This window comes from Pleuronectes platessa, chromosome 9, assembly GCF_947347685.1.
Source record: "Pleuronectes platessa chromosome 9, fPlePla1.1, whole genome shotgun sequence".
Classification (NCBI taxonomy): domain Eukaryota; kingdom Metazoa; phylum Chordata; class Actinopteri; order Pleuronectiformes; family Pleuronectidae; genus Pleuronectes; species Pleuronectes platessa.
In genome coordinates this window covers 22,285,312-22,528,593 of record NC_070634.1, presented here as the reverse complement: position 1 = coordinate 22,528,593, position 243,282 = coordinate 22,285,312, and the positions used below count along the sequence as shown (strand labels likewise).

Sequence of the window (243,282 nt, the reverse complement as noted above, 5' to 3'; positions counted from 1 at the left end):
TCATTTTAACCACCGGTCTGACAGAGCTTACACATGAGAGTTCCAAAAACTCCTTCTCCTCTCTTCCCCACTCTTCAACCGCCCACCTCAGCTGGCAGAGGAACCCGACCCCCACTGAGTTCTGCCAGAGGTTCCTTCCTGTTGAGAAGGATTGGTTCGTCTCTCGCTAAAAGTGGTTGCTTGTTTGCGGGAACTGCTGCTTTTCTCTGTGATGTAATGTGTTGACCTCACTATGTAAAGTGACTGATGAAATCATGTTGGTTTTTATCAGGAATCAGTGAGTCAACCTCTGATGCCATCACAAAAAAACATATGTTTTTTACCTGATGACTGAACACAACAGAGCCGACAAACCGACAAGGTGATTATTGATGTTTCAATTTAATTAGTTAGCACTGTGATCATAGATGGAAATTAATATGATCATTTTCTTGGAATCTTATAAGACAAGTTTAAGGTAAAACTTAACTTTAGATTTCCTCTGTTTGGCATTTAGCAGCATATATAGCATATATTAATGAATAATTTAAACACAATATATAACTCCAGACTATTATTATTTTTATCAATACCCAATCCTCCACTTCCAGTGCTCACACTATGAGTCACTTACTCTAAGTGTATTCTAAGTACTGCTTCATTATAGTGTTCAAAGACATTTCATTAATTTATAAATGCTTTAGTTAAGAGTTGCCAGGTTGGGTGTCTAACACTATGGGTGTATTGTTCCTGCAGATCAGGGAATGGCACACATCGACGTGGATGTGACTGTTTCTGTAAATCAAAAAAAAGGGGGGTTGTTGATTTTAAGGGAGGGACTTCCCAAGCCACATCCCAGAGATCATGTATTGTGTTGCTTTGAATACAAGAGAAATTCCCCATTACCCTGTCCCTCGATGGTTACTAGAGTTTTGGATTACGCAAAAACACCAGCTGAGTGTGATTATATAAAGATGAGTGTGTCTGAAAGCTTGTTTTCATTTCCAAAATGTCTCTTTAAATTGTGTAAAACCCCACTTGACTTTTTCATATGTTATTATCAAAAACTGTGCCTTAACCACAAAGTACCTAGACATGATGCGGTGAGTCAGAAAAACATGAGTATAAAGGGGAGTCGGGGTGAGAGTGAGAAAAACAAAATATATATCATGACACTTTGGGGATTTCCACAGTATCTATAGTACGTTAAACATGCCAATAACAGCTGCCGATGACCTGTGGTCGTGACTCAGACCGTACATGTATGGAAAGTACGACTCATTCTATTGAATTGAAATGACAGTCAAAGTGTTTTGACATATAGATGAAATATAGATGTTATAGCTTTAAATAATATCTAAGAGTCTCTCAAACAAGAATGATTGGAGAGCATCATTGTCATTGGTGTGAATTATCTAAACTGAAACAAAAAAAATTCCAAATTCAAAAGGTTACGTGACAACTTTAGAAAAACACATTCATTGTTCTTTAATGAAGCAGAGCAGCGATCATTGCTCTTTATAGGACAGAGCACATCCACCATAGAGCTTTAGCGTCCCCTGTTGACAACAATGTGGAAAAGCATTCAGGACACCCAGGGACATATTTTGGACATAATCTGAAACCGATAACTTAACTAAATAACACAGACAAATTTTAAGTTATTTGTAGGGAATTAGAAATGATCTTGAAAGGCAAAGCTCATCAGGTTTGACTCTGATAAAGAAACACAGGCATAAAATTAGAGTTTTTAAGGTTTAATATTGTGGGGTATTTAATTTAATTAAATTTTTAGATACTAACTGGAGCTTAATATAGCAGAATATTTTACAGGTACAAATATTTGTTCAACTTTCCAAAAACAGAGATAAATCAAACACGTTTCAATAATTGAAAGTTCACTTTATTTCTTATATTCAAGAAGGAAGTACAAGTATTACATACAAGTTGGGATGCTTCTTGCACTTTAACACACAATAACAAGATTAGTCACAACACAATTTTCTGTTTTAGTCACATACTCACGCTTGGGGCGCTCCTCTCTGCTCCTCTGGATCTATAGGGGAATGCACCTTGGTCCTCGGCACTGGAGTCAAGTTGGCAGCCATCCTTCAGTTATCACAGTACTGTACCTTCGATGGGGACAGCATCAGCACTGTGATAACTGAACCAGGGCAGTCTGACAAGTCTATTGGTGCACGGCTCCACTCCGTCATCCAGTCCATAATATCCAAGCTCTACTAAAACAGTTTTCCTTTGGCAAATAGGCAGGTCGTTTGGTGGAATCTCACAATATACACTGTTTTGTATGTGTCACATCTTGATGTTGCCACAGGCTCAATTAATTCTCATTTTCTGAATTTCCTTGAAACCATATCCTTCTCTTAAAAGTTATATAAAGGGAAAGTGGCTCAGCAGTAAGTATTGGAGGAAAGAACAAGCTCCTACTTGCATGTGCATGCAAACCAGGACATTGTTAAAGGATCTTAGCAACTTATTTAGTCTGATTTATTTATTTAATTTGCCCATATATGGTAACATTATTTTTAACTAAGAGTAGATGTACATGGATGTTGCAAAAAAAACTGTGACCACTTTTGTAATGCTCTTAAATTCATTAGACATAGAAAGTAAATGTTGAATAAATAATTGATATTAACAATTTGTTTGGATTAATCAATTAGCTTTTTAAGTTTTTAGAATTTTTAAATAGTAAAAAGTTATTTAATCGAGTGTATTATAAATAAAAAGGAGCAAACCCTGAGATTTGAGAAGCTGTTATATGAAAATATTTTGCATTTTGGCTATAAAACGATTATTCCAATCTCGGAATGAATCGTGTTTGTAGACTCATCAATCATTAGACAAGGCAGCTGTAACTGTAACTGAGCATTCTCTTTAAATAATATAGTTATTGATATATGTATTTATTTTTCTGTTTAAAGTAATTTATATGTATAGGCTACTATTCTTATTTTCACACTTTATTGGTATTTTGCCACTTATATAATTACGTCTATTTCAGTCCTGATACTTATGCACAAACAGAGTTTACTGTTTTGTACACTGCACTTTACTCAAGTTCATTTCCCTACACAATTTCCCTGGTGGAAAGTGTATTTTATGTACTTATTCTCTGAATTTTAATTAAATTTTATTTTTTATTGTATTGCCTTATTTACTGTCTGGTCTACCTCAGTCTGACTATTTTGTGCTGTAACAAGTGAATCGATATTTTATCTTATCGTATTTATCTTGTCAACTTTACTTCTGTGATTGAGTCAGAAACAGGATCCGATTGCTGGAAATTGGTTTAGTCTCCTTGTTAAATTAGAGACAAAAATTTAAATTGCTTGCTTCCTTGATGTAATACAATAAAATATAATACATATATATTTTTTAATTAGCTGCATTTCGATTTGCTGACTGTCTGCAAAACAGATTTTACCTGAATTTCAATTCTATTTCATTGAATTTTTTAGTTATTTAAAAGAATTCCATGTATTTTGAGTTCTTTGAGTTGAGTTCTTTGAAATAAACATATTCTTAAAATAATTGTGATCCTTAATCTGTTATATTTTGCCGCCCTTGCATAAGGCACTTTGTAATTTATTAGATTATTAATGAGCCCTCTATAAATAAAGTCAAATAAAGTTATTATTAATTTACTATCCTGGAGATGAAAATGACTCGCACTCTAATTGGTGAAATATTGAAACACAAAATTCAAAATGAGCTCCATATTTGCACCTTCACCTCTTTTCCTGATGGAGGAAAACCACTTTTTAAAAAACTTTTTTTTCAACCTCTGTAAATTATTTATACCAACCACAGGCCAAGTGACGTCAGACTTGTTATGATCCTGCTCCGTGCCTCCCCCCATCCCTCCTCGGCGCGTGCAGCCTCTCGAACAGTCAGGTCGCGTCGCCCGCGACGTCACGGCTCCTCCTCCTCGCCCCGCCCCTCCGCACTTCTTGTAAACAACTCCATTAGCTTGCACAGGGGCTCTGTCCAGAAAAAATGTCCATGTCAGACGTGCACGGAAAAAAAAAAAAAGAAGTGCGACAGCTAAACAGCGACATGCACGAACACACTGAGAGGGGGGGGGGGGGGGCTGCAATCGTGCTGCGTTTACTGACATGTATAAAAGACACACACACAAAAAGCAGAAGAAGCAGGATCCTGTTACATAAACCTTGCATGTAAACAACTGGTCGAAGGTAAACACAGGAACACCCAGTAACGATCCAAACTGGTGCCATCAGACGCCACACACGCACCGTGCTCGCGCTGGTTGCCGTCCCCCCTTTGCAAATAAACAAAAGTTGCCCGAGTGTAAACAACCGCGTTGTATACGTCACCATCACAACAACATGCATGTTCGCACTTTAAAAAAAAAAAAATTAGAACGACCAAAGGCTTTGAAAACACAAGTGCATTGTTCGCGTTGTGCAGCCAAACGTTGACGCCCAGCATTGCGCGCACACCCCCTTTTTTTCCCTGGGCAAAAACAAACAGCGCGTTCGTGCAGGAGCCAAATAATAAAAAATCACGCTTTTTGAATAACAGCGAGTCTGCGTGAAATGCACCACAGCCACGGAGCCCACTTACCCACAGTCCCCCCCGGTCAGCGCCCCGTGTTTACGTGAATATCTTTAATGACGCAGCAAGAACACACAGAGCAACGTGATTGTCGCCATTTTTGGTTGTTATTGAATTCTCCCAGCAGCCATGTGACAGGAGCAAAAAAATAAATAAAGATTTCCCCAAAAAACAGGCTGGAGTTTTTTAAAAACAACCCAAAATGAGACCGAGAGAAGAACGAGGATCGCGGGCCCGGTTGTTTGTCCGCTGGGATCGCTCCGGAGGCTCCGCGGGCTGGAGGCTGTGCGCAGTGTTTGACAGCTCCGGGACGCAGCCGCAACAAGTCGACTCTCTGGATTCCTCTCCTGTGGGCGAGTGTTGCGCGGAATGACAGCGACTCTGTGCGCCTGCTGCCAGATAGAGAGGAGGAAACAAAAAAGAAGAAGAAGAAGAAGAAGAGGGGGAAAAACCCAAAGAGCAGAAGGAATAGTAACACGAGCCATGTGCAGCGCGGAGGCTCATGCTGTCAACAAGTGGTGGAATCCAACAGTGTGGTCTCTCACGATGGGGTGACGTGACGCGTGCGCTTCTCCAAAACGTCCACGTCGGTGAATGCACGTAAAATGTAACCGTGACTGGTTCGATCAGTGAGAAGCTGAGGCACAGACATCAGCTGACACAGTCACTGACCGACCCGCCTCTTACTCACCACTTTCAATAATAATAACAACAACAACAACAATAATAATAATAACAATAATAAAAATAATAACAATAATAACAATAGACGGACCGACAGATAGACAGATAGATAGATAGATAGATAGAGAGATAGAGAGACAGAGAGACAGACAGACAGAGAGACAAACAGAGAGACAGACAGACAGACAGACAGACAGACAGACAGACAGACAGACAGACAGATCGATCGATCGATCGATCGATAGATAGATAGACAGATAGAGAGAGAGAGAGATTGAGAGATAGATAGATAGATAGATAGATAGATAGATAGATAGATAGATAGATAGATAGAGAGACAGAGAGACAGACAGACAAACAGACAGACAGACAAACAGACAGACAGACAGACAGACAGACAGACAGACAGACAGACAGACAGACAGACAGATCGATCGATAGACAGATAGATAGATAGATAGAGAGATAGAGAGATAGAGAGACAGACAGACAGACAGACAGACAGACAGACAGACAGATCGATCGATCGATAGATAGATAGATAGATAGATAGATAGATAGATAGATATCCGTGTGCTTGTTTGTCAGTTTCCAGTCTGTAAATTAAAACCACATATAGTTGCTCATCAGTTACGTATAAAAAAAACTACAGCAACCAGTTCACCCAGCGAAGTTTGTGCGAATTCGGCATCCGCATATTTTCTGGATGACTGTGCGCAGAAAAATAGGGCGTTGTGGAGACTCCCTCATTCATTTGCAGAGAAAAGTCTCCGCTCCCTAAAAACGTGGGCGGGCGTAAAGTGTCTACAGGAGGGCAGAGAGGAGAAGGAGAAAAGGAGAAGGGCGTTTTGACTTGAACCGTATCTGGAGCACCGTAGCCCCCAATGCGTGTGGAGAGGAGGCGCTGCGTGCGTAAAGACCCCACAGACGCCACAGATAGGCTGGCATTTTTTACTTTGGCGAGGCAAGTTTACGAGCCATTCAAGTCTCTGGACCAGTTAAGCCGCTCACACCAGTGTAGTTTGATTAGTGGGTGATCTGCGTCGAGCTGCTGATCACGATCAGGAAAAAAGCGAACGTCTGTGCGTCCCGGAGCCTCTTGGCCGCTTTTGAGAAAAAGACATGGCCAAATTATTCCGAGCTGCTATCATGGGTCCGCCGGGATCAGGCAAAGGAACGATATCCAAGAGGATTGCGCACAGCTTCGGCCTCCTCTATCTGTCCAGTGGCCACTTTTTGCGAGAGAGTATAACAGCAAAAACAGGTAGGTAACACTGCGGTGGCACCAGGAAGAGCAAAGCCTGCAACAACAAACAAAGAAGTTGTGTTATATGTTCCACGAGAGCACTTGGCATCATCCTAATGTTTTCTTTAACTTAATACTACTATTATTATCACAAATGTATTTTAATCAGGTCTATACGATGGAGCATTTGCAGAATGAAGCACATGATATGTCCAAAACTTAATTCTTCAGTCCAACCCCCCAGAACACGAGACACTTGGATGGGAGGAAACTTAATTTTCTTTATCTGATTTCATTCTGGGGAAGACTTGACTCACCAACTGGCATTCGTTTAATTCCCAGCTCTTGCCAAAGCTCACATACAGTGATAGTAAACCTGAGCTCAGAGGAGAGGGCTAAGTATAAACATATGTGCGTAGCAAAGTTGTGTGTTGCTGGACAACAAACCCCTTTTTCCCCTTTTCATATTATAGTTTAAAGATTGATAAATGAGTGAAATCTATATGTGAGTGTGTGTGTTTGTGTTGAGAAGTTGGTGACTTGGCATGAATACTGACTTAATTACCCACAGCAGGCCTCAGGGTTTCCAGTGTGACTCTAAATAAACTAGATTACAGAGGTCACGAGCAAGAGTTGTGTGTCTTTATTTCCATCAAAGCTTCTGGTTCTTGAAGCAGGAAGCAGAACAAACATATTTACGATTGTCCGTATGTTTGTTGTGTGTCAGAGGCAGGTGTGCTGGTGAAGTCCTTTGTGGAAAGAAGCATGTTGGTGCCTGACCATGTGATGACCAGACTGATGCTGCCCAGACTGGAGGAGCTGAGCGGCAACAGCTGGTTACTGGACGGTAAGAAAAACAGTGTTTTTTTGTTTTTACTCCAAACACAGCTGATAAACCAGCTTTACATACAGCAGTTGTTCTGCAGAGAGGGAATATGTTTTTTGTTGTGCATCGTCATGGCCCTGTGCTGGGAGCTGCCCTATATTCTGATTGGCCAGTGTCGGTGCCACCCCCCTCAAAATGACTAATGTTAGAGGCAGGGCCTTCATTAAAGTGTTTGCATTCTGTGAAACATGGCCTCCATAGAGCTTTTACTGGAGTCTGAGGAATAACTATGTGGGAAAATATGGTCTAGGTCTGTGAGTGATTAGTTCTCTGATGCATGGGGTGAGTTCCCAGCCTCCTGCTCTGGACTGTGGACACGGAGGTCAGCTCCAAGAGGAGAGATGATTCATATCAGCAGGGTTCACCAAGTTTCTTTATCATTTGCCAGGATTTCACCCACTGACCTTTGTCTAAACATTAAAAGGTCCATGGAAAAAACAATAATAAACTTCATAATAAACTCAATCTATAAAGCACTTTTTAAAACAGAGTTACATGTGCTTCACAGTGACAAATCAAAGACAGAAATGAAGTAAATAAACAGACTCGATTCTTTTGGAGTACGTTTTACTTCTGTAAAAGAAAATAACTTAGATAAAGTCAAGAAGGGTCTTCTTATAGAAGTCCGTTCTGAGGTGCTTATACCCACATAAATAAAGTAATAAAAACTTAAATTCGAAATATTGAAATTAAGAAAACATCTCACATAAAATGCAGAATATATTCTTATTAGAAGTACATTCTGAGGTACTTCTATATACGTGTATATAAAATAATAAAACAACCCTCTTAGACTTAATTGCATTTTCAGAAGGGATTTAAAATATGTCACTGATTCTGTTAGCCAAACTTCCTCAACCAGGTCCTTCCAGAGCTTCAGGGTCTTGACTGTATCCCCTCCTTCCCCTTTAGTTTTTAAAATATTCACTCTACTACATTTGGTTACATATAAAATGTCAATATATTGTCTGTTTTAATGTTGATGTGAAAAATAATTATGTTTCGCAGTGCACATAGAAACATGCTGGTTGGAAAATGGCTCCTTAATTAGTGGAGATCATTGTCTATTTGTTGCAGTTAAACATTACCCACATCTTCCAGAGAGATGCCACACACTGGTTAAACAAACTGGTTAGTGTTAAACTGGTTTAAACCTTGAAACATGGCATGATCGGCAAACAAAATTAAGCAAGAGGAGAAGGATCAGATTATCAAGGTTACACACACACAAACACACACAGAGACAAACAGGAATATACTGCACCACATAGACATAATTGCCTGCTCTTCCCCTCTCGTAACCACTGACTGGGGCCTTCCTCCGTCTTGGTAACATGATGCTCTGGTGGTTAGAGAGATTTTAACGGCTCTTTATTTATCAAACAAAGGAACGTACAGAGTAACTGTCGGCTTCCACTCAAACACATAAGGAAACAATAAACCGCAGACACACCCAAATGCAGGGATATCAAACCATGAAGTTAAAAAGCAGTAAAACGGGACAAAATGGCCAAGGTGACCTCTGGCAAAGCTTTGTCCTTGAGGTCACCTTGAGCTAAATCTGAAATATAGCACATCTTTGTTTCTTTGCACTCACGGGACCCAGAGGATGAACGGAACTGACATTGTTGCTCCGAGACTTTTTCCTCTCGTGCAAACAAGGGTTTGACATATTCGTTTTTGGGGGGGGGGGGAAATATCTCAACATGATGGATTGCGATGAAATTTGGGGCAGATGTTCATGGTCCCCAGAGGGTAAACCTGTTGACCTTGTACACCATCTGCCTGGCATAGGTTGTCCCTTAGCAAGTCACTGTCAAATTGATAACACGTTCTTATAATATTCTTGAGGCTTGATATTCAACAGTTTAACAGTTTATTCTACATTTTACTTCAAACAACCATACATAAACAGTAAAACACAAATATTACCAACTATATACAGTAGAAGCTGATTTAATGAAATCATTTTCAATGTTGTTGTAATATCAGTGCACATAAGGCAATATCTGTGAAAAGCTGATATTAACCAATATTATCAGCCAACCAATTTACTGTTTGGGTACTACGAGAAAACTTTAGCATTAGTTAGTTAGTTAGCATGCTAGCTAGAACTAATGGTGACTCACCAAGATCATGCTTATTTGAGGCCATTGTGTTTTTCCAGTAAGTTCCTCCACATGTGCATAATCAGTTTTTATTGTTTTACAAATCTTGAAACAGTTGAACCTAACTTGCTGTGGGCTCTTGATATAAGCAGAAATCTAAACAGGAAATACAGTTGGTACATCCTCCTTATGGTGTTGATTTAAGAAAAAGGGACACACACACAACAGTCGTGAATGTTGTCGACCAACCTCCTAACATAAACTCTCTGTCATGTCTGTCCAGGTTTCCCTCGGACGCTGTCGCAGGCCCGGGCCTTGAATAACTTGTGCCAGTTGGACTTGGTCATCAGCCTCAACATACCCTACGAGACGCTGAGAGAGAGACTGAGCGACCGCTGGATCCACCCAGGCAGCGGGAGAGTCTACAACATGGGCTTCAACCCGCCACGAGTGCAGGTCTCACAAGATATAGATGTTACAACAGAATTAACAATAGTCCTCTTTTTTTTTTTTAATGACACTTCAGTGATTTTCTGGAGGAGAATTTATTCTTTCAGTTTCTTCAGCCCGTGATTTGTATTTGTGTGTTTAGAAATTGGGGTTTTAATTCTTGCATCAGCTGGATGAGGGTTTTTTAAATCAAGAAACTTCAACCAGATGAGTGACAACATCATTACTCACTACTAACTTCCCCTACTCCTGCACAGCCTATATAATTATACTCTAATATGTACAAGTACAAGTATTGTGTATTATCTAAAGTAACGAAAGAGCTTTGTTTTGACCCTGTTGCACGTGGGCCCTTGTGTTTGCCCTCCTCAGGGTAAGGACGACATCACTGGGGAGCCGCTGATTCAGCACGACGACGACAAACCAGACGCTCTGATGTCCAGACTGAGACACTACAAAGATGTAGCCAAGCCCGTCATAGACTTATACAAGTGAGTGGATGCTTACTCTGCAGTGTGAACATTTGTCAAGGATTAACATCTGCCAAGAGCATTGCACCATGGGAAGTCAAGGCCAGAAATCAAACAATGTTGTCATGACTGGGATCATTGAACTCTTAGTTTCTCCCATTTCGAAATATTTAGCTCAGCAGTGTTTTCAAGTCTTAAACCTCTTAGAGCTGTAGTAGGGTTTTATTTTATCGCTCCACATGAAACAAGCAGAGCCTCCCGGTTCCTCTGTTGTGTATGATAAGTAAAATGTTTCTGTAATGACTGAGTTTTAAGACTAAAATGATTATACATAATAGTTTACATAATAAGGTTGGTCCAGTCACATTTCAGGAGTTTATTGCTACATAGGTGGAAATACTCAACGTTATTATCAACGTGGCCACAACCTGTTTCTTCTCCTTCTTCCTCCCTCAGGTCCCAGGGAATCCTGCACTCGTTTTCCGGCACAGAGACGGACCGGATTTGGCCTTACATCAACTCTCTCCTCAGCACCAAGATGCACACGCAGCCACCAGACACCTGCCAGCCCCAGATGCCCTGACGCTGCTCTGGAACAAAAGACCACAGGGGAACATCAGGAGGCCATTAGAGGAAGTGGGTGGAGGTTTGCACGCGCTGGCCTCGGTGTCAGGTTTTAACTCGTTAGGGGTTTAGAGAAATAAATTGACCGAGACACTGATCAAAACTGTTGCCAGCCAACATGCCTGAGACTTTCAAGTTTTTGAATAATGGTTCTACATGCCAATTATCAGGAGCAGAATATTTCAAATATTATTGTAGTGAAATGTCAGAATTCTTCAAGGAAATATCAGAACTAATCCCTTATTTAAATTGATTTGACTCAAACACTAATCAAGCAGCAATTCTTCACACTTTTAATCTGTTATTTTTAATTGTGAAACACTGAATATAAAACTAAACCAAAGAAAGCCGATGATGAGGCTGAATACAGACAAAAAATATCATTTTGCAGTGAAACCCGTAAATTACTTTCGCAAACTGAGGAGTTGTAGTTTTTTATGCTTAACATACCTAACAAGGCTCTTATTATAAAGTTCAATTTATACATTGCTTTAGGTTACAGATTCCTTGAGAGCAATACTGACGCTACTTTGCTTTAAATATAACCAAAATCGGACCCTTTGAGTCTGTGAGCTGTATATGACGCCTACACGTCAGCTGTTACATATGCAAAACAGTCCTGCAGAAGCAGTTTCTCCCTCCTTGGCTTTTTCGAGTTCACTGCTTCTAGATGAGTCCATCACTTATGTAAACGATGCACTGTGTAAACCGCTATTCTTTGCTTGTTATGCTGGGACGCCGCAGAGTCGGATGCAGTCACGCTCAGGATGCTGCTGGAACCTGGTGCGGCTGAGATGAAGACCAATGCTTGTAATACAGAGGGTTTCAATGTTGTTACCTTCCTTTAAATATACTATACGGTTGCCTTGAGAGTTTGAATGTAAAGTTTGTGCTGGATTACTAAGAAATGTGGGATTTATATGATTGTTAGAAGGTCATGTATGTAAAGATGTTTTTTTTTCAGATTATTTAAATACATCAATGAATGTTGCATTGGGAACAACTTGTAAAATGACCAGCTTTTCCAGCTTAATATTTCCACTATCAATTGTTTCAGAAATAAATAACGAGCTCCAGATCCATTATTTCAAAGTAAAAAAGAATTGCGTTAGAGAAAATACACTTAAAAATTGCACTAAATGCACTAGACACAAAACTGCACATCATGACCTAGAGATTATTATATATTTTTTTAGTTCTACCTTTGTTGATCCAGCAGTTTTGAAACTTTTAGTAAATTTATCACATCAAATCATTTTGAATCTTTTGATATTATTTTCCTTATGTGTGGTCCAAGGATTGTGGGTCTTGTGTGTGTTACAGATTGTAAAGGCAAGTTTTGTGTCTTGACCGAACAAATTATGCCTGTGCATAATAACTTGTCTTTCCTTGTCTTGGTGTCTTCAGCAGCAAAAGTCTGTAGATAATGATTCGATGAGTGTGTGTGAAGAGTGTGTCGAGTGCGTGACCACACTCCACAGTTGTTGTGTAACCCCTCTGTGGATTTCTCCCTTTTTTCTATCCTGCAGTCCTAACATGTCACTGTCCAAGAACGATTAAACTATTTTCTCATGGCTGCTTTGTCCCTGTATTTCTGTTGTTGTGATGCAACATTGTGGAACCTGTTGTGCATACAGTACACACACCTGTATTGTGTGTATCTACCGGTATATCAGTGTATCAGCCGGTCTCAGGCTTTGTGTCAGACAACTTGATTATAACGGGTGCACACGCTGACATTTGTTTCTCAGTTCAAGTCTATCTATTTATCAATCTATCTATAGATCTGTCTGTCTGTCTGTCTGTCTGTCTGTCTGTCTGTCTGTCTGTCTATCCAAGTTATTTTCCATTATTTTTAAGAAAGAAAGAAAACAGGGCAAGATTTAATACAGTATGCTGATGCTGTTAATCTCTGTACTATGAATTAACTCTCATTCTTTGTTTGTTTGTTTGTTTCTTTCCAGTGATCATGATCAAGTAACAGAAAATAACGCAGCTCCTCCCTTCTTTGCTCCCCGATTTTTCATATGAGGAAAAACAGGAATCAGCAGGACATACGCAAACTTGCACTGACTCACAGGCTATAATCGATAAACAACAACACACGGGACGTAAGAATGCTGTGTGTGTGTGTGTGTGTGTGTGTGTGTGTGTGTGTGTGTGTGTGTGTGTGTCTTCCCTTTCTCCTCTAATCCTCTCAGATCCTCTTGCACCTCCCTGCTCCTCTGTGACAGATTACACCCTCGTCACCTCTGTTTACATCTGACACGGGGTGGAGTGCTGTTTTGTCTTATTGCATGAACCTTGATGATCATTGTTGTTAAATATTGTTAAAATTGTTATCACCACATGCCCCAAAACCTGAAATACAGCTAGACCGGTCAGGGGCGGCCCTGGCAATGTTGGCACCCTAGGCGAGATTTAAAATTGTCGCCCCCCCAACATACACACGCAAACTGTCATGCATCCCCAAGAACTTTTAGACTGTATACAGATTCATACACAGGCAGACAAATTTGTAAGCTCTAAAAAACAACTCAAATATATAATATATATATAAATATCAAAAGAGTCCTGTACTGATAGCATATCATGTCATGTCGACACAAATAAACATTAATGATGACCTCAATCGGGGTGATTCTTACCTCTATAATGTTCTTTATTCTCCTCCTCTACTTTGCGGTGCTTTCTGAATTGTGCACCTGATAATTTAATCTTTTTTGGATTCATCTTTGACTCTAACCGCAGTCTATCACCGCAGCGTGTACGTCAGGGACACACCTGAGGCGGAAGCACAAATTCTGTGCGACCCGCCGCCTGACTGTTCACACAGGGAGCCATCCAGGAGGAGGTTTTAGATGCTGGCTTGCCTGTCCACGGAGCCAAGGGTGATGACATCAGCAAATGCCCCTACTATGCTGCTGAAATGAGTACGTTTTTATAGATCCCTTTGTATGCATCATGCTGCTATGAGGAACTGTTGTGAGGTGAAATGAACTCCCTTCTTTTTTTCTGTTCATGCTGAAATAAAGTGGCTTCACTTGGTCTGACGTTTTCGATCACATCTTTATAAAACACCTCATTAGCTTCACACTACAAACCCTATGGGGGGGGGGGGGGGGGTTGAGAGAAGATTCCAGATTCATTCACTAGACTGGCACTCAGTAGAGCTCAACAGAGCCGTATAGGTTCATCTCTGATCCATGAAGCTTCCTTCTACCAAGTTGTGTGGTTATTGGACCAGTAGTTTATTACATAAACCTGTTGACTGACAAATCAGAGGTGAAAACATAACCTCCTTAGCAGAGGTAATAAAACCTCCACCCATTTATCAAGGAAATGTCACCAACATTAATAATTATTAGAAACACAACAGGAAATTAAAAGCAGAATGAAATGTTTTGAGAATATTTAAATAGTTGACGGGTAATTTTCTGTTGGTTGACTTATCAATTCATTTATTAAAAGCTAATTTCCCCCTGCTACTTAGTCTATAGGGTTTTTATATTGTGTTTTATTTACATTGTATATATTGGTTTATTTTTGTCATGCACTGATTGCTGGTTGTACATCAAATTGCCCTTGAAGGATATGTGCAGTAGGTTTCTGCGCAGCATGTGCAGTGGGCTTCTTTAATTTTTCATCATCATCATCATTTCTCCTCGCTGGTTCAGGGGTAAATGATGCTGGTCTTCACAGGTGACTGACCAAGCCTTTGTGCCGCCCTCTCGGCTTTTTGCGCCCCAGGCAACCGCCTATGTCGCCTGTACCAGGAGCCGCCCCTGAGACCGGTGTTGTGTTTCATGATCCTTGTTTGGTTATGGGAGGAACTAGAGCTCTGCTGCCTCGTGAGTCGTGACCTATAATGTTAAATATTGATATAAGGAATCCACATATAATAGTTTGTGTCTTAATAGTGCTAATCTCCGGTTATTGACTTCTCCATTGCTACAGTTCTGTTTTGTGAGTAAAGGGGTTTTCTATAATCAGTGGTGTACAGAAGCTTAGTAGATCTACTCAAGTTCTATACTTAACATTGAAGGTACTTGTACTTTACATTAATGTTGGCATTTATGCAACTTACCCTATTTCCACTCGACTACATCCTCAGAAGGAAATATTGTACTTCTTACTCAACTGCATTTGTCTGACAGTTCTACTTCCCAGATGTCAGTGCAAACCATGTATCTCTGATTGTTTGTGATACCGTGTGTGTGTGTGTGTGTGTGTGTGTTTGGGAGGGTTGGTGGTTTATGTGATGCACTTTGTGTTACATTTTATTTGTATGAAAGTGCTATATAAATAAAGTCTAAATGACTGGTTGATTAGCAGTTAAAATGTAACATTTGCTTATTTTAATCAAAATATATCAGATAGAATAGTAACTAGTAACATAAAGTCCTTTTACTGCACCATGAGTAATTGTCATACTTTTACTTAAGTGCGGTTATGAATGCAGTACTTTTACTGCTAATTGAGTATTTTTAAAGTATGCAAACACTTTTACTTCCTCCACCACTGTCTATCGTGAATTCAAGCCCTCGGTTTCCTGTAGTCCTGTGGCAGGTTTTCCTCCAGGAAGCGCTGAGCGGCGCAGTTTCCACTGTGCAGATCCATGAACATCCACACCCCCTCCATCTGGCCCACTCAAGCCCATCCACATCTTCTACAGATCTACCACACGCCATCGCGGTACCCTGCTCAGTGTCGCTCTAATGCCCAAGATGTGATTGTATGATGATGCCGTAGCCTCGCGCTGCCTCTGCACTTTTACGCACGGGTTGTTTTTTTAACCGGGGGGAATCCTCCTCGTCTCGCTGGACGTTTGGCGACGCGTTGACCTTTGCTCGGCAGCGAATGACAAACCAAAGGTCGGTGTGTTGTGCGCGGAGGAGCCGCGGTTCAGAGCGCATCTTCACCACGGCACGAGACGGCGCAAACGGGAGAATGGTAGAAAGCGCGCAGCAAGGTAAATCCACCTGCGAGGTTCTATGTGTTTTTACTCATGTGACAGAAAGGACGTGTTCTTTTTAATTATAAGACAGGCTTGTATGCGTAAAGCAGAAGGAGGAGAAGAGAGCATCGTGATGTGTGTTTGTGGATGTTACATAATGTCAAGCTATACCTCTGGAAATCCTCCCCACTTCCCCCCCTCACAGCGCATCTCCGCCCGGGGGGCCACAGATGCGGGTCTTCAATACGCACCGGTTCCAAGACGTGATTCTCATACACGAGACACATTCATATAAAAGGATGGAACCTGTCTCTGTGCATCGGGCCTCTGTAGTGACTGGCTGCGCACACAAGCATCACGACTGACTCATTTGGGTTATTTTTTATAGAGGTATTATTATTTTACGCATGACTAATGGTGCATTCTGTTTTTTCTACGTCATGCATTATGTTAAACGTCCCTTCATCCTTAAGATAAATGACACAAATGAGTGGGAAGGTTGTCACCCTGATTTCTGCTGGGATTTTTTTTTTCTTTTCTGCCAGCTGATGATGTCGGTGACGGCATTTCAGGACACCTTTAAAGGCGCATGACACGCTCTTGTGCGTCAGATAACGTTTATGCGCCAAAACCAAAGAAGCCAGAGATTAATAGACGCCACAGCCTCGGTCAACACTGTGTATTTGGAATGACAGGTTTTCTTATAGCATCATCATCCGCGTTATCAGAATCTTCATCTTCCTCGTCCAGGGGGAGGCTCTGGGGTTTAGAGGACAGCTCCTCTCCTGCGTTGTCCAATAGCGCTCAGCCACGTCACCACCTTCGTCACGCTTGTCACGTGAGCGGATTAACACAGCTCGTGGTGGTTTCATGTTCTGATCACCAGCCACTGAGTCACATTTGGCCCCAGAGCGAGGGAGTGTAGAATCATCCATGAGATTTCACTTCATGGAGGTATAAGATAAATTACTTTATTTATTGTAATGTTTCTGTTTATGGTGCAATAAAAACAGCAGGTGTACCAGGGGTTTAAGGGGCCTTTTATGGCCAAGGGCAAGGGCCTAGGGCGTTTTATAGATGAAAACTGGGATTCTCCAGTTTCCAGTTCCCTACGTTAAAGCCACTGGTAAGCAGTGAGTGCAGTGCAGCGTGGATGACTTGTGTTGTCCCGTGAGGTTTCTGTTTTTTACTGCCCAGGACAAGAATCCTTGGATTGCAGCATCAAACGTCTCATAGACTCAGGCACAGATTCAAGTCCACCGCCCGGCAGCTGATCCAGCAGATTCCTGGATTCTGCTTTAACTCTTATGGGGGATGAGGGATAATCATTAATCCTCCGTCGATCCTAAAGGACGATGGTAAAAACCAGTGATGGTGGCGATACAGCTTTATAAGATACAAGGGTTTCAGCAACGTTTCATGAAACTGTATAAAGGGTTCAATGCTTTTTTTTTAATGGATTCTTAAAGGAGAAGTAAATAACTAAATGAAACTCAAACCGTCAATATAGAATTTCCAGTGTGCATGTGACACTGACCTGTGAACAGGCCTTTTCTTTGTTTTGTAGCAAAAGAAAAACCTGTTTTACAGTGTCACAGATACCAGTGCAGATCACATGAGCTTTATAATCTGCATTTACTGTTTGTTGAGCCAATCGCCAATATTTATGCAATAGTTTCCACATATCAATAAAACTAGGATCTGTAGTAAATGTTATGAAATGAGAGAGAAGTTTGACATCTGCCGAAACATCTTCTTTATTTTCCATTTTCCATTTTTTTAGCAAAGGTCTGCTCAAGTTGAAAGCTGCTTTTTTCCCCCGAATATTTCCTTTGCAAGTAACTGCAACTACCAGTTAACTTCTTTATTGGTTAATGAATTAATGAATTAATCAGTTTGTCTATTATAAACCCAAAGATCAATATTTAAATAGCTATTACTGTCTTACATAAAAAAAGCACCAGGTGGCGATCAAGATTGCTTTGGCTTCACCTTTGGGAAGCAGTCATGTCGTCCATCTTCATGATCACAGTATAAATAACCTTCATCAAATCAGTAAATCTTGAAGGGGTTTAATAACAAATAAAACAAACGTGTACAACATACATGGACCATGTGTCTGGCTTCATGTGCAAGCAGTGACTATGCACGTGGCAGTGATTATGAAGCCCAAGTGGCACGTGCACACTCATGAGGGGCATCAAAGGGTAAATATTAGTCGGCACAGTTGAGAACAAGACAGGAAGCTCCACTGCGACAATTGAGCGGCAGCACGTTTGGTCCGGATGCGACGGGTCTTGCTTTCCTCCCTCCTGGACATTCCGTTCACGCTGCGCTCCGAGCTCCCGTCTGCTCTGCTCAAAGAGTTTCCCAGGCTCATGTCCTCTTTTCAGAACCATGCAGGGCTTCCGTTGCCAGGGGACAAGGCCAAGGAAGGAACCATGCCATCAGTGGTCAGTGGGTTTTGTCCGGCTTAGTCCGAGGGTCACAGCACAAAAAACTACAAACGGCAAACGTTGAGCGGACATTTCAAGTGTTTTGGATTTTTGATTGAATACAAAGAGGCTGTGAACATCCAAGGGTGCGATAGTAGAGAGTTGTACAATTGATACAAGGCTGTCGGGGTCCTCACTCATTTTTAGTGCAGGTTTAGTTTTATTTAAAATAGATGGTGCTGAAGGTTTTGCAGTTCTGAACACACTCTATCATCTGTGCTTCATCTGGGCCTCATGTTGCAGACACCATCTGTCATATAATAACACATCTGTCTTACATTAAGTATTATACATCAGTATATGTTGGTCGACTTCAATAATGATAATAATAGATTGACCCGCAGGTCGAATGGCAAAGAGAATAATTATCATAGCTTGATAAATTCCTCTAATGACATATTGAATTTAGACAATATTAAAAGTAAACAGCTAATTAAATACACCTTGGAACATTTGGCATATTTCTCACAAAAGATGGGCTCCTGCTAATTTTTAGATATGAGCAAATTCGACAACATCACATGTGAAAATCTTAGCTTCAGAACTGAAGACAGACATATTTCCTTAAAGTAATATCATTACACAGATTCTATTGTGTCTGCAACACTTTATTTGAGGCATGTTTACCTTCATTAAGGCTAAAAACACGGTGTAAATGAAGCCACAGGAGCAACATGGAGGCATTTTCTGTCGTTTACTTCAATTGTATTGGAATTGGATTTAACACTGTTTATCCCTGACGCTCTAAAAGTATTTGTGGGCTCCATCGGCATAGTGGTAAGTAGATATTGAATGAGTTAACATTTTGGGTGAACTGTCCCTTTAATGGCTTTATTTTAACTTTTTTTTTTTTTTTTACTGATTTTGATAGAATTTAGTCGAAGATTTAGCCTTTGAAACACCCACAGCATATTTTCCCAGCTACTGAGTGTGAATAATAGATGCAGCAGTAACATTAGAGGACTGTGTGTTTGAGGTGGATTTCCCTTTTACTCAGTCGGGGACAGAGGCAGCAGCAGCAGCAGCAGCAGTAATATGCGGTGCTGAGGAAAGAGTGGAGGCGCTAGACTCACACACACACAGAGGGAGAGAAAGGGAGGGAGGGAGGGAGGGAGAGAGAGACACAGAGAGAGAGAGAGAGAAAGAGAGAAAGAGAGACCACCCAGGATATTTCTCCCCATCTCACCAGAGGAGACCGGTCGTCCTCTCCTCTCCTCCCGGGACATGTGGTGCACTGGGCGGCAGCAGCAGTTGTAGCAGCAGCAGCTCTGTGGTGGAGGAGGTGGTGGTGGTGGTGGTGGTGCAGCCTCGGCGCGTCCTCCGGGTGCCTCCTTTTGTCTTTTAACTCCTCATCTGTGTCGGTCGGTAATGAGCTTGCTGGGGGCCTACAAGAAAAAGACCAGTTACGATGGCTATGAATCTTTGCAGTTGGTCGATAGCGCCGGGGAGAGCTTCAGTGTCGGCAGCGGCGCAGGAGGAGGAGGAGGAGGAGAAGGAGGAGGAGGCGGCAGCGGCGTACCCGGAGGCTCCATAGCGGCCACACTTGGACCGAAGGCGGGCCCGCTGAGAGAGGAGGACTGCAGCACCATGGACAGCTCAGGTAAGAGTCTGTGATTGAGAAGCTGCTGCTGGTCTGTGAGGAGACTCTACACTGGGGTTGTGTTTCTGCAGAGGGCTGACGTTAATGCAAGTGTGCAACCATGCTATCCCCTGTGGAGCTCCCAGCCGTGAACCCACCCAAAATCCAACTACTATTGGCCACTTACATGTTAAGATATGTCCCATGTGATTGGCTATGGGCAAAATTGCTGTTTAAATATGAGGGAAACAAAAATGTAGTGCACATGACAGAGTTAATCCTGCAAATGGTTTATTAGTTATGTTATAAAGTGTTGGAGACGCAAAGCAAACATTATACAATGTACAATAAAGGTATGATTTTCTATTCACACCATATATTGTACCTAATCTATATACGACTGTGTTTTTCAGACGCATTAAGTGCTCAAAGATCTTTGATATTAATTTATTATATTTTGACTGGTCATACATATATTTCAGATAATATTCATACATATAGTAGTGTATGCAGCGATACTCTTTTGTCCATAGTATGGAAATGTTTACACAAATTGTTCAATATGTTTTACACATTTTAAAAGCTTTATTAAATCTATAAACCACATGAAAGGCCCTACTAACTTTCTGATATACGTTTGAAACATGAAATAATATCCACAATTATATTAGCGCAAGGTTAAGTCTAACCTGCCGTGAATGATGGATTAATAGTCTAATAAAAAACTCAATCTTCAGCTATATATATCCTAAATCTAGTGACAAATCCTTAACATGCTCTGTTGGATCCAGTCATAACAACTGCAGGTGAGGCTTGTGCCCTGTGTTCACCTCGCTGCAGTGCTCTTTGGAGTCAGCCGGCCTCCAGGGGACCGACGTTTGTGTGAAACAAAAGGAGGAGGAGGAGGAGGGTGGGAGGGTCAGCTGAAGGGAAGGAGGGATGGGGTTTGGGGATGGCGGTGGAGAAGGGGGCGGGGTCCAGTGTCAGATGTCTCTAGGTTGCTGCCTTGTGATGTATGCGTGTGTGCCTGTTTCTCCCCGTCCGTATGGGACATCCATCTGTCCCATTCACAAAACCCCCGGTTTGAGAGGGTGAAGGTTGGCACTCTAGAAGGAGGGAGACGCATTCAAAGAAACTATTGATCTCTCTGGCAAAGCCGAGAGCCAGTGCTTTGCCGAGTGCTGCTAATGTACCGCTCTCAGTTTCTGTGAGAGGCCGGCCTCTTCATTACCTGACAGAGCTCTGTATCACAGCCTGTATCAGAGCCTCCCCTCGATGGGCTCTGTATATTTGCAGGGTTGTTTTGTCACAGTAGCCGACTCACCAGGCTGCACAATCCCACATCCATCTGGTTACTGACACAGAGGCCCGTCAACCAGGGAAGGGAGCAGGAAGATTCACACGGAGATAAAAACATGGAGACGAACAAAGGATGATAAAGAGGGGTAGAAACATATTTACATGAGGAAGATAGAGAAAAGGAAACATTACAAGAAAGATAAAAAATCAGATGGACGCAGTTGATCTTTGGACAATAAGAATTAAGTAAACTCATGTTCGAGAAGTTTACGGACATTGATTATGTTGAATACAGGACCTGTAGTTTGCTTAAAGACGTATGTTAGTGCGGTAGAAGTCAGATATTTAACATTTTTACTGTTATATCTGACCAAACAGGGATTGGGTCGAACACTATAAAGACCAGTGGACGCTAACATCAGTGTTGAAACTCCTCAACACTGTGTAGGCGAGATGACTCTGAGATGTCAAAAGTTTTATATGCAACATTTCTCAGATCTCCTCTGATGTTTTGTAAGTTATTTGGGCATCTTGAATTGTCTGCTGTAAAACAAACATTGATGAGGGCTTGCATTTGATATACAGGCCCTGACCTGACCTGACTCCAGTGTTACATGTTTTAAATATTTTATTCGTTGCCAAAGTTCAACAACAACACAAATTTATGACCTGAATAACAGAGCTGTCATCAGATATTCATGAGCTGGTTCGGACACTGCAGGTTCAGGACGCCACTTGTCTCAAGGACAGCTGATATATTGATGCATGGGATTTAAATATTAGACTTATTCAAATCCATGTTAAATGCAGGTATACTGTAAGTTTTGATATTTTACATCCACGCTGTATGGATGGATATTTAGGGAGAATTATTTGGGTCTGTAGGAAGAAGCCAACATCTCTGCACATAACTAGAATTGTCTTCTCTTTCCTAAGCCTCCCTCTGTCTGTCTCTCCCTCTGTTTGCCATCTTGCACTTTTGGCGCCGTGGGGATTTCAGCCAATCGTGACGTTTCATCCCAATTTTTATGGCATCGAATTAACTTAAACTAATAGGCACAATTAAAAATATTCTGTTTGATAACAACTAGGAGGAGACAGGCTTTATGACCAATACTGCAACCAGCCACCGGGGGGCAATCAAGACGATATAGCTTCACTTTTCGGAAGCTGTCAAATCATCCATCTTGATCACAGTGTGTGATGTTGTCATACAGTCTATGGTTGACTCTGTTAAAGTGGAGGCGGTGGTCCTGGTCCTGCTCTAGGAGAGCAGCTCTTTCTCATTCTCTCTCTCTCTCTTTTCTGATAACTTTGAAATATTTATTTTCTGTCATCATCACCGCTGCCGCTCTACCTGTGCAGGTATCGAACATGATTGGCGGATCCAGGCCGAGCTCACATAAGCTCCTGATTTCAAGGCAGTAGAGGATGTAGGCTTTTTTTTTAAAACATCCTGTCATGCTCCCTGACAGAGAAATCTGCATAGTAATGAAGTTAAAAATAGACGGAACCTTACTGGTGAAATTGCAGCGTTAGGCAAGAGGATCATGCTCACTGTGTTGAAGAGACAGTTTGATGTTTGGGGAATATGCTCACTGGATTTCTTGCAAACACTCTCCTATCTGCATCTTGTGAAACTACCACCCAATATTTCCCGCACTGTTTCTTTAAATAAAGTATGACTAATACTTATATGACAGTGGCCCTGTGTGTCACTTATGTGGAGAGCCAGAGAGAGAGAGACTGGTCAGATCACAAGAGTGTGGATATCCAACTGAGCCCAGTGGGACACATCCTGACTTGACACTATGTTTGGGTTCAGGTCCTGCTTGTAATCAGTGGAAAACATCAGACTTTGTTCAGGCTCAGTCACACAGTACAGGACACCTGTTGAGTTTGGGTCAATCTCGGTTAGTTCACTTCCTGGAATAGGACGGATTCTAATTGAGGTCTGAGCCACACTCACAGAAAAAATTGTCCTATACTCTTCAGGTCAGATGTCAGTGATGCAGGATGCTTTAATTATTTTACTGGTCCTTTTGTGGTGTTATTGTTAACATTGTATGTCATTCATTTCAGAAAGAATGAATGACCTTAGGCTTGTGAAGCCCTTTCAGATCTGAATAGATAAACCAAAAGTGCACAATACCCGTTAATGAATAAGAACTCTAACGTCTACCTTAAACTACTAAGCTCGAAGACTCACAAGAGACAATTTTAAAGGTTCAGTGTGTAGAATTTAGTGACATCTAGAGGTGAAGTTGCATGTTGCAGCTAAACACCCCTTACCTCTGTGGATATGTGCAGCATGAGTTCAACGAGCAGGGACTTTATCCCTCAAGTCGAAAAAATAAATCCCTGTCACGAATGTCAAGCTTCTGCAGTCAGAGATGAAAAGTCTAAATTTGGAAATTAGCGAGACTCTCAAATAGCACATGGCGGAGGAGGATTGGAGGAGAAGAGGCATAAGGAGTAGGAAAGTTAGGCTTTTGATGATGGAGAGGAAAACACAGAAAACTTCATCTCAACAGAGTTACTGTCTAGACACACTTCCTCTGAGACACTGTGTGTAATGGCTTTGTAAATACGTGTTTAATCATGAAAGTCTTCTGCTCTAAATTCAATTTTTAACGTGTCCCTCCACTGAACCACGCATGTTTATCTAGAGGAATTGAAATTACACATCTCTGAGATGTTTCTTAGGTTGGAAAAACAAGGATTATGAGTGAACTGTCACTTCTAAAGAGAATAGGAGTAAGGAGAATTAATATGTTTAACAATATGATGCAGGTTCCGCTAGATTTTTTATGGAAATAACCCTTATTCAGTCGAGATCCTTCCAGTCCCCACAGTCTCTGAGAACCTTATATTTCATTTCATTATTTCATTGTTGTCAAACTGTCCATTGCTGAACCTCCTCTTTTCAGCCTCTGTCTGAAACACTTGGTTTTTAGTCCTGTCTCTTTAAGATCCCCCCCCTCCCAATAAAACCCAGTCTGCTCTGATTGGTGAACTGGAAGAGGAACTGGAAGATGAACTGGACGAGGAAAGAGAAAGCTAATTTAAAAATAACAATGAATCTAAGATTGGCTGTTTCAGGTCTGCTCAGAATCAAACATTGTGCCTCACTGGCATAAAGCAAAAAAAGCTTCTTATTGTCTATTAGCTGTTCCTCTTCGTGGCAATAACATCACACAATCTGCAGCCAACCACCACTAATGATACTGTTTCATCTCTCCCTGATGTGCTCAACTTCACCTCTGCGAGCATTGGCCAGATAAAGATGGAAATCCAATATATGGACTCGACCTGGAGTCGTACAAAGTTCTTGCAGAGTCGCAAAGAGAAATAATTTTATGGGATTGTTTGCGATTTGGAGAAGCTCCATTTCAACTTGTTCTCCTCAATTTCTTCCATTAAGTGTAATAGTAGTCGTGCATTCAGGGGTTACCAGCAGAGAGTGTTGATAGTGACTGCAGCGTGACAGAAGATGACGAAGAGGCACAGTGATCTTCCTCTAGCTGGACCTTATCACCTTCACCTGTCTCTCAGCTATAAATCAAGTTTTAATATAAAATCATAAATCCAGCTTTGGCTTTAATGCAACACATGAACTACTCTCTCCTTATTTCTTTACTGTTTCCCATTTTGCATCAAATCTTCGACTACTTGTTAAACATATGCACATTGACACAGACCCTGGACGTCAGAATGACTCAATTTGAAACAAATTAAAACTCGAGTCAGAGGCTGTTCCCAAGGAAGGATGAAACTTTTTGGGACCATACCCTCTAGGTCCCCTCTATTAGAACAATCGATTCAGAGAGTTGACTCACAAAGTTATTGATTATTGGTGTGTCGGTGGCTGGTCTCCTGTGACCGAGAGTCAGACTCTATGGTATGCGTTTAATTGTGTGTCTTATCTCTTTTGAGCTCGTGCAAGTATTTTCTAGCACAGTTGAAATGTGTCATCTGATTTCTGATTGGCTGATGTCGTTCCGCAGATATGGACGCCAATTCCAGCGGCGGACTGCTGGACATGGTGAAGGGAGGAGCGGGGAAGTTCTTCAGCAACTTCAAGGACAACCTGAAGGACACGCTGAAGGACACCTCCACCAAGGTCATGCATCAGGTTGCCACGTAAGTGAATCTTATATTCCCACCTGCACCGTAGCAAGGTGCTCTTACTGTTTGACTCAAAGTTGACCATGCTCATCAAATGCCATGACATCATCGGTTTGAATGGTATTTTTCTTTATACAACAGAATAAGAAGTTCAATATTTCCGCAACTTGTTTCGGATGTTTCAGGGGTGTCAAGACAAACTCTAGACAAACTCTGGTCCCCTTTTCTTTTGCCGCACAAGCTGTGGCCCATGAGTACTTCCCCTAGGCCGGGGCAGTGCATGTACGAGCTCACACAGCTTGTGGCCTGGGGCAGGCTTCTGTGTAGCTTGAAACATCTCACTGGTAATTTGCTTGCACAAGTTTGAAAATATGTAAAGGTCCAAAAGATCTACAAATGTCCAGTTCCCACAGCTCTGGGACAGGATGAGCATGGCGGGGATGAAGAAGAAATTATGACGTTCCTTTAAGTTGAAGACCAGACTCCCACAATGAGACTGTAGTTCTGAGCCACATCTACGAATCAAACACACTGACGGCCATCATAATCTAACTACTATTGAAAAACACATTAATCTACTTGCAAAATCAAGCACATTTAAAAACATGGATGATATAATAGATTAAATAAATTGAAGACATGCACGAAGCCTCCTATTTCTAATTATGTTGTATATTCAACCTGCATTCTTTGCACCTGAAATGCTTTGATAGTTGTAATCGCACACTCCAGATTTCTGTAGTAAGAATAAAAGTGATTTATTATAAATTATAATAAAAAATCATCGTAATAAAATGTTATTATCGTCGTTTTGATGTCATCTAATTGCATGAATGTATATTTATTATACATTCGTCTGATAAATGGTGAAGTGATGTGGTTACACTGTTGTTTCTGTTGTTGAATCTAAAGTCAGTCAGTGACAGATTTAGAAGGAGGCAGCAGAGTCTGGCACAGCTCGGTCGGCCTAGTGTGTTTGTGCACAGGCATCTGCACAGGGCAGCACAAAGGGGCCTCTGTGCTGTCAGGAACACACACACACACACACACACACACACACCCACAAGACAGCTCCTCTCACTATTGACTAAGCAAATTTGATGGCGATTATTCCTCTCTCGTGTCTCCTCTCATCTGCTGCTAGACCAACTCCCACTCCTCTGTTGTTCCCTCGTGCTTTCTTCCACCTCTCCCCTCTCCTCTCCTCCTTGTCTCCTCTCCTCTCCTCTCGTCTACTCTCGTCTCGTCTCCTCTCTGTCCATCGCACCTCTCCTTGCTGAATTATTCATGGCGGTTCATCGTGCCAAATGGCCAGTGCACTGCTGATACAGAGGGATTCATTTCATCCGGGCCTCGTGTGTGTTTGTGTGGACGAAGTATGTACATGTTGGAGTGGGTGGTTGGGATAATGGGGTGGTGGGACTCCACTCCGTGGGAGGCAGGCTACTGTACCGACTGGCAGGAAACCTCAGAAAAGGAAGGTAGTAAAGCGGTCCTACAATAATGTACCACATGTTAGTGCACTTCAGGTGTCATCAGTAACTCTCCTCCGGTGTGTTGTTGTACAAACAACATCCCCTCGCTTTATTTAATGACGACAGGCGGAACAGTTTTCCAGAACACGAGGTTGTACGTTTGTTTATAAATCAGCTTCTTGTGAACGGAGCTCTACCACTCACTATCTAGTACGTGTGATCTATAGAGCAGTTCCCTAGCACGATAATATAGATGTAGAATTATAATCGTGTGTCATGAGCGTCAGTGGTTCGTCCGTGTCGAATCTGGTCATGAAACTTAATTTGAGAGACATAATAAAAAGGGGTGGAAGGCGTCTGGCGTTCATAGGACTTGATTATGACGTCCCTGCTTTTAGTTTACACCTCAGCGATTTGTCATGTTTATCTTAAATGTGGTCTCATGTGGGAGGACTGATGTACTTTTGGTTTGATATTGGTTTTCAGGCATGTTGCTATGGACAGAGATGACTTCTGATATATCAAAAATGAAAACACTGTTGTGTGTTTGCAGCCTCATCAGTTCTGATTCAGTGTTCAGTGATTCTCTAGAGTGGCAGTTTGGAGGTTTTTCCAGCAGCTTCAGGTTGTGTTTTGGTCATTTCTTATTTAAAGAGGCAGTTTCATACCTGTGTATCGGACAAAAGTGTTTGATGTCTTCATATGAAATTCACACGAACGTGCCTGACTTATGGTCAAAGCCCTGCGAGGTGTTAACCAGGCGCAGTTTGATTGGTTCCCCTCCGCTTCAGTCTCATCTATATTCGAGGGCCGTTGCTGAATTATTGAACGCAGCCTGTTTGTTTATTTGTTTGTTTACCTGACTGAGAGGGAAACCAGTCAGGAAACAGGTCTCACCAGTGTGTTCGCCTGTCTGTGAGCGGTGGAGTCTGGATGGCTGATGTGGTGAAAGGCATCCTGGCACCACCCCCCCCCCCCCCCCCCCCCCCGATCCCCCCCATCCCGTCAGACACACGTTCATCTCTGTCTGTCTCAGTCCTTTTTCCTCTGGAAGTGGATTATTACGATCCAGATTAAACAAGTCACAAATCGACTGCTTTGGCCTAAAGAGAAAAGGTAAAAAGAAAAGATTGTGGAGAGAAGCATGCAGGGTATGTGAAGAGCCCGAATTTAATATCTATCGGGATCTAACCCACTTACACTGTGTGAGTTTGTGTGTGTTGGTTTGTGTGTGTTGGTTTGAGTGTTTGGTGTGTGGAGTGTCAGTTAGAGCACCTCTCATCTGATGTAATCTGGCCTAAATTGCGTTTTGTGCCCCTGATGTTTACTTTGCAGTATGAAAACATAAGCATCAAGCAGCGTGGTGCTGGAGCTTGTGGATAACTGCATAGTGTACGATTGTGTGTGTGTGTGTGCGTGTGTGTGTGCATGTGTGTGTGCACAGTTATGCAGCAGGAAATAATTGAGACTACATATACGAAAAAAAAGATGAGCTCAACCGTACAGTAGTTATTAAAGATGTTGTAATGAGGAATTAGTACATTTACAATTAAACTTAACATACAAAAGTAAACACAAACATCCCTTCACGTCCACTGGTTCACATACACACAATTACAACAGGCGACAGTAAATAAACAGTTGAATTCAGATGATCAGTTTAAGGGAGCGATTATGATGCCTATAGCTTGTTTGAACTCCTCAAGCAATAAGAAAAAAAATTACTAAATAAACCGATTTAATACAACAACAACAACAACAGAATGTTTAGCTGAAATAAATTGCTCGTGACAAACATTTCAACCTTCGATCTGACATACGACATAGATCTCTATGTATTAGGAAGGAAAACACAATTGCATTTTGCACATATTTCTGGCTTGATTAAAATGGCTGAAATGATCTTACTTCTGAATATTGATGGTTTTAAAAGCAGCCAATGTATTTTACGTTTTAATATAAGATTGTAATTTTTTATTTTTAAATTCTCATTTGAGCGTAAACAGCATTTGTCGACTGATTTACACAAATATAAATAAAGGTGGAAAACTTCCCCAGAGGCAGATTTTCTCTCCTTGTGTCTTTCCCCTTATACCTCGGTACCTTGCAGCTCATTTTAATTGGCTGCAGCTCAATCCTCCAGAGGTCAGGGAGGCTGCTTATTTGTATACTGCGAGGCTATTGGCCGTGAGCATGTAAACCTGACACCTGACCTGCTTCTCTCCTCTAATAGCTCAGTATCTATTTCAGGAGGCGGCAGGTAAATCACTGAAATACACAAAGCACGTCCGATATCTCCAGACATATACTTTCAAATATCTCAAAATGTTTATTAAATATGCTTTGAAATGATATTGGGATCCAACAAGTAACATGTTAGCTGTGTTATATCAAGGAAGCTTTAGTAAACCACCCAGATTTGAGTATTTCTGAAATGCATTTAGAATTGGATTAGAATAGAAACCTGATCTGTGGTCCAACTACTTCATTATGGAGGGAGCAGGAGGGAGGAGTTATGACGGGTGAATGAAGTCACCTCCTTTCACACTGATGGATTTATCTCAGTTTGGCAGTTTATGCTTTTTCAAGGCTACTTTCTGCATTATGACAAATAAAGTTCCTAGAAATGTAAGAAGTACAATAGCTACTATTACATTTACATGAATTCCGGTCTTATTTTAGATGTGAACCCGGAGCCTGAGACGCTCTTAACCTGCTCTCACGCGACAGCAGGCTAATAGTGTGGCTCTGCATTACACAACCAGCTCAAGGATTAGCCTGCAGTGTATCAGGGGCAACGCCAGCGCTCCTTAACCACACAGAGATTACTGGCTGAGATCAGCGCCGCTCGGAGCATTTTCACAGTTGGTAACGAGTCAACTCAATTTGATGCACATTAGCCGACTAATGTAGATTGCATGATAAGCTGCAGCCCAGTGGGTAGCCGAGCCATTTGCTGCTATTGGGTGGAAACACTTTTTAGAGAGAGAGAGAGAGAAAGCAAACCTCGCAGTCAAGTTGCACCAAATTTCACACATAAATATATACAGAAATTCTGTATCTTGAAATGTTGAAGAAGGTGAAAAGTAATTTCCTGGAGTCTGCGCCAAATCGTATTTCTTCTTTTGTGTCCCATCTTCCCTCCAAGTTCTGTGGAAATCAGTTTTGTAGTTTTTGTGTAATCTTGCTGAAAATCAAACAATCGCACAGGGGTTGAAAACAGAACGTCCTTGGTGGAGACACCAACTCTTCAAATCAAATGTCTGCTTGAGAATCTGCAGCTCATGGAAATAAATCCCACTCCTCACTCCCTCCCCAGCCTGCAGCTGCCCTGCAGTGCTTTATAAACACTGTTTTCCATATCCTTCAGTGGGCGACTTGTGAGCACGCGTGCACTGCAGCCGCCGCTCCCAGAAAACAGTCCATATGGAGGAGCATGCGTCTGGTAATGAAAGGCGACGCCGCTCAAGCGAAGGATTCACATATGGCCGCTCTTTTGATCCTGCTGCAGCTCGGCGAGCCTGAAAGAACCTGACATGCCCACAGACACACATGTGGAGGCTTCTGCTCTGAAGCCTGTTGAGGAAACGCAGATTGTGCATTCCTGATGCACTGAGGTGGAGAGATGGTTCAACTCTCTGGAGGCTGGACTTTCATTTATTAATCTTATTTAAACCGTCTGAAAAATAGAGTATTATGAAAATAGAATGCACAAAAATAATGGTTAATACAATCGTACTCTTGGGGAAATTTGTTGTTGTTTTTCTTTATACATGTGATATTATTTATCTGCTATAGTCTAACTGCATTAAACAAGTTGGTGAAATTCATCTTTAAATGCTTTGTTTCCCCCCCCCCCAGGTACACTAAAGGGGAGCTGGACATTGCCTACATCACGTCACGCATCATAGGTAACACATGTGTTTGATGCTAATGCTGGTGTGTGAGATGTGTGTGAATTTTCATTCTAATAAATGTGACAAGAATTAAATAATATTTCATAAGATTATAATGGTTTACAACATCCAAGGACACTGAGACAACAAATTTTATAGAAACACGTAGATGAGACATTTTAAAAAGTGATTTCTATCTCCTGCTATCAGATAAATCTAAAGCTGCTTCAGACAGGCACTGAAGTTCTGGACTTTTTTCCAGAAATCTTCCAGAGTGGCGTTATGTGAGAACTAAAATGTCCGAGTAGTGAGCCCACGTTAGAAAACAGCAGGGAAAGAAGAAGAAGAAGAAACGGAAATCAAGAGTTTTTCTTGATAAAGGCCGATGCCGGTGTGGATGTGCAAAAACACAAGATTGTCAAAGTAGATACTATACGTCCATTTTCTTGTGATCTTGCCGTGTTCTTCATATGTGAAAGACGAGCTCCAGAAAAAGTCCAGACCCAGTTCCTAACCCTAACCATTTCCCAGTCATGTCTGAAAACAGCTTCAGGCGGTGCTGACATGCACTCACACAAACACAAACACAGATGTCTGCTCCTCACTCTTTCCCGCTGTTCTTCTCGCATCATCAAATCACTAACAGCATTGCACAGAGTGAGGAGCAGCAGTTTGTCCTTTAGAGGACGAAGTCAGCTGTACATTTGTCCCCCGAGGGCGTGTGTCCCATCATGCCCCACTGTTGACCCACACTGTGCGCCGCCACATATTTCAGTTTTAAATTCACCTATTAGCTGATCTGTAGTCAGCATTGTTAAAGTCCCTCATCCAGCTTCTGAGATATAATGTCTTTTTATTTGCAGTAATGACATATCCAGCGGAGTCGGTGCAGATCGGGTATCAGAACCACGTGGAGGACATCCGCTCCTTCCTCGACAGCCGCCACGCCGACCACTACACTGTGTTCAACCTATCACAGCGCAACTACCGCGGCGCCAAGTTCTCCAACAGGGTGAGTGTGACACTGGATCAGATGAAGTCATTACAGCTTTATTAGTCAGTGCTTAGTGGCGAGTGGCTGTTGGATTATTTAAACACCAGAGTGCGATGTGGAACTCACTGGCTATTTTTGCTACATGTGCTCATAAACTGTAAAAGAATCCAGAGTGCTCCCATAGGAGGAGGAGTTACAAAGACATTTTACGAATAAACTAAAATGTACTCATGTCATCATAAAATTACAAGATTAACTTTTACGCTGCTACATCTGCAAAACCCAGAAGAAAATCAGAAAATTCTATATTTATAGGTCTGTGTCCGAAAGTTCTCGGCAGCTTCTCTCTGTCCGTCACCATATAAGATATTTTATTTGAAGCCTTAGAGCAAAGTCAACCCTCAACAATCTCCTGCCATTGAATATTTAATGTGAGTGAAGTGTGAGCTGGAGGGATGTTTGGGTTTTCTGGTTTACTGAAGCTCTGAGTCAATATTCATATATACTCGTTTTTTTGTTGTTGTTGCTAGATTTATTCTAATCGTTAATCTACAAGTGATGGAAGACACCAGTTGGTCAGTGAAGTTATCAGGTTATTCACAATAATAAACGCGAAAATTGAATAATAAAAACCACTCGGAAAAGTTCTACATACTAATTCTAATTATCTAAATCATGGCAACAACAGCCAATTAGCCTTTGTGCCAGTTAGTCTTCAGAGAATTACAGAGAATTTTATTTTGGAAAGTTGTAAGCTTCGGTCTGAAATAGTTCTGAAATAGCCGACATGCAAAGAATACAAAAATAAAGCAGTTCAATAAATCCTTCAAATGTATTTACAAGCCTGACACGTCTACAGAACTTAAACACATCGGAAATCTTCATTGCAGATCAACCAGGTAGGATGAACGGTTATGCAACATTACTTTGCACCAAAGCCTGTTTTTTAAAATCTTTACACACAACAACTCACTGATGACAAGGAATAATCCTGAAGTAGCTCTGGAGCATCAACACAGACCGAGAGAAGGCAGGTTGATTCTGATGCTCCATTCACTCTGTTTCATTCTGTCTCTATGATTGTGTGACATGTGCATAAGGATCCGCAGCATGTGACCCCAGTATCATCTCCTCCAGCACTCATGCACAGCTGGATTTAGATCTGTGAGCAGGCGCGTGTGTGTAGATGTGAAGATTGCCACCGTTCAGACACTGAGGTGTCAAGCTGTGGAGTGAACATGGCTGAGTTGGCCCCTGTCTGCCCGTTGGAACTCACTTTATCTCCAGTGGATGACTCATCGTGACAACTTGTGTGTTGTGTTGTTCCACTGCTGCAGGGCTGTTGGTATAACCTGCACCTCCTCCCTCCTCTCCTCCGAACTCTTCTTCTGCTTCCGCGTGTTTCTCCTCCCTCCTTCCTCTTTGCTCTATTTTTATTTCCATCTCATTTGCTCTCTGACTTGTCTTTGCCTTTCCTCCCCTCCCTCCCTCTCTTCCCCCCCCGCACCATCTCCTCTCCAGGTCTCAGAGTGTAATTGGCCGTCTCGCCAGGCTCCCAGCCTCCACAACCTGTTTGCTGTGTGTAAGAACATGCACAACTGGCTCAAGCAGAATCCCAAGAATGTGTGTGTCATCACCTGCTCGGTAAGAAAACGCCCTCCGGTCAGTTTCATATGCCTCCACCGGACAAACTGAAATGTCCTCCCAAGTCCCCCAGTGTCCCTTCCAACACACATTTCAGTGACTCACTTTGTCACCATCCAAGGTTTAATTGTCAATTTGACTGTTTAAGAGACAATTTTAGGACAAACAGAACATAACAACTGTACTGTGGCAGTTTAAAATGAGTGTGGAATGCCTATTAGTAATTTAATCAAATCATCATCATGTTTTTCATCCAATAAAAGCCCAAAAAAAACCAGCAAGGTTTTTGCCAGACTGCTACTACTGGTTGGAAATCCTCTAACAAGGCCACATGCAAAAAAATTTCTGACAAAAGCTTAGTAATTTTAGAGCTTTGGTAAAACATCTAGAACATCTGTTATATCATTTGTGGACTTGTGTTCTCAAATTATCCCAAATATTTCCAACGATGTTCAAACCCAGAGAAATCACCAATTTTATTCAAGGTAACATATGACGTTTCATTCTGGTCGCCTTTAATTGTGTCCTTTACTTTGCCCGTCTCTGCTATTGGCAATGGTGGAGAAGACCACAACTCCCATGATCCATTGCTGCTTCATAATGTCAAACTAGGTCTTTTGTTATTGTTTTGATTGAAAGACCCCTAGTGGTCAAGGTTATGTATTGTCCATTCCCTGCCCCCAAAAAGTTTTGCATGGCAGAGATCAGTTTAGGAAAGAAAAACAAAACTTTTATTTTTATAAAACACTTTTACTCCATCTTGTCCGACACACTACAACATCGACATTGTCAGGAAAACCGAGCCCAGCTAAACTCACCCCCTAAATACTTTGCTCCAGAAATGTTTCCCCCTGAATCCACCAGTGAGACCAGTTTGTTGTAATTCAGTGACAGCTCTGTTCGCTGGAGGCTGTGGCCAAGCGGCTGTGGTTTGGCTGTTGCTTGGCAAACGCCTCCATCTTGCGTAATCCTCCACAGACAGTTCCTTTCTGAAAAAAAAAGGAAAAAACTTTCACAAGAATGTTTTTGTCTCCCTGCAACCTGAAATGACCTCGAGTGACTTTAAACAGTGAATGCTTTCAGTAATCAGTATTTTCACAGTTCATCCACAGTGTGAGTGTGAGTCACTGTTCGGAGGATTCATCCAAAACATGTTCACTCTTGATGCGACACCAGGATGTCAAATCAACAGATTAACATTTAAGCCAGAAGAGACCAGTTTATTTATATTCACGAGTTTTATCCATTCTGATGTGTTTCTCCAGGATGGTCGGGCTCTGTCGGGCGTCCTGGTCTGTGCCATGTTCTGCTTCTGCCACCTCTTCAACAACCCGGTTCCTGCCATGCAGCTGCTCAGCGCCAAGAGGCCGGGATCGGGCCTCTGGCCTTCGCACCGCAGGTTCGAATCCTCCGACACGAGCAAGAGGGAAAAGAGGGCAAGTTAAAGAAAGAAAGAAGGAAAGAAAGAAAGAAAGAAAGAAAGAAAGAAAGAAAAGAGGGAGAGTTTGCCTTTCACATGAGGGCAGTAAGAGATTGTCAGAGTCAGACGTGTTCACAACAACCGAACGCTCTTGCATCTTGCATCTGTCCGGTTGACATCTTTGTCTGCGTCTTCTAGTTTTATGAAACCAGATATTTGAATTCCTTTAATTTAATTTTAATTTTTGTAATTTTCAGGTATATTGCTCTTAACTGAAATTTGAATACTTTTCAGTGTCGAAGAGAAAAACATTGATTGGATTTAATTAGAAACACATTCAGTCCTCAGTGTATTCCACTGGTTCACATAATTGTTTTTCTAAGCGTTTTTGCATTTAGGACAAAATGCAGGAACCGAAACAAAGGCTTGTTGAAGGTGAATTAAATAAAAACACAAAACAAGCCGAGCAGACTCTGAAGGCAAAATAACTCAAACTCTAGACACAGAGGACTCAGAGCACAGGGACTGAATACATGAGGAGCAGGAGCAGACGATAGCAGGAGCCGGGAAATCAGACAGGAAGTAAAGTGAGGGACTGAAGCAGGAAATGAAGAACTCAAAGTGCAAACAAAGAAGAAAATCCAAATCTACAAAACAAGAGTCCAACCACAAGGACATACAGAGTCCAAGAATCAAAACAAATCCAAAAAGGTTCAAACACAAGATGTTCAACCAGAGAGAATGATGACAACCCATTCAGAGGAGGATGAACATTTTAGATTATGGCAAAGAAGCCGAATTTGAGACCACGGGCAGCAAATCAAAATACACGTAGTAGTCAAACAGTGTAGCCGACAGTCATCAGTTTCCTCATTGTGAGCGTGAGCCTCAGCCCGCGAGGCCGAGACACCCTGGAGGTCGGACATTTGTTTACCCTCTCAGCCAGTGGCTCTACTATTTAAATGCTAATGAAGGACTCTTAGCGTGAGTCAGAGTCTCAGTGGAAGTTCACAGAGAGTTTATGGAAATCGCAGCAAATAATTCGATTCTGGACGGAGCTCAAAGTCCCTTGAATCTGTTTGGCTGCACTCGGGACGTTTTAACTCTTTCATAGCTGCTCTGTATTGGTTGTTTTTATAAATATATATAACATTGGCCAGTTTGTGAAGGACGATGATGACGAAGCAGATTTTTTCCCTGTCCCTGTCCACATGCAGGTACATAGGTTATGTGTGCAGCATGGTGTCGGAGAAGCCCAGTCTGCCCCACTCCAAGCCGCTGGTGATCAAGGGCCTCACCATGAGTCCGGTGCCCGTCTTCAACAAGCAGCGCAGCGGCTGTCGGCCCTTCTGTGACGTCCTCATCGGAGAGACCAAGATCTTCACCACCTCACAGGAGTATGAGAGGATGAGGTAGGGACCAGATGCTCAGCGTAAAGCACTAGATCGTATATAATAAGCATAATATGATTTTTCTCCCCTCGCTTACCCACAATCCTCCATTTCTCTTCCTCCCACTCTCTGCGTCCCGTGCTCCGTCGCAGAGAGCACAGGGTCCAAGAAGGGAAGGTGGTGTTCCCTCTGGGCGTAAGTGTGCAAGGAGACGTCGTGGTTTCCATCTACCACATGAGGTCGACCATTGGAGGACGTCTGCAGGCCAAGGTACGCCTTTAGTCCCGAATCCCAGTTTCCCACATCATTTTTCTCCACATCTGGTGATCCTCAGAAAATAATCTCGCGAGTCCTGCAGGGCTTGAGACCCTCCGTCTTCCTCACTGAGCTCTCACTAAACTTGTCCTTCTCTTATCAGACGTCCAACACCCAAATCTCTCAGATCCAGTTCCACACTGGCTTCATCGCTCCTGGAACCACCGTGTTACAGTTTAACAAGTAAGGACATTTCTTCTGTTTAATCCCTAGTACTAACACTGCAGAAAAAGCAAACATCTCCTTTTAACTATTATTTACATGTATTACATATTTACATGTTGCAGTCCCTTTTCATGGTCCTTATCTCTCTTCTCAGGCCCGACCTGGATGCATGTGACTCTCCAGAGAAGTATCCCCAGCTGTTCCATGTGATCCTGGATGTGGAGGTTGAGGGGGTGGACAAGCAAAAGGACCTGACGCCCCCGTGGGAGCAGTTCCCCTGTAAAGACCTGAACCCCAACGTGCTCTTCTCCTGCCACCAGGAACACCAGGACGCGCTGGCTATCGCTGGTACTGTGAAGACGCATGTTTAATCTGTAGAATAGTCATGGTTGAGGTTGGAAGATTTGTACACGTGTATATATCTATATATATATAGATATATACATAGACATAGACAAACTAATGTGACTCTCATTTTTGTTCCTATAAGATGAGATGGAGGGCTTGGATCTGGAGGGTAAGAAAGTAGAGGAGGCCACAGATCTGTTAGAGAAACTGTTCAAGACATTAATTAACCAGCAGGGGCTTGGTTTTAATTCTATTGCATTATTTAGGCATTTAATTGAAATATTGATAATTCTCTCCTTGGCTGATTCCATTCGTGATCTGCACCGACTGAATTGAAACCAAGCCCACAGTTGTGATGCAGTGATATGTCATTTTGGTAGAAAATGTTACTCTGGCACGACGACTCCTGGGAACTGAATAAATTACAGCAGTAGATGAATGAAATCCCTGAACACGTGTCCTACAACAGCAGACACATGTATTCCTCCACATATCAAATAAATGTTTTTGATAAATATTTGTGGATGCGCAGAACTGGGAAAAAACGACTTGCTGACATAAAGGAAGACAAAACATCTGCTCTACCAAAGTGAAATATTGCTCTGAATTAGTTCTGTTAGCCGTTTTCTTCCCTTTTTTTTCCGCTGATAGCTTTATGTTTATTTTATAGATTCCTGTAAATGAAGACTATTTGTGTTGTTGTTGACAATTTCTCCTCCAATTAGCTAAAAGCAGCTCCGGCCCCACTGGCAGACAGCAATGTGTGCAGCTCTCAGTGTGAGGAGAGTAGATGGTGCTTGTAGCAGTGATGCCTTTTATATTCTACTTCCCTCTTTCCCCCCCCCCCCCCCCTCGACCATACCTTCCCCTGTGTCTGCTCTGACACGTCTTTCACTCTGCAGTCTACGCCTCCTCCTCACGTCTCCGTCTCTTTCTGTCTCCTCGTCCTGCAGAGCCGAGCCGGCCCCCCGGGGGTCCAGAGGGTCGGGGCCATGGCGAGGAGAGTGAGCCCTCCGACGATGAGATGCTGTCTCTCTCCAGCCAGCGCAGCAACGCCAGCGGGCCCCCCCAGAGACCTGACCCCCCGGCCCACATGTCCGCAGCTCCTGCAAGTGAAGAGGTGGATCTCCTCGGCCTGGACGGGGACGAGATGAACCGGCCGGCCTGCCCTTCGTCTCAGCCCCCGTCTGCCGCGGCCACCGACCTTCTAGGGGACTTGTTCGGGGCCCCGCCTCAGCCAAGCAGCGGGGCCTCATCTGCCCAGTCCACTCCGCACAAAGTCCTCCCCAACACCGCCTCGCCATGTCACTCTCCTGCACCAGGTGACGGGCTACATTAGATCTAAACACACAATGTGATTTTGTAAAATAAACTTAGCTTGTCAGATACATAATTAGAGTTTCGATGTATTTTTAAAGATGAATTTTGTTAATTTAGCAATAAAGTTCACTCTTAGAAGTAGTTTGACCAAATAATCTTTTTTCTGGTGCTTCGTTCCTCTTCTCATGGTTTTCTTCAGATGATAAAATGGATTTTAATATTATTCGGTCGAACTGTCAGTTAATATTAAGGTATAAATATCAAAAAGATATATAATTTAAAGAGTAAATGAATAAGTTTTGAACGTATTTGTGGATGAAAAAATATGTGGATGTGGATGAAAAAATATAACAAATGTGAGGTATTGTTTGTTTTGAAGTTTATGTAAAGATATATTACAAGTTCAGAGGTCCCTGCGATGCAAAAGAAGAACTTTTTAGATAATCTGCCATCATCTTATTTTCCAGAATGAGAACGTTTGTGATTTTGCTTCCCCCTCAGCATTCGATCCCTTTGGGGCAGGTCCGATGCCGAAGCCTCAGGACGTGATGGGCTCGTTCCTCGGACCAGGTAACGTGGGGCAGCCGGACCCCTTCCTGCATGCTGCTCGCTCTCCGTCTCCCACCCTGCAGCCCACGGGCCTGGGTAAGGCATGTTTCTGCTGCTCTGTAGTAAAGACAAAAAGAGAGTCTGCTTCAAACCTGGGTAAGACGTGCACTGGGATTAATGGCATCCAAACCTAACTGTGTTTGTCCATTTGATTTGTTTCTTGATTTTTTTCAGTTTTTAAGCTTTGCTCTTCATGTTGCTTACTCAACAAGAGATGGCCTCTTTTTAATTTCCGCTGCATGTTTGATTATGAGTTTGCATGATGTATAATGTGCATTTGCAGCACCTGTGGTTGTTACTGTATCGAAACTCCACTGACCTGATACCGGCTGGAGTCAGTCCCCATCATTTATCTTTTATTTATTAACTTAAAGCAAATGTTTAATCTTCAACTAGGACAGGACAACTCTGCTTCTTTAGAATTAGACTTCTCTTTATATATACAACACCCTTTCCTAGTGAGTGAGGTGTATCACGGTTTCAAGAACCAACACCTCGATCCATTTAGACAGGCTCCCTAACAACTGAAATCTTTGTGGGTGTACGTCACTCATTCATTGTGTGTGTATTTGTGTGACAAACCTGTGTGTTCTTGATTAGGTCGGAGTTCCCCCGTTCCGCCCGCCAACCCAACCGTCAACATCCAGCAGCAAAACGCCAAGGGAGGATGGGACTGGAACCGACCGGCCACCACAACCACAGGTGCTCCAACACACAGACGCACAGAGATACACAAACACAACTGCAGCACTGACTGTTCAATCGTTTAATCTGGGGAACCTGGTGGATCGAATTGTGGTTTTGTTCCATGCATCATTCCCCTCTGTGTGTTCAAGCAGGAGGAGGCTTCAGTGTGGGCAACTGCTCAGCTACCACCAGCCCCACAGGCTCCCTGAACAACACCCCCACCCACCAGACAAAGCCCAGCACCCTGGACCCGTTCGCTGACATAGGCAACCTCGGGGGAAGCCTCGGAGGTCAGTCGCTGGACTGTTCCTGTGTCTCTGTGTCTTTTGCCGTCGTCTCTCTGCTCTAATCTACATGTTCTTTATCATCAGGAGGTTCTGGCTTCTCCAGCAAACCCACCACCCCAACTGGAACGGCCCCCTCTTTCCCTCCCATGGGCTCCCCATCACGGCCTCCTCCGTCTCCCCAGCACGCGGGAGGGTGGCAGGCTCAAGCAGGAGCCGGCTTCCCCTCTTGGCAGCCGGGTGCAGCAGGGGGCGGAGGGTGGCCCGCTCAAGGACAGGTGCCCCCCCCGCAGCCAAAGCCCAGCCCCAGCCACACCCCCATGGCTCACACGTCGCCTCAGAACCGACCCAACTACAACGTCAGCTTCTCTCCGATGGGAGGAGGCTCACCCAGTGCAGCGGTTAAAGCACAGGCGGCCATGGGTGAGGACACGTTTCACTGCTGCCTGCAGTTTGTTAAATCTTTGTAATAGAACAATATTTGACATAAATTGCAGTAATTCTTGAATTGATGGATTTTGTTGTTGCTGAATTTGAGTGTTCATGCAAAACAAATCTATGGTGTTTCGTCTACAGCACGATGAATGAATTCTAATAGACATATTTCAGTGCTCATGCTGGATTCATATCAGATTTAAAATGTTGTGCAGTTTGTCCTAGAACACAAAAATGTGACAAGATTAAAAAAACACATTTCATATGAATCCATTACTTATTATTTTGATTCAGATAAAAAAACTAAAAAATGTCGAGCTATCCATTATCCAGGTTATTGCATTTGGATGTTTTAAGAAAATTATTTAAAGAAGAATAACTGAATTTTTTTATATTACAATTATGTATTTAGAGAAAGCAGCGAATGGATTGTGATACTTGTGTAACTGTATTTGTTAAATATATTTTATTTTATTACATCTTAAAGATCTTAAAGTAAATTTGATCACATTAGATTGTATCTACGAGGGATGATGAGTGGCTGAGTAACTAAACCATGTTTTCTCTCTTTCTGTTTTATTTCTTTATTTCCTCTTCCAGGTTCCAAGCCCAAGGTCTTAAACGCCAACTTTGACGACCTCCTGTCCGGTCAAGGCTTCGCAGGGGCCAAAGAGAAGAAAGGGCCCAGGACCATTGCAGAGATGAGGAAGGAGGAAATGGCCAAAGAGATGGACCCGGAGAAAATAAAGGCAGGGGCCTCAGAGTGTCATATGCAAACAGACTCAATAATGATTAGTTTGTTTGTCCTTATTTGGTCACATGACTCTAGCATCAGTAGATCTGGGTAGAATTTGAGTTTGTTGTATTTTTATCCAGTGAGTTACTATAGAAACAAATCACAGAAAGTAGGATATTGTTCTCAAAAACCTTTTGGCTGCTGAGGCCCGTCTGTTCAATCCAGAATTAACTAGGCGGCCGAAGTAGGTCTTCCTCTAATTACTCCTGGAAAACCATTTCACCGGAGCCAAACTGACATGAAAGCGTTTCTTCTAATAATTGCCCCAATTCCGGTCATTGGCAGCTAATGGCTTCCCCCTTCTCGCCCTCTCCTGTCTGTGACCCAGATTCTGGACTGGATCGAGGGGAAGGAGCGCAACATCCGGGCCCTTCTGTCCACCATGCACACCGTGCTGTGGGAGGGGGAGACGCGCTGGAAGCCCATAGGCATGGCCGACCTGGTCACCCCGGAGCAGGTGAAGAAGGTCTACCGCAAGGCAGTGCTGGTTGTCCACCCAGACAAGGTGAGAGAGATATGAACACAACGTACAATCCAAATATCTCAAAGCTCATCAGCTGGAAACTTTACTTAAAGCAGTTTGAATCACTATTTGTAGACATGAAGCTCAACAAAAGCTCAACAAAGCACAAAGCACACAACACACAACACACATCATGGGTCAATGATTTGAAAAGACCATTTATTGCTCAGCTTGTCTCTGATACATCTTCATCTGAGTCATTCCATCATCCTGAGAAATATGTTTATGAATGAAAACAGAACAAAAATATCTCAATACAATAACCTGCCTAAAGATAACTCACATTTTGCAAGCCAGCATGTTGTCCATCTATTTATACACACTATGGAATAATAAGGGGATAATAAGTCACATTCACAGGTTGTTTTTGCTGCCTCCAGGTGGCCAAACTGCCATCATAAGTAACATCCTTACAACTGTCAGCAGATTGTTGACTCGGCTCTCGCTGAATCCTGATTGGTGCAATTTTTTCCCAAAACAAACCAATGGCTTGTGAAAGGAGGACAGGTTCCACAGAGACCAATGAGAAAAAGCTTCAATCTTTATTGTTCCACCAGACAGAACCAGACAGAACCAGACAGAAGTAGGTAGCAGAAGGTGACTAGAACCGTCCCAGCTTGTTTCAGCCCTCTTTAAAATCTTGTCACACCATCACGTTTACAAAACCCTGCAGCCAAATTTAATAATTTTTAAGGGTAAGTACATAAAAGAGAAAGTATGAACAGATTCCGTAAAACAAGAATAGAAATGAAAGGTTTCTTACAGTCAGAAACAGAAAGCAGACCTTTTGTTTTCAGGGCCTTAAACTACATCTCACTAAAGCTGCTTTGAGACATGCACTGAACTCTTCTGACCCTCAGTGGAGGGACTGGATGTGAGGAGAGTTTCTCCATACTGCCCCCTGGTGACAACTCGGGGAAAAATGAAAAAAACATAAGAATACAAATATCTCAAGAGGAAGAAGAAAACACTGATCTCAAGAGAGTGTTTGGGGAGAAGAGCCCATAGTGTTGTTGACATGCTGAAAACAATAACCTGTGATGCAGAATCTAACACTAAGTCCTGCTGGTTTGTGTGTTGCTGTGAACTTGTCTGAGAGGAGAATCTCAACAGACTGTCACTGAACCATGTGTTTCAGCTTTCATATTTCTGCACATGATCCAATCTGTTCTCTCAGCGTCTCTCTGTTGTACATCCAGGTGTTGTGCCTGAAGCCGAACAGATGGCTGGTATCCCTCATTTCAATAAGGGCAACATATTTGAATTGTGACGTTTCTCCTCTTCTTCCCTCACAGGCAACGGGACAACCGTACGAACAATACGCCAAGATGATTTTCATGGAACTAAATGACGCCTGGTCAGAATTTGACAGCCAAGGACAAAAACCTCTCTACTGAGTGAACAGAGGAGGGAAACGACCGAGAAGGAGGAGGATTCATCTCATCCTTAAAAAAAAGAAGTCCACATACGACAGCCACACCCTGCAACATCTGCCTTTATACCCGTGCTTTGACCCGTACTTCTGTTCTTACCACACAAACCTGCAGAGGAGACAAGTGGATCTGCAGAGATAACAGAGCCACCAGTGCTCGGACCATCATCTGGACAAATGACCCCCCCAAACCCCCCGCTCGCCCTGTAGCTCTTATGTACCTACCTACTGTTTGTATGTGGTGCAGCAGTGTCCTTCCTCAGTGTCCAGTGTCCTTAGCCCAGAACCAAACCACCAATCAGAGCAGAGTCACCGGGACGGCTTGAACAACACGGCAATGTCCGATTCTGAGGAGACGGCGATGAAAACAAAGATGAAGGACACGCTAGATATGAGAAAAACTCATCAAGGGACTGAACTGAACATGCATTTCACAGACCAGGGCAACTGCAACCAACAACAGGCATTAACCCCCTTTTTTTCCCGTTTGTGTGACAGTTGGAACCATGATCAGTTCTGTTGAATCAAATCAAGTCTCTCATGAAACTGAATGATCCCACAAATGAGACAGACATGAAGCCAAATGTGTTTTCCATCCGAAATAATGTGTTTGGAGGAAGGAAATAACAAATAATCATTAATATATGAAGCATTACGGGCGTGAGAAGGAATTAAAGCAACATGATAATTAAAAAATTCATGACACTAAGTAAAATAAAACGTGCTTTTTCTTAACAGTAAGACAGAAAGCTGCAGACATCTCAGTGTGAGCCGCTCGTCACGGCGGTGTCTGATGTCATCGAGCCTCGCGTGTTTCTGTATCTGCAGGGAAGTGGGTGTTGTATGTTTTAGGATGAGCACATGTAGAGTTCCACACGTGAAGCACCTCGAGGCCTCGTGCATATACTCGCTTGTACGGTAACGCATTTCTGCAAAGGGAGCTCGGTGGAAGCACAAACTGACGAAGGGGAAGCCAGTGTTATTTATTTATTAACTCATTCTGTTCTCGTTGTTGTTGTCGGTCCGAGGAAGAGTTCAGGATTTTGGGGCCGTTAAGTCGAATCACACTTGTAACCGATCGACTACATAACAGGTTTTGTGTTTATAGTATTTTAATGTCCGCAATATCTCTCCCCCCCCCCCCCCCGCCCAATTTTACAGAGATGTAAAATGTGTGTAAAAAACACTACAACACTTTCTGCCACAAACTCAACACAAAATACCTGTCGTTAAACTCTCTCATTGGATCATGTGTAAATTGTGTTGCCGGACTGACTATGAGATATTCTTTTATTTATTTTCGTTTAGATATGAGAGACATTTCTGTCACAGCACTGGCACTTAATAATGCAGATATCATTTTCATATCAGCCGTCGGTAAGAGCACAATTATCAGCGTCTTTCTGTAGAACTTAATTCTCTGTGTGATGGTGTCATCCTGTCTTTTTGTCCATGTTGTAGGGAAACTTCCCCGTGACTGGATTGGTGCCATTTTACAAACATGTAAAAAAACAAAAAAGTGTATTTATTTATTAGCAATGGAGCAAATGTAATTACATTTTTTCAAGGGTTTGAGGTATTTACAGGAATCTTAACAATCCACGTTCATAATTGTGTTTCTGATGGAGCTTTACTGTAAAATTCAGCTGTTTGACCCTTTTTATGAATTAAGGTGTAAAGGTTCAGTGTGTAACTTCTTTTTTACAGTAGCCTAAACTGGACAAACTTAACATATTTTGAGTTTTTGAGGGAGAGGTGAGAGGTATTCAGCTGCAACATGCAACTTCACCACTAGATGTCACTTAATTCCACACACTGAACCTTTAAAATCAAACAATTTTAACACATTCATATCATGAACCTTTTAAGTGCTCAGATGTCACAGTCTGTCTTTATCTGAAGGATGTTTTTTCTAATTGTCTTTCATTCATCATCACGTGTTTTCTCTTTTACTGGAGTTTGTTCTTCCCCAGTTTGTTCATCTGCTTCCAGGATGTTGACTTAATACGAGAGTTTGCCATGAAGCGCTGTTTCCTCAACTGGACCCGGACTGGATTAAATAACAGGAGGAAATCTTATCTCCCAACTGACTGAAAAGGAAACTGGGTCTCGGGTTGAAAACACTAAACTCTGACCTCCGGGCTCCTGCTTCCTTTGGTGACCTCACCAGACACAGGGAGTGTGTAGGATGTGCGTCTGTGCTCTGTTCACACCAAGGACCTACCTGTGAAATAACCCTCGTAAGCTCCCTCTCCGAAACCGACTTCTCCACCCGCAGAATCTTACGGATATGTTTAAAAAAGGCTAACCTCTGTGTCGTAGTCGATGAATGTGTGTCGTGTGAAGTTGTGGTACGTATGAAAGTGATCAGGATGGATACAGACGACTGTGGGTCACGTGTTTTGCCTGTCTGATGTTCAAGTATTACTAAATTATGTAAAAAAAAAAAAAAAAGATTCTGTACATGTGTTCTGTTTACGGTTACAGGATGTACATAATGATCAAGTGCAGTGCACAGGAATAAATAGTAAACAGGAAAACGACGAGTGGATCAGCGTCCATCACTTTCTTTGTGTGTTTGTGTTTCGACAGAGGTTTAAAAGAGGAGGCAGCTTCCGTCAACGATGGAGTTTGTCCTTTTTACCACTAGAGGGCAGCAGCATATAACCCATAAACTGCACTGGCACTGGGTTAGTTGACACGTGCTGATTGGCCATTGATCAAATCCTCACTGAAGTAAAAGTACCAGCACATCCGTGTTACTTGTAAAAAAGTATTTATCTGAAAGTTTCTATATGTATCAAAGTAAATGTACTTACGCTGTAGAAAATGGCCCCTGACTAATACTGTCCATCACATCATAAATATATTACTGGTGCATCAATGACTATATAAACTATTTGAGCTGGTTGAGGTAGATTTAACTACTTTTTATAAACACATATCACATAAACACACATGTATCCATAGGCTATAGTTCAGTGTTACAAAGAACACAAAACAAATGTAGTATAGCAGAAAGCAAAATATAGAAATACTGTAGTATTTGTACCTCAAAACCACAGTGCAGTGCTTAATGTACAAAGAGGGACTTTTCTATAACCAGTTTAACTTTTTCATATGAAATTCATTGATGTTTCTATTCAAGATGCTAAACAAATAGTGTTTTAATCAGATGACAGCAGCTTGTAGTGAGTTAACAAATCCCTCCAACAGTACAATGCTGCTGTTCACTGCTCGTGCTAAGCTCCGCTCATATGGGAGCAATTACTGGTTTGATAAGTTTTCCTTTCAGGCCCAGATCCGGGAAAGTCAGACATGCAGTGTCAGTGTGTGACTGTCCAGAAGGAAATTAAGGGTAATTGAAAATAAGCCCCTCCATCGGTGATTCAGGTTCCTGCTGCACTCTTCAGTTTTTCCCTCCTCCAACTCGCTCTGCTGACGTACTTCCTGAGCGCGATTCAGGGCTGACTGATGCAGCACGATCGGGCATCCAATAAACATGTAGACACCAGAGGGACCAGAAACAGGATCTGCTGTGGGGTGAATGAAATATGGAGACAATTCAGGCACGATGCCAGAAAGGCTCAAGGTCATCACTGCAAACAGCTGTAGATTTTATGCATGCCAGCATAGTAATGACGATAATTGATATAATATACAAATAATCAATTACAATTAGGAGCTAGAAAAGTCCAGACATTTTCCTGGAATTATCCGGAGGGGCTGTAGGTGAGAACGCAAATGTCTGAGTCAGTTGCACAGAGAGGGATTTCAAATGTGTGGAAAACGTCAGAGTGAGCCCATGTGAGGAAACAGCAGGGAAACACAGTGGCCACGTGCGTCTCAATTCGCCCTGAATGTGGTTTGAGTGATTGGATCAGACCTGAACTCAGCACTGACGGATGTTATTACCTGGTCTGAACAGGGTCACACAGAGAAGCTGTGAAGTTAAAAGCTGAATGAACGATAACTTTCAGTCTGACAGCAGGAGGTGGAGCAGATATAAAACCTCCTGCGACCGGCTGGAGCTGTGTGATTTTCTGTGAAAGATCTGAAAATCAGAGCATGGATTGTGCTCAAGTTTGACATTATTAAAATAAATAATTTCTCTTGTTGTGCGAGTACACTATGTGCTGATGTTTTCTTGCTTTTGACCGGATGAGAAACATTCATGTGTCCAGAGAGGATGTTCTTCCAGTGACTTCTCAGCAAAAGCATATTTTCACATGCCCCCCCCCCCCCCCCCCCACAGTGAAAAAACAGCTTAAAAAAATACTTGTTGATAGGCTAACATATTATTATAAAGTATTATTTGTCTCAATGCAAGGGCTGCATCCTTCAGAGGCTGCGTTTGAAGACCGATCGCATCACAGCATCATTAGACTGTAACATTTCAGAGGCTCCTTCCAATGCCAGAGAAATAACTGCCCCAACTTCTGGATCCTCTCCGGCTCAAACTATCCCAGGATTCATTGGGCCACAGTTACGAACACGGCCCCAGCGATCAACGAGACGTCCAGTACTTCTGTGCTTCAAGTCAACAACTTACAATACACAATAAAACTCTCGTCATGTCCAACGTCAGCTCAGTTGCGACTTCGTGTGGGATTTGGTGGTCTACACTGCCCACCGCCCCCATCTGAAGGATGCAACTCAATAAATCCATACAGAGTACTTGACTAACAGCGGGGGGGGGGGGGCAATTTGCCCTAAAGTTATGAAGATGCACTACTTCGGAATGTGTTTGCAGTGAGTTGTAACTGTTGAGATATTTCACAGTTTCACTTCAGGCTGGCGGAGCTGGAGTTAAAGTCAGAAACTGTAAAAATAACAAACAAAAAAGGGTCAAAATGATGTGGGAAAAATTTAACTCCCTCTGATTACTGCAGCCAAATATAAACCCAATCATGGTTATAATGAGACAGGCGAGTTGAGTGAGGAGCCGATGACCGGATGTTTTCGACCGTGACCTGTGACCTATGTGCTAACCACTCACTTGCAGGACAGTCATCTTAATGCAGCCATTAGAGACTCAGGGATGCTCGTGCATTCATTATATTCTCAAGGCTCTTTATTTGTGAGGTTCTGAACATGTGGATTGAGTGGAAAGATGCACGAATTAGAGAAGATGCCGAGGGTCAATGTGGTTTTAGGGGGAAATCGATGGTGTTTTAGGGAGCTGTGGTTTGAATTTACATAAAGTGAAGAGATGGATTTGATGTCTCCTATACTGCCGGAGATGAAGGGTTTCATTATCGTGGTTTTATGAAGAAAGGAAGCTTTTCATTGCTGCAGCTCTCTTTGTGCAGAATCACCTGCTTATATTGTAGATTTATTGTGAATGTTACTACACAGTACACCTCATCATCGAGAGCTCAGACTTCCTGCTCATAAACCATCACCTGAACTGTTTCTCACAGGGGAACATTTTGCTACTTGTCCAAAGGCTTGTGAAGCAATAAATGCAAAAAATTGTGTGTGTGTGTGTGTGTGTGTGTATGTGTGTGTGTGTGTGTGTGTGTAAGAACGCGAACATAACATATTTCACACAGGAAGCAGAAACAGAGAATTTGATTTAGTTTCAATATCATCTGTTCACAGTCTCTGTCTTTCGGAGGAGAACAAGTCATCGAACTTCATCTTACACCACAATAACAAATGCTTGATGTTCAAAGCAGGAAATTGTTCATCTAGACATTTTATAGCTTTCAAAGAAAAACACAGAAGATAGGAAACTTCATCTTTTCTTTCTCTTCCCAAACTAACCAAAACAGACCTCAGCAGAGAGCGGGCACGTCCTCCGAGGCCCAGCTGTCCCCTTACGCACACTTCACATCACTACATCTGGATTGTATTTGGATCTGCACCAAATTGCTCCCACACTCCTTTTGTGTATCACTTTTTCTTCTCGTAAACAAACACAGTGAAGCCATTGTTCCCTCATGCAGAGATAAACCAAACCATCAGGAGGAATGTGTCATGTCACCTGTTGGCTCTCGAAGGTCCGCTCATCAAAAACACTGCCAGCCTTTCAAATATCCCTTATTTTCTGATAATCTGTGAAACATAACCTCCCTGGTGGAAACACGTTCAAATCTCCATTTGCTTTTGCACACAAATAAAAGCTCAAATGTCAAAGGGGTCAAGTTGTTGTGATGCAGGATTCAAGACTGGAGACGGTTCTTCTGTTTGCAAACCACTGTCGGTGTCATGCAGGTGGACTTTCCCAGTCCGCTCCGGTCAGCTCACTGTTTTGTTTCCTTACTGGCAGGTTAAAAATAGTAGCCTCCCCCCCCCCCCCCCCCCCCCTCTGGCCTTGCCGCTTTGCAGCCATGTGTGAACGGCAGCTGTGGTGGAAACTAATAATGGCACCAAGAATAATAACATTTACAAGCATTTATAAGCTGTTTTTATAATAGCATGACTGTTGTCGGGGGGGGGGGGGGGGGGGGGGGGGGGGTTGTTGCTATATTCTTATAGAAACTATTCTTCGCTGCCTCTTTGGGATCGATGGGATTCTCACTTCGTGGCAGGTGCAGCTGCAGCTGGTGACTCACTGGTTGGAATCATGCAAAGTTTGATCTTCGGTTTTGTTATATCATCGGTTTTTCATTGAAACCTGCTGGGAAACTGAAACCCTCGACTTCAAGCCAGCTGCACGAAATCAAGATCAATGGATTATTCACTGGGAAATTGGTGAAAATGTGTCTGAATCTGCACACATTTCTTTTTGGATTCCTTTCTCTGTGGCTCATGGCCCATCCTTTCACCAAGTTTCATGGAAATTTATCCAGTAGTTTTTGTATAATAAAGAAAAGAATGAAAAAATAAAAAGTCGGAGGTTTAAGGGGCTATTTGGTTTGACTGTATGTTTGAGTGTGAACGGTTGCTGGTCTCTGTGTCAGAGGTCAGGTGATACGCTGGCGACCTGTCCAGTCCTGTGTAACTCACCTCTCACCCAGTGTCAGCTGGGATTGGCACAAGCTCCCCCTGTGACGGATAGAAAATGGACGGATTGATAAAAGTGGATCCGAAAAACTGAAACAAAGTAGATTCATCGTTGTGAGCGACACCGTCCAAGTTACACATAATCATCTGATCCACTGTTAATATGAAAATGTTGATTCCAGCTCTTTTTAAGTGTTGCATCTACCTCAGAAGTACAGCAGGGTTTGAGTGTTTATCTTTGCATTTGGAACAACATGACATCCTGCTAGGGAGTTTTGATTTTCTCCCTCATCTCAACCAGTGCACTGGGTTCGTTTCCCAGAGTTGGTTGGGACCTGGTCGGGATCCCTGTGGGTCAGGGAATGGGGCTGCAGGGAACTGTGCGACAATGTAACCCAAAGGAATCTGTTGGCAAGAGTGCGTCATAGAAATTATGGGATCAGATATCATACCCACATTCACACACACACACACACACACACACACACACACACACACACACACACACACATACATACACTAACGCACACAGAAAACCCCTTTGTACCTCAGAGAGGAAAATCTGAGGCGACCACTGAGAGAAGGTTGGTGTGTCACTAAGCTCTTGTTTTCTCTAAGGCTCTAAACACCTCCAGTCCGGGTACACACACACACACACACACACACACACACACACACAAATAGAGGTGGTTTGTATCTAACCTTTCTGCCATCTGCACACACAAACACACACACACACCTGTAGTTACACAAGTTAGCAGTCTACAAACACATGCATGCCCACCCTGGCCTTTGCACCATGTTGCAGTGTATTCTGACACCGTGGCTCAGAAATAGCTCCTCATGCCCAGAGACACGCGGCCCCACATCAAGCTGTTTGCCTGCAGGACGTCAACATGTCAGGTCCTTGTCGGTCGCTGCAAACGTTATCAACAGGCATCAGCTGGAACTTTGGTTTTTATTTCACACGTCCGGAGAACTGCTCGAGTCGGTCAGCTGACTATGTGAGTAAGCAGGGATTTATCTCTCTTTCACTGCGATCGAGAATTTCATCCTTTACCCTTTTTCTAGATAAAAAAAATAAACTGACAAATTCAGAGGACTGAAATCTATGAGCGTGTGAAAAGTGTTGCCGCTTGATTGATTTTAAGGCGACTGTCAGGCCTTGATGAAGGAATGTGCTCGACTTGGTGCTATTCTAATGTTGTTGTTTGTCTCTGAGGAGAAATAACAGGAGATCATTCTTCTTCAGTCATCTTCCTCTTCTTCTTTCTCCTACCTTCTTGCTCTTGCTGCTTCTTCCTTCCTCTTCCTCCTTATTCCTCCTCCTGTGTCTCTCCATCCTCCTCCTTTCTGCCTCGCTGCCTCTAATTTACCATCACAAAACCGTTGTTATACTAAAACATCACATATTCCATTTGTTTTCTTTACATTTTGGTGAGTCAGTCCAGTGGAAACCATGACACATTGACATTAAACAGCCTTGAATTCATTCGTAAAGAAGCATTTTGGGATGTTGGTGCTGAGGCTGGTGTCCTGATGCATTTAGCTGAATATAAGACTGGGAACCAAGGGGGAAGTAGTCGGGCTCTCTACTTTTATACAAGCCCAGAAGTTTAGATAATGTTATGACTCGGCGTGTTTTCTTTGTGTCTGTCTGGAGGCGATGCAGCCACTTAGTCCGTGATCCTTTCAAGGAAAAAAAAACAAGAAGACAGCTCTTGTGTCCAGCCTGGTGTCCGAGGTCTCACTCAAACCCACAGAGCTGAGATCCGGTGCTTCGGCCTCAGACACATTTCAGTCGAGCCTCGGGGCAAAATCCGAGCAGAGTGGTTTCGATCCACAGACGAGTGGTAGATTCTCAGAGGGCAGAGAGGAGCCTTATTTTCCAATCTCATGTCAGAGATAACAGACGCGGTCGTTTAACAGGTGGCATAACCATTAAACCCCCCCCCCCCCCCCCCCATCCGACCATTGGGTTTATTTAAACTAGACGTGCAAAAGGTGAGACTATGGTCAGCGTGGTCTCCAGGGGGACCAGGAGGTTTCTGTGCTCTTTGCTCAGTCCGAGGGCTGAATTTGCACAGGAGCCAAACCTGTAAGTGATTTTTTTTTTTTTTAACCCTGTTGATCCAGTTGTTCTCATGTTCATATTATTTATGTCCTGACTGAGCTTGATAGATATGAGAGTACTGTGATTTATCACTTTAATGTCATTTGATTCTGATGAAGGATTCAGAATTTCCCCAACAATTCTTCACTTATAGTCGGATCTAAAACAGCAACCATTTTTTTTACTTTCCTATTTCCTTATCCAAAAATGTCTGTAAATATGAAAATATGAAAATATGTCATTTTTAATTCCCTGTTTCATTAAAGTTAAGAAACAAGATTTTAGATTCACTTTATAGTCATTCATGCCACACGTGAGACAAGCTTGCATCCATATCGGTAAAAGATAATTGTTAAAATATAAGTAATTTATTATTATAAGGAAAAGAAAAAAATATCAGTAAAAGAATAAATAGATGTTGATCCAACAGACATTGGGATAATAAACACAACAAACAAATAATTCAAATAAAAAAAAAAATGAGTAAAATCCAATGGGAAATTATCAGTTGCACTTAAAATCTGATACTGAATCATAAACTTTGTCTTTCCTGTTCTGCTCGTAATCCAGAATGGAAAAATGGCTTTTCATTAATATTGCTATCCAAAGCTGGATTCTATCCCAGCATGCACTGGGCTACTAACACACGGATGAATGAAAACATAGACAGAAACATTTGCATATTTACTCTCATGTCCTTGGCCTGAGTGCACATAACAGCAGCTTCTCATCAGAAGTCACAGTGACTCCGGTTCCAGTGTTTCACAGTGACGTGTACAGCAGCTGAATTTTATACTATTGTTAAAGGAAGAGTCTCCAGCTGGGAGGACGGTTAAACCTTCTGATGAACTTGTGTCTCTCTTTGCAGTAGAAAGGTGGGAACATAGTTAATCGGAATGAAGTGAGTAGTGAAAAAGGAGAAAGGGGATCAGGTATAAATTTTTCCCCTAAAGATAAAAATACACCCAGAATGCACCAGCCTCCAAGACCTCTCTCTTATTGGTACTTGACCCGAGCTTCTGGCGTGTTTACAAATACCACTAGCAGGGTCCATTTATCCCTAGAAGAAGAACTTCCTCTCCTTCCTCTCTAAGTTCATATGTGGGCTCATGCAACACACTTTCAATATAGTTTTTTTTCCATATATTTCAATCTATTGGCTAATAGTTTATTTAAATCCAGGATATCTTGATTCTGCTGCTCCCTTCAATCCGACTATACCCCAAAATATAGTCTGTGGTGCAAATACTGTCATTTTGGCAACATGAGGTCGAGTATATCTCGGCCCAGGAAACAAACTTTGCTCATCTTCATACTTTATCGCCATCGTAACAATGCACGTTGAAAGTTTTGTGCAGTTTGCCAGATTCTGCATACTGCCTGCCAGTGCATCACCAACTTATCAACAACAGCCTAATGGCCAAAGCATGGGTCAAGCTACCTCACATGGCCAATTTTCCAGGAAGAGTAGCCGGCTTATTGGAAAATATTTACTTCATGGACTAAAGTAAAATGAAATCGTCCATGTTTCTCCGCTTTTTTCATTTCCTGTCATTATTGCCGTCCTCTTTTTTGTTCTGCTCTTTATTTTGTACCCACATAGAAGCCCTCTCTTTCTGTTTACTTCACTAATTCAGCCTGGCTTCCCACTTAGGTTGGTCGCTACGATGACCTTTTTGTCAGGCAGATGAAAACAGCCACAAACACAGAAAAGCGTTCCCAGGTATTAAACCACGTGTTGGGTCTGTAAATGTCAGCCTACATTAATGTGATGAGCGAGCTGGATGATGGGTGAACAAAAAACTCTCATTTCAGAACATTAAGACGAAGTGTTTGAAAACATTTTGCTTTTAAAAATTAAAAATTAAAAAAGGTTTGCTCCTTCAAAATGGCCTCATAGGTTATTTGTGTAAGAAGGAAGAATTAAAGCCTCCAGCGGCCATATTATGAAGGAGTGAAGGATTAAGGCAGGGTTGACAAAAACATTGAACTTAACAGGGAAGGCTGAAGTTGATTTCCTGTTTTGGCCGATAGTCAAAGTTGGTACTCTAAAATCGTGCCAGTAATCGTTCTATAACTGAAAATGTGTGTTTAGTAATGTAACCATTGAGGCGAAGGGCCTTAACTTAATGACTTACCCCCATGCCTTAGCTGTTTTGCTCAGCTTTCGAGGGTTGTGATGGAGCCAGTCCCGGGTGACATGCTGGGTAAGATCATGGACACTGGGTCGCCAGTTTCCCACGGTCGATGTAGATGAGCTCTGGGAGGAAGCCAGAGGACCAGTGTGGACACCGGGAGAACATGGAAGAACCTTTTTGCTCCACCAGCATGTCGCCCTAATATCATGCCTATATTTTTAGAGCACTTATCTAACCACAAAAATCCATGGCAAGTAATAAATGAACTAAACTCGAAGTTATTCAATTCAGTTCAATTTTAAGCGTCATAACATAAGATCAAGAACTTCTAACCTTATAAGCTGACCACACCACCACAACCTCTATAAATGGATTCTGCATGTGAATATTCACAAGCTGTAGCCAAGGGACTTTAATGCCAGAAGAATTCTGGTTTCCGATTCAAGTTGAACCAATCACATTTGAGCAGAGCACAGGAGGCGAAACGCATTGAGCGAATTGCGTCAGCTGTCGGCTTTTTAGTTTCTAAACTGTTAGACATTAGCCAGAAGGTCGTCTGGACCTGAAACAGCTGCAAAACCTATCACAGTTTGAGTTTATTCGCCTCATGTGACTGTCGGCAGTGTGCAGCGACCAGGAGATGGAGCCTCGGTCCTTAAATCCATTGTTTATTGAAGCCCCAAAATATTGGCCACTGCCCCAGAGGTTGATGTGCCATCAGAGAATAGCCAGTGGACTCAGAGATTGCCCTTTATTTAACCCTTTAAGCCAAAACCCAAACAAACCCTGCTATAGAATTGTCACCTCATGTAAGAGACAGTGATTTCTCTTATAACAGTTTCTGTGGCTGATTGAATCAGAGACTCAGGGACAGAAGCTTTATGTCTGTTGATCTTGAAGGACACGTTGCACCAGTGTGTTTCAGCAACAAAGCAAAAGTTTGGTCTTTTAAAAAAGATGACATCCAGACTCTTATTCCCATGGCAGCTGGATTCGACACAAGTAAACAAAACGGTCAATAATTTTCACGGCTTCAAAACAAACAATTAAAACTGTTTTCCCTCTTCATCATCACTCCGAAGATAAGTCTGCTCACCAAGGCCCCGGCCGGGGGAGTTTGAGTCACAAAGAGTCGATGGAGTATTTGAATTCTGAAAAAAAAACGATCGCGCACACAAACATCTTTACGACCGCAGAGCTTTCGTTTAGAGAAATCACAGCATCTGAACGGCTCGAGGTGCCAAACTGATGCTGCCGAGAGGAAGATGTGAGACATTAACGTCGGGGATGACTCAAAGAGAGATCCGGCTGGGTGTTATCACCTGCTGCTTGAATAATGCAAACAGCTTTAGCATGAGTGGGAAGTGAAACACATTGTGTCATGCGCACACACAAGTGGGTGATAGTGGAGTTGAAAGTGTTATAGGAAATTAGAAATATGACACTTGCACAGTTTTAATATTTGAAAGATGCATTTCTGACTCATCCTGAGCAGAATTCATCGCAGAGAAACAATCTCATTAGCGTTTAGTAGCTGGCGGAGGTTTGATGTGTCTGAAGGATTAATTGCATTAAAAAGATCCAGGACGTCACAGCTCCTCAAAGGATTGTGATCGCCCCCTGGTGGCTGGAATCTATATTGGCCATATATCCCGCTTCCTCCATGTTAACAAATTGGACCTCAAACTAAAAATCCAGATTACACAAGTCAGGTAGTTTTTTTATCACATTGATGTGTGTTCACGTGCTTCTGGTAAGTTTAGTCTGAAATATGTGATGCTGTAAAAACGGGGTGAAACATCAGGTGCGTGTCCCTCGATGCTGCTCACACCAAACTCAACACCAACTTCTCGACCTATTAAATACAAAGTCAATGCAAAGACGCAAATAGAAGTGAATTTTGCATCTCTTGCTAGGGGATACATTTGCATAACGTGAGGTTGAGAAAGCCAATAAGACTCCGGGCCTGCCACCCACCCAAGCCAGCAGGGGGATCAAACCGGCCACTGGTTGACCTCAGGTAGCGCTGGACGTGTACTCTCCTGAGCCGTGTGTGTGTGCCTTCAGATCGTCTTGTGGGCCGACACGAGGGCGCCGGCGTCTCCGGTGTTTCCACGACTCAATGTCGCAACTGTTCTCACTTCAGCCAGTAGACCTCCTCTCAGTATTTGCACAACGTGAGCAAACAGAAGTGCGCGAGTGTCGCAACCCAAAGGTTTGCTTTGCATTCGGTGTGAAGAAGAGGAGAAGCATCTTTAATTTGTTTAAACTGCACGATATGAAGAACCATCACTTTAGTTTTTATCTAAAAACAGGAGATGAAAGAATTTGATTTAGATAGAAATGATATCACATGTACGACCATGACATTTTTAACTAAATCTGAATGCATCATAGTTCATCAGAAGAAGTTGGAAGGAACAATTTAAGCACCATAAGTTTTTAAAGGAGTCACAGTATTAACACCCCCCCTCGATCTGTCCCCACACAACAGCCCCCTGCTCCCACCCCCGGCTCTCTGCTGTGTGGGCCACAGGAGGGGATGGCTCACTGAGTTGTGTACAATGAAATTTGATGACGCACGAGCTCGACACTGGGACACCTCATCAATTTCTCTCTTTCAGCTCTCCTCTCTAATTCTCTCCATATTTGTTTTCTGCCAGGGAAGAAATACTCCCTTATTATGTTACATGTCTCTCAGAGGAGACAGTGAGAGCAGAGGCTGTGGTGTGCTGATGTTCAGCTTGGTGTGGAATAAATGACACAACTATTGAGTGTGTGTGTGTGTGTGTGTGTGTGTGTGTGTGTGTGTGTGTGTGTGTGTCTGTGTGTGTGTTTGTGTAGAAACGAGGTGGACACTGAATCCCAGAGAGAGGCAGTGATTGTGGTTTTATGAGTGACTCCACCACCATCATCGTCCTCTGATGATGCGTTTCCGGCGGTGCAGAGAACAGGCGAACAGTCAATACGCTGCTGTCATTTCATCACATTGACGTGCACCCCCCGCTGCAGGCAGTGTGCTGATGTGCGTTAGTGTCAGTGTGTGCGTGAGACACCAGGAGAAAGACCAAGGGCTGCGTAAGATGAATGAGAGAAGATGGTCTCATCCATCAGGCTCTTTGCTTTCGGTCTCCAATGCTGAGAGGAACAGTACAGACCTTAAAGACTTGTTGTCTGTCTGACTGCTGTCCCTTACCAGATGTTTCCCCTCACATCTGGCATGAATGCGAGTGGATCACATGTTGTGAAAGCAACGGGCCCAAACAGCACAGCACTCTGTGTTTTCCAGGCATGTGCTAGAGCGAGATGAGGAGTTATTGTCACTAATAAGAGCCATTAAATGGATTTAGTCGTTAACTCCTGTTAGAGCCGAGGACGGTTTTTTGCGCTCTCTCTCTGTCACCACACACTGACACACACACACACACACACACACACACACACACAGGAACACAAACACACACACACACACACACACACACACAATCCCTTCCAAATGCAAATTGAGCGACATTTAATGTTTTTGCTCTCTCTCTTTTCGTCCCCTGCTTCTCAGACCTGTTCTTCGTCCTTCTCTTGTCTCAGGGGACGTGTTGCCTGGCAGGTGCCGTGTCTCGTGTGCGGCTCTGTTATTCCACCAAAAAGTGGAAAAACACAACAACGCCTCATGTGAATATGTGCAACTAGCAACATTTCTTCAATTGCACACATGTTTTACATAGAAAACATGTGTGCAAAGTATTTTCTCACAACGAACAAGACACTAAAACGGGTTAATACGGGAAATATTTAGAGTTTTGGGTAGAGGCTGGGAAGCTTTGTTGACCCTTTGACAAAAACATGGTCTCGTGTGGGCTGTTACATTTGTTACAGCCAACAAGTGTTAAAACTAATTCAACTCTCTAACTTTTCAAGCACGAAAACTTTTGTTTTCGTGCTTGATAGAAGGCTGTTCTTCTATCGATACGATGAGGTCTTGGCCTTATGTTCCCCTTTCTTCTGGTTAAAGTGTTTGTCCAGATAAAACACACTAAGTGCAGTTAAAGAATCATCTAAATTTGAGGAATTTCATAAAACTTCGTTGCTCACTTGCATTGGTAAAGAGTGGTTCATTGACGCTGGCACTTTGTGCACTTCTGCAGAACAAGAAAAAGTCAAGTTTTTGTCTTGGGGCTCTAAAGAACCTTAGTTGTTTTATCTACAAGATAAAAATGTTCACCTTCCAGTTTGTGGATTACATACGAACAGTCAAATTCACTTTTTTCACAATCCTAAACCATCTATCCCCACCTCTACCTGCATGAGTTGTTGTGTGGGTGCTTGTTTAAAGCTTGGAGAGAATGTCACTGCAGATTATCAACTTTTGGAGCTGAACAGTCAAAGAGGAGGAGGTGAACAAAATATGGTCCAAAAAGAACATTTTCCAAGATACCTCCTGAAATTGTTGGGCTAGCAAGGAGATCTAAACCTTAATCCCAAAATGATTCCCCATCATATGATATCATGTCTGCATCTCTGCATCCCCATAGGACTACAGACATGATCTATTGCTAATATAGATATAGATAGATAGATATATAGATATATTGTGTCTGTGTCGCCCCTCTGATGGTTGTCATTTTACGAGAGAGGTTAAATGCTGCACCTTTTTCATGGGTAAGAGATGGGATTTTCCTTGAATCCCCAAGTTTATGAAAAGTGTCCAAGAAGAAGCAACCAAAAAGAGTTTTTCCCTCAAGATGTTGAACAAGTGAATCTCTCTCGGTTGTGTCTCTGACCTCGTTACATCACTGTTAGTTGGACATGTGTCCAGTTTGTTCCCTCAACACAAAGTTAAACGTAATTTCATTAAATCTTACGAAACCCTGCTTTAGTCTCTTCGGATCATAATCCCTCAGTTATCAGATTGGTAAAAGCGTGTAGGTTTTTATTCTTTTCCTGCTGACGTCTCCAAATGGTTTTAAATTCTAGATATTGGCCATCGAGCAGAACGACTAGCAGAATAACAAATGCAGGGGTCAGCATGTATTTCCACAGAAATACGTCTTTCAATGTGGACATGTGATACAGCTGTTCTCTGGAAAACACATCATCTGTAATTTGAGATTTAAACACGTGTCCACTCAGACTCAGCGATTATGTGCTGTTAAAAAAATAAAGGTGGACACTGGGACGGTTTCGAGAAAGGCAGTGATGTTAGATTGGTCCACTTCCAGGTTTTCCTCTGCTCGACAGGCCTCAGTCTGAACATTGGCTGTTACAGCTGAATTTCTCAGTAACAAGGATATTCATAGTTTGACCATGGGCAGATGGCCAATGGAAATAAGGATGTAAGGTCCATATGCCTTCAACAAACATGAAAACACAGAACTGTGCGGTACAATTTTGCCATTCAATGGAAACAGTGAGAAAGGACAGATGCTTGAAATCGGCAAACAGAAGACAAAAGTCTATTTTGAATGTCTGAAGTTTTAATGAATCGAGGAACACAGACAAACATATTCCGGAACTTTTTACAGGAAAACAATGAATGAACTTGAGAAGCTGCCAGACTTCCTCAGGTTCAGTGGCTCATCCGTCACAACAGATCCAGTAGACCTCACAAAGTTTGAAAGAAGAAAGTTCTCAGATACTTCCTGGACAGTTTGAGAGGGTCTGAGTTACATTTATATTCAGGAGTTTAAGTTTCTGTATTGAATCCTTGAATGGAAGTTTTAAATAACGTGCTTCATATAGCGAAATGTAAAAACTAATTGCTTATTCAATTAGATTAAGATTAACTTGTAAAATGTCCCAAAAACAAACATTCACATTTCCTTGTTGGCCATGAGGTCCAAACGAGCTGCTTCGGCGTTTCTCCACTTATCCTGTGAACAGCAATTCTGCCATTTTCTTCTCTGGACACTTCCAGTTTTCCAAAGGGTCAGTGAACTTACGCAAGATGACCCACTTTTATTGTGACAGTTTGTCAGATAGAGCTGCTTGTACTGATTTATTGCATCACAAATTATTTAAATAATCTCATTTATACGAATATAGAGGACTTAAACTGCCAAAATTAACAACGAATAATGAAACGAATCAGATGTATGTATTTATGAGCTCTAGAAAAGTATTGTAGAGACTGTCTTAATGTTTCTATTGTTTAGCCTCTGAAAAGAAAGAGTTTTTATCAAATCCCCCTTCAAAAAAAAATTCCAAATGGGAACATGGAGTTTAAAAGGCATGTGGATCAGCAGCACGAGCAGCAGCCTCCTGTGTGGAAGTGCCTCCCTCTGACCCCCGGCTCAGGAGCTGTTGATTCCCCGGTCAGGTGAACCTCATTGAAAACTGTCTCTTATAAAGACGCCACCGAGTCGCAGTAAAGGAAGTGTAAGTCAGGATGTCTCCACCTCTGCTGAAGTCTGAAGTGGAGCGCCCCTTTAAGAGAATAACTAAAACCAGTGCCAATGGGTTATTAGGTGACTCCTCTGTAACAATGGCCCTTTATCTGCCCTCAGCTCCCACCTCACTTCCTGTCTTTCACCGAAAAGCATTCAAATGAACCAGACATGAGAGTCGAGGCTGCTTATGTGACATCAGATCAAATCACATCCTTCAGCGATCAGAGAAATGTGATCTGCATGTGAAACAGGGGGAATCACGTTGCAGCCGAATCCTACATGCATTTAAAATGTAATAAAAAAAGATGACATCATTCTATACGGTGACATCATCCCAGCCAGTTCGCAAGCATGACATCATCTCCTTGGTATGCAACCCCTCCGCTGGTGAGCTTCCTTTTTTCTGGAGCAGCAGAATCAGATTAATAATTCATGAGCGGCTTCCCTATGTGAGGTGGACAGCTGCTTCGCTCTGTGGGGCGGGGGGGGGGGACTCATAATGTTGGTACAGCGTAAAAACACTTGACTCACACTGCAGCAGGGACATTATAGCTCATTTGAACCCTATGATGAGCTGATGTCATGATGACAAAGCAACAACCCTGCTCCTGCAGCGAGGGGACCATTTAAACCAGCTACTATTTTATTGTGCAGGAATTGAAAAGCCACATGAGTGATATTTATCTAAGAGATGGGTCTAGATGTCAAATACGTTGACAAACACACATGTTTGTTTCCTCCGGCTGTCAAAAAATACAGGTTACAGTAATATAACAGGTTACTGGAAGGAAAAGACACACAAGACGTAAGTGATGCAACAATCTGGTGCGTGACTCAGAAAAGACGGCTGGTATATGTACTGTGGACTGGGAATTGAAACTGGTGATTTGGGTGAAGAGGTGAGTGCTGGGTGATGAGGGAATGTGAGACAGGAACAAACAGAGCTGACTCATGAATTCGGACATCTCTAGATTGTGTAAGAACTCAAATATAGAAAATAATAACGGTTATCATCATTATTAGAATCAATAATGATGATAAGGTGGTACAAGTAAGTAAATTAATAGATGTTTCCTCAATGCAGTCTATCTGTGGTGCTGTGACTCTAGTGATTAAATAGCAGATTAGATCATTATGAAAAGATAACCTGCACCAGAAAATAAACCAAACTAAACTAAATTGATCAACTACAGCCAGATTTAGTTTCTCAATTTATCACTTTCTTTTTTTGGAGTCAGAAAAACACGACCACGCACCAAGAGGATGATGTCATCCTTGCACTCCCGTAGGGATGATGTCATCGGAGAGAATGATGTCATGTCTTCATTTTGAATGTGTGTAGCTGCGGCTGCTGCGACAACGTGTTTCCCTCCCTGTGCTCCATCACTGACCCCAGCATCTTCTCATCATTCCATTTACTATAGCAGACTGTGAGTAATGTTGACTCTTATTGTGAGTAAGATGTGTGTGCATGTTTTTCCACAGTTAAAAATAGTCATAAGGTCCTAAAAAGGTTTTATGTGGTTGTCGAATCAACACAAAACAAAAAAATGCAAAGAAAAAAACGCAAAGGATTTAGAACCTTGTACATTTATCTCTTGTGAACCAAAAGAAAGACATTCATCAGACAATGGACCTGTTCAGGACATCTTATTTTGAAATCGACTTTATCCAGAAATCTTGACCAGCGTGGTGCGATGTGGCTCGAATGTCTTGAGAACTGTTGATCTTATCGGCTTCACAGTTAGTACATGTAACGGCGGCCATGACTCATTAACACGACGCGACATTGTGAATCCTGACAACAGCATGTACCGAGTGGAGCTCCACTGAACAAACAGGTGAGCAGCTCTTTGTGCAGGTGGAGCAGCTTCATGGTTCTGTGGAAGCAGGTCTTCTCTTGCTGAGCCTGAGTCACTGCAGGTCAGCTTTACAGTTTGAGAAAAGAACCAGCATCACCACAGGCCGAGCACACAGGCCCATTCCACACAGGCAGGTTTGGGAATGAGCTCTTCAGTCGTAATTAAAAAGTGAGAATAGAAAAATAAATCAGAAGACGTGTCTAGATGCAGCTGATCCTCGACACCCGCTGCAGATTACGGAGAGCGATGCCAGGAGGCGGGTAATAATGAAAATGATAATTCTAATCGGTAAAGATCAGTGGGCTGTGAAACAGAAGGGATGTGCCTCCATCGTGACGCACATGAAGGAAATTCATTCGCAAATGAATGTCCTCCCCCCGTTATGGCGGGACGATTTATTTGAGCACGACACAATGACGTGTTTGTTTGACGTCATAAAGTTTAATAGTGGCTGCAGGAGCTGAAAAGCTGCACCACGACACATGTGAAGCCACTTTGTCACTTCATTTCTCTGGAGGGATCCACCAACGTCACCCAAGAAACTTACCCACAGTCTGATTTTAATTCCAACCAAGCAGCAGTGCACTGACTCTGTGATGAGAACTGATGCCACAAAGCTACAGGGCCCTGGAGCCACATGTGTCCCCCAGCTGTGTCCGAGGAGAAGTTTGTGAGCCGGGGGTTTCTTCCAGATATTCCAATTTCCTCTCATAGTCTAAAAAGACACACATGTTGGATGAAATTGGATTTAAAGCGTATTTCTTATTGCACAGCAATAATCCGATGACATTGAGGTAATTGGAGCAACTAATAATTTTCTAATCACTGTCCCGAGAAGGAAATTGGAAACTTTAAATTCCCAATGAGGATGAAAGTTAAGGTGTCAATCATGTCAGGCATCGCGTGCAGTGTTCTCCCTCCTGGTTGTCCTACGTGTCAAAGGGATAGGGATGGAGACGTGTGACTTTGAGCCTAAAACCAAAACAAATGTTGACTTACTGTGTAACCAAACTAAAGCTTAGTCATCTTTTTAAAACTGATCCTAAAACAAACATTTAACTTGTGCAGGAATGGTTTTCTCATGTACCCGCACATTGTTGTTTCCACAACATAAGAAATACAGAGTGCAACACAACACACACACACACACGCACACACACAGACTGTGCCCTTTGGAAGGCGTCATGCTGGTAGCCATTGTTCGATAACATTCCAAGAATCAAATGTGTGTGATTGTGAACTGACACTTCAGCTTAATAAGGATTCACACCTACAGACAAACCAGCAATTTTCTTTATTTATATATCCATTATTAAACAGGATGTTCCCATTGAGATACAATATGTCTTCTGCCAGTGAGTCCTGATTAAGAGCAAAGCAAATGAAATGAATTGTTAATTGATACAAACAGGGACAGGTAACACAACAGCATCGAGAGTGAACACGTGTCAATCCACCGGCTGAAACTCATTATGTGGAATAAGAAGCCCTTTGTAAATTGACACCTCCACTTCATTAGGATTCACACCCACAGACCAACCAGCCGTTAGCCTGTCAGGCAGCCGGGGATTTATTGTCGTGATTATATTCCTTCTTATCTTGTTATTTGTCACACGTGTGGCTGTTTGTGGACCCCACAATCCAACCCAGACAGACAGAGCTGATGTAGATAATCAGGACACTTGTATCGATGAGAGAGGAAACAGCTGCAACAACCTGTAAAATGAGAAGTGGTAAACAAGCTGTCGTATCCCTGAGCAGTAGAGTGTTGTTGAAGTTTGTAGATGATGAAGGAAGGACTCCGAGGACCAAGTACTTTCAGTATAATAGAATTTATTACAAGAAACTACAGGTCAAAACGAGCATCTAGATACCCGGAGATTCACAAGCCGAATAGTGAATCTGATTTGCAGTGGTCTAAAGCACACATATATAGGGAGTTTGGATCCACCCATGACTTCAGGTTAAACACATCCCACATGGGATTTCTGACTATAACGGCACATTTTTGTGTCTGAGGACCAAGATAAGTTAATCAAAAGACAGTCCATCTGAATCCATTCATCAGCTGGTCAGAAACAATTCCCTAGATCAAAGGTCATACCCAAGAGTTAGGGAATAAATAAGATAACCATCTTGAGGACTCTCTGAGAATGACTAAGAGTCCAAAAGGCAGTCATCATCAATCTAAGCCAAGTCATTATGTTTTAAGCACACATACCAACATGTTCTAGTCTAATGAATACACGACAAAGCATTTGTAAATGTAATGATTAAAATTGATAAGTGTGTTTAGGTTGGTTTACAATGAGCAATCGTCCTAATTATCCTCGTCTCGTGTGTAAAGTGACACAGACCGGGTTCTTCCTCCATAAAGAATGTTTGGCTCTGTGCTCAGCATCTGAAATCTCAAGGTTCAGACACCAGCTCTGGAGGGACGTGTTGATACCAAGCAGGAGAACAGCATTAAAAACTGCTTTGTATTTATAACTGCTGCAGCATGGACATTTAAAGTGTTGAGGTGTTTTTCAGACGTATAAATAAAACACAACTTTCAGGAGAACGAGATCATTCAGGATTCAGCGTACAGGTCAGACTTCTATGAGGAAATACTCAAAGAGCATAACAGATTGTTCAGTGGACTGTCTGTTTGCATTCAGAAAAGTGTGTTGAATTAGTGGCCTGGTCGAGGACTCCCACATCTGGTGCAGACTTTTCTCCCTGACCAAATACCAAACAGTTTTCTTGAGCTGATATTTGAAAAAGGAAAGTTGGAAGGTGCACTTCAGAAGGAGGTTGCATCACTCCAGTGTTTGCTCCTCTGTTTGTGCTGCACACTGCTACAATATCCTGTTTCACAGGGATAGAGCAGGTAGGACGGTATCTTTTTTGGAAGTAGGTTGTTTGTCTCTGGTTCTCTGGAAGACAGTCTCTCACAAAAGAAACAGGGAGTGGAATACAGAAGAAAACCGAAACGCTCTGGACCGTGAAGCTGTGTCATGTTGCCAGCAGCATACTTGTTACCACAAGCAGAGGTTGATAAGCAGATGTTGACTTACAAATATTGATTCAGAGTTTTAAGACAGTTAAGGTTCCTGTCGCAGCATTTCTCTGTTAGTGTCCATTATCAGTCTGAACAGCAAAACCTCTCCGCTGAGGAGTTAGATAAAATCCTGGCTTTGTTTTATGTCATTAAACTTTGAGATAATTGTTGTGACCATTTATGAATCTGTTATCAGTAGTTCAGTGGAACTCATCTGAATAACCACAATAGACGTGCTGCTGCAGATTGACTCTCCAGCAACGGTGCCGCTGTGGCAACATGAATCCTGAGGGGGGGGGGGGGGGGGGTGTCTCTCGACCTTGTGTCGGGATAAAGACTTTGTGCAATGCTCATCTACAAGTTGCGTTACCAAGAAGTGAAGCAAACAGACAAAGGTCTCAGTTGTAAGACCTGTCTTCTTGTATTTGTCTCGATGACACCCTGCAAGAGAAAGTGGAGATGGACGGATGGAAGGTTTCAAACGTAAAAGACATTCCCACCATGTGATAAATATGTATAGTACATATGCAAAAATAAAACTGATAAATGTATAACATAAATAAAAGGGAATACATGCGAAAAAGGTAAACAAACAGGTAAATATCTATAAAAAAATATAGATAAAAAGAAATGCAAGATTTAAAAAAATGTCGGTTTACAATTATATATCAAAAATCATTCACTGCTGCATTGTTGCTGTTGTAGAGGAAATGCACTTTATTTCTATTCTAATGCAATACTGTGCGATTAGAATGCAATTTAAAGCACATGTTAAATCCAAATCGGCAAAGTTAAATCATTTATAAACAAAGACATGAATGCTGAATAAAGCGTTGAGAATGCAGTGCAACACAAAGATGAAGAACCGTGAGTTGGAAATACTCGATTAGCTCAAAGTTGTGTACTCAAATATTGTCATTGAGTAAATATAGTGAGTAGCTTTCTTCCACTACATTGTTTTTGTATTTACTCCTGACCGAATGATTGTTACAAAACGATAGGATTTCCAGAGGTGTTCCTGAACGCATCGCAGTGGGCAGGCTCCCATCGTGTCAGTCAGAGCCTCCTCCCCCACCTCCCCTCTCTGTCTCAGAGTGAGTGAAAGAGAGAGTGAGAGTGAGAGGGAGAGAGAGAGAGAGTGTGTGACACCCGTTTTCTGTGGGAGCTCCTCAGTCCCGCACACGGATCCTGGGACAGATGTTCACTGAGGATATTTAAACTCTCTGACTTGGAGCAGAAGGAGAAAAGGATCTGGAGCGATGTAAGAAAACCAGTCTCTTTATTCTCTGACCAGCACAGAGGTCTGTCTGTTTCCCAGCCTCTGTTCTCACTCTGTCTTCCAGAGGTGGGATGTCTCAGAGACATCTGTCAGCCTGAGACACGACCTGTCTTCCCTCTTTGTGTTCTTCAGACATCTCATTTCACACCTCTGTCCAGATGTGTCCACTCATCTTCATCTGTCGTCCATCACATCTGTTTCCATGATGAGGAGGAGTTTACCTTAGAAAAGTGATTTTCCAATGTCCAACACTTCTATTAAGATCTGCTGTGCTGTTATGTTTCATGATATAACTAAAGCTGCACTTTCTATTATTTGAAATACTTACTATTGTTTGTTTCTTTAATACTTTTTAATAGTTTAATGAGCATTATGATTATTGTTGTTATCATTATAATGTTGTTATGTGTGTTTCTCTCTAGTCAATGTGGCACCTTTCACTTTGCAAAAAAAAGGAAGAGGCACCTTAAATAACTTTTTGGAGGATATTACTACATTATTGTTATTATTAAGATAAGTGTAATTTTCTCTAATGGGAAAGTCACCAGGAATTCAAAAGTCACCTTAAATAACAACTTATCAACACGTGTGGCATTAATGCTAAAGATCCAAAGAGTAGAAGTTGTCAGAAATGTGTTGCTGCTGCTGCCGCTCCTACCGCTGAGGTTGATGATGATGATGATGAAGATGATGATGATGATGATGAAGGGGGAGGCAAACAAGCCCCAGCTAGTCTCAGTGCGCGGTGGCAGGCTCTTCTCTTGGCTGACAGGGGGTGAGTCAGACCTGGATGAATAGTTGGCGAGGTGGAGCCCTCAGAGGAGAGAGAGAGAGAGAGAGAGAGAGAGAGAGAGAGAGAGAGAGAGAGAGAGAGAGAGAGAGAGAGAGGGGGGGGGGGGGGGTGCAGAGCTTCCCATGCATGTGGAAAATAGTCTCGTCTTGATCCAGCCGAATGTTTTCCGAAGAAGACAAGAGAGAACAGAAGCTCCACAGGGTTGAATTTAGAGAAAGCAACACTACTGATCCTTACATGAGTCACAAGCTGCATAGTTTTCCCTGAGTTTCCCTGTTTGCAGCTCGGATACAGTGAGATTCAATGTTTTAGCATCTCATTCTAGTTTTATACGTCCAAAATTTTTATAATTATTATTATACTACCACATTATCCCTAAACTCTGGGATAACGGCTCCTGCAGCTGCAGCCCCAAAGTTAAACTATCTGACCTTTTGGACCCATTTAGGTTGAGATCCACTTGTCAGATGTTGTGAGTTTGGACATCTTCCTCTTGACCCTTTTTGTTCAGTTCATTCAAACCCATCATTCATTGTTTCCACGTGTCGGTGTTAGGTCTCACATCTCGGTTAAACTCAGAACATCCAGTCGGCCAACTCAGGTCAGTTCAGACCAATGAACTGGTGCTGAGCCGTATTCACGTGACCATCACAACTGCCTGAAGCCCACGTGATATCAGACCCAGAGATATTCGCCTACTCGACAAAGACCAGCAGCGAATTCTCTACTTCAGGGGTCTTCAACGTTTTTCAGGCCAAGGACCCCCAAACTGGTGGAGAGATGGAGCAGGGACCCCCTACTATATATATTGTATAAAATTGTTTTTTATATTAAACTGGGCCTAGTGCCATATATAAAAATAGCTACCCTGTCATTGCGCATTCAATACTAAGCCAGTCAAATATTACACGGGTGCATATATTCATGTTTTTAATTTAAACATGTGCACGATACAGGGTGGCCATGCCACTGCCATTTATAAACATACATCTTGCATACAACACTGAGCTATTATATATAATATAATTCACAGATTCATGTTTTTATTTTAAACATACATGCAGAAGAGACAGTGAATCCTCAAGCAATCTGTGGATGCCACACATACTCCCACATCAGTGAGATGTCGGACCCTGATGGGTAGCACACAACTTATCTAACCTTGGACTGATGGAGGTTGTCAGGCAGAGGGTCAAATCAGCCTCTCAATATGTCGGATGCATGTTAATGTGTATTTAAACACATTTAAATTTGTGGAAAAAAGTTGGTTAGAAAATAAATCAAAAATTATAAAAAATATAAAAAATTGTCTAATCAACCAAACATTTCACGACCCCCCTGCAGTACCTCCGCGGACCCCCTGTTGAAGACCTCTGCTCTACTTTAATGTATCGATCATTTATCAATTATCTAAACTGCTGCATGAGTCCACTGATTCTTTAGCCAATCATTGCATCTGTGGAGCTCATACAGATCATAACACTTAAAAACATCTGGGGATAAACACATGAGCAGCCGGATGTGAAAGGAGTTTTGTGGTCATGCTGAATAATATTGAGATCTACAGTTTACCACAAGCAATGATATGAGTTCTGTGATTAAAACACACAAATAATCCTGAAGGTGATTATGATTCATTTAATCAAACAGTAACTTGCCATCTCAATAGCGATTTTATCGTTAAATAATGACTCACCGACTCAAAGTAATCATTTGTTATCGCAAAATAATGAGCCTCCATCTTAAGATATAACTGTAGTATCTCAAAATAATGGCTCAGTAATTCAAAAATAATGACTTCATCTCTCAAAATAACAACTTAGTATCTCAAAGAAATAACTATCTCATAATTGTAATTCATTATCTCATGATTTTTATCTTTCTCTCATAATTTCGACTTTCTGATCTCATTATTTGAATTGAATTTAGCTTTCATCATTCGTTTTTGTTATGTCCCTGGCAGAAATGGGCTTCCACATGTGAGCTTGTTTATGCTGTGATGTTATTAATATCTCTGTTTCCATGAAACCTTCGTGGGCGGCGTTTCAAATCGCTGCGTTGCTGCTGTTGACTGTTTGGCATCACTGGATATTAATATGCTTGATTTTTCACGTATCAGTTTCACGGATTAGCCTCAGATTGATCTTCCTCTCTGATTAATTTATGCATGAACAGATTTTAAATAGATTTTTCAGACCAGGATTTATCCAATAATATATGTTGACGTTAGGGGTTAGGGTGATGGGGGAGTTTTTCCATATTGTTTTTAGTGAAGCAGGGTGGAGGCTGTGTCTCTGTCTAACATGCAAATGAAGCTGGAGCTAAACCTTTAAACAAAACCTCAGGCGAATATTGAACTATTTTTGCCTTTCAGTGGTTTCTCTTGATCTTTTATTTAAAGAGAAACTAAAGTTGTTTGCCTGTAGAAATAATTATGTCATAAATAGGATCCAAGGATGTTAGGTAATAAAAGAAAACAGAAATCCAGAGGAATCAAATGAGGCCTCTGTGTTTCATTCGTTGTAATGTTTCACTGTGAAAAAAAAAGCACAACAAACCGCGGAACATTTAAATATTAACATTAAAAACGTGGAAGGGAAATCAATGTGTGAACGTTTGAGGTTTTAGGGGGTTTTCAGTTTATAAATTCCAGAAGTGAAAGTTTCCATTCCTGTTAATATGGAAACTGAAATCTGACAGCTTATCACTGCTCTCAGGGAAGACTCATGTCAAGTCAGCACACTTTGTTTGGCACATCTGACCCTGATGACGGATGTGAACTGTGCAGAAAATGGAAAAAATACATGGGATGCTTCCCAGTGTGTTGTTGTGTCCTGCTGCTACTTCCCATGGGACACTCAGTTAGTGAAGTGGCCTGTTGTTTTTGGTCTGATACCCTCTCCTGTGGATCATACATGTAAGATACACACTCGTACAAACCCACTGCACACATTGATAGCTTCTTCTACACACTGAGGGGATTTAGGACACATTTACAGATGGGGCTTGCAAATGATCAGCTTATTAAACAAACACACACTGGACTGGACAAACTGTCCCTGGCGCCTCTGTCTGTCCATGCTGTGTTTGTCCTGGTTCTTGCATATCAATGAATTAATGTGAGTTGTCACAGTATTAATTTGTTTTCCCTCTCTCTCTCTGCAACAACAAGAGCAGAGGAGAGCTTCATAATGAGCGGCAGGGAAATTCAAAAATCAAAATATTTGTTATTTGAGAAGAAACTGTTAGACGTTCATGGTCAACAGTTTTTCTGACATATACAGCATATGTGTATTGACAACTGGCCAAATTTTAAAGAAACTCCCTAAAGCCAGAGTTGAGATATCTTAACCAGGGTCTGAGTGAATGTTTTGAAACTAATTTGAACAGATCCCCTGGAAGTGAACCTGAGATATCGTATTGACAAAGTGTTCTTGAGATAGTGCGTTCACAAGAACGGGACAAACGCCTGAGGCATAAAAACAAAAACATGCTAATACAGAAGCATCTTGTTAGCGACCTGTGTGTGTGGTTGTGACGTGATTCTGTCAGGTGTTGTGACCTCCACGGAAAATGAAAGCAGTCGTTCTCTTCCCTTCTTGTGCCGCAGGGCGCAAACTGTTTTCCTCAGGAATGAACTGCAGCTGCCGAGCGTTGTATCCGGGGAATGGGAGGCGCTCTTATCACTGAGAGATCTTGCCTTATAAATTGGATGTGTATGAGAAACCCTCTGCTGCTTATTCAATGCCACTGCTCCAAAAAACCACTCTTGCATTCAGTCCGCTTCCTCTTTCCTGAGTTACATCATGTTCCTCTCGTTTATTGCAATCAGGTCACATTGGTTTACTCGCAGCTCTTCTACAAATCCTTACATAATAGCACCTTAACCTCTGTTCTCTGTCTTTGTCCTCAGTGAGATTCACCACAGCCAGAAACCAGCCAGGCCATGCTGACACTATGACTTCCACAATGTGAGTGTCACACTTTTGACTCATCTGTTGTTGTGTTTGGTTTGATCACGATGGGAGTTTCCCCACTTTCTACAGATGAAGGCTTTATTCTGAAAACAGTAGATAAAGACACAGTAGATCAGTATCATGTAGGGGAAAGGTTTATTGTTATAAGAAGATGTTTTTCACGTTAAGATATATTTTTGGATACTGCATCGTCCTCCGCCCCAACACGTCTCAACCCGGGCACGGGTTGGAATCAGATTGTGTAATCGAGGCCTTTTTTATGAGTTTCTTTTCTCAGCACATGTTTCTTCTTTCAAACATGAGTTTCATATTAGAGAATAATTCATCGGGTTATAGTGAAAAAAGTGTTGTTGTAATGTGAAATATTGTGTTATATCATAAGGTTGTGTGTCAAAATAACATGAAAATAACTAATTTCTTCATATAACACAAAAAACACGTTTTCGTTACAGCATGAAAATTACAAAAGATTTTGTAGTAGTTCAGCAAATTTGAAACAATACAAATCCTCAAATGACTTCACAACGTTCACATTGTATTCAAACATTTGATTAACACTGTGTGAACTTGTCGGAATAAGTAGCTTAAGCCACTCGAAGAAGTAGTCATATGTCTTGTGTCTTTGTCTTGGAAATAAATCAACAAAAATATCCACTTTAATGCAATTGATAGTGACATGAACGTCTAGTTTAGCATCTTGTGTTGGGACAATTTCTCATGACTGGGAACCATTGTTTCGTGATGAGCAAGCCTGAAAATCAGCAGACAATAAACCTGCTTCCACTGGAGCGCTGAAAAGCCATTGATGAGAACTGCTGACCCACATCTTGTGTGATGCGTCATTATATGTGCTGAGGCGTTGGTCCACCAGTTCTTCCACTCTACTCTGTCACTGTCACTGTTCCCTTGTCTCTGGCACAAAGTGTTCTCACAGTGACATTCAAGTGCAATCCTCCAACTGCCAAGTTTGTCACTTCCGATTGAGAAATCACTCGACATTCCTTCACACCGTTGAGCGGAGACTGTTGTAATGCCAAGGAATCATGTGTGATTTCAAAAGGTATAAAAATATGGTTAAAAAAACAATCAGGATATAAAGAAACACACCCAAATGAGGTAAAACCAATAAAAAACGACCTCGTCACACATGATTAACCTGCACTAGTAGGATTTAGAAATGATTAATATTATTCATAATCATATTACTGAGGCCTACATTTACCTAGACATTGACCATGGAGAGGCAGTGGACTAGTGGCAGAAACTTGGACAATGGGCAGAAAAGGTCTCTGGTCAGACTCCACGGAGAGACAACAAAAGACGATTCTGGATTGATCTGTCCAAAAATCCAAGAGGATTCTCCCTACCCTGTCTAGTGCCCCTGAGCAAGGCACCTTACTCCCCCAACATCTGCTCCCCGGGCGCCGTACATGGCTGCCCACTGCTCTGTGTGTCCTCCACCAGATGGGTTAAATGCAGAGGATAAATTTACCTACCTGCATGAGTGTACCTTTGCATGTGTTTGGTATAAATAAACGTATCTTTCTTTAGCACTAAGCTTTTGTTTTTTTGTACATTTTCTAACTATTTCTTCATCTCCCTCCTGTTTCACGTTCTCTCTGTCCATTCTTCTCTCTGTCTCTGTGCAGGTTTCGGTCTGTAGTGTTGACCGTCCTGATGCAGAATATCCTGGTGTCCCCTGGTGAGTTCCATGTCCAAAGCATCAGATGTGAACTGTCCGCTTGTTGTATGAACATCTCTGCGCCAACTGATGAATAAAAAACATAGGAAACCAATGATAAGTTCAGTGATAGTCAGTTATGCAATTAAATTCTGTATGTTTCTGTGAAGGAGTTCCTCAGGGTTCGGTTTTGGGATCACTTAAATATTTTGAATGTGTATTTTTTAATAGGCAGAAGGAAATCTTGTATATTGCGGCTTATTTCCGGAAAATCCTACAAACTAAAAGGATGGTTTTCACAAAGAGTTTAAGTTCTGTAACAAAATGGATTCACCAAAACATACCCATGAGTATATTATAACAGATGTTTTAAAGTACTTCTCAAAACCTTTAAATTGATTGATAAACCTTGCCCTATCACTGAAAACAGTTTTTTGTAAATTATTGTCAGTTCCGGAAAAAGTATTGGAGCAGACATGTGTATCATCAATTCTGAGGTTTGAGGAAATAACAACGTGTGAGTCCACCTAAGCTTCACACCAGTGTTGACCCACGAGTCCGTGAGATTTATTACTTTGGGATCTTGGTCAGATTTCCCTTGTGCACGGCTCCTTTCGTTTCAGCTGCCAAATTGATGTCCACAGACAGAGCAGGTTGTTTGATCATAACTTTCACCTGCGAGTGCTGAGATCTATAACCTGTGTGACCTGTCAGCTGTTCACTAACAAGGTCTTTGTTCTCTCCTTGTGGCTTTTTAAAACAGATTTTCACAGACACAGCTACTTTAACGAACAATTAACCCTAGTTCACTAAAAACTAAAAGTACAGAAACATACTATGAATAAAAATATCCCCTGAGGTGGACTTTCTTTCAGAAGTGAATTTAATGAGCAGATGAAACGTTTTTTCTTGCCTTTGGTGTTTTATTAAAGAAAAATAAAGATTTGCAGAGGGGAAGATCTCTGTAGGAGGACAGAGCTCTCACAACCAGAGTGAGATTCAACCTGACCTTAGACTTTATCCTGCCAATGAATCAAATAGATATAAATAAATTATGAATATGAATAAATGAGTTATGCTTGATTTTAGGATCAAACAAGAAGAGAAATACATTTTATTTATCTCATTTCACGTTAAACAAATCGATACACAAAATGAAATCGTATTTTCATTATGTTCTTTTACGTGCATTTTTATATATACTCTTATTTTATACCTTCATCTTTAGCTCGATTTTAATATTATACCCTAAAACAAATGTACAATATGTATATTTTTCTAAAAAGTTGAAACTCAGACTCAAGCTTTAATGATTTAATACATATGTAAGAAAATTGATATTTACAGAAAACATAGCAAGATATTCATCATACTGTCTTGTGGCTTTCAGGATGCAGACAAAACCTTCAAAATAAAGCTTCTTGAGGAGTTCTATTTTTTCTTCCCACTGTGTCAGACCTGATTTAACTTGTTTGTTTCTCTGTGGCAGGTGTTCTGTGTTCGAAGCCCGAGGACGGAGCCCCTCTCCAGGCCCTGGACCTCCCGTGGCACGATGAGCTGTGCTGTGACTCGCACACAACCCACTCTAACCAACCGGAGACAAACCGCTCGGAGTCAAAGCTCCCGCACGATCCCCGCTGCAGCTTCAGCAGCTTGACACCAGAGACGCTTTCAGTCAACACCGGTATGAAAACTGATCATCTCATCTGTCAGAGTGGTTGAGGATTGCAAAACAAACATTTACCCACAGATCTTGATCGAGGCTTGTCATGGTTTGTCAGTCTTCCTGTTCCAGGCTGATGAAGGACTTCTTGAATATGACATAGTATTTTAACATGAGTTGATCAGTATGGGGTTATTATACTTTTACAAGCTGAGGAAGGAAACTATCAATTGCACAACGCTGCAGCTTCCTCTCTGAGAGTGATGTGTCAAACTGAGACCAAGTCAAAGCCCGTGAGTCATTTCACAAAGTATGAGACTTAGCCATATTTAGGGGACCGATATTAATGAGTGTTTGTTATTTGCTGCAGCTTTATTGAAGTGGTGGTTTCTACAATTTTAAAGATATCACATGGCTGCATCCCTAGTGGTGCCATCGAGCCGTGGTTTTGTCACGCGACACTAATAGTTTTGTTCCATTCCCTGTTCGGCTTGAGTCAAACCACACGGGACAGACGTCGACCTCTGCATGACGCAACACCCTGTGTTTGTTTACCACACACGTGGAGGCGATGCACTCGTGAACCCACGTAGCAGCAGGCAGGTTTGATGTGGCTCTGGCTCATCAGAACAAACAGCGGCTGTTAGCGTGACACAGCCGATGTGTTTTACTGACAGAGATGTCCCCAATGATCGGCCTGACTGGCTCATTACACTTTAGTGGATTTCTAGCAAGCGTCCCTCCCGTCAAGGTGGGCGAGGACATGAGTCCTGTGCTGTGATCACGTCACACAGTCTGGCTCATAAGGTTTGATGCTCCTTTTTTTTTATCAGTCATCACAATGAAAGGGACAGAACCAGGACTTTCACCAATTTCATTTACTCCTTAAGAAACAATGTGATCAGACATATTTATTGTGATGTTTCAGTTTGTTCAATTTGGTGATGATGATCCTGCTATTTCCATTTTCCTTTTTATTCTGTATTGAGATAAAGAGTCATGTGCCGGGTTGCTTTTGGCCTTGGTGCCGTCCTCGCTATAACATGATCTCTTAACACCGTCAGCGTGGAGGTGAAGATGGAGGTGAGCCAACAATGAGGCATCGGAGGGATGAGTTTGATTTGTGTGTTTGCATCGATCTGTGACGCATCCCAGTCAATGGTGGCCGAGCCTCGTGGATGCAGTGGTAATTAAACAGAGACGCTGAGGGCGTGCGGCTCGATTACTTTATGTTCGACGGTCAAGAGGTGATTCAGCTCGATGTCACACACACACCAAGATCCACAGAGTGTGATTAGTGTTTCAAAGAGACTTTCTCTTCTTCACTTGCATGTTAGTCAAACTAGAATTTCCTTGATCTCCCATCTGCACCTCTTACAATGCACCCCCAACACCAGAGCTAGAGCTTCCAGCATCTAAATTAAGAATAATATCATGAATGATCTTCAACAATGAATTCTTAGAGCATCATTCTCATGACTGAACCTGCGCAGCTGGAGGAGCCTTGTTACCCTGTGTTGTCTTGCATTGATAATATTAAAGCAGAAGCACGACCTCCGCATTGAATACTAAGACGAGCCTCTTTCTCAGAAGCCACCATCGGGGGTGGGGGGGAGGGGGGGGGGGTCCCTCTCAACAGGTGGACGACATGGGGGGGGAATAATACCGAAGCTGCCACTAACATGGAAATCTGATTTTTCATCAGGCCCCTGTCTGGACGTGACGTGCAGGATCGATGTGAACTGGGAAACACTGACCTGTGATCTGAAGTCTCAAACATTTGAGGACGCAGGTGTCATGGCCGTCAGCTTCCAGCGTCTGGTGTGAGTCTCAACCTGAGCTGCTCCTATTGTTCCATTCATGCTTTCCTTGTCCAGAGTGTGTGTGTGTGTGTGGGCTCAGTGGGGGGGCTCAGCCTGTGTGTTTACTTTGATAAGCAGGGGGGTGCGAGTGATATCACACTGGCTCCACATCTTTATTGCCGTTGGATTAAAGAGACACTGTTGTAACAAACACTCGATAAGAGGTGCCGGGCATTGTGTAGATATTACATGCTACACAACATCATGGCAGGCGTCTGTTTTAATTGGTCTTATGTTGAGTAGATATTAAAGATATTTTTCATAATCCTCCAAGATACTGAAAAGAAGAAACAATTATATCATGTCTCCACTTATTTGCTACGTTTTTGGACATTCAGTCATATGTAGTTTTAATTAAGGTTTTTTTGATTTAAAGTTTTTTTGATTTTCCTACACTGTGTTTCCAGGTCCCAGAAAGATGATTCCCTGGTGAACGATGGACAAAGCGATGATCCTGTCGTCTGTGAAGCGGAGGATTCCCTCGTTTGTTCCGTTGATCTCGACACCACGACGAGCTTCGTGTTAACTGTAGGCATCTCCAACGCCGAAGCTCCGCCCCTTCAACTCAGGATTCCTGCCAGGCCTGGTAAGACCATGGATTATCTTTTAGTGTCTATACTAGTTTTTTCGTGGTTTCACAGTTTTCCCTTCGATTTTGATTCATAGCTCCTCAAAATATCAACTATAGGAGAAGAATCCACTGTGGAGGTTGCAGCATGGCAGTTTTACCCATAGACTTTAGACTTTTCAGCAAATAGTTTAATGCAGCCGTGAGGAAAAATATATGATTCTTGCATTTAACTTGACTTGAAAAACTTTTGTGTTGGTATAGCTGTTCTGGAGTTGATAAAATAAAAACTCTGTCATCTGCCTTCATGAACTATTGCATCTGCAGAGTTAGGGGAGTTGTCACTTTATGTTGGTAAATCATTAACTTCTGGAGAAATTAGATTTGCTTTACACTTTTTCTTAATAACCTGGCAGTCTAAATATTACTAAGCTTTTATTGATCAGAGATGCAGTGTATATATTCCCCGTCATATTATGTCATATGATGAAGGACGGAGGATGAAGTCAGATCGAGGTTAGAAAATGATGTCATGCAGGTATCCCTGAATCGTATAGACCTTGACCTATGATCACATGGTAGGAATGACGTCAGTGTGATGTCACTATTACATCATACAGGGCAGTAATGCATGAACCCTTTATTGAATTTATTTGAATTATCAGTTATTTGTCATATAAATTGGTTAAATGAATGTGATTATGAAGTGTCAGCATTACGTCTGCAGAGCCCGATTGGGGTTATACAGATCCTCGCCTTTAATAAGTTTGGACCTCTCAAGGACGATAGTTCTCCAAAAGGCCTCTGGGAAATCTGCAGATATGACATATTAAGGCAGCTAATATACATTCTGCTATTGTAGAGGTGTGACCACACTTATTTGAATGTGATTGTTTGAAGTGGATTCACAGCTCCCGAGTTTAAGTTCCCGTCGTTTAAGTCTTTTAGTTACTGGCATTAATGTGCTGTGAATAAACTCAGCCATGTATGAAGCTGGAGAGATTTTAAATATTTAACAAAGTCGAGCTTCAAAGTGATGAAACACAGAAGAAGAAAACGTCTTGTTCAGGTCTGATTGGAAGACAAGACTGGAATACAGCCTGACGCTGTTGGGCCGAGGGGCCGTGTGTGTGTGTGTGTGTGTGTGTGTGTGTGTGTGTGTGTGTGTGTGTGTGTGTGTGTGTGTGTGTGTGTGTGTGTGGGTGTGTGTGTGTGGGTGGCTGTGTGTGTCTAAGCTGTTAGGTCTCCACAGTGACTTTCCATGTTTGTTTCGTCCTCTTTGGTTAAACTGCCAGGGCAGAACAGAATCAGACTATTAGCTCTGTGTTTCCTGGATTTAATATTTTGTTCACTTTGCTGATGTAATTCTATGTTATATGTGGAAAGTAAATAAAAATGTTGCGTCACCCTAATTCAAAAAAAGTATATATTATCCTTTCAGAAGGAAAATTATCTTCTGTCTGGAAAAGAAAACGTTGAGCTGTGACTCAGGCTGTTGACTAATCGTTCATACACAGACGTCTTTGTGGTTTCACTGCCCCGTCTGAACTGGGACCTGTTTGTTATTACACCTTTATTACATCAGCCAATGATAGTGAATATGAAACTGACACCAAATCAACCCAAAATGCTTGTTGACCTTCAATTTGAAGCTTCCTGTGATGCTCAGATTAGATGTCATGTGTTTTTTTATTCTAAAGTCTCCCATGGAATTTCCCTACATGCGCTTCATACATCTCCTGTGTATATTTAAAGACCAAAAGGTGAAGGGTATTAGTTATTAGTGCCAAGCTTGCTAAGAAATTGATACCTTGTCTTTATTTTTTCATTAACTCTGCAAAGGGAGACGTGACTGATCCATTCATTAAATATTGATAATCCTGAGTATTGATCTTCCACATGACAGTATAGATGTGAAGTTGTGTTATCTCCTGTTTTCTCTGTAAGAAAGGAAATAGCCGAGTGACTAATGAGAATGATGTGTGACCTGTAGAAAGGATTGAAACCCAACACAAATGTATGTTTTACTCTGACAATATAATCCCTTTAATTGTATTTACACTTATTGTGATAATGCACAGGATTTAGTGACCTTTTGAAAATGAAACTGCTCTTACAGCAGGATTAAAGCAACGGTATGACTGCCAGTCGCTCGTCTGATTATTGATTGTGTTGTGGAACATGAAGTTCAGTTTGTGCGTGTTCTTCTTCTGCAGTGAAACCGAGTCCTCCTGTCAACCTGTCACACATTCAGACCATAGAGGCAGAACTGGTTTTACTCTGGGACGACCCCTCGGACTCTGGCACTGGTCCGCTGAGATACCAGGTCCGATACGCCTTCAACAGCACTCACCCAGCCTGGCAGGTAAACACTCACCTGTGACACACTGCATACATGAGTGATATCAGGTTGTCTATACAATTTATTTTCATCATCAGTAGATCAGTTAACCTGCAGATTGTCTTGATTAAATCAAAGATTTTAAATTTCTGGACTTGATGGAGAAAATGCAGGAAACCCCTTTATTTCAGGAAGGAATTATTCTTTCAAATTTTTATATTGTATTCAAACAAATAATTTCTTATTTGCTCAGAATTTATGATTATTAAAATCCTATGATCAAGTTGTCTTTTCTCCTTGTAAGCAGTACGCGACCCAGTTGAACAAATGTAATCTTTAGGCACTGTTCTTAAGCTAAAAATTCACTTTCTATCAAAAACTCATTTGGCTTTAAGCAGGAATTATCTTGTTTAACTGTAGATTGCAAAGAAGGTCTGAAAGTCAGGTGCACATTACGCTTCAAACGCTTAAAAGTGATGAATTGGCCGGGTTGATATCAGGTGAGATCAGCTGACTGCAGAAATATCAGTTTAGTTCCATGTATCAGATAAGCAGAAAATCCACCACAATCCGTTATCTGTGCTGCTTATTCATACATGTGCATTCACACCTACAGGGAATTTAGAGTCTCCAATAATCCAAGCTTCTAAATCCACAATGAAAGACCCCGGCCGGCCGTCAGGTTCACATCTGAACCTTCATATCGTGAGGCGACAGTGCCGACCCCTGCACATCTGTAATAAAGAAAGGTCAACATATCCTCAAGGTTCTTTAGAAACAGAGCTTTTTTCCATTGAAAAGCACAGACGGACTCTACCACCGACACAGTTGTTTATTCAGTGCGACTTGCTCACAGTCGGTTTTAAAAGCCTCAGAGTGCACACCCAGCATTCAACAGTTCACTTAGTGTTCAGCAGTACATGTCCTCATCGGCCAACAACACGTGTTCCTCAAATTAGTTTCCTTTAAAGTTTTTTTGGTACATTTGTTTTTATTCCTTTAAGTAATGGCTTAAGTAACCCTTAAATGTATTTTAAACTTCCAGTCAAATATAAACTGATAAATTGTCTGCAAACAGAGGCGGGTTTGAAAATGTGACACTTCTATACAAGGGCTTTAAATAAGTATAATTTATGCTTATTCAGTCCGGCGCTCTCAGAAAAACTCACCCTATCTTTGAATCAACGTTTGCTTCTCTCCTCTCATCTGACTGAAGGTGGTGTCGGTGCCTGCAGAGCCCAGACTGTCTCTGGATCTGCAGCCAAATCTGAACTACACCCTCCAGGTTCGCTGCTCCGGGCTGGACGAGCCTCCGCTGTGGAGCGACTGGAGTGAAAGTCACCACATCTACCTTCACAGTGAGAACCACCACTAAAACACAGACAGATATACTGATACAAGAGAGTGGATTCTTTAGGACAGCTGCAAAGTTTTTTCCTCCTCTGCACTGTGAATGTGTGACTCAGTTCAACCGACATTGTTCACTAAGCTTTTGAGGAATTGTTTGAAAATCGCTGCAGAGGCACAGCTCTCACCACAGGGTTTGGGGCTCAAGGGATTCTTTAAAGGCTTTACAAAACTATGCAGAAAAATAAAATTGGTGAAGAAACAGCACTTTAGATGGATTTCCGTTCAATTTTGTCCAGGAATTTCCCAGAGAGCCTGAACTTCAATGAGTTTGTTGATCCCCTTACGTTCTGTCTAGTGACATCCAGAGATTGGCATTTTTTTGCTTTTATGTACAAAGTTTTGAACAACAGTGACACAGGGAACCCTTTCTTTAAAACTTTACCTTTGTTGAGGTCCTCACTTGCTTTGCTGATGATTCAGTGCAAACTGAAGAGGCGGTTGAGGAGGAGCTCACACCCTCACACTCGTTTCAGACTCAGAACAACTCCTTTTTGTCTGTTTTCTTTTGTAAACATCCATTTTGATATTGTGGGCGATTGAAATATGATTTTGGTTTGATTGATGAATGGTCTTTGTTTTAGTCTTGTTCATTCTCTTTTGGCCTTCATTGAAAGAAGTAGTACAAAGCGTATTTTTTGTGAAAACAAACATATAAAAGCATAAATCATGAAAGAAGCCGCGATGACGTTTGTTGTGACACTTTTCTTTGCACGCACAGCTGTGAGCTACATCCCGGAGAAAGTCGTGATCCACGCGGGGGAGGACGTGACGGTCTATTGTGTGTTCAACAACCACAGCGTCAACGCCAGCGCGGCCATATGGGTTCTAAACCTCCGTGAGCCGCTGGGTCGCAGCCAGTACCACCCAGTCAACCAATGGGTGAGAAATAAGAGACTCTCCTTTTAGAAGAGTACAGTCCAGGTAAATAAGTTAATGCAGGATGACTGACTTTTCCTTTCACCCAAAACCAGGTCAGCCAGATCACAGTGCGTCCTTCAGAGGCTCGGATGTACGACCTGCTGCAGTGCACCAAGTATTGGACCAGCCCTTACAGCCAGATCTATGTGCAGGGTGAGCTGTGCTGCATCAAACCTCATATTCTGCTCAGACATGAACAAATACAAACCTTTGTTGTTGCTGTTATCGTGAACACGCAGTCGTTGAGATTGTCACATACAAATAGAAGAAAACACCTGCAGATTAAGTAAACAACTCAATTTGAAGACACAAGCGCTGCAAAAAAGGTCACAACACATGCAAATACAGAAACGCGCTTCAAATACTGAGAAAACGACAACAGAAACATTTCCAGGGGGACCCAGGGGTTCAATGTTTTGAGAAGCTCTATCACTACTGACGAGTAGCAGACTCCAATAATTAATAAAACACAAAGTGTGAAAACATATAGTTGAATGGTTGTTGAAATATTTGAGCAACAGATTTCTGGGATTAGTGGATCGCAGAAAGTCATTTCTCATTTTGTGTCTTTCCTCCTGCTGCTGAGGACAAAGACAGGAAACCCGAGTGCTGACATGTGACATCACAACAATGTGACCTGGAGTGAACCCAGTGCACAGGCTACCTTGGGTTTATTTTTATTGTGTGTGTTTCAGGAGCTTCCATTGATATCGACTGTGTAACCAACGGGGACATCGATGCTATGGACTGCCGCTGGGAGAACAGACAGTCTACTGTGCCCAAACTTCAATCCAGGTATACAAGCTGTTACAGTAGATGAAAGTGTATTTGAACATCTTTACATCGTGAATGAAACCTGAAATCAAGACTCTGAATTCAGACAGAAAACCTGGAGACTCCTGAACAACACGTTCTCCAGTCAAACACTGGAAATAAGTGTTTTCTTTGTTTCCTCTGCTGTAAATCACCTTCATCATGAGTCATGACCTCAAAAGCACTAAACAAAGCCCTTATCACAACAGGTATAATACTTGTGTCTTGGGTTCGTAGTCTTTGGCTTCATTCAGGGAACAAAAACAACAACAGGCTTTTGTTGTCACCAAATAAGCAGCTGCAGGAACACAGTGGCCTTGTTATAAATAAATCCAAAGGTGCAGGAAACAGGAGGAGGACGAGGTTTCTGAAGCTTTTCAACAATGAAACAATGAGTTCTGAAGAAACACACAGGCAGCAATATTAAATCTGTTTTTAAATGCAATCATTTTATCACTGCGTACTGTTTAAGAGAAAATCTTTGGTTTATATTTTAAATATTACTCTCTGTTTTTCCCTCCTTGCCAGGTGGGCTGACCTGCCGTGCGACGTGATGGAGGAGAGGGACCGAGCGGGACAGGAAGTGGGACAGGAAGTGGGCCAGATGGGACCCACTTGCCTGCACGTCAGATCCGATCACAAGAGCTGCACCATTCAGCCGCTGAGGATGAACTGCTACAAGCTGTGGCTGGAGGAGGAGTCCCCGCTTGGCCCGATCCGGTCCAAACCCGTCTACCTGTCGCCCATAGATCACGGTGAGGACGAGTGGTTTCAGAGCCGCTTCATGTAGGAGGATCTGTCTTCTCTGATTTCAGAATAAATCAGTTTAAGCAGTTTTCATACCTTTGCTAACCACATTAGAGATTTGTGAAATTTCTGGGCACACACCCAAACTCTGTTGTTCTCTCCCCTGCAGTGAAACCCCACACCCCCACTAAGGTGAAGGCCGTGACCCACAGCAGGGGGGCCCTGCTGGTCACCTGGGAGCCCCCGTCTCTGCCCGTCGAGGGGCTCCAGTGTCAGCTTCAGTACCACTCGCCATCCATGATGAGAGCCCAGCCCGAGTGGAAGGTGCGTGAGCCGGATACTGTGGTTTAACTGATCTTTACGTAAAAGAAATTACCAGATCTCTTAATTTGATTATTATCGTTTGATGAGTAACAAACAGGATGAGGTCCTGGGTTCACTTTCAATCCTCTTTTGTTCATTTATGGGTGATTTCCTTAAAATAAAGAGGACTGGGTCGACCTTAGATTATATTTCATTGTGTGTAGAAGACATCTGTTGATCTAGAAAGAACCACAGGCCCAAACATCCAGGAGTAAGAATTAGTCTCATACCTTCTTAAGAAATTGAATGCAAGGCATCAATAACTCAAACTGATGAGAGAGACGCAGGAATCATGTTCTCTCTCGGGTTAAGTAGATGTGTGCTCCACAGATCAGATTTGTTCCATTAGTGACATTTCTCAGTTCCCCACATGAGAAATATCACAAGATAATCTGTCATGTCTGCAGGTCCAGAGTCCAGTGCGGGTTGCAGTGGCGGAGGTTGCGGTGCCGGACATGTGCCGAGTGTACGTGGTGCAGGTCCGCTGCATGCACACCAACGGCACCGGCTACTGGAGCGACTGGAGCGCCGCCGTCTACTCGGCTCCACAGAACAGCGGAGGTACAACACCATTCATCTCCCTCCTGAAGCCTTTTAATGATGCAACCTTTCCACAAATACCACCGCCACCATCACTCACAGACAGGAAGCTGCAGTGATATGCAATTGTTGGTTTCCTCCTCAGCTCCTGAGCATGGTCCTAATTTCTGGAGGATTCTTCAAGACGACCCGTACAGGAACCAGACTAATGTCACGCTGTTGTTTAAGGTACACACATGAGAATATGAAAATACATGTAGATGGAATGGTATTCAAGGCCCAGCGTCCCATATAAATTAAATTAGGAAATCTAGAAAGGACGAGATACAAGCGGCCGAGATGAGTTTTCTCAGAAGGGTGGCTGGCGTCTCCCTTAGAGATAGGGTGAGAAGCTCAGTCATCCGTGAGGGACTCGGATTAGAGCCGCTGCTCCTTTACTTAGAAAGGAGTCAGCTGAGGTGGTTCGGGCATCTGGTAAGGATGCCCACTGGGCGCCTTCCTTGGGAGGTGTTTCAGGCACGTCCAGTGGGGAGGAGACCTCGGGGAAGACCCAGGACTAGGTGGAGAGATTATATCTCAACACTGGCCTGGGAACGCCTCGGGATCCCCCCGTCAGAGCTGGTCAATGTGGCCCGGGAAAGGGAAGTCTGGGGCCCCCTGCTTGAGCTGCTCCCCCCGCGACCCGACCCCGGATAAGCGGATGACGATGAGATGAGATGAGAATAACACCGACTTCAGCATTCAAGACTAAACGTTCTGCTTCGTCCTCCAGGACCTCCCGGTGTCAGGGCGCTCCTACTGTGTGGATGGATTCATCGTCCAGCACCAAGCCTCGAGCGGCGCCGGGACGAAGGAGACGATCGAGCCGGCGTCCTCTTACAGCTTCGAGTGGAACCAGGAGCCGCAGACTGTGACCGTGGAGGCCTACAACAGTCGGGGGCGCTCCGCCAACAACATCCACATGACGCTGGAGCGACAGCCCAAACGTGAGTGAGCTGGGAGATTGCTTTATTCTTTTTTCCACTGGGGACTGAGGTAATTCCAGTAGATCAGTTAAGACCCTCCTGGTCGTTTTCATTTCCGTCCCACAAAACCAATACAATTAAAAAACTCAATGTGAAAATACCAAAGCCGAGCAGATATTGAAGTCGTCAGATAATTGACTTTTGTTCGGATGGGAAACTTTCCTGCTTCTCTAGCTGTGAGTTTTTTGGGCGGCTGGTAAATCAACATCAACTTAGAAAACCGTGACTGAAATTTTTCTCTTTTCTGTGGATATTTTATAGACAAATCAATATAGTGACCCTCAAATGGATAATAATAGAATAGAGTATAGATAAGGGCAGGATTAATCAATGTTGATCAATAATCATTAACTGCAGCCATATCAGACAGAAGATGAAATAAAATTATTTGAAATGTATTACACATTAAAGACTTTTTAAAATGTCCCTGCATAGATAGGGGTTAATAATGAGATTAGATAGACAAAAATGATACTAGAAACAACACAAATCACAATTTAACAGAAACGTGATGATTAAATCATAAATAAAACATTTTAAAAAATTAAATAAACAATATAATACACCTTGGAACAAATTAGGATCACTCTAAAATCATGAATCAGGATTTTGAGAATGTAAAATATCTCAAATCATCCACAGCCAGAAGAGAACAGAACAGTTTCTGGAGCAAAGATTGAAATCTGCTCTTATTTTCCGCTAAAGACCTGAAATCTGTAGCTGAGGTCACAGACATGTGTTATTCGGTTCCACTGTGAAAATGCACAGGTCTTATAGTGAAGCTATAGTTGAGGGCAAACTGTAAATGAGCTGCTCATTAGTGCTTTTCACTCTCAGACTCAAACACTGGAATGAAGAGAATGTTTCTATTATCGTACACAAAACGGCTGAAAAACATTCAAACAAGAGAGTTTCCAGTGAGAGTATTTATTTATTTTCCAAGTCATGTGAAATATGGAAGTTTTTTTTGAATTTTCTAATTCTTTTTTGTCTCTGGAATGTATTTCTCAGAAAAAAATATTTTGTCCTAAGGACGCTAATCTGCAGATCTTGTTGCCTGATTTGACCTTTTCAACAGATTCTTCTGATTTGCGGCTACAACCTGTTTACTCCTGTTATTCTTCATCATCCATTTAATCATAACACTTAATATACGTGTCTATATGGACCCTTTAAAAGCCCTTATGTGGCTCCTGCAGCCATTAGTGTGACTGTAGTAAAGGCCATTAGCAGAGCGGAGGTCACAAGGTTTGTTTTTGAATCCCTGAGTTTGTTGTTATACATAGACATGTTTGTGTCTCTCTCCTATTAGTCATAATCCAGTGAAGGCTGCTTTTCATGAAACCACTAACTTTAATGGTTTTTGATGAAGATGGTCACGTTCTGGTTTCCAGAGGAAGCCGTTTGTTGGACATTTTCTCGTTAGCGTTCCGACCAAATGGGTTCAGCTGAACCAGCAGCGAAGTGATTCACATTGTCCTTCTCATGAAACCATTCAGGTGTTGATCTCTTGTGCCCCGAGTTGAAGCAGCTGCACGTGTTCTTCAAATTGACATTTATAATTTGTTCCTCGATTTATATTCAGGGTACGAAGAGTAGTTTGATGAGTATATGTATATAGTGCATGGTTTATACCACATTATAGGTTTATAATTAAATCGTGTGCCTCCATAAGGACATATGAGGTGTTTATTGAGCATTTATCAACAATTTTAACTTGTTTTACACAAGATTTCAACTGTGTTTTACTGCATTATATTTATTTAATCTGTTTATTCTACTAATAGCTACATTGTAGCTTTATAAACCATTAACAAAATGTTTATGATAGTACTTAAAATATTATTATAATTGTTAAATAGGGGGAATTAAAGTCTTAGCCTTCCTATGAAGGTATATGAGATGAGGTATGCATTTCCTAAGCTATAGTATGAATGTACATACCACATTTAAATTCAGTGTAAATAATTTATTTAATAAAAGGCCAAACAGGAAACAATGATCATGGAAGTCACTAGTTCTCAATCTAAATGAACTGAAACAGCTCCAGTACGATTCCAGAGCATTAGAAAATAATGTGATTGTACTGGTTTCCTTTAATCCCTGAAATCCATTGGGTTTTGCTGAGCTTGTGAATCATGACTCTGTTCCTCTCCCTTCTCTCCGGTGTGCAGGTCGCTGTGTGCGTTCCTTCAGTGTGTCGGTCGTCAACAGCACCTCCGTGTCTCTGTCCTGGACTCTGCTGGACAACAGCTCTGTGCCCGTGTCCATGGTGGTGCAGTGGACCGTACCACAGAGACAGCACGGTTCTGATCATCACAAAGCCCACAGTGACGATACGTGGGTCCGACTTCCCTACACTGAGCATCCTGCACATCTGAGAGGTGACATCTTCTCTTCTCTTCTTATTTTTTCTGTGATCAGGGAATCACTGAATTCTTCATAAGCAAATAAACACATGCTCACTTAGATCTGTAGATGGCGCTCTGCCAGTTATTCCTAGATAACAGCTGGTGTCAGGGTGACTGTGTTGTTAGAGCCTCACACTCTGGAACAGTTTAAATCTCACCATAAAACTTGTTTTTTTTATGTTTTACTTTCGTGTGTAGCTTTTTATTGCCTCTGCCAAGAAGTTTGTTTTCACCCAGGTCCATGTGTTTGGAATCAAGATCGTATTTTCAAAGATTCAGAGTTTAGTGTTTTTGTAACATTGGTGTCTCTCGTTCAGGAAGCCAGGGATCATGGGTAATTTAATCCTTTAGACAGAGAGCACAACAGAATGAATCACCCCATGTGGCTGCAGAGGGCGCTATTGCTCAGTTAAAGTCACGGTCTCACTTTGTAATTTACAGAAAAGTGCAGTTTAAACCAAGTGTATCATTAATATATAAACTCACCAACCTGACCTCTAACCTCATCCATCATCTCACAGGGGATTTCTTTGGCTCAGAGGAATACGGCTTCTACTTGTACCCAGTGTTTGCAGACGGAGAGGGGGAGCCAATGTACACAATAGGTGAGATCAATATTCACATGTTATTCTGCAGCATCATATTCATCAGCTTGAGCCCCTTTAACCTCTTGTCTCCACCTGTTACAGCCACCAGAGGAGACCCTGCAGCCTACATGATGCTGATGATCATCTCCTTCCTCTCAATCGTCCTGTTTGTTACTCTGATCATCTCCCAGAACCAGTAAGAACACCTCTTCAGTCAAAAGCAATTTATGTTTGTGAGTTTTAATAAATCGTCAGGTCACAAAAACTGATGCATCAGCAACAATCATCATTTATTAAAAGGGTGTTTTTAATCTACAGCTGCAAAAAAACCTTTTTTATGTACAGATCTTTATATTTGTCCTGCTCTTTACTGCAGTTTCACAGCATCAGTATCTCGTGAATTTTTGTTTCTACCTCGACACTTGCAAGAAATGATAGATGATGTTAATCCCTGTGCTGCTTTCTAATTGAGAAAGCAGAGACACCGACTGTGACAAATGACCAGCGTGACATTTAACAGGTCACACGGGTCTAATTACACCTGATGTTAGCTGGTGGGAGGAGAAATCAGGCAAGAGACAAAAGGAAGGGGAGAAAGAAAAGATGGTTGGATGCACAACCTTAACGTTTCCTGTGTTTGATTCCCAGGATGAAGAAGTTTGTGTGGAAGGATGTACCCAACCCAAACAAGTGCTCGTGGGCTAAAGGACTGGACTTCAAAAAGGTATATATACATTATCCTTTTGAACGTAGAATTGAAACATAAATGCACATTTCTTCAATGCATCTGGTATATCCTACAGCGATAATGTTATAGGTAATTATCGATTGCACATTCTGTTGTCCTTCTTCTATTTACCATCTGTATTTGTTTGTAGAGCGACACCTTGGAGCAGCTGTTCGGACCCTCAGAGGCTCTCCCCAACTGGTCGCTGCTCATGCCCTCTGAGAACATCTCCAAACTCGTCATAGTGGACAAAGCGGACCATGAAGCTCTGACCACCGCCCTGGTCCAAACCCCTCTTGTGCCGCTGACCACTGACCCGCCCAGCGCCTTATCCATCTCTCTCCCCCCAGGGTTTGACTCGGAGGTCGACCAAGGCCAGTTCACGGAGAGCGAGGTGCTGTTGGGTGGAGCTCCGTCCTCAGCCCTTAATCTGGATGATTTGACCGGTTCATACCCGAAGATCGAGTTACAACCCGGCGTCTCGCAGCCTCCGGGCAGCACTGAGAGCTCGGCCCAGTCCTCAGTCACATACTCCACAGTGCTGCTCTCTGATCCCAAGCAGGACCAACCGTCCATTCATCTCCAGTACAAGGGAGGCAGTGGATGCAGCTCCAGCGACGAGGGCAATTTCTCCGCCAACAACTCCGACATTTCAGGATCGTTCCCGGGCGGTCTGTGGGAGCTGGAGAGCTGCCGCGGCGGGGAGATGGACGACCCGCGGCGCTCCTGCTCCTACAACTCCGTGGAGGAGCTTTCCGAAACATCAGAGCAAGAAGACGAGGGCGAGGGGAGAGGGGAGAAGGACTTGTACTATCTAGGAATGGACTATCCGGCAGAGGATGAGGAGAGTGAGGAAGAGGAGGAGCCGGAGCTCGGCAAAAATGTAGTTTTGACCAGGGAGGACTGTTGCGTGGAGTCTCGCCCTCTGCTCGGCGTGGAGGACTCGAGCGGAGCGATGCAGCAGCTGTCGGCCTCGTCGGGTGGTTTCTCTCCACTGTACCTCCCTCAGTTCAGAACTGCTACGTGCAACAGGCAACTACAGGACAGCAAAACCCAGCTGTGACCCTCACAGGGCCTATGTTTCAATGGAAACACGCACCATTAAAACCATTGTGTTGTGGAATCATTCAGCAATTACCAAGGAGGAATTGTATCCATTCCCTCAGACACAAAATGGGTCCGGAGTTTGACATATGAGATTGTCAGGATCAGACGGGTTCATAACAACAGCAGATTTCAGTGGAGGGGGGGTGGCGGCGGGGCAGATCACGCAGGAGGCCGAACATAACGTGTAAACTAAACATGTTTAGAGCACAACACGGGCGTCTGCTCTGATCGCCAATAGCTCTCGAATGATGATGTGGAGTTAGTTGGCGTCAGCCGTGTGTATAGCGCCTCTTTCATCATCCTGAGATGTTGGTATTCAAGCTTTTTAAGTGTCATCGACACACCTACTCGCTAGCTGTGATTTCCCCCAGACGTTTTCCTGCTGTATCCTCACACGATCTCACTTTGACGTTTTTACCAGGGGAGCTGTCTGGAGAAGTCCGAAGCAACTGACTCTGACATTTTGCATTCTCACACAAAGCCCCTCTGGAAAACTTCAGGAAAACGTTGGGACTTCAGTGCAGGTCTGAAAGCATCTGTAATAATAAGGTGTGGAGCTGGATAATGTAAAAAAAAAAAGAAAAAAGAAAAAGTACCTTGATTTATGTGCGGTTGCAATTTAATATCAGTCGATGCTGCTATTGTGTGAAGACGTCATGAGGCCACAAGCCTCAGTCACGGGGCTTTTCTTTCTTTCTTTCTTTACAGGGTTTTAAACTCTGGTTCTACTGTGTCATCCTCTGCAAACTGTGCAGGTTCGGTTATTCATGCACGAGGGTGCTGAGACATAAACTTAATGTAAAGATGGACGTAATGTTAAGCCAAAGTAGCTTGATCGCCCTCTGGTGGCTGGCTGAAGTACGGGGCATGAATCCTGCCTCCTGAATGTTATTGGATGGGACATGAAACAGAATAAAAAGTAAAAGTACATGTTAAAAATTACGTGTTTCTTTACACACTGACGTCTGTTGGTCAGGTGTTGTCCATCCTTATATCCAGTCTATGTTGTACATCTATTAAACCAGAATTAGTGGGTGTACGCAGGTTTTTTCTTAACGCAGGTAAACCCACTCGAAGAGGCAATTGAATCCTTTCCCATTGCCAGAAGAGACGTTTGCCTTTTCTGTTTTTCTTTAGTTTGCTTTCCTCATAAACTGAGGCGCTCCCGTGGATTTGACCCCGGAGTGAATGCAGATTGTGTCCATTCCCATTGCGGACAAACTCCAGATGTTAGTGGGCCAGGTTTTATAAACACATTAAAAGAAAATGACGTGTGCCTACATTTACTCCATCTGCTCCTCATGTTGAAAATATGTTTCTCACTCTGCTGAATCCTTGTAAGGGAAACAGGAAAAAGGTTGAAAGAGAATAAAAAGAGCCCAGTTGACTGTGAAAGGCCAAAACCTGGACGTCACCTCGGATCTGCTGGTGTGACTAAAGGAAACCACACGCCGATGGAAACACGTGGAGTCACTGACGACAGGTGGATTTATCTGGGGCCGGAATTCATCAACATCTGCTCGGACTCACTCGCCCACCAAGCCAAAGAATGTATTTTTTTTTTTTGTACTTTGTGCTGTAATGTGTTTTGCGACTTTTGTTAAAGTGTTTTTAAAAAAAAAGTGATCTATTTTTCTTTTCAGCGTCATCGCCCATCAACATGAGCACTCACTGTCTGATGTGAACTAAAGATTACATATTGTATATTTTAAACGAGAGGAAGACAAGAATGAAAACTTTTGAACGTCGGTGAAAAGTGGTTGTTATTGCACATGAAGATATTTTGTCTATTTTTGATGGTGAAAATAAAAATATTTATTGTGATTGTGTCTGAATCAGTGAACGATGCAAACTTCAGACACTCACTTGAAGAGTAAACAGGTTTTCACACTACAGGTCTTTATCAGTTCTATTCTAGACGATCCACTCACTCATGTCTGTACCTTTATAGTCTTAATGGCAACCAGACCACTCAAAGCACTTTACAGTACAGTGTTGCCATTATTTGCTTGGGTTAGTTTGTATAGTGTTGTTTAAGCTGTTAATTGGAATTCTTTTATTTAGCTGTTTAAGAGGAAGTCAGGAAACACATGACATCCTGAACAAGAAACAGTCTCTGCATCAGTTACTGCCGTGTCCGTCCACTAGATGTCCCTGTGAACTAGATCTAAGAATCTTTCAGGGTCCATAATATCTTCGGGTATGTGTTCATCTTCTATTGAATTTAAAAAGAGTTCAACAAAAAGTTATAGTATAAGTATAAAATATTCACATGCAAAACTAAAACACAGGTGTATTGCACAAACCATATCATGTTTTAGAACGGGTCACCACAGCAGCAACTCATAATGATCCTCTTAAAAATCCTCCTTACACTCATGGAGAATAATAATCATATCAACATTACTTGATTGCATCTTTGAGCAAAGTGCAGCCATGTGTCAGGAAATAATTTCACGTTTTCAACCTTAAAGAATCCTCATCATCCAGCTGTCGAGCTGCACTTCTGCAGGTCCTGCATCAGAACTGATAACAGTTAAGAATCCAGAGACGTGTTGCACTGTTGTGTTATGATGTGGACGGTTCAGTTCCCCACGTGTTAGGAACAGGGCCCTGACAGGGAAGCTATCACGTTGCATTATTGAACCTGTGCCATCCAATGTTTTGACAGCTTCACTCATATTAGTAACCAGCCGTCAGGATTTCTTCTCTGCATCAGTTACGACTACTATTTCTTATATCTTTTGTGAGTCCACCAATTTAATGAAAAGCTCAGTAATAAATCACTGGAGGACTTGATAACACAGGGCTCAGCTGGAGTTTTGCAGTTAAACCTGCTTTGACAGATCAACACGGCTCCTCACTTTTTTTGACTTAACTTGAATATAAAAAACATCTGTATGATGTGTTTGCATGTTGCAGCCACCAGGGGAGCAGAAAGCACCACTGATGGAGGTTTGTTTCAGTGATGTCAGGGACTCTTTAAAGGCTCCCTCTGTTTTCATCCCTTGTATTTGCCATAGAAGGACACGGCGGTGCAGAGAGCCTCGAGCTTTGGCAAAGAGAGTCGGAAAGAACTGGACCCTGACGCCTTGCAAAGATTCAGATATGGTAATAGTGAGAGGAACACCTCGGAGGGGGGAGGGAGGGGGGCTTGTGTTGATGGTTATTATGGATGGAGACTTGTCCCTAAGGAGCGTCTGCAAGGTGACTTCATGTATCCCAGCCTGTCAGACATGCAGACACAAATGTTTCAAATTAAAGATGTAGACCAAATAACACCATCTTAAAGATCCCGAAGTCAGAGCACAGCTTTCTTAGTGATGCCATGTCTGGTGAGGTGACCCAGTTTTCCTCAGAAGACCTCGGTACCTGATCTGAAAACCAGGAGCCTGAGAGATAAAGTGGTCCTGCAGGAGAAACACTGCACATGTGAAAGTTCTCTGGTGCTCGCCGATCTTTCAGCCGTGACACATTAACCTCGAAGCAAGGTTCAGTCTAAATAATGGACGAGGTGAATCAGCTTTTTTAGAGGTTTACGCCATTTTCTAATTTATTATTCCCAACAAAAATCTGAGGAATACACAGAATCTTGATTGAAAGTTGTTTGGGCCACGATGAAAAAAAGAGGCTCAGTGAGTTGATCGGGTCTTTGGCAGCGAGGTGGTGTTAACACAAATGAAGTATCCGTGAAATGTCGTAATCTCGTTCTTAAGATTTGGTGCATTAGTGGAACGAGACTGATTCCACGGTGAAAAGTAAGATTACGCATATTGGCTTTAATTTTCCCTTTTGAAGAGCGGATGAGCTGTTGAGAGTTCCTGGCACAAGTTATTCTGCTCAAAGCCTTGAACTTTGCCTCGACCCGAAGAGATTTAGAGCGGGGTGGCTTTGAAAAATATACAAATAAAGGGAGGAACAGGAGTGTGAGATTTTCAAAGATGTGATGTTAAGAAAAGAAAAGGAAAGTTCTGCAAAAATCCGAAGTTAACGGTCAAGTTCTCCTTCCAGATATGATGCATTTAAAAGTTACATAGAACGTCATTACAGTGATATTAAAAATGTGATTTAATATTTCTCTCCTTGTTGCTCTCTTCCCTGCTTGGATCCATCCATCTGGAAGTGCCTGTGTCGCCCTGCGCTGCACAAACACTTCCACACGAGTCTTCCTCATCTTCCAGGAAGTAGCTTTTCTGAGACTACAACTTTCTTCAAAAACAAACCTTCTGATTTATCTTTGGACTCTGTCGTCATCTGAAAGCGATTCAAGCTCCTCTGTCCTGTGGAGGCAGGAGGTGGAAAAAGTCGGAGCACGGATGAATTCCGCTGGTTTCCATTCATTTCAGAATAGTTTGACAACCGCCTGCAGTAAATTTCAGATTTTACTGTGACGTCTTGCATTGCAGACTATTCAGATACATCTCTGCTGATGTCACACTGATAAAAATGCTGAATAAAGCGGTCTCGCTGTTCACTGTGATGGATTACATGACATGAGCAAGAATCTGATGATTGATTCTCATGATGTACTGAGAAAAGAATTATGGAGACTAATGGCTGTCTGTTGCTGTAGAAAGTATATAAACTAATACCTCTACTGCCTGAAATGCAAAGTATACAAATCATAGACTATATATAAAGATGGAGCATGACATTTTTGCTTCCACCCAAAAATGAAGCCCAAATCTCCTGGATAAGGGCGCTGCCATCTTGTCTGCACAGTGTTGATCATGGGACGTAGCCACTCCCTCTTCCTCAGAGACATGCAAGTAACTAATCCACAATCAAGCCTAATGGAAAAAAATCAGTGTGATAAGAACTACCTACAAATGTGAGAGAACACCTTTGAGAAAATGTATTTCATGTGTACTCCGACTTTATTTTGTTCCAGGTTCCATCTGCTAACATGGAGGAGGTGGGGTGTATAACCTGATGTCAGCCACCAGGGGGTGATCAAGGGGATTTGGATTCACTTTTAGGGAGCTGTCATGTGGCCATTCATCTATTTGTACAAGTTAAATTAAATATACATGCATTCACCGATGCGTCACTTAAACTTTAATTTGTTCACAATAAACACTTTTGCTATGTTTCATGTCCATTTCATTTATTTGTATTATCATCATAATTAACAACAACAACAACAACAACAACAACAACAACAACAACAACTCACTGTTGAATATCACACAATAGTTTTATCAGCACCACCATCACTGAACCGACAAATTGACCCAAAAAACAACACTTGTGTGAGTGTGTTTGTGTGTCTGTTTGTGCCTGTTTGTGCATGTGTGTGTGTGTGTGTGTGTGTGTGTGTGTGTGTGTGTTCTGACGTCACTGTTCATGCTCCGCCTGTTGCCATCAAGCCTGTTAATGGGAATCAGGCGACAGATTTAGGGAGCTTGACATTGTAAATCCCTCATTGATCGCCTGGCATTAATTTGTGCAGCAATGGCGCAGGGGCTTTGGCTACTGGTGTTTATCCACGTTGGCTTTGAAGGCCTTAACATCTGGGGGAAAGGTCAGATGGAGGCGAGTTCACAACAAAACTCGGCGACCACAAGAGGAAATGAGGAAAATCGGACTTCCCTGGTTTAGAGCCGCTCGTGCTCGCTGCGCTGGCTCGATTCCTCTTCTGGTAAACAGGGGGTTAGAGAACTCTGGTTTGGTCGCCAGGCACCACAGTCAGCCGGACAGATTTGGGTTCTCTGGGAATGTAAAGCCTCACGCTCCCTGTAATCTGTAACCGTGGCTCCGCTGCTGCTCGGCTGTAGGGAAATCGATTCATGAGGAAAGAGACACAGCAATAATAAATGGAGCATCAGTAGCAGTAGGTGGAGGAGAGCAAAGAGAACGAGAGAGTGGGAGGGGCTGAGAGACGGGAAAAAAAGAATGTAGACAGAAGCTGTGCTGACCCCTGGGACCCTCTCCTGGGGCCCCGTCTGTGCTGGAGGCCTTTAGAGGATTTAGGATGACATGCGTGTTGCCCCCCTCACCCCATTGCTCTCTGACAGGGCTGTGCATGTACTTGCCATTTGATGCATGATTCATCTCATCAGACACATGGGAAATATCATGTTTTACAGCAACAGTCTTCCTAAGAGGCGCTGACGTGCAGAGGGAGTCTTTTACGTTATACATGCATCGGGTCAGAGAGCAAAGAAAAAGGACAAAGGTCAAGATTTAAGATTCTGTATCATTGTTTTTTTAGTTGCTCAGATCTTATTATTGTCTGTAGTGTACCATACTCAAATATTAAAATTCTGTAATCTTTCAATTTATTATTTCAGATTATAGTTTATGACAAATTTTTCTTCAGTATTTACCATAAATTAATAATTCCATGTAGTAACAAATCAAATGTGATGTTGAGAGAGAGAAATAAATGGTCTGAAAACGTTGTCTGTTTATCAAAATGCTGATAAAAACAACAACAGAAATTCTAAAGTTGTAAAAACTTTTAAAAACTTCAAAATCCAAAGAACAGACAGGGATCATACACAAGAAAATCCAAAGCAGGTCTACTGACAGAACACAGACAAGGTGGCAAACAGGAAGTGAAACACAGGTGGTGTAAATACAAGCATGTCTGAAAGGATGATTGAAAACAGGTGAACACAGGGGAATCTGATCAATAACAGGAAGTAGAACAAATTGAAAGGCGTGCAGGGAAGACTTAAGAAAATAAAACAGGAAATCACGTGTTAGTCATAGTTAGACTTCATTGTAACATGCAGACAGGAATGTGAACTGAATATTCTAAAAGCAACTAATTTAAACATAATTACAATTATGTCTCATTTCCTCCATCAAAGCGGTTATGTTTTCAGTGTTTGATGGTTGGCAGGATAATGCAGAAACTACTGAACTGGCTGGAGTCCACCGAGGCCACACCTCTGGTTTCACTGGGATGAAAATATCCAGAGTTCCCATATGACTCATGTTCTGCAGCCACGTTCAAACCAACAATCACACACCATCATATTACTTGACTCTAACTTTCTCCACTGTCATTTCCTGTTGATTGGAGGCACACAACAACTAGGTCACTCGGGCTCAATGGTGACAAACAAGCGTCCGTGCTGCTGGCATTGAAAGACGCCATCAAAGAGCTTCTTTTGCCTGTTTTCAGAAGGGAAAGGAGCCATTAGCCCACTTATTTATAGGCCACACACTGATATTCTACCGAAAACCATCAGCCCAATCATTTGCATGGCAAACCCACTCTGTCCACTCGTTTTTGTGAGGGAAACAGAAACGTGAGACGCACATGAGGCTCTGAAAGCGACCTGGGGCGGCCCTTTCGCCTGGGCCTGGTCTGTCGTAAGTGGGTCGGATGAACCAAATGCCTGGAGATCAGTCGGTGCGTGTGTCACAAAGCATGCTTGTCTCTGGCTAACAGGGTGAAAGAGACTCAGCTGAATGTCCCCCTTTCACTCAGACACTCAATTAAGGCCTAATTGGTTTGGGGTCCAGTACAGGCATGCGGCCAGGCAACACCCCAGGCTTCTGTGCACTTGTTCTCTATATTTTCTGACCCCCCGCACCCCCTCAGGAAACACTTCTTTGATCTGTGAAAATTCAAAGGCATTTCTTAAGCCGAGGGCTTGATAGTCTATTTCCTGTCCGAACACACAGAGCACTTTAGAAAAGCTATTTTACAAATCACTTGATGAAGCAGCTTCTGAGAATATGACACAGGACGGAGCGGTATATGGATAAGTGCATGTATGGATCCACATATAAGTCTCTGTGGCGTTGCAATGTGATTTTGTGTGTATGTGTGCACAAATGAGGGAGCACGTGTGTGTTTCTGTGCGTGTGAATGTACATCCACGCATTTCCACGAGCTGTGTCAGCAGCAGAGAAGCACATCTCTTTATGATGACTTGTACTCCTCTACTGTAATGCATTCCTGGAAAGCCCTATCCCTCTCCAGAGACTGGTGCACTACTACCCAATGATAATTGATTAGATGTTCAGAAATCCAAAGTATGTTTAAAAAATGACGACTTTAAAAACCTGCCGTTCTGAAAGTCTCATGTATCATGTGTTTCTGGCTCAGTCTCCTTGATACTGCACAGGTCTGTTTGATCTTAGGATCCAAGGACCTCAAAGTAATAACGACCATATGAACGTGGAATGAGAAATGAGTCTAAGACCCTTGGATCTGCTGCGAGCCATTACATGATCAATATCTTCAAACTAACTGAAAAGAATGACCTTCCATCAGTTCTCTTTTCTTTTCTTCTTCTTATCGACTGAATCTCTCTCCCTCAGTTCTGGGCCTGAACATCTGATAAATGAATATGTTCACATGTTCCAAAGCAGTGGAATCCCACTCGTTGTTGACAGTGAACACAAAATGGCCTCAGTGACAACAGCCCCCCAGACCGTGCAGAGAATCCAACACACATGCGCACACAGTCTCTCTAACACAAACCAGATGGCTCCATGTTGTTACTCCACCACAAAATCTTCTGGTAGCTATTGGAATCCCCAACAGCAATAAAAAACGCTGGCCTCTGCTGACCTCGACCCGCGCTGGATTACGTCACTCGGTGGGAACACCACGGCCTAGTTCTGCCCCTTTGTTTGTTTCCCTGATCGTCCCACGGAGCCCCGGGACCTCTGGACTGAAAACACTCCACAGTAGCAAGCAGCTCATGGGACAGCCGTCCACATTCCACCGTCTGGGAACGTCCTCACCAAACTCAGAGGATGCGAGGAGGAGGAAGAAATGCAAATGAATGTTTATCTGCACAAATTTAGAGTGAAAACTGATAAGAAATAACTTTGTATGTATATAATTGCATCAGTAAGTGTTTTATTAAATTACATTTTGGATGTTTAAATGACTTTTCATTTGTCTTGGTTATTGTGCATGACCAGTTAATAAGATTAGATGATAATGATAATAAGATAATGAGATTCGTGAAATGTTAATTATCATTTCATAATCTGGTAACCTCAAGCATTTTATTTATTTATATATATAATATGTGTATATATTCACTGAGGTTGAGTGCAGGAAGCTCTGTGGTGTCTTTCTCTCAAGTTTTGGACGACTGAAACTATTTTGAATGGCTCCTGTCATGACCTTGAGGCTACTTCAGGAGAATAGTGATTATAGAACTATTATCTTTAACTCAATGGGTTGACAGAAGGTTGACAAGACGCGCAGTAAACAGATGTGCAATGGGATTTGAACCCTGACTGTAAGTGGCAGTTGGAGTGTTGTGTTCTTCAAGAGCTAACCTGTGTTTTCAGTGTTTTTGGCAGCTTCACAGTCCACTGACAGGAAACTGGAAAGCTGACCAACAGGAGACATTTCTACAGATGCTCCACATTGATTTCTCAGAGAAAAATTCATCTTGATGAGGATATGATATTGATATTGGAGTGTGTGCAATTTGGTGCAGATCCAAATAAAAATCTGGATCCTAATGAATTTAAATGTGGTTCTGTAAGAGAAACACTCAACTGAGCACTCATAGGCATATTCCCTCTTTAACTTCTGAGGATGTGCACAACTGATGTATTCAATGGACTCAGAATATATAAGGAAACCTTGATGCATATATTTTTACACAGTTTTGTGTATATTCAAATATAACATAGTTTTCCTTATCCTATTTAGCGTACTATGAATTTTCTCTAGCTCGCAGCAAGCCAGCAAATAAGGATGTTTCTCAAATGCTTGACATTTTCCTTTAATCATTTGTTTCTCCATCAACCACCAACTGTTTGGGTCCTCCGCCCCGTCTCTCAAGCAGGAAACCTCCTCCCCACTGTTTCACTGGGCTTTTACAGCTCCAATCATTGTTTGTGTGCATTCCACTGCCACCCACTGTGGAAATAAATGTTCAAGTGGAAATTAAAAATACCCCGTCAGGGCTCTGACTAGAGCACAGGTTGAAGCAGTGGCATTTACATAATCAGTCGACTAAGTGCATTTTTTCAAAGTGCTGCTCTTCAGTCTGCTGAGCATCCAGAGGCTTCTTGTGGCTTGTGTTGGTTGTAAAGTTAAAATCTCTGCTGTCAGCACCAGCCGCAAACACTTAGCCGGCCCAATTAGCATAGTAATGCTTCAGCAGACAAAACCACTGTCTCCTGGACAGTGACAATCTGCGGCGGACACTGACACCAGCAGCGTCTCACAGCAGTAAATCATCTGTAAAGAGCAGCCTGTTGTCCCACAGCCTGGTCGCTCTGCAGGTTCAAGGAAGGCCTGGATTTCTGAGGTAATGTGGAAACTCTCAAGTATCTATTTATCTATTCATTAACAGTAACCTTAAAAAAACAACATCACTTTCCTAAACACGAGTAAGTTTTCCATCATTGGTTCCAGAGTTGATGCATTAACACTTTCTGCACCTCCTGTCAGGGATCACCTGTCAGTCAGTCAGCATCAATGTTTCTTTCCCAAATCTCTCAACTCGACATCAGTGTTTACAGCATCACACGCTTTGAGCCTTTGGTATTATTATACTTCAAACATTGTTTTAAAGTCTCTACCATATAATTGGATCCATGCAGGAATAAACGTGACTTAGTTCAGCCATAAAGGTCTATTATTTGTAAAATGAAATTACAAATGATTGTGGAGAAGCTCGGAGCTGGAGTCATATCTCACTCCGGGCTGATGAAGGTTGGTCGGGTGGGGGCGGGGGGAGGTGGTGGGGCTGGGGGGGGGGGGGGGGGGGGGTGATACGTCCTCCGAACCCTGAACCGACAGGCGGCCACTCCCTGAAGCTGACAGGGATGTGCTGGAATCAGATTGATTGCAGTGATGGTAATGTTCACAGTAAGCAGACTAATTTGGATCTTCTTGTTTCTTTGATTCGATTGAGCCTCATTGATGGAGATCTGAGCCTCGACAGCCGGGCGTCCTGACGTCCACGCTCCCAGACGGCGTCCTCACACCCGTCCTCCTGTCCCCCTCTCACCCACACACCCCCGCCATCCCCACCTCAGCCTGTTAACCCAACAAGCATATGTCCAGATCAGCAGGAGAGATGTGACCACATCACATCCCCGGAATCCTCCACTATTTTATTATCCCCTCCAACCGACTATAAATATTGTCAGCAGGTAGAGGCTGTTGTTAGAGTACAAGCTGCTAATACTCTTACTCCTCTTCAGGGTAGATAAACTATATACTGAATGTACACATGATGTAAACTGATCTGACAGGAACTTCACAATCAAATGGTGGCAACGCTAAACCCTCTTGACTCAGGACACTTTAGGTGTGATTTTGTTGGGGGGGGGGTTGACCCCTCATCACCAGTGTGAGTTCAGAGCTGGCTAAGATATATATATTTGTCATTATATTGTTTATTTTATGATTTGTAATTGTTTTTATACCCTTATTGAACATATTACAAAATAAATACATGTGATTTCATTGCCTCATGCTACTGCTTGAATATTTGTTTGAAAAGTTGAGCTCTGTCTTTCAGGTGAAGCGCTAAATAATTAAAATATAGTTTTGCTTCATTTCAAATCAAAGTTAATAATCTCTCTGTATCCACACACCTTGTTTCTATGACCTGCTGCATGAAGGACAGTGATGTGGCCTCTAGTTGCATCGAGCACTATCGGTGAAGATGTTCTGGGAAACGTCCATCAAGCGTTCTGAGCTCTAATGGATCTTCATTGATAAACCTTGTTGTGGGAGGCCCGGGCCAAGTATTGATTACACTCAGAGTGTTTTACATGAAGTGGTCAGGAGAGAACAGCAGCTGCCACTCAGTACAAGGTGCACAGGGAAGTTTGGTTTTGAATTTCTGATCTACTTCCTCCCATGGGACAGTTTTAATAGAGTGCAAGAGTTTCTCCAAACTGAAGGATCAAGACATCAAACATGCTGAATGGGATGTTTCACTTCTGGCATCAGCCACGATGCTATTTGATATCTGAACTGGAGTGACAGTCAGTGGTGTGCCCAAGGCTAAACAGTCCAATTGTGAAACTGCATTGAATTTCACTAGATTTGTATTTGGATAACGCACTCATAAATATCAGTCCCTTGAAAATTCAATTAAGTTTTAATCAAGATCCACTAATTATTCCATATAACACATTATTAAGTTTTGTGGAAACGACTGCTCAGTATTTTTTGTGTAATCTTGCTGACAAACAAACAAAAGCACAAGTAAAAACATTTAAAATACCTTTATTCATTGGATAAGCTCGTATAATTTATACACTGCATAATATAATTCTCCACATCAACGAACACAGTCAGGTACTTTTGAACATTTCCACTTTACAAAGAAAACAAAACATTTCTCGGGGCGCATTGCATAACAAAATAATAACAAAATGCAGCTTTTGAAGAAGTCAAAAGAAAAAGTTCCACTCACTCGAGCAAGATATCGATTTTGACTGATCCAGTGTGCTGCAGTCGCTCTGTGGCTTTTATTTTCCAGTCCTCTAAGCTTAGACACACACACACACACACACACACACACACACACACACACACACACGCACACACACACACACACCAACAGGGATAAAACATAAATAAGAATCAAGGGGAAGGAAATGCATAATAATGGCTCCCTCTGAGGAGCGGTCAGGTATCTACAGACACGTGAGTGCCAGGCTAAACTGTGCTTGTGTGTGTGTGTGTGTGTGTGTGTGTGTTGGTGTGCGTACAAGAGGAAGTTAGAAAACAGCAGGGCACCGGGTCGGAAGCTTCACAGCTGCATGCGCTTTGCTGCACTGCCCGGCTCCCGTTCTCCCACAATGCACTCTGCCACCGGAGAGACACAAACGGCCGGTGTTTTTGCTTCTCGGGTAAAAAGGGCCAAAACTGGCAAGCAAAGGTAAACGGAGGTAAACTGAGACACTGAATGAAGCAGTGGGAGAGAAATAGCAGAATAACTGGAGGGACTGGCACCTAAAACATGAACGACATCATGCACTGGGCCTCTGATAAATCCTGGATGTCACAAACGTTTCTAAAAAGTCTGCAAAGTAATGAAGGGATATTTTTTTCCACCACCGTGCCAGAGAGTCACACTTCCATTCGTATCATCCCTCTCTTTCAGACCGCAAGCAATTCATCCTGGCACCTAGTTGGTCTCAAATCTTCACTGAAGAGCTGTTAAAACAATGTTGATATTCCAATTTTAGCCTGGATGTGCCCTGTGGAAACACATTAAAGTATCGGGGGGCTCCATTTAATCGTCAGAGAGACACACTATAGCCTGATGTAATGTGTTTTACAGGTTTGCTCCCTGCACTCAAATGCTTTTCTTTCTCCCTATACGGTCGAGCTAATTTGGAAAGAAACCCACAAACCAGCAGAGCAGTCTCTCCTCGGCATGCCATACTGGTTTACAGCCAGCACATATGTTAAAAAGGGAGGGAGGCCTCGGATGACTTCACGTCTTCACCGCGGCAGGATGATGTCTGAAACACTCGTCCAGAGAAACGGTAGATGTTCTATTTGTGTTGAGCGCGAAGGGAAAGATTGTTCCAGCTCGTCCAAGAGTCCAAGGTCCGGTCTCGGCTCACTTTTCCTACTGGCCTGTTTCTGCTGGTTTGATGGTGCTGTCTCCAGTGAGGGCATTGTGTGTGCGTGATGTGTGTGTGTGTGTGTGTGTGTTGGCACAGAATGAACATTTCCATCCAGGCAGTGCGGTGGTGGAAAGTGGGATGAAAAGAAAGGCAGGAGGAGGTCGTAGGAGGAGAGAGGAAACACTTCAGTTGTTCAAACTAAAGGAGATGCCGAGTTTAACATCTCTCTGTAGCTGCGTGTGGAGATGAAAACCCTGTACAGCCAGTGAGTTGACTCCAAGATGACGTTTTATAAACTACTTATGGAAGCATTGTGGCAGCTAACTGGTGAAGGAACAGGATCCAAGCAGCCATGAATGTTCACTCAACCTCTCTGTTGAAGTACAGATGTCAGGAAACGTTCGAGCTTTGGATTTAACTGCATATCAAAGCAAAGTACACAGGTTTTACTTCAGCTTTCAAGGTAATCTGACCCATTAACTACTACATGTACCATGCAACACCAAAAAGACTGGCATGTCAACCTCCACCTAGTTTTATTCTCAGCCAACATTACATTTACCAAACATGTCAAAGCCTTTGTCACATGAAGTTAAACAAAGTTAAGCTAAACTGTTTTTGTATTTCATAACAAATCCATAACATCTGATTTTAGGACTCTACAGCCTCGAGCCATCAGGTGCAGATTCAAAACCATTTTTCCAGCATAAACCTGCTCAGAAACCAACTCAGAAACCTTACCGGCCCAGTACGAGAAACTAGGAACCACCAGGAGTTCCAAAATTAACGTTTGCCTGTAAGAAACGTGAAACCTGTCCAAGTTTTGGATCCATGCTGACCCCTCGCTCCTCTGCTTTGCTCCATACTGGATTTGGTTTCCCTTCCAGCAACTCCACATTTATATTTCTCAGCGACGATTACCTTTGCCAAACACATCTCTTGGTCATTCCTCTCAAAGCTTTTGTTTGCCGGCAAGAAAACCTGCTTTTGTTCACCACTATCTGACATTCTGGAAACATTTTATCAAATATTACTCCACACTTTTAGGTAATCTGACCCGATATTAAGTACATGTACCATGCAACAAAAAAGAACACTTGTAATTGTAACAACAAGAAATTAAGAGGGGATGGCTCAGCTAATGGTCGATTAGGAGGTTAAACATGCAGGAAATGCTTGCATTAAAAAGGCCTCTGACCTTTAGGCTGAAAAGGGATTTGGTTTTGGGGAAAACTGCCTAACGTGTCTGTTCTGAGTATAAAAAAAACATTGGCTCTGTATCAGTGTCGAAGCTGATCGCTGCACATGCTGCACTGGCACGAGAACTGAGAGATTCAAACAATTCCCAGCACTGAGAACAAAGAGAGGTTCAGAAGTCCACATAAGGGAAGGAAGAAATTCACTTCGAGGTTAGCTTGACGCCCTAAGACAGGGAGGGGTTGTGCCAAACCGTTGTTATTTCCACAGTTATGATTATGTAATATGTCCTGTATTTATGAAATGTGTTCCACTACTCCTGCTGCATTAAAGTGACTTATTGCAGACTGGGACGAGGTGTAGCAACGATGTGGTGAGTGAGATGGAAACGCTTGAAGAGCTTTGGGACTGGTCTATTCTTATCTGATCCTGACAGGCCGGCTGTGCTCAGGCAGTCGGTGTCTGTCTGACACACACACACACACACACACACACAGAAACACACACACACTCCCTGTCAGTAGTCTTTCGAACTCCTGAAGAAAAATTTCAGTTTTCATTTGCTGAGAAGAACAAACCAGTCAAAAGCAAACCAGTCGAAAGTCTTCAAGAAATATTGCTTTTCTGCTCTGATTTGTCGATTTCTCACAGTTCGGCCATTAAAGCTCTCGGCGCAGGTCATGCATATATCCACGCAGCCAACACGACACATTTACCACCCAGCAACATTTACCAAAGTAGCGGCCAGATATAATTTAGTAAAAATCGGTCAACAAACCACAGATTATCAAATCGACAGTGCACTCGTCTCAGGAGGGAAAGCACAGGCATACTACGCAGTAAAGTTTTACACCAATCAGGCACAACGTCTGCAGTTCCAAACTAACACAGATTACCAGATCAAAACAAATATTCAGCCATATTCAGTATTTGCGTACAACCGGTCACGTCTAAGTACCTGGTGCACAGAGTAGCTGTATTGCGATTCAGTGAATATACAATATTGCAGAGGATTAGTTCATCATTGAAGCTCAACAAAGACACCGACGCTAACAGCGGGGGGGGGGGGGGGGGGGGGGGGGGGGGGGGCATTATTTCTCATGGAGGGAGACGTTAACTAATCCCAGTGCCCTGTCCTCGATGTGTTTCTTATCTTCTACTGTTGTTTAGGGACGTTTTCAGGGAGAAACACACAGATATACTTGTATTTCACTTTTTTTGCTAATACTTGAACAAGCAATACTGGGTATAACTATTGGAAGTGTACTCTCACATCGTTTATATGATTAATTGTATTCCAGACATTAATGGGACAGACGTCTATTTTTAGATTCTTCTTTTTTTATTTGTGAAATCCTAGATCGTCTGCTTTCTTCTTCTTAAATGACTTTGAATTAAAAAAAAACTTGAAAAGCTATAGAGGCCATGATCGGTAATGAGAGGCCATATTTGTTTCACTTCCAGGGGTCAAAACAAAATGGTAGGGCGCTAACAGGAAATGCAGTTATCTCTCTTATAAGGATTTAGAGTTTAGAGTAGTTTTACTTTTGGGGAATTATTAATTGGGGCGAGTAATACAAATTGTAATCTTGAAATGTTCATTGGTTAATACTTCTCTGTTCTCCATCATCTGTGATCTGTGCTTTATTTCTAGGGCAAATAAAATAAAATAAAATGAAAATAAAAATCAGGGAATGCAAAGAGAGACCCTGAGAAAAAACTATGACACAGGATATTTTAAATTGTCCTAAGTTGGTTTGAGGCAGCCCCGCTTTAACTGACGATGGTTAAAGTCCTGTAATGTGCATCCATCTTAATACTGACATCAATGTTTTATAGAAAGTTAGTGCTGTTAGAGGGAAGAATAGTCTTTGTCTTTTAAACCCAGTGTCTTTCACCAGAGAAACCCTCATCCCCTGTTCTTCACCACAGCAGTTCACTCCTCTTCTCACCTTGGACGTTACAGAGGAAGGAGTGAAAAGTGAATTTGGTACCGTCTGTTATTAACCTTCCTACAAAAACGTCACGTCTTCCTGTGACTGCACCCAGCGCCAGTGCGCGTCGTACTCCATGTGCATTTTGCCGTTCATTTTGCAACTTTCCAACTCGATTTTGCCGTTTCTATAGGGTTTGAGTTTGGGGCTCTGGCTGGTTCCCTGTCTCTCAGTGAGACTGGGGTGGGTCGGGCTTCCAGTTTGTGCCGATGGTTTCTCATGGATGCCATTAACCTTGATGGATTGTGCCTTGATATTGTCCTTTTTAACAGGGATTCCTTTGCCCGTCTCAGCTGCCTTGGTCCACACTGGAGCGTCCTGCTTGGGGCCCTCAGACTTGGCTCGAGCAGAGTTGATGGGAACAGCTGGTTTTCCAGCTGCAGTCCCAGTGACAGCACTGGTAACCGCAGTCCCTAGTGTATCTTTCACCTCTGTCCCATTTCCAGCGCCAACTCCATTCTCCTTTGTCCCTGCCCGAATCCCAACAACAGCCCCAGTAACAGACCTCACCCCTACCCCAGCTCCTGCTGCCGTGACCGGGGCCCCGAGGCCTCCCCCTGTCCGGCCCCCGGGGGCAGCCTCTGAAACCAGCGGAGTGGCAGAGCAGATGACCGACTCCGAACTGGACGGGCAGTACTCGTCCATGTCGTCCGCCAGGGTGTCCAGGTAGCTGCCGATGGAGATGTTGTCCAGCTTGTCATTGGGGTCCTGCAGGCTGCTCCAGGAGCCTCTCCAGGACGTGTCGGGGCCCTCGCCCAGGCTGTACTGGCTGCCGGTGAGGCTGCTGCACCGGCTGGTCATCGTGCTGCGCTCCTCCAGCAGCCACTTCACTGCCTCGATGCCTTCATGCACCGCCAGCAGCTGCTGCAGGAGCTTCACGTCCACTGAGCGCAAGTGGGCCTATGGAGAAATAAAAAAGGAGGAATGGATGAGATAACATGGAAACATCAACGTAAAGATCTCATTTCTTTATTGTGCTTATTTTGCAGTTTGCAACAGGAGATCAATTAGAGCCAGACACACACTGAAACTTGCTGACCCACCAGGACTCAGCAGATATTTATTTCAAGCAGTGAGAGTTGGCTCCTGCGTTGAGTGCAAACACCATTAAAATGCTATTAAACCCTTCAGATAACCATAATTGGAAGTAACATAGTAGCTGGCAGGCCGAATAAATAGTGTGCTGCAACGTGCAGTGTGGAAACAGAATAGGAAAAGCACAAAGACAGAAATGAGAGAAATGAGAAAAGGTTTAGGTAGCGTGTATGTAAATGAACATTAGATTAGTCTGTTTAACCGTGTTAACAAGGATATATGACGCTAGGAGAGAGAGAAATGTGACACAGTGGAAACTATTTGTGGACACATTTGAAAAGTAAAACACCACAATCTTTAAACAAGGTTTTATAAATCATCGTCCTAATGTCATGTTAATTGCTCAAATATTTATATACTCATCACGACGTCATCTGGTCCAAATAGATGAGGCTTAAAATGATTAATCAGAAAAGTGATGTGTGTGAGGGGAGGCCGAAGAAGCTCGATGGTGAATAAGTAGAAAAAGATGGCTTCAGTCATGGAAAATTCCTCCGCAGAACGCATTAGCAGAGGTCTGCGGTGGAGTGCCGGGCCAGGAGGTGATATATGGCACCGACACTGTCTCTCTCTCTCTCTCTCTCTCTCTCTCTCTCTCTCTCTCTCTCTCTCTCTCTCTCTCTCTCTCTCTCTCTCTCTCTCCAGATCACTGCAGACCTCAGCCTCTCATTATTTCTCAGTTCATTCACACAATGTTTCCTCTTCATTACTTTAGGTTTCTATCTCTCACTAAGAAATTATATTATATTTTCTGAGCTCTTTGGGATTTTCTTTTTAGTACCAAACACAAATACTACCCATGTTTTACGAGGGTGAAACGGATATACTTTAAAGACGTTGTATCGGATCAATACATAGATTTGTGTACTTGTTAATACTTGATGTTATCATGCCAATAAATATATTGGACAGGAAGCATAGTCATAAGAATCCAGCCATAAATGGAGCATTTACATCTGCATTTATTGTGCCAGGACCATGAGCTAGCAAGACCTTTGCTGACCCTTCAGTCTTAGTGTCGCTCTCTTATTCCCTCGTGCCCTCTCCGGTCATGTCAATAAAACAAAGAGGAACATATTGATTGTTTAAACCTGACAAGCCACCTTTCTCTTGGTAGAGATACATCCAGTGGAGCCTTGTTTTTGTTCTGTCATGATTGATCTGTATTTGCTCAAGACAAAAGAAAAAAGTATGGTCCAGAGTCTGGTGTTCTTTCTTCTACAAGGAACTTTGTATAAATGGAAATGAATACCCCCTCTTACATCATCTCTGTGTGTAGGTGGTGGTGGACCTTTGTTTGAACCAGTCAGGACAGTGAGGCTGCAGAGAAAAACCACTTCAGCATATTCATCTTTCTTAGAACCAGGCGAACCACAGTGTGGGAAACAGATTTAGATCAGTGGTTACCAGCCTGGACGTCAAAATCCCTAAAGATAAATGTGAGGAGTCATAAGATGACAAATTGGAGAACATAAAGAATTATGTTTTTCCCCGACTTTTCTCAATATTACGATTTTTTGTAAAATTTAATTTCTAATGATTTCACCTCGTCGGGCCCTTAAAATCTTTTAAGTTCACATAAGAAGAAAAGCTATAACAATGACTTTATATTGTTCTAAGTCAAGTCAACATCGTCAATTGATATAAATGAGTTCATGCTCAAGACAATTTGATGGAGAATACAAACATCCGTCCATCTGGGGAGCTGGAGGCACTCCCAACCAATTTAGAGTCTCCAATCAACCAGACAACAACCTGCATGTCTTTTGTATGTGGAAGCAAAACACACACAACCACATGGGGAGAGCAAACTCCATGCAAACGCACCAACATCCCATTAAGGGCAAAGAAATGTAGATTATATATATATACACACACTCGTATGGTTCATCCATCTCCACAGTACATGACACACAAAAAAGATGGAGTGCCTGATGAATAAGAGCAGATCGCCAAAAACCACAGCTTTATGTGTGTGTCGGTGTGTGTCGGTGTGTGTGTGAGTGTGCGTGTGTGAGTGTGTGAGAGAGAAAGAGACAGACAGTAAACCAGCTGGCATCTTGGCACACAGACATTTAGTTGGGCGGGGTTCAGGTTTGAGGTTTGAGGGTTTCAGGCACAGACTCTAATGAGGATGGCAGTAAAAGTAGCTTTGTGCCCGTCAGCGCTGAGGTGGCACGACGCTAACGAAGCTCCAGGCTCTCCCAGCTTGTACCAGCTGCATTCATCTACTGTGGGAAAGCTGTATTTAAACAGACTTAAAGCACAAGTGGGTAAAATGGGTTGTGATTGTGCTGCTGTCCTTCGAAATACATAACCTACAAAATGAACAACATGAAAAGTGAATGTTGGGCTTTGGGAAACTGTTACGAGTATTTATCATTATTTATCACAGTTTCCAACAGTTTTATTAATGAATTAAAATTAGAAATACACAAATAATACACATTTTTATTGTAACTGACAATAATATCGTTTAAAAAACGCTTTTCTTAAAAATCTGTTATATTGTACATTTTTCCTTGTGTTTCTCAATAAGAATATGTAAATATGTCCTTTATGCAAATGAGATTTCATAACACCGACATGCATCTACATTCATGCAGCAGTCTCTTGTACTGTGTTATGCTTCTTCACAAGGAGCTTCTGTCCCTGTTATGATGCAGTGGAGTCAAACACACTCGTTAAAGACACGACCCTGTCAAATGAAAAAGGTCAAATTGGGGCCAAAAGGTTTTAATGTGACAGCAGTCAGGATGAGAGTGGGGGGGGTGGAGGACTGTGCAGCCTCAGGGACTCAAACACCATTAATCGTCTTTTCTCATTTTTTCGGACATCGAATACACAGCCAAGCAGATTTCAGTTTTTCTCTTCGGGCATGAGGCCACATCCTGACAGCCACAGGATTCTGGAAAGCTCATTTTCCTGCCTCTTATATCTGACACATAACAGTGTGTGTGTCTGTGTGTGCGTGTGCGTGTGTGTGTGTGTGTGTGTGTGGTTGTGTGTGCATTACAAATAATATTATAAAAAGCAGTCCTTAAAATAATTGATTTCATTAATTTTGAATAAACAGCCATTTCATTGGGAAGTCAATGCTACGTTCGACCACCAAATTCTATCAACATAATCCATGAGTCCCATAAAACACAATGCTACTGTGCTCCTTCTACATGTGTACATGCATGTGTGTGGAGCAGGTGTTACACAACCGGACACGATGAGTGATGGGAACACTTGAGTGACAGCTACTGTCGTTCTATGTATTTTAAAGCAGAAGGAATTTGCAGGGACCAGGACGATGCCCGGACGCCCCGACTGCCCTGAACTACACTTCAGCTTTAAGCTTCTTCTGATGGTTTAAGTTATGGATATTTAGATAAAATATCTGCTCTGTCATTTGTGGGTCAGTGTTCTGCTTCACATGTCTGGAAAATGAACCTTGGTGAGCTGCAGGCTGAGATCGTGCTCATACATGATCACACCAGACGCACAAATTGGGGCAACAGCTGCTGCACAATTGACACATATTTTCCAACAACAAGACATAATTTATCTTCCCACCAACGACAGCAAGGAGAAACAAAACCACAAGAATAACTCCAGATGCTCTGCTCTTCAAACAGGATATTTCTCATTGTCAAATAACACATGGCCTGATGAAGTCAAACCATTAAGTTGCTGGAACCTGGACCTTACTTTCCGAACCCTGGCCTTCTATCTGTATTTCTATATATGGTCTGGTGAATGGTCTGTATTTAGAAAGCACTGTTCAAGTCTTCATGACCTCTCAAAGCACTTTACAGTACAGTCTTACAGTCATACACACATTCATACAGTGCATTTACGTGCAGCACGTTCTCTATCAGAAGGGGCAATTAGGGGATCAGTATCTTGCTCGATGGGGAAGACTGGGATTGAACCATCAAACCTTCTGGTTAGAGGACGCCGGCTCTAACTCCTGAGCCACAGCTCTTTCTGTCTGTATGTGGAAGGCACAGCTCCAGAACAGCTCGTCTTATTGGCTTCACACTTGGCCTATGGATTAAGAATAAGAGCCCAAAGGGAGAGCAGTGGGATGTGGATACGTGCTATGCTTAATAATACATTGAGTAAACAGGCAACCGGCACGTAGCAGTGGCAGCTAGGACTCATCAGAGCAGGTGACATTGTCGATCCTGCACTTCAGGTTCTGCTTACTGAATCCAGCTTCACTGAACTTTGAACAAACAGGTGAACATTAGCAGCGGTGGTGGTGGTGGTGCAGCTTCAGGGTTCTGTGGACCGGGTCCAGCAGCAGGTCTTCACTTGCTGCAGCTGAATTACTGCAGGTCCCTTTTACAGTTTCAGAAAGAAAAGCTGCAGCCAGCATTTACACAGCCCATTACAAACAGGCAGGTTTATAACAGGGACACAGCACTGGTTCATTCTAATCTAGTTAGGAACAACATTGTTGGCTTGTTTACACCCAGTCTCAAGTTGAGCAAAGAACTCAACAATTATTCTGGTCATCGCAATGTTATCCAAACCATAAACCACGATGAAAATCAATCACCAGTTGCAATGGAGCCGAATTGTCCTTTATCCTGGATGTTCTACTAAACAGGTTTTCTGTTTAATTTGCCAAAATCAATGGGCTCCATTTAAATCATGCTCTGACAAACTCAAGTGTCTCAACAGACACGGTCCAGTCATTCATGATACAGCACATCCTGGTGACGTGTGCACCACTGCAGCCTGATCCGTGACGCAGTCTCCCACGAGGCAATAACAGCTTCTCAATGTCACCCAGCCACCTCACAGACTGCTGAATCACTGCCAGCACCAACACACACATACAAACACACACACATACACGTTCTCCCATACACACACAACAATAAACAGAGTCTTGCTCCCTCTCTTTCTCGTGTCCTCTGGTGTCGCTTGTCTGTCGTTTCACCTTCCAGACCGAACCCCGGGCGCTCTGAAGACATACGGTGTCCTTCCAGCGTCCCTCCGGTCTCCGTCCCACAGCAGCAGGACGCCCCTGCAGCTCCATCTGTCTGTTCTCATCTCTGAGTGCTGTCGGAAAATCAAACCGTCCTTTGTGTTCTCTACTTCTGTTACTGTCTCTGTGTCCATTGCACTTCCAGATTTTTCTTTCCTACACATCATCTTTTTCCCTCTCTTACAATTTGCTTCTTTTATTTACCCACTAGACATATTTTGGATGGAAACATGCAGGGATTCACTGTACAGTCCAATCTAGACTAAAAAGAGGTTGATGTTTCATGAAATTGAAGCAAAAACTGGAAAAACTTGCAAATGGATTCTTTAAATAAGGTACAGGTTTTGGATTTCATTTTGTCTGTTTGTTGCTTGTAGGACAAAAATACTGGATGGATAATATCGAGTCTTGGTGGAAGGATGCTGCATGGATTAGGAAAGTCCAAATCTCCCACCAGTTCATCTATCTTATTATAAAAACTGTCAAACAAGTGATGACACAACGTAATGAAAGTTAGTGTAAAACCCCTGATTGAGAATCTCCTCTCATGCAGTCGATAAATAAATAAACGCTCCAGCTGCTGTGAAACCTGAGATGTTCATTCAGGTTTCCTGGTCAAACACAGACAGAGAGAAAAGGAGATGAAACACGGAGAACTAGACGTGATGGAAGAATAAAGGAGCTCCGCTTGTTTAACACTAGTTTAGTTAGATAGTCCTGTCCTGACATCATCTGTGAGGAGATACAGCCCGAGGAGCCAGACAGAGAGAGAAGATTAAATCGGTTCAGCTTCAGTTCAGCTCTGCACCCAAAGCTGACTTTGCACTGACATTGATCTGCCCAGAGGTGAAAGACAGAGACAGAGAGGGACAGGGGGACGTCACAGAAAGAAAAAGGGAGAGTGACATTTCCCTGGCAATGAGACAACATTTGCCCTTCGATTGTTTAAAATACAGGTGGTGCTGCTGAATGAATAAAATGTACAAAGCAGATGGTAGTGCGTGTGTGTGCTCTTGTGTGTGTGTGTGTGTGCGTACGTGTGTGGTTGCATGTGCGTGTCTGGCAGACTACCAGTCGTCTGTGGTTTTAAAGGAGTGTCTCTGCATCCAGTAAATCTGTTTAGATGAGTGTAGAGTGTGTAAACTGCACTGAATGAGACATATAAGCAGCAAGAGTAACACAGTGTACGAGAGGCACATGTCACACAGCATCACATCTTTATCGTCATCATCTTTTATTATTTACTTCTATACATCAGTGCTAGAATTATGATGACATTTTGTCTGTTCAAAATAAGTACAATGAATCAATAATGCATCAATTAGTGAAATGTCAGTAAATACGTTTGTATTTTCTCTGCCCCCTTCGCCAAGGAGGTTATGTTTCCATCTTTTGTTTGTGAACAGGATTACAGAAAAGTTACCGGACATATAACCCCGAAAATGGGAGGGATGCACTCTACTGAGAGTCATTCTAGTTGTTTACAGTAAGTTGTTTGTCCATCATTATCATAATGAACCAGTAGGTTTGACTACTGAGTCACTTCAACTGTTTGAAACTAGAAGATTTCGTTTTTTTCCAAAATACACTAAATTACTAAAGAGGCCAATTCCCCCCAGTTCAAGGAGATGAAAGTTCTCTGCGGCGGCTTCATGTTACACTGAACTGTTTTCTTTATTAGTCACAGTATTTCCTTTAGAGACATAAGGCAAAGACTTCAAAAGACTCTTTATGTGTTAAAGATGGGAACCAAGGGTTTTGTCTGACTTTGTAATTCAATCTCACATCAGTGTGTTTTACATCAGATGTTGTCGTATATGACGTTTAAAGTAGAAGGTAAAAGCAGCTTGTTTGTTCCTGTCTAACGTTCACTGGGAGGAGGGAGGAGGGAGGAGGGAGGAGGGGAGCGGGGGAAACACAGCGGAACGTCTTGTTTTGTCCTGACAGTTAGCAAGAAGCAGAGCAACATTTCATCTCTGCTGGTGACAGGGGACAATATGGAACACACACATACACACACAAACACCCACACTCACGCACACATACATCCTGCAGTCGTGCATCAGCATGCTGTGCGCTCACAGACACACTAACACATGAATGAGGAACACAAGACACATTCACACAAACGTAAAGGTGCAGGCAAAGTGAGAAAAAGAAGCGGATATTGGCTCACTCCTCTGTGTGTGTGTGTGTGTGTGTATGTGTGTGTGTGTGTGTGTGTGTGTGTGTGTGTGTGTGTGTGTGTGTGTGTGTGTGAGTCAGATAGCATTACTCTGCAGACACTGTACACGTGTTACTGCACATCTTACTAAGCAGATTTCTGATTAAAGTGCAATGCTCAGACTCTTTTTGTGCACTTTCATTACACCACACCACTCTCACAGATGAATGAAACACACACACACACACACATACACACAGAGCACAGCTCTATGCTGGAGGCTTCAATCCCCCATGGTCAGGAAGTAGCCCTTTATCACTATCTCTTCTCTCTCTCAATCCTCCTCCCTCCTTCACACACTGATTCGTGTCTAACACTATTTAATCAGTCTGCTCCTGGACAGATTTATAGAAACTCCAAACCGTGCTCATTGGTCAGATATGCTCTTAGAAACTGGCTGACATCAGTGTCTGGAGGTTACAACAGTTAAGTTCTCTTTGAGTCCCATGTGACGGCCCAATGATTCTATCTTTCCCTGTGAAATTCAATTAAAGGCCTGATGAGAAGGTCCCTGTCCACACAAGTGGTTTGGTTCGGTCCCAGTTTAAATCCCAGTTCATACTAACGTGCTTTAAGAACACATACCACATGACCACAACCTGGCGTGAAGAAAGAATCAGATCATGTGTTTTGGTCGTTGGGATGTGAACAGTTAACCCCCAGAAGACACCTTGCTTTGTTTGTGGGGGGGGGGGGGGGGGGGGGGGGGGGGTCATTCATGGCGGTGCATGTGATCTCTGTCACAACCACAGACGGAGTGCACGTCTGCATCTGCCACAGGAATGTACCACGCTCATGATTGGACACTTTTGGAGGAGGTGGGGTCTGAGTCAACACGCTGACAGTGAGATATTAGTTTAATAGATAAATAATCTTCAGAAAAACCTCGACTGAACGAAAGTAAACCTCTGATTGTTGTGTTTAATAAATAAAAAATGACCGCTTTCTATAAATACATTCCATAGGGGGTTGATGCCCAATTATACTGCATCACACCACAATCAAGGCCCAGAATAAAAAGAAAGAGGAGAGGCTGTAGATGATAAAAACAGATTAATATGAATGTTGTGATTGGGGAGATAACGTCCTGACGATAGGACGAGCAGTGACATCACCACAGGATAGAGGCCTGTGATCGTCAACTCCGGTTCCCTAGCAACCACATTCGTCTGCAGCGGTTGGCATGGTGACGAGCAGCTTCACTGAGTCAGTGACGGAAATCGAGGAGTCGTCAGGTTTTTATCACTCGAGACCATTAAAGTTATAAATATCACACATTACAGTGGCATTACATCATTTGTCCACTAGAGGGAGCATGGACACGTTTAGATTTCATCTGCGAATTCTATCGTAACCCACTTTCACTAATAATAAACGTATAGCTTGTCCAAACTTCACCAAATTTGACACTTTCCCGGCCAGTTAACAATACACTTGGGTTTCGCATAAAAACAGATATAGACAGAATTAGTAGCGTAGATAGATTACAAATACTTACGAATAAAAGGAAAGAACAAATGTGACCAGCTATGTGTGTAGAACATGAACCGAGAAAATACTTTTCTGTATTGTTTATTCTGTAAAATAAAAGTTTTCATCTCAGCAAAAACGAAATTGCAGATACCAATATGTGAAAGACTCATATCGACCACTGTTATCGGCCAAGCAAATCTATCGGTCTTGCTCTAGCTAGTTATATAAACTGTAGATATATGTTTATACAGGACGTAATCTGTGGGTTAACCTTTCAACAGATCTTATTCAGTATCCTGCACTTTGCTGCTGTTTGTGTATGAGTCATGATAAAGTAATCTGCTGCAGAGATGTTAAACACACACACACACACACACACACACACACACACACACACACACACACACACACACACACACACACACACACACACACACAACACACACACACACACACACACACACACACACACACACACACACACACACACACACACACACACACACACACACACACACACACACTTACCATCTCCATCTTCAGCTTCCTGATCTTCTCATCCAAACTCTTCCTCCCCGTCTCCTTGGCACCGGAGTCGTGCGCGGCTGCCAGCTTGGCGTCTCCCCGGAGAGAGGACGCCTCTTCCCGCAGACACCTGAGCAGTCCCTCGGGGGTCTTCCGGCCGATCTTCGCCTCTATGTCTCTCAGATCGGGGACGGCCTCGCCGGCGGCTCCCTCGTCCATCGCGGCCAAAGTGTGCGACGTGAGCCAGAGGCGAAGAAAAGATCCGCAGAGAGCCGAGAGGATAGCGTCCTCCTCGCTTGTCGGAAGCCGCCGCTGGAGTCACTGCCTCCCGGGACTGAGTGGCATCACATGCGGCTCCAGCCGAACCAGTCTGACAGCACCATTGTTGTTGTTATTCCAGCTGATGAATGTCTGCTTTCATTCCACCTTCATCATCATCATCCTCTTCATCCTCATCATCTTGCATCAAGTCGCAACAAAGTGATGATGATGAGGTGAACTCACTGGGAGAGAGATACTGGTTTCCTCCCAGTGGTTGTTGTCCTGTGTGAAACAGCTGTGGTGCAGATGTGTCTCTACACTGACAGCGAGCTGCGCTGCGCAGATTCCACCTGAACCATGACATCGACCAGCAGCCGCAGCGGAGTGGGAGTGAGGAGGAGACCCCCCCCCCCCCCACCCCAGTGTGAAGAGAGCAGAGGAACACCCAGCAGAATCCGGTCGGCTCTTCCACAATAAAACACGGACACACGCTGCTTCTGGGTGTTGAAGGGACACTGCACAACTAAATTATAAGACTACTCTTTGACTCTTTAACTGTAGTAATTCTGTTTTTAAAATCACATTCATAAACTCTACTGTGGTGTACGGAGCCAGGTGAAGTTCTAGTGGATTTTAATAAGTTGTGCACAAAGAGTTAATATCTATAATAATATAGTAATGACAGGCCAAAGCTTTGAAGACAACACTAAGTTGCATTTATATCTTTTAAGAGTTTTTTATTTCTCAAGTATTTGAGATTGAGACATAGTCCTTCAACATTGCGTGTGCCTGTCGTGTCTCGGGCTCCGTAGTCGTGAGTCACCTGAAGAGTCACGTAGGTAGGGTGGAATGTTCCTGATGCTTAGTTCTCACAGAGAAAACAAAGACAATTCAGGGCTAACGCTTATATAGAGAGTTAACTGTTTGGGACATCTCTACGTCTTGAAATCTGTATATATTAAAGTAAGTTAGCACCCTCTAATCAAAAGTAGGTGGTCCCCTGCCAGGGAAGGTGGAAAGCGGCGCCCATTTTCAAAGGTATGCCACCTGTGTCGGCTGTTCAAGCAGTTCTTGGGTTTTAAACATCAGGAAACTCAGGAGGCGAGAAGACTCATCGTCAGGCTGCATTTCTGTCGTGAAGTTTGTGTTGCTACTGCAGTCGTAGCTAGACAATTCAGGTAGGCGTGTCTCAGCCACCACCTCCCTGCATTCAAGACATATTTTGAAATTCCAGTGAGAGACACTTCCCCCAAGACTTGAGACGTGAAATGAATCTGTAAAACTTCCAAACCTCATTTCACTCAGATGTTCAATGAAGCCCTTCTAGATCACATAAAGATGGAAGACATCTCCAAAAGCGAAGCCAAAGCATCTTGATCACCACTTGGTAGCCGGCCGCAGTATTAATCCTAAACCCTGCCTCCTCCATGTTAGTGGATGGGACTTGGACCAAACTAAAGAGTCAAAGTACATTTTCTTATCAAACAGTGATGTTTGTTCAAGTGTAAAAGTGTATGTTTGTTTTTAATTCGTAATTATTATGCTAGAAAAAACGGTGTGAAATGTCACGATCGACAGCTAAGACAAAAAAACACCCTGTTTGTTATGTTCATCAATTACAGGTCGTCATCTACTGTTGAAGCTTCAGGTGCACATCTCCATACAACATTAACCAGCAATGCAAACAGATCCAGGCAACAACAAAACTTTTACTCAGTTTAATCTTTCGCAGCCAAATTTGAAGTCAAACTTTACAACTGACATAGTTACTGCATCAGGAAGTTGTCTGCATGACGTTACTTTCAGTACACTCACATGCTGTATAGTGCTTCCTGACAAATGTCTCCCGATAGCTTAGATCTCCTCCTACGGAACCACAGGCACCACAGCTGCCATAACACAGGAGGTCAAAGCTTGTGGTTTTCGGACTGGTGGGCTGACGTATCATATTGGCAACAGTTTGGAGCAATAGAGGTCAAATCCAATAAGGTGTCTGGTGAGCGTAGTTTTTTCCCCTGTGTCAAAGGGAGGAAAGCATTTGATAATATTTGATTTCAAATCTATTGCATCTGGAGATTGGGTTATCCACAAGTAACAGAGACACACATGCTTATAATTAGGCCTGGTCACACTTTATTCTACAGTGTGCTGATTAGATGGAACAAGCAAAATAACACTAACATAGAAATTATATGTCATACATTTTACACTAGTGCAGTGCCTGTTCTAAACTCCCCTGTTTTCTTGGCCTGTGTTTATGGTCTGGAGCTACTTTAGAATTATTCCTTGTCTTTAGTGAGTCTTCCTCAAACAGTTCTATAGTAAACTGTCATTTTTATATTGATTGTGTGCAGAGCTTTTTAATTTTAACAGCGTATGGTGCAGAGTGAGAAAACATTATGTTCATCCTACATGGTTTATTTGCAATGGAGATTTTATCATCAATGTTTTTAATAAAATAAAAGCGCTTTTGTTTCATTACTGTTTTAGTGTGACTTGTATATAAGTTTGAATGATGCACATCAGCAAAGTCAGATGTCTGTAAAGCAAGCGACACAATCCTCAGACCAAAGTTCACAGCTTTTCAAAATAAAAGCTCGGGTTATTCAGCTCGATATAAAGGATTGCAGCAACACAACAACCAGTTTGACCCAGTTGCCAGCCACTGTAGTTTATCTGAGGACCTAGAAGAGGACCTGTATAACCCAGTCCACAGACCAGCACACGGAAATAGAAATCCCACATTTTTATGATGGAAGAACACCATCAGTCAAAACTCCTGTAGATTTCCTGTAGATGATGCGTCCTGGTTACACACAGACACACAACAAAGAGACATTCAGTGGTGTGATTAGCAGTCAGTGAATGTGTCCAGAGAGCAGAAGAGATGCTTTTCACTCTGAGTACTGAGGACGCCAGAGGGGAAGCTGACTGAGAACAGAGAACTGAGAAGCAGTGGCTCCGAGAGGCAGAAGAGTTTTCCCCTGCGAGCTCTGACTGAACGTACCAGTGCGTCTCAGGGGGAAAAGAGAGATAAGGAGGGAATCTGAAGCAACGTCTGGCTGAACATCTGTGTTAAATAACAATAGCTCAGAAAGTCAGGATCTGAAGTGGATTAAGGCCGACCTGGTCTGTCTGATATGGCATAAAGCCTGGATACCAGAGTGAGGCTACCTTTCTTTTTTTCGGGATGAAAAACACATACAGTGCCTTGCATAAGTATTCACCCCCCTTGGACTTTTTCCCATTATGTACTGTTACTAACTGGAATTCAAATAGACTTAAATAAACTTTTTCCCGTTTGATCAACAAAACATGCATAGTACTTTGGAGGTGCAAAATAAATTTTATTGTGACACAAACAATAATGAGAACAAAAAAGTTGACATCTGTTGGGTGCATAAGTATTCACCCCCCTGTGTCAATACTTGGTAGAACCCCCTTTCGCTGCAATTACAGCTGCAAGTCTTTTGGGGTATGTCTCTACCAGCTTTGCACATCTAGAGATGGAAAGGTTTGTCCATTCTTCTTGGCAAAAAAGATGAAGCTCAGTCAGATTGGATGGAGACCGTCTGTGAACCGCAATCTTCAAGTCTTGCCATAGATTCTCTATTGGATTGAGGTCTGGGCTTTGACTGGGCCATTATAAGACATTAACATTCTTTAATCCAAACCATTCCTTTGTAGCTCTGGCTGTATGTTTAGGGTCATTGTCCTGCTGGAAGATGAACCTCCGCCCCAGTCTCAAGTCTTTTGCAGACTGCATCAGATTTTCTTCAAGGATTTCCCTGTATTTGGCTCCATCCATCTTTCCCTCTATTCTGACCAGTTTCCCTGTACCTGCTGAAGAGAAGCATCCCCACAGCATGATGCTACCACCACCATGTTTCACTGTTGGGATGGTGTGCTCAGGGTGATGGGCAGTGTTGGGTTTTCGCCACACATAGCGTTTTGCATTGAGGCCAAAAAGTTCAATTTTGGTCTCATCTGACCAGAGCACCTTCTTCCACATGTTTGCTGTGTCTCCCACATGGCTTCTGGCAAACTCCAAACGGGATTTTTTATGGATCCCTTTCAACAATGGCTTTCTTCTTGCCACTCTTCCATCAAGGCCAGATTGGTGGAGTAGACGACTAATAGTTGTCCTGTGGACAGATTCTCCCACCTCAGCTGTGGATCTCTGCAACTCCTCCAGAGTAACCATGGGCCTCCTGGTTGCTTCTCTGATTAATTTTCTCCTTGTCCGACTCTTCAGTTTGGGTGGACGGCCTCCTCTTGGTAGGTTTGCGGTTGTGCCATATTCTTTCCATTTTCTTATGATGGATTTTATGGTGCTCAGAGAGATGTCCAAAGCTCTGGATATTTTTTTATAACCTAACCCTGCTTCATATTTCTCCACAACTTTATCCCTGACCTGTTTGGTGAGCTCCTTGGTCTTCATGATGCTGTTTGTTCAGTAATGATCTCCAACAAACTCTGAGTCCGTCACAGAACAGGTGTATTTATACTGAGATTAAATTGCAGACAGGTGGACCCTATTTACTAATTATGTGACTTGCAAATGTGACTTGTGAATGCAATTGGTCGCACCAGATCTTTGTTAGGGGTTTCACAGTAAAGGGGGTGAATACATATGCACTCAACACTTTTCAGATTTTTATTTGTAAATAATTGTGAAATCCATGTAATATTTCCCCCCACTTCCAAATGATGCACTATTTTGTGTTGGTCCATTACATAAACTCACGATGAAATAAATTTTAATCTGTGGTTATACCATGACAAAATGTAGAAAAGTCCAAAGGGGGTGAATACTTATGCAAGGCACTGTATATTGAATTCTCAAACCCTTCCAATCTTATCAGTGCTGTGTCGCAGAGTTACACACAGATTGTAAAGGTGAAACCAAACCGCTAAGAGCGAGGATGGGGTTGTTGAGACTGGTATTAATGAGGCTTTTCTCTGATCCTAGGATCCCCTTTGTATTCTGTGTCACATCTCGTGAGGGGCCCCCAAATTCACAGCTACGTTCCTGTCAATGTCAATGTCATGTCTCTGCAGGGATGGAATTCAGGGGACTTTGATGCAGGGTCTTGACTGGTCCCCATTAACCTGTATGTAATCGTATGTCTAGCTGCTGCACAATATATCAAATTATCAAATTATATTGTTCATATTAGGAAAAAATCTTCAGTATCTAAAATGTTCGACCCAAATTAATCAAGACATTATGATTTGTAAAGGTAACTCTACAACAAACTGTGTCTCAATAACAACAATGTAACTGTATTATTCTAAATGTGGAAATTTATGATTAAAATATAACAGTAGGTATATATATGTGGGACAGTCAGCATTGCATTGGACTATATTTCCATATTTTAATTAAACATTTAGTAGTTGCATGAATGCTGGATTAGTTTGCAAGTTTTTGATAATATATAAATACAAGTTGGCTTGAAGGGTGAATGAATCTCTCCCTTTGTAATTTTTAAAGCAGCTTTGAGACACTTTCTATCAACCTGTGGTCGGTGCAGATTTCAAATTATGCAACTAGACAATGGGGATCCTCTATTTCTCTATCATGTGTTCTCATCCCACAGTAGATTGTTTGTGTCAGGAGTTAAGACAGACAACAAAACAATTAAGTAGGTTAACAAGGGGTTAGGTATCAAGCCAAAGGACCTTTACCAAAATGTGGGACACGTACACTAATCCCACTTTACAGGGGAGAGCTGTGAAGGCTTGAGGGATTATTAGGGTCAACATCTCCCCCCCATAATACCTTTGTTTTGTCTCTTAGCTCATGGAATGCAACGTCTATCATCTAAGTTGGAGCTTTTTTTTCATGTTGAGATTCTGTCTTCAGCTCAGAGAGTGCACATTGCACAACCGCACAGACCAGCACCTGTAATCATAACGTTGCCATGCAGTCAGCCCATTGTCCATGATGACAACCATGTTAACAGTTGTATAGAGAGAACATTTTCAGATTTGCTGCACCCCCACATGTGGCAAGTGGAGAGAGGCGGCCGGCTCGCAGGCAGAATCACAGTAAATACACATTATGCAACACACTCCGATGGAGGCTGTGGGCTTCAGGGGCAGCAGAGGTGCTTCAGCACAGGTTCAAACATGGCTGAGGCCTTTTGTGTGTTTACAGAGAGAGTATACAGTTGTGTTTAGTCACTTTTCAAATACGAACACATGACTCATCAAGCCATCCTCCCACCACCCACCTACCAGGATAGAGATGTATTTTCTATTGGATGCTACACTTCCTCCCAGGCAATAAAGTCTCAGTCGGTTTTTCACTCCTACCCTCACAAACACATAGATGACATGACTGCACCCCGAAAGTAAAGCCAAAGCGTCTCAATCGCCCCCTGGTGGCTGGCTGATTTTATATATTCTAATCACGCTCATGTATGTTGTGATCATTTTAAGTTTGCTTTTAGTTTGTTACTTGATACTATGCAAATGGGGTGAAACGTAATGATTGACAGCTGAGACTGATTCGTGATTGGTCGACCGCTGTACCGCCCAAACTTCCAAGATGGCGGCGTTCGTAGGCTATGGGGTATATTTTGGCTTCATTTCTGAAAAGTGAGAGGAAGTGGAAACAACTCCTGCATCTTTATATAGAGTCAAGAGAGTTGATCTGTCTTTGAATTGCTTCACTCCAGGTCCCTCACGTGTTGAGGCTGTGAATTCTTGTTGCTTGCAACACTCAACACCTTCTTCCCTTTGTTCCACTGTCAGTCAGGATTGTCATAACACAGTTTCACCGTCTGATGGAAGAGATGTTAGCCTTTAGAAACAAAAGTGCTCTTATCCTGTTTGTATCAGATGTTCCCAGATAGTATTGTGACTTGCAGGATAATGTCGATTCACATTCACTCGTTGCTGCTATGTCTTAAGTATACATTTTTATTTTTTGAAAGGCAATTTAAAATCATGCCAAACTGATTCACTTTCCTTCAGTGTTCCCCTGTGTCACACGGAGCCTGACGGTTCACATTCTTGGGTTGGACACAGGTAGGTTGGGGGGGGGGGAACCAGCAGCTGAAACATTCACCAAAACAAAGCTTCAAAACATTTCTTTTTACAATCTTCAACACATAAGCTAAGAAGTAATCTCATCCTGTCAGAATGGACTTGGAGGAATGTTAGTTGGTATTTTTCTTACTCAGAAAAAGTATGTCACAAAGTGAGTAAATACATTTTTTAAGAAGAAAATTAAAGAGAGGTGCCTAGATGCTATGTGTTTGTGTGTCCCGAGAATGGTATGAATGAGGGTCAGAAGAGGGACTTGATATAATAATGTGTAAACACTAAGTAAAACCCTGAGAACCTCTGACACTCAGTAGTCACTCCCAAACCTAACCTGTTCTACCTGTCCACAGCAGGATGACAAGAGCGGGTGGGTAAATGAAGCTGCAGTAGACCGAGCGGTAGGTTCAGAAGTAAAAAGGAATCGGGATCCTCGGTGAAATACAAACAAAGAAGATTTGTATTTGATATCTTAAGGCTTTTTTTAAACAACAGGTGGTGGAGGATTCGGAGGGGGGGGGGGGTAGCAAAAGAACATGGAGGCCGACAACACAGACGACATAGAGTCGCTCATGGAGGACATGGACTATCTCCCCGGACACTTCCACCTGAAGCTCAGTCTCAACTGTGATCCTGTGGGGCCGGTGAGGCTGCGACACAGGGACACGTATCTGAAGCAGGAGAGCCTGCGTGGAGAGTTGGAGGCTGAAGTTGGACATCTGCAGTACGCGGTCAGGAATCTGCTGGGTCTGCTGGCGTTTCACCTGGAGCAGCTGGACATGGCCGAGGAAACATTCAGGTGATAAAAGACGATTGTCATTATTTTCTAAACATTCTAAACCCTGAGGTGATTTTGACATGTAGAAGGTTTTTCAGGTTTTTGTAGCAATCTGATAAGCAGAAAAGACATTTCTCTTTTATATACAGTATATCTCACACCTTTGTAAGCTTACCCCAAAAAAACACTGAATGCCTGAAGACATAACTAGAGGGTCTCTCAGTAAAGTTGATTCATCAGCCAAGGTCCAACATTCTCCTTATGAAACCACTTTTAGATTTACTAGACACTTATCAGTTCCAAGATCCAGAAATTATTTTCTGTGAAATCAACAAACATGTAAAATCATTCAAATAAAAAGGCCTTGTTAAAGAAATTGGACCATGATCCACACCAAACTTTTATGGGGTCTTTGCACCAAATTTCACACACTCACGGATATCAGTTCCCTAAATGAGACAGATTTTTTATTCATCAAGATCCATGAATTGATCCCTGGGAAAAACAGTGAGAAGGTGGAAAAACGCCCTCTGGCGCAATCTCAAAGAAAAATGAAACAAAAGAAAATCTGGATCCGCACCAAAATTCAATGGGTTCTTCTCTGACACATATCGTATCCTTCCACCAAGTTTCGCGGAAATCTGTTGAGTTGTTTCAGTGCAATCTTGTTAACAAACAAACATACAAACATTCTTGGTAAATGTAAAAAGGCCAAATGAAGAATGATCATGACCTCTTATTAACCCTGTCACATAATCAGGTTGTAAATGAGTCCTAAATACAGGATCCTGTTTAACTATCACACTGATCACAACCTGACGCTCTGTGTATCTCGGCTTTTCCAGAAGCATCTGTAGAGAAGACCCTGGGAACCTCAACGCCTGGGCCAACCTGGGCTATGTGTACGACAAGCTGGGCAGAGAGCTGGACGCAGGGGAGTGTGTGGAGAAAGTGTCCCACCTCATGGGGCTAGATGCTGGAGAGGCCAGTCAGGAGGAGACCAGGGTACTGGCGGCCCGCTGCCTGGCGGAACAGGCCTACGTCCATCCATACGATGTGGAGCTGGACAACGAGGACGACCTGAGAGAGAGGCTGACCGCCGCACTGAGGCTGTACAACAAAGCCCTGGACTATGGGGGACAACTGGTGAGAAAGACACACACGGATAATGGGAAAAAGAATCCCAAAAATACAGCTCAGTTCAGATTTTTTGATGTGAATCTTAATTTAAAGTAACTTAACTTCAAAATCTGTTGTCAGTTTTATTTGTGCATCACACAAATTAAAACGTGACAGAAAAGCAAGTTCCTGCTATTCCTGCACACTAAAGGTCATTTTAATTCACTCATTACTTATCACTATTGGTGTTTTTCAGATTCCAAAGGAGGAAAAACGAAGCTGGTATTTTAAAATGGCAACCATCTATATAAGGTACAAGACTGACATAAAAAAAGATTCTCACAAAAACAGCATCAGCATTATTTCAAGTTTAATTTTCTGCATGTTAATCTGTTTCATATCGCCGCAGACTGGACGACATAGTAAAGACCAAGGAGGACTCAGAATACTCCAGACACACTCATTTCAATAAGGGACTGAAGCTTCTCCAAGAAACACTGAAATCTGAGAAAACGCAACATAAAGGTGTGTTTAGGAATTTTTGAATTGCTATCACATCTACATAAAAACAGCAGAGACGCATTTAAACCACGCATGATTTTTTTAAGCAGAAACCAGCAGTATTTTTTAAAAATGTTGCTGTATTCTTTTCATCTTAATAAATTTGGATTCCTGATGTGTGTCCTCAGCTCTGGCCTGGTGCTACATTGGCATCATGTTGGAGAGGAAGGAGGACTTCACCACCGTGCCCATGTCCATACACGACTGTGGATACTCCGCCTCTGATCCTCTGTCCTGCTATGGAACCGTAAGTTCACCTGACATCAGCAGTTCAGGTGAAAGGGATCTATTAGCAGAAAACGAATATAAAATAATCATAGTGATGTTTTCACTAGTGTGTTTCATCTTAATTTTGCGAATTGTTGCTTTCTTTACCCTAGAATGAGCCCTTTACATTTAAATACTTTATATTTACATCAGGAGCGGTTCCTCTCCACTGAGGCAGCCATGTTTTTTTTACAGTAGCCCAGACTGGACAAACTAAATACCTTTTGAGTTTTTATGACAACTGAAGGTTTCATCAACAGGTTTTCTTTCATGTTTGGGAGTGGAGGGTGAGGTCAGGTGACTTTACAACTAGATGTCACCAAACTCCACACAATGAACTTTTAAGGACACATTTGAAGTAGCCTCCGAAATGGGACAGTGACGCAACTGGTCTTCAAATGCAACCTCCGAAGGATTGAGGCCTTGGATAGAGACACTTCTGTTCAAACTCTGTTTAGGCTCTTTTACATTCTCTCTAAATACCTTTACTAAAGGTTATCAGTGGTTGCTCCTGCTACAATATCTCTCTTGTTTGTAATTTGAGATATCCGTAATCAATTCTGAACCGAGCGAGATAATTTGTTAGCTGAGCCTCGTTCGTTTCTCCAGGCAAATGATAATTAATAGTTCTGCTCTCGTTTCTTTCAGATTTGCAAACTTTACTATATCTCTACATGGAAACGGATTTACAGTGTAATATCATTCCTGTTGCAGTATAGACTAGAAACTAGAACTTGATGCTGAATGTGCTCCTCCATAACAGTATCTATCTGTGTCTTCAGGCCATAAACATGGCCAGTGATGATGCATTCATCCTGAACCTTCTGGCCAAGGTGTTTTTTCTGCTGGGCAAACACGAGATGGCCACAGGGATCAGCAACATGGCCTTAAATGTGCTGCCAGATCCAGAGCTCAACTGGCAGGGTTACTGCACCCGCGCCAAGGTAACGCAGCTCTAACACACCAAGTCCACGCCAGAACCGAGATGACAAGCATAAGTCGATTACCCTGTTAAATTTCAATTGATTTAAACTGACCACACAGTGGAGATGAGATGTCAACAAATCGCAGTATAAAAATATCTATAAATGTCTTTTTCTCAGATCAATATGATGTTCTACATCAGGGACCTAGAGAAGGCCAAGAGTGGTCAAGGTGGGATCCCAGACCGACAGCTGCTGACCGAGGCCAGAAAGGACTTGGACAAGGTCCTGAGTGTACGTCCATGTCTGCGGACTCACCTCGAGATGGCACAGGTAACAGCTTTAACAAAGAAGGAGCAATATAGATTAAGGAGCAAAGGTTTTCAAATGATTGTCTTCCTCTTAAGGTGTACTACTACATGGGTGTGGACGCCCTCCAGGAAAGCCTTCTGGTGGACGAGTCAGCGGTGAATTGTGCGTTGGTGAGTCTGTCGCACGCCCTACAGTTTGAGCTGGGCGACAGCCTGCCAGACCTGCATGTGCTCAGAGGACGCTGCCTCCACCTGAAAGGCGAGGATCAGAACGCCGCCGACTGCTTCAAACAGGCCGTGGAGTTGGAGAGACCAGGAAGCACCGACACCACAGCCCTGCGCTGCCTCCTGCAGGCCCTCCTGTCCGTGTTCATGCAGGGAGGCCCCGATCCCAGCATTGCCATCGGCCAGCTGGAGATGTGGGTGCAAAAGGCAGAGGAAAGGTACCCCAATGACATTGTGAAGGCCGAGCTGAGGTGCCTTTACAGGACTCAGACGGCAGAGGTCACAGAGTTATCCAGGGCCCTGATCCGAGCAGGACGACTGGATCTAGTGAAGAGGCTGCTGGAGACAATAGTTCCCAAACAACTGGCCAAGAAGAAAACAATTACAAGATCCTTCTCCTACACATGAGGACAGATAATATGGGACTTTAAATATACTCTGGATTACTCTGATTGGTTGGAAGGTCGGGGCCTGTTCAGAATCTTTGGAATGGGAGATCAAAGCGCCTGGGTCAGGTTGGGTCAAGACCAGGACATTTTTTGATATTGTAGCATAAAGCAAGCTATTTCACAAAATGTGATACTGCAATATTTAAATGTTACATACAACATTTGTTTTTTCTTACAGTATTCACTCAATGAAACTGAGAAATTGATTTTAAGTTGAAAATTCAATCCTCCAAACTATGAAATACCACTTGTGTAATTTAAACTTAATACTTTTTCTTTAACTTACCACTGGAAAATACAATAAAATATATTTTATATCAAAAAACTGTTAACACACAGATATTACTGTCATCCATAAAGCCTTTTGAGGTATAACACTTTAACATTATTTTACAACCATGTGCTGTGTATGAGTTTATATGGAAGTATTGTGAAAATTCGAATCTGTTATACATCTACTACACGATATTTCTGAAATATCCTGGTGATGTTATTGTCAACAATAACTTTTGATGTCACTTTCATATAATTCAGGTTTTGCTTTGGCCATGTGATCCCACAACAGGTTATAATTAAGTAACTGAATATTTCCTTGTTACAATAAAGAGACAGGGGGAAACTTGATCCCTGAATGGTATCACATCAACTTTCATACTGTCAACAGGCTGTATCCAGGAAGAGACTTCAACTGCAAGCGCTATAAATATCCATATGTAAGATATCTATACAAGTATAGAATCTATTGAAGAAGGGTCCCACCCAACACAGACCCAGGGCACAAAGCAGTGGACACAAGCAAGGCTCAAGGTCCGATTGTGTGAGTGACTGGGAATAAACAAGTTTCAGAAAAATATGATAAACTAAGGCTACAAAACTGTATCTGTTTATAATCACTTGACAACAGACACATAAATACTAGAGGTTCAACATTTCACGGTGGTTTTTAAAGCAGCAAGTCTCTCTGTTTGTCTCGCTGTGTGTTACTTAAGTTGGTCCTGCAACTTATGAAAACACACGTATACTAATACAGAACAATACACACAAAACACATAATTTACTTGACAATGCACCACATTTCTTTGTCTTTGCTTTTTTTTTTATATAAGTTGTAACATGTAATTTATATAATACATTTTAATTAACTTGTGTCTGTAGTAGCAAGCACGAGCTGAGCAACGTGCCTCCCCTGAATTCCATCAAAAACCTCAGGTATCGATTCCTGGCAGCTGTTGTACTGAACCTTCCAACAGCTGCCAGGAATCTGTAGCTCAACCACCGACATCTTACTGGTAATCCAAATAAATATTACTTCAATTGTCTCCCATCCTTAATCCGATTTAGGCCCCGACCAAAAGATTAATCTTGGAAATACTCCAAACAAGAACTCTGTCATCTTGAGGTGAAGGAATTTGATTGAGATTATTTCCGATGACATAAACACAACTTTTAGATACAGCGAAATCTGAGATTGCGGAGAAATGGAGGCACTCGATTGGAATATGCAGAAAGTTAAATTTACAATATTAATCTAAACTTTAAGGTACTCTGACCAGTACAAAACATTATCAGGTTAATGTAAAATGTAATTAAATTACAATCAGAGTGAACAGTGAGTGTGACGGGAGACTTCCCTGCCTGTGTGCGTGACTTCCCTGTGGGTTCATAACAACAAGTGCCAAACACTCAGTGGCTGCTTGGTTTGAAAAAACTGTCTCAGTGTTGTTGACTGAAATATGCTAATAGAAACATTAACTGTGGGAGATACTAATGAGATTTAACTGTTACGAAGCTTCACATTAGTGTTGAATGGATGAAGAACTGGAGATTTACTGAGTGAGGGGTGAGGGATGGGGTTCTGAATTGGAAAGTGGTATCTTCAAAGTAAGCACATTTTATGTCTTGTCAACTCCTTGGTTTATGCAGCAGTTTTTTTTAAGATTAAGATTAAGATGCATTTATTAGTCCCAAACACATGCACAGACATGCACAGGCACACTAATGCAGGTAGGGTTAGGGTTAGGGTTAGGGTTAAATTTAATCTCTGTTTTTGACCCATCTGGTGAAGGACACACAGAGCAGTGAGCGAGCATGTACGGCGCCCGGGGAGCAGATGTTGGGGGAGTAAAAAAGAGTGCCTGTCTAGTGCCTTGCTCAGGGGCACCAGAAAGTTTGATTACATTTTAAAGCCTAATTTTGAAATGCAGATGAGTTACAGATTAACAGGCGGTGATTCGTCCCCGCTGTTGTGTTCATCCAGTGAATAAACTATAACAGCCGTCGTATACTAAGGGTTTGAGTAATTTGTGTTGTTAAAATTTGAAAACATGTTGTTTGTGTGTTGACAGGTTCAGATGCAGCAGCCAATGGCACATCCCATGACCCAGTGGAACAGTGACCTCTTTGACTGCTGTGTCGACCCAAAAGTTTGTAAGAGCTCCTGAAAGTCACGATTCACATGTTGGGGTTGTGTGGTTCGTTGTTTTGTTTTTTTGTCGTATAGAGCAACATTACAACTCTTGTTTTTCAGGCTGCAATGGCTTCTGGTGCTGCTGTTGCAATGCCTGCTCGGTTTCAGAACAGTTTGGTCAGCACCCTTGTCTCCCAATGTGCGACATATGCACCCCCGCCTGCACTGAATGCTTTGGATTACCATGCTGCATCCCTCCTGCTGGCCTGTCTCTGAGGGTTGCTATACGGTACAAGTACGGCATCAAGGTATGGAATGTAGAAGAACAATTTAAAGGATATCCAAAAGCTGTCAAACTTAGGATGGATGGATTCAAGTTTTTCTTTTAGTTATTCTTAAACCTCGTATGTGCATTAATAGAAGGGCGTAGAGAGTAGTATGGGGGGCAACCGGTAACAGGGAGTGTAAATGTGTATGTGAAGAATTTGAATTAAGCAGTCAGTGGGCGCAGTGCAGTGTGCCCTCAGTCTGTAGAGCGAGTTGAACATGTTTTCTCCTACGTCCTCAGATAAAGTAGAGCAGTTGTTTGACAACTTGGCCAAACTTGATCATTTGATATCCGTCATGGCAGCAACATTCATAGAATCACCTCCTCCTGAATGTTCTTCTTCAAAATAAAAGCACAACAGAGTTTTCTAACTTCACTCGCCGCACCATAGACTGTTCATAAAACTCTCTTCACACAATGTCCAGCACACAAATGATAAAACGTGACAGTTATTGTGGATCTTTCACGACTGACAAGGAATAATGCTGAAGTAGCTTTGGAGCATTAACACAGGACAAGACAACATCCCATTCCCAACAGGCGTGTTCAGAACTGCACTAGTTTACATATTGACACCACTTCCTACACTGGTTAGTCTATACAAATTAAAGTTTCATGTCGTCAAACTTCAACGTCAATACCGATGTCTCATATACCCTCATTAAAGCAATTTCAGTAGAGGTAATGAGGGAATAATTACACAATGATTCTGTGCAAAAATGAATACCTAATTTCTACTAAGTCTAATTTAATATGAGGCCTTAAGACATAAGGGGTTCCCTGTTTATTTCTAAACAAAAAATGCACTTTAAATAATAACATTGGGATACACTAATAACTGCATAACCTGCACTTTGTTTTTTTCTGCAGGGAACTCTCTTCAAAGACATCATGGTTTCCAGTGTCTGCATGTGGTGCTCCTGGTGTCAGATGAGACGCGAGTTGAAATATCGCCAAACAGACCCATCTGTGGTCAACCTGCAGCCTCGCCCAGTGGTGACTGCTCCTGTGGTCCAACCTACTGCCCGTACAACAGAGCGCCCGACAGGGTTTGTTGTGGCTAGGTACTAAGATCTGTCCATTTGACATTAACACGCACAGCAACTGTGAGAATTTCATATGAATTTGAGTTGTGGAAATAACTCCATTGAAAATTGAAATTCCCGTCTTAGAAAAATAACATCATCACAGAAAAAAATAGTTTTTTCTTCTACTTACAACTAAGACGAAGGTTTGTGCAAATCACAACAACTGTGAAATGAAGGCAAATTGTACAATAAATAAATATGTGAAAATATAATTTTTTTATATGTAGAAATCAGCTTTTCCTTACTTCTTAGTAAATTGTGAATGTATCTGAGTAGTGATTAATAAAATAAATCCTAACTCAAATTAATTTTTTTCCTTTAAACAGACATTAATGTTCCTAACTTTCTTAAACACTAAACATTTTCCTGTATTGTGTCTATATACAGTATATTTCAAGTAAAGCATCTGACGCATTTCTTCACATTATAATGAATATGTTTGGATTATGGAAAAAATACAACAATATATTTGAAGATGTCCCTTTGGACTCAAAGACATTTTGGTTTATTACAGTTGCAGATCACCAGGCAGGGTAACTAAGTACTATATATTTATATATATATATATAGCTTAATTTCAAATGTATATTAATTAAAACTTCCAAAACCACAAATCAGGAAACCCACAAAATCAACTCGTAGAAAACAAACACACAACAGTGCAGATAGATTTAAATATCGCAAACCCAGTGAAAAACACCACACTCCAAACAATGCAAACAGTCGCGCTGCACACAGTGGGACTCAGTACTTCTTCTTTCTCAATCTGCGTACTTGACTGTACTTCTGTTCTTTTGGATTTGAGAAACATCATGACATCAATTATTGAAGACCACTACGAACCAAATGCTACCAATGGGGGGAGGCAGAGGGCCAGCCTAGCATCTGGTGTTGCAGGTTATTAAAATCTACTCAAGATTAATTATAAACAGATAGAAAATCACACATTCAACATGAAAGCGGTGATGTTTTACTTACCTCGCCCTGATCCGGTGACTACACCCCCCCCCCCCCCCCCCCCCCCCCCCCCCCCTGGCGTGCTGACATGGAATCTCCCGTTCCCAGGACAGCATTCATCTCAATATGACGTTGATCGGGTGAAAGCCCTGGGAGAAGTTCCTCAAAGTAAAAATGTGGAAAATGTGCCATTAAATACAAAATGGCACTATTCGATCATGTTTAAGCCCTCTAAAAGCCCTGTCTTTTGTCTGAAAATTATAATAATAATAATAACAATCATTCAAAAATTGAATAGGGCCTCCCACTGTCAGTGCTCAGGCCCTTATAAAATGAGCAACATGATATTAATAGCAGGTACTTTAGATTTTTCGACTCGTCTCAGGCATGTCCACTTCCTACACGGGTTCAGAGCTGGCAACAACACGATTTGTCAACAAAACGTTCTGGGACCAGGTTGTCCTGGCACCAGGTCCTGCTGACAACGGGACGTTTTGGCAACAGGATGTGCTCGGCTTGGTCAGGTAAGAGCTTTTAGTTTTGTCAGATATTTGATATGTTGTTGTGGTTCGATGGAATATGACTTGTTTAAGAACAGCATGGAGGGAAAGAGGGTTTTGACAATAAACCTTAACCTCTCCGGGGAAACTGAAGCATCCTGGTCATTTTTAGTTGTTAACAAGGTTCAAGAAGCATATTTTGTGACCGAAGAGACTTGATAGTGTTGAATTATATCCCATTAAATAAAGTTTAGTTATTCTGAGGTGGGAATTTTTACTGAAAAATGAAAGTACTATCAAAGGATTTTAGTCGCATCATACCTATAGATGCCGATCCCGTGTTTTTGTCCTATAGAAACGTATCTGAGGAATCTCTTTGCAATGCTCCATTCCTGTTGTCTTATCATTTCAAGTCCACTACCAAGACGTTCAATTGTAATGGGAAGGTAATCGAGTAGTTTAATCTTAAACCTGAGCTGTTGCCTTTTTCCTTTGTGTGTGTAAACAGGTTCATCGATATAACATCCAATGGCAGCACAACCTTTGAGAGAGTGGAAAACTGGTCTCTTTGACTGTTTCGAGGACGCGAGTACTTGTAAGAGTTAAACCCACATTTTTTCACGTTTGGTCTTTTTGGATTCACATTTTAGGAACATTCTTCGGTAACACTAATTCATCTCAGGTTGCTATGGCTTCTGGTGCTGCCCTTGCCTCGCCTGCACGGTTTCAGGAAGAGTAGGAGAGAACAGTTGCCTCCCCTTATGCGACTTGTGCAGCGTTGCTGTGGGAGCCGGCTGTGGGATATATATATTGGTTCCCCCCGTGGCTGTGAGTCTCCGGTCCTCCATTCGGAGCAGATACGGCATCAAGGTGCGGAGCATGCAAAATTGATTCACCAACAAATTTCACTACAGGATGAACACATTAGATGAATTTACATATTTCTTTACTCCGGTCTCTGAAGGGCTCCATCTGTGATGACATCGCCATTTCCTGTTTCTGTTTGACCTGCTCCTGGTGTCAGATGCATCGTGAGATAAAAGATCTCAATAAGAACCGCGTGGCCATCATCAACACGCAGCCGTTGCCAGTGATGATGATGGCGCAACCCGCTATGATGATGGCACAACCCCCAATGGCTGTGATCCAACATGGGGTCATCGTGACGTCATAATGAGATTTGCAGCTTCTCCATAACAATTTCGGATCTGAATTTTTAATTCTGATCAGATCCTGCTGCTGATTGACTTGAGGGTGAAAAGAATAATCACATGGATAGATTAATAACATAATAATAGAGTTGGGCCTCTGTTATAGTACCTCATTTCATTTTTTTATTGTGTCAAATACAAATTGAAGAAATGTATCATTCAAAGTCAAAAGGTGGTTTCAGTTCAATCTGAAATGTGGAGGTTAATCAACCCGATCTGATCAATAAGTTGAAATTTCACATTTAAAAATAAAATAATGTGAATCATTTTGTATTTTATTTATTCTTAATAAATGATTAATTTAGTTGTTTCTGATTATTATTTGTTTGGAGCTCTGTGTAGCAGCTGTTTTTAAAAGGTGCCATATAGATTTATTATCATTTCTATACCCAGTTGCAGTGACGTTTCTACATTAGGGGCACGTGGGGAACTGCCCCACCAGATCCAGATGGCGCTGTTGTGCAGAAAGCTCAATACATCTGTACTTTGTGGCAAAATACATTTTTATTTTATTTTATATGCAAAGTATTGTGGATGTGTGTGTGAATAAACTTGACTCACAAGCATTATAGTCTTGTTTTGGAGTCATTTGATTCGTGTGCACTTTCAGATGTGCCCCACGAAATCTGCCTAGCAACTCGACTCAAATCATGCGAAAGGCGACTCCAGCTCCTAGCCTGTTGCCTGCTTGGCATCACCTGAGCTAACAGGCTAACAGGCTAACAGGCTAACGCCCGCCAGTGAACACTGACCGGGGATGTGGAGAGGTTTCACTCACATATCGGATGAATATTACAGTTTGATCTGCGGTTTGTTCTCCTGACAGAGAAGCTAAAGACGTCTGCGCTCCCGTTTCTGTGGTAAGTCAAGTTTAGCATTGTGTTAGTAGTGATGAGCAGGTACCTGTACATGACTTGTCAGTTTAGCTTTGCTAGCCTGCAGGCGATGCTAACGAGACCGTACGGAGTTATTGACCCGACATGAACCGACATGTTCCGGTCCGATCCGGTTCCACCCAGCAGAGAGAAGCGTTAGAGTTGATGAGGATGAGTGTGTTTGAAGAATAAGCTTCACGACGTAAGATATCTAACGGTATATAAAGTTGTTTCACTCGCCAACCCATTTGACTTGACTACGTTACACAGATTATTTTTCTGCAGAAACAGATTTACTGTGATCAACTGAAACGTGAGTATTTAAAGTCACATCTGCATTTTAAGAGCAGCTGTTACAGTTTTTTCCTATCGTTTTCGGTCATGTACCCATACTATGGTCACTTTTCCCTATCACTTAACACAGTGGGCTTTAGAGACACACACCTCTGCATATCTGTTAACCTTTGGTAAAAAAAATGCACTACAACAACCACACCACAAACAATGCTGCCATAACTTGACACATGTTTCCTCTCAGAACACTATGACCTAAAAAACACTAACATCTTGAAGCATTGCCAATTGCATATATAAAATGTTGCTGTGTCCTCCAGTTTGGCATAGATTTCCAGTAGTGTTGCATTGAAAAAAAGAGAAAAAACACAGACAAACACTTCTTTGGACTACAGTAATAAAGTTTGTAATATTACAGTATGACAATCCAAGCCAAGTATCTGCTGACAGTTTTCATATGTCGGTTTACCTCCCACAAAAGATGTCACAATTGAGTGTGGTAAATGTACTGTAATTGTAAATACAGTAAATACTGTAAGTGTTTTATGAGAAACTCCCTCTCCCTCTTCCTCTACCTCTTCCTCTTCCTCCTACTCCACCTTCACCTCCACCTTCACCTTCACCTTCACCTCCACCTCTTCCTCTTCCTCCTACTCCACCTTCACCTCCACCTTCACCTTCACCTTCACCTCCACCTCCACCTTCACCTCCACCTCCACCTTCACCTTCACCTCCACCTCTTCCTCTGCCTCTTCCTCTGCCTCTGCCTCTTGCTCTTGCTCTTGCTGCATCCATTTTCCTATACCAACTACGTAAAGAAGTCCAAAGCAAATGCCAAAGAAGGCCCTTTTTCAACGAGGCACAAATTACATGTAAAACACCTGAGTAGGTCTTTAGCTGAGTAGGTCTTTAGCTGAAATGACCACCAGGTGTTTTGCATTGCAAAACTTATCCTCTGTGTTTTGTACAGATCATTGTATGTAGTGTTGCTTTTACGTAAAAAAAGTAATTCCATGCCAATTCACCAAGAACTATGGTGCACAGGGGGAAAAAAATCTAAATTACTGTAAAATAAAATAAATAAACTATAAACTAAATATTTTTTCATATTCAAAAATGTAACTTCATTTGTCTGTCCAAATGCAGCATCTTTCCATCTACAGTGATCTAAATTACTGATAAGTTAGGTTTTGAACAGAAAGTTCACTGTTTTGAACAGAGTATCTAAACATTGGTAAAATATGCTGTAGTTCCACAGCGTTTTGCCGGTAGTGAACATTGACTGGGGCAGGTATCCATGAAATTTGGAAGAAGGCGTCATTGCCAGCATTTGTATCTTAGCATAGGGGCAAGTAACCACAGTTTGGTTCACATGGTCTACTGGTATGCTCACTGTGTGAAGTGTTTAGGGAATGTGAACATGGTTTAGGTAAATTGCCTAAAACGATAGGAAAAAACTGTAAAAGTAGCATTACGTCTCCTAAAGCTCTTTATTCAGAGTATTGATTTTGACGTTGATGTGAAGCTATGTGTCTCTCTAATCGTTTTACTTTGTTGCAATCATTTTACTTTAATGCTGTATTATAGACAACATCTTTGTGTCGCGCTGAGCGCTAAAGGATGTGAATAGTATTTGAAATAGGATTTCTGCTCCCTGCTGGCACTCACAATGCAGCCCATCTTACTGCTCTACATAGGCCTACTGCTTAAAATAATCAGCTACCTCTATTTTTGTGACGGTTACATGACGTCATACAAAATTGCCCCAGCAGAAATTAAAGGCTAAAATCGCCACTGCCCAGTTGCATACCTTGCCCCGGGCCAGGGACTACACTCCCCCGTGGCGTGCGAACATGGAATCATGGAAAACACATATTGAACAGCCCCCTGCCATCATGGCGTCGACAGCAGTTCAGTCTCTCGTACTTTCTCCCCCCTCGTCCATCCAAAGGACCACTGATCAGGCATGAATCCATCTCCTAACAGGTGAAGATTGTCAGAATTTCAGACACCCTCCTCCCCACACTCAGATCTGGAGGCTCTGGTTTGTCTCCAGAACAAAAGAAAAACATGTGCTCAGGCTATTACAGTTTTTTCCTATCGTTTTAGGCAATTTACCTAAACCATGTTCACATTCCCTAAACACTTCACACAGTGAGCATACCAGTAGACCATGTGAACCAAACTGTGGTTACTTGCCCCTATGCTAAGATACAAATGCTGGCAATGACGCCTTCTTCCAAATTTCATGGATACCTGCCCCAGTCAATGTTCACTACCGGCAAAACGCTGTGGAACTACAGCATATTTTACCAATGTTTAGATACTCTGTTCAAAACAGTGAACTTTCTGTTCAAAACCTAACTTATCAGTAATTTAGATCACTGTAGATGGAAAGATGCTGCATTTGGACAGACAAATGAAGTTACATTTTTGAATATGAAAAAATATTTAGTTTATAGTTTATTTATTTTATTTTACAGTAATTTAGATTTTTTTCCCCCTGTGCACCATAGTTCTTGGTGAATTGGCATGGAATTACTTTTTTTACGTAAAAGCAACACTACATACAATGATCTGTACAAAACACAGAGGATAAGTTTTGCAATGCAAAACACCTGGTGGTCATTTCAGCTAAAGACCTACTCAGGTGTTTTACATGTAATTTGTGCCTCGTTGAAAAAGGGCCTTCTTTGGCATTTGCTTTGGACTTCTTTACGTAGTTGGTATAGGAAAATGGATGCAGCAAGAGCAAGAGCAAGAGCAAGAGGCAGAGGCAGAGGAAGAGGTGAAGGTGAAGGTGGAGGTGGAGGTGAAGGTGAAGGTGGAGGTGGAGGTGGAGTAGGAGGAAGAGGAAGAGGTAGAGGAAGAGGTAGAGGAAGAGGGAGAGGTAGAGGAAGATTTCTGGATCATATATTACGTACTTACTGTATGTAATTTGCATTACAAAAACTGAAAATTGTTATTCTCAGTTTCTCATAAAACACTTACAGTATTTACTGTATTTACAATTACAGTACATTTACCACACTCAATTGTGACATCTTTTGTGGGAGGTAAACCGACATATGAACACTGTCAGCAGATACTTGGCTTGGATTGTCATACTGTAATATTACAAACTTTATTACTGTAGTCCAAAGAAGTGTTTGTCTGTGTTTTTTCTCTTTTTTTCAATGCAACACTACAGGAAATCTATGCCAAACTGGAGGACACAGCAACATTTTATATATGCAATTGGCAATGCTTCAAGATGTTAGTGTTTTTTAGGTCATAGTGTTCTGAGAGGAAACATGTGTCAAGTTATGGCAGCATTGTTTGTGGTGTGGTTGTTGTAGTGCATTTTGCACCAAAGGTTAACAGATATGCAGAGGTGTGTGTCTCTAAAGCCCACTGTGTTAAGTGATAGGGAAAAGTGACCATAGTATGGGTACATGACCGAAAACGATAGGAAAAAACTGTAGTACACATGAAGGCCGAACTGTAGTTCACAAATACCAGTTCCCTGCATATAAGTACTCCGACTGAATACTGAGTTTTCACAGTATGCTATGGCTATGGTTTAACCCTCAAAAACTCACTTGATATACACAAGACAAAAGAATGTACAGGGCTAGACACACAAAACAACTAGCCTACACTTTAGAAAGATAATGAGATACACTAGCTCAACTCATAACTTTATTTTCATGAGTTATGCATGTCAAAAGAAGTATAAACTATAAACTAAACTTCACATTCACACACACTGAGTTTTATTTAACATTAATTATAACTACGAAACCAGTAGGTGGCGCAGTAGCTCACTGCTCTGCCATCATGTCATTGACATCATTGACAAGACGATGACATTCTTCTTCTTCAAGATTTTACTGCAGTTGGCATCCAAAGCGTTGCATAACTGTCCCAAAATAGATTGGATTTTACGTCTTAACTTTCTCGTCTCATATGTATTGACGGCTGTTTTCTTCTGCTAATCTGATTTTAACACCTGATTTTACTTGAATTACTCTTGGGTTTAATTGTAATGCCTTGTAAGGTACTGTCAATTCCTAGAAAGGTGCATTGAAATAAAATATTTTTTTATATTATCCCCAAGTTGACAATGGGGAGAACACAGTTGTACTGCAACACCTCAAAATCTGGGTCACACAATTGTGGAGTTTGATGGACGTCCTTCTCCCAACTTGTTGACTTTTATTATCAAGTTCGAGCTTAAGGCCGAAAAACGCATTTGGTAGATGGCTGCTCTGGTGTCTTTAATGACAGCATCACTTGAGGACACCACAGTTTAGTTTAGTAACTTTATGTGCTAAGTTTAAACATTATGGACAATTCAAAACCATCATGATCTTTTCCTCTGGACTTTATAAACGTCACCACTTTAACAGACCTGTGAAATGAGGAAAAGAAACGGACACAAAAGGGAAAGTTTCCGCTCTAGAAACTGATGTTATCTTTAACTTTAAGGTTTTAACAAGTTGTACAAAATAAATGAATAAAATGAACAACATGTTATTAATAGCAGGTACTTTGTTTTCGACTCGTCTCTGCCCACGGATTCAAAATTGGCAGCATAGATTTAATCTGACATGCACCAGACGTCACTCCTCATCTCAGGCATGTCCACTTTTTATCCGGGTTCAGAGCTGGCAACAGGACGTGCTGGCAACAGGACGTGCTCGGCTTGGTCAGGTAAGAGCTTTTAGTTTTGTCAGATATTTGATATGTTGTTGTCTTGATAGTGTTGAATTATATCCCAATAAATAAAGTTTAGTAATTCTGCAGGTGAAATTTTTTTTTACTGAAAAACCAAAGTACTATCAAAGGAATTTAGTCGCATCATAACTATAGATGCCGATCTCATGTTTTTGTCGTCTAGGGACACTATCATTTACTGTAGAAACATATCTGAGGAATCTCTCTGCAATGCTCCATTCCTGTTGTCTTATCATTTCAAGTCCACTACAAAGACGTTCAATTGTGATGGAAAGGTAATCGAGTAGTTTAATCTTAAACCTGAGCTGTTGTCCTTTTCCTTTGTATTTGTAAACAGGTTCATCAATCTAACATCCAATGGCAGCACAACCTTTGAGAGAGTGGAAAACTGGTCTCTTTGACTGCTTCGAGGACGCGAGTACTTGTAAGAAACAAACCCACAATTTTGTCACGATTGTACTTTTTGGATTCACATTTTAGGAACATTCTTCGGTAACACTAATTCATCTCAGGTTGCTATGGCTTCTGGTGCTGCCCTTGCCTCGCCTGCACGGTTTCAGGAAGATTCGGAGAGAACAGTTGCCTCCCATTATGCGACTTGTGCAGCCCGGCTATGTTTGTTCTCTGTGGGATCCCTCTATTTGCTCCCCCTGCATCCGTGACTCTCCGGTCCTCCATTCGGAGCAGACACGGCATCAAGGTGCGGAGCATGCAAAGATGATTCACCACAAATTTCACTACATGTTGAAAACATTAAATTAATTTACATATTTCTTTACTCCGGTCTCTGAAGGGCTCCATCTGTGATGACATCGCCATTTCCTGTTTCTGTTTGACCTGCTCCTGGTGTCAGATGCATCGTGAGATAAAAGACAACAACAAGGACCGCGTGGTCATCATCAACAATCAGCCGGCGCCAGTGATGATGATGGCTCAACCCACTATGATGATGGCACAACCCCCTATGATGATGGCTCAACCCCCTATGGTTGTGAGCCAACATGGGGTCACCGTGACGTCATACTGAGATTTGCAGCTTCTCCATAACAATTTCGGATCTGAATTTTTAATTCTGATCAGATCCTGCTGCTGATTGACTTGAGGGTGAAAAGAATAATCACATGGATAGATTAATAACATAATAATAGAGTTGGGCCTCTGTTATAGTACCTCATTTCATTTTTTTATTGTGTCAAATACAAATTGAAGAAATGTATCATTCAAAGTCAAAAGGTGGTTTCAGTTCAATCTGAAATGTGGAGGTTAATCAACCCGATCTGATCAATAGGACGTCATTTCACATTTAAAATAAAAATAATTTAAATTATTTGTATTTTAATCATTCTTAATAAACGATTTTATTTAGTTGTTTCTGATTATTGTTTGTGTAAAGCTCTTTGTAGTAGCTGTTTTTAAAAGGTGCCATATAGATTTATTATCATTTCTATTTTCGAGTTATGAGTCTATCAAAAGTATTATAAACTTTAACTAAACTTCACACACACTGAGATTTATTGAACATTATCAATGTACCAAGTTTTAGAAAAAAATGTTCACTCACTGGTGTCCATAAAGCAGACCAGAGTAACCAGTAAGTAATTATCACTAGGAGACCAGTAGGTGGCGCAGTAGCTCACTGCTCTGCCATCATGTCATTGACATCATTGACAAGACAATGAGATTTTTCTTCTTCAAGATTTTACGGCAGTTGGCATCCAAAGCGTTCCATAACTGTCCCAAAATATATTTGATTTTACGTCTAAACTCTCTTCTATCATATGTATTGACGGCTGTTTTCTTCTGCTAATCTGATTAGATTAGATTAGATTAGAAAAACGCATTTGGTAGATGACTGCGCCGGTTTCTTTATTAGCAGCATCACTTGAGGACACCACAGTTTAGTTTAGTAACTTTATGTGCTAAGTTTAAACATTATGGACAATTCAAAACCATCATGATCTTTTCCTCTGGACTTTATAAACGTCACCACTTTAACAGACCTGTGAAATGAGGAAAAGAAACACACACAAAAGGGAAGGTTTCCCCTCAATAAACTGATGTTATCTTTAACTTTAAGGTTTTTATCAAGTTATACAAAATAAATGAATAAAATGAACAACATGTTATTAATAGCAGGTACTTTGTTTTCGACTCGTCTCTGCCCACGGATTCAGATTTGGCAGCATAGATTTAATCTGACATGCACCAGACGTCACTCCTCATCTCAGGCATGTCCACTTCCTATCCGAGTTCAGAGCTGGCAACAGGACGTGCTCGGCTTGGTCAGGTAAGAGCTTTTAGTTTTGTCAGATATTTGATATGTTGTTGTATTAGATGGAATATGACTTGTTTAAGAAGAGCATGGAGGGACTAAGGTTTTTGACAATAAACCTTAACCTCTCCGGGAAACAGAAGCATCCTGGTCATTTCTAGTTGTTAACAAGGTTCAAGAAGCATATTGTGTGACCGAAGAGACTTGATAGTGTTGAATTATATCCCATTAAATAAAGTTTAGTAATTCTGCAGGTGGATTTTTTTTTTACTGAAAAACTAAAGTACTATCAAAGGATTTTAGTCGCATCATAACTATAGATGCCGATCTCATGTTTTTGTCGTCTAGGGACACTGTCGATACTGTAGAAACGTATCTGAGGGAATCTCTCTGCAATGCTCCATTCCTATTTTCTTATCATTTCAAGTCCACTACGAAGACATTCAATTGTAATGGGAAGGTTATCGAGAAGGTTAATCTTAAACCTGAGCTGTTGTCCTTTTCCTTTGTATTTGTAAACAGGTTCATCAATCTAACATCCAATGGCAGCACAACCTTTGAGAGAGTGGAAAACTGGTCTCTTTGACTGCTTCGAGGACGCGAGTACTTGTAAGAGTTAAACCCATAATTTTGTCACGATTGTACTTTTTGGATTCACATTTTAGGAACATTCTTCGGTAACACTAATTCATCTCAGGTTGCTATGGCTTCTGGTGCTGCCCTTGCCTCGCCTGCACGGTTTCAGGAAGATTCGGAGAGAACAGTTGCCTCCCCTTATGCGACTTGTGCAGCCCGGCTGTGTTTGGCCTCTGTGGGATCCCTCTATTTGTTCCCCCTGCATCCGTGAGTCTCCGGTCCTCCATTCGGAGCAGACACGGCATCAAGGTGCGGAGCATGCAAAGATGATTCACCACAAGTTTCACTACATGTTGAAACATTAGATGAATTGAAATATTTCTTTACTCCGGTCTCTGAAGGGCTCCATCTGTAAAGACATCGCCATTTCCTGTTTCTGTTTGACCTGCTCCTGGTGTCAGATGCATCGTGAGATAAAAGACAACAACAAGGACCGCACGGTCATCATCAACAATCAGCCGGCGCCAGTGATGATGATGGCGCAACCAACTATGATGATGGCTCAACCCCCTATGGTTGTGAACCAACATGGGGTCACCGTGACGTCATACTGAGATTTGCAGCTTCTCCATAAAAAGTTCTGTCTTGAAGGGTTTCTTAATTCAGATCAGATCCTGCTGCTGATTGACTTGAGGGTGAAAAGAATAATCACAGGTATAGATTTATAATATAATAATAGATTTAGGCCTCTGTTATAGTACTTGATTTAACTTTTTTTTTATTGTGTCAAATACAAATTGAAGAAATTTGTCATTCAAAGCCAAAAGGTGGTTTCAGTTCAATCTGAAATGTGGAGGTTAATCAACCCGATCTGATCAATAAGACATAATTTCACATTTAAAATAAAAATAATGTAAATTATTTTGTATTTTAATCATTCTTAATAGATGATTTATTTAGTTGTTTCTGATTATTGTTTGTGTAAAGCTCTTTGTAGTAGCTGTTTTTAAAAGGTGCCATATAGATTTATTATCATTTCTATTTTCGAGTTATGAGTCTATCAAAAGTATTATAAACTTCAACTAAACTTCACACACACTGAGATTTATTTAACATTATCAATGTACCAAGTTTTAGAAAACAATGTCCACTCACTGGTGTCCATAAAGCAGACCAGAGTAACCAGTAAGTAATTATCACTAGGAGACCAGTAGGTGGCGCAGTAGCTCACTGCTCTGCCATCATGTCATTGACATCATTGACAAGACAATGACATTTTTCTTCTTCAAGATTTTAAGGCAGTTGGCATCCAAAGCGTTGCATAACTGTCCCAAATATATTAGATTTTACGTCTAAACTCTCTTTTCTCATATGTTTTGACGGCTGTTTTCTTCTGCTAATCTGATTAGATTAGATTAGATTAGAAAAACGCATTTGGTAGATGACTGCGCCGGTTTCTTTATTGACAGTATCACTTGAGGACACCAAAGTTTAGTTTAGTAACTTTATGTGAAATGTTTAAACATTATGGACAATTCAAAACAATCATGATCTTTTCCTCTGGCTTTTATAAACGTCACCACTTTAACAGACCTGTGAAATGAGGAAAAGAAACGCACACAAAAGGGAAGGTTTCCGCTCTAGAAACTGATGAGGTACTTTAGATTCGACTCGTCTCTGCCCATGGATTCAGGTTTGGCAGCATAGTTTTGAGCTGACATGCACCAGATGTCACTCCTCATCTCAGGCATGTCCACTTCCTACAAGGGTTCAACAAGACGTACTCGGAAACAGGAGGTGCTCGGCTTGATCAGGTAAGAGCTTTCAGTTTCGTCAGATATTTGATATGTTGTAGTTCAATGGAATATGACTTGTTTAAGAAGAGCATGGAGGGAAAGAGGGTTTTGACAATAAATCTTAGGGTTAGGGTTAGGGTTAGTGGAAGGTTGTAACCCTAACCCTAACCCTCTCCGGGGAAACAGAATCATCCTGGTCATTTCTAGTTGTTAACAAGGTTCAAGAAGCATATCGTGTGACTGAAGAGACTTGATAGTGTTGAATTATATTCCATTAAATAAAGGTTAACGATTCTGAGGTTGGAAAAATCAAAGTACTATCAAAGGATTTTAGTCAAATCATAACTATAGATGCCGATCTCGTGTTTTTATCTTAGAGAAACATTTACTGTAGAAAAGTATCTAAGGAACTCTCTGCAATGGTAATCGAGTAGTTTACTGTTAAACCTGTTCTGTTTTGTCCTTTTCCTTTGTGTGTGTAAACAGGTTCATCGATCTAACATCCAATGGCAGCACAACCTTTGAGAGAGTGGAAAACCGGTCTCTTTGACTGCTTCGAGGACACGAATACTTGTAAGAATCAAACCCACAATTTTGTCACTTCTGTCGATTTTGGATTCACATTTTATGAACATTCTTCGGTAACACTAATTCATCGCAGGTTGCTATGGCTTCTGGTGCTGCCCTTGCCTCGCCTGCTCGGTTTCAGGAAGATTCGGAGAGAACCGTTGCCTCCCCTTATGCGACTTGTTCAGCCCGGCTGTGTTTGGCCTCTGTGGGATCCCTCTATTTGCTCCCCCCGCTGCCGCGAGTCTCCGGTCCTCCATTCGGAGCAGATACGGCATCAAGGTGCGGAGCATGCAAAGATGATTCACCACAAGTTTCACTACATGTTGAAAACATTAGATGAATTGACATATTTCTTTACTCTGGTCTCTGAAGGGCTCTATCTGTAAAGACATCGCCATTTCCTGTGTCTGCGTGTACTGCTCCTGGTGTCAGATGCATCGTGAGATAAAAGACAACAACAAGGACCGCGTGGTCATCATCAACAATCAGCCGGCGCCAGTGGTGATGATGGCGCAACCCCCTATGGTTGTGAACCAACATGGGATCCCTGTGACGTCATACTGAGATTTGCAGCTTCTCCATACTAAGTTCTGTCTTGAAGGGATTTTTAATTCGGATCAAATCCTGCTGCTGATGGTTGTTACAGAATGACTGCAGGGTGAAAGAATAATCACAGGTATAGATTAATAACATAATAATAGATTTGGGCCTCTGTTAAAGTACTTGATTTCATTTTTTTTGTATGTCAAATACAAATTGAAGAAATTTGGCATTCAAAGCCAAAAGGTGGTTTCAGATCAATCTATTTCACATTTAAAATAAAAAATAATGTAAATTATTTTGTATTTCATTCATTCTTAATAAATGATTTATTTAGTTGTTTCTGATTATTGTTTATGTCGAGCTCTTTGTAGCAGCTGATTTTAAAAGGTGTTTAATCTACCAAACATTTCGCGACCCCCCTGCAGTACCTCCGCGGACCCCCTAGGGGTCGCTGACCCCCTGTTGAAGACCTCTGTTCTATGGGGTTGAGATCTGGAGACTGGCTGGGCCACTCCAGGACCTTGAAATGTTTCTTACCAAGCCACTCCTTCGTTGCCCGGGCGGTGTGTTTGGGATCATTGTCAGACCCAGCCACGTTTCATCTTCAATGGCCTTGCTGATGGAAGGAGGTTTTCACTCAAAATCTCACGATACATGGCCCCATTCATTCTTTCCTTTACACTGATAAGTCGTCCTGGTCCCCTTGCAGAAAAACAGCCCAAAGCATGATGCTTCAACCCCCATTCTTCACAGTAGGTATGGTATTCTTTGGATGCAACTCGGCATTCTTTCTCCTCCAAACACTACGGGTTGAGTTTTTACCAAAAAGTTCTATTTTGGTTTCATCTGACCATATGACATTCTCCCAATCCTCTTCTTGATCATCCAAATGCTGTCTAGCAAACTTCAGACGGGCCTGGACATGTACTGGCTTAAGCAGGGGGACACATCTGGCACTGCAGGATTTGAGTCCCTGGCGGTGTAGTGTGTTACTGATGGTAGCCTTTGTTACTTTGGTCCCAGCTCTCTGCAGGTCATTCACTAGGTCACCCCGTGTGGTTCTGAGATTTTTGTTCACCGTTGTTATCATTTTGACCCCACGGGGTGAGATCTTGCGTGGAGCCCCAGATCGAGGGAGATTATCAGTGGTCTTGTATGTCTTCCATTTTCTAATAATTGCTCCCACAGTCGATTTCTTCACAACAAGCTGCTTACCTATTGCAGATTCAGTCTTCCCAGCCTGGTGCAGGTCTACAATTTTGTTTCTGGTGTCCTTTCACAGCTCTTTGGTCTTGGCCATAGTGGAGTTTGGAGTGTGACTGTTTGAAGTTGTGGACAGGTGTCTTTTATACTGATAAGAGTTCAAACAGGTGCCATTAATACAGGTAACAAGTGGAGGACAGAGGAACCTCTTAAAGAAGAAGTTACAGGTCTGTGAGAGCCAGAAATCTTGCTTGTTTGTAGGTGACCAAATACTTATTTTACCGAGGAATTTACCGATTAATTCATAAAAAATCCTACAATGTGATTTCCTGGATTCTTTCCCTCCATTCTGTCTCTCATAGTTGAAGTGTACCTATGATGAAATATGGATGTGTCTGTGTCGGTGCCAAGTTAGAGAAAGTAACTTGTTGGATGCAAGGAGAGACTGCGAAGAGCATAACATACCTAACATTAACTTTCAAATAACTTGTAACCAAAATATCACAGCAACACAAATCAAACTTATAAACATCACACAGAATCGAATAAACAGGCTTTGCTTATTCTAGTATAATTATTAAGCCCAGTTGTGTTACCCGCCCATGGAAAGAGAAAAAGGTTGATGTGCTGTTCGAAGTCCAGTGAAGTCGTTTAGCTGGTCCGTGGCTCCTATTTGTGTGGTCCTGCTGTGCGATACAGCTCTTTTCCTGGTTCTTAGGCAGGGCCTTGCATCGCTGCCTTTTGGATGGTTTTAGCAGTCTGCTCCAGGCAGGCCTGCTTGAAGGTTGGTAGAGCTTGGATTGGGAGGAGGTTTCCCTCACTCGGTGAGTGGAAAGCTGCACCCCTCCTTGAAGTTGAGCAGAAAGAGAGGTGGCCTCTTCACGGAGGGTTGTGTAGAAAGAGGAAAAAGGCGGAAGGGAGAACTGGGCTTATATTGGCCTGGTGACCAATAGTGGGTGATACTTGTGTCTCTGGTCGGTTTTGACACCTCTGTGTGATGTTGAAGCACTCTGGGAGACTGAGTTGTGGAGGCTCTGGTTTGTCTCCAGAATAAAAAAAAAGCATGTGCTCAGGCTATTAGTATACATGAAGGCCTAACAGTAGTTCACAAATACCAGGTCCCTGCATATAAGTACTCCGACTGAATACTGAGTTTTCACAGTATGCTATGGCTGTGGTTTAACCCTCAAAAACTCACTTGATATACACAAGACAAAAAATGTACAGGGCTAGACACACAAAACAACTAGCCTAGACTTTTAGAAAGAGAATGAGATACACTAGCTCAACTAATTAACTTTATTTTCATGAGCTATGTGTGTATCAAAAGTATTATAAAATTTAAACTAAACTTCACATTCACACACACTGAGTTTTATTTAACATTATCAATGTACCAAGTTTGAGAAAACAATGTTCACTCACTGGTGTCAATAAAGCAGACCAGAGTAACCAGTAAGTAATTATCACTAGGAAACCAGTAGGTGGCGCAGCAGCTCACTGCTCTGCCATCATGTCATTGACATCATTGACACGACGATGACATTTTTCTTCTTCAAGATTTTACTGCAGTTGGCATCCAAAGCGTTGCATAACTGTCCCAAAATAGATTTGATTTTACGTCTTAACTTTCTCGTCTCATGTATTGACGGGTGTTTTCTTCTGCTAATCTGATTTTAACACCTGATTTTACTTGAATTACTCTTGGGTTTAATTGTAATGTCTTATACGTTACTGTGGGTTCCTAGAAAGGTGCATTGAAATAAAATAATTTTTTATATTATCCGCAATTTGACAATGGGGAGAACACAGTTGTACTGCAACACCTCAAAATCTGGGTCACACAATTGTGGAGTTTGATGGACGTCCTTCTCCCAACTTGTTGACTTTTATTATCAAGTTCGAGCTTAAGGCCGAAAAACGCATTTGGTAGATGGCTGCTCTGGTGTCTTTAATGACAGCATAACTTGAGGACACCACAGTTTAGTTTAGTAACTTTATGTGCTAAGTTTAAACATTATGGACAATTTCAAACCATCATGTTCTTTTCCTCTGGCCTTTATAAACGTCACCACTTTTATAAGGGAAAGTTTCCGCTCTAGAAACTGATGAGGTACTTTTGATTCGACTCGTCTCTGCCCATGGATTCAGGTTTGGCAGCTTAGTTTTGAGCTGACATGCACCAGATGTCACTCCTCATCTCAGGCATTGCCAATTCCTACACAGGCTGAGAGCTGCCAACAGGACATACTCAGCAACAGGACGTGCTGGCAACAGGACATGCTCGGCTTGGTCAGGTAAGAGCTTTAAGTTTTGTCAAATATTTGACATTGTTGTAGTTCGATGGAATATGACTGGTTTAAGAACAGCATGGAGGGAAAGAGGGTTTTGACAATAAATCTTAACCTCTCCGGGGGAAGCAGAAGCATCCTGGTCATTTCTAGTTGTTAACAAGGTTCAAGAAGAATATTGTGTGACCGGAGAGACTTGATAGTGTTGAATTATATCCCATTAAATAAAGTTTAACGATTCTGAGGTTGGAATTTTTACTGAAAATCAAAAGGACTATAAAAGGACTTTAGTCGCATTATAACTAAAGATGCCGATCTCGTGTTTTTAAACCTTAAATCTTAAACCTGAGCTGTTGCCTTTTTCCTTTGTGTGTGTAAACAGGTTCATCAATCTAACATCCAATGGCAGCACAGCCTTTGAGAGAGTGGAAAACTGGTCTCTTTGACTGCTTCGAGGATACGAGTACTTGTAAGAATTAAACCCACAATTTTGTCACGTTCTTACTTTTTGGATTCACATTTTAGGAACATTCTTCGGTAACACTAATTCATCTCAGGTTGCTATGGCTTCTGGTGCTGCCCTTGCCTCGCCTGCACGGTTTCAGGAAGATTCGGAGAGAACAGTTGCCTCCCCTTATGCGACTTGTTCAGCCCGGCTGTGTTTGGCCTCTGTGGGATCCCTCTATTTGCTCCCCCAGCTGCCACGAGTCTCCGGTCCTCCATTCGGAGCAGACACGGCATCAAGGTGCGGAGCATGCAAAGATGATTCACCACAAGTTTCACTACATACATACATAGATGAATTGAAATATTTCTTTACTCCGGTCTCTGAAGGGCTCCATCTGTAAAGACATCGCTGTTTCCTGTTTCTGCGTGTACTGCTCCTGGTGTCAGATGCATCGTGAGATAAAAGACAACAACAAGGACCGTGTGGTCATCATCAACAATCAGCCGGCGCCAGTGGTGATGATGGCGCAACCAACTATGATGATGGCTCAACCCCCTATGATGATGGCTCAACCCCCTATGATGATGGCTCAACCCCCTATGGTTGTGAGCCAACATGGGGTCACTGTGACGTCATACTGAGATTTGCAGCTTCAGATTTTCTAAATTCAGATCAGATCCTGCTGCTGATGGTTTTGTTACAGAATGACTTCAGGGTGAAAGAATAATCACATGTATAGATTAATAACATAATGATAAAGATGGGGGCCTCTATGATAATAAATGATAGCACTTTATTTTTTTATTTTTTTATGTGCAAATACAAATTGAAGAGATTTGGCATTCAAATCCAAAAGGTGGTTTCAGTTCAATCTGAAATGTGTTTAATCAACCCAATCTGATCAATCAGTCCTGACCGCACATTTAAAATAAAAAAGAATGTAAAAAAAAAAATTGTATTTGATTCATTATTAATAAATGATTTATTAAGTTGTTTCTGATTATTGTTTGTGTTACGTTCTTTGTAGCAGCTTTCTTTTTAAAAGGTGCAACGTAAATTTATTATCATTTCTATACCTAGTTGCAGCTGGAAAAGAGGAACCAGGAATAAAACAGAACAACACAGAAAGACAACCGGTAAAACGGGACAGAAAGACAAATCGAAATTGAAAGCTATAAGTACATGACTGGTAGGACAGGTCTGGAGCTCTTAGGAATTCCATTCAACAAGAACCTTGAAGCAAGAGAAAACTTGGTAGCTTGGTAGCTGTGTCCGAACTCATAACCCGTCAAACAACTTCAGACAAAGGAAGCTGATCCAACCATTACTGACTGAAATCAGTGGAACACATTAGTCATCTGTGCATCTAAAAATAAACCTGTTCTTTACTTTCCACTCAGTCCTTTAGTCAGAAGGAGCGCCCGGAAAAATAAAGTTTAGTGGATGATAAAGCTTTTGCTTATGTCACGTTTTCTTAAAGGACCCATCGTATGCCCATTTTATAACAGCTGATATGGTTCCTTGGGGCTTTAATGAAATGTCTGTAACATATTTTGGTCAAAATACCAAAAGGATCATTTAAAGGGGACATATTATGAAAATTCCAATTTTGTAGTGCTTCTACACGTTAATTTGGGTATCTGGCATGTCTACCGTCCCAAAAACTCTGGAAAAAAAACAACTCCCGCGATTTGTTGTGGTTCCTCTATGTCAGAAACGATACCCTAGAGTGCGTCGAATGGGATTACGACCGATAATGCCGGTCGTCGAGGCGGAGACCCCCGGGACACCTCTAAACGTTAACTCAACAGTGTGGAAGGATGCTGCTGCTACAACAGCTCCAGCTCCCATTGTTCCCACTGCGGTGCTGCGCTGGGGCTCTCCCAGCCAGGCTTCGGTCCACCTGACTCTGGCTCAAAACGAAATGGTTGCAAGATTGAATCTTCGTCTCCAGTAGCCATATTTCTACAGAGGTCATCAGAGGAGGGCTGTTTTAGACAGGGTAAAAAGGTGCTGTTTTAAATGATCCTTGTGGTATTTTGACCAAAATATGTTACAGACATTTCATTAAGACCCCAAGGAACCATCTCAGCTGTGGTAAAATGGGCATAGGATGGGTCCTCTAAAACAGCCTTCCTCAGATTGACCTGTTTTGAGTTTGCCACAGATACTTTTATTAGCCGTTGATGGCTGGTTTTAATCTTGAAGTTGGTTGGTGTGTTTGTGTGTGTCACATCATAGTTCAATCTCGCACCTGTCTGATAATGCCTGTCGTGGGAACTGTGAATCTGTGGCATACGATATATAATTTAACTTGTTCTCATACCTAACTTTTCATATTAAAGCATAAGTCCTTAGCTTTAATCAACATCACATACATAAATGCACTGTGCTTATAAGAAAACTATGACATACGCCTTAGAAAGAATACATTAGCAGCCCCAGCTTCTGAAGGGCAGATAAGAATGCCGTTGTTTTGTCTGGAGATTGAGCATTCTTACTGAAGACCCACAAGGCGTCAGCCGATTCAAGGCTTTTTCTCAAAACGCAAAATAGCACTGTCATGATATGAAGATTTTTCCCAGCAACTATCAGAGGAGGAGCGAAACTGAGCTGCTCGTCACTTCCTGATTCCAGTGCCAAGAGGGTGGACTCCGGTGCGCACCATCAAGGAAGACTTCCCCTCGCTATTGACCAATCCTGTTCTACCAACTGTTATAAAATATTTCAACCGCCGGCTGTTCGGCACGACTCTTGACTGCCCCAGTATTGCTAGAGGGCCGAGGCAGTGTATTGGGTGCCCATTGCTTTGCTGTTACTTTTCATGCCTTTTCATTGCTTCTTAATAAATACTTGATTGAACCAAACCATAAAAGAACACGCAACAGTTTACACCAATTACCATTTGTTTTCTTTCTCCATTTAATTCATCCATCCTTTGTCTGCCACTTATCTGAGATCAGGTCGCGGAGGTAGCTGGGTAAGTATTCCAGATATCGCATTCCCCCGGCCGTGCTTTCCAGCTCCTCCTGGTTGGGCTTTCCCAGGTCTGATGGGATATGTAGTCCTGTCAGCTTGTTCGGGGTCTACTCCCAGGAGGCATCCTGGAGGATCCCGTTAAGATGCCTGAACCAACTCAAATGTCCCTCCTCAATGTGAAGGGGCAGCGGCAGCTTGTAGTCGCAATCTCGCAACTGTGTTTGTATTTATATTGATTTATGTTTGATTAATCAATAAAGAATTCAATTAATAACCATTCAAGAAAGAATCTACAAGTTTGGCTCTTAGATAATTCATTTATTTCATTTACACTGAGATTCTGTGTCGTACAGTGTACCCAGGCACAAACACATATGTGGTTTGGTGCCTTTTTTCTTAAAACAACAGAAGTGTTTTGGGGATTAAAAGAAAGATAATTTGTATGTCTTAAAATTCAGAGACTTGAAAACCAATCTACAATTTCAATCCTCGTACTTTCTTTCCCGTTATAAACTGCTTCCTGAACGAGGATCCCGTTACCAAAACGATGAAGCTGGGACTTCCTGCCTTCACAAAAAACCTGTAAAAAGAAAGGAAAAGTCAGTGGAAACAACATTGAGAGGGTGAAGGAAGTTTACTGATACAAGCGAGCACCACACACACACACAGTTAACTTTAATGTCTGCTAAACTTTTGGTAACTGCAAAGACAAAGGCCCCAAAGTTACAGAGCTGAATAAGTAGAGTCCCTTTAAATTAAAGCTACAGACACATTACTACGTTGTCTTTGGAAACACATCAACCATGTGACGGATACGCCTGACATCCCCCCCCCCCCCCCCCCCCCCCCACTCAGGTGTCACTCAAACTACAAACACACATCGTCTCAGTTGATTTACCTTTTATGCTGCAAGACTTCTAATAATGGCGCCTCTGGGTTTACTTGGTAAAGTGTCTCCTTCTCTTCATCTTCAAAGTACAACTAGAAAGGGAAGAGAATTAGGATGAATAGATAGATAGATACTTTATTAATCCCGAGGGATATTCAGAGTAATATTGATTATTTCATTTAATTTATGGACATAACTGCGCCATCTTTTGGTAATTGGACTATTTATTGCCGTTCATTACTTGTAAATATAGGAAAACAGTAGATGAAATAAGAATCTCCACTGTGAAAAAAGGTGGAATATGGAGAAACAAAGCAGTCCTGTTGTTGTTAGCAAGAAAAAAAACAAGATTTAAGAAACAAAACAATATTATTGCCAATGTATCTTTAATTATTCATTATGAGGGTGTGAAATATTGCTGTTATTTATGGTGCTGAAAGGAAACAGGAAAAAGGAAAGAACTGAATTGTATGTAATGTGCAGCAACCCTCCTCTGTCATGCCAGAAAAACAAACCTGCAGATTTTGTGGGTGGTATTTTCTGTCCGAGTCCCAGGGGGGGAGTTCTTCTCCAAACATGACGGTCAAGTGATCAACGATACTGTTGAAAGGTCAAAGCAAATAAAAACAATTAAGCACATTTTGCAGTCTGCGCCAAAGAGGTAATGTCCCAGCAGGATTATTCAAAAACGACCCAAACCGATTTCCATGACATTTGGCTGAGAGGTGGGATGTGAGTGAGGAGAGAACCCATTACAATGTGGAGCAGGTCTGGATAAACAGGCCGATCCAGGATTTTTATATTTTAAACATGGCGAGATAGGGAGTGAGCCTGGGGTGAGGGCTGCGTTCCCCTCTTGTCTTTTCAATGCAATTCAATAAACTAACCTCATCACTAAATAATGTATTTTTAAAAGATTTGATTCATATTAAATTGTGTATCTTTGATGTTAGAATAAACATTTCTAAGCCAAGGGCAGCTTTGTAATTTTCAGGAATTGTGGCCCATGTGACAATTACAATACAATAGCAGCACAAGTAGAGAGGAGACAGTAATGTAGGTTACATAGCAACATCCACCTAAATAAAAAACACTAAATAAACAATATATAGTAGGAATTAAAATTTTTTGAATTCAATGATATTGTTTCATATCATCAGCACAGAAATATGAAAATACAGTCGGGACGAGGACCAAAACAGAAGGAGAGGATCTTTTACCAGCTGCTCTCGCAGAAAGCCGAGATGAAGTCGCTCTGCTGGTGTTCAGGATACAGGAAGAGGACGGGCCAGTGCAGGGAGCCCTGCTCGTCCTGGAACACGTGATGGCCCGTGGCCTCCTGGGAGCTGAGGCCGTCCACACTCAGCTGTGACATCACTGCAGCGGAGCCTCGATCCTCACGCTCATCGTCGGAGCCGCACCGCTTCGCAGACTGGAGAAGCTTGATGCCGCGGTCCTGCAGAAAGCACAACAATATGCAACCGACTCTTATATTTAGATCTGGCACCAAAGGGTTATTAGAGGCAGAGAAGTCTCAGCTTCGACTGATTGTTTCAGGTGTAATCAATTATCCAATGTTCCACAAGATGCTTCATTATCAATCAGAAGTGAACAGGGTGCATACACATTTTGACCAAGGGATTTCAATGACTTTTCAATGACTTTTCAATAACTTTGAACCAAATTTTCATGACAGAACATTTTGTGAAATCTCGGTATAAACGCGAAAAAGTGACAAAATGTAGTATTTAAACTAACAATGAGAATTCCAAGGCATAGAGTATACCTTAAATTACACAAACCCAAGTATGCCTGCTTATATTTTGAGCGTATTTCTTTAAAAGCATATGAATTATTGAAAACTCAGCGTAAATGGACGACATGAAAATATGATTATAACAAATTTCCACGATTTTTCCAAAACTCTTGGGATTAAATTTGTTCCATTACTTTTCCGGGCCTGGAAAAACACATTAAAAATTCCTTGACTTTTCCAGGTTTTCCATGCCCGTAGGAACCCTGAGTGAACCTCATTCATATATCTTAAATAAATACACATTTTCAATTAGTCCAGGTTCTCAAAACGTAATTACTCTGATGAGAGGCTGAGGCAGGAGTGAAAGGATGAATGGAGATCAGGTGTTTAGGTCACGTACCTTTATAGCTGCCAGAAGAGCTTGTTTCTCGCCAAGCAACTTCTTCTCTTTCACCTTGACCTTCCTGGCATCTCTTTCTATTGCCCTCTAGTGGAGCAAATGAACAAGGCTTTGTTTGAGACTGAGATCAGAGGCAGAATAAATAAAACAGCCTCCCCTCCGAACTCCACAGTGACCGTACCCTGTGTTTATCTGCGGTGGCTCTCAGCTCCTGAAGTTTCTTGTCGGTGGGATGAACTTTCAGCCCCTCGTCGCACCACTGGACGGCCTCTGAATAGTGGCGCAGCTCTATGCAACACTGAGCACCTGCGTAAACACATACAGATATTACATTCTAACAGTTTTGTTATGATTAATATATCCTCGCCCTCCCCCTTCAAAACATGAAAGAGAACCTGTGGAATCCTTCAGTTGTCTAAAAACGTGATAAAAACTCAAAAAGTTGTTTAGTTGAGATGATTTCGAGAAATTAAACTTCCCTTTAGGCCACTCGCCAAACTTGTATACATGTGTTACACACCTCTGATCAAGGCTTTGAGATGGTCTGGGGAGATCTTCTTTGCAGCTGCAGCATCGTTCAGTGCAGAGCGCATGTTGCCTGCAAGAAATGACAAGACAATAAGATGCATAACAAACCCATGTCCCTGGTGCTAGAGATGCAAACAGCTGTGACTGTGAGTGTCTAGTGAATAAATGATAAACCCCCACCCAGATAAAAGTGTGCAGCAGCCCGGTTGGTGTGAAGAACCTTGCTGAGCTCCTGGTCCCCACACTTCTTCTGCAGACCGGCTGTGTACGCCACTATGGCCTTCTTATACTGCTTCTCCTTGAAGAACTCGTTCCCCTCGTTTTTCAGAGCTTTCGCTTGTTCTGGGGAGAAATGAACTCGGTCATGAGAGAGTTTTCAGTGAACATGACTGCAGCAGGTTGTTTCATACGCTGCAGGAGCTTAGAGCTAGTTTATTAAAAGAAGGAGAAAGGGAAACCGGAACAAAGAAAACAAGAATAAGGTGAAAATTGAACTATCAAGTTTTAAGCCAAAGACTGTATGTGCTACATTTTGTTTGAATGAAAACTGCTGTATAAACAAAAACACACATTGATTGACATTTAAAAAATATATATTTAACTTTATCCCTGACATTTAAACTCTATTCAATCTGATTTGATTCCACTGTATCCTCGTCATTCTGACTCTATTCCTTTATGAAAGGGAAGTGTTCCTCCTGCGTGTGCTCCTGCAGATCTTCCTCTCACCCTCTGGAGTTCTGTCCTCGCTGTGGATGATGGACTGGATACTGGCCAGTTCCGGGTATTCCCGTGGGTCGATCTCATCGGGCACTGATTTCAGGAACATGGGGATTTTGTCAAACTCCTGGAGGAGACAGACACTGAGATGAACACACACACTCACTCACCGACACACACGCGTAGCCTCGTAGCTAACAATAACACACAGGCTCACTAAGCACAGAAATTACGAACTGGGAGTGTTACCTCTTCCCAGTTGTCTTTACTGAAGGCGTTTTTATATTTCATGGTCTTGAATTTGTCCATGAACTCGTCCATGTCGTCGTCGCTTTCACATTGTTGAGTTGACGACGCCATTTTCCCCGTCAACTTCTGTTTCCTAAACAAAAGGTTTGTTTTGTTCTTTACGGTTTTTTAAATGAACTGGGACGTGACGTTTCTGCCTCTAACCCACCGTCTGTAATGGTTCTATCGTATAACTGGAGAGAGACGCTTGTTTACACATGGGTTCTACTGGTGCTACACAGATGGCCGTCCGTGAGGAAACTGTGACTAAAGCGTTAGTTCCACTTCCTACTCGACGAAAGCTGAAAATAAAACATTATAATTTAAGTTGTTTGTTTATTTGAGGTTGAAATTTCTAATAAATCAACCAACAAAATACTTAAATGACTCAGGGTCAGTTATATAATAATAGTAAAACGAACTGTATTCATATAGCACCTTTATGGATACATATGGTTATAAGTTAAAGATTAAGAGTTAAAAATGTAATGAATAAAGTAAATTATCCTTTTCACATTTATTTCATTATATAAGAACAGTGTTCATTGATCAACAGACAAAACTCTCTCTGAATGAGCCCAGGTTCGCTATAGAAGCTCATTTTTATCTGTTTTCTGTTGTATTTGTAATCATTTGTCATAAATAATTATCCAGCAGAGGATAATGTGATATATTTTACCATTAAAAAACCACCATATCAGTGTTGATAAAAATAATAAGAATACATAGATCATAGACATTAGTATTAGTTCAATTCATTAGTTCATGAAAATATGACGTGTTGTTACCATTTCACTTGTGATGAGGTATTCACTGCTTTACTGCAACTTTTACTTTCATTCAATAAAGGACCTGAGAGCTTCTTCCATTTATGGACATATGTAGTTTTATTTTGTGCATTTCTTTGTCTTTCCTGACATGGCTGAATTTACAGCATTGATTTGTACAATTGCTACATTTGTGTATTATATTATATTATATTATATTAAAACACATAGCAAATGATCATAATTTCTGTCCACATCTTGTGTTTTTATTGGCAAAAGAACATGAAAAGCCAAGAAGGAAAGCAAAACTCAGACTTTCTTAAATCATAGAAACCAAATGCAAATTCATATTTGAAATATTATTATAAAGCTTTTATTGTGACATTGAGTTATTTGCCAATTGGCAATGTCAATAGATATTACAGGTTTTAAACTTTGTGAAATCAGCCCCCCCTTCCAGAACATAGGTAGATAAAAACATTTATTTCCACGTGATTCAGACAGTTTCCACTTTTCCCAGTAGATCTAACAGTCCATCTTTACTAAGGAACATTGTCTCACCGCTCTGCTGACAGATCACCTCAAACCTGGGTGTGTCCTCTAATGCGCCCTGCCCGACTACAATAACATATGGGTAGCCCAGTCTATTGGCGTCCTTCAGCCTCTTTCCAATAGTCATTTGTGTACGGTCATCAAGAACCACTTCACCTCTCAAACGTGGCAACGCTTCTCCCAAAGTGTGAACAAGGTCATCAGCTAAGAGAGCCACCTCGTCCACTTTACTGCCTTTCTTTGGAGGGAGAACACAGACCTGGTAAGGGGCGAGGAGCCCCGGCCAGCGGATCCCTTCCTCTGTTGACATCACCTCAATGGCTGCAGCGAGAATACGGGTGACTCCAAGACCAAAGCAGCCCATTTCAGCAACACTGGGCTTGTTCTGGGCATTGCTGAAGGTGGCATTAAATAATTGAGAGTATTTTTTCCCCAGGTAAAAGGTGTGGCCCACCTCTATACCCTTCGACTCTACCAGAGTACCAGTTTCACACTGTGGGCAGTCAGTTCTGTCTGATGACATGGTCTCCACATTAGCAGAGAAGGAGCAGTTCCCACAGACTAGAAGCCGATCCTCGCCGATGTCTGCTGGCAGCTGGAACTCATGGGAGAGTTTACCGCCGATATTTCCTGTGTCCGCCTGCACCTGAACACAACGCAGGCCCAGCCGGGAGAAGAGCCGGGTGTATGCCTGGCACACCGACTCGTAGGTCTGGTACGCAGCTTCCTCACTCACATCGAATGAGTACATGTCCTTCATGTAGAACTCCCTCCCTCGAAGAAGACCAAACTTTGGCTTCGGCTCATCCCTGAATTTGCGGGTAATCTGTTATATACAAAAATAACAAAATCCAGATGTTTAAGAACAGCCTAGTGACACAAACAGATAGATACTAAGAGGATGAAAGCTCACCTGGTAAAGGAGCAAAGGGAGCTGTCTGTAGGAGAGAGTTGCCTGGTGAGCAACCAGAGTGGTCACCGCCTCCTCATGCGTGGGACCCAAGCAGTAGTCGCCTCCATGACGATCTTTCAGACGGAACAGCTCCTTTCCCATCAAGTCCCAGCGCTCACTGGTTTTCCACAGATCAGCCGAGCACAGACTGGGCATGTCCATCTTCTGTCCACCGATCCCCTGCATCTCCTGGTCAATCACTCTCACCTGTTCAACAAAGACAGAAGGTTTCACATTATATACAACCAAAGATTACTTTGCTAGAGTAACTGCTTGTCTTACAATTCATTTTATTTGATACTTTCCATTAGGATTAAAAAAGTTCAATCTTACACGTCTTATATTAACTGAGCAACAATTATTCATAAGTCTATTAACTGATTTAATTTCTCGTTTTCACCACTCTCATGTTGCTGGGTCTCATATTCATGTCAGAAACTCTTTCATGAACCATCTTTGTCAACATGGAACCTCAAGATGACCCATGGTAGTTTTCTATATTTCATTCATTCCTCTAACGAGATGTACATGTTGTCTCACCAGCTTCTCCATGGAGCGGACCGTGGCAGGGAGGTAGTAGTAACACCCTGGGTTGGACGGGTGGATGAGCCCCGCCTGCTGCATGAGCCTCTGGCTCTTACACGTCATGTCTCCCGGCAGCCGGCTGTCCTGCCCCACATCGCGCAGGTTGGATGGCTGGTAGAGGCGTGACACCAGGAGCGGGGGTCTGTACCGAGTGGAGGCAGGAGCGGTGTTGTGTTCAGCACAGCCTGAGTGATTCCTCTTCAGAAGAATGAAGGTCCTACGGAGGCGTTGGAACACCCTCGGACGCAACTGGTGCAGGACCGGCTCCATGACAGGTCCAACTGTGCTGCAGAGATGAGGTGAGACAATAGGTCACCAGGAAGAAGCTCAGAGGCAGATAGCTCACAAGCCAAGACTAACACACCGACTGTTAGAGAAGGTGAAGGTGAAATGATTGGATCTACCCGTTTACGCAGATCTACTCCAAAACCTAACGGGTTCTTCCTCTGATCAGGATCACTCCTCTAAAAAGCTGATTGTATTTACTTATAATGGAGTATTTTCTTATTAGGGTGTAACTTTACCCAAAGTGAAGGTTCTGACATCATCTTTACAACTGAGACAAACATATATACTATCTACACAAACATATATCTATTATGTAAGTGATGACTTGAAGTACATTTGAATTGAGTCTCTGTCTCTAACTGGAGTCAAGGTCAACACAGCTCAGTTTCTTTCCTCTCAGGCAGCACAGGAGCCTGTTAGCATGTGGTTTGTTTAGCTAGCTTAGCTTAGCTTCCTCAGTTAGCACACAACAAGTCAGTGAGACTCACCTCACGGCCGATAATTCGCGTCTTTTGATCCCAGACTGTTGTAGAATATAAAGAAGGTAAACGAGTTAAAAGTGTAATTTAGAGAAAGTGATAAACATGGAGGGTTCCTGCTCCATGTTGCTCTGTCTCCTTCCACACGCTCAGATACTGGTCGCTTCAAGCTCACACCGCCACCTGCCGGAGCGGAGGACCCTCTGACACGTTCACGTTTACTGAAAACTACAAAATAAGTTCGTTAGTTTTTTTTTTAAGAAATACAGAAACCTTGATGATTCTCAGGGAGGTTCTGTATTGATGAGGAGCTTCCGGTTTCCCTCTGATCAGGTGGGTTAAGAGAGAAGAACCAGGATAAACCAACTCTAATTATAGACAATGATGTCTTCATATTTTTATTTTAAGATTAAACACAGCTCATTCTTTAGATAGATTCTTGAGATTATGCTGTAATGTTGGGGATTATTTTTTTTAGAATACAGATGTTAGACAGTTTTACTGCAATAAATGTTCAACAGGGGTTGGTTTTGCAATAACAAAGTGACGCGCCCATGAATATAAGAAGAAATTAAGTGTTGCTTTATTTATCTACTCTTATTAGTATGTGCATGTGTACGTGTATGTATGTGTGTGATTCTGTTGTTATTCCATTCAGCGAGAACATACTTCTACAATTTCTTCAGCAGGTGGCGCTATAGAGTCATAAAGGCATTTTCCATGTCCTCTCCCAGGTAAGATATATTAGCAAATTCAAGCTTTAAAGAATGTAACAGCTACCAATCTTCTAATACTCTATATGAAATGTTGAGAAACTAATGGAAATATAGAATCTTTTGTAATGATATTTTTTTATTCAAACTTGTAGAAATGTTAATATTTTACTCGATGAAAATAAATCGGTACTTTTGATTTTTGCAGACACTGCACCTCCCACAATGCAACAGGGGCGTTGAGGCCTAGAAACGCATCATTAAAGCAGAGAGAATGTTTTGATCGAAGTAATCGTTTCCATTTAAGTCCAAATCAGTTGTATAAGGTCATCTACTGTCAATTCTGGGTTGAAAACAGGATGCATTTATTGTGAAAAGGAAAAGGCCAACGCAGTGGAGAGGAAAAAGGATGAAGGTTTAGTTCAGTGGCCTGTAAACACATTTAATGAGTCATCTTGTGTTGGTATCACGCCCCCTCACATGTACTCACATCCCTGTCACATAAAACCTCTACAAAATGTTACAAAGCCACATTTGAATTGGTTTGTCCGCGAACATGATCCTTGACTCTCACACCAACAATGACCGAAAAAGGAAGATAATACGTACTTTACAGTTACTGCATCTTTCTATAAGATATTTGAAATTACCGATTGACCCTGAAGTATTCAGATCCTTACCTAAAGTCAATTTACCAATACAACAAGGTGAAAATCCCATAATGCAGGAAAAAGTCCTTGTGAGTGATATATTGTACATAATATACAATTATAGAAATCTGTTTTGTTTGATTTCGCTTTCATTGCCGACTTTTTTGTTGTGTTTTCATTTTTCGCCCATTGCAAACTCCTCCAAAAACGATCTCTAGAAATGGAGACATGTGGTTTCTAAAACAAAACAAAAGTCAATCCGTCTGCTGCAGGTAAAATCTTTGATACTCTCATTTGGTAGAATTGATGAGTCTTTATTGATCGCACTGTACTATCACACTTAACCTTTGCCTTATCTTGACATTATACTGTACTGCAGCCTGGGTTAGTGCACTTTTGGAGCTTTATAGCATTTTTATGCCTCAATTTTAAGCCATATTCCCTCAGTCAGTCGATGACATGCAGACACCTGATGGTCCGCTCACATGGCAAACACAGCTGAGTGTCCCTTTGTCTTTCAGGTGGACGCTGTGGAGGACAGCATGCAGGTCTGCAGGTTTTCAGACTGAAGACCCACTCACATGTTTCTGAGCCAATTAGGTTTGTCTTATCCATTCATCTGGTGGTCGTAAGATTCGGCGTCTGACTGTCTCCACGAGATGCAAACAATCTCATTGGGGCAGATTTGATCTGCAAATGTTATAGGATTAAGCATTTTATTATATGAAGATTGTAAATGTACAATGTCCACAGATAAAGAACAGATACAAGCATTGGGGTCTCAGACATTTGGACCACACGGTATGTCCATTAGCTGCAGGTTAGCTCTCAGAGGTGGGGGGGGACGGGACACTGGTGGCAGAAAGACGCTTTGATCCTCTACTCAGGTAAGGGATGGATGGATTGAATTCACTAATTCTTTAACTTGCAGTAGACATCAACACCAATTGTCACACGATTGTCAATAAATAAGAATATAAAAAGCCAAGTATCTATAATAACTTTGTTATTTGCCATATTGCCACAAAGGGTCTCCCACCACAATCTACAACCTCTCTACAAATCAATGCTTTCTGCAAAAAAAAGGGTTTTTTGATAAGATTTAAAAGAGGATTATAGTTTTCAGCCAAGAGTTAGACCTCTGCCTGAAGACTGCAAGCTGCACAGAGGTAAACAGAAAATGAAAGGATTAGAACTACAGCCTGAGGGCCGCTGCTTTAAGACAAGTCTTCACTTCAGCAACAATAAAAAGTCCAGAGATCAACAAACAAACATAACAGTGCAAATCTCTTCAGAGTGAGCCCTCTTTCCAAAATAGCATCATTAAGGATCTATGTTAATGTTTCTGTTTAGCTCATCCGTCATCATTGAACAATCTTCCCTTCGGAGATCTGTGATGACGAAGTAAATTCTGTGCTGGTCCCAGTGCCTCATGTCTGGATGTCATCATGTCTTCATCCTCTTCAGACAGAACACGGTAACAAAAGAACCAGAGATCCAGACCTGCAGGTGCAACTGGAGCAGGTATTATACATATATGATATGATAATATAATAATCTGTTCATCTGTGAGTTCAAGTGAACGTTTGTACCTAATCTGCAGAAATGTCCTCGAGACATTCATCCAGAGGATCAACAGCCCTTTAATGTAGGGAGTCAAAGGCCCAAATCGTGATGAGTCTTCTCACTGCATACGTCAAGTTGCTGGACCTGGAAAATAACAATCCAACCAACATGTACAGTACATTTCCCTAACCACTTAAATGTGACCCTATAAAACACTTAGGGTTTGGTCATGGCTGTCTGTCTGCTTAACTGTCTTAGTTCTTATCAGATATCTTTACTTTCCACCGCCATACAAGGGCAGGGATCTCCACAGGGATCTCCACCGTTAATGATTGAGCCGAGATGTCGAGGATTCACATCAGCGGCATCATAACGACCCGCGTTATGGACTGTCAACATTGACTTTCTACCTCTCACAGGGCCGGAGCCGCTGTAAAGCTGAAGATGAGCGGGGCCATCAGGGCGTCGTAAAACGGACCGAACACCTGTCTGACTGGGGGGGGGGGGGGTCACTGTGTATCACCTCATTAGTGGTGTGGTGCAGGGTCACTGCAATCAGGGCCTTCGAGTCACGTAATCCCGTGGGAGGATGAAGAGGCTGCTCCTCGTAATGTCCACTGTCAGAGGAAGGTTGTAAAAAAAGGTCTGATGGCTTTCACTCTCAGAGACGGCTGCAAATGGTGATGGAGGGGAAGACTGGAAACACAACATGACAACAGTGTGAGTGAGAGTGTGTGTGTGTGTGTGTGGGATGGGCCAAGAGCCAGTTACAGGAGGAGAAGGGGGGGGGGATGCTCAGCATTGATGGACTGAAAGGTGGATGCTATATAATGCAAGATAGAAGCAAGCCCTGGATCAATGACCTGCTGCTGCTCTCAGAAGACGTGAAACCAAAGAGACAGAAAAAGAAAACCACCCAGGACCCAAACAGCTGCTGCAGCTCCTGAGCATCCTGAAGAGACGAGACACTGAAGTATCCAAGATGAAGACTCTGGTGATTGTGTCCCTGCTCCTGTGTGCGTTGGCGTGCACCGTCCAGGTGAGAGCCGAGGTGAAGGCGGTGAAGCTGTGTGGTCGAGAGTTCCTGAGAGCCGTGGTCTACACCTGCGGAGGCTCCCGCTGGAGGAGACTCCTCACCGAGTCAGACGGGGACGGTGAGACCACTTCTTTTTATGTTCTAGAGTCCAATGTCTTATGCTTTGGTTCAGATTTCGCATGTGTGTCCAGAAAATTACAAAATAACATACAGGCACTCTGAGTTTATTTATCCTAAATGTCATATATGCCACAGGGTTTGTGATTCTACTAATATTCTCTATTTACTTGGTACAATTGGTTTTCTACTTTCATCTCAGGTCTCAAAGGGAATAAAATGTCCCTCAACGTACCCGTTTGCCTTTTGGTTTCCCCAAGCAGCTTTAGATTAGTTGAAAATCATCTTATTTCACTGTCTGACAGGATCACACATTTATTCTATATCAGCTTCTTCCAGTTCTTCTTTTCACGAATAGGAGAGAGACTTAAGTGATGTGTTCCTTAAAACTATGAGAGCTCCACTTTAAATGAAAACACAGTTCTGTAGTTTTTGAAAATTGTTTGACCACAGTGACGCATGTAGAAAACCACTGCAGCTTGTCTAGGGGACTAAATATGAAAGAAACTGTTCAAAGTAAATCCTGCAGTTTTCATCCATCTCTTCTGGAATCAGACATTCTTTACTCTTAATTGTTAGTGAATGAAATCTGACTGAAGCTGCTGTTTATTTCTGTTTGATTTGACTTTCCATCTCTCTCTCTCATGAGCGGCTGTCAGAATAAAGAGGCGAAAAGTAAAGTTAGGGAGCAGTAGCTTCTCACTAATGCTGCTCCCTGTGTTTTCACTCTTTTCTTTTATTGAGGCTCATCTCTGCCTTTCTCCTGGACTTCCCTTCCTCACATGCATCATATGCCACAGTGTGTACTCGTCATTAGGAGACAGGTGCTGTCAGGGCTCATTATGCCAGAGGCCACATATCATGATTAAATGCTGGAGCAGCATCTTCCCTGGATCCTCACAAGCAAACCCAGTTAGCAGATCAGTCGTTCTGATTAGAAAGAAGTAAAGTGACACTGCACAAGACAAATAGCAGCAAGTTAATCAGCGCGGCCATTTGGAGTTTCCTTATTTAATGAGAACATGGATATAAATGAGAAAAGACTGATCTGTCCATTCATTACTCTGACTTATGAATAACTCTATATTCGACTACATGACCTTTAATTATACGCCCACTTCTTCCACAAACACAAGATTGCATCCGGTGACTGTGACATTAAAGGTGGCAAGAGGAGAACATTCTCTGAGGAGGTTCCCTGTGTTTTGTGGTTGCAGCTCTGCCGACAGAGGAACAGAGCAGCCTGGAGAACCAGAGCGGCGGCAGCAGCTCCTCGACCGCTGCACTGACCAGACGAGACATGAATAACATACTGACCAACGCGTGCTGCCAGGTGGGCTGCAGGAAGAGTGACCTGACCTTCCTCTGCTGAGGGCGACCCCCCCCCCCCCCTCTTCTTCACTCACTCTCCAACTGACTGAAGTGATTGTTCTCATCTCGCCTGCCAAATCTGAATTGATTGATCTGATTGCTGTCTTGTTCGTAAAAAGTAACGCTCACGTCCACATTTGCTGCTTTTCAAATTGCTTTGGATATTTTTTTGTGGGTTCTGGTTGATTAGTTTGACCTGTGTAGACTGTAGAACATGTTTCTGAAAACATATGCGACTCAAACAAATAGAGTAGAATTAAGAAAAAGGAACGTAGTTGGAGTAAATGCACTCAGGGCTGATATTAGTGATTCTAAACTGCAGGAGCTTCTCACCTCCCACTCAGATTCTCCAGACTCCGGTTTGTAGTGAGTAACCAGCAGGTTTGTAAAAATGTCCTTACTGCTTTAATGTATTTATAGCAAACTCGAGCTGTGTTCTATCATTTCGCTATTTTTTGTCAAATAAATCTTCTGGCACAGAGATTTCATTCTGTGAGGTGTGACTTCTTTTCTACAGACACTGGACCAAAGCTCCTTAGGCTACTATCTTAGAAAATACAAGCAATAATATTAAAATAAATGAATCTATTAAGATCATTGTGGTTACCAACCTGTACGATGGAACTGAGCCATCAGTATAATCAGGCTGGTCAGACACATCTCTCTGTTTTCTGATGAGTGTTTTCTCACTTGAGACCAAATGAGTCATAAGGAACACGACACTTCATGTGATTATTGGTGCACGAGCAGAACTGAACTGACTCTGGACGTCATGATTTACAACTTAATAGAACACATGAAAGCTACTAAGGCTTTGAATATATCTTTATATGTATTTTCATACACAAACATCTGAAGAACCCCAGAAATGATCTTGTGACCCTGTGGTTGAGAATCACTGATGAATTTTCCTTCTGTTCAAAGTCTGTGTTCAATTTCATGTCGATGTGTCCAATGGTTGTTGAGATATTTCACTGTGTTGGAACCGGCTGAGCCCGAGAACATGTCTCACTACTTGTTGGATGTTTTCCCGATCACATACAAATGCGTCAAAGAAAGAAAACTGCAAACACGCAGCATCCATTTATAACTTTTATTGGTTTTGGAAAGAAGCAAACTAAGTTTCTCAGTTGATCTTAGCGTTGTTATGTACTGTACAAACAGCTTGCACACGTGTTTGAGGTTAACGGTACAGAACCAAAAAGCATTCTGGCGTATAGCACACATAGACACACTCCCTGCTCTCATCTCAACACTAACACAGGTAACTGACACTCAGCACAACACGTCATTTCAGAACTACCTATCATCATAGATGCCCCACATGTTACGGCATGCTCTGCATGCAATAATGAATTACTGCAGGACAAAGTCACCACGGAGATGAAGATCTGGGGAGAAAAGAAGTTTTGATCCTGTTTTATTAGAAGATACAAAGACTGAGAGCCGGCAAACTGAGAGAGTTCTGTTCTGCCTTTCAAAGTGAAAGACCTGTAAGCTGTGGGGCTAATTTAAACAGATGCATGATGGGTAATGTGTACGGAGAGCCTGTGTAGATAATGCTGGAGTGACTGTTGCACTGTTTCAAGATTCACCCAGAAGGTCACGACTTTCTTTCAGGCACGGGGATTCCTCCACATGCCTGAAAAGAAGTGTGACCAGACTAACGACTTACCAGGAGCTAAATGGCACCAATCAGCATCGTCTCACTGTTTAAAAACTGTTCCTCACTCTGGGTCCGCAAACAAAAAAGAGATTTCCATTTTTATTGCAGGGCCCAGGTCAGATTTTTATTGTTGGTAAAAGGACCACAGGTTTAAAAACGACCTCCGATCCAGGGAGCGTGGGACTACGCTGCAGCGAGGACTGTGATTGGTTGAATTTAGCGAAATAGCGACATGTAGTACAGAGAGGTTCAGCTACACTTCACACACACTTTTTTGTTCTTCACGTTGCGTGTCAGAGCATTCAGGAAGTTCAACATCATCAGCACAGTGTTTTTAATCACATTAAACAATATAATATTTTTTCATTTTTTTATCCGTTTTAAAAATATCCAGCTTATCGTCCTGTACAGAGGAGCGACTGACATAAAATACAAAAAGAAAAAACAAACAAAAAAAAGCATTTTGGTCGACTCCACTCCACAACCTCATTCAGCTCATGTCATCTCACAGAGACCATTACAATTATGCAAAATAAAGCCATGGGTTTGAGCGCTGCTGGGATGACTGGGGATCTGCTCGTGATAGAATAAGTTCAGGAGCCACGGAGGTGAACGGGAAACAGGAGAGAAGCTTCACCGACGACACACGGCCGAATCTAAACAGAGTCGTGGCTGAGGGAACTGATGACGTTTGATTTATTATCACTATGAGGTTTGGATTTAAAAAGGGAAAATAGGAAACTGGTTCCATTAAAAAAAAAACATCCCTTAACCACGGTTCACCAAACTTGGTCTCTGTTGTTCGAGGCGAACTTAGAGCATTTATTGTCTTGTTGATATTTACGTGAACAGTTGAGAATTGTGGGAAACATCTTTGTTGGCTTTCCTGTTGAGAATCAGATTTGAAAAGGCATCGATCTCACATATGAAGCTAAAGTGAACATTATACATTAAGTTATCAGGGTTCAAAATCTACTGGTGCAGATGGAAAACGCCCGGAAATTGAGGCTAAATCGGCCAGAAAAAGAAAACTTAATACAGTCACCTCAGATTTCTCTAATTTCCTGTTTTTATGATAATCTCAGCTCAACATGTCCTATCTTCAGTTTCCTGTTTGACGTAAAGACATAAGAAATGTGTTGATCTTCTGTTTAACGCTCAGAAACAACATGAAAAGTTAATATTTCCCAAAATGCTAAACTGGTTCTTTACAGTGTGGAACTCGCCCATGGTCCAGCTAACTCTACAATAACACTGCTTTCACAAAGCATAACACAGCATCCAGGAAGATATTTATTTTTTGTTTTCTTTTTAAATTACCCCCACACCCATATATAGCTCGAATCTTCTCTTGCACGTGAGTTAAAAAATTATATCTGAAATAAATTCCAAAAATTATACCTTATACTGTACACGGGTTACCCAACTACACAGATAACAAAAGAAAAGAAAAGAGAGTTCAAATATTTATACCTTTAAGGGTTCTGAGTTGTGTGGTACCATTCAAATTCTATTCATATACAGAATCACATGTTTTTATACAACGAGTCGCCGTCATCAATAAATAAAAATAGAATGCTGTCGTGTACTCTGGAGTCTAACACTGCCGTCCTGGGAACAACAGAAAGGCTACCGGACAATACGAGGAAAACACCAAACGCCCTTTAAGATATATATATTATTGGTTTAAAATGACACTTTATACATTTCTTTTGTTCTGACGGGAAAAAAGAAAACATTTTTTTTCTTATTCAGCAACGAGTACATTGATTTATCATTGCAGCTGCCTAACTTGCTAAAACCTCTGTGTGTGTGTCTGTGTGTGTGTGTCTGTTGCAGAAAAGTAAAATACCAGCTCGACTGATCAGTGCAATTATATTGAAAAAAAGGAAGTGATCCATAGACATGTGACCCTGTAGTACCAGTAGGCGATGCATGAAAATCGGTTTGTAGTAACTCAATGTTGTGTTTCATCCGATCGCCAGACACACACACGTTGTCGTCCGTCTAACTCTCTGCGACAACGTGTGTCGAGCTGCATCAGTTAATGCATTTTAACTTCTGGCAAGAGCCACACAAATGGCTGCCGTCCGTGTGAGACCCTGGGGACAGCCGCCTCTGGCTTCAGGCCTGGACCCAACACAAGGATAATTCATAGAGCTGTGATTTTCTTATGAGCTAATGAAGGCGTATGACTTACTAAGTATTGTCCTATAGGCCCTGCTTCAGCTCAACTGGGTCTGACTTTGGATGTGCCAGAGCTGGAGGTGTGTGTGTGTGTGTGTGTGTGTGTCTGACTACAAAGATCTCACTCAAGCACATCTTTCACTGCATGAATGTTCAGGACTGGGGACAGCAAACGTCACCCAGAGGTACGGTTTGACTGAAACTCAGGTCAGGTCAGGCAGCTGCAGTGAAACTTTTAAAAACACCACCAAACATTGACCGGAGGAGGATGGAGACGAGGGGACAGACTTCAGAGGAGCGGGAGAACCCAGGTGTCGAACTGCAGCAATACAGATGTTGAATGGGTACAAATACAATAATTACGTGACCTAAAACAGTTTCCACAATGTTATATGCGAGTTATACAATACTGCTGGGTAGGATCTGCAGATCTGTCGCGTGGGTTCAGAAAAGGTCCGTGGAGAGTCTGCCTGGTGTCGGTCTGTCCTCTGTGTCGTCCTCAGTCCACTGCCACCATTAAGTTCAACAGTGTTGTTCTCAGTAGCATAGGTTAGTTGTCGGCCAGGTATTTTCCTGAAAGATAAATCGATGAAACGTTGAAATGCTTCAGTCCATTTATGGTTTGATTACAGAGCTGTTACAGAGGTTAAGGTAAAAAGATGGAGAGACGTGATGCAGAGACGCTGTGTGAGCGGTTTGTGCAGAAATGTCCCAAATTGTCCTTGAGTCATAAAGAAAGAGAAACTCATTCAAGTCGTGATATTTTTCTGGTTTTCTTTAGCATAAGGACACGGTCACACAAACACAAACACAAAGTGAATATCATGTGTCAAAGGTCATCGAAGTTGAACTCCATGTGAAGTCATGCTGCCATTTGCCTCGCCAGTGAAATGTGAATTTTTTATTTGCTGCCTGGCTCATGTTAACTGGAAGTGACTGGGAGGCGAAGTTCACATCTGAAACATTTACGTATGTGTGACCGGGCCAAAACCATAATTTAGACAAATATGTCTCTGATGGGTAAGTTGTAAACAGGAAGTGCTTATAGCTGATTAGACAAAGTTGTAATCCTGCCAGCTTTATGTTAAGTGACATTATACTGGCGTTAATAATGAGCCTAATGCATAAATATATGTAAAGCATGTTATGCATTATTAGTTTTTGTACAGTTTGGTACTTAAACACTGTTATTTCATCCAGATTAGATTTAGCAGTAAATTCAAAAAAGTATCAATCCTTATTATTGTTTATTACCTTCCATAAAAAACTATTTTCCAAGATAAATACACAGAAAATGTATCAAACAATCAAATGTTAAAGTTATAGATACACAATGTGTATTTTAAATGAAATGACCACGACTCTTTAATTTGGCTTTTCATACTCTAACATCATTTGATACAATCAAATAAGTTCCCATGTTGAAACCAGTTAAAATGTGATGGTGACCTTTTGGTTTGATAAATAGAGAACTCACCTGCGGCAAACCTCTTCTTGACGAGAGAGAAGCGGTAGCCGGGCCCAGCCAGTTCAATGTCACAGCCCGACAGCGTGCTGCCCTCACTGGTGAACTGCACCGCCAGTGGAGCGGGTTTACTGGGACCCTCCGTTAGCAGGAAGCGCGCCAACAGCGAGCCCACACCTGAGGGAAAGAGGATGGTTTTAGAATCACAGTTCACAAAGTCTAATATAGGAATAACAATTCAGAATTGGAAACTATTTTGACAAACAGCTGAAAGAAAGTTCGGTTCATAAATGATAAACGCTGGTATCTGCTCTCAGGATCAAAGGCTGTTCAGTGTCGACTTGTTTGCTCAGTGAAAAATTTCAAGGAGGCATTGAGTTACATTTATCTGAAAAGAAAATTACAAATAATCAGAAGGTCACTTTGTCCATAAAAAGGACATTGAAATGATAAAAGAAACCAACACTGCAAATGATCCACGTCCAAAGAGGCCGAGTTAAACTGATCACGTTTGAGTTTGTTTTCTATCGTAAAGAAAATGGAATTATCTTGTTCCTGGTCCTTTTCCTGGAGCACAGGAAAGTACATAATGTGGTTATTCTTTATATAAATATTATCCCGGTAGAATAAAAGAAGCTATGGAAAGGCACTTGACCACAGTGCAGTGAGACGTCACAATTATATAACATTAAATCAGGAGGTCTGTAGCTGTAATACCATTTGTAGACAGGCGGGGGCAGTGTCTACTTCCGAGCTGACACCTGTATTTGGCTTCAGTCGCCTCAGAGGTGTCATGAACCAAAACTTGTTCACGTTTTTACCCTGGCTCTGACTGTTACAACTTAAAACAGTTTTTAATCGTTTTCCATAGTAATCATCCTCTTGAGCAGACAGCTCCATGTTACACAGCAAACTGGTGTAACTCTTGAGCTGGTTCAGTCTGAGTGACAGTAAAGTTTAAATATAAAAGGAGAAGCTCCAAGCAGGTCTGACTTTACAACATCATTTTTCACAGAACAGTAGAAGCCAGGCTCTCTAGGAACCAGAACTACTACACAGCAACACATCACAATATCCTCACACTCCACTTACCTCCGTTGTCAGATTTCTGTGAGATGTCGGGAATCTTCCAGTGGATTCTTTGCTGCTCTGCGTTCCTGTCAGGAAGAAAATACGACCAGTGAAGAAACCCGTCGTTCAATTATTACGTTTCACATTTAAACTGCATCACATAACGACAGCATGTCCGAGCTGTACCATGCAGCAGGAGGTAAGACAGCCTGTAGTTTGGAAACCCCCCCGTCGACCGGGACGAGGAACTGAACGTTGTTGAGCGCCATCGGCGTCGTCATGGCCTCGCCGTTGTACTTGTAGTCTATTCTCAGGTCCGTGCTGGTGGGCTCACACCGCCAGCTCACTGCCAGGTTCAGAGGAGTGGACTGGTGGCCCTGCGAGGACACCTGATGGAGACACAGCGTGGGAATCATTTCTGTGTCAAAGCAATGCCTCCACATTTCAACGTCCTGTACGTTGAGCTCCCTCGTGCACCGCTGCATCTACGTTTAGCAAACAGGAACTTAGGACTGTAAGTACTTCAGATGTATATGTCAGTAACTGTACCTGGTACTTGAGCATGTCGACGTTGTAGTACGTCGCCTGTGGCTTCTGCTCCGACACCTTCTTTAAGTGGGATATCAGGTTTGGCATATTCACCCAGAAGTCCTTGGCATCGGCCTTGGCCTGTGTGGTGGTGTCACTGGAGGGGGGAGCACGGAGAGAAGGAGCGTGTAAATACAGACATGTTAATCTGATCCTGGTGATTTTCTAACCTGGTGAATCTTGTACAGAGGAACAGTAAAGTGCTAAATCTGGTTCATTGGTCGTCGTTTTAATTTGAAAAACTAGCCATATGACAGTGGGACTAAGGAAAGCATAATTTGAACAGCTTCTCGCTTTTGTAAAATAAAAGCAAAATATAAACAGAATCAGGCTTCAGTTACAGTATAAACTGTATTCCTCATATATTTGTTTTAGTCTTCTTTTCATATATATGGTTTTAAAATGAACATACTCTGACCTACAGTTTGTATTTGTTGTCATTCTCTTGATCCTTTTATATTTCTATTCTTGGCTGAAGCGACTGTTTCTGATTCTGATAACAGGAATAATGATCCTGCTGTAAAGTCTTGTAAAGAGTGTTTTTCTTATTAGCATTAAAAATAGTTTTCCATTTTTACAACAGGTGCAAACATGACTCAGAGAAGCACAATCATCAAAAACTGACCTTGGCTCAGTGACGTTGTTCTGAAAAGTCAGATGAGCTCAGTGACTCAACATGTGATCTGCACTGGAGTCTGATATGATCTGCACCGAGCTTTACTCATCCTCACTAGTCGTCACTTCACTCGTTCATACAAGATCAGATGAGTTCTTTTCCTTTTTGAAATCACAGACTTATTTATTTTCCATATATAAAGTAAATTGACTTTTCCCTGTTAAAGAAAAGTGTCACAATAATTGCTTTTCCTCTGCTAATATAAAAGAGTGAATGTTGTGTGGAAACGTTACGATGAAATATATTAAGACAAATGAATCAGACATTTTTTATATTTTAAAAACATATCAAGAAGGTGACGTTTGTATCTTAAGGTGTTTTGAATAGACTGTATGAGGTTACATGCGGCATGCTCTTAAAGTGAAATTAATGTTTCCAATATAAATTTAAACGCACAGTGAGAACAAATACGTGATTTAATTAAAGTGAAATCATGACAGAAAGTTAGACATTAGACGAGGTCAGTTTCATTTTCTTTAGCACTACATCTCTGGTCTCTGGTTAAAACCTGTGTATTGACTGTATTCCCTCTGAGGGTGAGGTGGTGAATTCACTGCAGTGTCATTACCAGCAGAGGAGCTGGGGGTTAGGCAGCACATGCTCCAGTCGGCTGTAGTTGGTTATGCTGAAGGTTAGCACGGCGGGGGACGGGTTATTGGCAAAGTGCCGCGTTATTCCCGCCGGAAACGACAAAACCATCTCACCTATGATCTTCACGACACACCTGAGAGGAGAGGGACACGGTTAGAGAAGAGGAGGACGGAGAGAAAGAGAGAGATGCAGCAAAACATGTAATCATTAAATCCAAATTACCTTGGCTATTTTGTTTGTCAGCAAGATTACACAAAACTACTTAATAATTGTATGGGTCAGGGAAGAACCCATGACATATTTATATTTCTTTCCATTTTCACCAGGAAATTTGACGGAAAAAAAATCGGGCACATGTAGGGGACTGATATCCGTGTGTGTGTGTGTGTGTGTGTGTGTGTGTGTGTGTGTGTGTGTGTGTGTGTGTGTGTGTGTTTTGCTGCAGCTCGATTGAATTCATGAGGACTGTTGGGTCTTGCTGAACAAATGCAGATGTTTTTCAGCGACTGTGTTCAGCATTTTGTAAATCATGATTCATACAACATGATCAATTGAAAAAGCACTGGTTATTATCAATGCAAAATCAAGAGATTAAACAACTTTACTCCTCTCAAATAAAAAAACAGAACATTTCCCTGTGACTGTGCAGAGCTGGACAATCCACTGGTAAATGACACAAAGTAGATTCATTACATTCAGTGCTGCTGTGTTGCTGTTTAAATGCTGTGGCTGTATATAGTGTCAGAGTGAGCTGAAGAGTCTGTTGACGTACTTGCTGGGGTCGGCTCCTTTAAAGAAGGCATTGACCGTCTCTGTGAACGCAGCGGCCACAGGAAGAGTGTCCTGAGCCCCCATGGTGAGAGGACTGGGCCCTCTGGAGCAGCCTGGACGTAACACACAGGCAAGATACAGACACACAAACACACAAACACAACGCACACAAGCAGTTAAACTCACTGAAAAAACTTGCTTTAAAAAAAGTTATGCTTCTATTTGATCTTTTTAACAAAGTCATGACTACATGAAAACATTAATCAAAATATTTCAGCCAAAGTTCTTAAACTGAGTTTCACATTAGTTTCAATAAAATAGTATTAGCATGAAATACAAGGAACTGATATTCTCCTTTTTCTGATCCCAATTTCAGACTCTACACTCTAACCAATAATCTGTGGATGAAATGAGGAACAAAACAAGTGATGGAAAGAAGTGTTAGAAATGAGAACATATATTAATGTTAGTGAGGATGAATGGAAACAGCAGGTAAAGTGTGTAGAAGAAACCGATTCCTCTCTGCTCTTTGACTGTGAAACGCAAACAAGAAATTCCAAATATCCCCCTTAAAATGCTACAGCGGTTATACAGTGGACACTTGCATCTGCATTAAACTTGAATAAGCACCGGTGTATGACAGAAGATAGATACAGAAGATACATGCTTATTCCAGATGTGCTGTTAAAGCTGAATTATTAAGAGGAGATCGAGAAAAAGGATCAGAGAGCTCTGAAGATGAAACAACAAAAAGCAAATGAACGGAAGAAAAATAGAGATTAGTAAAAATACCGAAGAACCACGATTCTTCAGGGAATGAAAGGCGGTCAGCGAGCGGACGAAATGAGAAAGAACAATGTCAGGAAGAGAAGTAGTTGACCGCAGATGAGGGGGGGGGGCTCAGCCAGGGGTTAGCATGGTGTGGGTTAGGGTGATGGAGGGAGGAGAAGGAAAGAAGGGACAGGGCAGGGGGGGCAGGGATGAAGCTTGCACAAATGAGTCTTGCAAGAGTGTGTGTGTGTGTGTGTATATGTGTGTGCGTGTGTGTGTGTGTGTGAATGCGTGTGTGTGTACACTAACCCTGGTGCAGACAGAACTTACCTTCAAAGGTTAAATAAAACTTCCCTCTGTCAAACCATACAAGGGATGGCTGGTCATTCTCTGTGTGGGGTGGAGGGGTGGAGGGAGGAAGGGAGGAAGGGATGAGGAGAGAAGGACGAGGAGGAAGAGGGATGAGAGGGAGGGGAGTGGGTGAGGGGGGGAGGGGGGAGGGGAGAGAAGGACAGTAGCGTGAGTCTCACATGGCAGGTCTATCACAGGTGGTGAGGTGAAAGGTGGAGGTGGTGGTCGGGGGGAGAGGGTGAGGGACAGAGGGGCCCAGACAACATGTGACAACATGGGTGAGACGGGATGCAGTTCGTTTTTTTAAATCATGGGTGTTCAGAGTGTGCGAGGAGAAGCGGTGCTCAGGTGGAGTGTGGCGGGGGGGGGCCAGGCGTGCTGCTGCTGGAGGTTGGTGGTGCAGGATGCAGGAGAGAGGAGGCTGCTGAGCTGCTGCCGGAGGAGGAGACCGGCGTGTGGTGCCAGATCCAGGAGCAGCAGCCCGTGTTTTCTCCAGAGTGCTACACAAGAAAATGGTAATCCTACGCCAGGTGATGTTTGAAGTTGGCACTAGTTTCTTTATCCTCTCTCATTTTCCCTCCAGGTTCTCTACAACTCAAATGCTGTGTTTGCAGACAGGCTGCAGGGGGCAGCCATGAGCAGGGGGGGGGGGGATCTCTGGTGCGACAGGCCCGCTCTACAGCATCTACATCACCATCTTTGCAGAAGTAGTTCCATACTTTACAGCCTATGACTTATTTAATGAATAAGTTAAATCATTAAGGCTCCAGTCACAAATGATTAATGTGATATGAGCAAATATTAAACATTTTTATTCTACACTCGATTAGACTTTTCTAGACTTGCTCTCCACTCAAAGCTCTTCACAGTTCAGTTAATCATCCATTCACACACGTTCATAAAGTGCATTAATGAGCAGCACTTTCTCCACCATACATCCCTCACACTCTGGCTGAGGGGTCAGCGGGTTCAGTGTCTTGCCAAAGGACACTTCAGCACTTGGAATGAGGGAGACGGGTATCAAACTGCTGACCTTGTTGGTAAGTGGATGGCCCGCTCTACCTCCGGAGAAACAGCTGCCCCGATTATACCTCCATCTTCCTGACTTCTACTTAACAATTAAACAATTTTCCTCTGAATTATAAGATATTAGTATCCCCCGGTCTTTAAAAGTATTTAAATTACACAGACAAGCAAAAAAAAACTTTTCAGCTTCTGAACTAAAACCCGGCACCAGACATGCATTACGCAGGAGAATGCAGTAACACAACACTTCGCACAATGCCACTCTTGAAGTAGAGTGGGCTTTCTCTAGTCCTCACTCTTGTTGTGTAGTGGGGTCCCACCAGTAAAGGTGTGCTGCTGAGTGAGTGTTGGGTGATGGAACGATGAGAGCAACGCCGGGCGAGAGAACAAAAGGGCAGGTGCTTAGATTGGGGGGGGTTCAGGGGTTGTGTTCTTCTATGGCTGGAGAGTGCGCGAGTGACAGGTGTGAAAGGTGGACGCCAGGGGTCGAGTGTGGGAGTCGACAGATGCTTCACGGCCGGCGGAGATTGGTCGAACTTGAGGCTGTGCCGGGCTCTAACAGCGGTACACAGGAGGACGGCATGAATACCAAACAGCTGCTGGCTGCCTAATTTGGCCTGATTCTCATGCCAGACTTCAAACAACTCAGTAAGCAGCAGCTCTGACAGTATCCATGAGAGTGTGTGTGTGTGTGTGTGTGTGTGTGTGGGTGAAAGCGAGAAAGGCATGGACCTCAAAGGCCTGCAGATAAGGAGCTCTTCAGACACGGTCGTTGAACTCCCAGCACACGAACACTCAGATGCAGCGTTATGGTGCAGACTCAGAGCCGAGGTATCTGGGAGTTCACCGCACTGCGCGACATGTGTCAGCCGGAGAAGGGACAGGAGACGCGGCAAGAAAGGCCACTGATACACGCAGTCATAAAACAGAGAGAAACATCTCACACGAGGGCAAATGGTGAAATGGGAGGACACTTCTTTGAAGAGGAAAATGATGCAATAGATGCAGCTCTTTGCATCCACACAAATGTGTGTGGAGGAAACAGGTGGAATAAGAATGAGGAGAGAGAGAGAGAGAGAGAGAGAGAGAGAGAGAGAGAGAGAGAGAGAGAGAGAGAGAGAGAGAGAGAGAGAGAGAGCTATTAAAAGCTTTAGAAATGTGTACGAAGGTTTGACTTGATCGGAGCAAAACAATGAGGGAAAATGGTGATTTCACTGCCACTTTAAAGAAGAAAAAGAATGAATGTGAGTTATGTCCCTATATCTTTGTGTAGAACCTGAAGTGGACTTGTCAAGTAGTTGGGTTTGAGGGAAAAGACACAAAGATCTTTTTACTTCCTCTCTCCCTCCACCTACGCTTTTTGACAGGCTGTAGTCATAAAGACGTAAAGAGCATCACACAGATTGAACACAGACACAGGGACACTCTCCTCCCCCCCCCCATACCAGTCTCCCACTTCACTCCTCCTCCTGAAGGGGATCGTTACTATACCTGCAACCGAATCAAAGTGTCTCTCAAAGGTGGGCAGTTTGTCTACATAAGCATCGTCTTCTGACCGAGCCAACGGACGAATAGAGAGACAAACACATGGCAGAAACAAAACAGAACATACATTTTACAAATGAAAGAGATTATTTGCAAAGTAAAAGGAAATAAATCCCCAAATTACAGACAAAAAAATGAATGTATTCAAACATAAACGTGGAGAAAAATATCAAAATAAAAGAAAAACTGAAAGCGGAAAAGGGGCAATTAAAACTGTCACCACAACTTTTACATTAATGTAAAGTTCATCAGCTTTCTGTTATAAGACACAATGAATAAATACTTGTGAATAAAAATGTGTACACACAGTATATGTGTGAGACAAATGGCCATAATTCCTAAGATGTTGTGATCAAATCCTGATTACAAAAGGAGCTAAAACCGATTAAAAAATTTAATTAAGAAAATAAATAGAAATATGAAATGTGAATATAAATGCAGAGCTTTTCTGCATTGTTTATTCTGTGAAATGAAAATGTTAGTATCTGCAAACATGGGCCAATAAATCAGTCGGGCTGTAGTAATAACTTCTAATGTCACAGTCTGTAACAAGTGAATATTTTTCTTTTATTGTCCGTCTCTGCAGTCCGTTCTTATCTTGTGCGTCTTGTTTTTAATGTTCCTGCCTCCAAAGAGTGAAGTTTTATAATCTATGACTCGGCCATGTTACAGTGGACTGAGATTTATCCACTCACAGGGTCCTTCAACAGAGACTCCTCTAAAGTGAGACTGAGGAGTTAGACTCCCACTCGCACTGCATGTGTGTGTGTGTGTGTGTGTGAATCTGTGTATCTATCTAAACCAGACACACATGTGCAGTTTGATAGTTCCCTGCATGAAAGAGTAGTTCATTCTTAATGAATTAATTCTTACAAATCGATACACTAAACAACTGTAGCCATTGTTGTACATTTGTTACAAACTATCTTCATATAGCAGCTTGAATGAAAGCTGTTAGTTGATGGTTAGAAGTCACTCTGGCTTTATGTTACTAATATGGACCGTACTTGCTGGAATGAAAATTAAAAAAATGAATAAATAAATGAATTGAAACACACAGCATGATTCATTTCTGACAAACTCAGAGCACGAGGAAGGTCAGGACTGATGCATAAAATCAATAATATTCCTTCAGGAGCGGCGGCAGAGCTAGCTGACGGGGGAAGCTCACCTGTCACAGACACGGACAGCTCTTTGCCCACGGTGGGGGTGGTGGCGGCGCTCAGCGAGTTGGTGGAGGAGATGGAGGAGCTGCTCTCAGCCCGCGCCAACGGGGCGATGGGAGGCGGGCTGGCTGAGTGGACTGGCGGGCTGAATGGACGATTCTGAAACAAAATTGAAACGGGGCTAGAGTTGAGTGTTGATGGGATAAACTTAGTCTACACGGACTATCATAAAAGATTATTTGACAATAAGAACATTATACAGATGCGTTTGGAGGATTCCTGCCTCAGTCAGGAGCCTGGTGAGCAGTAAAGTGTAATCTTGCTGACAAACCAAACAGACAGTGGTAGAAACACAACCTCTTTGGCGGAAGTAGTAAGTAGAAATCAACTTCAACTAGGGGTGAAATTATAACCGAAAAAACTGGTAATCTTACATCTCCTACAGTGGGTTTCCCAGGAGGAAGTTTGGGCCTCGAGGGGGGGCGAGGTGGAGGTGGCGGTGGGGTGGGATCGACTGCCGAAGGAGTCGCAGGTCGCACTGGAGAGGAGGAACCTGCAGGGAGGAGCAGAAACACACAGGTTCATTAGAATCATCTTCAGTCTCTTTCCCTGGGACTCTTTACAATGCAGACTTGAGGCGCTGGAGATCAAACCAACTGCTGGTTAGTGGACGACCCACTCTACCCCCTGAGCCACAGTCGACCACAGTCCCTGTCCTCTAAACACTTTTGTTATCATCTAGAAGTGACATAGCTATTTCCACCACTTCAAGCTGTGTAGAAAAACTGTCTGCTCACCGCTATTCGTGCCACCAGCTCCAGATGTGGGACCGGGCGACGACACAACTGCCCTGTACGTGGGTGGAGGAGGTGGGGGAGGTGTGGTCCGGCTCCCCTTGGTAGCATCTTTGGGCGAGCTGACAGTTTCACCGGCATCTTCTTTGGGTGGGGTGGTGACTGTGTTCTTGGGCGGCTCTGTGTGAGCCAGGGCAAGGGGTGGGAGGACAGAGCGCGTCACAGGTTCCTCAGAGGGGGGAGTCCCTGCTGGGGGGGTGCTTGCTTTAGCAGCAGAAGCCGGTGCCGCCGGTGGGACACTCGGGGGTGAGGCGAGAGGAGGGGGAGACGAAGCAGGTGGGAAAGCGAGCTCCTTCGGTGGTGTGTGGGGGGGCGAGGTGGCTGTTGCTAGAGGATTTCGGTCTTCGGGCGTGGAAGGACCCGAAGGGACAGGAGGTGCAGCAGGTTCCTCTGAGGGAGGCGGGGATGTCGGTAGAGGGGGGACAGGGTCAAGTTTCGGAGGAGGCGAGGTCGGGAGAGGCGGTGCAGGGACGTCTGGAGAAGGTGGTGATGCAGGTAAGGGAGGGGCAGGAGACTCAGGTGGAGGCGGGGAGGCTGGTAACGGGGGCGCTGGTTCCTCTGGAGGAGGCGGGGAGGAACGGAGCGGAGGGGTAGGGTCCTTTGGTTGAGGCGTCTGTTTCGAAGATTCTTCACTGAAGCAGACCCACGTGTCACCTGTATCCTCGCCAGCAGGGGCCGCCTGCTCGGGTCCAAAAAGGTTGTCCAAGTCTGCTGTCAAGGGCTTCTTGTCGCCTGCTTCTGTCGAGGCTTCTGGAACCCACATAACAGCCGACCAATCAGAGGCAAACACAGGGAGATGAAACATCACAGAGCAAGTGGACCGACAGAGAACGTTCGAGACAGGAAGTTGAGGATAAAGAAGCCACCGGGATCAAATGTGAAAGCTGGAGGGATATAACTGGAGACGTGAAGATTTCTTACCAGCGTCCTCTGCAGAGGGAGGGTCGGTCGTCACAGGAGAGGTCGGGACATTCTTGGGTGGAAGTGGAGGAGGTGCTGCAACGATAGAAATGCAACAATTAATAGTCCCGTCAGTTAAAACACATAACTCAAGGATTAGCGGTGAATTCATACAGGCAAGGTCTGTTTAAAGTTAAACACATTTGCAACTCATGTCAGGCTGCAAACATCTGTGGATGAGCTTCTAACAAGACAGAACATCTTTTACAGGTATTATTTCCTCTCGCAAAACACAACCGAGACAACCTGAGGGGAAAAGGGATCATCCCACAAACCCTCCACCATGCACCACATGCAGTCAGGCACCACCATGCCAAATGCAACGAGGAGGCGGATCATGAAGTTGTGAAATGGATGATGTTAGTTCCTGATCGTGTCAGTCTGAAGGTCTGAATGATGAAGGGGTGAAGATCATGAGGTGAACTGATGGGTCTGTGCAGTCATTCCAGGGAAAAGAGGAAGCGCAGCACAATATGCAGGGATTCACAAAACTTACTTCCTGTTGGGAAGGACCTTGTCAAAGGGGATTCTGGCTCTGACAGGGGGGCACCCCACGCATCGGACTCAGACAGTACCACTAAGTTCAGGAGGGGGGACAGAACCAAGTCAGGGGCATTAGAAAACAGGTCATGATTTCTTACTGTGTAGGGCTTGAGAGAAGACAAGGTTTAAAAGTGAGAAGAGCAAAGATTAATGTGATAATAAAAATAAAGATCAGCCTCAGAGAGTCAGAGGCTTGATGTGGTGTCGCGTGAGGAAATCTCATAAGTTTTCTCTTGCTGACTGAATGTAAATGCTAAGATGTTAAAGGTCTGCACTATTCTACTCAAAACGCAAACAGCTCAAAATGAGGCTTCAACCCAGGTCACTCACTGAGATTTAAAAAGTTGAGCCTCACAGGTGATAAAGTTGACCCCATAAACATGAAGAGATGAAATAGAAAAGAAAAAGAAAATACTTGACTGGTAGATACAACTGTGCGTCATCAGCATAGCAGTGAAATAAGATTGTATGTCAAAGTAAAATGTGGTCATATGGCAGCATATACATTAATAAAATGAATTGTTCCATGCCGATGGGAGGTAAAAATAACTAGTTCTCCTGCTCTATGTACAACTAGAAGTTTATAACTAATGTCCTATCTCGCTAGGTCCGAGAAAGTAAAAAAATCTACTCTAAAATCGATTAAGTTCTTTTCCAAACACTCCCCAAAAATTCCAAGGAAATGGCTTCAGTAGTTTTTGCATAATCCTGCTAACTAACAAATAAACAAATGCTGTTGTAAACTATAAACTAAAATAGAGATTTTATCAATATCACACAACTCTACAATTCATTATTCAGGGATTTAAACATTCTGTGAATATAGAACCATCACGAGAAAGAAAGTAAAACATCTGCAGTTGTCAGACACAGAGCTGTTCTATCAGTCTGAATGAATTTATAGAGGGAATTTGGGTTGATGCTCCTTATGCCAGACATGGCCGTTGTGTAACAGTTAAGAGCTCTTCTCCAGCCGACATCACTAGATCCTACTGGATTGGCTGAGAGTGGGTGACAGCGGAACCTGCATATTAGCGAGCGGCAGAGTGCACATGAACGTGACCTCGGAGTGCCAATTTCAACTTTGACCTTAGCAGAGTCAGATGGAGCGAGTCCGACTACACAGTGAGCCTGAGGGAAGAGCAGTGACCTCAGAGCAATAGGTGAGAGGGAGGGGAGAGAGGAAGAGCATATCTGCCATGACAGCAAAGCAGGGTTTAGCTGGAATCCTTAGAGAGACGTTAAATGTGTGTTCACATTTTTATTGTGTGGCTGATAAGTTTAGACAAAAACAAGGCCGGTAAGTGCCATCAATTACTGGATCTTTTTAGGAAAATAAAAAATAAAACAGGAATACAGGAGCAGAGCACAGAGCAAAGAATCTCTGCTGCGTTGTGCATGTGATAAAACATCCTCCTCAGAGAGTCCAGACCAGATTCTACAGACATCCTCGAGAGTTCATGTATAAAAAACGGCTTTAGTGACAAAGACACGGGAAGAGAGATACCTTCAGTTTTCTGTTCTCCGAAAGTTGTATCCAAAGGAGGCCCGAATAAGTCTGTGGTGTCTTCAGAGACTGGTGTTTGTTGACGGCTGCCACAAGAGAAAGAAGAACAGGAGAAGATGCTGTTACAGAGGCTCTCTTTATGGGGCAGTTACATATAAATGCACCTTAATGCCTCTCATCAGGGTGTGATGGTCACAACTATAACTTATTTCCTACATTTGATCATATCGTCATAAACTTGATGATGGTCAAAACTTAAATCAACTTTATTTTGTCATTTAAATATTAGTTCGTATTTTGGGATATAACAGAGGTCTTTGGATACAGAGCAAAAAAGGAGAAGTTGGAAATAAACTATCGCTGTGGTTTATTAATTCATTTTCTTGCCGTTGATTCCCAGAATGTATCTGTGTCTGTTCTGTGCTTTAGTCCGTTCTCTGTGTGTTGAGTATCCCTGCTTGAACTGAAACCTGTTTATTCCATGTGGTGCCCATCTTGACCAGGACCAGAAGAGATATTTTATCTCAATGGGATGTGCCGGGTTAAACGAAGCATTCAATTAAATGTGGACAAAAAATATTTACCTGACTTTGTTTCATCTGTACCATGGCTACAGCATTAATTACACTGGACAGACAACAGATACATGATGACCCTGAAATCTGGCTTTAGAGCAAATAGAAAGCCATATAAAATTAGATAATGTCCACTCGTATCTATGGGATAAGCCATGACAAACAACTATAAAACTATAAATTCAGGTTTTTGAGCATTCGTGCTTAAAGGATCTGTGATAAAGTTGCCACAGCACAAAGCACTTTGCAGTGTTGTTGGGCAGATAAGCACAGCGACAGCCTCTCAGTGACTTTGTTGTGTTAACGGCCACTTTTAAAAGTAAAATGTAAACACACTCAAAACAATAATTAAGCCTAAGATGGTGACTGTACATATTTCAAATACAAACAAACTTTCTATGTAACTTTATTACACAAGTTCAGTGTAAGGAGTCACATTTAATGATGTGTTTTCTATCATGTTGAGTTATCGTCATTAACTCAAGCAGCTTGAGACTGATTTGATTAAATTAATATCATAATAAACATGCAATTAATTTAATCAAATCAAGTTTGAATCACCTGCAGTTTGATTCGCTGCAGAGCAAACTAGAAATAACCCGACTGCAGAAAGATCAACAGGACAGACGTGATGAGTAGTGACACACAGCACATGTAAACACATACTACAACTCCAGGGGAAGTGGCAGTGTGTATATGCACCTGGGGGGTTGTGGTGCTGGAGCTGGTGTGGGGGCCACAGTGGGAAGAGTGGGAAGAGTGGGGACCACGCGTCTCGGCCTTGCAATCTCCTCGCCTGGAACAGCCAAACGAAAACAGTTTACCTCCATCACTACATCCAAATGCAGCATCATTATAATAGAGAGGGTCTGAGGTGCGACCGGGCTGATACTCACTGGACGGGTTTCTTTTCAAACCCTGCAACATGAACAAAAGACAGTTTAAACACCAAGGTGCTGAAGTTGTGTTCAAATGGTGAGTCTATGTACAACACTTATCATGTTTCTTTTAATTCTGATGAAGCTGTGTGGTTTAAACACAACAGTGATGCAGGATCTACACTGGTGAAGGTCAGAGGGATCCACAGCTTTGCATTGACCAACACACGTCAAATGTTGCAGGAAACGATGCACTTTCTTTAAAAGATGAAAATACTATTCTTTGCTCTACACTTAAATTTTGGGTCCTGAGGTTATATAAATCATCGGTTTGGTTGTTTAAGCTGCAGTATTATCAGACGACACTTCTATAGCCCCTTCTCCACTGGTGAAAACACCCCACCAACATCTGGATTTCTTCCGCAATGGGAATGATCAAAATCTGCATTCACTCCCAGCTCAAATGACTCAGACGCAGGTTTTTGAGTCTGATATGTGATGGAAATGTTACACACCAGGTGAATGTGCTAAATTGGCAAGACAGCGAGGTGAAAGAGCTCCTCAGGTGGAGCTGAGCTGGTGACGCTGAACATGACTCACCGGGGGGGGGGGGGGGGGGGGGGGGGGGGGGGAGACAGGAAGGTAAACTCCTTTCCTCGAAATGGGAAAAGAGTCAATCGCCTATTTTATTTTTAGCAGATTTAGTCTCATTTACAAAAGCTGCATTTAAACGACTTTGCAGCATGAAAACATTTATTTATATAGTTCTGACTTTTGGACCAATTGCAGGAAGTTGAGATGAGATGAAACAATAGAAGAAGAACAACAAAACCTCGGTCTGGACTTTAAAAAAAAAAAAAAAAAGGGTTACGTTGACTTAATCTAATTATATTCATACTTCAATCTTCATCATCAAATCCTCCCAAAAACCAAAATGGCATCACTGACCAATAGCGTTAATAGCATCATCATCAATGGAAGACAATTCACTCTAACAAATCACTTCAGCAGCTAAATCACATGAAACCGCAACACAATATAACATTTGGGGAACAGTTTGAACTCAAGGAACCTAAATCTCTGTTGATAACTCGCTCTAGAACTCACTGACAACAACAGTGTTAGTATCACACCAGCCGAAAGGTGGTGAAGTGCTGCGGCCTGCAGCGAGCTCACTGTGCTGCGAGTGGTGCTTTGTGGCGTCAAAGCCAGGAAAGTGTTTGGAGAGCTTTGAAAACATGCTTTTGAAGTCTGAAGAAGCCACCTGCAGAACTGAAGGAGGTGTGACGCTGATAAAAAGGTGGAGCAGGAGAGAGCCAAAGGAGAAACGAGTTTTGTAGCCGGAAGAGGCGACAATGTGAACGACGTTTCCTCTCCAGCTGTGATCCTGAACACCCGAGTGCATGTACGAGTTCACCATGAGAGGGACACAAGAGGCCAAGGAAGGCAGAGGGCAGAGAGGGAGGGAGGGAGGGAGGGAGGAAGGGAGGCAGAGGGGAGGAGATGAGGAGACACGACGATGGGGTAGTGACTGAAGTAAGACATCAAAGGGTCCAGCTGTCACAAGTGCAAATTCTCTCCCTCTTTAGAGATGGAGCGAGAAGCCGTTCAAGACGAGAAACAAGTGAACAAGCAACCGAGGGATCTGGAAAAATATGTATTTGCACTTGAATTTGTTTGTTATATCGAAGGAATATGTTAAAAATACTGAACAGATTTCTGTGAAACTTGGTGTGGATTTGTACTAAGAGGAAGATCATATTATAGATCATACTATACAAAAACACTTAACCAATATCCAGGACATTTTGTGGAGGGCTGGGACATGACCCAGGAAGGAACCCATCAAATGTTGGTGCCGATCCAGGAACTTGTTTAATTAAAAAAAATATCCACAGATCCACATGAATAAATGTGGTGTCATAAGGGTACTGTTTGGCCTTGGCGGGGGGGGGCAAAGGTTTGCGCTCCAGTTCCATTTATGTCCATTTCTATGTCTTAATATCAACATCAGAACAAATTATCTTACAGTTGTGACCCATTGATTCAGCCACTGAACCCACCTGCGCATCCTCAGTCTCATTCGACCGGCCCAGAGGACAAGAGGACAAAAGGACAAGTACAAAGGGAACAAGATGTCACGTGACATGTTAGGCCTGACCCCAGAGTCACAGGAGAGAAATGAATAAAAGACACTTACCGGGCTACGTCTCTGTGACCAGCAAAAAGGAAGAGAGAAGAGACACCTGGTCAGAAAGTGACAAATCAGTAAAGCAGACATCATAATAAATGGCTGGTCACATTTGAGGATAAATAAGGCTCGTCTGTTTTAGACTGTGTGACAGAGAGCCTTGTTTGGATTAGGGATTTTTGAATATATATAAATGCAAATAGCTCAATGAGCAGGTTTTGTATTAGGAAACTGTTTGCCTACATCCCCATCTTGTTTTCTTATGAGGTGTCAGTATTTGTCTTTGATTTCATCTGGATATCTGCTGTGACTGGACATCGTCCAAAATATCAAACAGAGCTGCTCCAATCCTCTACCCCCCCCCCCCCTGTTTTTATTTTGATCTTTATTTGATCGTTTCTGTGTTAAAAGCTGCTATTTTTAGGGTCATTTGAGTTTCCCTTCATCTTCTCCTGTGAGCCTCCCATCTGTTGGTCTCTGTGATTCCTGCTGCAATCTCCCCCATCTGCCCGAGTCCGGTCCACCTATCATCCCCCCCGTCTCCCTCCTTCCCCCACACTCTTACGCTTGTTCCAGTTGTGCAGCGAGCCGCGAGTGATTAGAGTGATGCAACGAAAAAAGGGGGGGGGGCACAAGCTGGTGAAGAGGATTCATTTCATTGGATGCGTTGGTGCAGGATACAGAGGGAGGATGTCAGTCTGGACCAATCAGTGTCTCCCTGCTGAGTGTAAACAGGAAATGCAACAGGAAGTGTTCTGAGTCACACGCCGTGACCTTCTAGCCTCTTGACCTGATCTTTAACATGACAGAACTGTTGTGTACCAATGTGCTGATGTTCTCTGACAAGCAGAACCTTTAAATTTTTCTTTTCTGAAAGTAAATCCTCCATTGTTACTTTTGTGCCAGAGGAATTTAATATTTTGTGTAGGGGACCTGTGTGTGTCCACCAGACCGTGGACAATACCTTCAGAAATTAAGAATTTATCATTATAGTTAGATTTATCTTCCTAATAAGTCCTACATTCGAATTTCTGATAGAAAATAAGAAATCTTTTTTAGTTCTAGAATTTGAAATTCAACTCTGACCTTTCTCTTGCTTCCTCTGTCACTTGCCATTTTGTAAATTTGGTCTAAGAACTGAAAGTTTGAGACTCCAGGACCAATTAAAATCAGATTGAAGACGTCTCAGTCAGTGCTCATGTTCTCCCCGAGCACCAGCTTTCATGTGCAGTCAAAAAGGCTGAGCAGTCAAATACATACATTTGTGACACCACAAAGAAACACACACACAAAACAAATAATCATAAAATACATTTGTCCAAATGATCCTGGACCAATAATATCTTTCTTCATATGACATTCACATATTTCCAGCAGCAGAGAGCAGGTTTTATAAGCCGACCATGAGGGATTAAAAGCGTTGAGAAACACAACAACGTGCAAAGCAAAGCAGAGGCTTACCGGACTCCGCTACAGAGGTTAGCATCGTGGTTAGAGGCAGCAGAGGATGAGAGATGGCAGATAAAAAAAAGACATGGGTGGAGCAGTTGGATGATGAGAGCGATAAGTATGTTAACACTGAAAAGCAAAACATCTGTGTACAATGTGGGTGGGTTACTCATGATATGGTGCAATTAATGGCCTGCAATAACGATGATATTACGATCTGAGATACTGGGATATATATATATACTGAAGAAGAATACTAATAAAAGACGTAACCTGCAGGATTTGTGTATTAATCCTACGCAATTTGGAGTCAGATTTTTCACAGTGCCTCTTTAGTCTTTAAAAAACGGACTATAACTTATCAATGTTCCCCTCGTGCCATCATTCAAATGTAAATAACAATAAACTGGCCAAAGTCTTACCTATATGTATAAATAAAGCTAAATAACTCAATATGTATATTATACCCTAGAATATCGAGATCCCAGCTCATAAGTTAGGACAACGATATATTTCTGCATCTATATTTTGTCCCACCCAAAGTGTACAATGTCATTATACATATATGCTGTATATAGAGAGAGAGATGAATAAAGCCAGTGTAGCGCTGTTTGCTGCATTCAGTCAATTCTTCATCCCTCCATAGTTTACACATTACACAATACAGAATGGACTCGGGCTTTATGTGAGTTATCGTGTCCCTCTCACAGAGTTTGTGTGCATATGAATAATTAATAACTCAGCATTCCAAGTATGTTTGCATTAAATTCGGCCTGTGTCTCAAATTCAAAAAATCAGACACAGCAACTAATCCTAAAACTACTATTTGCCATTTTTGCTTGGAAATAATGACCAATGAAATATTATAATAATATACAGAAGCTTTACATAAAAACTAAAAATGGAGTAACTGCAAGACAGCTGACCAAAATATCTGAGAATCCATTTGATCCTCTGACAGATTAATGATTATTCACGCCATTAATGACACATCGTGACCCCAGAGAAGCTAAATGTCAAATAACGGCTAATTCAGGCAGAATTTGAGTGTGTAAAAAGACTAAATCATCATACATTCGTTATATTTATGAGCAAAAACTAAACTCAAAATGACCAAAGCAACCAGTATTCCCCTGATATTCCTCCGACACACATGTTAGCTACTATTATCAGCAGGAGAAGAGCCTCACACTTGATCTATGAGGCGACTGCACAGAGTCCGGACTGAATTATTAAGGACTGAGGCTCAAATGACCAAAGGGGATCTCACCGTGCAGCAGACCGACATACAGGTTCATTGTGCCCACTTTCCTACCTGAATTATTCAGGCTGGACACTCGGGCTAACTCTCATCACTGGGGGAACGTAGGCATTATGGGTAGTGGTCAGAATGGGCAGGGGAGGCCAAAGCCTGTGTTAGGGCCCCGCCGCTGATTACAGGTTGTCTGAAGGAGGACTAGTGCTGAGATGCATCACTTTAAAACAAAACCTTCACACCTCGCTATGTGGCAGCAGCAGTGACATGAGATGGTGTCTGTTGTGTTGGGACATCTGCCTTGTGTGAAACGATACCGGACTGATCGGGCAAACAACACAAACTAACGGATGCTGGAAGTCGGTCAGAGTTGGGGGTGCTCAGAGAAAGTTGCAGAACAAATGCAGAACAAATGCAGAGCAGCGGAGCAATGTTTGTGATGTTAGCATTGATTTGAGCAGCGGTGACTGATTTAGGATCCAAACTAAAGTAGAATATATATCGTAGAGAAAGACAGAAGCTCAGAACATGCAAGCACACACATCATGCATATCTCAGTGAACAACAATCATCAGAGACAACATCTGGACAGCACATGCACGGCCATGTACTTCTACTAATGAAAAGGCAAAGATGGAGATAAGGAGGAGTGATCTGTACAAGCACATTATGATCTTTGTGAAGGAAACCCAGCAGCGGGGGGGGGGGGGGGGGGGGGGGTGGCAGTGACGTCAGAGCTACTCACCAGAGGAGACGGGGACAGAGCTATGTTTCCTATGGAGGCTTTGAGCTCGTCCACCGAGGGCGCCGTGGTGACTTGCACGGCCCGCAGCGGCTTGATCTTGATTTTGAATTTTTTCCTGTGGTCCTCCTCTCCTTCCGACTCGTCGGAGGAGAAGAAGTGGGGCTTCTTAACGGTCGGTGCGAGTACATTGTCAAGGAAAAAGTCACAGTTCCCTTCATACAACAGCCCAGCATACATCGAACATTTCCCTTTGCTGTGTGATGGGTTGAGGTTTGAGACCCTGGTGAATCTAACATCACTTTCTTGGTGAAGGCTATAAAATCTCCACCAATTTCTCTGTTAAAAACCTGCAGGGATGATCATTAACTTACTAATTATATTGTTCTGGCTTTTTCCTAATTAATATAATCATTTTATTTTGTAGTATTACTGCTCTAGAAACATACAAATGAACCTTTCTGCTCAGCCAATAAAGTGGACTGGCACCAATCGAGATCTTGCAACTACTACTGGCAAATTAACTAATGACCTACTAAACTAGAAATACCATCCCGTGGTTCTATGCCTCAGTCGACCAGGTTCAGTCTACATTTTATAGACTCATATGAAGTCACTACGACCTTTGACCCCTGAAATCTAATCAGTTCGTCTCTGAGTCCAAGTGACAACTGATTTGAATTTTAAGTATTGAGCGTAGGGTAGGCTTGAGATGTCATGATCAAGAGGCCAAAGACATGTTTTGTGAGGCCACGTGACCTTTAACCACCCAAATCTAATCAGTTCATCAGTGAACATTTGTGCCAAACTTGACTATATTCTCTCGAGGCGTTCTTAAAATATCGTATTCACGCAGAAAATAGGGTTCAGTGAGACCTCAGCTTAACCTACAGTCCAAATTCATGTTTGTGCCAGATGATATGAATCCCTACATGTAATATATGTGTTTCTGATTTATGAAGTTCATAAGAATATGAGGTCACCGTTACCTTGACGTTTGACGACAGAAGAATTCCTCCATCGCAAGTGCAGAGCCACATAAAACTACAGGCTTTGTATATACGGCACATAATATATATATATATATATATATATATATATATATATATATATGGGACATGGACCTGCAAATGAGATTAAGTGTTCAACATGCCGAGAGGAGGAGAACTGCGAGGTGAGGATATCACTTCCATAGCAAACTGTTGAAAAGCAGAAAACCGAGTATCACCTCAGCACAACCTGCGACTTCACATTCACGTCCAGCGTCAGTGACTCATTCTTCTGTGACACCTTTATATGCCGCGCCTCCGTGACTTTATTTAGATCCTTCTTAATTGCTCTTTGTGAAGCAGTTGACGCACTTTATCATCATTGTACGTCAAGTGCTGGGGTTGATTTTTAAGATTTGGCAGGCGCACCAGAATTTGAGAGAGGGGGGTGGGGGCGGGGGGGGTAAATTGTCCAGTAAAGAAAACAAACTGATCTCTTATCAGTGTTCAAATGTTTGACACATCTTGTACTAACAATGGACACAAGCTCTTTTAACTAAGCCAAAGTGATTCAGCAAAGGAAAAATAAAGCGAAATGAATTCAGTCAAATCAAGTGAAGCTGAGGATATTTCCCTCTTCTGACTCCTCCTCGGGTCGCAAGCTGTAGCCTTCATCGTCCACCTCCGGAGAGTTCTGAAACAGACAGGGAGTCAATGCAAACCTCATTAGATGTCATGTTACCCGTGTTAACACACTGCTGGGATATTAAAGCTGGATGAATAGAGGAAGAGCATTAGATTCTCTAGGGAAGTGCAGGTTCACTGAGCTACGGTTGAAATCATAACACTAACAGACAATGTAAACAGTAAACTGGAGCAAATGACAGGAGTTGAACCCCCGAAATTTGATTTACCATAAGAATCACTGATTTAATTAAATCATTGATTTCGCAATAACATGGATCAATTCAATAAACAAATTATAAGCACAAGAATTCAACGCTACAGCATCAGAATAAAATATAGAGTAAAAAAGTAAAAATCATTTTAAAGACTTTTTCAGACAAGATATAAGGAGGGAGTCCAGAGAATTGGGTCTGGACTTTCGTCGCAGTTTTCCTTTCGCACAAACACCACACAGCAGAAGTTCTCCGCTCGGACAAGTTCAAACCAGCAATAAATCTGGGGAGGGCCGGAGCTCACATTGGCTCCTCCGGACTTTATACTAGGGAGGCAGCATAAAGTCCAGAAGATCTCACTCTGACATTTGCGTTCAAACACAGCCCCTCCAGAGAAAGTCCAGAGGATGAGTGCATGTCTAAAAGTAGCTTTGAATAAAAGTCCGCTCCACTCACATATCGGTCCCAGTCGATGTCTCCGAGATAGCCGTTCTCTGACCCGTTGGCTTTCTTCTGAGACTGAGAGGAGAAGGAGAATAAACCCATCAGACACTGGAGTCCCAGTATATATTTTGCACTACCGTGATACAACAGGGTGTGTTTCTATGTCCACTACTGTACATTGGCGCTATGGGGAAACTATAAACTCTCTGGAATCTACTTCACAAAAGACTGTCCCACATTTTCCAACTTTTTCTCTAAAAGCTAGAAATGTTCTGATCCCGATACCGGCATCGAAAACGTCTCCTGTCATGTCTCCTCCATACAGGGCTAGAAGCATACAGCTGTTAAAATACATCATATAAGCTGTTATCTTTTAAATGCATCTGTATCAAAGCAGTACTCCGAATCAGACGAATGAATTTGAATTTATGTACTCTGCAAAAACAACTGAAACTCTACATTTTCCTCTGATGATGAAGTTAAATCTTCTAATTATTATTCTGCAGGCTGCGGAAAGTGCCACATAATAGTAATAAAAGCGAGTCAGGTCTGTTCTACGTGTCACTGTGTAATATCCTGTCGTCCTTTCTGTTGTTTCAGCCCTCGCTCCCTCCTCAGAGAGCCTGCTGATGAAACAAAAGCTGAAACAGCAGCACTGGCGGCTGACTAATGAGTTGAAAAATGTACCGCGTCATCTATAACAGGTCTAAGCTCTACACACAACACTACCCTGCTACTACTAGTCTGTAGGACTCAAGCTGAGCTCAGTACCGATTCAACCTCTTCGGGTTCCTGTCAAGTAAAAAGAGAAAACAAAATAATGCACCTCATGATCACCAGTCTCAATTTCCTCCAGTAGTACACATACACACACCCACACAAGAACAGTGAAGTTACAGATGGATGAAATGGTTGATATGTTAAATATTTTATTTTACTTACACCCCCTTCTCTGTCTGGGGACCCCCTGTGGGACAGAAGAAGAAATCGTGAAAAGGAGATCATAGATTTATCACACGAGCTGCTTGTATTGGAATCAAGTGTACAGGCTGGTTGGAGTCTGGATTTTCTTGACAGTACATTTTCCGAATCAGTAAAAAGAGATTGCAGATCGTGATTGGTCGAAGGTTTGATCAGATTTTAGGGAAAGATCGTTAACACAACACATGACCGACCACTGTGGTTCAGAACTGCTCTGAACTCTGATTGTGAAGTTAATGGAAGCTGCGGTTGAACTTCTTTTGGACGGAGACCGGACTCAATTCCTATCCTGTAATGGTTCTCATTCATTTTTAATCCTTTCGTTCTGCTGTAATGTAAAAAGCACGTCCAGCTCCCGTCCTGTTTATCAATTTGTTTTTGTGGTGAAATAAGTAATTCCAGTTCTGAGGCTTCTGCAGGCTCACTGCTCCACTGCACAGCAATACAGGAAACACTTAGAGCAGTGAGACGATTAATATGCTCCCGTGTTTGGATCCAACATCAGGGAGGAGGAAGGGAACTTACGTGGAATCATTGTCCTTCTCTTTCTTCCGTATCCCGAAGGCCTTCCTGGTACGTTTTTTCAATCCTGAGGAGAGGAAAGAGAAAAAAGGGTGAATACTCAGATGAAGAGACACCAAAGCCACAACCAAAAGATGAGACTGCGGGGGGGGGGGGGGGGTTAAAGGTCAGCTGTGGTCATCTGTTTGGCATCTATCAGCCAGCAGATTAAAGGGGATGTTTTTATGTATTATTGAGCGACTGGATGTGTGAGGTGTGACAGCGTGAAGGTAAACACCTTCTTTCAAAACTAAAAATGTGTTCACGGCCATCGCAGGAGGACGAGTCGGCCTCAAGGCCCGTTGTTGAAAATGGAAAATTCATTAGGACTGAAAAAGAAAAAAAAAATCAATGAACCGAGAATCTAACAGGAACTGCTGAGAAGGCCGTGCAGCTGCTGTCAATCACACGGGCTAATTATACACAGAACAAACTCATCCGACTGCCAGTTTGAATCCTCAGCCTCACTCGGAGAAACTCAAAGAGCCCGACTCCCTCCTCCTCTAGCTGCCGGTGTGTCCCTGAACAGGGTATCAGATATCCTGCTGCTCTAATGAAGCAGCTCAACGGCAAGCGATCCAAATGGAGAGTGTGTCGTTCAGTGTGAGAGTTTAGCATCAAGGAAACTGTCAGCATGCTTTTGTCAGAAAAAAGGTCTTAGATACAGAATCTGGACCTTGAAACAGACCCTTGAGTCCTGTGAGTTGCAGCTGGAGGACAAAAGGAAACATTCCTGATTTTCCCAGTCAAGGTCCATGAATTATTTCCTTATTATTTCAATATTAAGAAATGAAACAAAAGACGCCTGTTTCTGCCCATTTATTCAGATCTGCACCAACATGTTTCGGGTTCTTCCTCGGGTCATGCCCCTAAACCTCCACAAATCACTTGAGTCCTTTTTGCAGTTTTTCTGCACAAACAGACTAAGGCAAACAAAAACAAAAGCTCCATCTTTGAGGTTCTAAAGAATCTGCACCCTGAAACAGACTCTCCAGTGAAGGAGGACTACAGTGAGCACATCCAGAGTTCAGCTCGAGGACAAAATGAAGAGAGACTGTCGACTCTCCACGCAGTAATTATCGCTTTCTTTTAAAAAATTATCTGTCTGAAAAGCCTGAATATAACAAATATTTTCAGATTTCGTTTTGTCAAATCCAAAAATGTTTACATTTATTATCGCAGAAGACGAGTGATTCAAGATAATTTTCACAGTGAGACATATTATTTAATTCTCCTTTGAGGAAATTGTTTAGCATTTGAGGAGCTTGAAAAACAAAATTCACATTTTTCTGAGAATTTAATTTATTCTTTTTCAAAGAACATCACAACTGACTAATCAACAAATTATCTACTCTCTATTTCACTCATATATATCATGTTTACTATCTTAAGGTTTTATTCCAGCTTTAACAGACACTTGATTTGTTTCCTAAACAAGTTCCCGTCTCATTCTTACCGAGGATGAAAGCCCAGTTGTCTCCCTCCATTTCTTCCCTGATAAACCCTCGATTCTCATTCTTCCTCCAGCTCGTCTGGTTGTGAACTCATCCCATCATCTCACGACTCAACCTACCTCGTCCTCCAGATACACACTAAGGCTCAGAGCGGTAACCTGATGCTGCCTCTCACCGAACGACACACATGAAAACACACTCACAAATAAACACACACACACAAACGAGGTATCATGATCCTGTTGATCGGTCTTTGTTACTCAAATTCAACACCACGGACTCCTCTCGTGAATTAAAGACAAATGTCATCATCATAGAAAATGTATAAAATCGAATGCACACGTGTGACAAAATATCGTTGTCAATGTGAGTTTATGCAGCAAATGCAATACTCACATTCCTGTTCTATTGAAAGTTTTTACTCTATATTCCCTCGTTTAGATTTCTTCACCCGCTGCAACCAAAATTAGAAAATTGATCTGAAAAAAGACCTGCTGGCCATGAAGCGTCTCACCCAGAAATACCCTCTCATCGATCCTGCAAACGTGTTTGGCCTTGCTTCTATATATGAACAGTTGCTGTGACGGGCTCTGATAAATTCGTAGGCACAAGCTCAAATTCAACGGCTTGTCCTATTTACACACAAAAGGTGATTTTAAGAGCATATGCAGGGACACGCACGCAAGTTCAAGACACAGAGCTTGATGAATATTCAAGGACATTAGATGGTGCAGGATGCAGCAAACACACATTTCAGTAAAAGCTACAAAAGTGAAAAAGACTAATACAGTGAGATACAAGTGTGCAACAGAAAACTGGTACAACACATTTTCTTTTTCCTACAAGAAGATAGACTTTATATAAAGATGGATGACATGAATGCTCCCATAACTGAAGCCAACGCGTCTTGATCGCCACCTAGTGGTTGGCTGCAGTACAGGTCATAAATCCCACCTCCTCCATGTGAGTTGATGGAACATGGACCGAACTCAAAAGTCAAATTACACATTAAATCATGTTCTCTAGGTTGAGACTGGTTCACTTTCTACATTTGTTTGTTTTTAAAAACAGACATTTCAAATTTGCTCGTCTGTCTAAACACGGTTTGGCTTGTTTGTCAAGTTGAACACTGAATAACTGAATAACAAACAAGAACTTAACAAAAAACTGTGAGTGTGCATGCATAGTTTGCCATTTACTCAGATTTACAGGCTTATGCATATAAAGAAAGACAATTCCTCTCCATAAGTGAGTTACAATTTATTATAGATCCTGATTTTGTATTGAAGGTTTCAGTCATTCAAAGCCTGACTTATGATTTGCCCTCTCATTAAGCCCGACAGGTTCCCTCCTCCTGATCATAGCCAGGCCTTCCATCCGGAGTCTGGGTACGAGAACCGTGTGGTGTGTTCTCTCAGTGCAAAAATATACATTACATTTCATTTAGCTGGCGCTTTTTCCAAAGCGACTTACATTTTTAGTACACTCAGCATTTATGAGGGGCCATTTAGGGGTTTAGTATCTTGCCAAGGACACTTCGGCATGCAGATGGGGAAGAGTTGGGATTGAACCGGCCACCTTCATGTTGGAGAACGCACACTCAACCCCCTAGGCAAGGAAAAGAGCTTTAATTGTTGCTTCAGCAGCAGTTATCAACCGACAGTAAGTGATTCCTCCTCCGTCTCCTCCTTTAATGACTCCGTGGAGTCTGATATCGTCTCATCCGGATCAATCCTTAAAGTCTGTCTGAGCTTCAGATTTTGGATCTGCAACTGCGTCAGTGCTTGTTACTTCAAGGCCAAAATTATTAATAAGTGTGTAAAATTATCTTACACAAGGCTGTGAGATAGGGAGGTCTGGTTTTCTTCATCATCTCCAAACAGCTCACACAGCAGCTTCTCCTTTTTCATTTTAGACAACATCATGAAGGTGCAGAGCTGAATTTATTCCAGTATGTCAGAGGCATAATTCTTGTTTCAGGCTTTTGTTTTCAATAAATACCTTTCTTTATTACTCACACCTCTTTTGGCCTCCCCTCTTTTCTTTAAGGTTTCATTGGCCTGTATATCGTGTGGTGCCCCGAAGCAAGAGCTGACAGGTTTACAGCTGTGCAAATGAAAGAGTATTCACTGTGTGTTTGGTGTGTGTGTGTGTGTGTGTGAGAGTAAGAGTGTGTGTAAAAATGCATAGGGCAGCATGTAGCAGCATGCCTACTTGCTGAATAGCTTGTTCCTAAGCTTCACATCTACATACTTCATATATTATAGAAATAAGCAATCACTGACAGTAATTATACAAATTGGAGTCAACATGAAAAATGGATCATAGTTGCTCAGATCATTGCACAATTCATTATTTTGATGTCTATTGTGCAAACAGTCCAAACACATAAACACACACATTTCAACTCTTCTTTAAAGAAGCATGGATTGTCGACTCTGTGTGTTTAGTGAGCAGCAGGGCCTGACTCTGATTGGATGACATGGCAGGGTTTAATTACTGGAGAGCGAAATCACAGAGTGTGCAGTACGCACAGTTTAATGACTTAGCAGCTTCCGTTCAGAGGGATGCTAGCACATGTGATAACGTAATTTGCCGTCTGTTCTCAAGACACAGTAATGTAATAGAAAGAGAAGCCAAAGGAAATGAAGCCGAACAGGACAGGACAGTGAGAAACGTAAAAAAGAATAGAATAGGACTGAATTTAAAGGGAGCTATTTTCCAAATAGTGTTTTACCTGAATATAGATGACAATCAAGGGTTGAGGATCATTTTGGACAAGTGGGACTCTAACTTTAGAAATGGTCACAAAGTGAAAACAAACAGCAGAGGGAGTAACACACCCCAGCCAGCGCAGCGGAGTGTGTTATTATTATTATGGCTCTGTGAGGTGCTACAGGAAGTGGTTACATATAACGTTGCCTTCAATAAAAGAAGACATTTAAAGCACTGTAATAATACCTTCCTCGTGCTATCACATCAAGCCCACGTGCACCAGAACTCATTTGACTGTTTCACCATCAGCGAGTAGATTTACACCAGGGAGGAACAAACTGAGGCTCAGTGGTATTTCGGCAGAAAAATTATAATTCAATGTCTGACTCAGATTTTTCCACAGAGTGAGTCTGAGAAAACTAACTTTGAAAGTTCTCCTTTAAGTTATGAAGAATTAATTGCACGTTGTGTATTGATTCCTGTGTTCACTATGTGGCACTAGACAACATGCACCGAACATGCACTTTGTTGCACGTTGTATAACATGTAGATCCGACCATGATGATTTCAGGTAAACGGAATGATGATTATGACCTGAGGTTTACTTCCTTTTGCCTGTAGGTGGTGCTATGACTGAATATTGGCATGGAAATGTCTTCATTGGATGTACTGGGATGTTAATGTGAAGTTTGGGACATTGGACAATTTCTATGCGAGTTTCCAAAAATAAAATAAAAAATACTCTCTACAGGCCAAAAGAATGTGACTGAATATTGGAATCTTACATATTCACAAATCTAGATCAAATAAGAGAAGCCTTTATGTGTACAACAGCAGGGACATTACAGATTTAATTTGATTAACATGTTTCAGTTCTAATTAAGTTCCACTTCTTCCAGTTACTTTTGTCAGGGTTAGGGTCAGGGGCTTAAGTAAAAGCTGCTTTATCATGTTTCCATCCATCTAGTCTTATAGGTTTTGTGATTGAGTCTTTGAGTCTATTGTATGATTTCCCTCTTGCTTCTGCTGCATTAGTCTATTTGCCAGTGTCAGAAAACTCAACTGGAAGTGGTGCTATAGGCTCCACACACACACACGCGCAAACACATATGCACAGAAATTCAAACCACACACGGTTGCACATTTGTGTGAGGCAAAGTCTTAAGTAGAGCTTTAATTCAGGCCAGAGGGGGTGGAGGCTGTTGAACAAGCTGCTGCAAGGGGGTGGAGAGAGAAATGAAGATGTTCTGGCCAACCACACAACACATACACATACACACATACACACAGACACACAGACACACAGACACACAGACACACACACACACACACACACACACACACACACAAACACACAGCTTGTGCTCTCAGCCACAGCAGAGCACCAGGCCAGGCCACTCCAGACTTTGAATGGGAGACCTGTGCTGCTATGCATAGTAAGTAGGAAGGACCATAATCCACCACTGAGCTTTAGTAGTGTTGATGTTTTTAGCTCTGACACACCAAGTTAGCTCTCAGTGCATTAACTTAACTTCTTTAATACATTTATTGATTTTCTTTTTATGAGTGATCATCTGAAAACAGACGTTAATTCAATATTTAAGTGGAGGGGGAGAAATAGAAGGTGATGTGATCCTGATTATGATCCAGTGTGGTAAACAAGTGGGAGCACGCTCAGATGAGAGTTTGGGGGGGATGAGAGACTTGCAGGGTGCAGACGATGTGTTGGGTTTTGTGGGTATTTGTTGTGAGTGAAGCTGTGGACTAAGCACGAGGAGAAGCATGTGGACTGACAGTCGAGGAGACGCACAATTAGCGGAAAGAGGCGAAGGCTGGCAGTCACATAAACAAACCAGAGGAGAACCTGTAGGGAGACAGAACGCTGAGAGACAGGCGGGCAGACAGGCCGAGAGACAGACACGTGCATTGTAAACAGGACGTTTAAAAGGCTCTTTTGTTGGGAGTGACTCATCCGTCCTCATGGCCCTGAGAGGCAGGTGGAGGTAGACGCAGGTGAGGACAGATTTGCTGCTTAAGATTGGCAGATACGTCGACGATGACCTCGCTGCGATGACTCAGAGACAGAAAAAAAAGACACGTGTGCACATGTGCAAGTATCGTTTCGGCATGAACCTGAAAATCTGGACGTACGCTCCTATCCAGCAGCTACTCTGCAGAACACTTGGAAATAGAGTGAATCAAAGCTGCGTATATCAAGATTTGATTTATGCAGGGAGATGTCAAATACTGACAGATTCATTACGCATACACCAGCTTTCCTCCGTCCACGTGCTGAGACGGAGAGGAGCGGTGAACGACGGCGGATTATTCAATCTCCCCCTCCAACCTTTCCCCCCCCGTCAGTCCATGAATTTAAGATGTCGCTTCTCCAACTCAAGGAAGATGAGAGGAGGAATCTGATAGAGGAGAAGAGGAGGAGGAAAGAGTCTTGAAAGGATGTCCTGCTCCGCCTCCCCATCTTTGTGATTCTGCAGCACAAACACAAACCTACGGCTGCAGGAAACCTCCAGAAACGGCCATCGACAGCCGTCACACCTGGAGCTTCACAGTGTGTTTCCGTTTGTGTGTGTTTCTATGAAAGAGCTTGGGTCAGTGTGGCAGAGAAAAGACAAAGCAACAGTGTCAGTTTGCGTTTGTGCCCGCAGATGCTAAATATAGGCCTCGCTGGTACTGTCCAGGTGGCTGCACCGTGAGCTGTCAACGGTTGCACTTTCATTAACAATGCACCCAGTGCACACACACACAAGCACACACACGCCGGGAACACGGATGGTATGCACGTCTGTTTTGTTGCACGGATGCATCCTTTGACAAAAAGAAGAAGAGATGTTTCATTGAGTGACGTAACCGATCTCTCAGGAAACTGGGTCAGAGCCAGACACAATATCGCAGCGGGTCGGCCGTTGGTGCAGAGAATAATCAGCAGACGTTTGAGAGCGCCAAGATGGAGGTGATGGGTCCATCTGTGGACGAGATCAGTTTCGTCTCAATATCTAATGTTTTGTTTATCTGTTCAGCTTCCTTTATTTCTACAGGGACTATGACGTACTGATCAGATTAGGAATGAACATTTCCATTATGAATTCATCAAGAGGTTATAGCTTCTAGAAACTGATGTATAATTTAGTCGATAAACTGCGGCCGTCAATAATCCTGAGAACCAAATAAGGTGATTTATACAAAGTGTTTGATCTTAAATCAAGCGACCTATATCGATTCATTCTTGATTATTCTACTAAATGTTTCACAAATATAATAGACCTATGATACATATCATGGCATTTGGTCTGAAACGTACATTTTTATAGGTGTAAATTCCTGTTGAAAAGAATAGTTGTGATATAAAATAGTAAACTAGATGCAAAGAATATGTGTCCGTCATCGTTTCCAAACGTCTCAGTTTCTGCCCGTCCAGACAACTCAGCCCCGGAGTTTTCAAAATAAACAGTACGAGCAACGTACTTCTCTTTTAGCCGCTCGGAGACAAACATAGCAGCAGTGATGCATTCTAACACACATCATTGTGAATGTAGGCTAAATGTCTTCCACCATTGTTCTTCATCCCCTCCCCTCACGCCCTCTGTCTCTATAAACAGCCACGGCCTCCAAGGTTCCCATCCCCAGGCTTCAAATAGCAGCCACAACAAGGACTGTGCAGCCAATGAGCGAGCAGCTTTTAACATGGATCTTTAGCCACCAAGACAAATGGAGAAGACGCATCTTCCACCAGTCGCTTCATTTATTGACACGAGACCTTCATAGATCACAGAAGTCAACGTGGGAACCAAGTGGCCTTTTCTTCCACTGGCAGACAGCTCCCCTGCTCCTACCAGCCAGATGCTTCCCACAAACCCCCACTTGGTCTGCTGGTTCCACAGAGACGGGAAATGAGTAGATGTTTCTTACCAGATAATGTGATTAATAATGAACCTGGTTGTTCAATGCCGTGGATGTTGAAGACAGATGCTGTGAAAGTTTGAGTGAATCCCTCAAAGCACGAGCAAATCACAAGTGGGACTTAAAGCTCTGGAGAATCAGCTTGAGCTTTGCTTTAAGTTCTTTTATATAAAACACACAGTTTTGGGGTTTTCTTTTCTACATCTATGAGTTTGAAGCATATAGCTGTGAAATGTGAGTTTAGCTACATCTTGAGGGTGATCTCAATAGTCTGAGGAATGCCCCATTCATTGCAGCTTTTATCTAAAACCTTTCTATTTTATTTTTATTATTTTACTTTACATTTTTAGAAAGATTTTTTTTGTCTTTCACCTCATTTCAACCATATCTTGCTCTCATCGTTTTAAACTGTGCTTTTTGATTTTAAATTAAACAAATATTTATATCTCTAACCTTTGGTTGCTGGGCAGAACTTTTTCTATCGAGGCCTCTTTAAATGTCACAGAAACACGGCTGTTGCCAGTCTACAGTTGTCCAAAGCCCTTGAAGGCCCCACGACTCGCCATGGAGATGTGTCCCCAACTATTTCAGTCATGTCCTCCTATCAAAACAAAGCTCTGATAGGAGAACGAATCTTCCACTAAGAAAAAAGAACCAAAAGTAAAAATACTCTTCCTTCTTCTCTGGGCCACATTCAATCTGACAGTGAAATGTCATCTGCAGCCACCCAGCTGAACCCGGTACCACAGGAGGATGGAATAGCGAGACCAGAAAACTATCCTCTGTTTTCATGCATGTTGCATATAGCCCCGGTCACCTGGCTCATTGATTTAGCTTTGGAGAGATGTTCAACAATCGGTTCGGCCGGAGCAGCAGTCGCTCTGCAGACGCTCGTGAAAAGTGAGGCCATCATTCTCATTTAAGTGTCTTATCCTCAAAAATGGATGCTCACTGTGCACGAGGGCCTCTATCACCAGGATGCTGTGCTCCACTAAATGGGTTCAGTGTTCCTCATTCCTCATGATAATGGTTCTATTCACACACACAAGTGTTCATTAATAAATTACACTGCATCACAGCTTCATTAAATGGCAAAACAGTTTCACAGATAAATTGTCGTGTGTATTTAGAGATACATACATTTGCATAAATAAATAAAGTCCCTTTCCTGCACAGATTCACACAGTGAACCGGGCAGCAGTGTTCCCACAACCTTCATCTGGGTGTGTTTGTTAACAGGATTACACAAAAACAACTAGATGGATTACCACGAGGGAGGTGGGAGGGTTCAGGAATAAAAACAATCAGTTTTGGGGCAGATCCGGATCAGGGGGTGGATCCAGGATGAACACTTTTTCAACATTTATGGATTTTCAAGGGACACAACACTGTGAAGTTAGAAATGCTGTTATTTACTGTTAAAACACTAATGCTTTTTATAATGACAACACTATTTAAAAGACAAAGGCTTGAATGTGAGGTTACTTCTCTACTGTGTTACAGTGACAGCAGACAATGTGGTGTATTGCCTTCTCGAAAACCACGCAGCAAAACAATATATTATGTTGAGTGATAGAGACAGACAATTATTTATGAGTTAAGAGACGCATGCCGACGGCAACATGAAGCCTTCTTACTAATATTAAGTAAAAAAAGAGAATCAAAAATAATCAATTTCAATTTTTTGCACAGAAATATATAAATCCAAGCACTTTCAATGACTTATGTCAATGTCAAACTTCCCAAATGTATAAGGTTTCCAAGGACCAGTTGGAATCCTGGAATATCTTAATGGTTAGGTGTGACCTGCATGTCAGCAACCTGAAGATCAGCCTCTAAGAGATGGACAGATATGTTTTCTTGCCTCATGATGGTGAGCGAAGACACGTGTGACGTCAGCTACTGTGATATCGTCAGGTTTTCAATTCAGGTCCAGAGAGCTGAGTGGATTAGTTCCTCTTTTACCTCACACACATCAGATACTGCCTTAATACCCTGAAGTTCAGTGATCAAATGGTTGTGGGTTGGAATTGAATAAACATGCCGTCATTTCATGTAACACATCTGCAAATATATTGCACAAGCACTTAAATGGGTTTCGATTCTCTTGAAAGTCTATGTAGCCTGAACTGACCGAAAGCACATCTATAACCAAAGCCAGAACAGTAGTGTTTCTTCTTATGCCTGATATAAAATGATATTCTACTGCTGGAGAAAATACGGCAACAGTTCCCGGCTCAAGTGTTTGTCACCATTCACACAAGGTCGACTGCAGGTCCAGCTGCACTCTAAAACTCCTAATGCATCTGCAGATCTTCAAGGATAAAAGATTTCGATTTGACTGCATCCGCTTTCAGGTCCCAGCTCGGGTTTGAGCTCAGGGCTAAAACACCAAGGACATTTATTATCACCCTCCTCATTAATGTGAGGAGGGTGATGGGCAGGATGAGTTGCCAATTGAGCCTTTCAGAGACAAATCAGCCTCAATGTTGGCTGATACTTTTATTTGCACACGGCAGAAAAGATGTACATTTATGTTTATATTTTACTCTTAAGATTGTTTGTTTTCTTAATACACTTTCTAGATATTTCTTAGTATTTGTATTTTCTGTTTATTTATAGTTATCTACATTATGGTTTATGATTAAACTGGAAAATATCAAACAGTTTCAAAAGGTTTTGATAACAACATCCTGGGAATCATTGCCAATATAATTTATAGGTATGGGGAAAAGTGTTGACTCCCCAATATCTGCATTAAACCCCGAAATTCCATCATAATCAAGATCTTGTTTCTTTATATAAATATAAAATTGAAAGATTAAGTTACCAGCTACTCACCGGCACATTAGCATGTAGCTTGTGTTTATTTTATTTAAGTGTGTCCTATTTGAGAGTAAAAAAACAAGCAGGATCCTGGTGACTGATCAACATGATCCTCAGTGTGTTAACTGGCATGTGATCTGTGTTTACTGTGCGGTGATCAATGCTTCGATCCAATAAGCAGTTTGTCAGGATTCACTGTCGGCTACAGCACAACAGGACAAGGAACGTAAACTAACCATCTGCAGCCACAGTATCAGAATCAACAGATCTTTGTAAATATATTCACTCCCCCATCTTGCACCACAGCCTGGACTTTGATTTGAATTTGAGTCAATAAAAAAACAAGAGTCCTGGAATGAAAGCAATAAAATAAAAGCTGACACTCAAATCCAGCCCCTTTCCTACGAAACGTAAGTATCTACCTGTGATACAAATATATTAAATCAAGTTAAATAGAGTTGATAACAGATCTCTTGGTAGCTGCTATATGGTGCAGCTTCTGCTTTTCTGAACACTCACATGATGCGAGTACATAACACCACTAAGAGCAAGGAGCTGACCACACACAAACAAATCAATATACAGAGAAAGATCAAGGTTGGGTTATATGAGAATATTAAAAAAAATGCACAGATTTGTCCATTATAACAAAGTAATAATAAAAGAATGTGGCATCGCCCACCAACATAGACACCACAACACTGGAGGAGCTGCAAACATCCACAGCAGAGACGGAGGAGTTTCTGTCCATTGGATCACTTTGAGCTACAGAGAGAAGCTTTATGAAAGCGTGGCCAGAAATATTTTACACTTTCAAAGCGGTCGTGTAAATCTAGTGGTACAAACATCCACCCAAAAATCCACTTTAATTTCTGGTTGTGAAACATGAAAAACCTCAAGGGGGGTGAAGTGTGGTTCTGTGGCCACATTGAACCCAACATTTATAAACGCTGGCCTCACACGCTTCAAATAACACCCCCAAAATACTGGTTCATATAAAACTGTTCGTCTGATCGCAGCCAGTCGTAAAATATCAACCGATCAAAAGAAGGGTGCAGAGCTGAAGTAACCAGAGAACTAAGTCAAGCTTCGAGCAAAGGACGGACATTATTCTGGGAACATCTCAGAATAGAAGAGTTTAACCAGAAGGGGCAAAAGGGGGGATTCCACTGGGATTCCCATGTTCTGTTTCCACTGGATGTAAACACAGGGATTGTTTTAACATCTTAGACATACAAAGACGGAGAAGTTCTTTTTGGAGTTTATCACCATAGATTCTAAAGATGAACAACATGATACCACCTAAAAAGTAAAGCCAAAGTGCTTCGATCACCACCTGGTGGCCGACCCCTTCTCCATGTTAGTGACACTGGCTCAGGATTGGTCGAGTGCATGTATCTTCAGGACTTCAAAACATCATCACTGCTCTGCAGACTCTGGCACAAAATTCGTCAGATTTGGCTTCAGTTATAAATAGTTTGAGTCCTCCATACAACCAAGGTTGCCACAGTCAATGTTAAGACTATAAGCAACTAAGCTAAATACATAAATTTGAGAGAGACCATTCGTTGTTTTTATATCAACCGCAGCGACTCAAAGTTGTTGAGCCTTAAGGAAAAAGATAAAGTGGGTGGACAATGAAGTGTGATTCACAGATAAGAGGATGGATCTTTTTTCATAAAACTGACAGATCTGTGTTTGCACAGAGTATTAACGCTCCATTCTACTGAGAGGAGGAGGAGGAAGAGGAGGAGGAGGAAGGATGGAGGGTCTGCGGTGAGAAGAAAATGAACACACACACACACACTTACATACAAAGCAAACACAAGCCCACATTTGATATGAGTCACCGCTGAATCAATTTTACAATTTACACAACAGACTGTGTGATGATTTATAGTTAACAACTACACAGAGACAAGCATAGCGCCCCCTGCTGCCGGAGAAGCAGTTCTCAAACGTTGACCTGTGGGTGGATGATCTGAAGGTGAAAAGTAAAAACCATAAGCTCTTTAAACAAGATACAGTATCTCCTCAGACAGCATCGTCCTCCTCAAATGGCAATTTTGGAAGATATTTTGAACATATTTGACGTGTCATGATAAGGACCACAACTGAACATGAATGTGAAATGGCGATACAGTACATACAATTGATTTTCATGTTTTTGTTTGTTTGTTTTCATGGACACAATCGGAAAAAATATGGGGAACTACTTTTGGGGATCCTGAAATATCGAGGTAACCTGGCTTTTGTGGATACATTACTCTGTTTCCAAGCACTGAGCGAACATAATAACAGACCATCCGACTTTTCTGAAGCTCCACAAATACCGGAGTAAAAACTGAAGGTGTAAAGGCAGAGAAGCTGTGTGTATATTAGTCACAAAACCCTGGAGTCTCACTGGAGGCTCAGTGAACACATTAGGGACAGTAAACAGAGTCGGGGTCGTTTTCACCTTAAAGTCCGGAACTGAAGCAAACGTCTTTTTTACATTGTTGATATTTGACCCGGTTGGTTTTGGGTTCACATTCTAACTTAGGGATATTCTAATTCCTGTCTTCATCACATATGAGGCTGTGTCTACCTGTACAGGACACCGACTGGTTTGTAGACCAGCCGACATCAGACGATGGCATGTTGTCAATTCTTTTATTGTAGTCGCTATCTTTTTTAATAAAGTGTATCGGAAAAAGTAACCTTTCTGTTCGTATGGGGAAAATGAATAAGTCCACTCCTCTAATTTCTTTGCCACTGTGATACCATTGTGGTGTTCCTACCAGCAAAATGAACATACTCATCGTTCAAGCATTATTTCTGATTCTCTTTTTCCTGCCATTGTTTAATGCTTTCTCAACTTCCTGCAATTCCTCCGAAAGTACAAACTATCCGATAAAAAAGTTTGATCCGGACCGAGACCACTTCTTCTATTCAGACCACATCTTGGTCTGGAGGTCTGGAGGTCTAGGGGTCTGGAGGTCTGGAGGTCTGGACTGTGGTCTGAGGCCCACACTTGTTATTTTAGATCGGACGAAACTGAAAATTCTGAGAGTCCAGACTAAACAAGGTAGGTTGGAAAGACCGCTAAATCACACACACCTAGTTTTGAGGTGTCTTGTCACGACCCGCAATTATAACTTGCTAAACAAACACACACACAACTTTCAAAACAGTTGCTTTGTTTAAAATGACTGTAAAACTAACATGTGCAGCTCCAATGATTACAGACCGTTCAATCAATATTTGCTGAGAAGTTCAAGGCCCTGCAGCAGAACTGGAAATGTGAGAGTCACAAATAGAAACTGCCAAATTATCTAAAAACAAGATGAGACGAGTTTGTTATGACACTCAATATAGAGTACTCCAGTGCTTCAATGGTGAATGGAATAATCCTTCAACAAAATTTAATGCGGTTCTGACTTGGAAGATGTGCAACAAATATTCACTTTGTAAATCCTGTACATGTAAAACCATTAAACCTTACTTTACACAGATGGTAGTTTTTTAGGGGCCTTTATGTTGGATGTGTTAGTGATACTCTTGGATCCTAGAACAGAAGTTTGATTGTTATATTCCCACTTTCACTGCTTCAATGGTAAAACTGAGATTTTTTTGGGCAACTTGAGATAATAAAATAAAGCAGCTATTGTACAGAAGTGAATCAGCATCTAATGCCACAGAAACTCTGCTTCCTCTCTCCATTACACCCGGTGAACCATTTATTTAGGATCCCCAGCTTGTTCTCAGGTTCTCTGTGTGTGTGTGTGTGTGTGTGTGTGTGTGTGTGTGTGTGTGTGTGTGTGTGTGTGTGTGTGTGTGTGTGTGTGTGTGTGTGTGTGTGTGTGTGTGTGTGTATTGGTAGATGTCATCCTGGGTATTGTATGGGCACTCGACTCAAAGCCAATTCCCTTTTTGTAGCCGAATGGACAAATTAATCATGTGATTGGCTGTGATTCCCTTCAATAAACTCTGGGCTGCACATTGAGTGATTCTGAAACGATGTTGTAACCTTTCATTATTGCTATTCTTCTATTCAATCACATAACATGATGAAAAGAAAATCTCCACCCTCTCCTTTCTGATCTGCTCTTCATCTTTACCCTCTGTTGCCCGTCCTCGTATATGCACATAAACTGATGGTAAAGTTGAACAGATGAACTCTCTTCTCCCACAAGTCCTGTTAGTATGATAAACCCATTCATCAGTGTCAGCGCCTAATTGGTCGGCAGAGTTCTGATACACTAAGATCAAATCGACCAGGAACTTAACTATGAGCACTTCGGGGTCTCCGGAGACAGGCTGTGTTGTGTTGGCTCCAATGATCTGTAGTTCCAGTTCACAGTTTGATTTGTTATAGTGATTTAATCTCTCTTCACTAACTGATTAGCCGATTAGTTCAGCCAACATTCAATTATTGAATTTAATCACACGATAAAAAATGCATGGAGAACATTTTCAGGTTAGAAATAATGAAACAGAAAATAGTTTTGAAGCTTTTAGGACTGGCCCTTTGGTCGTGCACAATTTCATTTTGATTGATATTGGATATTTTGTTTGATATTTCAGGTTTCATTAGTCCTCCATAAGCAGTTGCTTGATACCAGAAACCTTCAAACAGGTTGAATCAAATCAAGATATCTTAACTTAAAATATAAGATGAATGGGACAGGTCAGAGAGACATGGAAGAGGGATGTGGACGGACTCCTACACCACTTCTCCACTGGGAACATAATTCTGCTTTTCAGGCATCCAGTCAGGAACTTTTCAAGCATCCATCACCAGCTATATGATACATCTATATGTTCTGCTAGCCATCAGGAAACAGACTGTGTGTGTGTGTACAGTGGGTAAGCGTTCAGATTGTGAGTCTGCTGCAATGCCAGTCATTGGTCGTCCCAGAATGTAAAGTTTCCGCATGAGCAGCAGGCAGCGAGTGTGTTCCTGTGTGTGGTTGTATGGTTGTGTGTTTGTGTGCGTGTCTGTGTGTGTGCGTGTGTGTGTGCGCATCAGTAGCTCGGATGCACCCTGGTCACGTCCTCCCCGATGTGCCTCAGGGAAGAACAGGAAATGACTTTGTTTGTAAAAAACCCCAGAACAGAACAAATTATGAAAATGGGGACAGAACAGAGGGAGTGAAGGAGCAGTGGAGGAACACAGCAGCACGGAGTTGTTTCAACGCTGCACACTTATCATCAATAAATTACATCAGCACCACTATAACTATAGGAGCCAAAAAAAGCCTTGTGTAAATTCCTGTGGATTACACCTCCCTTACTTACTCCCAACGTTCTAATCTCAGTTCAGGCTGGTTAAGGCCGACCGCTGACTCCACCTCTCGCCAGTTCACACCCAGATTACAGGTTTAGTCGACTCTTGGTGGGGAAAGGAATGTCTCGGCAGTCGTATGGTTCATTAACACAAGGGCCTATTAAATCTTCTCACAGTCACCGTCTTCACATAAATAATCTATACTGGTGTCGCTGAAGAGGTGGAGTGGTGTCTGAGAGAGGAGGTGGGAGTGAAAGGGAGAGTGACACGAGGAGGGGAGAGAGGCAGAGACAGAGAGAGAGAGGTGAGGAAACCATGATGAACCACCAGAGCTGGAACCACTTTGAGGGAACACACCATCAATTCCAGTGACACGCTGACGCCCTGCAATATAACCAAGGCTCATATTACCCACAGGTTGACTGAGGCAAACATCTCCCTTCTCCTCTGTGGTATATCATCACCATATTAACCATTAGTGTTGTTATTTACGGAACACTTTGCTGCTATACATGTCATCCTGATGGCACACATGCACACGCACATACTTCTGCAAAGGCTTCAGTTTAAGAACTCAAGAACATTTCCCCCTGTCATTCAAGACACTCAGAGTCAAATTTGAAATAACATGAATTCCTCAGTCGAGCTCTTACCTCTGCCAAGGTGGAGCATTGGTTGTCTTGTTCTTATTGTAGAATTGGAAAACAAAAAAAGGGAACTAATCCAATGAACTACATAATTTAGTTTCAGAGCTGCACAAGTTACCTCCTTCAGGGAAATGTTTTGGTCTGTTCTTCTGTCTGGTCATGAGCAGGATTTTGCAAAAACTACTGATAGGAGGGATTACCGGGAAACTAGAGCAAAAAACAAGTCAATTTTTGTCGCGGATCCAGATTGTGTGTGGAAATCAGTGAACTTGTCTTTGCGCAATCCTGCTAACAAATAACCCAGGGTTCGATGAAATTACTACTTGTCACTATATGCTGCAACACACGGTGTGTAAGCTTTGCAAATGTACTGTAAAAGACATTGTTCGTGGTGACTGCATGATATGTAACATGCTGGTACTTCTAAAACAACTAAAGGGTTCATTCCAGGAGAACCCTGCTTCCAAGGCTGCTGCTAAAGTCATGCAAAATGGAGGACGGCGTGGCCCTACATCAAACAGAATTACTCAAGCATACACTGACACACAACCGACCGACTCTACACACCCACAGATGCACATGCTTGTTCCGTTCATAGAATTCCAACGCTGTGCTTTCATGAGACAGCGTTAAAAGGTTGAAAGAGTCTGAAGTCGGTGTCGGATTAGACCCGGCTCCCTCTCACGCTGTGATTAAAAAGAATATGAAGCTCTGTTTCTTGTTGTGGATATTTTGTAGGAGAGTAAATGAAACAGAAGGCCTGGATTCAAAAAGGTTTCCTGAGGCGTAATGAGATATCAGAGATGATCATGACATCTGTTAGCTTTGGGGCATGTCAATAAGAAACATGAGCATTTCAAACTTAATTACGTTTAGAGAGACTGGCTGTATAATTACACTGGCCAGGTTAGAGTCTCATAAACCAACTAATTTTCATTCATGCTGTTAAAACCTCTTTTCTAACTGTGCCTATATAATTAATGAAATTAGCATTGGTGGTAAAAACAGATTCCTACAAAATAAGACCTGGTCCCATGAGTCTTTTCTTTCCCGTACTTAAATGCAGAAACGCTTTCCTGCCCACTTTTATCACAAAGCAAAATCAGCTAAATAGCAGCTGCTTTAATACGCTAGGGGAATACCTGACACAAACCAAACCAGCAATAAACAGAGCTAACAACAATCTCCATTTTAGTTGCAAATAAAAACAATTTTCCATGAGAGCCGTATGACTTGCCACAGGGGAAGAGAGAGGGCAAAACAAAAAATCTTGTGATACTGGGGCAAAAACGAAAAAAAAAAAAAAACGCACGGTTGGAGAGGAGCCGGTCAAACTTCCTGTATTTGTGTGAACATTAACTACTTGAGTAAAACAACTTAATTTCTGTTCCATAAGAAACATGACATTCCTCTTCCTGCATCCGTCACCATCGTTAACATCATGGTCAACGTTGTGGTGAAGTGAGGGCAGTAACTTCCCTTTCCTCAGGCCTCCCTTTTAATTTGGACAAACCCCGCTCTGACCACTTGGGTCTGTCATGGCTCATTTGTTTTGGAAAAGATGTTAAATGACCAAATATGAATCTCCCTCAGTCCCTGAGCAGTAAGGTCAATGAGACACTGAATGTGTGAGAACATGTTAAAAGATGACAGGAGTGATGAGTCTGTGTGGAAATGAGAAACCCCACAAATCATCTTCAGTCCACCTCAAACTGACTGTGAAGTCAGAGAGGTAGTAAAACTTGCTGGTTATATGTTGGTTTCAGGTTTATTTGGACCTTTAGAACCACTGCATAACACTGCAACTAGAGTTAGTTCCGTATAAGCTGATGTTAGTCGGTCACTGATCCAATGCTGCCTTTGTAGCGTCAGAGAAAGTGAATCAAGTGAGCAGTCTGCCCAAATTAAATTCAACATGTAATCTCAGGTAACATCAAGAGACAAAACCATGACTGCATGGTTATGGGAAGTTAAATATCTATGATATCTGTGTTCTCCAGACTTTCTGCCGACTTTATACTAGGAGGTGAGGCAGAGAAAGGCCGCAGAAACTTTGCGTTCACACATACACCTCCTCTGGGGAACTCCAGAGGAACTCCAGAGGATCTCCAGAAGATCTCCAGAAGATCTCCAGAAGATCTCCAGAAGATCTCCAGAAGATCTCTAGAAGATCTTCAGAGGAACTCCAGAGGAACTCATGTCTGAAAGCAGCTTATGTTAAAGACTATTCCAGAAGATCCACACCTTAATTTAGTGGGATCATTTTTTACCAATGTCCCATCCGTTTGCCAAGTCGCATGATCCTGCTGACAAACCAACCAATGAGAAGTGAAAACACATTCTCCCTGTCGGAGGCAAGAACAACAGAGATTCCAGAAAAGGGGCCTCTGTCTCCATCCTGCCCTGATGAATCGTAACAACTTGCTGTAGATAACATAAAAAAGACACAAACAGAATATCAGCAAGCCTTTCCGACAATCTTTCATTATAGACACAGATACTGAGCAGTGCAGCGGCACTTCCCTCCTCAGCAGTGTGTTACAGTGGGACCACAGATGACAGGTGCTTTGTGTCTTGTTGTTTAGTTTCACTGATGCGCAGTTTTCTCTCCACTGCAGTTCTCTCTGTACCCATGTCTCCCTTCCTCCCCCTTCCTCTCCCCCTCTGCCTCCCTTCCCTGCTGATATGGTGAAAATCAATGGCTCCTCTATTCTCTGGGAGGTCTGATGTCTGCTAATGAAATCCTATCTGCTATGAGTCATCCATCTGATGGCTGCTGGGACAACGACATGCTGAACGACCAAGTCATCTAAGCAGCATCTTATTCATCTCACACACACACACACACACACACACAGTTCATCCAAACGATGTGTTGTGTGCATAAACACAGACTTTTTAGGTCATCACGATACACAGCTTCTTATTCCTGTTTCATTAATAAAACTGAAACTGTTGCTACACTTATGTAATTGTTAGTTTCGCTGGGATTAAATAATGGGTTCGAGTTTGGTTAAAGAACTTTTCTGTTTTTCTTCCCTCTAGTGTTATGTATAAGGTCTGCTAAGTAGAATTAGGGAACTCCTATCCTGCACAGAAAACTCTGCTCTGGAAGTTGTTGAAGCTCCACGTCAGTGTACCGGTCGATACTACTGCGTCATTGTGATGTCACAATGCCCCACATTGGCATAATGCACGCCTCGTACGGTGAGGCCACCCCCCTTGCAAAGCCAGGAAAAGTGAGAGCAGAGATTGAGATTTCCTATAAGCACTGGAAGCAGTTGACCAATCAGAACAGACTGGGCTGCATCAGGAGGCGGGCCTTTGTTTCAGACAGAGGCTGAGAAGAGGAGCTGTAGCAATGGAGAGGTTGAGGATGGGTATTTCTTTCTCGATTTTCTGTGTCATTAGTCTCCTGTGGTGCACTGAGGTTTGCCTGACAGGTTTCATCTGTAACTGCATTAACAGTGTCAGAAATAATGCTACATCATACTAATCATGACAAGGCAGAGAATATGCCACCGCAGCACAACCTTGGATAGATGGATGGATGGAATATTAATTATTAGTTACAGGTAAAGTATTTTCCTGCTCACTTACAAAACCTGTATCAAACTTAATACAAATATCTGACTTACAAAAAGAGCTGTTCCTTGATTTGCATCTGCAATACTAAATATGTATATTATGAGCAACTACAACATCTTAATCCCCTGTGTTTTATTTGTGTCAATGAGACAGAGCAGTCTCCGGCAATAAAAACAAATTTGTGGGCCATATTGTTCCAATCCAAACAAAAACACACCAGTGATTATTTAGTGACGTTTTAAGGACCAATAACAACGACCTCATGAAAGTGGGTTACATCAACCTGTGACTTATTTTGCAGAGGTGTATTTTTAACTGGTAGTCCCACAGCTTGGTGTGCGTACAGGCACTGCAGCATTCTGCGTTACCATACTCCTGAATGCAAGAATGAACAAAGTAAGGGATGTTTCTTCAGCTCTTTCATTCAAGACTGGATGTAAAACAGGCGTACAGCGTAAGGTAAACAGAGAGCACAGACACGGACAGCCTAACATTCTCACTATCAGAAACTTTCCAAGTAAACAACAGCATCCTGACAACATGACACTGAAAAGCTTGCGAGACACGTCTACACATGTTGCGTTTCTCTGTAATCACAATCTCAAAACACTGTTCATCCTTCTCTCATGCATCACATTACTCCCAGCCTAAATCTCTCTCTCTCTTTCTGCAGCCCTCCAACCCTTCTGTCCCTCTTTCCTACATCTCTCATCCCATCCAGTTATCAATCTAAACGCTGCTAATCTCTTCCTGTAGCTGTGTCTCTGCGTCACAGTGCTAGTGCAACCTCCGCTGATTGAAACTGACATCTGTTTGCACTGGTCTGGCTCACAGCCACGCAGTACAAATACACGCAGAGTGCTCGACCCAGACAAATCCACGGATATGGCAAAGAGGGGACGTTTCACACAAACATGGAAGAATACGATGACACCTGTTTCTAGCTAGAGCTGAAATGAAATATTTTTAAACGAAGGGAGGAAGGAAGAAAAGGACACGAAAGCTGAAGCCTGGAAAGAATCTGAAAAACTGATGTCAGCAGTCTATCTTGTATTTCATGGCCTACTTTGTTTGCTGCTATATTTTCTAAGTGCTGCAGTTAAGGTTGAAATTCCTTCCTAAAACTGATGCTATTCTCTTCAGTCGTAGTTTGACATTACATGCAGGCGATATGTTATATTATGAGAAAACTGAGGCACAATTAATTAAATTCTGCAGTGGAAAAAGCTTTTGTAAATCATCAATATTCCTTAAATCCCCCCTTACAGTATTGTAAGGAAATCACTAATTAAAGCAGAGGATGCAAGTCGAAGGTAAGTGGGTACTACAAAAAATTAATAAAAATACACATCTAATCAGTGCTCATGTAATGATCATGTGTGCCCACATTTATCTCCTAAAGCCCCTGCAAATTTAATCAATTGTTATAATTAAGTCGAGTCAGAAGATTGAGCCAAACGCTAACCGTCGGCCCGGGAGCGGAATACATTACACACAGAAGCACATTAATATTATATGGCCAAATACATTTTCTCTTCCCTGAGGGTTTCCCCGCCACCATGTCTGTTCACCCTTTCTTCAATAATAGGAAACACAGTGCAGGAAAAGAAAAGAGGAAGCGCTACAAATCAGTTGGACAATGGGAAATAAAAAGAAAGTTAGAGATCGCTGCACTAAAATAGAAAGGTACCGACATGAAGAAGTGATGGTATGAGGCTGAGAATGGAGGGAACTGCAGACGTAGAGTCAAACCATCGGTGAGAACAATAAACCAAACCATCATTATTCAATCGTTTGGTTGAGAAACATCAACAATGGTGATCACAACCTGGAGGCATAGGTGCAAGGACACTAATAAGCACTCGTAACAAAGCACCTGAAATGCTACTTAAAGTAAGGAAACAGATTCTACCAGCCAATGCTGAGATTAGCCAGCTGAAGTAAAGGGTTAGAGCACTCAACCAACCCAAGGAATCCTTTTCTAAACCCCTACACCCAAGCAAGGCCTGCTTTGGGGGTAAGTAGATCTCCATGGAACTTAATTTAGACCTTGGTCCCTGTGGTCAGAACACACAGAGGATACCTAGTTCCAGTCGAAACATGGCTAAAGACCAGGGTCATGGTCACCTTTGTTTGGGCAGTGGTGTGTAGAGGAAAATCCTCCCTCACTAATCAAAGTTGAGGATGAATGGGGATTGCCACAAATACATTTTTCAATGAACAATAGATAGACATCAGAAGTGGAGACCATGAAATAAAAATGATCTATTTTGCCAATTTTAATCCTGTGCCCTTGTGTTGATAATTGCTTTCTTGCTTATTTGCCAGACAAAATGCATCAACAAACCAATATCGTAGTGATTTTACATCAAAGTCCCTTTTCCCCTGTCTTTTCTCATCCGGTAAAATGGTTCAGAAGGTTCTATGACTCATCCTGCACTCAGTGACATCCAGTGAAAATGCTCTGCTGGCTCGAAACCTATGGCTTCACTCCAAAGAACCTCTGTTTCATCCCTCTCCGAAATATCCGGCTAAATCCGCAGGTGTAGAAGGTGGTGATGAAAAGTGCTCAACAGAGAGCGCCCTTTCCATGTTGAGCTGCCAGCTACTGTCAAATTGGCACAGGGGCGTAGACACCAGCGCTATTGACAAATCTAAACCCCATCCCCATTTGTGATAATTCCCTCTGTAACGTACTAGTTTTGGGTAAATATGTGAAATCAAATGAGCCTTAAGGCTGCAACACTGAAACAATTGAAAGAAAACAAAATAAAAGCTAGGAAACCAAGTTTGTGCAGCCAACTCTGTTTATTTCTCCATCTGCAGTGAGGTTATTCTTTGCCATTTGTCGGTCTGTCTGCAGGATTACTCAAAAACTACTGAGGCTGTTTGCATGACCTTTCCAGGAGTGATGACCCGTGGAGGAACCCATTATTCACCACTTTCTTTAAACATGGTGGATAGGGTGTTGGTCCTGATGGAGGTATGAGCTCCTGTGCGTCCTACTCGACACTAAATCACTCGAACTGATGAGCCACAAACAAGGAAGTGACTTACCAAAATACAGGCATTTTGTAATGATAGCTGCCCCCTCTCCCCTCCCTCTTTATCTATTTGTCTAGCCCTCTCCCTCCAGGGCTCTGACACGAATTGCTGCTCTCCATGTATCCCAGGACTGAAAGAAAGAGATACACTAGGGCTTTGTAATCCAATGATGTTAGGCTCAGAGCAGATCTACGCTGTGACCTGAACACATCCTTGTGTGGAAGGACAGACAGATAATGCAGCAGATCACAACATCCACAACATATTTTCCTTGTACGCAACATCACAAAATATCTACATTTCATCGGCTCTCATCTGAATTCTGCTCGTTGATGGAGCCAACAGAGACTCTGCTCCTTTCACTGTCATGAACCACGACATGAACACACAGTGATGGGGACGGTGTTGCAGCAGCAGTCACAACACTGCAACATCTTTTTAGATCTTTGAGACTATGATGGCAAATCACCTACTGTTGTGACAGCGGGCTCCCCTAATCTCTGTGTGGGCCCTGTCAGACCGAAAACCTCATCCACACCCTGTTGGTTCAGAGTCTGTGCGACTTCCTGTTTGTTGTTGGCTGTGCTCTGTGGAACATTTCAGTTTAAATAAACCAGGACAACACTGAGGGGGAGATCAGACGGGACAATTACAGGAAACATTATTAAGTCAAAGAGTATTAACAGGTTAATTGTGCAGTGCTTTTCATTTATTAACTTGTCTCCTTCTTCAAAGACTGATCCCAGCGCACAAATACCTTAAGCAGTTTAAGCTGTTGTTGTACTTATCTGATATTTTGTCACTGAATCTGATCATTCATTCAAGGAAACAGTTTGATTACACTGGAAGAGAACCTCAACTTCCCCCAGCTGACAGTGAATTACACAAACATGCCTGTTTATCTGGCTCGGAATCCGGGCCGTCATTACATAAGCTTGCCTTTGTGTGTGTGTGTGTGTGTGTGTGTGTGTGTGCGTCTGCAGAGAACAAGATGGAATTTGAATTTGCTGTTGTGAGGATGTTGTGCTGCTGTGTCCAAGAATGAATGAATGGGGTGCTAGGAAAAGTACGACCAAGAACAAGTGGACTCATTTCCGACTCCTTTCCCTGCACCACCTCCTCTCCTGACCCTCTGTCCCTGCGCGTCTTCGTTTGTGGGAAAGTTAACTCGGGTCTTTGTCAAACTCTCTGTCATGCACAGCCACAGTGGACCCGCTCCACTGCGACAGATTCGACAACGAGCTGTCCTCCATGTCTGCCACAGTCTGATAACCAAAGAGTCGTACACATGCACATGTTTTTCATGGCAGCATTGTCTGTCATATTAGCATCTGTGCACTCTCTTGTGTCATTATAAGGGAAAGCCAGGGACACAGGGTTGTCACATCTCAGAATACATACAGATGAAGCCTCGTCTATCACCTCACCATCCTTTTTAAAAACTTGTACTATTAAACTATTTTAATTGTTCTGCGGAAAGAAATATCTACACTGGCAATGCAGTTGTAATTTAAAGCAACATGTCACATGCAGGTGGACACGTATTTTCTATGATCACGATATTAAAGCTGTAACATGCCACTCCTGTTGTGTGATCCACTCATAAACAGTGTATAAAGATGCACGACATGACAGCTCCTCAAAAGTGTCTGGCTACAGTTTGGGTAAAACATCCCACCTTCTCTATGTTAGTGAATGGGACATGGACACAGTACACCTCCAATACATTTCTCCCAAAGAGGATTTCTGTCATTTTAGCTAGTTTTTAAATCACAATTTGTACGTTTTGGTTTTTATTAGTTATCATGTTGAATGTATACAGCTCTTCTTTGCTATGCTAAGTAGATGGTTGAGTAAAGTGGGTCAGATAGGAGTGATACGAAAATAAATATTGACTAAACTGTGACTCAAGCATGGCAGGGATGCACAATTCTGCATTTTGCATTTCACATTCACAGATGTATGCGGTTCTGTTCCATCATAAAACTTCTCCGAGGCTACTGAAGGCTGCTTCTGACGCACCAGCCCACACGAGTTATGCGTTTGGGCCAGTGGCAGTACATGCAATTACTCATTTGGGTCTGTGATATGAGGCGGTGTAGCGATCCTTGTACAAAAGGCTTCAGGAGGAAATAATTATCATTATGTTTCCACAACAGCGCTACACGCCTGGCACACATCTGGCTGACATCGTTTATGTTTTTGTGCTCATCCTAACAACCCTAAATACCAGTTTATTCATAAATCAATGAAAGTTTGCACTTGGGAGATTCTGCTCAGGTCATTACCTAATCAGACATGAGTCAGCCTCGCTGTCATTACGCTGGAAACCATATGGCGGTCCCTTGAAGGGAGAGTTAGAGCCTGTTGGATGTGAAGGTGAATAGGGAATCGAGTTGACCGGAGACATTCTGACAATGTGATAATACTGATCCTTCTCCGAGGCTTCATCAGGCAACAGGGAGCTGTTTTTGTAGTAATCAATGTTGCAGTGTTTGTCTATAACTGCTGCACATTAGTGATTAAAGAAACATTAATTCCACACTCCAACTAAGTGTTATGACTTCAACTGTACAATAACACAGATAATGATGCCATCCACATCTAACAAGGTAGTGTTATTACTTTTTGTTGAAGTGAGTTTAGGGAGTAGAAATAAAATCTCGTCCATTAGAGTGCAAGCAATATGGATTTTGGGGCCTGATCACGATATTAAACTCCCCAAGATAAATTTTTATTTCTAGTTGAGATATTTAACAATTTAAACATACATTTTATCATAAATATCTATAAATAAAAAGAAAAAAGCAAATAAAACCAAAAAGTATAGAACTTGAATTTAGAAATTATATTTTTTTAACAACTTGGCTTCATCATTTATGCTGAGATAATTCTGAAAAGCTGAGTCAGTGGTGATGACCCTGCATGCATGTTGACAGAACTTGATTTGTTATCACTGCAAAACCAATTCAATTACACTCATATCATTTGGTATTTTGATACTCACTTCACATAGACCATAATAAGCGAAGCAAGCAATCGTAATGTTATCACTACAAATTAAGTCAAGTTGAGAGACCTTTACAGCCGGGCGGTGGAGCCAAGCATATGGCCTGGTGTCCTCTCTGCCCTTTGCTCCGCAGCATTCCAGTCGAGGGTTTATCCAGGTCTCAGCCAGTCAAACGCTTAAGTCCTGGATCTCACTGTGACAGTGTGATTCCTACAGCGAGTAACTGGGATTAACAGGACTACGAGTCTGCAGGCCTTCGCGAGTCTGCACTGCTTATTACAGCCCACAGAACTGTTAGATGGAGTCAACAACATCCTGACAACACACTGAAGCCGTCCCGACAACATGTTAAATCTGCTAAACTTGGAGCCTCATCAGTGCATTGTTAACATTCTCCTGATAGCGATGCTGCAGGAAATGCCACGAGGTGATTAAAATCAAAAGGGCTTATCCCATGGGAATATAAACGTGCTCGGCTAAGTTATATAAGAATCTATAAATAAGGTGGAGATGAGATATTTTGCATATAAAAGTTTAGATTTAAGGCAGGACAGTGAGCAAATATACTAAAATGTTAAGCCACTATAGGAAGCAGGAGAAAATGCTGTGACTACATACTATATTTGAAGGTCGTTTCTTGTGTACAAGGGCATGGGTTGGCTTGATGGTAGCACTATAAGGTCAGAGGGTCACTAAGCTTCACAGTTCATCCTCTGGGGATCAGGAATATCCACACAAAAAAATACCTCAACCGGATCCTCCATGCCAATTCAGTTTTGCTTACTTTCTGCTTGTCATCACTTATTTGAGTATATAACGGGTATACTGTTCTTACACAGTTAAAAATGGTATCTGTTGAATTTCCCAGTGGCCTCGATGATGTCTGAGCCCCCTGCTTACAGCGCCTATCCTCAAAAGTCCAACGAGATTAGGAATCCCATGCTACACGGCACATTTGCCTCGAGGAGAGATGAGTGAGTCACTTTTGAAACAACCACCACGCAAGTGCGAGCTCTCTTGAGTACAGGAAAGCAAACAGGAGATTTGTTACTGCCTCACAACGATGGATTCATCACATCCCACAGAACCAACAGTCCCACGTGGAGTAAAACCAGGACATTTGTTAGATTTTATCAAGTAATATTATGTTGATTTATACATGGGGAGAGGGTGATGGATTGAGTTGATTGATGGTAGATTTCCTGATGGTCACCGGCACCCTTGATACTAGGGGAAGCCTCTGTGTCTGTGTGGGGTTAAAATGAAGTCATCACCCTGTGTGTTGACCCTGCGTGTTACCCAGGGACAGCCATGCTGGCCGTGGTATGTAGCTTTAAAAAGCAGAGCTAACAAGGATTAGCATCCAATTTTAACACCTGACTGTAATCCTGCCCTCACACAGTCTATGCTAAGCCCACGTTAGCCATGCTAGTGGAGGGAGAAGCCGTTTGCAGACGGTCTGTCTTGCTTTTCTTTTTTTTCTCCGTGTCACTGTTACCTAACAACTTGGCTCGTGACAAAAGCAGACGATGACAGGACAGCACACTTGCAGGGGTGGAGGAGGAGCTTTAGATTAGCTTATTGTGTATTACAGTTAAGGTGAAGTTGTGGAATCCTTATTTACCGCAGGAGCAATCTGTTCTGCTAGTGTACTTTGTCTGTGCCACACTGCAGCTCAAATTCTGCATTAAAACCGAACCATAAGGTTTGTGTACTGCAGTGCTCTCAGCCATGGACTGAAAAAAGTGATTGTCTGGAATATACAAAGCTCAAAAATAGACTCATCACATCACACAGATCAAGGCTTTACCTTCAGGACACATGAGGTGCTTTCAGACAAGAACTGAATTCATTTTGCGGAACTTTTCCAGAGGAGCTGTAGGCGAGAACGCAAATTTTCCGGGTCAGTTGCTCCAGACATTTTCCAAAACTTTTCCTGCCAACCCCTCTAGTGAAATCTAGAGACATGAGAGACGTAGCAGATGAGGAAGACGAAGATATCAACTTGGTAGGACGATGAGATTCGAGAGCTTTAGGTGATGAAGGCCAACACCGGTGCTGTACAAACAAACATCGATTTCAGCATTAGGAGTTAAACGTCACCTCCTGCCTCCTTCATGTTAAACAAAGACGCCATCCCTTGCCTGAGTGTTCTGACCACGAGAACCCGTCTGACCCCGACAGTCTCCTGCAGCGTTCCTTATATGTGAAAGACTAATTCATATCCGAAAACAGCTGTACTGTACCACAAATACTAATAACTCACTGAAAACCCGGAACCTGTCACCTTGGGTTAATCATTAACTTCAAACTATTGTGCCGTCGGTTATTATCACACAGAGAGATACAATATTCATAATTATCTAGTGCTCATCTGTACCTGCTCAGTCAACATGAGCTTATTAGACATCACGGCTCTGATCCCAACTATGACCAGGACAGAAAGGGTGCAGCCAAATGTATCGGGGGGGTTTTGTCTCAACTATAACCGACTGAGCACAGTTTGTATAACGATGTGCAACGGACAAACAGAGATGCTGTTACGATTCTAAAAGCGGCTCCAGCCAGTCAGGGTGACACAGTAACAGAGCAATATGATACACCGTTATCTGACATTCATGCATCGCCATTATTGTGTAATCATCAGTTTTCAAAGGGTTGAGCTAAGAACCCCCCATTTGAATGTTTGGCGTTTTTATTCCTTTTGGTATCAAGTCTTTATGTAATTAACTGGACAGTTTGGCGCTTTATCATTTGAACCTTACAACCCTATGAAGTTTGAATGATATCTTCACTGCCACTTCTGGAAAACTAAGAAATGTTGGCTAAGCAAACATCACAGAACCTTCCAATGCATCTATACTGAAACAAGCATCAGACTTAAAAGCTAAAGTGGATTAAATGTGGCTGGAAATGACTGCTGAAATCACACCACTTAAAGCTACTGGAAAATCCTAAATATCCAATATTCTCATATCCCTTTATAATTAAAACATGAGCACTAGTCCATTCCTAGCTTTAAAAGAACTGGCCACAGTTAAACAGCAGAAATAAGAAACCACAAGACCTGAAGAGGCCCCAATACCATTGATAATGTCCAAACACAGACACACAAACAAGCAGACAACCATCTAATTAGACTCTTCCTGAGCAGCGAACACACTGGCATTGAGCTCAATTATCAGCTGCACTGGAGTAAACAGGCCTGAATGACAGCATCATCTGGCCTTTTGGAAATATGAACTAAAACATAATGATGTAAAATTAAATACATTTAACTACAGGGGGTAAACAAGCAGGAAGTGATATTTCAAGTTATGTAAAACCTATTTTCACTTCCTGGAGATATGCACGTGAAAGCTGACATTAGTCAAGGCCGGTCCAAAAAGGTAAACATGTAGTTGCTGTTGTCGGGTGGAATTAAAATAGGATCCAAGTTTGAAACGGTCAAAGACGAGAGCTGCACTGTGAAAATTATGGATGAGAAGAGGGATGAATGAATGGATGGATGGAAGGATGAGGGCTTTTACGTGCCAGCTGCAGAGCTGTAGGGATTCATCCCTCCATCACTGGCCTAGCCCCCCTGATGATGTCATCAGTTAAAGGGACATGATATTAAAAGAATCGTCAATGTTCCGTTTGCTCAACACGCTCAACCTGACACACAGGGATCAGCCCGACCACGGATGGGTAGAGAAGTGCACGTGAACGCACCAAATCTCAGGGCTGGATGGTAGAGCGGATAGTGTGTGGTTTTGTGTGTGTGAGAATGTGTTTCGGAGTACAACATACAAAGAGAATATATACAAGTGAGCCAGCTGGGCACATAAGCCCTCCTGCACAATAAATCCAAATAATCCTTTACGATGGGAAACGGGAGAAGGGGGGGTGGTACTCAGACATATGCACACACACACACACACACTCACAAAAGGTATACACGGTTCAATTAGCCTCGCCATTGTGCCTCTGTGGACAGACATTCAGTGGCTGTGGCCTTTTCCTCGGGATAACATGCAAGTCACTGGAATGTATGTCCTCAAAATAGCAGGACAGCTTATGACATTTGAAGCTCCCAAACACACACACACAGAGACACTCACGTACACACACACACACACACGTACACACACACACACGTACACACACACACATACATGCATGCTTTCTAGCAGATGAGCCGCTGTAGGACAAGGACATAAAGGAGGATTACCCTGATTTACAGCAGAAAAGGGGACGACATGATAATGAAAAATATTCTTACCTTCCATCATGGTTGCAGATTTGCATTCCTCTATCTCCAATGAGCCTGGAAATGAGAGTTGCAGTAGGTGTGGGAGGGGGGGCGGGAGGGAGAGAGAGAGGGAGAGATGGAGAAGAAGCCCCCGATTACCAGAGAGATACAGTAGAATGGACGGCCGGCTAACGCCCTGGCTAACGGTGAGCCTTCGTCTCCCCCCCTCCCCAGCCAGACGTCGCCTGTCAACTAGCCCAGGAGGGAGAGATGTGGAGAGAGGTAGACAGAGAGAGGAGAGAGAGAGAGAGAGAGAGAGAGAGGAGGGGTACGGGTCCTATAGCCAGGCCTAGCTGCTGATCAGAGCTGGGGCTTTAGCCATGGAGGATGCTGCTGCTGCTCTAACCTACACACTCAGCTGAGGATGCTGAGAGGTGGGGGAAAAGCTGAGAGGAGGAAATAAATAAATAAAGGAGGCAGGATAGAGAGAGAGAGAGAGGGAGGAGTGTGTGTGTGTGTGTGTGTGTGTGTTGGGAGGAAGGGAGGGCTGAGGAGGGGGGTGCTCAAAGGGGCGGAGGCAGTTGGCTGACGTCAGGCGTGGCCTCAGCCAATCCCCGCAGGCCTCTGTGGAGTCACATGGCCTCCAGCTTGAATCTCCTGACACTGTAGCCCAGAAGGAGAAACTCGTTTTGCGTTTTAGTGACCTCTCTCTCTCTTTCCCCCCCTCTATCTCTCTCTCTATATAAATCTCCCTCTCTCTCACTCTCATGACAAGCGACTGTGAACACACATAACGCACACGCGCACACACACACATACACAAACAGAGGTAAGGAAAGAAGCCAACAGACATGCACACGCGCGCGCACAAACACACACTGCAGCCTACCTTATGTCAGTGCAGTGTGTCGAGCGGTGAGTGACATCAATTATAGGCTGCTGGAGAGAATAACGTGCAGGTGTGTGCACGCACGCATGTTGACGACCCTCCAACACACACACACACGCGCGCACACACACACACAACTGAACTGAATATGTCTCCCCTCTCGTGCACCGACTCTTTCTGCGTCCCTCCCTCCCTCCTGGAAGTATCGGTGTGGATTCGCTCAGTCTCTCTCTCTCTCTCTCTCTCTCCCCCTCCCTCCCGTGTCCGCGCGTTCCCACCGCATCGATCCGTGTGACGTCATGGCAACGCAGCCACAGCTGCAGCCAACGAGCAGTAAGGACCACGATGTAAGGGCCAGCACCCCCCCCCCCCCCCCCTACTCTGAGTGTGTGTGTGTGTGTGTGTGTGTGTGTGTGTGTGTGTGTGTGTGTGTGTGTGTGTGTGTGTGTGTGTGTGTGTGTGCTAAGGTTAGGGTAAGGGGCTAGGGACTGTATTATGTCAATGAGTGTCCACACAACGATAGAGAAACATGTGTGTGTTGATTTTATATATATATGTAATAGGGAGATGAGGAAGATGAGACTCACAAGGTGAGAAGATGAGACTCACAATTAAGCAAATCTACAAAAATAACACACAAATTCTAGTGCATAACTTGTCGTAGTATTTCCTACGAAACCTGAATGAGAGCAGACTGGAAATGAGTGGAAAAAAATATTGTTTTTTTTATAGTTGTCGTGGTGATCATTGAAATCCCAGTAGTATTCTGCTCTCTGAGAATTGTGTGGGCTGTTTTCAGTATGTCGCTCATATATTAGTTCAGTTTAGTTTATTGTCGCCGACTGGGGACGAGTGGGAGGAACTTTATATTCCTCTAAACTCCCACCTGAGAGTTGTTTATTGTGCATATTACATATTACTCACAGGGAACTAAACTTCAGTCCTGATTTGAAGAGTGTATTTCATCTCATATCTTCAGACAGCAGATGCCTCAAAAATGTGTCCAATAAGAAAATAAATGTAGATTATTGCAGACGTACATGAACACTGTATATTCTGAATGCCAATGGTGCATACAATCATTTTTGGTGACCTAACTTCCCCCCATAGGAACAAATAATGATCTCTCCTTCCATCTCTCCATCCATCTGTCTCCGGTCACGCTCTAACCAGAGCCGGCCGTGTGGCTCTTCATGCCCACAGTCATGCATTCTTTCACTGACTCCCTCATTTTTCTTGTTGTCACCCCGTTATTTCCGTCAAGCGGCCTCCATGTGCTTCATTGTGCCACTCGCCTCCTCCCTCTTTTCATCCCTCTGTCCTCTCTTGCCCAGCTCCTCTGTCTTAACACCCAGCAGATGCTGCCGAGGAGGGGGTCCCCCTTGCATTAACCCCCTTCCCCCTTGTTTTTCCTTCATCCTCCTCATGCCAAAGCTGTGTTTACAGTGACCCCCCGCCGCCAGCCCTCTTTTTATTCTCTGGTACATCCCCTTCAATTGTCTTAACATCTACCTCATCTTTTCTTTTCTCTGTACATCTCTGTTTCCCCATTCTCCCATTTTCTTCTACATGATCTCATTCCTCACTTCCCATTGGCTGCAAGACCACCAGCATCTTCTCCTGCCACCTAGTGTTCACTGAGAATAATGACAGATATGCATATCATTGTGCTGTTGTCGAGGCCTCACAGCTGAGGAGGTAAAATCTACTGATACATTGTACTGTGATAGGTTCAATACACTGTAATCAGCATTCCTGTGAGGTAATAGGCAGAATTCTGGTCATTTACCACAAACAAAGAGGGATGCACTGTGATTAGTGATGCGGATGACAAATGCTGCCTTTCCAGCTAGTGGAGGAGTGAAGAATAAGGGAGGAGGAAGTGAGGGGGATTTGCTAAATAAAGCCTAATGCCCTATAAGCTCTGTTTTGGAGCTGCGGGAGTGAAGAAGCCTGAATAAAGACAAACTTGTGTCAGAGGAACAGACAATCACACCTAATGTCTGTGCCAGTGTAGATTAGTGGGCATCCTCAGCACAACATACAGGATAAAGATGTCGTTTATCACCATACATTCATATTCATGCTGATATTGTCCAAATCAAATATTACTGCAAAATACCTCCATGGAAATAATACTTTAGCTGTGCACTGTTATGTGAAAGCACCTTCAACACATTATTCAGGAGACAACTGAACCTGTGGCATCACAAAGGCAATGACACCACCTGAATATGACATTGATTGTTCCTCTTTAATATCAGAAAATGACCCTAACCGTACTCTTTACCCGATTCACAGGCCTTGATAATAATAATCGCATTTTATACTCTATAGGTACTTTATAGATACATACTGGTGTCCTAACGAAAACATATTTAGACCAGTTTTTTGATCGGATAATGTTTTTTATATATTTCCATTTTAATATTTTATGTACAAAAATGTCCTTAAAGAGATTTAAAGTTTCCATTGACACTGCTTGTGATGTTCTCCACTGCAATACTGGTTTCGAAGTCAGTGGGTTGTGGCGGCTGTGGCTCAGGATGCAAAACGGGTCGTTCCCTGACCACAGGGTCAGCGGTTTGAGCCCAGTCTCCCCATTCTGTATGCCTGAGTGGGCAAGATACTGAACCCCTAATTTAAATTAATAAAATTCAGATGCAAAACAAATTGTCTATGATACAGTATGCTACTTTAATTTGAGCATTTTAATTCAAATGCCATTAACACACTGCAGTCAGAGCCAAAACTACTTCTCATGTGACACACACGTCATGTGCCACAGGTTAAAAACCAGTTGATTTAATATTTTGGCTTATCTCAGAAGCATAGGCCTACATATTGATTTTTGATTATATTATACTTAAGCTTTGGTATTAAATGTATTTCTAAATTCTAAGAGACGTGGAGACTGTGTGTGGATATTATAGGAAATACGCACAAAGGCAGAGTTCTGCTTTAGGTTGTGGATGACGAGTGTTTGAATGCCATGGAGATGAATCTGTCTCCTTTTCATATTTCTCACTTTCTATCTCCCCTTTCCAGCCTGATCTCTCGTTCTCTCCAAACGACAGTGACACCATGTTACCTCATGTGACAGGTGAGAGAACACGCTGCACAGTGATGCTGCAATCACACAAACGCATAGAAGCATTCAAAAGCACCCGTATCATTATGTTATGGCAAAAACATATCTGTGATGTCATGAGAGCCTGAAGGTGACGGCCACAAGCACACACAGGAAAAGTCCACGGACTTAGAAGAGACACACAACCTAGTTGACCGCAGATAAAATCAACTGATAAAGGAAAATGAAATGTCACTGCTGAGGATGTCACGTACTGTTTTTAAAGGAAGGTGTTTTACTGTACCTGCGATGATGCGAAACCACCCTGTGCACAGCTCCTCAGCCATTTACAGATCTCTCCATGTACCCCCACTGGTCTCACTCCAGCCAGACACTGATGAGAAGGGAGAGGAGCGGATGGAAGACGAAGGTGGTCCCGCTGAAAAGGAGAAGAGGGAGACGAGGATGACTTGTAACCAAGGACGCTGCCTGACACAGCTGTTCAGAGGACATATGCACGCACACCGATTCTGGCAATTGCAAGTGCACAGGCGAAGGCACACACGTGACTACACACACAACTTGTGCAGAATAGTAATGTGGGCACAGTAAGTCCAGACAAGTCGGGCACTGAAGGTCATCATGTCCTTTACTGCAGCACAGGCAGATTCACATCTGAGCACATTATGAATGGATTTACCACATCATGTAGAAACTCTGCAGCACCGACTGTGGACAAATGCTATAAACTGTACTTTATGATCAACTTCATTTCTATAGCGCCTTTCAAAAGCCCTTGTACATGTTACAGGTTTCAAAATGTTGTTATTCTGCATTTATGCCAAACATGTGTAGCAGTAGTGTGTGCCAAAAAAGCCCCAAAGTTTGAATGTGCATAAGCAACTCTATGCTCTATATATCTATGCAGAACATTTGCACTTAAAAATATGCAGAAAAACCCTCAAATAATTGGATGTTAGAATGTTTTGGACAAACAAATGTGATTACATGTTATTTCTTAAATTGAAGGTAGAACATTATTAACTAAATCGCTAGACATGACATGTGGTTAGGGTTGGGCAATAAAACAACATCAATAATTACTGCACTATAACTAAAGTCCAATATAAATCAATGCAATACCTATGCATCATGCGAGCACAGTGAGGAGGTAGGAAACACAGGTGATCTAACTCAGACTTGTAAAGTGTTTGTCATTATCTGCTCATAACGAAAAGTTTAAAGCCACCATCAGTCAACAATGAGATATCTAAAGTGTAAATTATCAATATAAACTGACGTGAAATGTTTATCTTGATATCATTTGGGCCGCATCATCCACGATTATTTCCCATTACAGCTGAATCAATTGTTTTGTTTTTTTGATTTTTTAGTTGATTTACTTTTCAAAACATGCGGTTGGCGCCACCTACTGTTCACTTGAACACATTGCTCTTCCCTGCCATAAACTGGGCCTCTCTCCCAATCCTCCGTCTCTAATCAGACACAATAAACCAAATGAAAAGTTTCTATCACAAAAATATACGCGTGCATTTAACACAATAGAAAGAGGCATCCAGCTAGAGCCTATTTTCTATTATTCTCCATCAAGATTCATCACATTCACACTGGTTCACTCAATCCCAGTGTTAGCTATGACAGTCCCTGGTGGTTGAGACTGAATTAAATATTAAATATTTAAATATAAGCTTGATACCTGCACCAATGACAACATTTAATTTGATTGACTCATTCAAGCAGAGTGCTTCAGTTCCCTGGTCCTAATCCCAGTCTCCTGAGAGCAGTCTCCTCGGCACCAGGGCAGACAGCACCTGCTACTTAGAAATAGACTGTGGGTTAGGATGCTCTTATTTCTGGAACATTTCATGTGCATCAAAAGCAGAAGATGCAAAAGATAAAGCGTCTCTTGTTCTCTATCCCCGCCCCGTCTACCTCTCTCGTCTCTGTTCACCCTCCACCTCCTTCCATCTGACCTACTTTCTGCCCACCTGTTCTCATGCGTTTGGCCTGTGGGGTGCAGTGTTGCTCTAATCTGGATGCTTATCAGTGGCATCCATCTGGATCTGTTTGCAGATGGGGTTTTTTAACCACCAGCCAAAGCCTCAAGACAAATGGAAATGGGTCATCGCTCTGTGACGGTATGAACACGGTGAAGACGGGAAAGCTGCATTTAGCAGCTGCGGACGGTAACTGCTGCTTCTGTCCAGCAGGTGACGCGCCACAGGGAGACGGGGAGGAGGTATGATGATGTCACTTCAGGTCCCTAGATTGCTAATCATTTATCAAGCGTGTTCTAGTTCCATCCACAAGCTCCTGATAAAACAAAAATAGCAATGTGGCACAACTTGTGCTCTTCCCTTTGTACCAGCAATTGTCAGAGCTGGATTTAATCAAAATAAGTGATTAGATAATCAAAAGAAATATTACCTGATACCTGACTAATAACCTATCAGTTGAAAAGATCAAACCTTGCCAGGGTATAGAATATTTTCTTTGTTTCATATCATCATATCTACTTTATAATTTAGTGACAGACAGTCCGTCAAAAATAAGTAACCTGATTAAATTGAGCTTTAAGTTGGGAGGAGTTTTTGTATTTACTGACACTGTAAGACAAAACTTTGGCACTCAGTATAGAGCAAGTCGCCCCAAGGAATCAACATAATGATATAAATATAAATAAGTAGATATTCCTGGATCCGCACCTGGAGCTGCACCAAAATGTTATGAGTTCTTCTCTGACCCATATTGTATCCTTCCCCCAAGGTATGTGTAAATCCAACCTGTAGTTTATCCTGCTAACCAACAAGATCATAATGGAGGAAATAATTAATCAATGGTCTAATTTGAAGAGGGGTCATTTGACTTTTTAAGGCAAAGTTAAATGAAAGAGAGTAAATCCAGAGGTGAAGCTCGAGTTGCTTTTTTAACTTGCAAAGCCACCAGAATTTTCGTTAAAAAAATGAAACAACTCCAATCAGATCTTCTCTCCTGCCAGGTTTAACAAGGGGAGCAGCGTCATGAGACCAATCCAGTGCTACAGGAGCAGGTGAAAGACCAGTGGCAGATCATCATGCAGGGATCAAACCATCAGGTTCACTCAACACTGACATTACCCACTACCACTAAGAAGTATTCTTAAATTCTCTTTTTAGAACAATCTTATGATAAATCAACACTATGGAAATCTATTAAAAATAGATCAATTCATGTAATTTCTGTTTGTTTCTTATGTCAACCAAATCAAACCCTTGTCTTTCTTCCCATAAACATGAAGAGCTTCAGTTTTACAGAAACGATGGCCCTCAATGCTCGTCATCTCTAAACTGGGACTTCCCCGGGCTCACGCTGCCACTGTCACGTCTCATGGCCCGGGGCCTTGTGCCATTTCCTGCGTGTACAGCTGAAGCAACATCCTCGCAACCCTCCGCCCCGCTCCGTCTCTCCCCAGCCCCACCCCAAAAAGTAGCCCCGATGAGGGATGCTGTTTAGGCAGCAGTCATTAAATGTACACAGACAAACACCCGCCCACCGATTATGGCTGCAGCGAGAGCAGTCAAACCAAAACAACATTCCACTCAGCGGCAGGGGAAGGCATGCAGGGCGATAAGGCGTAGCGGTGGCAGGGTGCCACGCCGAGGGCCTACGTGCCATCCAGCCAGTCGCGAGGCTCAGTCTATTAGTTCTACTGCTCAGCCATTCCCCCGACCACACGCATGCAGAGAACTGCATAAACAAAACATGACGCAGCCGGGCTTCCTGTGTAATTAGCACTCACCTGCTAATTACCCGAGGAGGCTGACTGCCAGCCGATTGGTGGATTTGGTTTGTTTAGGCTGCTGCCACAGAGGGTGTTGTTTTGAGTCACAGCTCGATGTTCTGACAGCAAGAGATGGAAGTTAGCTGGGAGCGACCCCACTGATCTCAAACAGCAGAACTCAAATCTACAGAACTCTGAAGCCTCAAAGAGCTGTTCAACCTGATTATTCAGAGTACGGTGAAGCCCGACTCAGTACGTAGAACCCCCCAACCTTAAAATCTGTTTTTGTTGTCATGATCGTCAACGTTACATATGTTGATGACTCCCCTCCGCAGATGCTACAGAGCTCTGGTTTATTATATTCATATTTAACGTACCGCGTGTCCAAATCGCACTAAAATTCCACACTGCACTTCCGCAGGTAAGACACATGCCAAGGGTGAAGCCGATAAGCCGAACCTTTCTCGAGATATGCGAGCCAGATACAGACAGGTTTTTGTTAGAGTTGGCCTTTGTACCTGGCCCCAGGTCAAAGTTCAACACAAAAGGAAAAATCAACTTCTAGAGACGTGAAACTTGAAGTTCCCATCTTGTTTGACACATGTACCACTGCCTCTTGCTCTGTAGCCCAATGACAAACACTTACTGTCCAGAGTCGACCCCCCCCCCACCCCCCCCACCCCCTCACCCCACCCCCCTGACCTCAAAACACTGGATGGAAAAGATGAGCTCATCTCTCTAATACCTCACCAGTCTGGTCCATGGTCTCCCTAATGGTCGTCCGATATGTCCCTCTCATACTCACACCAATTACCATTCCCACACGGGGCCCAAGCCTAAATAAACAGAGTGCAGAACTAGCTATACAATCAGCTTATATCTATAAACAGCGGTTTAAATTAGGCCGCTCCCGAGAGTACCGGCCTTTGCTTGGACAGCCAGACCGAGATGACAGAATGGAGCCAGATGAACTCGCCGCGGGGAGTTACCGAGGAGTATTTTAAAGACAACAGAAATAGCACAAGCATAAGTCCTGTACACCCTTAGAGGATTTTTTACTTCTTATTAAATATATTTGGGGGTTTTGTTTTTGTGTAGCAGGTGAATGTCCACATTGAGCTAGAGTTGTGCCAGTCAGCTCACACAGGAAAACCCCCACTGCTGAAAGAGAACGAACTTGCCTACGCTTCCTTACTGGCTCACTGTGGTTTGGCTGGGCACCCACCAGAATGTTCGTGTGTGTGTGTGTGTGTGTGTGTGTGTGTGTGTGTGTGTGTGTGTGTGTGTGTGTGTGTGTGTGTGCATGCGCTCTGACGTGATGTGTTGGTATGAGCCCGGATAGGCCCGTCAGTGACGCACTTGATACTGGACCAATAATTAATGAGGTGTCCTAAAATAGGATTGCAGATTTTGAAGAGCTTCTTTGTCCGACAGCTCTTCAGAACAATGATCCCGCCTCTCGACAAACTTCAGTAGATCACGATATGAGAGGTACATGGTCATAGTAAGGCTCGGGAATGACTCATGGTCAGAGAGGTATTCCTGTTTCACCACCTTTCTAGTTTTTAAACAGGTGTCCTGACTCACAGAAGGCCCGCGCACCAAATGTAGGACTAAGAACAGCCCACAGATTCCCCACACTTCCTGAGTCAGAGTCGGAAAAGACGTCTCTTCTCAAGGTGTAAGATATACGTGGAAGTGAGGGTTTGTGTCTGTGTGTTTAATGAGCGGGGGAGTGGAGTGGACGGGTAAATCCTGGCAGTAGATGGCTCCGTTAAATTAAAAAAGCACCTCACAAAGGATGAGCTGAATAAATCGGTCACTGTTGGAGGAGTCGGGCGAGTATATTAAAATATTAAATTATTTATTAGAGATGACATACACGGCTAAAACTACTGAATATTACCAGTGCACAGAGGTTGTGTTTTCATGGATTACCATTAAACCTGGTGATAGCATGGGACATGGGTCCAGAAAGATCTCATTAAATTTAGGTGAGGATACAAACAAAGGGGGCGATCCCAGGGAATAATTCATGGATCCTGATATCAGCCATATAAAGAGACTGATATCCATGAGTGTGTGGAATGTTGTGCAGCTTCATTGACTTTAAGGGGGACTGTTGATTAGGTGTGTTCTCCACTAGGTGCCATTCATGTTCTCTTATTTGTTCAGGATTTCTGTAGCTTCCGAGGAGAGAATAACCCTGGAAACACCACGTTACCTCACAAGAGACGGTTGAATAATCTTTCCCACTAGAGAGAGATGACACCAAACACATGGAAACATTATAAACTACGCAAGCAACAAAACTATTTAAAATTGTAAAGCACATTGGAAGTAAGGTTAAATTAACATTAAGACTATCAATTAATTTAGCAAATGGGGCTTCCCTGCACAAGTTATCCACCTCCTACAACAAATCTTAAATCTATCTAAGTATTTTTGAGGCCAAAACGTTGTGATTGAATGTTAGACTTAATACTGTTTAAGACCCTGTGTAAACCCTGTATATTCTTCTTTTTTATTCAGGTGGAAAAGTCAGAATAGGTACAAGGAGAGCACGGAAGCTTCCTGTCTCTGTGTGGAGCAGCGTCAGGTACAAGAGGTGTCCCATGGACCCACTTGGAAGTGTGCGTATGTAGGGCACACCCACGCACACTCACACAGACACAAATACTCAGGATTGGAGGTGACACATAAAAGGCCTTTTACCATGTAAGCACTGGCTATTATTCCCCAGAATGCTGCAGCAGATACATAGAAAACACACAAAACCGTGTGCATGTTCGCACACATACGCACAAAAAGCACTACCGCACAGGAAGCGAAGTACGCCTCGGTCCCTCTGACTCATCGGCGTATCCCATCAGCTCCTGAGAGTGACATAAGAAGGCACACTGTATGTTCTCATCGGCTCCTCACAGGAAGCCTCTGCTCGCCCACTCAGCTCGTCAAAAAAAGAAACTCTCACCGAGACTTCCGGGGAACTCTCACAGCTAATAAGCCTGAACAGGACTGGAGACAGTCCCAGCTGACAGAGGGCGACATGTGGGGTACTCCCAGCACAGGTCACCAGTGTATCACAGGGCTGACACTTCAAAACATCCACACCTATAGGTCAGTTCTCCAATCAGCCTTACACTATCTGTTGTCTGTCATGCTTCTTATATATTGAATTAGTGGAAACAGATTTCTCCCTATGCCCCATCCTCAAAACAACTTAATAAATAGACGGTATAGGTCCAACACAACTGATCAGCTGGTGATTTCCAGAGTATGCAGACTGACTGACTGACACTCCAAGGAAATACTTGGCTCCTCCACACGTGCACATGAGGCTTCCCCCCGGAACAATCTGTGGCAAAGGCAGCACCGATGACTCACTCTCTTCTCCACCAGCAACAAGCACTCTCTGTATTTAACCATGGAAGTTGGCGGAGGATACACTCCTTTTTTTCTATGTTTAGTTCTGTTAGCTCAAACGTTAGAGGGAGATCCAGAGCATGAGGATATACTAAACATTAAACAGTAAACACACTCAAAGGCACTTATTTACCTTTTAATAAAATGATCTCAATATTTTGCATCCGAGAGGATTTTGTTTCCGTTGAGCAAACCAGATAAAGCTGATTCCATGAAGAATAAACAAAGGTTCTGAGATCAGTCGTTTTCTCAAGCTGAACTGAGTACAAACAAAAGTGAAACCTAATTTTTCCCACATATCACAAACCTACACTTCAACCCTCACACTTGCAGAGACCCTCCCCCCTGGGACATATAGTTATAGACCAGAGCTACATTCAATACCTGCACCTTTTAAATATACGCTGCAAAATCTGAAATTCTACTGATATTTGTTTCCATCCATTATCTGTTCAGATGATCCTTTGAGGGCTTGGAGCCAATGCCAGCAGATACTGAGAGGCGGGGTTCACCCTGGACAAGAACATGGGAGAACAGACCCGGGAGTACGAGCTCCAACTCAGGTGTGGCTCCATGTGAATCACCACGTGTAATGAAACCCGCTCAATGTGACTAACCCAACTAAAGACCACACACCCCACACGCTCTGCAAATTGACTGAACACAAATATCATCATGTGCTCATAACGTACGTACACTGATCTGTGCCACAGCTCTGATGAAAACACAACAGGATGTAATTAATCAAACTGAATATTAATGTCCCAAAAAACTGTAATTGTTTTTTGGGGGGGTGTTGTTCCAAACCTCCTGATGAAGGGAGCTGGGTCAATCGACCTGAAAGAACTCGCAGGAGAACACTGACATGACACATCATTACTCAGCCGTTTCAGATGACACAGCCTCGTGTCCCCCTCTCTCTCCCCGTGCTCCAGCACATGTTCTCACGACTTGGATCATCAGATTATGTAATGAATTCAAACTAGTTGGCTATTGTCGCCATTGTGTTTTTATCATTGTCAGGAATTCAATGATTTCAAGGCCCCAAATGACTAATGTCGTCCCTTTCCTCATCTCTACTCACCTCCATTAGTCCTCCTTCCCTCATCCCTTCATACTTGTTCCCACATCCCTACTCACATCCGTTCATGCTCCTTCTCACGTTGTTCATCCACCTTGTCCACTCCATTCACCCTCCTTCCTTTATCCATTCGTCCTCCCTCCCTCATTCCTCCTCACATCCATTCATCCTCCTTCCCTCATCCATTCATATCCATTAAACCACGGTCTCACATCCATTCATTGTACTTCCCTCATCCAAGGTTTAAACTATTTACCAGATGCTATAAAAACAGGGTGAAATGTTATGATTGACAGATGATCTGATTCCTTAAAGATGGCGCCCTTCATCTTCAGGATATTTTAGGTCTATTTCTGAATGATGGGAGGTGTGTGGTCCATTTTATATATTTATATATATATATATATATATATATATATATATATATATATGTATATATATGTTCAAGCACAACTTATCCAACTGGACTAACTGACATAATTATATTTTAACAGTTAGTCTTTCTGATGTTTACATCTGAATCAAAGCTGTTATGGAGTTAACTGTTTATCTTAAACATGAACAACCTTACCACTGATCTCTAATCTTTCCAGCTTCCTCTTCCTCCTTCTTAGTCTCTTCTTGTTAAATGAAACCAGAGTTTCCTGCTAAATTAAAAAACCTTTCAACTGCTTCCCACCTTCTGACTGTTTATCTCAGACGTTCTTCTTCTCCTTCTGGTTGCTGTGGTCAAACCAGTCAATAATGCACATTACCGCCACCTGCTGGAATAGCGGCCAAAGTGACCCCGGATGTGACCCATCGTCTTGTTTGAGAAGACGTTATTTAACATAACTGTTGCACGCTGTATGTGGGATATTATTTATTGTTCCAGTTGGATACACGTCTTTTTGGTAATATGGAAATGTCTTCTAAACAGAGGTGGTTGTGAAAAGGTTAATAACCATATTAGTCTTTAGTATTTAAGGATTTAATCACTGAAAAATAAATAAAACTATTGTCTCTTTAACCTGAGTTACAAGACACGTTCATTTACTTTTTCAAAAGGTCATTAATTTGATTTATTTATTAACACTGTGAGGCTAATGGTTGAATTGGGATTTGAATGCCACGTTTTACTAATGTAATGTTTGTAGCTTCTGATTGGGCCGATTGATTAATATTTAATCAAAACCATCCAGGAAAATGATTTCCTCTGGCAAAGCACAAGAGTTTGACGTGCAGTCCAATAGTGTCCCGGCAACGAGGAAAGACTCTGCCAACACGTTTTATTTGTTTTCCTCCAAATGTGTTTGACAGCATGTGAGAGCAAAGTTAGTTAGTTTGTGCCCGAGGACACGCACACTGCACCTGATCTTAAAGATCCTTCACTTTATCCTTAATCAATACATTTTGTTTACAAAAGCAAATGTATTATGACATTTTGATGGGCAAGCATAGCACATGTGACTGAGTGTGTGTGTGTGTGTGTGTGTGTGTGCACATTATAGGCTGAACCTGCCTTCCTCTAGCCTGACGTTGTGAGTCTGAGACTGCTCCATTGGGCTGTGATTATTTGTGCCGGTCACACCGGAGGCTGAAGCACCGCGAGGCAGCCTTGGCGCAGCGCGGTGCTTCAGCCTCCGGTGTGACCGGCACAAAGCCGTGCAGCGATCTACTGGATCAACGGGTGATATTATTAGCGCTGCCCGGCGGTTCAGCGTCGCTTCAGCGTCCGTTGTGAACAGCCAAGCGCCGGGGTGATAGGGATTAGCGCGGTGCTCTGGCGTCGCCTCCACGTTCTGTGTTCCTCTTTCAAAATGAATGCGCTGTCGATGTCTTCTAAAACAGACTCAATGGCAGCATCTACACATCTCAGCTCGCCAGCGGCAGGCATGTTTGTTGAAAACGAATTCAACCCAAGGGCACTTTGATGACGTGGTTGATTACGTTACCGTTGATCATCTGTCAATCATCGTATAAAGCCCGCCCTGACAATCTGATTGGCCCGGTCTGGCCATAATTTTTCCTCAACGGAGCGACTCCAGACCGAACTGCCCGACCTAAAATGTTGTGGGCGGGGCTAAGTTTGTCTGGCATCCAGGCTAGCCTTCCTCTATAGGCCTCCACAAACCATGACAATAAATAACAAAATAATCAAGTTTAATCATTTAAGTCAGACAGATATTGTGTACATATATCCAACGTTTAACACAGTGGTTCTCGTGTCAATGGTTACTGTCTTCAGTTTTCTTTGAAACTCAACTCTATCGTCATTTTGCAGGATGCAGATTTGCTCTTGAGTGGTGTTGCATCGTAAAGAATCAAATTATATTATACATTGACATGCTGGTCAATGTTTTATGAATATTATCATAAATCTCCTTGGTTGTATGGTTTCCCGAACAAGGAGGCGATGTCCCCTGAATAAAAATATAAAATTTTAGCCATAACTGTTACAAAAGAAAACATTAAATTTATGTTAAAACCATGCAAATGACAGTAATTAATCATGTGATTATCTTTGTCCACATATTAGTCAAAGCATCAGTGGCAGCAGGTTCATGTTTGGCACCCATGGAAACATATTACAAAGGGGATTCATTGTTTTGAAACTAGCTCAGATCTAAATCCTCTGGGATCACGAGGGTCTTATACGTCTCTTATTTTTGGGGTGGAGACTAAATAGCTTGGGAAACTCTGTAGTCCCGTAAGAGAAGAGAATATCTATCGTAGAAGATCGAGAAACTAGGCAACTTTTCACACGTAGGAAAAGTGGGCCCCTGAACTGCAGCCTATTGTCTCCGATGTGCAGCCCACCCCACGGCTCTATAAGGCCTTTGTGCAGTTATGATCTTCAGCATCATTTACGTGTGTGTCTGTGTCGGTTATCTCCTGTGCGAATCGTTATCCAACAGTTATTCCAGAAGTGTCTCGAGAGGATGTGTGTGTCTGTGTTCAGCTCTCGCACAGCTGCCATGGCAACCAGCTCGGCAGAAAGAGAAAGAGAGAGAGAGAGAGAGAGAGAGAGAGAGAGAGTGAGAGAGAGAGAGAGAGAGAGAGAGAGAGAGAGAGAGAGAGAAGGGGACTCGTGATGCAACGCCAGAGAACAAACCTGTCAAAATCCTGATTCACTGCATCTCCTCACTCGTATCAACACACCTTAATAAATCTGCTGACAGGACAGGGCCTCGAAGGTCAGCTGCTGGGAGGTAGCTCGATATCCTCACCTTCAAAAACAAGCATGTTGAAGGAAAGTCAAAAAACAATATGCTCCTAATTCCTTAATTATTTTATTTATTATTTATTTTGGTGAAGTTGGTTTTGGAGTTGTCTGATTCTGTTCTGCATCGAAGCCATTTTCCTTGATTTTGTTTTGCTGCAGGATAAATGAAGTTCACTGCCTC

At 42.4% G+C, this 243,282-nt stretch overlaps 15 protein-coding genes and 2 long non-coding RNA genes across 20 annotated transcripts; 11 read left to right on the top strand and 6 right to left on the bottom strand.

Annotated features, from left to right (window-relative positions):
- The first annotated feature begins 5,955 nt into the window (after window positions 1-5,955).
- ak4 (adenylate kinase 4) lies at window positions 5,956-12,623 on the top strand. The gene is made up of 5 exons (XM_053430462.1): window positions 5,956-6,529; window positions 7,239-7,358; window positions 9,789-9,961; window positions 10,328-10,446; window positions 10,882-12,623. Exons 1-5 carry the CDS (start codon window positions 6,388-6,390, stop codon window positions 11,006-11,008), a joined length of 681 nt encoding a protein of 226 aa, XP_053286437.1. The 5' UTR covers window positions 5,956-6,387; the 3' UTR covers window positions 11,009-12,623.
- A 7,190-nt stretch (window positions 12,624-19,813) lies between these two features.
- Window positions 19,814-44,293, top strand: dnajc6 (DnaJ (Hsp40) homolog, subfamily C, member 6). Its single transcript, XM_053430460.1, has 18 exons — window positions 19,814-20,101; window positions 25,387-25,522; window positions 30,844-30,893; window positions 31,742-31,890; window positions 33,394-33,516; window positions 34,782-34,915; window positions 36,154-36,348; window positions 36,480-36,597; window positions 36,746-36,825; window positions 36,962-37,155; window positions 38,109-38,477; window positions 38,977-39,120; window positions 39,685-39,786; window positions 39,924-40,061; window positions 40,143-40,478; window positions 41,091-41,239; window positions 41,615-41,791; window positions 43,105-44,293. The coding sequence occupies exons 1-18, from the start codon at window positions 19,870-19,872 to the stop codon at window positions 43,204-43,206; spliced, it is 2,928 nt and encodes a 975-aa protein (XP_053286435.1). The 5' UTR covers window positions 19,814-19,869; the 3' UTR covers window positions 43,207-44,293.
- Window positions 44,294-51,060: 6,767 nt separating this feature from the next.
- lepr (leptin receptor) lies at window positions 51,061-92,367 on the top strand. Of its 2 annotated transcripts, none has more exons than XM_053430274.1 (21): window positions 51,061-51,196; window positions 71,717-71,774; window positions 73,430-73,482; window positions 74,951-75,145; window positions 76,830-76,947; window positions 77,394-77,572; window positions 79,771-79,919; window positions 81,112-81,253; window positions 82,024-82,184; window positions 82,277-82,376; window positions 82,919-83,018; window positions 83,565-83,791; window positions 83,953-84,107; window positions 84,554-84,707; window positions 84,832-84,914; window positions 85,459-85,672; window positions 87,886-88,095; window positions 88,644-88,727; window positions 88,812-88,905; window positions 89,358-89,433; window positions 89,588-92,367. In XM_053430274.1, exons 2-21 carry the CDS (start codon window positions 71,761-71,763, stop codon window positions 90,497-90,499), a joined length of 3,420 nt encoding a protein of 1,139 aa, XP_053286249.1. In that variant the 5' UTR covers window positions 51,061-51,196; window positions 71,717-71,760; the 3' UTR covers window positions 90,500-92,367. The 2 variants fall into 2 exon arrangements, with proteins under 2 accessions (XP_053286249.1, XP_053286248.1); XM_053430273.1 differs by lacking the exon at window positions 51,061-51,196 and adding an exon at window positions 66,819-66,992.
- Window positions 66,431-67,825, bottom strand: LOC128447881 (uncharacterized). The gene is made up of 2 exons (XR_008339679.1): window positions 67,669-67,825; window positions 66,431-67,204 (listed from the first exon to the last, which is right to left on the bottom strand). It is a non-coding gene; the product is annotated as an uncharacterized LOC128447881 (long non-coding RNA).
- On the bottom strand, window positions 71,893-75,350 carry LOC128447880 (uncharacterized). The gene is made up of 2 exons (XR_008339678.1): window positions 75,206-75,350; window positions 71,893-73,548 (listed from the first exon to the last, which is right to left on the bottom strand). It is a non-coding gene; the product is annotated as an uncharacterized LOC128447880 (long non-coding RNA).
- Window positions 92,368-106,366: 13,999 nt separating the features above from the next.
- On the bottom strand, window positions 106,367-117,799 carry lurap1 (leucine rich adaptor protein 1). The gene is made up of 3 exons (XM_053431478.1): window positions 117,584-117,799; window positions 107,802-108,173; window positions 106,367-107,609 (listed from the first exon to the last, which is right to left on the bottom strand). The coding sequence occupies exons 1-3, from the start codon at window positions 117,797-117,799 to the stop codon at window positions 107,292-107,294; spliced, it is 906 nt and encodes a 301-aa protein (XP_053287453.1). The 3' UTR covers window positions 106,367-107,291.
- A 7,402-nt stretch (window positions 117,800-125,201) lies between these two features.
- ttc22 (tetratricopeptide repeat domain 22) lies at window positions 125,202-130,169 on the top strand. Its single transcript, XM_053430554.1, has 8 exons — window positions 125,202-125,693; window positions 126,518-126,818; window positions 127,048-127,103; window positions 127,201-127,316; window positions 127,481-127,599; window positions 128,402-128,563; window positions 128,723-128,875; window positions 128,950-130,169. The coding sequence occupies exons 1-8, from the start codon at window positions 125,431-125,433 to the stop codon at window positions 129,484-129,486; spliced, it is 1,707 nt and encodes a 568-aa protein (XP_053286529.1). The 5' UTR covers window positions 125,202-125,430; the 3' UTR covers window positions 129,487-130,169.
- A 1,721-nt stretch (window positions 130,170-131,890) lies between these two features.
- LOC128448224 (cornifelin homolog A-like) lies at window positions 131,891-133,333 on the top strand. Its single transcript, XM_053430793.1, has 3 exons — window positions 131,891-131,954; window positions 132,055-132,242; window positions 133,133-133,333. Exons 1-3 carry the CDS (start codon window positions 131,891-131,893, stop codon window positions 133,331-133,333), a joined length of 453 nt encoding a protein of 150 aa, XP_053286768.1.
- Window positions 133,334-134,710: 1,377 nt separating this feature from the next.
- On the top strand, window positions 134,711-136,587 carry LOC128448464 (placenta-specific gene 8 protein-like). Its single transcript, XM_053431132.1, has 4 exons — window positions 134,711-134,831; window positions 135,316-135,402; window positions 135,490-135,677; window positions 135,772-136,587. The coding sequence occupies exons 2-4, from the start codon at window positions 135,336-135,338 to the stop codon at window positions 135,979-135,981; spliced, it is 465 nt and encodes a 154-aa protein (XP_053287107.1). The 5' UTR covers window positions 134,711-134,831; window positions 135,316-135,335; the 3' UTR covers window positions 135,982-136,587.
- A 5,222-nt stretch (window positions 136,588-141,809) lies between these two features.
- LOC128448462 (placenta-specific gene 8 protein) lies at window positions 141,810-143,271 on the top strand. Its single transcript, XM_053431130.1, has 4 exons — window positions 141,810-141,882; window positions 142,244-142,330; window positions 142,419-142,606; window positions 142,700-143,271. The coding sequence occupies exons 2-4, from the start codon at window positions 142,264-142,266 to the stop codon at window positions 142,931-142,933; spliced, it is 489 nt and encodes a 162-aa protein (XP_053287105.1). The 5' UTR covers window positions 141,810-141,882; window positions 142,244-142,263; the 3' UTR covers window positions 142,934-143,271.
- Window positions 143,272-144,120: 849 nt separating this feature from the next.
- LOC128448463 (cornifelin) lies at window positions 144,121-145,675 on the top strand. The gene is made up of 4 exons (XM_053431131.1): window positions 144,121-144,193; window positions 144,701-144,787; window positions 144,876-145,063; window positions 145,156-145,675. The coding sequence occupies exons 2-4, from the start codon at window positions 144,721-144,723 to the stop codon at window positions 145,366-145,368; spliced, it is 468 nt and encodes a 155-aa protein (XP_053287106.1). The 5' UTR covers window positions 144,121-144,193; window positions 144,701-144,720; the 3' UTR covers window positions 145,369-145,675.
- Window positions 145,676-145,830: 155 nt separating this feature from the next.
- LOC128448465 (cornifelin) lies at window positions 145,831-147,958 on the top strand. Its single transcript, XM_053431133.1, has 4 exons — window positions 145,831-146,568; window positions 147,037-147,123; window positions 147,212-147,399; window positions 147,493-147,958. The coding sequence occupies exons 2-4, from the start codon at window positions 147,057-147,059 to the stop codon at window positions 147,682-147,684; spliced, it is 447 nt and encodes a 148-aa protein (XP_053287108.1). The 5' UTR covers window positions 145,831-146,568; window positions 147,037-147,056; the 3' UTR covers window positions 147,685-147,958.
- A 3,046-nt stretch (window positions 147,959-151,004) lies between these two features.
- On the top strand, window positions 151,005-152,605 carry LOC128448461 (cornifelin). 2 transcript variants are annotated; one of them, XM_053431127.1, is made up of 4 exons: window positions 151,005-151,163; window positions 151,540-151,626; window positions 151,715-151,902; window positions 151,992-152,605. In XM_053431127.1, the coding sequence occupies exons 2-4, from the start codon at window positions 151,560-151,562 to the stop codon at window positions 152,244-152,246; spliced, it is 510 nt and encodes a 169-aa protein (XP_053287102.1). In that variant the 5' UTR covers window positions 151,005-151,163; window positions 151,540-151,559; the 3' UTR covers window positions 152,247-152,605. The 2 variants fall into 2 exon arrangements, with proteins under 2 accessions (XP_053287102.1, XP_053287103.1); XM_053431128.1 differs by having other exon boundaries at window positions 151,034-151,163; window positions 151,536-151,626.
- A 2,276-nt stretch (window positions 152,606-154,881) lies between these two features.
- ttc4 (tetratricopeptide repeat domain 4) lies at window positions 154,882-159,416 on the bottom strand. The gene is made up of 10 exons (XM_053430518.1): window positions 159,127-159,416; window positions 158,887-159,004; window positions 158,338-158,499; window positions 158,150-158,227; window positions 157,811-157,935; window positions 157,630-157,716; window positions 156,694-156,929; window positions 155,989-156,073; window positions 155,483-155,565; window positions 154,882-155,164 (listed from the first exon to the last, which is right to left on the bottom strand). The coding sequence occupies exons 1-10, from the start codon at window positions 159,235-159,237 to the stop codon at window positions 155,059-155,061; spliced, it is 1,191 nt and encodes a 396-aa protein (XP_053286493.1). The 5' UTR covers window positions 159,238-159,416; the 3' UTR covers window positions 154,882-155,058.
- A 757-nt stretch (window positions 159,417-160,173) lies between these two features.
- On the bottom strand, window positions 160,174-162,939 carry pars2 (prolyl-tRNA synthetase 2, mitochondrial). Of its 2 annotated transcripts, none has more exons than XM_053430494.1 (4): window positions 162,798-162,939; window positions 161,977-162,307; window positions 161,398-161,643; window positions 160,174-161,310 (listed from the first exon to the last, which is right to left on the bottom strand). In XM_053430494.1, the coding sequence occupies exons 2-4, from the start codon at window positions 162,289-162,291 to the stop codon at window positions 160,429-160,431; spliced, it is 1,443 nt and encodes a 480-aa protein (XP_053286469.1). In that variant the 5' UTR covers window positions 162,292-162,307; window positions 162,798-162,939; the 3' UTR covers window positions 160,174-160,428. The 2 variants fall into 2 exon arrangements, with proteins under 2 accessions (XP_053286469.1, XP_053286470.1); XM_053430495.1 differs by having other exon boundaries at window positions 161,977-162,302.
- A 3,760-nt stretch (window positions 162,940-166,699) lies between these two features.
- insl5a (insulin-like 5a) lies at window positions 166,700-168,242 on the top strand. Its single transcript, XM_053431244.1, has 2 exons — window positions 166,700-166,871; window positions 168,088-168,242. Exons 1-2 carry the CDS (start codon window positions 166,700-166,702, stop codon window positions 168,240-168,242), a joined length of 327 nt encoding a protein of 108 aa, XP_053287219.1.
- A 1,077-nt stretch (window positions 168,243-169,319) lies between these two features.
- Window positions 169,320-240,600, bottom strand: sgip1a (SH3GL interacting endocytic adaptor 1a). The gene is made up of 25 exons (XM_053430417.1): window positions 240,468-240,600; window positions 231,913-232,047; window positions 227,680-227,724; window positions 196,908-196,971; window positions 196,344-196,368; window positions 195,414-195,476; window positions 194,689-194,752; window positions 193,073-193,248; window positions 189,633-189,644; window positions 187,451-187,472; window positions 187,257-187,350; window positions 185,980-186,065; window positions 184,426-184,506; window positions 183,891-183,965; window positions 182,913-183,719; window positions 182,538-182,668; window positions 182,121-182,274; window positions 178,358-178,417; window positions 177,258-177,369; window positions 176,463-176,618; window positions 175,180-175,315; window positions 174,817-175,019; window positions 174,652-174,716; window positions 173,572-173,736; window positions 169,320-172,667 (listed from the first exon to the last, which is right to left on the bottom strand). The coding sequence occupies exons 2-25, from the start codon at window positions 231,953-231,955 to the stop codon at window positions 172,645-172,647; spliced, it is 2,862 nt and encodes a 953-aa protein (XP_053286392.1). The 5' UTR covers window positions 231,956-232,047; window positions 240,468-240,600; the 3' UTR covers window positions 169,320-172,644.
- Between the last annotated feature and the right edge of the window lie 2,682 nt (window positions 240,601-243,282).

Excerpts from the sequence above, each read along its gene's own strand:
- ak4 (XM_053430462.1), top strand. The coding sequence starts at position 6,388 with ATGGCCAAATTATTCCGAGCTGCTATCATGGGTCCGCCGGGATCAGGC. Across the intron at positions 6,530-7,238 it reads GAGTATAACAGCAAAAACAG|AGGCAGGTGTGCTGGTGAAG; the intron begins GTAGGTAACACT and ends GTTGTGTGTCAG. Across the intron at positions 7,359-9,788 it reads CAACAGCTGGTTACTGGACG|GTTTCCCTCGGACGCTGTCG; the intron begins GTAAGAAAAACA and ends ATGTCTGTCCAG.
- dnajc6 (XM_053430460.1), top strand. The coding sequence starts at position 19,870 with ATGAGCTTGCTGGGGGCCTACAAGAAAAAGACCAGTTACGATGGCTAT. Across the intron at positions 33,517-34,781 it reads TGTGTGTCATCACCTGCTCG|GATGGTCGGGCTCTGTCGGG; the intron begins GTAAGAAAACGC and ends GTGTTTCTCCAG. Across the intron at positions 38,478-38,976 it reads ATGTCACTCTCCTGCACCAG|CATTCGATCCCTTTGGGGCA; the intron begins GTGACGGGCTAC and ends CTTCCCCCTCAG.
- lepr (XM_053430274.1), top strand. Across the intron at positions 84,708-84,831 it reads GGCTCCACAGAACAGCGGAG|CTCCTGAGCATGGTCCTAAT; the intron begins GTACAACACCAT and ends TTTCCTCCTCAG. Across the intron at positions 89,434-89,587 it reads AAGGACTGGACTTCAAAAAG|AGCGACACCTTGGAGCAGCT; the intron begins GTATATATACAT and ends ATTTGTTTGTAG.
- lurap1 (XM_053431478.1), bottom strand. The coding sequence starts at position 117,799 with ATGGACGAGGGAGCCGCCGGCGAGGCCGTCCCCGATCTGAGAGACATA. Across the intron at positions 108,174-117,583 it reads GGAAGCTGAAGATGGAGATG|GCCCACTTGCGCTCAGTGGA; the intron begins GTAAGTGTGTGT and ends ATTTCTCCATAG. Across the intron at positions 107,610-107,801 it reads TCGGGGCCCCGGTCACGGCA|TCTGAGGGCCCCAAGCAGGA; the intron begins GCAGGAGCTGGG and ends GCTCGAGCCAAG.
- ttc22 (XM_053430554.1), top strand. The coding sequence starts at position 125,431 with ATGGAGGCCGACAACACAGACGACATAGAGTCGCTCATGGAGGACATG. Across the intron at positions 127,104-127,200 it reads ATGGCAACCATCTATATAAG|ACTGGACGACATAGTAAAGA; the intron begins GTACAAGACTGA and ends ATATCGCCGCAG. Across the intron at positions 128,564-128,722 it reads GTTACTGCACCCGCGCCAAG|ATCAATATGATGTTCTACAT; the intron begins GTAACGCAGCTC and ends TCTTTTTCTCAG.
- LOC128448224 (XM_053430793.1), top strand. The coding sequence starts at position 131,891 with ATGGCACATCCCATGACCCAGTGGAACAGTGACCTCTTTGACTGCTGT. Across the intron at positions 131,955-132,054 it reads CTGTGTCGACCCAAAAGTTT|GCTGCAATGGCTTCTGGTGC; the intron begins GTAAGAGCTCCT and ends CTTGTTTTTCAG. Across the intron at positions 132,243-133,132 it reads GGTACAAGTACGGCATCAAG|GGAACTCTCTTCAAAGACAT; the intron begins GTATGGAATGTA and ends TTTTTTCTGCAG.
- LOC128448464 (XM_053431132.1), top strand. The coding sequence starts at position 135,336 with ATGGCAGCACAACCTTTGAGAGAGTGGAAAACTGGTCTCTTTGACTGT. Across the intron at positions 135,403-135,489 it reads TTTCGAGGACGCGAGTACTT|GTTGCTATGGCTTCTGGTGC; the intron begins GTAAGAGTTAAA and ends AATTCATCTCAG. Across the intron at positions 135,678-135,771 it reads GGAGCAGATACGGCATCAAG|GGCTCCATCTGTGATGACAT; the intron begins GTGCGGAGCATG and ends CGGTCTCTGAAG.
- LOC128448462 (XM_053431130.1), top strand. The coding sequence starts at position 142,264 with ATGGCAGCACAACCTTTGAGAGAGTGGAAAACTGGTCTCTTTGACTGC. Across the intron at positions 142,331-142,418 it reads CTTCGAGGACGCGAGTACTT|GTTGCTATGGCTTCTGGTGC; the intron begins GTAAGAAACAAA and ends AATTCATCTCAG. Across the intron at positions 142,607-142,699 it reads GGAGCAGACACGGCATCAAG|GGCTCCATCTGTGATGACAT; the intron begins GTGCGGAGCATG and ends CGGTCTCTGAAG.
- LOC128448463 (XM_053431131.1), top strand. The coding sequence starts at position 144,721 with ATGGCAGCACAACCTTTGAGAGAGTGGAAAACTGGTCTCTTTGACTGC. Across the intron at positions 144,788-144,875 it reads CTTCGAGGACGCGAGTACTT|GTTGCTATGGCTTCTGGTGC; the intron begins GTAAGAGTTAAA and ends AATTCATCTCAG. Across the intron at positions 145,064-145,155 it reads GGAGCAGACACGGCATCAAG|GGCTCCATCTGTAAAGACAT; the intron begins GTGCGGAGCATG and ends CGGTCTCTGAAG.
- LOC128448465 (XM_053431133.1), top strand. The coding sequence starts at position 147,057 with ATGGCAGCACAACCTTTGAGAGAGTGGAAAACCGGTCTCTTTGACTGC. Across the intron at positions 147,124-147,211 it reads CTTCGAGGACACGAATACTT|GTTGCTATGGCTTCTGGTGC; the intron begins GTAAGAATCAAA and ends AATTCATCGCAG. Across the intron at positions 147,400-147,492 it reads GGAGCAGATACGGCATCAAG|GGCTCTATCTGTAAAGACAT; the intron begins GTGCGGAGCATG and ends TGGTCTCTGAAG.
- LOC128448461 (XM_053431127.1), top strand. The coding sequence starts at position 151,560 with ATGGCAGCACAGCCTTTGAGAGAGTGGAAAACTGGTCTCTTTGACTGC. Across the intron at positions 151,627-151,714 it reads CTTCGAGGATACGAGTACTT|GTTGCTATGGCTTCTGGTGC; the intron begins GTAAGAATTAAA and ends AATTCATCTCAG. Across the intron at positions 151,903-151,991 it reads GGAGCAGACACGGCATCAAG|GGCTCCATCTGTAAAGACAT; the intron begins GTGCGGAGCATG and ends CGGTCTCTGAAG.
- ttc4 (XM_053430518.1), bottom strand. The coding sequence starts at position 159,237 with ATGGCGTCGTCAACTCAACAATGTGAAAGCGACGACGACATGGACGAG. Across the intron at positions 158,500-158,886 it reads CGAGGACAGAACTCCAGAGG|AACAAGCGAAAGCTCTGAAA; the intron begins GTGAGAGGAAGA and ends ATTTCTCCCCAG. Across the intron at positions 157,717-157,810 it reads CCACCGCAGATAAACACAGG|AGGGCAATAGAAAGAGATGC; the intron begins GTACGGTCACTG and ends TTGCTCCACTAG.
- pars2 (XM_053430494.1), bottom strand. The coding sequence starts at position 162,291 with ATGGAGCCGGTCCTGCACCAGTTGCGTCCGAGGGTGTTCCAACGCCTC. Across the intron at positions 161,644-161,976 it reads TCCGCTCCATGGAGAAGCTG|GTGAGAGTGATTGACCAGGA; the intron begins GTGAGACAACAT and ends TTTGTTGAACAG. Across the intron at positions 161,311-161,397 it reads TCCCTTTGCTCCTTTACCAG|ATTACCCGCAAATTCAGGGA; the intron begins GTGAGCTTTCAT and ends TGTATATAACAG.
- insl5a (XM_053431244.1), top strand. The coding sequence starts at position 166,700 with ATGAAGACTCTGGTGATTGTGTCCCTGCTCCTGTGTGCGTTGGCGTGC. Across the intron at positions 166,872-168,087 it reads CACCGAGTCAGACGGGGACG|CTCTGCCGACAGAGGAACAG; the intron begins GTGAGACCACTT and ends TTGTGGTTGCAG.
- sgip1a (XM_053430417.1), bottom strand. The coding sequence starts at position 231,955 with ATGGCTGAGGAGCTGTGCACAGGGTGGTTTCGCATCATCGCAG. Across the intron at positions 186,066-187,256 it reads CCAGCACCACAACCCCCCAG|CCGTCAACAAACACCAGTCT; the intron begins GTGCATATACAC and ends CTCTTGTGGCAG. Across the intron at positions 178,418-182,120 it reads GCTGTCCGTGTCTGTGACAG|AGAATGACCAGCCATCCCTT; the intron begins GTGAGCTTCCCC and ends CACCCCACACAG.